The following is a 238660-nucleotide window of genomic DNA, read 5'->3' as shown; positions in this document are numbered from 1 at the left end:
CCTGGCCTTGGGCACTGCCAGGGATCCAGGGGCAGCCACAGCTGCTCTGGGCACCCTGTGCCAGGGCCTGCCCACCCTGCCAGGGAGCAATTCTTTCCCAATATCCCATCCATCCCTGCCCTCATTCAGCCTAAGGCCATTTCCCCATGTCCTGCCACTCCATGCCTCTCTAATTTAATCTATTAAATATAAAAATTAGGACTAATATAATACTGCTTCCTGACCAGAGAAAAGAAATTATTCTCAGGGAAAAGAAACCATTCCCAGCTGCATGATCAGAGATCCACAAGCCCCACACAATCTGCTCCTGCCTGGCTGGAGCCTGGGATTGTACCAAATGCCACCACTGTGTCACTGGGCAGAGGGTGAAGTTCAGCTCCAGGCTCCCTGGGAATGGGGGATTTCTTCCTTTTCTTCCTGCAGGCACTTCATGATCGATTCAGACACTTGTGCTGGAGGGAATGAATGGATCACCACAACACAGGAGGAGAACAATGAGGAGACAGCAGAAGAGGCCGCCACTGATCTGCACCTTCCAGCAGCTCCTGGAGTTGGGATTCTTGCTGGCTGCTCCTCATTCCCAATCCTGGGAAAAGCTGTGGATCACTCACTGCCTGTTCATTTATATTAAATGACCTACAGGGAAACGAACCCAGCCCCAAGTTATTTAAAACAACAAAGTAAGCACTTTATTCCCATTAAGCATGTTGTTTTAGTATCACAATGGAATGATGAGAAAACGTTTACGTTTAAAAAAAAAACCCAAAAAAGTCTCTAAATCCCCGCCAACATCGGGGAGGTTTTCAAGGCAATTTAAAAACAAAGGGAGTGACAGAAGTGCCAAACCAGTCCCAACGTCAGGAGACTCCTCCTCCGAGAGCTGGGCGGGGCAGGAAGGTGGAATGACACGAAGGTACGAATGTCTGAAGTGGTCTTTGGCGCTTCTGCCTCGCGTTTCATACGGACATGATCTCTCCAGACACCTCCAGATGCAACAAAGTGCTACGGGAGCAGAGGGAACGCCCCGGGAGGGAGAGCGATTTCCCGGCAGCCGGGATGCCCCGGGGTGGGCATTAAGACACATCCTGCGGCTCCAGCTGCGGCCTCGGGCTGGGCAGGAGAACTCAAAGGAAGCGGTGGAGCGGTGAAGGCAGCGCCGGCCGGGGCAGAGCGGGCCCGGGGGCGGCACTCACTCCAGGGCAGTCACTATAACTTCACAGTGCCCGGGGGCAGGCTGTCGTTGCACAGTCTGTAATAGCGCAGGTCGTTCACCAGCCTGTGCACGTTCTGCGTGAACGAGGGCAGGTCCTGCAAGGAGACAACAAAAACTGCTGGGAACGGACTCACAGCAGAGGGGTACCGAGAGGGGCAGGCAGCCAGTGGGTGTTCACAGCTGAGCAGATCCACCCTGACTCAGTCTGAGCCCAGGGAACTCCAGGCTCTGGGGCAGAGATGGTTTCAGAGCTGACTGCAGGGATCCAGCTCTGCTCCCATCTCAGCTTGTGCAGCGAGGCCCCAGAGGAATGGGCGTGGAATCCTGGAATGGTCTGGGTTGGGAAGGGCCCTAAAGCCCACCCAGTGCCACCCCTGCCATGGCAGGGACACCTCCCACTGTCCCAGGTTGCTCCCAGCCCTGCCCAGCCTGGCCTTGGGCACTGCCAGGGATCCAGGGGCAGCCACAGCTGCTCTGGGCACCCTGTGCCAGGGCCTGCCCACCCTCACAGGGAACAATTCCTCATTCCCAATATCCCATCCATCCCTGCCCTCTGGCAGTGGGAGCCATTCCCTGTGTCCTGTCCCTCCATCCCTTGTCCCCAGTCCCTCTCCAGCTCTCCTGGAGCCCCTTCAGGCCCTGGCAGGGGCTCTGAGGTGTCCCTGGATCCATTTCTCCCCCAGCTCTCCCAGCCTCTCCATGGCCAGATTCAGCACTAATTCCTTGCTGCCCACCTGCCAAGGCTCCTGGGTGTCACACACTCCCTAACAAGGGCTCATATTCCTGTTGAACAGTCACCTTCCAGAGCCAAGCAATTCCCCCATGGCTCCATTCCCACCCTCATCCTCAGTCTCAAATTCCCATCCCCTCCCTCAGGACAGGGAGCACTCAATGGACAACCCTCAGTAATGGAAGCCAGAACTTGCTACTCTGCCATGATATTCCACACATTTCCTTCCCTGCTCTGCCATGGTATTCCACACATTCCCTCCCCACACATAAAGGGTTTGCAGGGATTGTGAGCCTGTGCAGGTACTCTCCTTGCTGTAACCCTCAAACATCTGGTCAGCAGCTGGAGCAAGATTTAGGCAAGGACCTAAGTGTCCCACCTGTGAATACACCAGCCTATTCCAGTGAAACCTTCCTCCAGGAATCACCTTCCCTGACTCCCACAGCACCCTGCAGCCTGAGGGGTGATGGCAGCTCTGTCACCTCCACTGGGACCCCCTGGCTGAGGATTGCTGAGCATGGAAGTGCTGGGAACAAAAGGCACTGCCTGGAGACACTGCCAGTGCGTTCTGGCTGCCAGCAACCAGGACCCTGCAAGTCCTTAGAGACACAAATGCCACCTCTGAGCTGGTACCCAGACCCTGGGGAAGGACTTCTTGTTCCAGGTTGCAAGGCAAGATGTTTTCCATTACCATCTGTATGGCAGATTATCTTTGTCAAGTGGGCAGTTTGATTTATCTCTGAGTGACCACAATCACTCCTCCCTTGGGAGGGGACACCTGCTGATAACAGCCATTGAATGTCACTGCATGGCTGATAAGAACTGCAGCATCCCATTGGGAGATGTGAGCCCAGAGGGAGGAGCCAAGCATTGCTACCCAGATATAATCCAGGGGGAGGAGCCAAGCATTGCTACCCAGATATAATCCAGAGGGAGGAGCCAAGCATTGCTACCCAGATATAATCCAGGGGGAGGAGCCAAGCATTGCTACCCAGATATAATCCAGGGGGAGGAGCCAAGCATTGCTACCCAGATATAATCCAGAGGGAGGAGCCAAGCATTGCTACCCAGATATAATCCAGGGGGAGGAGCCAAGCATTGCTACCCAGATATAATCCAGAGGGAGGAGCCAAGCATTGCTACCCAGATATAATCCAGAGGGAGGAGCCAAGCATTGCTACCCAGATATAATCCAGAGGTTTTGAGACACCAGCACGGCTTCTCCACTGGATTCCCCAGAGGAGCAGCAGCTGCCTCTTCTTCCACTGGATCTTCAGAGGAAGAATACATCCTTCTCTACAGGATCCCTGCTCCAGCAGAACCACCCCTGACACTGCAGGAGGGCTGAGCCACAATTCCAATGGGACTGCTGCCAACACCCTGACCCACAGGGTGTCAGGCTGGGTTCTGACTCTGTCAGTGTTGTTCTAGTGTTCTGCATTGTTTATTTTATCTTTTTATTTTCTTCCCTATTAAAGAACTGTTATTTCCTGCTCCCATCATTTTTGTTGCCTGAGAGCCCCTTAATTTAAAATTTATAGCAATCTGAAATGGGGGAGTTAATTTTCTCCATTTCAGGGGAGGCTCCTGCCGTCCTTAGCAGACTCCTGTCTTCCAAACCAACACACTTCTCTTTCCCTGGAAAATGGCCTCCAATGCATCCTGGCAACAGCACAATGCTGCAGGCCCCTCCTCACCCTGTCCATTTTGAAGTTCCTCCCCAGCACGTTCTTCTGGTTGGAGTCCACGCCGTCACAGCTGGCCAGGAACTCGGGCAGGAAGGCGGAGTAGAAGCCATCAAAGTCCACCGAGGCCATGTTGTAGGTGGCGATGCCGATCTCCTCCTGCAGCAGGTCGTGGCTCTTGTGCACCAGCACCTGCAGCAGCACGTTCACAAACTGGAACAGCATCGTGGTCCTGAAGATCTTCTGCACAGGGAGAGGGGCACAGGGTCAGGGGACTTCACTCCTGCCACAGGAGGGACAAATCCAGCAAGGACAGAGCGGCCACGGCCTCAGCGGCAGCTGCACACTCTGGTGAGCACTGAGACGATTGTCTAAGCCAAGCCAGATCAAAAATGGCCTAAATTAGATCAAGTAGTGTCAGATTGAGAGTTAATGTTGAATTTGGCCACACTTACCTCATGGTTTGGGGCTTCAGGGAGAGCTCAGAGCCCCTGCCAGGGCCTGAAGGGGCTCCAGGAGAGCTGCAGAGGGACTGGGGACAAGGGATGGAGGGACAGGACACAGGGAATGGCTCCCACTGCCAGAGGGCAGGGATGGATGGGATATTGGGAATAAGGAATTGTTCCCTGTGAGGGTGGGCAGGCCCTGGCACAGGGTGCTCAGAGCAGCTGTGGCTGCCCCTGGATCCCTGGCAGTGCCCAGGGCCAGGCTGGGCAGGGCTGGGAGCAGCCTGGGACAGTGGGAAGTGTCCCTGCCATGGCAGGGGGTTAAATATAAATCATCTTTACAGTCCCACCCAGCACAAACCATTCCACAATTCCATGCTCTGACCCAAGTTTTAAGCATTGGCAAAGCCACCAGCATTAAGTCCCACTGCAATTCCAGCCAGGATTTCCCTGCACTCTTGGGAGCCATGGAATGTGGCCAAGGGCCTGAAATCTGCCCCAGGCACCTGTGAACATAAAGGGCTGCCCTTCAGGTGTGACCACAGATGGGAAACTGCAAGCTCTGCTTTCCCAGGCTGACCCGATTCCCTGGATTCCAGATTTAATCCCCCACGGCAGCAGCTAAGGGGAGGTTACAGGACCTGGGTCCACGGAGATGGAGACTCCCAGTGGCAGTGAGCTGGGAACAGCAGACACCTGCAGCTGCCCAGCTGGGAATGCTGCAGGCACTCCCTGTGCCACTGAGGGTCCCAACTGCTGCTTCCCCAGACACAGCTCACTGTCACTGCTCCCCCAGACACAGCTCACTGGCACTGGGTGCTTGTTGGGGAAGATGAAACAGGAAAGCCTTATGAATATGATTGTCTGGCAAAAGATTTTGAGAATACAGAAACTATAAGCAAGATGGAAATGAAAGCAAGCTTTGAGATACCTCAGTTACTGAACAACTGGAAAACAATGGCATGGCCAGCTGAAGGTGATCCCCTTTTGATGGAACAACACCCTCTGCCTGCAGACAGGCCCAAGGGTCAGAGCAGACCCTACAGCTTGGCAGAAGGGGCCCAAAGAGGAGTTTATAGGGCTTAAAATGTAACACACTATGGTGATGTAATGATTCTTATAGGCTGTATGGAAATGCTGTAGGATTTGTATCTTGTACTAGATTGGTTAGTGAGATTTAGAATATTCAACACAGAAGAAGATGTATTGTATTGTAATGGGAACCTCGCTCTCTTACCCTCTTGCTCTCTCACCCTCTCATCCTCTCTCCCCCTCTCTTCTCTCAGCCTGCTCTGAGCTGTGTTTGGCAGCTCCCAGCAGGGCCCTGCCCCCAGGCCCTTTGCAATAAACCCCAAGTTCCTGACCTGGTGCAGAGATCTCTGTCTCTGTCCCCACCATCCTACCCCCCGATGCTCCTACAGGTGCTCTCTGCTCTCCCTCACTGCCAGAGCAGGGAACACATCCAGCTTTTGTCTGACTGGAGCTGGGATCCCTCCCATCCCCAGTTCCCACTATCAGGGGGGTGGTAACTCCATTCCAACCACACAAAGGTTATGGCACTGAACCCCCAAATCCTGACCTGGATTTCCAAGTAGTTTAAAAGCAGTCCCAGGACAGCTCCCACCTCTTCCATGCCCAGAGAGCAGAGGCCAGGCAGGACCCACCTTGTGGTACAGCTTCTGCTTGGTGTTCAGTGTCTCCAGGTAGAAGAGGTTCTGTTTGAACAGGTGAATGTCAGGCTGCAGGAAGGACTGGCCAAACGCCTGGAACAAAGCACAGAGGGAGGAAGGGCATGGAGAGCACCACAAACATCAGAGCTGCCAGCAAAAACAACAGCATTTTCACCCTGAGCCCAGGAGGAACCCCTGGCAGCCTCAGTGCAGCAAGATCACAAGAGACAGGCAGTTCAGATCAGCTGTGCTGCCAGCAGCTCCAGGTCTATGACATTTTGGTGGCAACATGGGCATATCCCTGCAGAGCTGGCTCCACTGGGAGCAGGCAGGCCAAGCTGGCACTGGAGAGGGCCAGGGATGCTGAGCCTTCCAGGCTGCTCCTCAGGGATGTCACCTGAGGCACCACAGCACAGGGAACAGACCAGGACACAGCCCAAGGGGGGCTCTCAGTCTCAGCCAGGAGCCCAAGCAGTGTCACTGCCCTGATTTAGGATTTGGAGATGATTTAGGATTTAGGCCCTGGCAGCCTGTGCAGGGAAGAGCCCAGAACAAAACCTACTGGAGCCTGAGCTGAGGGCTGCACAGTGTGTGATCAAACATCTTTTCCACCCTGAACAGCTCCAAAGCACTGGACAGGGGATGAAGGTGGGTGAGGTCAGCTCTGTACAGAGACCGGCAGCAGGATTTTAACAGCTCCTCTTCAAGGCATTGTGAGCAGAAGAGTTTATTCTCCCACATGACCCATTTATTGTCAAATGGACAAAAATGACCCAGATCCCATCAAGACTGAGCCAGTTCTGGCCTCAGATCTCAGGTGGAAATCAGCATCCAAACTATTAATATCCCCCACACAAAGCCCTGGCTGTGGGAACACTTACAGAGCATGAAATGGGAGTTTTGTATCAGAGCACCAAGAGCCAAGGAGCAAAACAAGCAGTGCAGTGTTGTCACCCTCAGTCTGAACAGAGATTATTATATAAATATCTTCCAGAATGAGGCATTCAAGAAAGTTTGGAAGGGTTACACAGCTACAGGTGAAAGAGATGCTTGGACAGCCCTGCACAGGAGCCAGCCTGGGCTGCAGTGACACCAAAAGGTGGCAGGAGAAGGGAAAGGCCAGACAGAAACATGGCCCAGGTTCTGTCAGTGCAAGAGCTCCCTCTCCCCATGTGCACCACAGGGGACTCAGTTTCTCCAGGCACTCCACCAGGGGGAAACTCTCTTAAAGTTCTCCCACCTGCAGTCTAAAGTGATCCAGGAATTGCAAGGGAACTCATCTGGCCAGCTCTGACTGAACACATGGAACACAGCCTGTTATTCTTAAAAATTCTAATATCCCAACCTGAGAAGGTTGGAGCTGGCTCTGTGCACACACTCTCTCAAGGGGCTCCAGGAGAGCTGGAGAGGGACTGGGGACAAGGGATGGAGGGACAGGACACAGGGAATGGCTCCCACTGCCAGAGGGCAGGGATGGATGGGATATTGGGAATTGGGAATTGTTCCCTGTGAGGGTGGGCAGGCCCTGGCACAGGGTGCCCAGAGCAGCTGTGGCTGCCCCTGGGTCCCTGGCAGTGCCCAGGGCCAGGCTGGGCAGGGCTGGGAGCAGCCTGGGATGGTGGAAGGTGTCCCTGCCCATGGCAGGGGTGGGGTGGGATGAGCTTTCAGGTTCCTTCAACCCAAACCAGTCCATGATTCTCTATTCCCCAGGGTAAAGCCTGTCAGGTGTTACCCCCTGACCCCCATCAAGGCTTGCTGTACAGCACTCACTAAGTCCATGGAAAACAAAAGACACTCAGGAAAACTTCCCAGCACTGGCAGCTCTCCCCAGGGCCAATCACAACACTCAGAACTAAATGGCTCAGTGGCAATAATATATTTTTATTGCAGGATGAGGCTTGCAAAAAAATTAACATTCCTTCCTCATGCCTGCATGGCTCTGTGCCTTGTGAGCTCAGCAGCTGGGTCGCTCCTCAGCAACTTTCATTTTCAGCAGTCTGAGGAGGCAAAACCTCCCTCAGGCTCATCTAAACCCATCACCCACATGTGCCCAGGTGGGACCCTCACAAGAACAGACACTGAGGGGCTGAAGCGTGTCCAGGGAAGGGAACAGAGCTGGGGAGGGTCTGGAGCACCAGGAGGGGCTGAGGGAGCTGGGAAGGGGCTCAGCCTGGAGCAAAGGAGGCTCAGGGGGGACCTTGTGGCTCTGCACAGCTCCTGACAGGAGGGGACAGCTGGGGGAGTCCCAGGGAACACGGACAGGAGGAGAGGGAATGGCCTCAAGTGCCAGGGGAGGTTTAGGTTGGATATTGGGAAATTCCTTCATGGAAAGGGTGGTCAGGCACTGGCACAGCTGCCCAGAGCAGTGGTGGGGTCACCATCCCTGCAGGGATTTAAATGCCATGTGGATGTGGCACTTGGGGACATGTTTAGTGGTGGCCTTAGCAGTGCTGGGGGAATGAGTGGACTCAATCTCAGAGGGCTTTTCCATCCTTAATGATTCTGTGATTCCCTGTTTAGTGCTGCCCTGCAGGACAGGCTCTGGGCAGTGCTGGGAAAGGTGAGTTACCTGCATGATGGCACTGAACTGGGCTTCATTCTCCATCTGCTCCTCTGCCACTCCCCTCTGCACGCTGGCCAGCACACTGGATTTGAAGAAGTACCTCCAGTTGTGGTGCAGCACCCGGAAGAGCAGCTCAAACAGCTCTGCCTTCACATCAGGGGATGAGCGCTGCCAGGAGAGGGGACAGAGCTCAGGGCAGGCTCCTCCCTGGGATCCCACCCACCCCAGAGCTCAGGGCAGGCTCCTTCCCTGGGATCCCACCCTCCCCTGGGCCCCACCCACCCATCACAGCACTTCTAAGGGAGCAGCAGCCCCAGCAGCTGTAGGATCATGATGAAAACACATCCCTGACTCTGAGCTCTACCTCCTGCTTTGACCTCCTCCCTAATTTTAGCTTCTCTTGAAATCCTTGACAAAATCCTCCACCCACTCTGTTTCCAATTCCACTGGCTGCTCCCCCCCAGGGTGTTTTCCCTCCACATTTGCAGCTTGTGGAAATTCAAAGCTTCACTGCTGCCACTGATACCTTGGGGTTTAAGTTCTTCTGTTTTGTTTTTCTGTGCAGCTTTTAGCTTTATATTAAGTGTTACTGGGATCTTTTCACAGGGTGGTGAAGACAACACAATCCTGTTCTAGCTGGAGACTCAAGGACAGTCTCTTCAAACTTCAGGCCCAAAGCATGAACAATGTGAAAAGAAGAGGCTGGGCAAGCAAGGAGGATGAAACTTCATAATTTGAAGCCATTAATTGGACAGTTGGCTCCTGTATGCAAATGGACTAAAACTTATAAAAATGTGAGATTTTGTGACCAAACTCTTTTGTTTCCATCTTGGAGCCCCTCAGGCAGAGCCATGACTGTGGAGGATGGGTCCAAAGAGAGATGGAGACTCCCAGTGCCACTGAGGGTCCCAACTGCTGCTCCCCCAGACACACCTGACTGTCACTGCTCCCCACACACCCCTCACTGTCACTGGGTCTTCTCTGCTCTCCCTCCCTGTCAGAGCAGGGAACACATCCAGCCTTTGTCTGTCTGGAGCTGGGATCCCTCCCATTCCCAGTTCCCAGTATCAGGGGTGGTAACTCCATTCCAACCACACAAAGGCTGTGGCACAAACCCCCAAATCCTGACCTGGATTTCCAGGTAGTTTAAAAGCAGTCCCAGGACAGCTCCCACCTCTTCCCATGCCCACACAGGACCTGAGCTCTGCTACTGCCAGGGTGTGGCCTTGGAAGACACTTCAATAAAAATCCACTTCATCTTCATTCCTCTTAATTCCATCTAGCCTCTGTTCCAGCTCCAGAAGGCATCACTACCCCCCTGTAGCCATGGTATTTTCTAAAAAATCCTTTCCTTAGGATTTTTTCTCCTGAGAAGCTGAGAGGCTCAGGAACAAAATGTAAACAATGATTATCTGCTGCTGTGGAATGCAACAGGTGCATCTGGGATTGGTCTCATGTGGTTGTTTCTCATTAATGGCCAATCACAGTCAGCTGGCTTGGACTGTCTGTCTGAGCCACAAACCTTTGTTATCATTCTTTCTTTTTTCTATTCTTAGCTGGCCTTCTGATGAAATCCTTTCTTCTATTCTTTTAGTATAGTTTTAATACAATATATATCACAAAATAATAAATCTAGCCTTCTGAAACATGGAGTCAACATTCTTATCTCTCGTCTCCTCCCTCATCCTGGGACCCCTGTGAACACCATCACACCTCCCCAGCAATGCCTCCCCTGCCCTGCCCTGCCCTGGGAGCTGAATACCTCTGCAATGATGGGATAGACCTGCTCCATGCACAGGGAGATCACACTGGGCAGGAAGGGTTTGAACACCTGGCCTGGCTCCTGCACCACCACCTGCAGGATCTTCAGGAACTTCTCCACCACGCGGCAGCCCGTGCTGCCCTCGTGCAGGATGCTCTCTGCCAGCTGCTCCCTGGGACACAAACAGCCATTAGGAACATCCCCAGGGATCCAAAGGCTCACCTGCTTCACAGGAAAATTGGTGATGCCTCTAAAAGGCTCCTTTAATACTGGCCAAGTACATGGAGGCACAGTACTTGGGAGGGAGGTTTGACTGAGGGTTGACAGACCTGCCCCCCTCCCCAGGAAAAGATGAGTGAGGGGACACTCTGAGACCTTGGGCAGGAGCTAAGAGGGGATGTGAGAGTCCAGTTCAGCACCCCACACAGCCAGGAAGTCTGTGGGAGAGTTGGGATTGCACAATGGCAGCTGTGACTGATGGACATGCACTGGGTCTCTCCACACTTGGAAGTGTTTTCCTCAGATTCGGCCCTGGGATGTGACAAAAGTCACAAAGGCTGCTAACAGCCCCCTTTAGGGACAGGGACCAGCTGGCTGAGCAGCTCCTCAGATAAACCTTCCTGAGGGTAAGAAAGAAGTGACCAGGGCTGGGCAGTACCTGGTGAACATGTTCAGGAAGGTCTGTATGATCTGCTCAGTGAAAGGCACTCCCATCTGCACCCTCAGGCCTTGGAACAGGGTGAGGAAAAAGCTCAGCATCTCATCTGTCACATCTAAGAGAGGAGAAAAGCAACAAGAACATGTTAAGGAAACATCCAAGTGCATCAAAAAGTCTTTTATGTTTAAGTCTGAAGTTTGCTTCTCCTATTCAGGGAACCCCATTTACTCTTGGGAATTTACCAACAGGGTTGTCTGAGAAACTGAAACCATCAGCTGGTTCCTACAGGGCTTCAGCAGTGTTTATCCCTTTTCAAAACCTGCCAGGGATGACCAGCACAGGCAGCACCCAGCCCCTCAGAACAACCAAAATCCTGCCAGCAAGGCCTCAGTGTGCTCAGAGTGCTGGGACAAAGCCCAGGGGCAGCTCCAGGGCCATCTCCAGCTCTCACTGCTCATTCAGGGTTAACAGGAAACACCAGGAAATCCAAAACACCCACAGAGCTCGGGGTGGAGGAGACAGAATCCAGCTTGTTTTTTTGGCAGGAACAGAGAAGACCCTTCTATCCTCAGAAGTGAGCACATGGTGCTGCAGTGAGCTGATCAGCACCCAGCTGATCCTTCACCCATCCCAATAAACACTGGATGACCAAGCTGGAGCTGCTCAACTCCTCCCTCATCACACAGGCAATAAATAGCAATAGATGAGGCTGTTCTGAAGACAACAGCTCCCTGGAGTCACAGCACCTTTGCTGCTGCCTTGGATCCTCTGCATTTCACTGCTTTTGTCTCCCCTCAACCCCCACCACTGATAAAATCCCACCCAGCTCCAAGGGGAACAGGAGGAAGCATCTGATGTGATACAAAATGCAAACTGGTGGCCAGCAGGCTGTGAAGTGACAGTCCTGGCTCCATCTCAGTGAAAGAAACCCCCAAATCCCACATCATTTGACCCAGTCTGATGACAACTATTCCTCTTAATGGTAAATACAGCCAGAGAGGGTATTTTAAAGCTCTTTTTTTTTTTTTTTTTTGTGCTCAGGACCAGCTCCTCTTTGAAACTGTGACAACCCTGCCTGGATCCTGGCTGGCAGGGATGTCCCTTCAGCCCAGCTCTCCCAGCACACCCAGGCACAGAAACCCCACACACTCCACAGCCACACCACAGCTCTGCTGCTGCTCTGGGTGTCACCAGGAGCTCAGAAAGCTACTCACAGCATGACCCCTGGCCTGAGGTTATACCTGACTGATGAATGAAAGCTGGGAAGAGGGCTAGTGAGACCTGCACGGATTCTTGCAGCGACTGATAACAGATCTGCCGGGACTTGGTGGATTCTCCAGAGACACTTTCCACAATGTCTTCCAGAACGCTCAGTGTCTGGTGGATGATCACTTTGGCTGCAAAACAAGAGGAGTGATGCTTCTTGCATGTGCCAAAACTGCTCACAGGTAAGAGGAAGAGAAATTAAGCTCACACACAGAGCAATTAAAACAAATGATGTGCGACACTGCAGATTTCAGAATGATTTTTAAAGCGATCCTCAATAAAAAAACCCCAAATCATGGCAAACCAGGCCCAAAGCAGCAGTTACACACACACACACATATATATATATATATATATATATATATATATATATATATATATATATATATTCAGCAGTTTCCCTGCACCCTTGTCCTCCTATTTAAATTCCTCCTATTTAAATAAACCCTCTCCAGTACTTCCCAAGGAAGAAATTCTTATTTTCCCCCTTCACTTTTTACAACCACGCTGCTTCCAGCCAGTTTTCCAATACTACACAAGAGGCTGTTCAGTATTCCCAATGCAATCCTTACTATTTAAACTTTTATCCCAACCATGATCCCAGGAAGACAGCACTCTAATGGAAGAATTTACAGGTGACCTGAGATGAGAGTGCCCCGTAGAGAGCAGAAAAGCCTCTAAAAACAGAAATAAAACCCAACCTGCTCCTTCGCCACCCTCCCCGTATGCGAAACAATTTCTCAGCCAAAATAACCACTGTGAAATCAGCTTAATGACACTCCCCAGTGCAGCAGGAGTGAGCAGGGCTCTGGTACTTACTGTCCTCCAGCTGCACCTTCCTCTGGGGCAGGCTGGCCGTGGCCTTGAGCTGCCGGTAGTCGCGGGTGAGGGCGGACACGAGGCTGGCGTGGTTGGTGGAGCGCACGGCCCACTGCTGCTCGCTCTCGGGCAGGTTGGGCCAGGGCAGCAGCAGCACGTTGGACAGAGCCCTGCACACCAGCACCTGGGCCTGGGAGGGACAGCAAGCACAGCCACTGAATGCCTGGGGTGGGAGGAGTGGTGCTCCAGATTGCAAGGCAAGATGTATTCTGTTACCATCTGTATGGCAGATTGTCTTTTGTCAAGTGGGCAGTTTGCCTTATCTCTCTCTCTGAGTGACCACAATCACTCCTCCCTTGGGAGGGGACATTGCTGATAACAGCTATTGAACGTCACTGCATGGCTGATAAGAACTACAGCATCCCATTGGGAGATGTGAGCCCAGAGGGAGGAGCCAAGCATTGCTGCCCAGATATAATCCAGAGGGAGGAGCCAAGCATTGCTACCCAGATATAATCCAGGGGGAGGAGCCAAGCATTGCTACCCAGATAAAATCCAGAAGGAGGAGCCAAGCATTGCTACCCAGATATAATCCAGGGGGAGGAGCCAAGCATTGCTGCCCAGATATAATCCAGGGGGAGGAGCCAACATTGCTACCCAGATATAATCCAGGGGGAGGAGCCAAGCATTGCTACCCAGATAAAATCCAGGGGCAGGAGCCAAGCATTGCTACCCAGATATAATCCAGAGGGAGGAGCCAAGCATTGCTACCCAGATATAGCCCAGAGGTTTTGAGACACCAGCACGGCTTCTCCACTGGATTCCCCAGAGGAACAGCAGCTGCCTCTTCTTCCACTGGATCTTCAGAGGAAGAATACATCCTTCTCTACAGATCCCCCTTGCTCCAACAGAACCACCCCTGACACTGCAGGAGGGCTGCAGCCACATTTCCAATGGGACTGCTGCCAACACCCTGACCCACAGGGTGTCAGGTTGTGAACTCTGTCAGTGTTGTTTTAATTTACTGCATTGTTCATATTTTTATTTTCTTCCCTATTAAAGAATTGTTAGTTCCTGCTCCCATATTTTTTACCTGAGAGCCCCTTAATTTAAAATTTATAGCAATTCAGAGGGGTGGCGAGGGTTTACATTCTCCATTTCAGGGGAGGCTCCTGCCTTCCTTAGCAGACACCTGTCTTTCCAAACCAAGCCAAGTGGTGCAATGGCTTGGGTGGGAAGGGAGGCCAAAGCTCATGGTGTTCCATCCCTGCTTTGTGCACCTCTGGTGTGTGGGGTGAGCTCTGCAGAGCTGCTTGGACACTGAGGATGGATTGCAGCTCCCAAAACACCCACACAGGTGAGTATCAACCCTGAGCTCCTGTACCCACAATGAGAGGTGGGAGCAGAAACCACCTACGAGAGCCCAGACAGCACCAAGGTTGGACTAACAGCAAAACCATTGAATAATGGAATGGTTTGGGTTGAAGGGACCTTAAAGGTCACAAACTTCCAATCCCCTGTCCCAGGCAGGGACACCTGCCACCAGACCAGGCTGCTCCAAGTCCAGCCTGTCCTTGAACATTTCTAGAGATGGGGCAGCCACAACTTCTCTGGGCAACATTAATCAAAGAGACAAAGTTTTAACTTTTTTCCCAAGTTAATTTTTGCTAGAGCACAAGCCTGGAGTGAGGTGATATTTTATGGCTCTCCAAGACAACAGCAGTGCTCACTATTCAACAGCAGAACTCGAGCCTAAATGAAAACAACCAGCCCTGCAAAGACAGAGAGAAGCAAAGCTCCAGGATTTAAGGTCTGGAAGCAGCTCCCAGCTCTGTCAGTCCTTCCCTGCAGCAGTAAATCTCTGCTGCTTATAAAAACAAAGATGATTTTACTTTCATTATTCCTTGTCTGGTTTACATGCTGAGCTTCTGCACTTGTGCAGCACTTGGTGCTTCCCTGCCAGCACAACACAACCATATCCCAGCACTGTGGCTTTTCAGTGTCATAAATACAATACATTTATATTATTTACATTGCTTCTGCAATGTAAATGCAACTTTCACAAAAACCTCTTGCTGTAGGTCAGAATCAACGTGCCTGGACTGTGAAGATGATGCAGAACTGGGAATGGTGTCAACAAATGAGAAAAGAATCATATCTAAGAGGTGCAATTGTATTTTTTCCTTGTACTGTTTCCCCAAATAGATCATTAATTACATACAATATCACTGTAATTTGTGAATATCCACAATATAGAGAAGACTGCTGATTTTTGAGGTTATCCCTGTCCTGGATTGTCAAGCAAATTGTATTCTATTTACCATCTGTAAGGCTGTTGTCTTCTGTTAAGTGGGAAGTTTTCCTTATCTCTTCCACATCTGGGGAGATATCAGCTGATAACAGCTATTGAATGTCAGTGCATGGCTGATAAGAACTACAGCATCCCATTGGGAGATGTGAGCCCAGAGGGAGGAGCCAAGCATTCCCAACTGGACATACTCTGGAAGTTCTCGAGCACCAGCACAGCTTCTCCACTGGATTCCCCAGAGGAACAGCAGCTGCCTCTTCTTCCACTGGATCTTCAGAGGAAGAATACATCCTTCTCTACAGATCCCCCTTGCTCCAGCAGAACCACCCCAGACACTGCAGGAGGGCTGCAGCCACATTTCCAATGGGACTGCTGCCAACACCCTGACCCACAGGGTGTCAGGTTGGGTTCTGACTCAGTGCTGTTTTAGTTTACTGCATTGTTTATTCTTTTATTTTCTTCCCTATTAAAGAACTGTTATTTCCTGCTCCCATAATTTTTGTTGCCTGAGAGCCCCTTAATTTGAAATTTAGAGCAATTTGGAGGAAGGGGGTTTACATTTTCCATTTCGGGGGAGGCTCCTGCCTTCCTTAGCACACACCTGTCTCCAAACCAAGACAATCCCTCAGCACCTGAGGCACATCTTCCCAAGGACAGAACCTTCATTGGCATGTGGGACAGCTGTGGGTGAACTGACCTTGTCGGGGAGGCGCTGGGCAGAGGTGTCAGTGATCCTGTTGAACACCTTCTGCACAGCTGGGATGCTGATCAGGAACACCGGGCGCACCGTGGTGGCCAGGGACACCAGCAGGTGGCACGCAGACAGCAGCAGCTTCTCTTGCACCTGAGACACACAGGGGTGGTCAGTCCCACCAGCACACACAGCCAGGATCAGCTCACTGAGCCCCCAGGACATGGAGGGGTGCAGGCTCTGATTCCAGGGAACAGAGACAGGATGAGAGGAAATATGCCAGGGAAGCTTTAGATTGGATTTTGGGAAAAGTTCTTCATGGAAAGGGTGCTCAAGGTAGTGTGGAGTCCCCATCCCTGGAGGGATTTAACAGCTCTGTGGATGTGGCATTTTTAGCGGTGGCCTTGGCAGTACTGGAGAAATGGTTTAGACTTGATCTTCGAGAGCTTTTCCTAAACAATTCTATGATTTATTAGTCAACCAGAGCATAGTTTAGTTCCCTTAATACTACGAGAGAGAGAATTTCCTGCTTTCAAGCCATAAAATCATTAGACTGAGTTTAAAAGCCTTTAAGTTGCTTATGCTTGCATTAGCCTGACCTGCAGTGCTGTCACGACACTTCCCATGGCTCTGGGACACAGCCCAGCTCCCAGCCCGCCCCAGCTGAGCAGAGTGCAGCCCCCAGCCCCAGGGGGGCAGTACCTTGGAGCTGATGAGGGGGGTGATGGCCTCCAGTGCTGTGGACACCAGGGAGATGAACTGCTCGGGGTTCTGCCGGTGCACCTCGCTGTAGAACTGGGCCAGCCAGTGAGCGTAGGCCTGCAGGGCTGCCAGGGACTGGGCGTGCCTGGGGACACCAGGGGACACAGTGAGCGGTGCAACAGGACACAGGAGAGGTGTTTCAGGCAGCAGGGTTTGTAAAAAATCCTTACTCTGCTTTAGTTTTAGTTCTGGACCCACCAAGGCAAAGGTGGGAACTGATAAAGCCAAGTTATCATCAACTGGTACCTGACTGTAAGCACAGCTGATAATCACACTTCTGCAAGGTGAGGGTTCAGTCAGGGTAACCACAGCTGATAATCACACTCCTTTCAGGTGAGGGTTGAGTCAGGATGTCCCTCAATTTCAGAGAGGTGGTCCCCAAATGTGGGACAGTGCTGCTTTCTCAGGCAAGCATTAAAAAATGGATCACAGGTTTCTTCAGGGACAGGGAGAAGGGTGAACCCTTGCTGACAGAAAACACCTCCCCAATTATTGTAAACCAGAAAAACCTTTACAACAAGATCACCTGCACCAATTTCAGTGCCATTAACTTGGGATTAATAGGAGAAATCCCATTAGTTCTACAGTGATATGGTGAAATCTAGAGGAGGTCTTCAAGGAGCTGCTGAAGGTGCAATTACAAACCAGAACAAGTGTTCAAACCTTAAATTCTGCTCACAGAGCTCCAGCTGGCAGGGAACAGGTTTGTGTGCACAGCCTCAGCAAGGGAGGGTCCCTACAAGTCTGTCACAGAGGGAGGTGACCTGTGACCAGCAGCACCAAGATTTCACACTGAATAGCAGTGCCTGGATGGCAGCTGTTTGTCCCAGAAATGGCTTGCACAGCTGCAAGGGTTATGTTTGTTTTGGAAGAAAAAGATCTGAAACCCTCAGCTGGGAAAAAGCTCTTTTACCTGAGCCACAGATCCGACTTTGGTAGCAAAAAATCCATCAACTGGATTTATAAATAAATTACACATTACACAGTGGATCCATTTCTTTAAAATACCACTGTTGTAACACTTATTTCCTCATTAATTACCCTGCTTTTACAGCCACCAGCACAGGGCACAATCCCAGTTTGCTCTCAGAGCTGATTTAAGGGGCACTTTCCCTTCTCAGCACAAACATGTTTTCCCTTAAACAACCTGGGTACTTCCATTAGAGCAAAGACTGGTCCATAATGCTGGCAGCTGACTTTCCTCAGCTGGAAAAGGTGCTTTCCTGGGGAGCTGCCAAGGGCTGGGGAGGCTGTTTCCCAGAGGATCTGCCAAGGAGGGGTCTGAGCAGCAGCTCCAAGCCTTGCCCACCCTGTGAGTGCCCAGTTGGGTGCAGCCCCACTCACACATCGATGAGGTCAGGTTTCAGCACGGAGGGAACGGCGGTTTCGATGTTGTACAGTTTGATTTGGGATCCATACAACGTCACCTTCACCAACCTGCAGGTGCAAACACACATGGCAGCAAAGGGATTGTACAGATCTGCTCCAGCATCTGAGCTAGTGCAGCTCTTCCCCAGTCTGGGTGGATATTTAGCTAATACACAAATGAGATTTTGATCATTTAGCTTAAAATCATTCAGAGCCTACTGCTGTTTGGGGTAAAATGGGACAAGTGAGATGCTCCTGCACAGAAATGAAAACACAAAACCTGTGTAAAAGCCTGAAATTCTCCCATTTGTAACTATGTGCTAATTAAGTATCTAGGAGAGGATAAGAAAACATCTGCCCCTTCAGCTTTCACAGGTCTTTTCATTTAAGAGAAGAATCATGGAAACACTGAGGTTGGAAAAGGCCTTGAAGATCACAAAGTTCAACCTGGGGAGCCCCCTCAAACCAACTGCATCAAAAGGTGACAAGTCAGAAAAGCCAAACACACTCTGTGGTCACTGTCTATTGGATTAGAAAGTTACAAACTGTCTTGCAACAAAGAACTTGGGGCCATCTTGGACTACGGCCAACTGCTTGCTGCCTTATAAACCTCATTGTCACCGTGATATTTTATGAAAAATCCCTTCAGCAGGATTTCTTCTCCTGGGAAGCTTCAGCTTCTCCTTGTTTTGTTGCTTTGGAATGTGATTTGGAGAATTGTTTACTCAGCATGTGAATTGGTAATTTAATGACCAATCACAGCCAGCTGTGTTGGACTTGCTGAGTCTGTCACAGGTTTTTATTATCATTCTTGTTTTAGCCTTCTGATGCATCCTTTCTCTTTCTTTAGTACAGTTTTAGTATATAATTCTCTTTTAATAAAACATAATATATAATGTAAAATAATATTATATTAAAAGAGAATATTATATATAATATAATATCATAAAGTAATAAATCAGCCTTCTGAGAACATAGAGTCAAATTCTCATCTCTCACCTCGTTCTGGGACCCACAACACCACAACACGTGTGTACATGTATTCAGACCTTACTGGGCAAAAGTATCCACATTGATAATGTGGATACACTGCAGTAGAAAGAAGTAAAGGTGACAGATCAGAAAAGCCACATACACTCTGTGATGATGTTCCAGGTTGTAAGGCAAGATGTATTCTATTACCATCTGTATGGCAGTTGTCTTTTGCCAAGTGAACAGTTTTTCCTGATCTCTTCCACAATCACTCCTCCCTCTGGGGAGACACCTGCTGATAACAGCTATTGAATGTCACTGCATGGCTGATAAGAACTACAGCATCCCATTGGGAGATGTGAGCCCAGAGGGAGGAGCCAAGCATTGCTACCCAGATATAATCTGGAGATTCTGGAACACCAGCACGGCTTCTCCACTGGATTCCCCAGAGGAACAGCAGCTGCCTCTTCTTCCACTGGATCTTCAGAGGAAGAATACACCCTTTTCTACAGGATCCCTGCTCCAACAGAACCACACCCGACACTTCAGGGGGACTGCAGCCACATTTCCAATTGGACTGCCACTAACACCCTGACCCACAGGGTGTCAGGTTGGGTTCTGACTCTGTCAGTGTTGTTCTAGTGTATTGCATTGTTTATTTTACCCTTTTATTTTCTTCCCTATTAAAGAACAGTTATTTCCTGCTCCCATATTTTTTACCTGAGAGCCCTTTAATTTAAAATTTATAGCAATTCAGAGGGGCGGGGAGGGTTTACACTTTCCATTTCAGGGGAGACTCCTGCCTTCCTCAGCAGACACCTGTCTTTCCAAACCAAGACAGGTGACTGTCCATTGAATTAGAAATCTATAAACTTTCTAGAGTTTATCACAAAGAACTTGGGACCATCTTAGACTATGGCCAAGTGCTTGCTGCCTTATAAACCTCATAGCTTTGAGATGCTGTTCTCTAAGCAATAAACCCTTCTCAGCCTGCTCCTGGTGCCCTCCCTTGCAGGCACAGCTGCACCCACCTCTCCACCACGGTGAGCGCGTCGTTGAACCTGGCGGCGAACACGTCCCCGGTGAAGTACTCGGCCAGGCGGCCCACGGCCTGCAGCAGCGAGCTCAGGTCCCTCAGCGAGCAGTGCAGCCTCCTGCAGTCGTTCTCTGCTGTGATGTTCAGCCTGTGACCTGCAGGGACACCACAGCCCATCAGCCACACAGCCACAAAGCTGAGTTTCTCTAAGGGCTGCCCCCAGAGCTGGAAATCGCTGCTCGCGCAAGGGGAGAGCGCCACGGCTCTGGGATTGATCCCTGCTGCTCCTGGGGATGGGAAACCTGGTGACAAAGTGACAGAAAGTGCCAAGTTTGTTCTAATTCTATTGTGAAAGCAGCTCTGGGCCACAGGTCAAATGGCAGCACTGGCCCAGGCACTGCAGAACTCTGGAAAGGAAGCTCAGCTCTTCTGACAACACCTCAAGGGCTGATAAAGATGTCAATGACTATTTCAGCCTTTTACACCTTTATTTCCTTCTGTATGGAGTGAATTCCTCCATAAACAGGAGCCTTGCTGTTTTCTGCTACCATCAAGAGCATTCCCTGCTCTGGAGAAGATGGTTTTCCAGGTGGAGAAGATACTTTTCCAGGTGGCAAGGTGGTTTTCCATATGGAAGAAGGTGGTTTTCCACATGGAGAAGGTGGTTTTCCACATGGAGAAGGTGGTTTTCCACATGGAGAAGGTGGTTTTCTCATGGAGAAGGTGGTTTTCCACATGGAGAAGGTGGTTTTCCACATGGAGAAGGTGTTTTCCACACTCCCTCTGCTGGCTGCAGTTCCAGTGATCCAGCAGCAGATTTGGGCCAGAGAATTTGTGGCTTCACTTCTGGTGTGAGGTGTGTTGTGCACTTCCATGTTTCTCAGGTACACGAAACAATCTGCTAATGAGGTTTTTCAGCCCCACACAATCCTCCTGCTGCTGCTCAGGTGTGGACACCTGGGCTCAAACATTCCAGAGCTTCTACTAAAAAAGCAAGTATGTTCTCCAACACCACCTTTTGAAGAAAATCAGATTTTCTTTCCACTGACTGTATCTAATCTCAAAACAAGCTTTAAGCACCAACCTCTCCATGTTGTGCCATCAATACAAACACACAAGCCTGCACCACGTGCTCTGGGATGAGCAGGGAAGTTGTTGTCCCTTCCAGACCCATTCTGGGATTCTGTGCCACCGCCCAGGGCTCAATCCAGAGCTGCACCGAGCTGCTGCTGCTCCAGCCCCCAGGACAGCTTCTAACCCTAACCCTAAACCCCTACACACTGCTTATCCTAGGGCTGAAATGATCCTAAAACTGGGAATATTTTTTACTAGAACTGGCTATACAAGTCACCATTTTGCCATGTCCAGCAGTATTGGAGATGTGACAGATTCCTTTCCTGGTCACACCAGGGAATTTCAGTATTTCCTTAAACTACAGCCTGCCCTCAGGTAGATCTCACCACTGCTACTTCCCTTGTTTCTCAGGAAGGAGCTGTAGCATTTGGTGCTGCACACCTGCTCCTAACACCTCTGGTATCTTCACTTCAAATACCAGAACAAGGGAAGAACCAAGCCAATAAGAATAAATCATATTATGAGATTTCTGTCTGCTGCTGGAGTTTAACACTGAGCCATGAGGCACCACACAGGTTTGGATCAAGGGAATACAGAAAAAACAACACCAAAGCGGGTCTGGAGTGGTTTTACAGTGATGAAAGAGGGAGGAGCACAGTTAGAGGTGGTTAATACCTGTTCCTGAAGTGACCACGAACTGCTGGAGCCCCAGATACACTTCCAGGTTATCCTGCAGAACGGGAAACTGAAAGAGAGAAGAACTGATTGTGATCCTGGGGCTTGGCAGACAGTAACAGCCAATGACTGACTGCTCTGCCAGAGCAGAGTGCTCTCATTTCTCCCCAGTGCCTTCACACAGACATTTGGAAGAAGGGCAGGATGGGCTCTGGGCTGATCCTGCATCCCACAACTTCCCAGGTCCTGACAGCTGTCAGGAAAACAAAGATCACTCCCCTGAAGGCACTTCCCTGTGGCAGCTCTCCTTTGCCTCTAACCCCAGCAATCAGCCTGACAAGATAATAGTCTGATAGTGCAAGTGAGGGCACACAGCAGGAATACACAGCTGGAGGCATAACCCAGCCCAAGGAGCAGAGGAGTGGCAGAGTCTGAGGTGCAGGAGGTCTGTGCTCACCCACCTCACCAGCAAGTGTCACCTTCTCAAAAGGTGAGACTTAAAAATCTCCCAAAATATTATGCAACCAGAAAGTTGAGTTCAGTGCCTCTACCAGGGTACAGAAGGGAAGCAGTGCAGCACTCTGCCAGCAAGCTGCAGGCTGCAGCAGTGATATTCCATGGGGAAAACAGCCAAAGGAATAAACACCACAGTCCTCATGCACCCCAGTGTGGGAGCGGAGTGTCAGCCCAGCTCCATCACTCAGCTGTGACAGCAAACATGCCAGGTCCTGCTCATACTTCAGCTAAACCATCTTTCTCAACCCTTCCAGCCTGGCACAGCTCTATTTAATTTCTGCTGGGGAAAATGGCTGAAATTGGTGGTTGGTTTGATGGAATTCTCTTGTCCATCAGCAGAAGGAGCTGCAGCCTTTCCTTGCCCAGCATGGGATGGAGTCATGGCAGCTGCTCTCCACTGCTTTAATTATTTGCCACTGTTAAACCTCCTAAACTAACCACTGCACCCACCAGCCCTGCAGCCACTGGGAAAAGCACTGGGAACTGCTGGAGAGGCTCCCACATCCCCCAATCCCCCAGCAGGAACAATGCAGGGCTCAGGAAAGCACTCCCTACCAACATGCTGTGCCTAATTACCAGTGCAGTGTCTCTGCATAACTGCCTGAAGGGAGTTTAAAAAACCACAGAGCCTTCCTCATGTGGATGTGCTACTCCAAGGAAGCCACATGCTGTGCTCCATCTGATCCATCTGCTCCCTGAACACTGCTCTGCTCCTCAGTGACTCACGGCAGGGCTGCACAGCAGCCTCTCTTTGTTCCCTCCTGCTAGTGACAGGCTTTGCTTCCCTGCCTCAAGAAAAACAGCAACTGCAAAGGCACTTCAGGTCAGGCATCTCCTGCCTCTGCAGCAGCCCAGTTTTCTCTGCTCCTTGGGAATACAGTTCTGAGGTTGAGCTGTGCAGTGTTCCCAGCAGGGTTAATGCACTTGCTGAGATCTCACTGCTATTATTTCCCTTTCTCCTCACCCAGCAAAATCCCACCTGGACTGCTCTGAATTCTGGGCCACACTTCTATCCTCAAGATCTCCTCCTCAAAATTGTTAATAGGATGCTACAAGCCCAGACAACTTTTACACCACCAAAGGTGGTGACAGCAGCTAAAGAAAAGCACTTACCCAGATCAGATCTGCTTCCCAATAGTCCAAGGCCTCTCTCCAGCATTTTTATCTAGCCTTTAATTAAAATAAAGATTCCACTCTCTTTAAAGCCCTAACAATGACACTTATCTGCCCAATTCACAGCCCTGCCTGCGAGATAAAGGCCAAGATAAGCAGCCCAGAGTGGTTGCTGCCACTTCGAGAGGTGGGAATTTCTATGTCCTCCAAGCTGGACTTAGCACTGAACCACTCTCTTCAAAACACACCAGGAAATTCAACAAAGCCAAAGAAACAATTCTTTCTCTTCAATTTCTAATCTCTCATTGCAAAGTTTGCCAAGTTTTGGATGCAACTTTTGCATCCAACCCTAAATTTCCAATTTTTTTTTTTTTTTTTTTTGGCACTGAGACATCTGTCAAAAAAAAAAAATCTCCAGCAGTTGGTGCTGATTCCACGTGGCACTTTGGCCTGGGGCAGGACTTACGAGTGTGGAGAAGGCGTGAGTTGGCAGGAGCTCCATGACTTTGGCCACCACCTCCAAGCTCTGGCGCAAGTACCGCTGCCACTCCGTTTGCTGCTGCAAACAGAAGGACATGGGGTGAGCACTGCCCTTCCCTGGGTCCCCAAAGCTCTGTGTTCCCCTGGGAAGGGAGGGACAGCAGGGAGAAACCAACCCCCCAAACAGGATAATAGAGAAATGTAACTTGCATACTCCACTGGAACTTATTTTCATGTAGAATTTGTTCTGTTTTCATTGCAGAATTGATAAAATCGGGGGGACAGTGCAGGAGGAGGGAGGGGAAAGAGTGGTAAGAACTTTAAAGGTGAATTAAGCAATAATTTTAACAGTAAAACACTCTTTCCATGCTCAACTACACAGGTGACTGAGAAAGAAGCTCCCTGTTACCATCATAGCCCAAACCTGCTATTAATATGAGAAGGTAAAAATGAAACAACAAACACACACAGCAACATAAACAACAGAATGAACAGCACCCTGTCCTGACTTCATTTTGTCCTTAAATAATGAACTAAAATGCTTTTCAAGTTTTATACCAAAAAGTTTGAAGTTTTGCAAGTATCATTATTTGCCACCCTGTTTTAGAAGCGTAAGGACAACTTCACCAGGACTGCTCTAGATAATTTATACCTTTATTTGTGACATTATTATCACCATGGAAAGGCATCCAAACATCAACATGGTCTTTACAGGAGTATGGCAGCTAATTATCCAGATGACAAAAGTGTCAAATTAATCCAGAAAATAATTAATTTTGCTTATGAAATGGAGCTGTTATCAAGCTCAGAGGCTGTGATGTGACCAGCCCTCAACACCCCAGAATTTAAAAATCTGTCTGATGCCATTTGTGATAAAATTCCCTCTGCTGCTTCACCTATCCTCATGTGACAGCTGACCTGCTCTTCCAGGGCTCTGCCCCCCCAACTTTGGCCACCACTCCACTTTGACATTTATCAGCTTCAAGGTGATTTTTATCAGTATCAACTTAGGAGAAATATCAGTATCAACTTAAACATAAGCGCTAACAAGACACAGCTTCAAGCTTTTGCTTCAGTGATATTTTAGCATTTAAATTCCCAGGTGACCAGCAAATTAATTCCAAACGAATTAAACACTTTAAATTCCAAAGGTGTCTAGACATGGACATCTAACACCTCTGACAATCAGAACACAAGGATCTAAATTTTTCCCCCAGTAAGAACCAAGTTAAAGCCAAAGGTTGCATCTCCACTGTGACTTTTGGTGAAAAGCAACTAAAGCTGTTTTACAGCTCAAACCCCACTGTCACAGACATCTTTTATGACAAATCCTTTCCTTAGATTTTTTTCTCCTGAGAAGCTGAGAGACCTCAGGAACAAAATGTAAACCATGGTTATCTGCTGCTGTGGAATGCAACAGGTGGATCTTTGATTGGTCTCATGTGGTTGTTTCTGATTAATGGCCAATCACAGTCAGCTGGCTCAGACTCTGTTATTCATTATTGCTTTTTCTATTCTTAGCTAGCCTTCTGATGAAATCCTTTCTTCTATTCTTTTAGTATAGTTTTAATATAATATATATCATAAAACCATAAATCAAGCCTTCTGAAATATGGAGTCAGATCCTCGTCTCTCCCCTCATCCTCAGACCCCTGTGAATGCTGTCACACCCCACACAGAAGGGAGGGGAGAAGGAGCTGTTTAGCCCATACTCCAGAGTGCAAGCTCTGGAAAAGCCACTGCAGGTGGCAGCAGTGCAGGTGGCAGCAGTGCAGGTGGCAGCAGTGCAGGTGGCCCTGTCCTGTCCAGCTTACATCATCATCCAGGGTCTCGTCATCCAGCTCCTCCAGCTGTGCCTGGTTATACCTGAACTGGATCCGGTTCAGCACCTCTGTCAGCAACAGAACCAAGGCATCTTCGTACCTGCAGCCACCAGGGAGAGACACACAGGGCTGGGTAAAACCCTTCCAGCAAGGGAAATCTAAAACAGAGCAGTTACAGCAAGCAGAGCCCGGGATTCAAGGTATCAGCTCATTTCAGGTCACAAGGTAGCTGTAAGGAAACAGCCTTGGCAATACCCCATATCCCTCTGGAGGGGAAAGGGAGGATTGTCAGCAACAGAAACAGCCCCAGAGTTCAAAACAGGAAAAGCAGGAGCAGTTTGCCAGGAACAACACCAGGTGTCCACAAACAGGAGGCACCAAGAGCCTCTTGCAGCCTGGGCTGTCCTCAGCAGCCTCTGCTGCTCTGCTCTGGGCACTGAATGAGGAACAGGGGAACCAGGGCAGTTATTGCTGCCTTGAGCCTGTCTGTGTCAGACACCAGGAAATTCCTCTGACTGCCCTGGATGGCTCAAACCCCTGCCAGGGGGCTCAGAGACCTTGGCACAGAGCCCAAGACTCCTGTGCCTTGGATTTCAACCCAATTACCAACCTTATATGAGGATTTACGAGTCACAAAAGTTTAAGCAGAATGATAGTTAGTTTGTCACAGGGTGAAAAGCAGAATTTTGGAGTTTTTAGAATGGGAGCTTGGGGTCCCAAGATGGAGGGATTTGGGTGTGCTTTGTCCTTTCTCCTTCTTCTTAGCCTCCATCTTCTGGGTGATGGTGGCACTTTTGGATTGGTTTAGAGTAGAAACACACTGTCTAACATAGGTGATAGGTATTGGAAAATGATTGTAAATAATGTACAGGTAGTTTTTAGTATAAAAAGATAACATTGCCCTGAGGGTGATCAGTGTGCCACTGACTGACCTGCTGGACAGATCTCAGTAGGACAGAAAAGAATGTTATAGATAACAGAGAATAAACAACCTTGAGAACCAGAACAGAACAATCCTGACTCCTTCTTCGGTTGCCAGGCTAGGAAAAAGAGATTTTCTAACACATCTTGGGGTCATCCTGACCTCAGAGACCCCTGAGATGTCTGTGCTGCTGTCTCCTCCTCCACACTGAAATTCAGGCCCTTCTCCCCTGAAACAAAGGCAGCCCCTTTTCTGCTTGCACTGTAACATGCCACTGAAATGTCCCTGCACCTTTGGGAGCCAAGGGGCTGGGACACAGCACACCAGAGAGCCAACAGAAATAATGCCAAGCTGCAAACCCAGCAGAGCACCCAACCACAACACCAAAACTTCAGGGATTTCAAGCAGGGTTAGTCTGCTTTTTCCTTGAAAAATCTCCTTCACAAAATAGCTGGGGTCTCATTAAAAAATCCTGGTTTTTTTCTAGGGAAAATCAGGTTGGAAAAACAGGCATTAAAAAGGAGTAACAGACGCAGAGCATGACGCAAGCCAAGTGTCAGATGTGACAGTCAGCTGTGCCACCAGCCAGGCAGCTGCAAGCTCTGGGCAAGGTGGTGTAACCTTGCATTGGGCAACTTCTGCAGTGGTGAAAGTGGCACTGTGTACAAAATGCAGTTTCTGCAGCACAGAACAGGAAATGTCCTCAGTGGCCCTGTGGTGTCACCACTCCCAGGCTGCCCAGCTCAGGGTTCCCACGCCTCAGGGCGTGCAGGGACGTGGAGATGTCAGAGCTGCCTCTGGGGACAAACAGCACAGCCCCAAGCACTCCCAAGCTTTATTTAGGGTTTTGTAGTCTGACAGACCCAGGGACAGCTTTCTGTTACAATTTGCTCCATGACAAGCTGGGTGACACCAAGACAACACGCACGACATGCATGTTAGGAGCAAATCATGAAGTTCCAACCCAGAATCTACTTCTTGAGAAATTCAAACCCCACAGTTCCCATGCTGAAAGGAGGAGCTCTGCTCTACAGTAGTTCCACTTTTCTTTGTGGTTATGATGCCAGGCTGGCTTTAAAAAAACAACTGCTGCTATTCAGGGTGCTCAAGGGAAAGAATATTCCTTCTGCACTCAGCAGAACTAAACATGGCACAAACCATGGACCTCAAAAACCCAAACAACTCCCCAGGATATTCACCAGATTTTTAAAGTGGCAGCAAAAAGACTCTTCTCAAACAAAACCCACCCCTTTCAGGGTCAGCATCTGCCAAGGAAGAGCTGCCAACCAGTGTTGCAGCTAATACACACAGTGGTAAGCAAGTGCAACTTTTGACTTCCAGTCTCATCTGTATTTCTCAGAAACACATCCCCTATTTAAACAGGAAGTTTTAAATCCTAATTAAATAAAATTTGTTTCCTAATTCATTAATTAGTTGTATGAGCTGAGTGAACACTAAGTAAGCAACTTGTGTTGTAGTTTCCTCCTCTAATTTGTGCTAAAATTTGCTCCAGTTCTATTTTAGACTACAAAGCTTCCTTCCTCTGCCTGCAAGGTTCACACACAACATATGTAAGTGCCAGTTTGTCTACCCAAACCTGCTCAGCCTGAGTTCTTGTGAATGAGTGTGAAACATTGAGGATAATGCTTTTTATACTACATGATTTTCTTTTAGATTTTTCTTTTAGAAAAAGAAAGGACTCAACCACACAGGAGGCTGCTCTAAGCAGTAGCTTATTTCTCACAGCTCTTCCATGGTGACCACAAAGTCTCTTTGCTGCTGAAGGAAAAAATCCTTCCACCCTGGGAGGGTGGGCAGGCCCTGGCACAGGGTGCCCAGAGAAGCCCCTGGATCCCTGGCAGTGCCTGAGGCCAGGCTGGATGGGGTTTGGAGCAGCCTGGGACAATGGAAGGTGTCCCTGCCATGGCAGGGGTGCAATGGGATGAGTTTTAAGGTTCCTCACCCCAGCCCATGCCATGATTCCAGCTGTGCCACCCTGGCAGCCCCCAGCCCTCACCTGTTGAGCACTGCTTCCTTGTCTGCCAGGCGACTTTTGATTTTGCTGGTCAGATAGTCCAAGAAGAGTGTCCAGATGTCCAAGCAAGAAAAGTAACCTTCATGTGTAGGCTGAAAGGCACCAAAATTCCCAATGAGTACCACAAGCTATGGCAAGATGGATTTCACACAGTGAAAACAGGAGTTAACATGCACTTCAACCCATGGGAAGAGCTTCTTGCCTTACTGGAACAGCTTTAGGATGTCACTGGAGAGATTCAGAGCTGTCCAAAGATGAACAAGAGCTTTTGTACAAGGGCAGGAACCAGGAATTACAAGGCTGGTCTCAGTGCTGACCCATCTCATGGCTGGCTACACCAGTTTCCAGCTTTCCAGGGCCTGAAGGGGCTCCAGGAGAGCTGGAGAGGGACTGGGGACAAGGGATGGAGGGACAGGACACAGGGAATGGCTCCCACTGCCAGAGGGCAGGGATGGATGGGATATTGGGAATGAGGAATTGTTCCCTGTGAGGGTGGGCAGGCCCTGGCACAGGGTGCCCAGAGCAGCTGTGGCTGCCCCTGGATCCCTGGCAGTGCCCAAGGCCAGGCTGGGCAGGGCTGGGAGCAGCCTGGGACAGTGGGAGGTGTCCCTGCCATGGCAGGGTTGGCACTGGATGGGCTTTAAGGTTCTTTCCAACACAAATAATTCCATGATTCTGTGATATTATGAAGCTGTTTCCTTGTCATTGTTCCTGTGTAAATGGGGCTGAGCTGCACTGACAGCTTCTACAGCAAGGTAAAACCAACCTAAAGCCACAAGGCCTGGGGGCTTTAATACAAAAACTAAAAGCTACAAGAAAGCCACAGATTGAGGACAAAGAACAAAATCCCCAAACACAAACCAAGCAAGTCTGAAAGACTTTTCCACACATTGTCCATTGCAAAGACTAGAAAAAAATTAAAGCAGAAGCAAAGTTAAACATCAGACAATTGTTGTTGCAACCTGTGACCTCTAAATCCAAGAGCACATGAAGCCATCTCCAAATCCCCAGCACCACTGGGGAGTGCCAGTAAGACCAGTTAAATTCTCTTTTTTTGGGTTTACTGGGACAAAAAAGCTGGCCCTGGATAACAGAACAGATTGGGAAAAATGAGGATGTGGGGCTGTACCTGATGGAAAGTGTATTTGAACAGCAGGGCCAGGAATTCAACCACAGGGAACTGGGAGTAGGACTCGATCCTTCGCAGGTGGACGCTCACAAAGAGCCGGAGGAAATCTGTGAACTTCTCAATGTAGCTGCAAGGGAAAGGAGAAAACACTGAGAAAAAACAGCCAAGGTGCCCCAAGGGAAAGCAACTGCATTGAAATAGTAGTAAAAGCCACTCAAAATCTTCTCATTCCAAGCAAAGTTACAATTAACCATCAGTAGAACAATTAAATATAAAGCCCTGCAACAATTACCTACAGGATGGGCAACCCTTCACTCCATTAACACCTGAAACAGCAGAAAAGACAATCTAGTCAAAAGCAACTTTAATATTCAGATAAATATTGAGTTCAACCAGGCCTGCCAATGAACACAACCCCCTCCACCCTGCAGAAATAATTTGCTAGCAAAGGTCATTGTAGTGATGGAGACACGATTAGTGAAACGAACTGCAGCCCTGAGGAATTCAGCTGGAAGCAGGAAGTTAATGCAGGAATCAGCAACACAGGGGTTACATTTACAGGAGGGGGTGGGAGAGCCAGGAAGGTGAAAGCTGGAAAGGAAAATTCCTCCTGCAGTGGAGATCAGCCATCCAAGAGTTTCTGAGCTGGGCCTGAACTGGGAAATGGAAGAGAAATCTTCCTGTAAAGCATGGGGCTCCTCAGGGAATGTGCAAAGGGTAGTTCCCAAAAGGAATCTGCCACCAAATCTTCAGGGACTGCAGCAAGGGCACCACCTCAGTGCAGCAGGGAGAGTTCTTGGGGGAAAACCAGCAAAGCCCTCAGTGGGGTGAGCTTTTATTGTGGAACAAACACACCCTGCACAGCAGGAACTTCAGCTCCAGATCCATCTGTGCAGCAAGGGTTAAACACTCCACAGCCCCAGGAGGGATGGCAGCACCACACACAGGCAGTGCCAGCCCTCCCTTGTGCCCAGAGCTCTGAAATGCATGAAACTCCTTCAAGTTTGTATTTTAAATAAAAAGTTGGGCTCAGCAGAGTTTCAGACAGGCATGAGCAGCCTGGTTTTACTCTACTGCCTGTTCTGCACTGCTGCAAACTCTGGGGATTTGGGGTTTTTTTGGGAATCCCCACTCAATCTAACAAGAACTCCCTCATGACCAGCAGCACTGCCAGATGACAGAGCTGCAGCACTGGGGGCTGTTGTGAGCCTTCAAAAGCACACACTGCTTTGAACATCCAAAAAAGATGAAGTTCCTTCTTTATTTGGCACTGCCTACATCACAGGAGATCACTGAGCACACCTGAGCACAGATCAAACACTTCAAAAATCAAAGCCAGGGGGGAAAAAAGAATTTAAAAAAAGAAACTCAAACATCTCCATCCTTTTAATTTTTATTTTCTAAACAGGCTCTGACCTGAGACCAGTGAAATTCTTCCTTGGCCCCCAGCCCCCTTCTCTAACCACTGAGCCATTGCCTGGATCCTTACCAGCCACTTCCCATCTTTTGGGATCTTCAAAGCCAAACACAAATGAAGCAAAAGGCAACCTGAACTTACTCTTTCCTGGAGTGTCCAAAGTGTTCAGACTGATTTTTAACAGAACAAAAATAACCAGCAGCACAAGAGGAAGGCAAGGAAGGACTCCAGAACCTGCAGGTTCTGAGCACACCCCTCTACTGAAGGGGGTTTCTTCAGTGCCCCTTTCCTTCAGGATTTTGTTAGTCCAAGCCAGGATGACACTTCCATGCACTGAGTCCTTCAATTTTGGACACAAAAAGTACAGCTGTGCCCTTAAGTGACAACAGGAAAATCCTCATGGCCTTTTCCACAAAGACAAGGAGAAAAGAAAGCTCCAGTCCCCCTGAAGCCAGCTGGACTTTTCCAGTCTCCAGAACCTCTTGGTTCCATCCCCATTTCAGACCTCAGCAATGAATAAGGATTCTCCCAGCCCCAGGCCCCAGCAGTCCCTGTGGGTAACAGGTCTGAGGAATGGCAGCACCACCTCTGCCCAGGCCAGCACAGCCCCACACCCTCACTGAAGGCTGGCCCCAAAGGCTGCTTGTGGTGTCCATAAAAGAAAGAACAGTTAAAGAGGGGATTGTGGGTGTCCAGGAGAGCTTTTCTCAAATCCAGAAGGGAACTCCTGGCTCTGTGCCTTGCAGGCAAAGGTGTCCCATCCCCACATGTCTCATTTCTAGGCAGAGAGTGACACAAGTCAGAGCTAGCAGAAAACGAGCAGCAGAATTCCCTGTGAGTCTGGATTTACCACCCCAAAGTTATGCCTTTATCTAAGGACATGAAAAAAGAGAATTCTGCAGCAGAAATGTGCAAGTCCTCTCTACAAATAAACCCACAGCTTTTTTTCTGAAATGTTTTTTTTTTCTTCTGAGTGGAAATTTATTCCCACCCTTGTGTACCCATAGTAAGACACTCATCACTTTCACACAGTTACAACCTCTCTGCCACTGCCAGCAGCCCTGTGACAAGAGGCAGCACCAAGGCACCACCCTGCCAACACCCAGGCTCAGCCACTCAACACAACAGCAGGAGGAGTCTCACTTTGTCCCTACAAGAAGGAATATCTGACGTAAGAGAGTGGAGCTGTCCCAGGGAACAAAAGGTGGCAGCAACATCCTGGAAAAAGAATACACAGCTTCCCAAGGTGCTGCTGCTTCCCTGCTGCCTCCAGCTGAGGCTGTGGAGAGCAGAACTGCAGCCACCACTCAGGATGCAGATAAGCCTTAGTTCAAAGTTGTAGTTCTAGTTCTTAGTTCTAAACCTTGGGTTTTAGCTTTTTATTTTTTTTTTTTCTTTTTTTTTTTTTTTTTGATTTTGTGCTGCTTTGGTGTGTGGGTCAGGGTTCCATATAAGGGGATGGTGGAGCCATTCACCACTGAACAGAGCTCCCCAAGCTGTGTTTGGTGCTATTTAAAAATAAATTTAAAAATAAATAAAAAAGAATCAGAAATGGCCATGGCTCTGTGAAGGGTAGGAAGCTTCTGCTGCCTTCTCCCAGGTCATGACTCACAGGATGTGTCCCCACTTTGGACAGAGTGGCAGATACTGACCAGAGGGGACACAGGGGACACTGCAGTGCCTTTACTCACTGAGCCTCTTCTGTGCTCTGTGACAACAGCTTCAGCTCTGGTGCCACCTCAGACCTGCAGTCAAACAGCAACGAACGGGGACAGGGGAGGGAAGGGACAGCAGGGGACACAAACCTGGGCCAGCAGTTCCCTCGGCACCCAGCCCTTACCTGGGCACACCCACCTCTCTTGCCTGGCTGCCCTGGCTCAGTGCTCTGAAAGAAAAGCCATCAGACACAGCATGCAGCACCCCAAACCAACCCCCCCAGCCCTTCAGAGGCAGCACAAGGCTGCTCCTACCTCTCATCCAGCTCCTCCAGGCGGCTCTTCACCGTGTGCGCGTTGTTCTCCCGGGTGATCTTCTGCAGGAGGTAGAAGGTCTGCTGGAACATGCGCAGCAGGTACTCCTCAAACTCCATGGGCACACAGTTCTTGGACATGAGCTCGTTGATGCAGGCCATGGCCAGCACGCCCAGGCGGCCCCGCTCCTGGCCCAGCAGCGCGCCGGGGCTGCTGCCGTTCACCGAGGACATCTTGCGCGCGCGCGTGTCGCAGCCGAAGCGCGCAAAGTGGAAGATGGTGGTCAGCAGGGACGGGGTGATGCTCGTGGACAGGGGGATCCAGCTGAAGAGGTGAGCCAGGCACTCCAGAGCCAGCGAGCAGATGTATTCACTGTCTGTGTCCAGGATGGGGATGGGCTGGTTCAGCAGTTTGGCCGCGCTGGGGCTCTGCAAGAGGCTACTCAAGAGGTCACCTGGGGAGAGAGGGGTGCAGTAAAAGCAGGTGAGTCCTGAGGTAGGAAATGATTGAGATCTGAGGCTTTGGAATGCTGCATGCTCTACAAGCTGGGGACAGTGTGGCTGGACAGTGTTCAGGCAGAAAGGGACCTGGGGGTGCTGGTTGACAGCCAGTTGAATATGAGCCAGCAATGTGCCTCGGTGGCCAAGAAGGCAAATGGCTCCTGGCCTGGATCAGGAATGGTGTGGCCAGCAGGAGCAGGGAGGTCATTCTGCCCCTGTACTCAACACTGGTGACACCCCATCTTGAATACTGTGTCCAGTTCTGGGCCCCTCAATTTAGAACATCGTTGAGATGCTTGAGCACATCCAGAGGAGGCAACGAGGCTGGTGAGGGGCTGGGAACACAAACCCTGTGAGGAATGTTTGAAGGAGCTGGGGGTGCTCAGCCTGGAGAAGAGGAGGCTCAGGGTGACCTCATTGCTCTCTGCACCTTCCTGAAGGGAGGCTGCACACAGGTGGGGTTGGTCTCTGACAGAACCAGAGGACACAGGCTCAAGCTACATCAGGGAAGGTACAGGTTGGATATTGGGAAAAATTTTTTCACAGAGAGAATAATAAAGTGCTGGAATGCCCTTCCCAGGGAGGTGGTAGAATCACCATCTCTGGATGTCTTTAAAAAAGACTGGACATGGCACTTGGTGCTGTAGTTGAGGTGTTAGGGCATAGGTTGGACTCAATGACCTTAAGAGGTCTCTTCCAACCTCATCATTCTGTGATTCTGTGATATTATATTATATTATAACTACACTACATCATACTTACTTCTAACTACTGAAAAACTCGTGGCTGTCTGCTGACAGTCCCAACACACACATGTAAATCTAATTGGTCAATGAATCAAAACAGCATCACCAGAATCCTACCAAGCAATACCTTCAGGTAAATAATCTTCCAATATATTCCACATGTTTAAAAACACAGGAGCAGCAAATGAGAGAATTGTTTTGATCATTCTTTTCTCTGCTTCTCTCACAGCTTCTCTCTGTTCAGAGAGCCTGTGAATACCACAGAGGGGTGTCAGCATGAACCCCCAGATGTCCAGCCCAGGCATCCTTGTGGATCCCTTCCACCTCAGCATACCCTGTGATTCAGTGGGTTATTTGCCTGAGAGGAACTGGTGATTTCTGTTTGGGAATTAGCCTCACACAGCCCCTCTGGCCTCACCAGGCAGGGCTCTCATGGTATTTCAGGAAATGCAAGGCCATGGGCTGTATTTTAGGAATTTATTATAAAATTCTATCCCCTCACAAGGCTGAGCATCCTTGATGTAAGCTTGGCAAATCTCTGTTCCACTGAATATCACAGAGGCTTCTCCTGGCCTGTGACACTTGTGGTGATGTCCCCAAAAAGTTCACTCAGGCCAGAACCTCTTCCCAGGGACCAAATGCCATGGCAGGCACAGATCACAGCCCTCAGCCTCCCAACCACATGACAAAGGCTGCCCAAGAAAGGTGGAGTCTGAAAAATCTGACACAGCCTCAGGATTTATCTCCCACGACTTCCTCCAGCCTCCAACTGAAGCCACAGAAGTTAATATTTGCAGTATCTTGTGACAGAGTTCCACAGTTTCACCACGAAGATGCTTTGTTTGGGGTATGCCAGCTGCTAGTTTCACTTTCCACCCAAACAGGAAACAGAAATAATCCCTGCTTTCACTTTCTCTGTGTCAGTAGGCTTCTAACACAGCTCCTGCCCAGCTTCCTTGACAGAAAGAAGGTTTTGCTTCTGTTGTCACTTACAGGGAAGCCACTCAAACCCCTCCATCACCTTTAGTGCCCTTCAATAGAGCCTTCACTGCTCCTCTGCACCTACTGAGACTGAAAGAGCAGAACTGCAGCCACCACTCAGGGTGCAGATGGGCCTTAGTTCTGATACCTCAGGTTTAGCTTTTTATTTTTTCTTGATTTTGTGCTGCTTTGGTGTGTGGGCCAGGGTTTAATGTAAGGGGATGGTGATCTCTCTTTACAAGGTAGGGAGACACAACAATTCCTTCTCTAGCTGGGGACCAAGGACAAATGAGGCAAATCTCAGGCCCAAGAGCACCAACAATGTGGACTGAAGAGAGAAAACCAAGAAGGATGGGACTGCATGAGCTGGGGCTAATTGGACAATTAGGTCAAATATGCAAATGGATCAAAATTTACAAAAATGTGAGATCTTGGGGCCAAGCCCTCTTTTGCTTCGATCTTGGAGCCATCCAGTCACAGCCACAGCTGTGGCTCTGGTACTGCCAGGGTGTGGCCTTTGAAGGCTCTTTAATGAATATCCTCTTTATTCCTCTTAACTCTGTTTAGCCTGTTCCAGCTGCTTCAGGCATCAGCTCCACAGAGCAGCACAGCAGGGAATTACTCCTGCTGCTGTGAATACTCTGCAGAATGATGTGGAGAAGCTCTGAAGTTAATCCTGCCTAGCCCAGGCTGAACTCCCCCCCTCACCTTTCATGTGCCACCTCTAACAAAGCCACCAACAACCCAGACACTCCTTAATCCCTGGTGGCCTTTGCTTCCTCAAAAGTTTCTGGGACCCAAGGGCCAGCCCCAGCCAGATGCTGCCCACAACCTCCAGGCTTCCACCTGCTGCAAAACTCTTCACCTTCCCCAAGTTGTTCAACACACTTCTCTTCCTTGAGTACTTCATCTTTAAAAATCTGGCACTTGCTGTGCTACAGAATCTGAAGTTCTTGGAGAATCTGAGTGATTTTTTATGGAAGTGAAACATCCTGACACCAGCAGTGCCAAAATAACAGCTATGATTTACTGAGCTACTTCCAATGTACACAAGAGCCTGAGTGATGAACACATCCCTCCTTAGTCCTCATTTTTCACCAAGATTGATGTCTTACATCACTGAATTCATAATTCCCTGCCAAGCCTTATCATTGCTTCTTTCGCCTGTGCTCCAGAAACTGAAGGCATCACGTGGCTCTGGCTGAGCAAGACAATCCTGCCCTTCAATCTGAGCACAGAACCCCCTGAGGAGAGACATCCACAACTGCACACATCTGTACAGCTCATATCGTGCTTTTACAGACCCCCTGAAGCTCAACCAGGCCAAGTGCACCAGGGCTGGGGCAATCCCAAACACAAACCCAGGCTGGGCAGGGAACAGACTGAGAGCAGCCCTGGGGAAGGATTTGGGGTGTTGGGGGGTGACAGCTGGACCTGCCCTGGCTGGGAGCACCCAGAGAACCCCCCTGGGCTGGGCTGAGCCCTGCTATGGGCAGCAGGAGGGGGGCATTCTGCCCCTCAGGTGAGACCCCAAAAGAGCAGCAGGACCTGGAGCTGCTGGAGAGAGTCCAGAGGAGGCCATGGAGACACCCCAAGGGCTGGAGCCCCTCTGCTCTGAGCCAGGCTGGCAGAGCTGGGGGTGCTCACCTGGAGAGGAGAAGCTCCAGGGACACCTCAGAGCCCCTGCCAGGGCCTGAAGGGGCTCCAGGAGAGCTGCAGAGGGACTGGGGACAAGGGATGGAGGGACAGGACACAGGGAATGGCTCCCACTGCCAGAGGGCAGGGATGGATGGGATATTGGGAATTGGGAATTGTTCCCTGTGAGGGTGGGCAGGCCCTGGCACAGGGTGCCCAGAGCAGCTGTGGCTGCCCCTGGATCCCTGGCAGTGCCCAAGGCCAGGCTGGGCAGGGCTGGGAGCAGCCTGGGACAGTGGGAGGTGTCCCTGCCATGGCAGGGATGATCTTTAAGGTCCCTTCCAACGCCAACTATTGTTATTCTTTTAAACATTCAGTTCAGCCAACTCCACAAAAATCAATGAGAATTAAAGATTCTCATATTTTAATCCATCCACAGCAGAAAGTCTCAATTACACTCCTGTAACTCACAGCAGCTGGTTCAAGTGCTCTGCACACAGTTCAATCACTGAAGCTCTGGGGTTCAGGGATTTTCAGTGGCTTTGCAAACAGGTGACAAATTCACAGCATCAGCTGCATTCATGCCAAAGCAGGAAACTCCCAGTGACTGCCTCTGCCACAAATGCTCCTGCTGCTCATTTGTTTGCCACAGGTGAGGGAATATTCCTGAGGAAGGGATTCATCAGGAAACATGCTATAAATCATGCAAAGACAACATTTGCAGGCTGAGACTCTTGCTGAGTAAATCCTACACCATGGCAATAACTCAAATGTTGTCCTGCTTGGGACATTATCAGAGTTGCTTTGCTTAAGTGATATAAGAAATGAATTTAATGTTGTCTTCAAGTGCTATTTAAAACTCATGCAAGACTTGCAAGTAACCATTTCACTCCACTTCCCTGTGCAAATGAAAAATAGGAAGCAGAGGTTTTCCAAGTTCCTAAAGAGAGCTGGGCTCTGATGGAAGATATTAAACATTTATGGGGACTCAGGAGCTCGTTCTGCCTCTTGGGACACCTTTAATCTCACCTGAATGGAAAGAGTAAAGTGGTGGCCTCACTTAAGCAAAGAAAACATTCAGGAGTCACCAGAATTGAGTCTCAGGGAACACAAAATGGGCAAGAATGGATCAGAGGGAAGCACCTGGTGTTCCCTTTGGAAGTGGTGGAATCATCATCTCTGAAAATGTCCAAAAGCCATGGGGATGTGGCACTTGAGGACACGGTTTAGTGGTGGCTCTGGCAGTGCTGGTTAAAGGTTGGACTCAGTCTCAGAGTCTTTTCCAGCCTTAGTGATTCTGTGACTTCAAGAAGTGGAAGCACAACCAATTTTAACGTGGACACAGCGAAGACAGCACAGCAAAATAAAACAGAGAGTTTCACACAAACAAGTTTGCACAGGCAAAATGAAACTTCTAAAGGCACAGCTTGTGTGGTCCTGGTTCTTAGCAATTATCCCGAGAAAACATTGTGTGAAAAGTTTGTTTGTTTTCCCTGAGAGGGGAGAAAGGAAAAGGCCAGCACAGAAGTGCAGCCAACTTCCAGTTTGGGAAATCTGATCCCCAGTCACAAGGGGAGCACACAGGTGGATGAAAGCTGCCTCAGCAATCCCCAGGGGACTGAGGGACATCTCCAACAGGCTTCCATGACAGCCAGCCCAGAATCTGTCCCACCAATTCCCTCCCCCAGCACCATTCTTAACAATTGACACCAGAAGCTTTGATCTTTTCTGTAAATATTTCCTGTCCAAACTCTTCCCAGCTACAGAAAAATCCACTTTCCCCCTGCCAACCCAAAGGAATATTTCTTCCCATTAAAGTTTGTGGTTTGTATATAAATATAGAAATATCTTAAGCTCCTCTACAGGAAAGGAGCACTCAAAATGCTGCTCAAACTTCAATGTGAAAGCTTTAGCACTAAGCAAAACACTGCCAAAGGCTTATCAGAGGCAGCAGGCTGGAGCTGCCTGCTGCAATCTGGCCACAAGGAAGTGATCTGCAGCTCCCAGGGAACTGCTCAAGGTCCCAGGGACAAGGAAATGTGTGCCAAGGACAAGGACACAAAAATGTGTTCTCCATTTCAGAGGCAACTAAGGAGTAGAGATGTCAATGGGTTAACATCGGATAAGCACTCACACAAAGGTCTGACAGGAATAGATAGAAAACTTTCATAATCACAGAATGGTTTGGGTTGGAAGGGACATTAAAACCCGTCCAGTGCCACCCCTGCCATGGCAGGGACACCTTCCACTGTCCCAGGCTGCCCCAAGCCTGGCCTTGGACACTTCCAGGGGTCCAGGACAGCCACAGCTTCTCTGGGCACCCTGTTCCATTTCACAGAGACTTGGCTACCTTTATCTTCCTTTTCCCCAGGTAGGACTCACTTTTGTTCCACTGGCTTTGATGTGCCAGCAGCTGGAATTCAGGGAATGCCACCAGCAGGAATTCAGGGGACAATGCCAACCCCATGCAAGGCCACAGCCTTGGGGCAGAGGGGCTGCAAAGTTTTTCACAGGAAAAGTGTGCCCAGGTGGGCAAGAGGGCAAAGGCACCTGGCCTGGACCAGCACTGGGGTGGCAGCAGGGCAGGGACTCAGGAACTGTCCCCTGTGCTGAGGCACCTCCTGTCCTGTGTCCAGATCTGGGCTACTCCCAACACTGAGGGGCTGGAACGTGTCCAGAGAAGGGAACAGAGCTGGGGAGGAGCTGGAGCACCAGGAGGGGCTGAGGGAGCTGGGAAGGGGCTCAGCCTGGAGCAAAGGAGGCTCAGGGGGGACCCTGTGGCTCTGCACAGCTCCTGACAGGAGGGGACAGCCAGGGGGGTCGGGCTCTGCTCCCAGGGAACAGGGACAGGACAACGGGAAATGGTCTCAGATTGTACCAGAGGAGGTTTAGGTTGGATATTGGGAAAATCTCTTCATAGAAGGGTGGTCAGGCCCTGGCACAGCTGCCCAGGGAGTGGGGGGGTCACAATCCCTGATAGGATTTAAAAGCCTTGCATATGTGGCAGCTGGGGACATGGGTTAGTGGTGGCCTTGGCAGTGCTGGAATAAGAGCTGGACTTGATGACCTTAGAGGGCTCTTCCAACCTTAACAATTCCATGATTTTAACTCACTGTCATTAGAGCACTTTGCACTGAAACTTCAGGGAGGTTTCTGCCATCTGAGCACAACAAGCAGCTCTGTGGGCACATTTTAATGACATTTGCAGTGGGGTGTCCCCACAGTGCAATTTGTCTCTTTGTGTAGAGTTTTTCTTTCCAATCAGGAATTTGTTGGTGAAAAGCTCTGGGAGAAGGTTATTAGAAGAGGTTAGACAGTAAAGGAAGCAATCTGTGCCTGACACTGCAGGTTTAAGTACATGGAAATCCCATCTTGTAGCTTTTCCTTACCACTTTCTCCTGAGGTCGGGGACGGTGGTGGAGTGGCAGCAGTAGCACTGTGCTTATCCCAGATGCTCTCCAAAATACCTGGCCAAAGAGAGAACTTTCAGAAATGCCTTCTCAAAGATCCACACTGATCCAACAAACACAGCACAGACTGCAGGAGAACTCTGGCAGAACACAGCTCAAGTGCTTTGGGAGGGACAGAACCACTCCACAACAGCTTTGGGCTCACTAAGAGCAGACAATCCCCATCCTCTCCATGGAGGGAGCTCAGCAGCTGCTGTGCTGCATGAATTGGTTCATATTAAATTGGCCCAAGTGCTGCAGGGCAGAGCTGAGTGCTCACAGTGCAGCAGCAGCCACTGCATCACCCCCATTGTGCTCCACACACCCCCAGTGTCAGAACCCAGGAAACTCCTGTGAGGATTTGAGACCCTGGCACAGAGTCAAAAACACCTGTGCCTTTGATTTTAACCCATAAAAACAATTACCAACTTTGTATGAAAAGTTACAAGCCACAAGAGTTGGAGTACAATGTTAGTGAATTTATCACAAAGTGAAAATTAGAATGAGAGTTCAAAAAACAAGATAAAAAAATGTAAACATGTTCTGTCTTTCTCCTTCTTCTTAGCCTCCATCTTCTGCTGTAATAGTAACACTTTAAAATTAGTTTAGAGTGAAAACAAACTAACATAAGTGATAAGTATTAGAAAATTATTGTAAATAATGTACAGGTAGTTTTTAGTATAAAAAGACAACACCACCCTGAGGGTGGTCAGTGCCATGAACCAATGTGCTAAACAGATCTCAACAAGTCAAAAAAAGACAATGTATTAAATAAGAGCAAATAAACAACCCTAAAAACAAGAACCAAAAAATTCTGTCTTCTTCTTCAGTCTCAAAACTGAAAAGAGAGACTTTCTAACACCTCCAAGTCATCTCAACACCAAAGCCCTCGTCACCCCAGGAGTGGCAGCCCAGCTGTGGGTGCTGAGGGGACAGCCAGCTCAGTGCCACAAGGTGTGACAATGTCTGAGTTGACTATATGATGCTTTTATCCCCAGTCATCTTGTTCTATTTATGCTGAATAATAAGTTTTACACCTTTAGGACTTGTTCCAGAAAGTGAAGAAAAAGAAGAAGGAGCAGTTTGTTTTCAGACACTGCACTCACTCCTTCACATTTCTGCTCCTGGACTGTGCTGTCTGCAGATGGACAGACAGCAGGACAGAGCTCTCCTTTGTTTCAGTTAGTTTTAACTAACTAAACTAAATTTTTTTTTCCCTTTTCTTTAAACCTGTTTAACCCTACTCTGAACTGAACACCAGAAGAGCACCAGCAGCTCACACCTGTGCCCATAGCTGGGCCTGGCATTTCCAGCACTGGAGGGACTGATAAGAGAGCTCTCATTTGTTTTAGTCAGTTTTAACTAACTAAAGCAAAGAAGTTCCCTAGACTGTAAGGTCTTTTTTCCCTTTTATTTAAACCTGTTTAAACTTACTCTGAACTGAGCACTCAAAAGAGCACCAGCAGCTCGCACCTGTGGCCCACCAAGCTGCAACATTTCCAGCACCAGAAAGATTGATAAGAAACTGAATTATCCAAGCTGCAACCCAGGGAAGGGACTTTCTGAGTCTGTCATCTCTTTTAGAGCAGCAAAGAATTTTATTGTTTAATACTGTTGAAGTTTCATTGTTTAATAAACAAGTTTTTTCCACTTTTCTCTCCAAGAAAGTACTCTCTTCCGAAACGGTTGAAAAAAGAAACCAATTAAATCTGCTTTCCCCTTTAAAAGTTCTGTCCAAAACGTGCCCTGCAGCAGGACAAACCAGAGCCATGTACCTGTGAGGAGCCCCAGCACGGTCTGCACCTGCTCCAGGAGCAGCTTGCGCAGCTCCTCCTTGCGGGCCACGCTCAGGTCCTCGCGGGGACACGCCAGCTCCTCCGACGTGGTTTTCAGCATGATCAGCCCCAGGGGAGTGGTCACAGGAGACTGGATCAGCTGAGGAGCACAGGGATGAGAGCAGTGTGATGACAACATGCACTGACAGACAGGGATTAGCAACACTACTCCCGGTTTACAACAGCTTCGCCACTCAGGGCTCTCCAGTTCGACTTCCCCAGACTGAATCTCTGATGTCGCAACAGCTCGAGCCCCGTGGGAATCCCTGGGGTTTCAGGAGAGCTTTCATAATGTCATTGCACACATTCTGTGTCCCAGCAGGGTCACAGAACAGCCTGTCCCTTCTGCTTGCTGCATCCCCTGCCCAGCACCACCTCAGCGCAGCAGGGTCCCCAAAAATGTCCCCTTCCCACATGGCCCAAAGGCTGCAGCCAGGAGCAGATGGCACCTGAGGGATCTGAGCTCCCCTTGCACCTGCACTGGATCTCAAACTGGAAATTGCATTTCTCCCCGTGGCATTCACATTCTCTGAAAATATTCCTTTGCCCAGGGTTTTTCTCCTGGGAAGCTGAAAGGCAGAGAGAGAGGCCTCGGAGAAAAGGGAAACAATTCTTATCTCATTTGCTTCTCCTGTGTTTTGCTCATCTAGAATGTGTTTGGAGGTTGTTTACCCACAGGTGACTGCCTGATTGTATTCTGATTGTGAGTTGTTTTCACTCTTTGGCCAATCAGGGCCAAGCTGTGTCAGGGCTCTGGAACGAGTCACAAGTTTTCATCATTATCTTTTTAGCATTCTGTAAGTATCCTTTCTGTATTTTTTACTATAGTATTCTTTACTATAAAATAGTACAATAAAATAATAAATTAACCATATGAGAACATGGAGTCAGATGCATCATTCCTGCACCTTGTTACAATATCCCCCTAAGACAGTAATTTCTGCTCCATGCTGGAACAGGACTGGACAAAAAGCTGACTTGTGCCTTCATCAGCCATGGGGTTATTAAAGACTTCTTCGAGTGGGACAAAGTTTTGTTTCCTGAAGGACAGCTCTGCTCTCCACTGCTGCCCAGACACATCCAAAGTGATTTATGCACTGCTCCCTCTGGGAGAGAAAAGTCCAAAGGCAATCCCAATTGCTACAAGTAATCCTGGAAGCCATAATACAGGCTCTGCAATACAGGCTGACTTTGCTCCTGACCCTCCAAAGGAGAGCCAGGCTGAGTTAACAGTGCTGAAAACAGTTTGGTGAAATATTTGGGGAGAAAATAGCCCATCTAAGAGTTCTTCATCTTGGCTTTTGAAAAGGAAGTCCCAGACACAGGAGTAGATGGCAAAGAACTCAGTGAAACATCCAACCTGCTGGTAAACTGTGAAGGGACTGAAAATCATCTCTCTGGATATTTTCTGACAAAGCCAGGGAGTTTTAGCAATACCAGGCACTGGTACCTCAGTCAGGCTAAACAAATTTTAAACCTCTGAGGAAGCAGTACTTTATGTAGAATTACTGGCTCTTCACAATGACAATACAATATCCCAATTTACCTTTCTTCTCCACCCCTCCAGAGGCTCAGTAAAAGGTTTAGAGACTACTCAGAGTACTGGGATACAATTTAATGCTGAAGAACAAAGAACATGCTGCAAATGATCTCAGAAAAAGTTCTGAGACAGGGCTCATCTGCAATTCTAACAGCAAATCATTCTGCTCCTGTGCTACTCTGCCTTCTGTCAAGGCCCTGGAATTCAGCATTACTGGTTTTCCTCCACTTTCTCTGAACATTTTAGGAATGTGTCTGCCACGCAAATTAATTTATGGAAACATTTCCCTCCACTGCTGAGCTCACAAGGAGAGGCTTAAAGGAAAGGAGATTCCTCAAGTGAGCTCTGCAATGCCTTAAGATAACCCCAGAGTGCTAGAGAGGCCAGGAGAGCTCAGGCTGCCTTTCAGTTCACATCCAGGTGAAATGAGAGGCAAAACTCCACATGGACACAGTTATCCCCAAGTATTTCTTGTCAAACTGACAAGTGAGGCCAAAACTGCAGCATGTCCCACTCCAGAAGAGTCAGAAAAGAGATTACACCAGCCAGGGATGAGCTCTCCAGCCAAGACAGGTTTTTTTTTAATTTTGCAATTAATACTAGATCCATTTGCCTTAACAAATAAACCCCTGCCACTCAAGGACTTGGATTTCAGTAACTGCCTTGTGGCTTGGCCGTGAGCTTTGCTGCATTCAAATCATGTAATTATGTCAGCAGAAAAAGCCTGTGCAGCACTTCAGTTTACACTCAGCCTCTTTAAGCCAATTAGGAACAATTTTAAGGGAACTGGAGACAAAATAATCCAAACAAAAAGAGGTTTGCACCAGCCTGGTGATGCTCCAGCAGCAGCCTGGCTCAGGATTCCCTGTAAGGACACTGAGTTTATCCAATATTCCAGCTAATGACATGGCTTCAGTGAGGATCCCCAGTTCACAGCTGAGCCCTCCTGAAAACCCCAACAACATCCCATTAGGATGGGATCCCATCACCCCATGACCTTATTGATGAAGTACCAGAGATTTTGGGGTGTCTTTGGTTGTTGGATGAAAAATCTGCATTAGCCCCAATGAGAAACTGCCCTTACAGAATCAATGACACATCCACAATTTTACTTCTGTTTTGTTAAAAGAACAACCCATACTCCTTGTACTTTCAAGACTTAGCCCATAATATTTAAAATTCAAAGTGAATACTTGTGGCACAGTGTTGTTCCTTCTCCAAAAAACACTTTTAACGTAACACGGAAAAAGTTGAGAGTTCCAACAAAATTTAAAAAGATTTTACAAAGCAACATCTACCATCTGATCTTCATCAAACAGGGGTTTCTTCAGCCCTACTCAAGGAAACAAAAGGATGTTTTTGAGGGAAAAGCTGGCTCCATGCATGGCAGGGCTCTCACCTGCAGGATGTTGGTGAAGAAGTCGTGGTAGAACATGGGCCAGTCCTGGCGGCCGATGTCCACGATGACCTTGCAGAGCTTGTTCCTGATGAAGTAAGGCAGAGTTTTGTGGTGGGCCAGCAGCAGCTTGGGCAGGCAGCTCCTGATCTCCATCTTGTCCTGGGATGGCACTCCCAGCCACATCTTATTGATCAGGTTCTGCAAAAGGAATGGACACACCAAAATGAGCCCATCTTGGACATGAGGGAAACACTGACAGAATCTTGAATCTCAGACTGGTTTGGGTTGGAAGGGACCTTAAAAATCATCCTGTTCCCAGCCCTGCCATGGCAGGGACACCTCCCACTGTCCCAGGTGCTCCCAGCCCTGCCCAGCCTGGCCTTGGGCACTGCCAGGGATCCAGGGGCAGCCACAGCTGCTCTGGGCACCCTGTGCCAGGGCCTGCCCACCCTCACAGGGAACAATTCCCAATTCCCAATATCCCATCCAGCCCTGCCCTCTGGCAGTGGGAGCCATTCCCTGTGTCCTGTCCCTCCATCCCTTGTCCCCAGTCCCTCTGCAGCTCTTCTGGAGCCCCTTTAGGCCCTGCAAGGGGCTCTGAGGTCTCCTCAGAGCCTTCTCTTCTCCAGGGTGATCATAAAGCAGGGACAGAGCATCTGGCAGAGCTGCTGCACTCATGGCCCAGGACTGGCAGTGCCACAATGGAGCTGAAGTTACTGGTTTAACTGGTTTTGGGTTAAGCAGAGCTATAGTGGCAGGCACAGGGTTAGGGTTAGGGTTTCTATCTTCTATTTCTTCTATCTTTTAACCCTGGGCCACCAAGGGTTTCCCCTCTAAAGGGGGAAGCACAGCCTTGGATGAAGCAGGAAAAGAAAATCAGGGAAGGAGGTTTGGCTTTCCAGGCCTCTGATGGCAGCCAGGTCTCCTGAAGCTGAGCTGGGAGGTCACTGGAGCAGGCCCAGGCAGTGACAAGGCACCACTGCACAGAAAGCCTTCAGCCCACTTAAAGCCAGAGAAAATCCAAAGGAAAGCAGAGTCACAAATTGCTTCCCTGCCCTGATCCCATTTAGGGCTCTGGAGCACCAGGAGCTGAATCTCTTGGGACAACCCAGAGAGGAGGCTGAAGGTCTGTGTCCACCTGCAGCACTCAGCCTGCAGAAAGACAATGCTGGAGATCACAGTCACAGCCTGGAAGAAACCTCAAATATCCAAAACTGGAAGATGTATGGTCAAAGGAGATGCAATCCTCAGCAGGGTGCACTGCACACAGACAGCAGCTCCCAGTGCAGGGATATTTATACAGAAATTCTTCAAAGAAGTTGTTTTTGGTGTTTCCTAGCAGAGAAAATCCACAAGTACTGCTTGAAAACAATGGCCCAAGCAGCTGAGGGTTCCTTGATGCAAGTCCAGAATCCCAATAAACCTGGAAGATGTTTTAGCTTTAACACCCATCCTTTCATGCCTGCTGTGTTCTGTCCTGCTCCTCCACCTGCCAGCAGCAGCTTTCTCCCTAGAAATGCTTTTGGGAAGATGTTTTCATTTCCAAAAAGCAGAAGGTGAAAACCATTCATCTGGAAGGGGGTCAGGAGGAGTTTTATTCCAAACCCACTGCTACCTTCCAAAGCACTTTGGGAAGTCCATGTCCTTGGGCAGTTTTGGGAATGATCCTTGTGTGATATTTACACAGAAATTCTTCAAAGAAGTTGGTTTTGGTGTTTCCTAGCAGAGAAAACCCACAAGTACTGCTTGAAAACAATGGCCCAAGCAGCTGAGGATTCCTTGATGCAAGTCCAGAATCCCAATAAACCTGGAAGATATTTTAGCTTCATTTCCAAAAAGCAGGAGGTGAAAACAGTGTCAGGAGGAGTTTTATTCCAAATTCACTGCTACCTTCCTAAGCACTTTGGGAAGTCCATGTCCTTGGGAAATTTTGGGAATGATCTTTGTGTTCACACCCCTCTGACTGATCCAGCAGCCAAGGACAGCAGGGGAAGCTGCACACTGGGACAGACCATAGCTCTGTAGCAGTTCATTTTGGGAATTCAAGCTCCTCCAGGGAGAGATCCTCATCTCCCAGCTGGTCCCTCCCTCTGCACTTGCACAGGGATTTCTTTATTCTGGGCACAATGTGGTTTTTCAATGCTACTTTTTCCCCCTCCAGGGAAGGAGAGGCTCAGTAACCAAAATCCATAAAATGTCCTGAGCTGGTGGGATGATCCCAAGGATCACTGAATCCATCTCATGGCCCTGCACTTGTTTTGCTAGTCAGGAAAATCAATGGGACAACATTCCCTGAGCAGGAATAATTCCCATCAGCCCTTTTTGAGTGGAAGGTAAAGCAGATTCAATTTGCAGATGGGGTCCAGACTCCTTCTGCAATCCTTACCAAGTAAAATGAAAATTTAGGAGAAGAAATCAACAATGATGTGGATAATTTGTAAAAACAACACAGCTTTAGGAGCAGGGTTTTTATCTAAACGTGTATTTTATCTGAAAAGTGGCCCAGTGCAAAGCTGTAAATCTCTCTGATTTAGGGGCACAGCTCAGAGTGTGAACTGCTGGTGTGGAATTCCTGGATTTTGGGCGTTTTGGGGTTTTTTTGGGGATATTTTTTTTTCCTACAGGGTCAGCCAGGAAGAGCTGACTTGGTGTTTGTAAAACTCATTTTTAGCGTCAATTTTGGGGTTTTTTTGGGTTGTTTGGGATTTTATTTTTTTGCTGTGGGAGGGGTGGGAAAGGAATAGAGAAAGGGTTTGAAATAAAAACCTTGGAAAATGTCCCAGACTGAGGAGTGACACTGACCAAACCCCAGGACATCTGCACTGGTCACTGAGAAATCAGTGCACACCACTGCTGTCCACAGAACACTTTTGCTTATTCCAGAGGACACAGAGATCAATATCAAACCTTTTAACCCAAATTTTCCTCTTTTATCACTAGATGAAGAGTGGGATGTGGCTGGCTAAGAGAGACCTCACCTCTCCAGCCAGCACAAGTTTGCAGGATGCAGTTCAAGAGCAGCAACCACAACTACAAAATGTCAGGAAAATAAAAGCAGGTTTGCCTTCCCTCTCAGCACTCAGAGCCTGCAGGAGCCAGGAGCAGGTAATCACCCCCATATTTCTGATCATAAAAACAACATAAAAGCAATAACACCCTTAAAAGCATCGTGCAGAAACTCAAGCAGCCTCTGAAACTGGAGGTAATTTGTGCTTTGAGATGCCAGGAAATGAATTCTTCAATTTGTGTACAAAGATTCACATTCTCCCACTCTAAGCCTGCCATTAAGCAACCTCTCTGGCAGAGAGCAATAAAAGCATCCTTCATCACTGTACTTACCAGGGATGCCATTTCAGACAAACATCTCCCCCCAAAAAATCGATTGCCAGCTCAAACTGCACCAGGCAGAGCAGTGGAGGAGCTGAGGCCTCACCTCAAACACTGTCAGGCTGTACATCATCACATAATCATTCCTTGTGCTGGACAGGAAGTACAGGCAGAATCTCCAGGCTCCTATCTGCTGGGCAAAGTTATTTAAAAGCTCTTCTGCAAAAAAAAAAAAAAAAAAAAACCACCATAAAAGTACATAAATTACTTGAAAATGTACTTCAGTTTTAATTTGACTTTGATGTAAAATATTCCATTAAAGTTCTGTAGCTGTAAACAAAGCCATAACAATGTATAGTGATAGCACAGCAAGTGAGCAGGGAAGAGACCCTGTGTTCAGGGAATGACTCAACCTGGAGGAGGGCAAAAAATATAATAAAATCACATTCTACAGTGTTCAAAGCAATGTAACCACAGGCTTTAATGAAAACAAAACTGATGTGTCATTTTCGAATCAGTTTTGACATAAATAACTGCAGCAGATAAGAGGTGAACATTCAAACAAATCACACAGCAATTGTATTATGAGCTCTTGTTATTTTATCTGTAAAAGCCAAATGCTGGGATTTCAGGTCATTGTGAGAGCAGGAGCACTTCAGATCAGTGTTCTAAACCCACCTTCTTTTAATGCAACTCCAAGAGCTGCTGACTTGGTGAAGTTCAGAGGGTCAGAAACTTCTCTGAACACTCAGGAAGGATCTGGTCATCTCTCATGAGATGACAATGTGACAAAGAGAAAAGCCACAAGGGCTGCCTTACAGGCTGAGCAAGTTTTAGGTTTAATTATTTGTTTTCTTTCCTGCAATTTAAGCAGGAAAATGAGGGATACCTCTTCCACAGCAGGAGATCATTGTCAGAAAACCACAACAAAAACCTTGTGCTGTTTATTTTACAGGATTTCAGGGACAAATCTTTCATGCTATCACACTTCTGGCCAGAGATGGCAGAAACAGAACAACCCCAGAATGGTTTGGGTTGGAAGGACCCGAAAGTTCATCCCACCCCACCCCACCCCTGCCATGGCAGGGACACCTCCCACTGTCCCAGGCTGCTCCCAGCCCTGCCCAGCCTGGCCTTGGGCACTGCCAGGGATCCAGGGGCAGCCACAGCTGCTCTGGGCACCCTGTGCCAGGGCCTGCCCACCCTCACAGGGAACAATTCCCAATTCCCAATATCCCATCCATCCCTGCCCTCTGGCACTGGGAGCCATTCCCTGTGTCCTGTCCCTCCATCCCTTGTCCCCAGTCCCTCTGCAGCTCTCCTGGAGCCCCTTCAGGCCCTGGCAGGGGCTCTGAGGTGTCCCTGGAGCTTCTCCTCTCCAGGGGAGCACCCCCAGCTCTGAGGGGTTCCAGCCCTTGGAGCATCCCTGTGGCTATTTGGGAATAAAAGGAATCTGCTTCTTTTCAATCCCCAGCAGCTCCCCCAGAGCACCTGGCAGGATCTGCTGCCTTTCAGGACATATTTAATAACCCCACCCAAAGGGAATTGCTGTTTTTCCTGCTTGTCATTCCACAAGAACTGGGACAGCTTTGCTTTGCATTCCTGATGCTGAGGGCTGTGCTCCATCTCCAGGCAGAGCATTCCCAGGACAATGGACAGAGGAACCTCACTGGTTTATCATCTACAGAGAACCCCTGGAAGCCCAGCCATGGAAAGCTGTCCCACCTAGGCAGGAGGGGGAAGATGCCAGCTGGGTGCAGGCACAGCTGTGTGGAACACCCCAGTCCCCTGTGCTGGGCAGGAGCAGCACCAGGAGCAGCCCTGGAGGGGCAGGACTCACCTATCTCACGTTTCCTCTCATTTGTTGTGCAATTGTGGAAAAACTCCGTCATCAGACTCTCCAGAGCCCGCAGGGAGGCCTCCTCTGATGCCTGGGAAGGACATGGAAGGAAAGAAATAAAACTCATTGCCACTCTGACACAGGAGGGTGGCATTAGAACAGCACCAAAATCCAACATGAGCAGGACCAGTATGGGGCAAATAACTGGAAATTCAAACTGCTCACTGGGGAAAAGGAGCAGCAGGATTTGTCCACTGCACTGAAAGCTTTGACATAAAGGACCATTTGCTCAGCTCCATCAATAAGGACAAGAACACAACAGAATTCCTTTATTTTGGTGGAATTCAGGAATTTTAAGGCAATAAATAATTCTCACAAAGACAGCAAGGTCGGGTCAAGATGTTTTCAGATGTTTAGAAATTGTAAATATCCTAACATGGGAAGCCTGAACTTTGAGGGGATTTCTCTTGGACATCAGGAAGAATTTCTTCCCAGGAAGGGTGATCAGATATTGGAATGGGCTGCTTGGGTGGGTGGCAGAGTCCCCAATCCTGGAGGTGGCACTCAGTGCTCTGGGCTGGGGACAAGGTGGGGATGGGTCACAGGTTGGACAGGATGATCCTGGAGGTCTCTTCCAACCTCAATCATTCCATGATCCTGTGACCCCTGACACCTCTTCCTGTCTTTGCCTTGGTGCCATTCTGCTGACCAGGAAGCTCCAAAAATTAAGGGATTTCCAGCACTGTAAAAAGCAATATACCAGTACATACCAATATACCAGTACATACCAACATACCAGTATTCAGCAATCTGATTCAAGAACAGCACCTCCCCCCCAATTTAGGTTTTATTCCTGGAAATCATTAGTTACAGTTTGAAATCCTAAAGAAATGATCAAGACTAGCATCCAGCTGTAGTTTTGGAGTGCTCTGGAGTTGGGATGATTTTATTCTGGCATGGTAACAGCCTCAGGAATAGTCCTGCTACAGCACAGACCATGCCATGGCTGTGTCCCCAACATTTTCAACCCATGGTATCAACAACAAATGGCATCAAGATTCAAGCCCAGACCTTCAAGAACAGGAACAAAGTAAACATTTAATAAAACTGAAATTTCTGCCTCAGAAAAAAAAAAAACCAAACCAGAAACAAAAGCCATGCCTGGCAGTCTCCTGCAGAGAAGAGCATGTGAGACATCCAGCAGAAACACTCCAGGCTTCTGCTAATTCCCATTTCCGTGCACAGCAGTTTTCCCAAGGGCCAAGCAGGAGCCTCTCCTCACTGGATTAACCCCCAGGAGCACCAACAACTCCAGAGCAGCTGGGAGTGGATGCTCTGCAGGACACTGAGCATTTCCATTTACAAAGGAATGCTGAATTACATCCTACCTTTCCTCTTCCTGCCCTGCTTGTTCCTTTTTTTCTTGCTTTTTAAAGCCCTGCTCTAGAAATCAAGGACTATTATAGCAAGAGATGCTGGTAGTGGGAAATTGGCTTTAAACAACCAACAAGCCAAGCAGAGCAGTCCAATGTTTCCAATCCAATGTTTGCAGCTTTAATCCATTTCTGCTTGGGCTGCAAACTTCCCTTCAGCCACAGATCAGCCTCCTGCCAGTCACCATTGCCAGGTAACAGCATCTCTGTGGGGAAGAGCCCCACTTTAAAAACAAGTATCTGACTAAGTGGCATCCTTCAAGACTTAGGATATGGCCACACTGCCATTTGTGGGAGCTAAGCTGTCCTAAGCTCCTCCCAAGCAGATCCACACACACAAATCCAGTATTTTCCTAAATCCTTGCACTTTCCTTCTCTGCTGCTAACACAGAGTGAGTCTCACCAGCAGTTTCTGGTGCCAAACCTCCAAAGATGAGTTTCCAATCTTAATTTGATGCAAACTCTTCAAGAGCAGCACTGCTCTGCCCACTCCACCTTCTACCATCCAATACCAAGATCACTTCAATCCATGGAAAACTCTCAGCTCTTCACAGGGTGAAAGGGCTCAGATGTTTTTGGATATTTAATTCAGCAACTCTTCCTCAGCAAGAGCGGTTGACATAAGTGCATTTTTTTTTCAAAATTCAAGATTTATATCCTGCTTTTGGAAACAAATTATGGAGTTCGTATAAATCTTGAGCAACTGACTTGTCCTCCACTGCCTCCAGCACTGAGATGTGGAAGATCCCATTCCTTAGGAACACAGTCAATCTTCCAAAGCAGAACAACATAATCACAATGTTCAACATGTCAAAAGCAGGGAAAAAAAATAAACCAGAGAGCAGAACAGGAGGATTTCAGGCAGAAAAGCCCAGGCTGGAGAACACCCAAGGCCACCTTGGGCACAAAGACACAGGGGGGCCCTCCAGGATGGTTCTGTGCTCGTGTTTGACTTCTTGGGGCTCTTTGGGAGGAGGAAAAATTGTCTGAGGTAACCAAAGCCCAGCTCAGGATCCCCTCCCAACTCCAGGCTGGGCTTACCAAGGGCCTCCATTTGCTGAAGCTTTTGGGGATTCCTGAAGTTCCCCAGGTCCTGGAGGCACCTGGTCATCCCCAGCTGTCCAGCAAGGCTCTGATAAGGAGGCCACTGAGATAAGGAGGTCACACAGCTGTGCAGAGCTGCAGGGGAAGGTGGCTGTACCTGGATCCAGACACCTGATCAGTGAGACTCCAATGAAATTGCAGCTGTTTGGAGCACCTGAGCTGTACCTGGGATATTTCCTAGCATCATTCCCACATTAACAAGCAGTTTGCTTTCTTTTAGGGCTTCCTGTTTGCTCTGCCTTGAGGAGAAGGACGGGCAGAACCAGCAGTGCTGAGCTCATGTTCTGGTCTGAAATTCTGGGTCCTGCACAGATTTAATTTTCCAAGGTTTTACAGGAAAAGTGGACCATCAGAAACAGAATCTACCCCAGTTTTCTGTGTCAGGGCTGGCAGTTTGCCTCACCTCCATGAGGCATTACTAAATATGCAACCACTGAAACAGAAATACTTCCCACTCTTTCAGAAGTCAAACCTGACCACTCTCACCCCTAGAGCCTCCCAGGGCTGGATCAAACATCAGAAAATGCCATTTCTCTCTTCTGCCAACCATGAGAGGAAAATCTATTCAGTTCTCCAAGTGCTGCTTGCAGAGCAGGGAATGTGAGCTTTTCTCCATGCAGAGAAAACTCTGCAGCCCACAAAAAGCAGGGAGATCAGATGTGCCACATCTCATCCACCCCTGCTCAACACCATGGCTGAGCTCTGACCCACAGGGAGGGTCCTGGCTGCCAAATTCAGCAGATCCTGGGGCCAAAGGTGATGTCCTTGTCACAGCTCCCTTGGGGAACAGGGCAGAGAGAGGTTAAAGAAATACTAAATGCAAGCAGGGCTAAACCCAGCACAGCCACAGCTGCAGATTCCCATATTCCAGCAGCACATCCACTCTTTGACCTGGAATTTGGGTCCAAACAGCATCTCTGGGAGGTGTCACAGGTGACTGTCCCCAGGATTGGTGCCTCTAAGTGCTGAGCTGGCTCCACACACACAGAGATAGGGCCAGCAGCAGCTCTGCCCTCCCTGTGACCAGAGCAGGACAGGGTGCATCAGGGTGGGACAGCCACTGTCAGTCTGTCCTCCCCATCCCTTCCCCTCATTAGTTTGCTAAAGGTGTTCACAGCACTATCAGATGAGGGGTGGAGCTGATTACTCACTCCAGTCACCTCTGGACTCCAACCCTCTGTGCCCTCCTCCAAGCAGGAAAATGAGCTCCATCCAGCAGCTTTTCCTGACAGAAAACACAAGATTTGCTACCAAGAACCTGCACATCCCACATCATTCTCCATCCACCAAAGCACCCCACGAAGGACCCACCCCACCAGCTGATTTCAGGGCTCTCCTGCAGTCACATTTTCAGCTCCATGAGTCATTCACTGATTTCTGCTGATTAAGGGGAAAAAAAAGCTGCCAAGCTCCTGCATTTCAGGCTGTTCAATATTGCAGCTGCACCTCAGTGAGGCTCTGGAGAAGCAGAATCTTTGTACCCTGCTGCTGACTCCATCACAAGCTCAGATGCAGACTATGACTAAAGCACTGGGGCAGAACCAGTTACTCATGCAGCTCCAGCAAACATCACAGCAGCCATCCTTGGGCTGCACTTTAGACACTGCACATGCACTTGAAGAGCAGATACAATGCTAATTTTAGTTTGCCTATCACCCAACACAACCACAGCCCTTAAAGAAGCACCTGCTCATTCTGCAAGACATGGAAGTGCTTTCTAAAGCCATTTTCTCCATGAGTGCTTTCATTTCGAGTTCACTTCCTCTTTTTTTTTTTTTTTTTAATTTCATTTTATGCTCTCTGAAGGGATTTTTTTTGTTGAGGGCAAAGATTTTCTCTACTGCTTTGCCCATAAAAACACAAGCTGTTAACCTTGTAATGTTTGCCATTAGAGCATCCATCACACAAACGATGCTCTAAATACAGCAACTGGGGCTAATGACAACTCAGAGAAGGGTTAGGGCTGTTCACTTTTTCCCTAATGTGTTTGCAAATGGATACCACTCCAAGCCAAATTTAAGGCATTCCCTCTCCAGAGCTTTTTTTAGTAAGATGTTAATTGCAGCTGCAATGTTACAGAGGTGACTTCATCCTTCAGGCAGCACCTTCCTGATGTGGAAGGATGGATTTTCCACCACACAAGCACCCAAGGCCTCCTCCAGTGGCAGGGAGGAAAAGCCCAGGCACATCAAACTCCCCTTCTGCCATCTCTACTTTTTATTTACAGCTGGGAGTTGTGTTGGGAGCTGTTCCCATCCCCTGAACCCATCAGGGTTCTGATTTTGGGTTCTGATTCCCACCCTGTCCATCCCTGCTCCTGCTGTTGAACATCCCCAGCCCACCAAACCCTGCACAGATCCCTCTGCAGCTTCCTCACCTTCTGGAGCCTGCCTCTCCATCCCAATCCCCATCCCAATCCCAATCCCAATCCCAATCCCAATCCCCCCTCTCCTGCCATTTCCCCTGCAAGACACACAGCCCAGCCTCCTCCCAGCTATCAGATTCAGCTTTTATCACATTTAGCTGTTAACATCACTATCAGCTGTGTCTACCAGCTTCCAGGAGAGGAGGGACTGCAGGGGAGCACACAAGGAGAATCCTGGTTGATGGAATAATCCCCAGCTGGAATTGCTATTTTGCCATCAACAGGCAAGTGCACAGGGTTAAATAAACAGACAAGAAACATGAAATTTCATAGTTTCATCCACAGCACCTGTACAAAATAACTCATCATCACCCTGTCGTTGCTAATTGCAATGTCCCATCCTCTTCCACCTCAGAGCCTTCTGCTCCCAGTGTTTGCAGTTAATTAACAGCACAGTCACACATCTAAAAATACAAACAACCACACTCCAGCTGCTGAGTTTTCTTCTTTCTCTATTATTTATGGTCAAGCCTAACTTAATGATGCACATATGTATGGTGAGTATTAACCACACTAACATCTTCAGGTACTGAGGTAGTAATTTACTCATTGAAGGATTACCAGGGTGTCTTTCAGAGCCCCTCCCTGCCCTAGCTCTAACACAACATGGTAATAATGAGCATGTAAATTAGAAATCACACCCTCAGAAAGCTTGTAGGTCACTTCAAGCCTGCTCACAAAACCCTGGAGAACCCCTGGGACAGCCCAGGGTCACTCAGGGCAGTAAAATTCATGGAAGAAGTACATTCTTATTTTTAGCAAGAAAAGCAGAATTATGAAGTGTTTCAGAAAAGTTGTAGGACACCCAACACATCCTCCAGAAAAGGAGGCAGGCATCCTCCTGCAGGGAGGCAGAGCTGGGAGCTCAAAACCAGTGTTACCCATTAGATTTAATAAATTTCACTAAAAATGCAGAATTTGGGGGTTCACCCTCATTCCAGGGTCTCTCCCCAGAGCTCTGGCACCAGGAGCCCACAGTGTACGTGCTCCCCAGCAGTGCTGTGCTGATGCTATCAGGCCAGGGCTCAGCCTTCATTCTCAGTTTCCTTGTTGCACCTCAAGAGATGTTTTTGTGGTTTCCAGAACCGAAAGCAGACTGGGCCCCTCAGTGCTGCCAGCACAGCTCAGCTCCTGGGGCCAGGGCAAGGCAGCTCTCCTCTCTCACCTCAGAGACCACCTCAGCACATCACCAACAACATGGACATTCTGCTATCTCAGTATAGTAGATTTTCTGCTTCGATGGTGGGATAAAAGTCACAGATTGCTGCTGTACCTCAGGGCAAATGGCAGAGGAGCAAAGGCACCACGCTCCTCTCTGTGTCCCCTGAGCTCCAGGGCTGCTCAAAGCCCTCCTGCCTGGGCAACTCCCCCCCTCAGGAGCCTGGCTGCACTTCAGGAATCAGAATGTTTAATCTAAATATCATCTAAGGACTCAGGGCTGTGTGGAACAGGCCATGGAGAGCCAGCAGTGCCACCCTGATTTCTGCACCAGAGATCATCTTACCTGGAACTCTGCCTGCTCCACGAGTAATCAGCACCTTTTTCAATGCCCAAGGGATCTGATTTCTTAAACCCTCTTGGACAGGCAGATTCACTTAACCAGGCATCAGGTTTGAAGGTTGAACTTTGATTAACAGGCTCAAGTGTCTGAGTCTGATTCTTTCTAACCCAGTAACTCTTAACCCACATAACCCAGCCCAGCAGGCAGCGTGTCCTCCACCCAGCAGTTCCCAGGAACTCTCTTAGAAACCAAGCAAAGGAGTAAAACAATCCCAGCAGGCTGGAAAAAGCAAAGGGTGGTTTGGGAACAGTGCTGTTTCAAGCCATGCTTGCTGAAGACAAGCCCAAGAGCAATTTCTGAGTCCCTGACACCCAGGAAAGGCAGCTGGTCACGTGCTGCTGACTTCCTAATTGATTTCTTGTGGTTTAGCTGCTGGAAAGGGCTCAGCAACACAGTATTTTCCCAAACAAGCAGTTGCTGAAATAATACCCAGCTGAGAAGTGCAGAAGGACCCAAAGCAGAATCCTCAAGATCAATACCCTGCACATCACCAAAGCACAGCAGGCAGAGGTGGCTCTGGAGTCACTTTTTGGACTTGCAACTTAAACCTGAGAATCCAGCCACATCCCTCCCTCAGCAGGCACTGGGCTCAGTCAGTTCTCAGCTGTTGGGCACCACTTTTGAAGCCATCAATGATTAGAACTTCTCATTTTGTGGGTTATCAGCAACACCAGCCACACAAAATCTGCTCTTCAGACACAGCTGAGCATCTGCCAAGGGTGCTGGGCTGGGCAGGAGCTGCTTCCAGAAGTGAAAACACTGCAAGGTGACTCTGCTTGTCTCAGTTCAGAAATCACCTAAATTCCCCCAGTGAAGTCTAGAAACTCACACCTCTGAAGCTGCTTTGTTCCTTCCACTTCACACTGTCCCTCTGCTGGGCTCCCCAGGATGCCCCACACCCCAAGGCAGGCTCTGAGCCCCTGCACGGAGATCCCATCCTTCCCTGAGGGGCCTGTGCAGGAGCCCAGGCACAAGGAACAAATCTCTTCCCTTTTCTCTACATAAACAAAGCAGGCAGGACCACAGGGCTGCCCCAAATGCAGCTTCACTCACTTTGAGACAACACTTCCTCCAGAGGTTATGGGGAAGTGACCCAACTTCTAACCAGGCAGGTGAAAAAAAGATCCCAAGGAGTCCTTTGGAAATAAGTAGGTTGGTGAGGAAAGGATTTGTGAAGGGAATAAAAAATCCTTATAAAAAGAATTTGTAAAAGGTGTTGAGAAAAATGCAATCATCATCTCATTGCAATGGTGCAGAGACCAAGAGAGGAGCAGCAGTGGCAAATGAGCTCAGACTGTGCCCAGTACCCCACACCTATCACAGGATCAGGGAAAGGTTTGGGTTGGAAAGAACCTTAAAGCCCACCCAGTGCCACCCCTGCCATGGCAGGGACACCTCCCACTGTCCCAGGCTGCTCCCAGCCCTGCCCAGCCTGGCCTTGGGCACTGCCAGGGATCCAGGGGCAGCCACAGCTGCTCTGGGCACCCTGTGCCAGGGCCTGCCCACCCTCACAGGGAACAATTCCCAATTCCCAATATCCCATCCATCCCTGCCCTCTGGCACTGGGAGCCATTCCCTGTGTCCTGTCCCTCCATCCCTTGTCCCCAGTCCCTCTGCAGCTCTCCTGGAGCCCCTTCAGGCCCTGGCAGGGGCTCTGAGGTGTCCCTGGAGCTTCTCCTCTCCAGGTGAGCACCCCCAGCTCTGCCAGCCTGGCTCCATCCTTGGGGATCTCCATGGGCTGCCCTGGACTCTTTCCAAGAGCTCCACATCCTTCCTGTGGTTGTAATGACTCTTCCTACAGAGAACACTCTTCATGCTCTTACAGGTGAAAATCTGACACTTAAAAATGCAAACCCTTGCTCCTCTCCACTTTTACAAACACAGGAGCTCCTTTGATCAGAGAGATGCCCAAATGCCAGGAGTGAAGAACCTGGCATGGTTGTGTAGCAGCTCTGAGGAGTCCAAGATGCATGGAGAGATTTTTAAAAACACTTCTCAAATCCCTCACTGTCAGCAGAGCCACAAATAAACCCTTATTTATCTCAGCCTCCAGACAAGTCCCAATAATACCCAGGGAAGGCTCTGAATCACAGTTGTTTGTAGCCTCAAGTGAAGGAGGCTCGGGAATTATGCACATATGCAGAGCTGGAAATGGGAAGCACCAGGGCAAGCAAAAAAAGAAAGTGAATGTAAGAAAAAACCAATTATTCAGCAGATTTCTTAAAGAGGTACCTCTACTCCAGCAAGCAAATCCTGCTGATTTTTCTCCATCCACTTCTGCCTGGCAGGACTAAGCCCATTACCATGGGGAAAAGCTGTCCCAACACGTGGCTACACAAGGTGCAAGGTTTAGGGCAAACTCAGGGCAGGATTATACCTGATCCAATACATTACAGCAGCCAGACCTGATTTCCAAGGAGGTGTGGTCATACTACACGAAAATATGAAATTTTCAGACCCTCACCCCCTGTCAGAGAAAAGGAAAAAAGATTGTGAAACTCTAAATTGAAATTCCATGAAACTCCAAAAATTTCAGAAATTGAAACTCCAAAAATTTCATTCCTGGCAAAAGAATTAAAACTTGTATTGGCCATTTAAGAGTGTATAATGAAACCACCATGGGAAACACCATGGGAATAACTAAAATTTTTGTTAATTAAAATGTTTTCAAAGGCCAGCTCACACAGTGAGGACATCCAGTCCAATTAAAGAAAAACAAGATGTTGACATCTGCAGGGCTGCTGCACTTTGGGGGATTTCACAAGTGCCCCTTGCTGCTCACCCCTGCAGCTCTGGGGGGGTTCCAGGCTCCCTGCCCACATCAGGGGGCTCTGCTGGGCCAATATTTGTCCTGGGGGACCCAAAGGGTCACCATGACCCAACCAGCTCCTTCAAACACCAGCAGAACACAGGGAAAAGCAGCTTTGAAAGCCAAAGTTGCAGCTTTTCCCAGTCCCAAACCCAGCATCAGAGGAGGGGCTGGGAGCAGGAATTGCCTCCTGAGCACTGATCTCACACTTCCACATCTTGGAGCGCTTGGTCCTCTTGGTTTCCTTCACCCTTGCAAAAAGAAAGCCAAGGAACTGTAGGAAATACAGGTTTATCCCCCATAACCCAAGGGTTAGGGAACGGGATGAGCAACAACAACAGCAGCCATGCCCAGGAGCTGGTTTTGCTCTGTCCTCTCCACATCCTGATTTTGAACACCAGAGACACCAAAACTGAGCCAAACTCCCATGGATGAAACTGCTCCTTATCCCAAAGAAAAGGTGGAATTGCCATGCAGAAGGAACCTGCTCTGCTCTTACTCAATGAAGCAGCAGGGAACCAGCTGAGCACAACACAGATTTTTCAGGCAAAACATCCCTCCAAAGGGAAAAAAAAAAAAAAAACCCTCATTCCCCTCAGGAAAGCTGCATCCAGTGCTGGCTTTGGCATCCTGACAAGGCAGTAACAAAACAGATGAGCACACTCCTTTCTCCAAAGAGGGGACAAAAAGGAACCAGGACAATCCCTCTTGGGAAGAACTCCACGCTGCAATTAAAGCCCTAATAAAATATTAAGTCAAAATGCTAAAAATACACACAGAGATCCAGCCACGAGCTTGGAGATGCTGGAACAAATAAAAGAGAATTTGGAGTGTGAACGCAAAGGGCTGGAAATGGGAAAAGAAATGGAATTCTGGGCATGATCCACATAGGAGAAGGGTCAGGGAAGATCAGGGGGAGAGAAAAAAAAAATAAGGAATTTGTGGTGTTGCTAGAAGAGCCTGGAATAGCTCTGGTGGAGTGAAAGTATCCTGAGTGTAAACAGAAAAGAGAAACATGGATAAAGAAAGGAATGAAATGTGTGTGGAGGGAAGGTAAGATGGGAAAGAGCTGCTTCACCATAAGCTGTAGGAGCTTCTCAGCCCAGGAGAAGCTGCATCACCCCAAAATTCCAGAGGAGAGAACCCACAAATAAACCCCAGGGGTGCCTGGACCAGTAGGAAAGTCCCTGACCATCAGGATCAGTAAGAAAAAAGCCAATTGCTTTTCCTCTACCAAAATATCAATATTTACATTTTGCTTGGAACAAGGAGGCCTACAAGGGAGAACAGCACATGCTGCACATGTAATAAATGCTGGAAATGGGATTCCAAAAATTATTCTATATAAATGATAGTCTAAACATTTTATTTTGATAAAACAAAGCAGCAGACACCTCTTCTCTCTCTCTCAAAGAAGAAGGTTGTCTTGTTGACACCTGGGATGCAGAGGGAGCCAAGGCAGCAGTGACCCAAATATAAATATAGTTCCTAAGAGGAAATATCTGCTGTGGGACAGAGGATAATGATTGGGAAGGATTTTAGGGCACATTCTACAGGCAGGTATCAGCCTATCCACCTCAAAGCCACATTTCCTTCTACTTTGCACACACTGATGTATAAATCCAACATTAACAGCAGCTACCTGGCTCCTAAATGACACCAGCTAACAATGTGCAATTAATTCACCCAACTGAACCCAAAGTTCTTGGAGTTTTTGGGTATCCATGCATCTCTGCACAGCACTGGAGCCCATGGCAGGAGCATTGTGGTACCTGCCAGATTTTAATGCTTTTCTGCTGAAATAATTACAGCCACCAGCACCCATCCATCAGCAACAGCCAGTGGAAATGAGCTTTTCAAGCTCATTTAGTGAACCTGGAGGCTCAACAATTTTGCCTTGATAGCTTTTAGTCCTCCTGCAGCCTGCATTTAGCTACCCTGGTCTTTGAAATATGGATGTGTTGGAATTATTATAGGTCCTGAAAGGGATTATGTGCAACCATTCTGCTAAATGAGCTGTTTTGTTCTGAGAAAAAGCTCTGCTGCTGGAGGAAGCATCTGAGCAGAGATCAGCTCTCCTGCTCCAGTTCCACTCCTGGTTCATCTCCAGAGCTCCCCAGGCCTTGCTGCAGAGTTGGGAAAGGTCATCAGCATTAATCAGCATCTCCAGTTTGATGGTTTAATAGAGGGGAGATAGCTGGGGGCACACAGAGTCACACTGTGGCTTGCTGGCCAAAAAAGGAAGCCAGATGTTGGAGCTGAGGCCGGAACTTCCAAGTTCCTACCCTGCTTTGAGTCAGAAGGGTTCCAGAGAGGGTTTGCTTGTATTGAGCTGCTCATGGAGGGGAGCACTGAGAGCAGACAGAACCTCAGGGCTGGGGTTGTGATGCTGCACCTCAGCTGGGGGACAGAGGGAGGGGACAGCACCCTCAGCTCCCTCTTCACCACAGAGCCCTGCTGAGAAACGGGGCCCACCTGCAATGTGCCAGCACTTCTGCCTGGGCAGCAGCAGCAGCAGCATCATCCCATCTCCTCAGAGCAGAGCATCCCTGAGCTCAGCTGGGACAGGAAAAGGGAGCACAGCATCCCTGAGCTCAGCTGGGACAGGGAGCACAGCACCCCTGAGCTCACCTGGGACAGGGAGCACAGCACCCCTGAGCTCACCTGGGACAGGAAAAGGGAGCACAGCATCCCTGAGCTCACCTGGGACAGGAAAAGGGAGCACAGCATCCCTGAGCTCACCTGGGACAGGGAGCAGAGCATCCCTGAGCTCACCTGGGACAGGAAAAGGGAGCACAGCATCCCTGAGCTCAGCTGGGACAGGAAAAGGGAGCACAGCACCTCTGAGACAACATGGAGACTCTGCAATCTCATTATAGTAGATTTTCTGCTTCAATGGTGGGATAAAAGTCACAGACTGCTGCTGTACCTCAGGGCAAATGGCAGAGGGGCAAAGGCACCACGCTCCTGTCCGTGTCCCTGAGGTCCCAAAGCTCAGGGCAGCTCCAGGGCTGCTCAAAGCCCTCCTGCCTGGACAACTCCCCCGTTCAGGAGCCTGGCTGCACTTCAGGAATCAGAATGTTTAATTTAAATATCACCTAAGGACTCAGCAGGACCCCAGGCTGAGCAGGGCTGTGTGGAACAGGATCCCTGAGCTCACCTGGGCCAGGAACAGCAGCACAGCCCACACAGGGCCCAGGTGTCCCCAGGGTGATGGCCCAGCCAGGCCAAGGGGCTCTGCAGGAGCACGAAGCTGCTGCTCCCTCCTGTCCCAATGTCCTGCAAAGAGCAGGAGGGTCCCCAGAGCAGCTGTGGCTGCCAGGCACAGCCTGAGCCAGCCTCAGGGCCACCAGCTCAGCAGGGCTGACACAGAACAAACAGGAGCTGCTCTGGCAATGGAGCAGCAGCAGCTCCTTGGCAACCACGAGCAGCAGGATAAGCCAAGGGCTCAGCAGCCTCACCTGGCAGGACAAGCTGCAATCCACACACCATCCACTCCTTCCTGAATGGAAGGAAGGCTGCAACCATCACAGGCAGCTGCAGGCACGAGAAAACAACAGCACTCAGTGCTAAAATCCAGGCAGGTGGGAAGAGAGGCTGTGGAATGAAAGGCAGATGCTGCTGTGGGGAACTCGGGAGCTGCAGCCGCCCACTGCCTGCTCCATTGCAGAGCCTCCCTCAGCACAGGGCCACCACACTCCCTGGGGCTGGGAACCTCCAGGGTCTGCTCTGCAGGCCAGGCACAGCCTGGGGGAGTGGGATTTGTCTGGGCTGCAGCTCCCCAGCATCCCAAACCTCACACTGCAGCATCTCCTGGAAGTCCCTGCTCCCGAGCTGCTTTGCTTGCTGGCAGGATGCAAATCCCACAGAGGGAAGGATGTGTTTCCCAGAGGCAAGCACTGAAATCCCAGCCTCATGAGGGAGGTGCAAATGCAATTCCCAGGTGAGGGGATTGCTCAGGAGATCCCAGCTGGGCTCCCAGGGCTTCAAAGATGGTTCATCTTCACCAGTGGAAGGAACAAAGGGGAAGGAAAGAGTGATGAGACAAAGCCCTGGCTAATTTGGACAGAAAATAAATCCCTCCAAGGACAGCTCCATCAACAATATTTACTTTGAACCTGCTCATAAAATTCTTTAAAAGGTGAGGAGGAAACAATGCAATAATTTGTGGTGTGTGAAAGCAAAGCTTGAAGCTGGATGTGCTCTGTGTGCTCAGAGAAGAACTCCAGAGAATCCTGCTGGATTTTGCAGAATCCTGTTTTCCCTGCAGACACACCACAGCATCACCACCTTTCCTTTCCCTCAGGAAGCCCCAAACTGGAGTTTGGGGCCCCAAACAGTGCACAAACACTACTGAGACACAGAGCAGGCAGGAACAGCCCCAAAACCCCCTCACAGAGCTCTCTGCAAAGCACAGAAACACTAAAGCTTCCTCCAAACCCAACCTCTGAGTGGCATGAAGATTTCTGAGCCATGAGTGGCAACTCAGCCCAGCAAAGAGAGGTTTGCTCCCAGCATCTGCAGTGCCTGAGCTCACTGTGCATCCCTGCATTCCCTCCTGCCTTCCCAACATCCCTGCCCAGTTAATCAAGCTCTAATTCATCCCTCCCCATGAACCCAGCTCAGCCCCACTGAGGAAAACCTGCTCCCAGCAGCCTGCTCTCCTGGAGCAGAGTTTAATTCTCTTTTATTTGTTCCCTGTGTGCCTTCCAGCAGCTCCTCTTCACACTCTCCCAACTGTTTCCAGGAAGGAGGGTGCTCTAGCAGCAGAACATGCCCATCTGTAGGCTCCAGGGAAATGGGAACAGAAGGAAAATCTTGCCCAGGAGTCACATGATGAGTTACAACAGTAAATCCTGCAGCAGAGCCCAGGGGCTGCTGCTCAACTTCCACGGGCAGCCAAACAGTGGATGGTGAAGGGAAAAAAAAGAAGCAAACAAGGTGTAATTCAGGAGGAGAAATGTGTGTGTCCACAGGGAGGTGAGGGGAGAACTAATTTTTGCCAGCTGCACTGTGAAGTGCACAGCTTGGCCTGGCAAACCCTGCAAACCATTTATTCACCTTCTTGAACATGGGCTGGTCACTAAGAATCCACCTCAAAAATCCCCATTTGCCTGAAACTAAAGCCACAAGGAGCTGGGACACACATCAGGAGCCCACCCTGAGCACCCTCAGGCTACTGCTATAAAACACTGCCAGTATTTATATATATAATAATATATTTATATATATTTTACTGAGAAGACTGTGTCCCACATGAAGCAGCAAAGCCTCGGCAAGGGCCTAGTGGAGCTCACCAAAGTGGCTACAGAGACCAAAGTTTCAATAAAACACCACTCATGTACCAGGAGCACATCACACAGCGAGCAATGTGATCACCTCAGCTCTTGGGTGAAGGAATTCACAACCAGGATCCCAAATTCTGGAATAAAAGGGGTGCAAAGCCTGATCCTACACCACCAAAGGCAGGTTAAGGTGGAGTGGGGTGAGCACCAGGCCAGGAACTGCAGCCTGAGCTCAGTGGGGTCTCTGGGTGAGCCAGGGCAGGGTCCCAGAGCAGATCCAGGGCTGCTGAAAGCATCTCCCCACTGCTGCCCACCTGCCAAGGGCTCCTTTGGTCACCCCAAGAAAAACTGGGGTACAAGGTGGGACACCAGTATTGGGATAGAAGATATCCCTGTGGGTAGAGCAAGGGGAACACAAGACCAGCAGCTCTGGGGTGGTGGCAGTGAGCAGCACCCGATGCCCTGGGGGCAATGCCCGCCTGCCAACGCTGCCAGCCTGGCTCTGTGGGCACCCACACGGTCAGAGACGCTCCTGAGACCTTTCCTGGGGATGGTACCGAGGGGAGGACAGCCCTGTGCACATCCCAGCGGGCTGGCTCTGTCGCTGTCCCTGTGGGCACAGCCAAGGCCGCTGTCCCCAGCACGGAACAGAATCCAGGTCACTCCTCCGGCTTACCCAAGGAGGCCGTGAGGGCAAGCCCACAGCTGGCGCCGGAGAATTTAATCACCCAATGGTTTGGGTGTGAAGGGACCTTGAGACTCATCCCGTGCCACGTCCAGGGCCAGGCTGGGGCTGCGCCGGGCTCGGCTGTGCCAGGCTGGGCTCTGCCGGGCTCGGCTGTGCCTGGCTCGGCTGTGCCTGGCTGGGCTCTGCCAAGCTGGGCCGTGCCGGGCTCGGCTGTGCCAGCTGCTCCCGGCCGGGCCTGGGCACTGCCAAGGACCGGGGCAGCCACAGCTGCCAGGGCACCCCTCGGCTTTAACGCCACAAACCCGGAATTCCCAGCAGCCCGGGCACCAGGAGGGATCCGTGCCTTCCCGGCCCTTCACATCCTGTCCCGGGGGTGCCGCCGCCCCTCGGCCCCTCACGCTCCGGTGTCCGGGCCCCGCGGGACCATCCCCCGTTCCCTCCACGCTCCCGTCCCCGCTGCCCCAGCTCACCATGGCCGCGGCGGCCCCGGGGCGGCTCTAGGCAGGGCGCCGCGCTCCGCTCATCTCATGGCCGGCGGTGGCCCGGCGGGGCCCCCCCGCCCATGCACCGGCGAGCCCCCGCCGGCCGCGCAGCCACGGGCACCGGAGAGCTGCCGGCACCCAGCCCCCGGGCCTCCCCAAGCGGCGGGACGGGGAGCCCCGGGGCGCCGGGCAGGGCGGCGGGAGCGCGGGCGGGCGGGAGCGGCGGCGGCGCGGTGCGGGGCCGGTGTCGGTGCCGGGGCTACGCCAGGCGCATCCCGGGCCCGCCCCGCCCCGCCCTCCCACCGGAAGCGCTCACCGGCGCCCGCAGCCAATCAGGACCGGGCAGCGGTATTGCGCATGCGCAACTCGGCGCGGAGCACTGTGCGCCGCCATATTGGAGAAGGGCGCGGCGCTGTGCGGGGCGCTGAGGGAAGGGCACGGCCGGAGCTGCGCTTGGCCCGCCCCTTCCGCACTGCGCATGCGCTGAGGGCGTTTTCCCGCGCGGCAGGAAATGGGAGGTGATTGGGCTGTGCGTGGGTGGGCGGGGCTACGTACGGGCACGCCCGGTGTGGGCGGGGCTTGGGTGGGATTGAGATGGGATGGAGTGGGATTGGATTGGATTGGATGGGGTTGGATTGGATTGGATTGGATTGGATTGGATTGGATTGGAGATGGGATGGGGTTGGATTGGATTGGAGATGCAATGGGTTGGGATTAGGGATTGGGACTGGAGGTGGAATGGGATGGGATTGGAGATGGAATGGGATGGGATTGGGGATTGGGACTGGAGGTGGAATGGGATGGGATGGGATTGGAGATAGAATTGCAGATGGGATAGAGATTGGAGATGGAATGGGATGGGATTGAAAATGGGATTGGAGATGGATATGGGATGGGATGGGATTGGATATAGGATTGGGATTGGAGATGGAATGGGATGGGATTGGGCATGGGATGGAATGGGATTGGATGAGATTGGAGATGGGATGGGATTGGGGATGGGATGGGATTGGAGATGGGATTGGGGATGGATATGGGATTGGACATGGGATTGGGATTGGAGATGGATGGGATGGGATTGGAGATGGGATTGGATTTGGGATAGGATAGGATGGGATTGGGGATGGGATGGGATTGGGGATGGGATTGGAAATGGGATTGGGATTGGGATTGGGATTGGAGATGGAATGGGATGGGATTTGGGATGGGATGGGATTGGAGATGGGATTGGGGATGGATATGGGATGGGATGGGGTTGGAAATAGGGAGGGGGATAGACCCAGCCCTGGGCCAGGGCCTGTACCTGAGCCTGCAGCCGGAGCTGTCCCTGGATCCAGCCCTGGGCCTTGCCCCCAGTGCTGCCCCCCAGCTCCTGCCCCACGAGGAGCTCCCAGGGCTCCAGATGTGGCTCCTGGCTTTGTGCCTGTGTAACTAATTAAGTAATTAAACAAACCAGGGTGAGACAAACCCCCGACCCTCCCAGCCCTCCCAGCAAGGACAACAAAGCTCCATGGCAGGGATCCTCTGGCTGCTCCCATGTCCCAGGACTGCCTCAGCCCGGAGCTCCTTGTGGCCATCACCCTTCCATTGCCTGAGCTGGCCAGGAGCAAAGACATCAACAGATCCATTCATCCAGGGCATTAATGGTAGGAAAACTGAGATCCAGGTCCCAGCTGCTGCCTCCCAAAATCAAGGAGCTGGGAACCACTGGTGATAGAAGGGTCTCTTTGAGTTAGGTCTTATGAGAGTAATATAAATCTCTTGGAGATCTATGTTACACTTGAGATAGCTTAGCTACTTTAGATGGCATAAAATTAGCAGGATGGCTTTTGTGGTAATGCTGGAAAGAGAAAAGTTTTAATAAAAGGCAAAATAATAAAAGATTTTTACAGAAAAAAAAAGTAAACTAAGGTAAGAAGTTCTTACTCTTAGTAAAACACTTCAAAAAGCCATTCGTTTCTTTGTTCTCTTATTTTTCTAATAATTACTTAAACAATTTTTTAAACTTCTATTTAATTAGCTATTTTTAAAGTAAAGTCTTATGAAGTGTCTTTTTATTTAATGAAAAAAAAAAAACTTTTAAGCTTTTTTCTTTTATAAAGAAACAAAAGATAATTTTGTTACTCCATCCACAAAGAGCACCTTCCCACACACTGGAACCCCAAACCTGTGAGGCTGATGCAGATCCAAGGGCCCCTCACGGCTCCCAAATCCCTGTGGCACCTGCAGGGACAAAGGGCAGCTCAGCCTGGTGGCTTAACAGGCTTTAGAGGGGACAGCAGCCCCGTGGGGACATTGCAAAGGCTGGCACTTCCTTCAGAGGATTAAACACCAGCAGGAGGGGAATGAGCCATCTGTGGGGCTGGGGCTGTCTCCAGCTCCACCAGGAGGTTAGGGCTCAGCGGTCCCGTGGGGCTCCACGAGGATTTTCCATCATGGAGGATTTTATTTTCACTCTCTCAGCACAGCACTGAGCCCACCAGCCCCAGTCCTGCTCATCCTGCAAGGAAATGCTGCTCCTGGGCCTGGCTGTGGGGGGAACTGCCCAGGGAGGAGCAGCTGAGGAGACACAGCCTGGAGGTGCCCATGGATCATTGTGGGCACTCCCAGGCTCCAAACCCTGCCTCTGCATCACCTCCAAACCTCCCCGAGACCTCCAAAATGCCCTACAATACCTCCAAACCCTCCACAACCCCTCCTACCCCTCCAGAACCTCTCCATCACCACCAAAACTTCTCCATTACCACCAAAACCTCTCCAACCCCTCCACAACTCCTCCAACCCCTCCAGAGCCTCTCCATCATGTCCAAAACCTCTCCAACCCCTTTGAAACCTCTCCATCACTTACAAAACCTCTCCAACCCCTCCATAACCCTTCCTACCCCTCCAAAACTTCTCCAATTCCTTCAAAACCTCTCCATGACCTCCACAACCCCTTCAACCTCTGCCAAGCTTCTCTAACCCCTCCCAAACCTCTCCATCACCTCCAAAACCTCTCAATCACCCCCAAAACCTCTCCAACTCCTCCAAAACCTCCCCATCACCTCCAAAACTTCTTCAATACCTCCTCAACCCCTCCAACGCTTCCAGAACCTCTCCATTACCTCCAGAACCTCTCCAAACCCACTGCAACCTCTCCAAAATCTCTCCAACCTCTCCAAAATGTCTCCAACACTTTCAAACCCCCTCCAACCCATCCACAACACCACCAAAAGCCTCCAGTGTCCTCAAAAGTTCTACAACACTTCCGAAACCATCACCACACTTCCAAAAATCTCCATAACATCTCCAAAACCTCTCCAAAATTTCCAAAACCATCACCACACTTCCAAAATTTCTCCAACATCTCTAAATCCTCTCCAACACCTCCAGAACTCCTCTGACTTCTCCAAAACTCTTTTGACACCTCCAAACTCCCTCTGAAACTTCCTCAATATTCCCAGCACCACCAAAACCTCTCCCAAAACACTTCCAAAATCATTACAACACCTCCAAAACCTTTCCAACACTTCCAAAACCTCTCCAACATCTCCAAAATCTCCCCAACACTTCCAAAGCCATTAAAACACCTCCTAAATCTCCATAACACCTCCAGAACTCCTCTGACTTCTCCAAAACTTTTCTGACCCTTCCAAATCCCCTCCAAAACTTCCCCAATATTCCCAGCACCACCAAAACCTCTCCAACACCTCCAAAACCATAACAACACCTCCAAAACCTCCAAAACTGTTACAGCACCTCCAAAAGCTCTCTAATACCTCCAAAACCATTACAACACCTCCAAAATCTCCATAACACCTCCAAAAGCTCTCCCACACTTCCAAAAGCACTACAACACCTCCAAAACCATTACAACACCTCCAAAATCTCCATAACATCTCCAAAACCTCTCCAACACTTCCAAAACCACTACAACACCTCCAAAAGCTCTCCAATACCTCCAAAACCACTAAAACACCTCCCAAATCTCCCCAACACCTCCAGAGCTCCTCTGACTGCTCCAAACCCCCTACAAACCCTCTCCACCCCCCAGCAGAGCCAAAGTGTCTGTGTGGCTCCAGGCTGGAGCTGGGTCCTTGCAGGGCTCCCCTGGGATGTGCAGGGCTCATTTCCATGGGGATCATTAAAAGGATAATCCCATTATCAGCCTTTGTCATCCCGGCAGGGCTGGGTGCAGACACGTGCTCTGAGGAGCTGGGGACAGCAGGGACAGGGATCTCCTGAGCCTCCCCAGCCACTGTGGGGTGAGGAGGGGATTTTTGGGGGTCTCTGATAGAAAACAGCCCCAAGTGTCTGGAGGGAGGGAGGGATGGAGCAGCTGAAGGGAACTTGAAGAAGGAACCTCCTGCCAACCTCCTGGATCCCTACAGGGATATTTCTCCTCTATCCCACTTGTCCCTGCAAAGGCCAAGGAGGTGGAACACCTCTTAGGGATGTGAGGCTCAGTTTTGCAAGACTTTGCTTTAGAAACATCTGTCCCAAGGTGAAGGAATCATAAAGAATGGAAAGGTTTTTGTTCAAGGGACATTAAAGGTCATTTCATCCCAGCCCTGCCATGGCAGGGACACCTCCCACTGTCCCAGGCTGCTCCCAGCCCTGCCCAGCCTGGCCTTGGGCACTGCCAGGGATCCAGGGGCAGCCACAGCTGCTCTGGGCACCCTGTGCCAGGGCCTGCCCACCCTCACAGGGAACAATTCCCAATTCCCAATATCCCATCCATCCCTGCCCTCTGGCAGTGGGAGCCATTCCCTGTGTCCTGGCTCTCCAGGCCCTTACAAAAGGTCTGTGCCCATCTTCCTTCCAGGCCCCCTTAGACACATCCAGGTGTCCCCGGTGTCCTTGTGCCTCACACAGGAAACCCCAGGTCTGACATGGCCCCATGAGGGGCCTCCTGTTGTTGCTGATCCATGAAAAAACAAAGTGGGAATTTCCCATCAGCCTCCAGCATCACTGGAGCACTAGGATGAGCCTGTCCTGGGAATGTGGCCATGCCAGGCCCCAGGCCTGCTTTTCCCATTGTTGGAAATGCCATTTCTCAAAGAAAATCAGCAGGATTTTAATGCAAAGGCTTTAAAAACCCCCAAACCAGTGTCTGCGCCAGCCCTCATTTCAATCTGGGTTCCTCCATCCCTGGGAGGAAGCAGCAGGGCCTGGACTGGGCCTGGAGCAGCCCCCAGGCTGGAGAAGCCACCCACCTTTTTCTGAATTTATTTGGTAACTTTGTGTTTTAAAAACACAGAAGGAATGGAAATGCCATGGAGCTGAACAGCTGTTTGAGGAGATGAAGGGAACAGGATTTGTGAAAATAATTTGTTACCACATGGTTTATCTCTCAATTTTTATTACAAACAGGCACTGAAATGCCTGTTCTCCAAGCCTCCTGCACTGCTCCAGCCTTGATTCCAGCCCCTTCAATCCCACATTCAAATATTCATCTCATTTAATTGCTTTATTCCTGTTTTGCAGCGTTTTGCCCTCAGGGTGAGTCTGAGCCTCACGCAGCTGCCTGTGCTTCCCCTCACATCCCTCCCCTCTGCTCCATCTCCTTTATTGTTCCTGCCACAAACTGAGCTGCAGCTCATTGGGAATGCCATGGAGAAATGAGCATTTTACTGCCCTGCCACCTCATGCAAAGCAACGCGATGAAAAGGGTTAAACTGTGTTTTATAAGTCCAATAAAGCAGCTTGGAAAAGTTTTGTCCACAAAGCCCCATGGCTCCCCACGGCTCCCAAGTTCCTTGGCAAGGAATTTGCTTATTTAGCAAGCTGTAAAAACCCAGCAGGTAAAAATTCCTGAGTCCAAATTCCTGAGGAAAGTACAAAAGTGGATAATTAATGATCTAAACCCAGCAGAGCCTGGGGACAGGGCTGGGGCTGGGTCCTGCCTTGGTGCTCAGCTGGGCACACTGCTCAGAGTGAGGGACATTTGTGGCTTTGTGGCCACTGCTGGTTCCTGGCCAGGTGTTCCTGCCTCCATTCCTGCTCTGGGAATATTTATTTGGGGTTATTCTGGGGTTCTGGCACTGCTCATTGCCCTGGGAATGGTTTCAGAATTCCCTCTCAGGGGTGGCTGCCCCCAGCCCATGGGGACTGGGCAGGTCCCAAAGGACTCGTGAGGGCAGCACAGCAAACCCAGCTCCAGCCAGGCTTTGTTGGTCTGATTGTGGTGGTGTCCACAGGGGTCTGAGGATGAGGGGAGAGATGAGGACCTGAATCCATGTTTCAGAAGGCTTGATTTATTATTTTATGATATATATTATATTAAAACTATACTAAAAGAATAGAAGAATTTCATCAGAAGGCTAGCTAAGAATATAATAGGAAAGAATGATAACAAAAGGTTCTGTCTCAGAGAGTCCAAGCCAGCTGACTGTGATTGGCCATTAATTAGAAACAATCACATGAGACCAATCACAGATGCACCTGTTGCATTCCACAGCAGCAGATAATCAATGTTTACATTTTGTTCCTGAGGCCTTTCAGCTTCTCAGGAGAAAAAATCCTAAGGAAAGGATTTTTCATAAAATATCATGGCTACATCTGATGGCTTGAGAATATTTGGAATGGAGCCCTGGAAATTCATGTCAGCATCCCAGCCAGCTATCCCAGCAGCTCCAAGGCAGAGGAGCAGCAGGAATCAGGGCACTGCTCTCCCTCTGCTCTCTTGCAGGTGGGGAGAGAGGACTCATTCAGGCTGTGGCTTCTTTTGAACCCACACCAAGTTCAGTCTGTCCCAGCCTTCTTCCCAGAGCTCAAATCCAGCCAGACAGCCCAGCAGGATGTCCTGAGCTGCCCTTCTGTGCCTCTCCCTGCTCTCAGCATCCCACTGTTCTGGGGGACACCGTGTCTCTGTTTGAACAGCCAGGTGTCTGCTGAGGAAGGCAGGAGCCTCCCTTGAAGTGGGAAATGTAAACCCCCTCCCTCTGAATTATTGTAATTTTGAAATTAAGGGGCTCTCAGGCGAAGATATGGGAGTAAGAATAACAGTTCTTTACTAGGGAAGAAAATAAAAATGAAATAAAAATGCAGTAATACAAAACAACACTGCACAAGGGGGGACTTTTCCTCTGCAGCTCCAGGGCTGCTGCAGATGGGCCTGGGCTCCCTCTGGCCATGCAGGGCAGCAGAAAGCTGCTCCTCTGGCAATGCAGGGGGCAAAGGCTGCTGTGCTGTGCCAGGCTCAGATTGGATCCAGGCAGGAATGCTTGGCTCCATCTCCCCATGGGATGCTGGGATTGGATCAGCCCTGCAGGGACACTCAGTGGCCATGGACAGCAGAGATCTCCTGGAGGGAGGGTTGGCTGGGGGAGAGAGAAAGAAAAAACTGCCCCAGGAACAGAGGATACCTGCCCCAGCTCTGACAGATCACAGAACAACAGTCCCAGCCACATCTCACAGCTCAGGACACACCAGCAGAGCTGCAGGTGGTGCTGGAGAAGATGGTGGAACCTGGGTTCCCATGGGCAAGGTCTCATCCTCAGGGCTCTGTCCCTCACTGGGAGCTCCTGTGGGGGCCCACCAGGAGCCACATGGATTTGTGACTGGCTCCTTGGTCCAACACTGTGGTGGGATTTATTTAGTGAGGCAGGAGGGTCTCGTGTCCTCTTTTTCCAGGAAGCAGAGGGTGCAGGGGGAAGCCATGAGACACTGGGCACTCTCATCCTCTTCCCTTTTTCTCCAGGTTTCTGCTCCACTCTGCTCAGCCCATTAGCCAAGGCATTAAATTTTAACATTTTTGTTGCTCCTGCAGCTGTGCTTCTGGTGAGTGGGTGCCTGGGTGGATGCCAGGCCCTGGCACCAGGGGGCCAAGGGGCCTGGGGGACCTGATCCCATGGAACTGCCCCAGTGCAATCCTGAGGATGCTGGTGCTGCTTCCTCCAGCACCCAAGGACCACATGGAAAGAGGATCCTTGCAAACACCTGCACAGCCCCAGTGAGCCAGGCTGGCAGAGCTGGGGGTGCTCACCTGGACAGGAGAAGCTCCAGGGACACCTCAGAGCCCCTGCCAGGGCCTGAAGGGGCTCCAGGAGAGCTGCAGAGGGACTGGGGACAAGGGATGGAGGGACAGGACACAGGGAATGGCTCCCACTGCCAGAGGGCAGGGATGGATGGGATATTGGGAATTGGGAATTGTTCCCTGTGAGGGTGGGCAGGCCCTGGCACAGGGTGCCCAGAGCAGCTGTGGCTGCCCCTGGATCCCTGGCAGTGCCCAAGGCCAGGCTGGGCAGGGCTGGGAGCAGCCTGGGACAGTGGGAGGTGTCCCTGCCATGGCAGGGGTGGGATGGGATGAGCTTTAACGTTTCTTCCAACCCAAACCATTCTGAGATTCCAAGAGTCTGTGAGACAAAATTGGGATCATCAGCATCTCCCAGGGGGACAGGGCCCAGAGCAGCACAGGCAGGAGCTGTCTGGCCATGAGGAATTAAGAAGGCATCGATTTCTGCCATTAGCGGGGGTGTGGCCGGAGCAGGCAGAGCCACTCACTGAATTATTCAGGAGCGATGATGAAGCCCAAGGCCAGGCTGGGGAACCTCTCCCTGTTCTCCTGTCACCTTCCCAAGGACGTGGCTCTTGCTCCTGACCCAGGACACTGGGTGGGACCAGGATTTGATTCCACAGACCTGGGGGACCTGTGTTGGTCCCTGAACCAGGTCCAAAGGATGGGGAACAGTTACACATCAGGGCTGTGTGACTCTGGGGGTCCTGACCCAGCCTGGCCTGGTGTATCCCCATGGAACAGCTGGACACTGCCTGCAGCAATGTCCATTCTGGGACAGGGATGCTCATCAGGGGGCAAAGAGACACTGCTGTGGGGCAGGGACACTCATCTAGGGGCACAGGGACACTCATCAGCGGGCAAAGGGACACTCATCTAGGGGCAAAGGGACACTGCAATGGGGCAGGGACATTCATCTAGGGGGCAAGGGGACACTCATGTAGGGGCAAAGGGACATTGCAGTGGGGCAGGGACACTCATCTTAGGGGCAAAGGGACACTGCAGTGGGGCAGGGACACTCATCTAGGGGGCAAAGGGACACTCATCAAGGGGCAAAGGGACACTGCAGTGGGGCAGGGACACTCATCTGGGGGCAAAGGGACACTGCTGGGGGGCAGGGACACTCATCTAGGGGGCAAAGGAACACTGCTGGGGGGCAGGGACAGTCATCTAGGGGCACAGGGACACTCATCAGGGGGCAAAGGGACACTGCTGTGGGACAGGGACACTCATCTAGGGGCAAAGGGACACTGCAGTGGGGCAGGGACACTCATCTAGGGGGCAAAGGAACACTGCTGGGGGGCAGGGACAGTCATCTAGGGGCACAGGGACACTCATCAGGGGGCAAAGGGACACTGCTGTGGGACAGGGACACTCATCTAGGGGCAAAGGGACACTGCAGTGTGGCAGGGACACCCTCAGCCGGCACGCCGGGGCTCCCTGCTGTGCCCTGTCCCACCGTGCCCGTGCAGGGGGACACCCAGGGATGGCACCTCTGCCACCACCAGCAGGCACAGCCCCCCACGAGCACCCGGGCCAAGACATTGTCCCCCGATTGTGCCCCGTCCCCTGTGCCAGGGCTGCCCAGAGCCCGGGGGTGCCGGGGGATCACAGCGCGGGCTCCTCGGTGCCCCGGGCCGGGTGTGCCCGGTCTCATCCCGTGCTGCCCAGCCCGGAGGCAGCAGCGGGCACCGGGAGGGGGCGGCTGGAGCCCGGGCAGGCGGCATTCGAGGAGTTAATTCCCATCCTCGCCGCGGGAGTCGGGAGCTATTAATACTCGCACGCTGCTTGGGCTGTCAGAGCGAGCGGCGGCTCTGCCGGTGAGACGAGCCCCGCGGAGCCGCCGCTCCACGACGGCACAACTTTCCCCTCCGTCCGTGTGTCCGGCTGCCCGTGTCCCTGCAGACCCTTCCAGGGCGCGCTGGATCCCGTCAGAGCCCGCCGGACCCCACCTGCTGCAGGGACCCTGCCCGTCCCCGCCGCCCGGGGCAGCCCCTGAGCCCCGCAGGGCTCGGCCGGAGCCTGGGCCCGCCCTGCCCGAGCCCCGGTGCCCCCTGAGGGCCGGGCAGGGCCATGGCTGGGCCTGGCATAACCGGGCCCGGCCGGACGGCAACGCGGGACGGGGCCCGGCCCGGAGCCGCCTCCGTGCCCGGGGAGCGACGGCTCCCGGCGCCCAGCGCGGCCGTGTGAGGGCTCCCGGTGCCCGGCCCGGCCGTGTGAGGGCTCCCGGTGCTCGGCCCGGCCGTGTGAGGGCTCCCGGTGCCCGGCCCGGCCGTGTGAGGGCTCCCGGTGCTCGGCCCGGCCGTGTGAGGGCTCCCGGTGCCCAGCCCGGCCGTGTGAGGGCTCCCGGTACCATGGCCCCGGCAGGGCCCGCCTGAGCCTCCGGGCACCGCCGGCAGCGCGGGGACGATGCCAGCAGCCCCCCGGCACTGCGGTCACCCTCGGCCGGGCGCGGGGGCCACCGGAGCCGAGCCATGGATTCTTTCTGCTTCGTCTGCTTCCAGAAAGAGGAGCTGCAGCCCCTGCACCTGCACAGGTGAGTGCCCGGCACAGCCCGGCGGGGACACTGTGAGCGCAGGGAGGGCACGGAGCGGGCACCGAGCCGGCCCGGGGGCAGTGCCAAAGTTAGCTTGGGAGCGGGAGCATCCCCTCCCAAAGGGGAGCCCGGAGCCTGTGCTGGGTACACGTGTGTCCGCCCGGGATGTGCCTCCCTGGCAGCAGGGAACCGCTGGGCATCCCGTACCGTGCCTGCCAGCTCAGTGGTGTCCATGGGAGCAGTAGGGCTGTGGGCAGCAGTGTGTGCACCCACGGCCTCCCGGAGCCATCCCAGAACCGTCCCCGATCCATACAGGAGCCGTCCCAGCCATCCCAGAACCGTCCCCAATCCATCCTGGAGCTGTCCCAGCCATCCCAGAACCATCCCCAATCCATCCTGGAGCCGTCCCAGCCATCCCAGAACCATCCCCAATCCATCCTGGAGCTGTCCCAGCCATCCCAGAACCGTCCCCAATCCATCATCGAGCTGTCCCAGCCATCCCAGAACCATGCCCAATCCATCCTGGAGCCGTCCCAGCCACCCCAGAACCATCCCAAATCCATCCTGGAGCCTTCCCAGCCATCCCAGAACCATCCCCAATCCATCCTGGAGCTGTCCCAGCCATCCCAGAACGATCCCAAATCCATCCTGGAGCCGTCCCAGCCATCCCAGCTCACCTGACCAGGGTCCCTGGGCAGTCTCTGCTCCTCCCTGGGCACTTGGGGGTTCCACAAGGAGAGTCACAGGCTCCCCGAGCCCTGTCCCTTTGGGCAGCAGCCCCGGTGCTCACCTCCCCCTTTCCCGAAATCTCCTCTCCATGGTGTTGCTGAGCCCCAGCCAAGGAGGATGAGCGGGGCCGGAACGAGCCGGGCAGGATGCGAGGTGCCAGTGCTGGCACACGCTGTGCCCAACTGCTCCTGGTGGCACCGAGCCACTGCCGGCTCCTGTGCCATGCTGCCAGCGCCGAGCACAGCCCCTCTCTGCTCCCTCCCGGCACTGGCTGTCCCCAGTGGGGTCTGGAGGGGCTCAGGGCCACCAGCTGGATCCATCCAGGCAGTCTGCCCTTCCTCACGGGTGGCACGGAGCTGTAGGGTTTGTTTTGGTGTAAACCATGAGGTTTTGGAGCTCAGTTTCTGTGAGTCAGTGCCCAGGTGGGGAGCAGGGATACCAGGGACTGGGAGGGCCTGGCTGTGGGGGCACAGAGCTCCCAGGGCTCCTGTCCCACAGCCGAGGACACCAGGGGCACCCAGCCTGTGCCACACCACAGGTGGCATGGGCCTGGAGCACCCGGGGTGGCAGTGTGGTGGCCCAGGGTCCCCGGGGTGGCTGCAGGGGCTGCCCCTCCCTGCTCGGGGACAGCGAGGGATGGACACACCCATGGCTTGTGCACAGAGGCTTCTCCCTGTCCTACCCTGCTTCAAGGTGGCTGCAATGGGGGGTGGGGGTGTGTCCGGTCCCTGAACACCCCCTGGCTGTCACCAGCTTGTCCCTGAGTCTGTCTCCATCCCGTGGGGACACAGCTGCCATCGCCTGTCACCTCCAGCACAGCCCCACCAGGGCTGGTCCTGGGGTGACAGGAGGTGCTGCCAGAGGTGCTCCCCGCCCTGTCACCACCCCTGACCCTGTCCCCCCCTGTGCCAGGGGCAGTGCGTGGGCCCCACGCGTGGGTGCTGTGGCAATGTGTCTGTCCCCCATGTCTGTCCCCACGTGTTTGCCCCGTCATGTTTGTCCCCCCGTGTTTGTCCCCTCTGCGTGTCCCCTCGTGTCTGCGCTCATGTCTTTTCACCTATGTCAGTCCGTGTCTGTTCCCTGTCGCTGTCCCCCCGTGTGTCCGTCCCCCCGTGCCCGTTCCCGCAGCCTCTAGGTGGTGCCAGGAGAACGGGCAGCGAGCGGAGGCGGCGGCCGGGCAGTGCCGGCTGCTGTGGGGGTACCGGGGTACCGGGGCACCACCGGGCTGCCAGGACGAGCCCCGTGGCTCTCCCTGTGCCCCCAGCTCAGCCCCTCCTTCCCCTTGAAGAAACGCGTTGTGCTTCTTTCCCCGGGCAGCCCATCCTTTGGGATGAGCCCCTCTGGTCCCGTTCCGTGCCGGTGGCTGAGTAGCCGTCACTGTGCCCGGGATCCATCCCTGGGGTGCTGTGCCCGGTCCGGGATCCATCCCTTGGGCACTCTGCCCGGGACCCATCCCTGGGGTGCTGTGCCCTGCCCGGGATCCATCCCGGGACCCATCCCTGGGGTGCTGTGCCCTGCCCGGGATCCATCCCGGGATCCATCCCTGGGGGCTGTGCCCGGCCCGGGATCCATCCCGGGATCCATCCCTGGGGGCTGTGCCCGGCCCGGGATCCATCCCGGGATCCATCCTTGGGGTGCTGTGCCCCGCAGCCCGGGATCCATCCCTGGAGCGCTGTGCCCGGTCCGGGATCCATCCCTGGGCGCTGTGCCCGGCCCGGGATCCATCCCTGGGGTGCTGTGCCCTGCCCGGGATCCATCCCTGGGCGCTGTGCCCGGTCCGGGATCCATCCCTGGGGTGCTGTGCCCTGCCCGGGATCAATCCCGGGATCCATCCCTGGGCGCTGTGTCCGCCCGGCCCCGCTCGGTCCCCGCAGCCCCGGGAGCACGGGAGGAGCTCGGGGCAGCCCCCCAGGGTCGGACCCCTGGCAGGGGCTCGGTGTGTGCCCGTCACCGGCGGGGCCGTCCCACGGCCCGTCCCTGCTCCCGAGAGCAGCCCCGGGACCCCCCCGGCTGTCCCCGGCTGTCCCCGGCCGGGGTGGCAGCTCCGGCCCGGGGGACACCGAGCTGGGGGCTCCGAGCTGCGGGAATCAGCCCCACCGCCCCTTTCCTGGGGATCCCCGAGGGTGGGCTGTGTCCCAGGGACCGAGGGGACACCGAGGGGACACGGGTGGTGTCCCCTCACGGACTGGCTGTGGCGGGGTGGGACACACCGGAACCCCCAGGCTGAGCGGGTCCCCCCGCCCGGGCTGCGGCTCCCGGCGTGCTCCGCTCCCGCCTTCCCTCCCTCCTTCCCTCCGCCGCTCCTTCCCAGCATCCCCGCAGCATCCCCGGCGGCTCTGGCTCCTGGCACCGGAGCGCCACAGGCGCGGGTGGCCGTGGGACCGCGGCCGGCTGGGCTCAGCCTTGGCTCCCGCTCTGGCCGAGCCATGGCGAAGGGACAGGCGACAATTCTCGCTGAATTCCGAGGGGATTCGGCACGCTGGGAATATTTTGGGCTTTCCAGGTCATTTCCCGCTGCCCACCCTGTCCAAGCGCATCCCACGATGTGCACCAGCCGGATATTCCCTTCCCGAGCACAAATCCCAGCAGCGCTCGTGGTCCCCCGGGGAGGCGGGGGCTCTTTGCACGGTTTGGGATTGCACGAGGTGATAAACATGTTTGATCTGGCTCCTTTCATCTCGTTAATCTTAATTAGTTATTAATATTCCGGGAGTGCTTTGAAGACCACGAGCTCAGTGCGGGCGCTCCCCGGTACAACTGGTGTTACTATGGCTCGGTGTGATTGTCACCCACGTGCCACCGAGGGACAGGGACACCCTAGAGGGACCCCACGGAGCCCCGTGGAACACCCTGGAGTCATCTGGAGCCCTGCTGGGCCCCACAGAGCCCCGCTGAGCCCCACGGAGCCCACAGAGCTCCACAGAGCCCCATGGAATCCAAAAGAGTCCCATGGAGTCCCAAAGAGCTCTGCTGAGCCCCACAAAGTCCCATGAGGATCTGCTTAAGGCCGTGGGGTCCCACAGAGCCCCACAAAGCCCTGCCAAGCCCTGCCAAGCCCCACAGAATCCCACGGAATGTCCTGCCAGGCCCAGCTGGCCCCGGTGCCAGCTCAGCCCCTGTGTACCCAGGGCACAGCACCAGGACGGTGACACTGTGACACTGTGACAGTGTGGCAGTGTCCCTGCAGCCCCCCACGGTCCCCGGGCTGGCTCCCCGGGCACCGGCAGCTCCCGCCTGACCTAGAAACAGCCCCGAGCTATAAATAGGGAGAGAGCTGACAGAGAGCTCGGAGGAGCCGCGAGCGGGAGGCTGCGGGAGCCAGGGCGGCACCGCAAGGACAGGCAGGGGACACGGGGGACAGGGGCCTCGGGAAGGGCCGAGCCTGGAGCCGCCCCATGGAGGTGGCTGTGCTGCCCCCCATGCTTCACACCCGACCCCCCCAGGCCGATCCGGGGGTCCCCAGCGCTGTGCAGCCGGAGCGCCCCAGCCCAGCGCCGTGCCCTGCTGCTTCCCCGGGCCCTGCTGCCGCTGAGCCCTCCCAGACTCTGCTCCCTCTCCTGTGGCACCGGTGATGCCCCCGTGGGTGGGTGACGCCTCCCATGCGCTGCTGCGGTGGCACCGAGCGCAGCCCAGCTCTGCCCAGCTCCCCCGTGTTCCTCTTTCGCGCACCTCCGCTGCTCCTGCCCCGTGCCAGCGCCGTGCCAGCGCCGTGCCAGCCCCGCAGCGGCCGCTCCGAGCAGCGCCAGCCCCAGCCCAGCCCGGGATCTCCAGCATTTCTGCTCCCAGCGCCATCCCGATGCCTCCATCCCGCCGGGAATCAGCTCCCTTGGAGCGTCCCTTTGGCAGGGCCCGAGCGGAGCGGGATGGAGGCACCGCTGCCCTGCCCGCGGCTGGCAGCGCCCCTGCCCTGTGCCAGCTGCCGGGCGGCCAGAGGGTGACAGTGGCACAGCCGGCACACATTAAAGCAGTGTCGGAGTGTGATTCAGCCTCTTGCCTTAAAGTCATTCATGAAAAGCTTTAATTGCTCCGCATGCTCAGCGCGATCCGTGACTCACAGCCGGTGGCTCCCGGCCCTCCCCGCTCTCCGGGGGCTCGGGGGCACTGGCACGGCTCGGACCAGCACGGCTGGGGTGTGGGAACAGCCCCTTGTGCCCCTCGGAGGGGTGGCAGCCCTGTGGGTCCCTTCAAAGTGGCACAACGGGAGCGAGGGACCTGGCACCCAGCTGAGGGACAAGGAAATGCCAGAGCGAATCCTGGCCAGTGTTAAACATCCCTGCTTGGCCTTGGTGGGCGCAGGAGGAAACCCGGGAAGACGAGGTGTGTCCAGGGATGCTCCAAGAGGGAGCACAGTGCCAACCCCTCATCTTCCTCCCGGAGAGCTGTCACTGTCCCCCAGGCTGGGGGTGCCTGGAGCTCCTGGTGCCCAGCTCTGGCACCACTTGCTGAAAGTGCTGCCAAATTTAAGGCACCTGAAGGGAAGCCCCCGTGATGTGTTTGCCTCATCTGGCATTCCTTGGCCTGAACGCTCCCACCATTCATGAGCCACAGGGGAAGCCACGTGTCCTGCACACATTGAGGAGCAGCGTTTTGGGGGGCTGTCTGTGCCATGGTGGGCATCACCTGTGCCATGGTGAGAGAGAAGCTGTGGCCACCCCATCCCTGGAGCTGTCCAAGGCCGTGTTGGATGGGGCTTGGAGCAGCCTGGAGGGTGTCCCACAGCAGGGGTTGGAACGGGACGATCCTGAGGGTCCCTTCGAACCCAAACCATTCCCTGACCCAGGGTGGGCGTCACCCACCCACGGGGGCATCGCCTGTGCCCCAGGAGAGGAACAGAGCCTGGGAGGGCTCAGGGACAGCAGGGCCCGGGGAAGCAGCAGGACACGGTGCTGTGCTGGGACCCCCGCATCGGCCTCGGGGGATGTCGGGTGTGAAGCCGCCCCTGCGTTGCGCCGCTCCCATCCCCATTGTCCCCACGCCGAGCTCCGCTCCGAGCCGAGCCCGCGGTACCGGAGCTCCGCGCCCGCGGGGAGGGGGCGGCTCAGCCCCGACCCCCCTTCCCGGGCTGCTCCCGCACCGACTCCCCCCGGCCACACCGAGGGGCGGCGACGAGCAGCGCCCCGCATCGCGCATCGCTCATTCCGCATCCCCCATCCCCGCGGGGCCGGCGGCGGAGCCCCCCCGCTCCCCCCGCTCCTCCCGCTCCCCCCGCTCCTCCCGCTCCGCGCTCCCTCCCCGGGGCGGCGCCGGTGCCGGTGCGGGCGGAGCGCGGCGCGGGGCGGGCGCTGCCGGGGCTTGCGGGGGGCGCCGCGCTCCGCTCCCTCCGCTCCCTCCGCTCCCTCGGCTCCGCTCCGCTCCTCCGGCGGCGGCGGGGCCGCGGCATGAGGAGCCCGGCGGGGCGGGCGGAGCGCGGCGGCGGCGGCGGCGGCGGCGGCGGCTCCTCTCCCGCCGGGGACGGGGCGCGGCGGCGGCTCGCCCCTCCGGTAAGGCGGCGGCGCGGGGATGAGGCGCGGGCACGGGGCTGCGGGGATGAGGATACGGGCATGGGGGTGCGAGGATCGCGGTGCGGGGGGCGCCGCCCGCCCGGTACCGAGGCCGCCCTTTGTTTGCCCGCACGGCGCGGGGAGGGGACAAAACCCCATCCCGGTACGAGCGGCGCTCCCGGTGAATGGAGCGGGGTGGGCACCGCGCGGTGCGGGCGCTGCCCCCCCCCGGCCCGGGTCCCTCCTGCGGCCGGTGGCACCTGCGCCCCGGGCGGCCCCGGTGCGGCGGGGGGCCGAGGGGGAGGACGGAGGGGCGTCAGTGACACCGAGCGGTGCCGGGGCCGCGGGGCTGCTCCCCGGGGCTGCCGGCGGGTCTGGGGGTGTCAGGAAGGGTGCACTGGGCTGGAGGGCAGCTGGGAACAGGGGAAGGGGAGAGCAGGGAGAGGCGGCCTCGGGGGCAGCTCAGGCCGTGTCCCCTCATGTCCCCTCATTGTGTTCCCTTGTGTACCCTCACCATCTCCCCATCTCATCTCCCCTTGTTTCCCCTCATGTTCCCTCACCTCCCCTTGTCCTCCCTCACCAGCTTCCTGTCTTCCCTATTACCTCCCCTCATGTCCCCTCATGTCCTCCTGCCATCTCCCCTCATGCCCCTTCCACCATCTCCCCTCGTTTCCCCTCATTGTCTCTCCTCATTGTGTCCTCCCTTGTCCCCTCATCATCTCCCGGTGTCATCTCCTCTCGTCATCTCTCCTTGTCTCCCCTCGCATCCCTTCACCACGTCCCCTGCTGTCTCCTTGTGTCCCCTCACCGCCTGCCCCAGCTCCCCTTTCACCTCCCCCGCTGTCCCCGCTGTCCCCGCTGTCCCCGGGCCTCGGGGCCGGTCTCCATCCCAGCCCGGCGCTCCCGGGCCGCAGCGGGAAGGGGGAGCGTGACCCACTTTCCTCCGGTCCGGCCTCGCAGCCGCCGTGGCCGCGGGCGGGCGGCGCCACCGGGAGCCCCAGCACGGCTCGGGGACCGGGGACAGGGCGGCCCGGCCTCGGCACGGCTCTGTCCGGGACCCTCGGGGCTGGCTGTCCGTGTGCCGAGCCCCCGACCCGCCCGGTGTCACCGTGCGTGTCACCGTGTGTGTCACCGTGCCCTGCTGCGGGAGCAGAGCCCCAGAGGTGGGAGCATCTCCTTCACTGGAGCATCTCTCTCCTGCACGGGAGCCCCCCAGGCGGCGGCAGGCTGAGCTAGGGGCACACAAAGCCTTGCAGCGCACTCAGGGCTGGCTTTGTGGCACAGGGACGTGTCCCTGTTGTCGCCAGGAGCGAGGGGGCCGGCTGGCCGTGCCGCGGGTCGGGCAGGTGCCGCTCGCTCGGGGCGTTTGTCTTTGCAGATCCCAACCGTGCGGGGCCGCCGGCGCTGGCGGAAGAGTTTTTGGGAGGGAGATGATGACAGGCTGATGAAACCAATCAAACAATGAAGTAATCACAAGTCCCCGGTGCTGGCGGCGAAGGCGGGAGGAGCTGCGGGCTGGAGGAGCTGAGGTCCTAAGGAAGCCAATCCTGCTCGGCAGCAAAACCCCGGGAGGCCAGGAGCTCTGCAAGGCGGCCAAGGTCCTGTCACCGGGGCCGATGGACAGAGACAGCCCCGTGTGCGGGAGGGCAGGGAAAATCCTGCTGGCAGCTCGGAGGGCACAGGGACGGTGGCTGGAAGGAGGAGCGGCGGAGGAGAGTCCCGGCGCTGCTTTGTTTGCTCTTCCCGAATCGCTGTGTGAAACCTGAATCCTGGGACCAGAGGCTGAGGAAGCTTGTCACAGAATGCTGGCCAGGACGGGAGATGGCTCCTGCAGCGGGGGACACCGCGGATGGGGTGACAGGGCCTGACCCTGCCCTGCATCTGGAACATCTGCACTGGGAGAGCAGTGCCTGGCTGGGCGTTACTGGCTGTGCCAAAGAGAATCCTGCTGCCAGGCAGGCTGCTGTGCCCTGGGCAAGGAGCTGGTATGAGAATTGCTGATACCCTGGAGCTCAGTGCCAGCCCAGCCCAGCGTGGGGGCACTGGGCAGTGCCAGTCCAGCCCTGCACGGGGACACTGGGCAGTGCCAGTCCAGCCCTGCACTGAGGGCACTAGGCACTGCCAGTCCAGCCCTGCATGGGGGCACTGGGCAGTGCCAGTCCAGCCCTGCACGGGGACACTGGGCAGTGCCAGCTCAGCCCTGCACGGGGACACTGGGCAGTGCCAGTCCAGCCCTGCATGGGGGCACTGGGCAGTGCCAGTCCAGCCCTGCACGGGGACACTGGGCAGTGCCAGCTCAGCCCTGCACGGGGACACTGGGCAGTGCCAGTCCAACCCTGCATGGGGGCATTGGGCAGTGCCAGTCCAGCCCTGCACGGGGACACTGGGCAGTGCCAGTCCAACCCTGCATGGGGGCATTGTGCAGTGCCAGTCCAGCCCTGCACTGAGGGCACTGGGCAGTGCCAGTCCAGCCCTGCACGGGGGGCATTGGGCAGTGCCAGTCCAGCCCTGCACGGGGGCACTGGGCAGTGCCAGTCCAGCCCTGCACTGAGGGCACTGGGCAGTGCCAGTCCAGCCCTGCACGGGGACACTGGGCAGTGCCAGTCCAGCCCTGCACTGAGGGCATTGGGCAGTGCCAGTGGCTGCGGGTGCCTCGCTGGAGCTTCGGTGCTGGTTCCGGTGTGCCCGTGGTGCTCCAGCCTTTCCCGCTGCTCTGGAGCCAGCTGCCCATGGGGACCTGCCCCACCCATGGCCTCTGCTCCCCCTGGGCTGCAGGATGGTGGCAGAGGGGCTGTCCCCAAACCACTGCCAGCAGCCAATGTCCCCGTGCCATGTGTGACCTCCTGGACACACTCGGCTTGCCCTGAGAGGCTTTGCATGGCCCTGGCATGCAGGAATCCTTTCCCTGTGCCTGTTTGGCTGCTCTGGGTGAGGTGGGAGGTGGTGGCCGGCCTGCCTGGAGGCTGCCTGGCCATGGAGGTGCTGGTGGCCCCGAGTCCCGGTGGGATTCCTGTCCTGCCCCCACAGCCACGCTGTCCCCGTTAGGCCAAGGTGCCTTTGTGTGCCACAGCCCCGGGATGCACAGCTCCAATCTGCTCTGCAGGTCCCAGGGGCACGGAGGAGAGGACAGGATGTCCCTGGAACGGGGTCAGGCAGGAATGCAGGTGGCAGGGCTGGAAATGCAGTGGGGCACTGGGAGGCAGCAGCTCAGTGTGGGGCACTGTGGGCCAAAGCACTGCTGGCCCCAGGTTCCAGTGACACCAGGGTGTGCTGGCACCTGGAAAACTGGGAGAGGGGATGGCTCTGGCAGGGCCCAGGGCATGAGTTTGCTGGTTCAGTGTGTTGTTCAGGGGAAACAAGGCAGGTTTGGAAGCTGGTTGGGTGTGGAGAGAGGGAGATCCCTCCTGAGGGATGCCCTGGCCTCCAGCCTGCTGGGCTTGGACGGGAGTTGGTGTTATGAGCTCATAACTGAGGGTTTGAACATGGGAAACAGGGAAATAAATCTCTGCCAAGTGCAGGGACAGAGCAGCGTGGGCCTGTGCCCATCCCACTGCTGCATTTCACATTTCTCCCCTCTTTAAAGAGGAATCCGGGTTTTGCAGAGCCCCTGCCCTGCACAGATTTTCCTTTAATCGAGTCCCAGCCCCCAGTGCTCAACCGTGCATCAGGCTCAGCCCAAACCCTTTTCCTGTAGCCTCCCTCAATAACTGGGTTGTTTTTCTGTCAGTCTCTGATGTGGCCAGAGGGATTTTTTTCCCGCTTTCCCTCTTAATTTCCAAGCAGCCGCTGCTCCAGCCGCCTTCTCTGCGGGAGCCTGGGGCAGCTCTCCCGGGCGGCCTCTGCTCCTCTCAATGAGCTCCTAATGAGTTTGCAATTAGTTATCGGCAGAGCCGCTGTGCCCAGGGCTGGAGCGGGATCCAGAGCAGGGCAGAGCATCCCCGGCAGGGAACAGCGCTGGGCAGCACTGTGGGCTCCCGGCAGGATGCTGGGCTGTGGCTATGGGATAATGGGGATGGTGGGGATGATGTCCTAGCGGGATGTGCTCCGCGGGGCCGGGGATGGAGCCGGGAGCTCGGGGAAGAGGAGCGGCAGCTGCCGACGGGAGACGAGTGGCTGCCTATAAATACCTGCCAGGGAGCAAGGAAGAGGTGGGTGGATTATCCTCCTCACTCAATGAGATAAACGGTTCTGAAGCTTAAACACAGAACAATTTTAGTCTGAATAGTAGGAGAAATGGCTCAGGATGCGGAGATGACGGCAGGAACCGCCTGTGGTGCGCGGCAGGTCCCGGGGCCACGCGGCAGCGGCCGCGCTGCCTCTGTCACTGCGGGACCCTGCGCCGTGGGGGCTCGGCCGGGATGCTCATCCCTCCTCCCTGCTTGGGAAAGCTCCTTCAGGAGCACCTGGAACTGAGCTGGAGAAGGTGTGTTTGTCCTCCTTGGGTCGCGGTGCTGCCTCCCTTCCAGGGTTTGGGGCGGGAGAGGAGCTGGGGTGCCGGGAAAGGCCCCGCTGTGGCTCTGGAGTGACCCGATCCGGCGTGGGGCCACACAGGTGCTCCTTGCTGGGACTGGCCTGGCTGCAGAGGGATGTGGGACCTCAACCCGGCCAGGCCAAGCTGGCGGCATCTCCTGCCGCACTGGCACTGCCCCCGCTGTGTGCCCCGCTATTCCCGTTATTCCCGCTGTCCCTGGGAGCGCACGGCGCTGGAACCGAGCCCTCGCTGCCTCCCGCTGCCGCCCCGCTTCGCTGCTCGCATCAAACCCAACATGCTTCCAAAAGCTTTCCATTTTTAATGACAACTTCTGTGTTTGTGCTTTCCGTGGCCTCGGCGTGTCGGGGTTTCTGTCACCGTGGCCTCGGTGTCGGTGTTTTGGCCACCGTGGCCTCGGCGTGTTGGGGTTTTGGCCACCGTGGCCTCGGTGTGTCAGTGTTTTGGCCACCGTGGCCTCGGCGTGTTGGTGTTTTGGTCACCGTGGCCTCGGCGTGTTGGGGTTTTGGCCACCGTGGCCTCGGTGTGTCGGGGTTTTGGCCACCGTGGGCTCAGCATGTCGGTGTTTTGGCCACTGTGCCCTCGGCGTGTCGGTGTTTTGGTCACCGTGGCCTTGGTGTGTCGGGGTTTCTGTCACCGTGGCCTCGGCGTGTTGGTGTTTTGGTCACTGTGGCCTCGGTGTGTTGGTGTTTTGGCCACCATGGCCTCGGCGTGTTGGTGTTTTGGTCACCGTCGCTGTTTGGCTCCTCCTGGGGTCGGTGCTGGCCCCGTGGTGCCCCGTTATCCCCGGCCAGGCGTGGTTGCTGTTCGGAGCAGGATCCCGGCCCGTGCCCATCCCGGGCAGCACATCCCGGTGCCAGCCGTGCCAGCCCAGCCGCAGCACGGTTCCGGACCCGGCGGGATCCCCGCTGCCCGTGGGTGCCCCTCGGTTCCTGCCTGGGAAGGAGACACCTGGAAACGCCAACAGGCTGAGCCAAGGGGAAAAACAAACAGCCCTCGACTTGGAGAGCACTTCCACGAGCTGTCAGCCCTCCCTCTCCTCACTCCCATCCAACCAGCAGGGTTTTTCCCCAAAGCCAACCTTCCCGACTTGAATAATTGCATTTCAATGGCGGTTAATTAAGGGACATTGATGAGCGCAGCCGTAAATGCAAGCGTAGCCGGAATTCTTCGTGCAGGATGCTGGGGGCTGTTCTCAGTCCTGCCTCCAGCGAGCTGCTGCTGATCCACCTCCACCTCCAGCACCCAGACGCTGAGATGGTGCTCCTCTGCCAGGGGGCCAATGAAACACTATGGAGATGAGCTGCTTCGGAGATCTTATGAGTCAAACTGTTACATTTTTGGAACATCATGATGTTGAAGTTCCTTTTCTATTTTTTCCCCAACTTCCCAGGGAAAAAAAATATAACTATAATAAGTGAAGAAGCTGAGCTTTGGTTTGGGATGACAGGCAGCACAGGGAGGGAAGGAAGGAAGGAAGGAAGGAAGGAAGGAAGGAAGGAAGGAAGGAAGGAAGGAAGGAAGGAAGGAAGGAAGGAAGGAAGGAAGGAAGGAAGGAAGGAAGGAAGGAAGGAAGGAAGGAAGGAAGGAAGGAAGGAAGGAAGGAAGGAAGGAAGGAAGGAAGGAAGGAAGGAAGGAAGGAAGGAAGGAAGGAAGGAAGGAAGGAAGGAAGGAAGGAAGGAAGGAAGGAAGGAAGGAAGGAAGGAAGGAAGGAAGGAAGGAAGGAAGGAAGGAAGGAAGGAAGGAAGGAGTTGGAGATCCGACTCAGCCTTATTGGGAAGGGCTGGGAGGGTCCTTGTGTGTGAGCCCGGCTGTGGGGTGCTGCAGGTGCTTTGTGGGGTGTCTGGCACCATTTGGGGTGGCTGCCACAGCCCTTGCGTGGGGCTGAGCCCGTGGGCACCACCTGGGCTCTCTGTGCCCATCCTCACCCTCCTGCAGGCACCGAGTGCCCTCCCCACGCCCCTGCCTGCCCAGGGTTTGTGCTTGTGCAGTGATGGAGCACCTTGAAGCCATCAGAGGAGATGCTGGGATGGTTTCACTGCTCTGGTGGGTGACTCTGAGTGTGGAGAAAACCATCCCTGTTTGCTGGGAGTGAGGAATGTTGGTGCTGTTGCCCATGTGCTGCTGGCTGGGCCAGCCTCTGCTTGGCTTTGGTGAGAACCCACCAGGAATGTGCATCCAGCTGTGGATCCCCAGCACAGGAAAGACATGGATATGTTGGAGCAAGTCCAGAGGAGCTACAGTTATGATTATTGGGATGGAACACCTCCGCTATGAGGAAAAGCTGAGAGAATTTGGATTGTTCAGCCTGAAAAAGAGAAGAATCTGGGAAGACCTTAAAGCCCATTTCAGTGCCTCGAGAGGCATCAGGAGAGCTGCAGAGAAACTTGGGACAAAGGCCTGGAATGAGAGGACACAGGGAATGGCTTCCCACTGCCAGAGGGCAGGGATGGATGGGATATTGGGAATGAGGAATTGTTCCCTGTGAGGGTGGGCAGGCCCTGGCACAGGGTGCCCAGAGCAGCTGTGGCTGACCCTGGATCCCTGGCAGTGCCCAAGGCCAGGCTGGACACTGGGGTTGGAGCAGATGGGACAGTGGGAGGTGTCCCTGCCCATGGAACAAGACTGGCTTTAAGATCCCATCAAACCCCAAATCAGTCTGGGATTCTGGGATTCTCCACACCGGACACTCTGGCACCCTGGCTGGTGAAGGCCAGGAGCTGGTGCTGGTGGATGGTCAGAGAGATGTGAGGGAGGGATTTGCTGCAGAGCCATTGTGTCCCCTTGGTGCCAGGGCAGGGCCCTGGTTCCTCTCTGGAGCTCCCCTGGCTGGGTGAGGCTCAGCTCCAGAGGGGCTCAGTATGGAGCACCCAGGGCTGGCTCACTGGGGACACAGCAGAGAGGGGACCCCCAAAGGGCCTCAGCTCCTGTCCTGCAGCGTGGCTGGGAACACACCAGGCCTGAGAAAACGTGTCCATGTGTGTGTGTCCCTGTTTGTATCCATGTGTGTCCTTGTCCCTGTCTCTGCCATGCCTGGACCCCTCCCTTTGCCCCCAAACACCCACACGGCTGCAGCCCCTGTAGAGGCTGGAGCATCCCCTCCAGAGCCACTGGGTTGGTGACCCTTGGGGACAGAGGGGTGGCACCCAGTGGGGGCTGCTCAGCCCAATCCCCCTTTGCCATGGCTGGAGCCCTGGGGATGGGATGGGATGGGACGGGACGGGATGGGATGGGATGGGATGGGATGGGATGGGACAGGATGGGACAGGATGGGACGGGATGGGATGGGATGGGATGGGATGGGATGGGATGGGATGGGATGGGATGGGACAGGATGGGACAGGATGGGACAGGATGGGACAGGATGGGATGGGATGGGATGGGATGGGATGGGATGGGATGCAATGGGATGGGATGCAATGGGATGGGACAGGATGGGATGGGACAGGATGGGATGGGATGGGATGGGACAGGATGGGATGGGACAGGATGGGATGGGACAGGATGGGATGGGACAGGATGGGATGGAACAGGATGGGATGGGATGGGACAGGATGGGATGGGATGGGATGGGACAGGAGGGGACACCACGGCCCTGCAGCCTCATGGAAGCAGTGCCCCCTGTGCCTTGCAGCGCAACCATGAGCGCGGGCTCGATTGAGCAGGAGCCGTCGCGCAAGCTGGGCTGCTGCGGGGTGCCCCTGATCACCGAGGACATGCAGTCCCTGGCCATCCGCACCCTCTCGGGCACCGACATCACCAAGCACTACGACCTCATCCGCGAGCTCGGCAAGGGCACCTACGGCAAGGTGGACCTGGTGTCCCACAAAAGCACAGGTGAGGAGAGCGGGGTGTGGGCTGGGAGCGGGGCGCTGGGTCTGTCCCAGCCGAGGGCTCACTCCTGTGCCCTGCCCTCCACAGGCACCAAGATGGCCCTCAAGTTCGTCAACAAGAGCAAGACGAAGCTGAAGAACTTCCTGCGGGAATTCAGCATCACCAACACGCTCTCCTCCAGCCCCTTCATCATCAAGGTCTTCGACGTGGTCTTCGAGACCGAGGACTGCTACGTGTTCGCTCAGGAGTACGCCCCCGGCGGGGACCTCTTCGACATCATCCCGCCTCAGGTGGGAGCCAGCACCTCCCAGGGAGCCTCTGTGGGATGTGGGGGCTCAGGGGGGGCTGAGCAAAGCTGCCCCTGGGCTTTGGGCCAGTGTGGGAGGGGCTGCAGGGACTGGGCACCCCCATCTGGGCTGGGCTTGACCACAAGCACCTACAAATAAATGTGGGGCCCATCACCCATCCTCTGGGCCGCCTAAGATCCATCACCCATCCCTAGGATGGCCTGAGACCCATCACCCTTCTCCTGGGGAAGCTGTGGCTGCCCCATCCCTGGAAGTGTCCAGGGCCAGGTTGGATGAGGGTTGGAGCAGCCTTGGATAGTGGAAAGTGTTCCTTCCTAGGGCAGGAGGTGGAACTGGACGATCTTTAAGGTCCCTTCCAACCCAAACCGCCCTATGGGGGAGCCTGAGACCCACCACCCATCTCTTGGGTGGCCCATGGCCCACCACCATCCCCTGCCACAGAGCACCCAGGATGACGAGCCCATGGAGGTGTGGGTGCCCCCGGGGCTGGCTGGGGGTGTTTGACGCCGTGTCCCCCCGCAGGTGGGGCTCCCCGAGGAGCTGGTGAAGCGCTGCGTGCAGCAGCTGGGCCTGGCCCTCGACTACATGCACAGCAAGAGCCTGGTGCACCGGGACATCAAACCGGAGAACGTGCTGCTCTTCGACCGCGACTGCCGCCGCGTCAAGCTGGCGGATTTCGGCATGACGCGCAAGGTGGGCTGCCGGGTCAAGCGCATCAGCGGCACCATCCCCTACACGGCGCCCGAGGTGTGCCAGGCCGGCCGCGCCGAGGGCTTCGCCGTGGACACCAGCATCGACGTCTGGGCTTTCGGGGTGCTCATCTTCTGCGTGCTCACCGGCAACTTCCCCTGGGAGGCGGCCGTGGCGTCCGACGCCTTCTTCGAGGAGTTCGTGCGGTGGCAGAAGGGGCGGCTGGCGGGGCTGCCCTCGCAGTGGCGCCGCTTCACGGACAGCGCCCTGCGCATGTTCCAGCGCCTGCTGGCCCTCGACCCCGAGAAGCGCTGCCCCGTCAAGGAGGTTTTCTACTTCATCAAGTGCGACCTCATGGCCGAGGTGCGGTGCCGGCCCTCGTACCGCTCCCGCAAGCACGCCAGGGACAAGCTCCCGGCCGGGCCGCACTGCCACGAGGCCGGCGGCTCCTGCACCCCCGCCCCGCTCAAGAGGACCGTCCTGACCGAGGGGAGCGGAGCGGCCCGCCCCGAGCCCGGCGCAGCCGCCCCGGGCCCGGCCAGCAGGACAGACGGACGGCAGGACAAGGGCAAGGGGCAGATGGTCCTGGCCACAGCAATAGAGATCTGCGTGTGACGGCTGCGCCACCCGCCCGTCCCCCGCCCCGGGGACAGCGATGGGGCAGCGCGCCGTGGTGGCGGCACGAGCCGGGACCGGGCTCTGGGTTTCCCAAAGGAAAAAAACAAAAAAAAAAAAAAGGAAAAGAAACACGATGGAAGAGGAAAAGGACAGAACTGGTTGCGCTCCGTAGCGCCGAGGATGCCGATCCCCCCGCCCCGCCTGGGCACCGCTCGCTGCTGGGGAGGCCGGGGGCACCCACGGCCCTGGCACGGCTGTGCTGCCCCTCCGAGGCTCCCCGGGGCACGGGGAGGGGTCTCCCAGGGCGGGGAGGAAGAGTCGGGGCAGCGGGCGATGCACGGGCTCTGCCCCAGCCCTGCTCGCCCCGCCCGGAGCGGGAAGGCCGATGACCCTGCTCGGTGGAGGAGGCCTTTGGGGGTTTGGGTGGGTGGTGATTCGCCCTCTTCCGCCGGTCCCTGCCGCGCCGTGGGACCGGGAGGGCGCGGGGAGGCGGGTGACGGGGAGCCGGGGGTCGCCAGCAGCCCCCGAGCCCCGGCGGCCCCGGCTGCCTCCCTGTCGTGGGAGGTGCTGGCAGCCATTGATGTAGCAAGTGTCCCTGTCTGTGTCGTTGTGTGTCCCAGCCGCTGCCCCGGGCCGGTGCCGGCCGTGCCGCAGGGCGGATGCTCGGGCCGGGCTGGCTCTGCCGTGCCGCTGTCCCCGCTGTCCCCTGTGCAGCCCCTTTGTACCCGGGGAGGGGGCAGGTGGCAGCGGTGCCTCCAGGCTGCACGGCCCGGGAGCGGGGCAGGGAGCTCCGAGCGGCCTCCGCGGGCCCGCCTGCTTCTCCGTGCTGTCCCCATCACCTCTCCTCGCTGTCACCCCTTCCCCACCCTGTCACCTCCCCTGGGGCTGGCGGGGACAGCGGGACAGGCCCTGCCGGGGCTGGCTGCAGCCACCGGTGGCCCCGCAGTGACAATGTCCTGGGCTCTGCGTGGAGGTCACACCTTCCCTCCCGGATTCGGGCACCCAGCAGAGCGGGGCGCTCCCGCACCGCCGCTGTGGGGGCACCCCAAGGCAAGAGCGCCCTGCTGTGGTTCGGGCTTCCCTCGCACGGGGTGGGCGCCGTGGGGCGGCCCCGGTGCCCCAATTCCCCACAAAGGGCTATAACGCTTTCCAGCAGCAGCAGCAGCCGCAGTTTACAGAGCAGGGGCCGCCCCCGCCGTGCCCCGTCCCCGGCACCCCCGGGCCCGGCGTTAGACGTAGCATTGCCCCACGTAGAGAGCTAGGCACCGGTTTTACTCCTCTTTGCCTTAGGTCCCTCGATGTCCTCGATCTTTCGTGCAATAATGTAGATAAGGGATCCCGGCCGCCCCGGGAGGGCTCGGTGGCACCGCCCGGCTGTGCCCCAGGGGGTGCCCGGTGTGATTTCTGTCCCCGTCGAGGTCGCTGTGTCCGTAGGTTGTCAGGTTTTTATTTCCAGTTCCCTCAGCTGTCGGGTTTCGGACCTTCTTCCCGTAGGAGAGGCTGTAGTGTCACAGACGTTACCTCAGTTTGTCACTGTCGAAAAGGATTTCAAAAAACCACAACTGAAACCATAAAAAAAAAAAAAAAGACAAAATACATAGTTATAAAAGCAACAAAAAATTTCTCAATGGCGGTGAAGACTTTTATTTTTATTTTTTACTAACTAAAGGAAACGTGATGCTGCTGGTGTGGGGGCGGAGGGCAGGGCAGTGGCAGTGGCGGTGTCCCTCCACTTCCACCCTGTCACCACCGGGAAGGGAGGGCAGGGATGTGGGCACAGCACCGTGGGCACCTACGGGTGGGGGGCACCCACGGGTGGGGGCACCCAGCGGCCCTCGGTGCAGCCCCCTCCGAACAGCCCGGGCTGCCGGATGCCAAATGCATTCCAGCCACGTCCGCAGGCTAATTTCAATTTCCTGGTAATTATGCAAATGAATGTGGATTTAATTAAGGGCAGATTTCATTAAAGTCTTCTTGGGGAAATGAGAGCAGGGTGGGGGAGAGCGAGGAGGAGGAGGGGGCGGTGGCAGGGAAGCAGAGATGAAGGCAGCGCCTGCCCCGGAAGATAAAGGGCCACGGGGGATGCGGAGGGGACGGGCGGGATCCTCGGGGAGAGGGGACCCCGCTGCAGGAGGGCAGAGCCGAGCCGGGCACGGCGGGGCAGTGCCGGGGATGGATGCTCGGAGCATCCCCAGCCCCGCTCCAGGCACCGGGCAGCGAGTCCTGCCCGTCCCCGGCTCCGGCAGCGGCGGCTCCCGGCTCCTTCCCTCCCGCCAGGGCACGGAACGCGTTGCTCTGACACGTGATTCGTATTTTTCCCTTCCCCGGCTAAAAATACAGATTTGGCCACGCCGAGAGGTCTAGGAAATCAATGTCATTGTCACCAGGCTGGCTGGCAGGACTCTCCCCTCCCCTATCCAGACAAAAAAGGGATCGCTGCCATTTGACGTCTCGGAGCCGAAGCGGAGCTGCCTTTAATCCAAAGGGAAGCGGGGCTAATTTTATCCCGGCAAGGTCGGGATGCTGCGAGCCCGGCAGCGCCCGCGGGGCAGGAGCTGCTGTGTGGCTCCAGGCAAAAGCTCCAGGCACAAAAAACGGAGCTGAAGTTTGCCAGGGCAGCGCCTGCACGGCAGAGGCGTCACCTGCATGGCAGGGCCACAACATCCCCGTGTCCCCTCCGGGTTTGTTCCCTGGGCACGGCCGCTGACCTTGGGCAGATCCCGAGGGAAGGATGAGCAGCACAATCACTGCCCTGAAAGGAAAATAATCCTCGATTTGGGCAGGTCGTGGAGGACCGGAGGGAAGGGGATGGGGTGGCAGGTGTGCAATGGTGTGGGTGCAGCATCCCGTAAAACCAGATCCTTCCGAGCTGGGCAGGCCAGGAAGGCCCGGCTGTGACACTCAGCTGCTGATCCCGCCTCGGATTTCATCCACCCCTCGATTCCGGAGCTGGATTGTGCCCGGTTTTCCTCACAGACACTTTGTGAGGCACTGCAGCCCCAGCTAAAACATTGGGGGTTGGGAATAAAAATAACCGGGGATGATCCGCTCGCTCGTTGGGAGCGCAGCGATCGACGCCAAGCTGGCATCGCACGAAGTCCCACCCCAATCGCAAACAAGCCCTTTAAAAGGTAATATTTTGCCACTAGGATGGTGCTGCAGCTCGCTGCTGACTCAGGAGGGGCCGTGGGACGAGGAGGGAGTTCCCACGCAGCCGAGCGGGGAGCGGAGCGCAGGGTCCGGGCTGCCGGGGCTTCCCCAGCGCCGCTCGGGGACACGGGGGACGCCGGCCCCGCGTGGGGAGCATCCACGAGCATCCTTCAGCGGGCTGATCCGCTTTCCAAAACTTCCAAAAATAGCGGTGGCACCGCGCTGGAACGGGCGTGGGGAGGAAGTGTGACTCATGTGGCACCCGGTGCCCCGGCGGAACCGGGCAGGAATGCGGGAATGCGGGAATGCGGCAGAGGGGAGCGGGCACGGGGGCAGCCCGATGCTCTCTCTGGTGACAGCTGACTGCCCACGGAGGGGACGCAGCTCGGGCTCGTCCCTGCCCGTCCTTCCCGCGGGGACCCGCTGCTGTCCGCGGTTCCAGCTGCCGGGGATGATGGACAGATGTCAGTCAAGGCCTGGCAGTGGCCGAGGGCCCCAGCGGGAATGAGCTGCCGGAGACAGACAGCAAAAACTGTCCCGAGGTGGGGAAAAACGCAGCCTGTGCTGCCTGGCAAGGTCAGCAGGCTGGGAGGGAGAGGTGACCTTGTGTGACGAGCCAGCCACCTTTGGGAGAGCAGAGCAGAGCAGAGCAGAGCAGAGCAGAGCTGGCTGTCCCAGCCCGGCTCCCAGCACAGCCCTGCCTGCTGGAAGGGCCCCGGAGCATCCCTCGGGAACAGCCGCTCTCCGGGCCCTGCCGGGGCTCCCTGCCCTTGCTCCAGCCTCGGCCCCCGCGGTCTCGGCTCGGGGCCGGGGACAGCAGGAAAATGCGCCGGGAATCTCCGCTGGCTTCTCTGGGCCGGTGCTGCCTCCCCACAGCGGCTCTGGGCGCCTTCCCCACACAAAGGGGTTTGTTCTCCCCATGGAACAGGCAGGGTTTGCAGCGGGTCTTTCCCCATAGAACACGCAGCGTTTTCAGAGGGTGTTTCCCCAAGGAACAGGCAGCGTTTTCCCCCTGGAACAGGCGGGGTTTGCAACGAGTGTTTTCCCCGTGGAACAGGCAGGGTTTTCAAGGGTGTCGTCCCCGTTTTCTCCATGGAACAAGCAGGGTGTTCAGAGGGTGTTTCCCCGTGGAACAGGCAGGGTTTGCAGCGGGTATTTTCCCTGTTTACCCCATGGAACAGGCAGGGTTTTCAGAGGGTGTTTTCCCTGTTTTCCCCATGGAACAGGCAGAGTTTCCCCCACGGAACAGGCAGGGTTTTCAGAGGGTGTTTTCCCCATGGAACAGGCAGGTATTTCAGCGGGTGTTTTCCCTGTTTTCCCCACGGAACAGGCAGGGTTTTCAGAAGGTGCTCTCCCTGTTTTCCCCACGGAACAGGCAGGGTTTTCCCCCTGGAACAGGCAGGGTTTTCAGAGGGTGTTTTCCCCGTTTTCCCCATGGAACAGGCAGGGTTTTCAGAAGGTGTTTTCCCTGTTTCCCCCACGGAACAGGCAGGGTTTTCCCCACGGAACAGGCAGGGTTTTCAGAAGGTGCTTTCCCTGTTTTCCCCACGGAACAGGCAGGGTTTCCAGCGGGCTCTCTCGGCTGAGGCGTGGCTGGGGGTGCCAGCTTTGGCAGCAGGGTGCTGAGGGCAGTTTTGGGTGCGGGGGCTGCCAGGGCTCAGAGCACCCCCAGCCCTGAACGGCCCCAGAGGTTTGGGCTGAGGGCTCCAGCTCGCAGGCCTCCCTCGTTGCCGTGGCAACTGCAGCATCCCGGCTCGGCAGCAATGGGAAATCTCCTCCATCCCTCGGCGCCTCGCCGGCCGTGCCCTGGATCTGGCACAGGCAGCATCCCAAACCCACGGAGGAGCACGAGGTGCAATTCCTGCTGGCTCCGAGGGCTGGGCCAGCTCCTCCTTGCTGCACAGCCCTCCCAGAGCCGCACGGCTGCAGGGCAGGGGCAGGAGAGATTTCTGCTTTTCAGATGTGGATCTTCCCATTCTGAACCCTTCCACCTGCTCTGATTTGTGAGGTCCTGGCAAGCAGAGCATCCATCCCCACGTTGCCCCCACACCCTCCTGTCTGCTCTGGACCCTGATCCCCCGTTGCCCCAAATTTGGTGTCTCTGGGCTGGTGTTACCCCATTAATCAGAGCATCCTCACGGGCATCCTCATCATTGCTCTCTGCAGCCTCCCAACCCCTCAGCTCCGAGCCCTGAGGGATCCCGAGCTAATTCCTCGCTGACAGCAGCGGCACAGGGCTGGGGAGAAGCTTAGCTCCTCTCAGAGGCTGCTGCACCTCCACAAAAGTCGCATTTGAAGAGCATTAATACAAGATTAATCGAGGTTTTAATAAACAGCGAATCGAGCGCTAATGGAGCCCGACTTGTAAGCCACGTGTAACACCCCGGGGGCTTAAAGGCATCCAGAACGTGGCTGGAAGAGCTGAAGGGGGATGTTAATCACCCCAGAAGGGGATGGTAATCACCTTGCAGCCCTGAAGACGCCGCAGGGAAGGGAATCTTAGGGGGAAGGCTGCAGGTGAGCCTGGGGCACGACCTCACCCCTCGCACCGCTTCAGGACACGGGGATTTATTTACAAGATTTATTTACAAGAGTTTCCCCCAGCCCAGCCTCGGCACGAAGGAATTTGGGACACCTGGGTGCCCCCGGGGCTGGGGCCGCAGTGAAGCCAGGCCAGTTCTCGAGGGAAGGCCCAGATGTGCCCTGCAGTGCAGCTGCTCCCTGGCACGAAACAGGGGCTGATAACGGGACCGTTTGCAGGGGGCAACCCCGCAGCTGCCCTGGGGTCCCTCCGCTGGGGTTGCCCCACCCTCCTGGGCAGGATCCCATCGGCACCTCCTGCCTGAGGCTGCTCCCAGCTCTGGCAGTCCCGGACAGGGATTTCAGCTCCCTCCATCCCCAGGAAGCTCCAGCTCCCTCAGGCCTCACTGCAGTTTGTGGCACCTCTGCAGCCACTCGGGGGCCAGGCCTGCCTTGAGCAGCAGAGCCAGGAGCCATTTCCAAGGACCGAGGTCCAAAGTCCCCCTGGACCCCGTGAGCTCCTGGGTCAGTGTGCCCCACCAGGCTGGCCAGGATAACGGGTGTGTGCCTGCCCCAGCCTGCCCACACAGCTGCCCTGCCTTCAGGCCAAGGGTGCTGCAATGTTTGGAGGCTGCCAGCTGTGCTGGCCGTGGCTCTGGGCCGGATTTGGCTGTGGCTGGGTGGGAGCTCAGCAGCTCAGGATGGATGGACTGTGGTGGTTTACTGGTCAGGAGCTTCTCGGGGGTGTTCAGTTTGCTCCAGAGCACCCCAATCCCTTCCATGTGTTTGGACAGCCCCTGTGGGCAGAGGAGCAGCTCTGCAGGACCCCAGGGCTGGCAGCAGGGTTGGAGCAGCCCAGGATGCTCTATCAGGAGCTGAGCACCATCCAGGCTTCCCAAGGAGGCTGGATCCTGGGGAGGGACAGCCCTGGGGACCAGCACCAGTCCCATCTGTGTCACAGAGACCTCCCTGCAGGATCAGGGCTCCCAGTCATTGCCCAGTGTCCCACCATCCATTCCTGGGAGCTGCTGCTCCACAGCCCCAGGGGAGCATTCACTGGGCACGCTGCTGTGAGGGGGAATCAGCCACCACATCTGCCAGAGCTCAGGAGAGGAGGAGCCCCACAGGCAGAGTCACCCCTCAGAGCCGGGACTGCAGCTGTGGGTGAGGTGGGATCTGGAGCCCCACGAGCTCCTGCGAGCTCTGTGAGCTCCTGTGAGCCAAAAGCACTCTCCAGTCTCCAGGCAGGGGCTGCCAGCTGAGGGGCACTGGCCAGCTGAGGGGCAATGGCCAGCTGAGGGGCAATGGCCAGCCCAGGCAGAGCAGCAGGGACACCCTACCCCACTCTCCTCCCTCCTTCCCTCTGTCACTTGAAGCCTCCCAGGTGTCAGTGCCAGGTGGGACAGCTGGTACATCACAGCATCCAGATCACAGAATTCCAGAACAATTCCTCTTGGAAGAGATCATTGGAGCTCACCTGGTCAGGATTGTGGGCAGGTGGCTCTGGAATCCCTCCAGGGAAGGAGCCTCGAGAGCCCCTCTGGGCAGTGCTTGGCCACTGGAAGTTCCTCCTCGTGTTGATGGTCCATGGGAGTGGTCAGAGCTTGGCCTCACTGATCGTGGAGGTCTTTTCCATCCCTGATGATTTCATGTTCAAATAGAACTCCTGGGATCAGTTCCTGCCCATTGCTGGGCCCTGCCCTGCCCCTCCCTATGCCCAGGGACGCCCAGGGACGCCCAGGGCTGAGGCTCCTCTCAGCTGGGGCTCCTCTCCAGGCTGAGCACCTCAGCCTTTCCTCACCAGGAGATGCTCCAGGCCCTCACCACTGTCTTGGGCAAACCAGTCACAAACAGCCCCATTGGAGCCACCTGGGGGTCCTGAGCACCTGCAGCGTCCTGGCGATCTTGCTGGACACGTTTTAATCTCCAGAATCATCTCTGAAAGCTCACAAAGGTGTCAGGAGGCTCCTGATGGCCAGGAAATGGCCAAGATCCCACAGGTGGGCAAGGAGGAGACTCCAGGGGTCAGAGCCATTGGGTCACCTGGCAGAGCAGCCAAGGACAACCTCAGGACAGGGCCCAGCAAAGCCCCAGGTGAGGCCTAAACATTCACAGGGATGGATGATGGATGGATGGATGGATGGATGGATGGATGGATGATGGATGGATGGATGGATGGATGGATGGATGGATGGATGGATGGATGATGGATGGATGGATGGATGGATGGATGGATGGATGGATGGATGGATGGATGGATGGGGGATGGATGGATGGGGGATGGATGGATGGATGGATGGATGATGGATGGATGGATGGATGGATGGATGGATGGATGGATGGATGGATGGATGGATGATGGATGGATGGATGGATGGCTGGATGGATGGATGGATGGATGAGGGATGGATGGATGGATGGATGGATGGATGGATGGATGGATGGATGGATGGATGGATGGATGATGGATGGATGGATGGGTGGATGGATGGATGGATGGATGGATGGATGGATGATGGATGGATGAGGGATGGATGGATGGATGGATGGATGGATGGATGGATGGATGGATGGATGATGATGGATGATGGATGGATGGATGGATGGATGATGGATGGATGAGGGATGGATGGATGGATGGATGGATGGATGGATGGATGGATGGATGGATGGATGGATGGATGGATGGATGATGATGGATGATGGATGGATGGATGATGGATGGATGGATGGATGGATGGATGGATGGATGGATGGATGGATGGATGATGGATGGATGGATGGATGGATGGATGATGGATGGATGGATGGATGGATGGATGGATGGATGGATGGATGATGGATGGATGGATGATGGATGGATGGATGGATGATGGATGGATGGATGGATGGATGGATGATGATGATGGATGGATGGATGGATGGATGGATGATGGATGGATGGATGGATGAGGGATGGATGGATGGATGGATGGATGGATGGATGGATGGATGGATGGATGGATGGATGAGGGATGGATGGATGGATGGATGGATGGATGGATGGATGGATGGGGGATGGATGGGGGATGGATGGATGGATGGATGGATGGATGGATGGATGGATGATGGATGGATGGATGGATGGATGGATGGATGGATGGATGGATGGATGGATGATTGTAGACAGACCCTCCAGCCCCTCAGCTGAGCTCCCCAGGAGTTTTTTAGGCCCAGCAGCCCCAGTTGACCCCACACTGTGTGAAATGTCCTGGCAGAATTTCTGCCTTGGTTTACTGGATCAAACTGGTCACTTTTGGGGACAGGCAGTGCTGTTGCTGCTGGGCCATGGCCATGCTAGGAGGGCCCAGACAAGGCACTGCCAGCCCTGGTCCCCCGTGTGCCCCAGGGAGAGCCTTCAGGAGCTCCTGGGCCTGTTCTGGCTCAACATCCCCATTCCCCGGGCTCATTCCCTGTGGGTGACTCATCCCAGCCCCTTGATCACACAAAGAGCCCTTTGTGCTCCTCCAGCCCTGCCAGGGGGAGTGCCAGGGACCAATTAATCACCAGCTCCTGCTGCCACAGGCCTGCAGGGGTGCCCTGGGAAGGGGGAGATCAGGGATTGGGGAAGGGGCACTGCCCCCATGCTGCCCTGTGGGACAGAACTGGGACTGGAGCCCAGTCCTGGTCCCACCCCAGGGAGAGAGGCAAGGACCAGCCACCCCCTGTGATATCTCAGCCATGGAAGGAGAGCTGGGCTGGAAGGGACTTTAAAGATCACCCAAACCCCTCCCATGGGCAGGGACACCTGCCCCTATCCCAGGTCACTCCAAACTCCACCCAGCCTGGCCTTGGGCACTGCCAGGGATCCAGGGGCAGCCACAGCTGCTCTGGGCACCCTGTGCCAGGGCCTGCCCACCCTCACAGGGAACAATTCCCAATTCCCAATATCCCATCCATCCCTGCCCTCTGGCACTGGGAGCCATTCCCTGTGTCCTGTCCCTCCATCCCTTGTCCCCAGTCCCTCTGCAGCTCTCCTGGAGCCCCTTCAGGCCCTGGCAGGGGCTCTGAGGTGTCCCTGGGGATCAGCAGTGGCTCTTGGCCAAGAGAGCCAAATGCTTTTGGCTCAGTCAGCCAGAGCAAGGCAGGTATTCGTGGGCATGGGAGGTGCCTGGCTCAGGGTTATCAAGTTTGGTGGGTGTGGATGATGCAAGGACAGCTGCAGCAGGTCCATCAGCTCCTCCTGCTCCATGGACCTCATGGTGAAACCCAAGTGCCCAATTTTGAGTTTGCTGGGCGGGCAGCAAATCCTGCTGGCTGTGCTGTCACCCCCAGGCTGGTGGCTCTGGGACATTGCCAGGGCTCAGCAGGATCATGCACGGGCTGAAGCAGAACCCCACTCATTTTTGGGGTGAAAGAGTCAGCTTGGCCAGGCTGGGGGTGCTGGCTGTGACCCAGGGCCAGCACCAGGCACTGCTGGGGGAGCTGGGTGCTGACCCTCTGCAGCCACAGGGGAAGCAGCATCATCCTCTGGTATTTCCAAAATGCCAGCATGCCAGAAACAACCCTGCCAGCCCTTTCTCCTAGAGAACACCCCACTTGTCTCTGGAGCACCCCCAGGAACCCATCCCTCCATCCATGGGAGCTGCAGCCCTTGCACTGTTTTTTCCCTGGAAACTGCCACAAGGCAGCCAGGATTAGCTGCTGTGCCCCCAACACCAACCCCTAAAAGGAGCTGGGAGAATGGGATTTCAGCACCAGGCTCTGTGTTCCCATTCCTGCCACAGCAGGACCCTAAGGGGTTAACAGCAAATGCCACCTCCTGTATTTTATCTCTCCTCCATTGAGGCAGCTCTGACACTGGCAGCAGAACAATGCAAAATTCTGATCAGCTCTGGTTTTCCAGCAAGAGGGGAGGCACAAGAGGGTGGGGATTTAATACTATTCTGCATAATTTTTAATCTAAATTCCATTTCTTTTCTTTTCTTTCTCCAGGAAGCAAACAATCTAGGGGGTTTTGTACTCAATTTCTTGCTTTCATAATCTAAATGAATTGTTTGCAAGTAGGAGCCAGCTGCAAAGCTGGCAATCTCGGATCAAATCTGCCTTTCTCCTAGTTCTTTCAATCATTAATTTGCTCCTCAGCTCTGATTAGCTAATCCTGGCTGCCTTGTGGCAGTTTCCAGGGAAAAAAACACTGCAAGAGCTGCAGCTCCCATGGATGGAGGGATGGGTTCCTGGGGGTGCTCCTGGTTGTCACTTCCCCAGAGACAAGTGGGGTATTCTCTAGGAGAAAAGGCTGGCAGGGTTATTTCTGGCATGCTGGCATTTTGGAAATACCAGAGGATGATTCTTCCCCCTGCTCTGTGCGAGTTTGGTACGCTGAGATTAATTAGCTGGGCTTTAAAATAGGAACCCAAAGCACTGCAGCAGCTCCTTGCTCAGGGATATCTGGGTGCTGCCCCATTTTTGGGATGGTGCTGCTGTGCCTGGGGCATGTGGCAGAGCTGCCACCTTCATTTCCTAGGGGGGAAACTGAGGCACGGGTGGTGGATGGAGCCTCAGCAGGGATGTCTGGAAGGGGATGGGAAATGGGAATTGTTTTGTGCCAGGCCCTGGTTTGTTACACAGTGAATTGATCTCCACTCAGAGGGTGCTGAGGCCCTGGCACAGGGTGGATCCCTGGCAGTGCCCAAGGCTGGGCTGGAGCAGCCTGGGACAGTGGAAATGTCACAGACATCTTTTATGAAAAATCCTTTATTTAGGATTTTTCCTCCTGAGAAGCTGAGAGGCCTCGGGAACAAAATGTAAACAATGATTATCTGCTGCTGTGGAATGCAACAGGTGCATCTGGGATTGGTCTCATGGGGTTGTTTCTGATTAACACCAATCACAGTCAGCTGGCTCAGACAGAGAGCCCGAGCTACAAACCTTTGTTATCATTCTTTCTTCTTCTATTCTTAGCCGGCCTTCTGATGAAATCCTTTCTTCTATTCTCCTAGCATAGTTTTAATGTAATATATATCATAAAATAATAAATCAGCCTTCTGACACATGGAGTCAGATCCTCATTTCCTCCCCAGTCTGAGAACCCCTGTGAACACCATCACATGGAAGGTGTCCCTGCCATGGCTGGTGGAGGATGGGATGGGCTTTAAGGTCCCTTCACACCCAAACCATTCATAATTCTCTGATTTTATTAATTATTTCCGTGAATTAATGAATGAATTAATGTGTCTCAGCTCCTGGGAGTGCTGCTGCCAAGCCCAGGTGGGCTGGGGGTGTCCCAGTGGGATGTCACCCAGGGGGATGTCACCCAGGGGATGTCACCCAGGGGGATGTCACCCAGGGGATGTCACCCAGAGGATGTCACCCAGAGGATGTCACCCAGGGGATGTCACCTCCCCAGGCTCACTGCTGACCCCTCACCGTGTCCAGCTGCAGTCCCACAGCTCTGAGGGCACAGGGACAGGGACAGGGCTCTGTGGCCCCTGTGGCACCAGGCTGGCAGGGTCAGGGCTGCTGCTGCCCCTCCTCACGTGCAGCTCCTCAGGGCTGCTCCCTCAGCTGCTCTCTTTATTCCATTCCTTTTCCAGATAAATTCCCCCAGTGCTGGGGGTGGATCCTTTTAATTTCCATTTGTTTCAAAGCCGTGCAGGGCTCACAAGCATGACAGAAATGTGCCTGGAGTGCAGGAAATGGCCTACTTAGCTGCAGGAGCAGAGCAGGCTCCTCCAGCAGGATGACTCCAAGGACCTCAGCCTCCCCAGGGCCAGGGCAGCTGCCTCTCCCCTCTCCACCCCTCTGTGGAGATGTTTGGTCCCACCACAGAGCCCAGAGAGCCCATCCAGGCAGAGCAGGGCTGGGGAGCAGAGGGTGGGAGAAATTTCCAAGGTTGGACAGGGCTTGGGAGCAGCCTGGGATAGTGGAAGGTGTCCCTGCCCACAGCAGGGGTGGGATGGGATGAGCTTTAAGGTTTCTTCCAACACAAACCAGGCTGGGTTTGTGTGATTGTGACACTGAAATGCTGTGTGAGGTCAGGCCAGGTCACCGTGTCCCCCTCACACCTGGCTGCCTGTGACAATCCCTGTTGCTGTTCCAGGATTAGGGAAGGGCAGGGCTGTGCTAGGACTGGACCCTGCTGAGGAGGCAGAGCTGGCAGGGCCCCACCCCTGACAGCTCTGGGATCACCGGGCACTTCTGTCTCCTCTGCAAAGGGACAGGTGTCAGAGGGGTCACCTTGTCACAGCTGGGAGGGAGGAGGGCTCAGCCCAGGCTCACCCACAGCAGCCAGAGCTGGGCTGGCCCCACTGCTCTGCCCTCAGCCCTGGGACTGTCTCTGTCCCCTGTCCCTGTCCCTGCCACCTCTGCCATGGCTGGAACCAGAGGCATGCAGGGAATGACAGAATGTCCTGAGCTGGAAGGCACCACAAGGATCACAGACCCCCCAGCACTCCCACCCTGTGCCTGGGCACTGTCCAAGCTCTCCTGGAGCTGTGGCAGCCCCGGGGCTGTGCCCATTCCCTGGGGAGCCTGGGCAGTGCCAGCACCCTCAGGGGGAAGAACCTTTCCCAAAATCCAGCCTGGCCCTGCCCTGCCCAGCTCCAGCCATTCCCTGTCCCTGTCCCAGGGATCAGAGCTGCCCCTGGGGAGGAGCTGCAGCCCCCCCTGAGCTCTGCCCTCAGTCTCCTCCTCCAGCTGAACAATCCAAGTGCCCTCAGCTGCTCCTCAGACCCTTCCCCATGCCCAGGTCCCTCCTCTGGCCACTCCAACAGCTTCAGATCCTTCTGATATTGTGGCACCCACACCTGCCCCAGACCCGAGGTGGGGCCACCCCAGGGCAGAGTCTGGAGCAGGGCAGTGGGAACAGGAGCTGCCTGGGCTGAGCAGAGCCTTTCCCAAAGGAAAAGGAGCCCAGAGTGCCCCAGGAAGGCTGTGGGTTTGTATCAACAGCAGCTTCCTTTCCTCTGGGCTCCTAGAAAGGATTGTAGCACCAGCAGCTGCTGCAGGAGGAGGAAGAAGAGGCAGGGCTGTGTGCCCATGGCAGGGAGCAGGGGTGGCACAGCCCAGGACAGGGCTGCTGGAGCACAGGCAGGTGAGCATTGAGCTGTCCAACCTTCACCTTATTGAACAGCTCAGCCTGGTGCTCTGACCCTCCAGGGATGCAGCTTCCCCTCTGATTCCATTCCATTCCATTCCATTCCATTCCATTCCATTCCATTCCATTCCATTCCATTCCATTCCATTCCATTCCATTCCATTCCATTCCATTCCATGGGTTTGTCTTTGGCTCAGAGCAGCAGCAGCAGCAGCAGCAGAGTCTCTCCATCTCTCCATGCAGTCCCTGAGGCCTAGGGGAGCTGGAGTCCTCAGAAGGCACCTGAGAGACACAGAGTGAGCACCTGGCCCTGGGTTTGCCTCCTGAGGTTCCCCCAGCCTTGCTCCAGGCTCACAGGCAGATTGTCTCTGGATGGATTCCACAGGGGTTTGTTTTGGGGCACTGAGCCTTCCTCCACCCCTCTCATTTCTCTGAGCCATGCTAACACCTCAGATGTGTTTAATTCCAAACAAACAGTGCTCTTAGAGCTGCTGGAGTCCGTGTGTCCATGTCCACTGTGGCATCCAAGGCTGCCTTGCCCCTCTCTGCTAGCAGTGCTGGGCCTCAATTCGGTGGATGCTCTCTGATGTCAGGGGGTCAAAAAAGCAGCAGAGCAGCTCCTGGGCCTGGGGAGAAACCAAGGAAAGGGTTGGAGGAGAGCTCTGAGTTCTGTGAGTGGCAAAGAAGCTTTTTTCCAGAGGCAGCTTTATGTGCAGAGGCTGTTTCTGGCTGGATTGATCCCAGCACAGAGGGGCTGTGAGTGTCCCACAGGGGACACTGCTCCTTGTGAGGCTCAGACTTGTGTTTGCAAGGAAATGAAGAAGAGCAGCAACAAGCAAGGTGCTAAGTGGGAAATCTCCTCCCTCCCTGGCTGCTCTGCCTGCCCTTCCCAAGCCTGGCACAGCTGCTGGTGAGCTGGAGAGGCCAATGGGTGCCAGGGGCTGAGCCCAGCCTGCAACCCTGGCTGTGCCAATGGGCCCCAAAGCACTGGGGATGCTGTGACCCCACACAGCCCTTGGGTCCCCCCCTGCTTCCCCTCACAGCTTCTGAGCCTCTGTCAGGGGACTGCAGCCCCTCTGCTGCTGCTGCTCAGGGGACAGGGTCACACCAGGAGGGCTGGGAGGTTTCCCCTGTGTTTCAGCTGTCTGCAGGGAGGGTGGCTCCAGGCAGAGTGGAGGGATTGCTGCTGCCAGGGGAGGCTGGGCTGTCACTGAGGGACAGAGACTGTGTCACCCCATTGCTCTGATGGTGGCAGGTCAGTGCTGTCACCAAGGAACAGCCACTCTGTCCCCACAGCCCCACACAGGCACAGTCACTGCTGCAGGTGAGGGCAGTGCCCAGCCCCAGGACATCCCAGTGCCCAGGCTGAGCACAGCACGCCCTGACCACCCCCTCAACACTGGAGACATCCCAGTTTGGGCATGGACCAGCTGCAGGGACACCCCTGAGGAAGGTCACAGCCCCCTGATCGTGGCTCTGTCACTCCCAAATGGGAGCTGTGCTGGGTGTGCCTGGCAGGGTCACTGGGGGAACAAGGGACTCCCAAAGGCTGCATTTGGCTGCTCCTCAGGCAGGTGTTTCACCCAGGGCAGCTGGAGGAGCTCCAGGAGTGCAGCAGGAGCAGGCACAGATGTCAGCACTGCACCAGGCCACGTTTAAAGCTGATTTCTCATCCGCCTAATCCCAAATCACACTGGGAGCAAGGATGATATTCCATTTCACTTCCATGGCTTGACTCCACCAGCAAAGGCTGCAGCTCTGCTCAGACCATGAGGATTTGAAACCCATGTTCGTTTAACCCTCCTGAACTCTGCCTGATACCGCGTTGTTCCTCATTAGCTTTGCCCTGCAAAGCCTGGCTGACATTTCACAAACTCATTAGCAGGAGATCAGAGCCTCAAACACCATTCCTGGGGCCATCATTTGAGGAACAGATTCCCGGTGGATTTGCTCCTCACATCTCGCTGTGATTCCTGAATTTGGGAGACAAAGGCCCATTGGAGCTGCTGCTGTGCTGGTTGTGCCCCAGGACTGCATTCCTGCTGGGAACTCCCTGCTTCCAGAGGGATCAGCCTGCCAGGAGCAGGGAGAAGGGCTGAGCATATTTGCTTTTTCTCCTCCCTAACACAAAAAGCCCTCTAAGCCTGTCCCTGATAGGCTCGTTCCCCAGGCAGAAGGGATTTTGTGTCAGGCACGGAGATGTGATGTCCTTTCAAAGCAAATCAGGAGACAGCCTGCACTGCTGGCCTGTCACATTCCTTGGCAACAGCCTGGCACCCTGGCAGCAGCCAGGGCTGGGCTGGCAGAGCCCTGCAGAGCCGTGCCCCGGGCACTGCAGCACTGGGATCTGCTTGGGAAAGGGCTGGGAGCTCAGGGATCTGCTTGGGAAAGGGCTGGGAGCTCAGGGATGTGCTTGGGAAAGGGCTGGGAGCTCAGGGATCCTCTGGGAAAGGGCTGGGAGCTCAGGGATGTGCTTGGGAAAGGGCTGGGAGCTCAGGGATCTGCTTGGGAAAGGGCTGGGAGCTCAGGGATCCTCTGGGAAAGGGCTGGGAGCTCAGATCAGGGATCCTCTGTGCTCTCAGGAAAAGGCTGAGAACTCAAGGATCCTTTACACCCTCAGGAAAGGAAGCTCAGGGATCCTCTGTGCCTTCGGGAAAAGGAACCCAGCTCAGGGACCATCTGCACCCTCCGGAAAGGGAGATCAGCTCAGGGATCTGCTCAGGAAAGGGCTGGAAACTCAGGGATCATCTGCACCCTCGGGAAAAGGAGATCAGCTCAGGGATCTGCTGCCCACAGAAAAGGGTTGGGAACTCAGGAATCTGCTCGGGAAAGGGCTGGAAACCCAGCTCAGGATTCATCTGCACCCTTGGGAAAGGGAGATCAGCTCAGGGACCTGCTGTGCCCTTGGAACAAGGCTGGGAACTTGGTTCAGGGATCCTCTGTGCCCTCAGGAGAGGGAGCCCAACTTGGGAAAGGGCTGGGAACTCAGGGATCTGCTTGGGAAAGGGCTGGAAACCCAGCTCAGGATTCATCTGCACCTTTGGGAAATGGCTGGAAACCCAGCTCAGGGATCCCCTGTGCCCTCGGGAAAGGGAACTCAGCTCAGGGATCTGCTTGGGAAAGGGCTGGAAACCCAGCTCAGGGATCATCTGCACCCTCATGAAAGGGAACCCAGCTCAGGGATCCTCTGTGCCCTCGGGACAGGGAATCTGCTCAGGAAAGGGCTGGGAACTCAGGGATGCTCTGTGCCCTCAGGAGAAGGAGCCCAGCTCAGGGACCCGCTGTGCCCTCAGGAAAGGGCTGGGAGCCCAGCTCAGCCTCTCGGGGCACTCAGGGTGGTTCTGTGGCATTAAAAGCAGAAATGCACGCTGTTAAAAGCAGCAATGCACACTTCAAAGAGGGCTCGGTGTCTTTCAAGGCTCAGTCCTTAGAGCACTGGTGCTTGAAGGCAGCAGCTCTGATGTGTTAGATGAGGTTACAAACACATCTCACTCTCCTGCTGGGCTTTTATTGGGGAAGAAAAGGGATCCAGAGGAGAGGTTTGTCCACCTGCTATCAGTTCTCACTCCCCACAAGTCTTTTGTCACAGAACCACAGAATGGTTTGGGCTGGAAGGGACCTTAAAGCTCACGTCCACCCCCCTGGCATGGGCAGGGACAGCTCCACCAGGACTTCCCATCTCCTGATCCCATTCCTCAGGCTCTACCTCCTCTCTCCAAACCTCTCATTTGTTTTGAGCTAAATTTTGATGATTACAGCCCGAATTTTGAATGCATTTATGCAGTTTATTCCCATTAGCTGCCCACATGTCTGGAGCTCAGTGTTTCCTTTCTTGGGCTGAATTACTGAGAAAATATTCAACTAGACCATCCCTGGAATGGCTAATGGCTTCACTCCTCCTCTTCCACTTGGATTTGGGCTTCTGAAATGCAACTTCGAGAACACAGGACTTGTGCTAGCTTGGCTGAATGAACATTTCTTGTCACTATTTTTGACAAATATCACAGACACTCGAAGTTCTGCCCTGGCAGGGTGGGCAGGCCCTGGCACAGGGTGCCCAGAGCAGCTGTGGCTGCCCCTGGATCCCTGGCAGTGCCCAAGGCCAGGCTGGGCAGGGCTGGGAGCAGCCTGGGACAGTGGAAGGTGGCACTGGATGGGTTTAAGGTCCTTTCTAACCCAAACCATTCCACAATTCTGTGATATTTTCCTCAGTGTTGATTTCTCACAAAAAGTAACAGAATTTCTATGGAAAATATAGAACCTTTATCAATATCTCCAAATGTTTTGATTCAAAGCTGTGTCACCACTGTAATGTGGGAGACAGTTTGACAGGATTTTGATGCCACCTTCCCCATGTTCTGGGCTCTCAGCCTAAGCCAAGGCTTGGGGCTGTCACCACCTCTGACTCACAAAAGTTATCATTTTCTTTGAAATTTCAACCAGTATTAACAAGTTTCCTACATCAGAGGAGCACAAAGAACACATATCCATAGCACAAACTTCTCTACTTGCCTGATTCTCATTCTGGGGATAAAGGAGATGCTCTGCAGTGTCCAGGACTGACTGGTTCTGCCAGCAGGCACTGGGGGCAAAGAGAAAGGGAAGCAGGGTTAGTTTGCCATGTCAGCTGGGAGGGAGCTCTGAGCTCTGTGCCTGCAGCTCCAGCCACAGGCATCTGCTGCTGCTCCTCTTTACACAGTTAAATCCTGGCTTTTACAAAGCTTTGTGTAAATGGCTTTGCACTATTTGAATACAAACCTTCAAACAAACTTTAAATACAAACTGGACAAGCCACGTCCAGTTGCATCAGGGTGGTTCTGGGGCAGTGGGAAATGCACATAAATCACTTAAATCACATTAAAGCCCTGGGCAAGGGGTTTTTTCTGCACTCAGATAACACAGGCAGCCTGCACTGATTATGTGACAGAGTTAGAAAACAATTTGTAGTGAACCATAAGGTACTGGCTAGAACTTAAACTGTACTTTAATACCTGTTCTTACTTGGTATTTCCCTCATTGCTCACACACTACAGTTTCTTTATTCAGAATATTGCAAAAGTAGAAAAAATACCTAAGTCCTGTTTCTCATTATGTTCACTCCCCAGGTGAAGAAACAATTATCAATGTTTTCTATTTCTATCTCTATGCTTTCAAAATACAAACATGGTAAAAACACTTCTATGTTTCAGGAGTTACATCTTTGCTCCAGTTTCTGCATCCTTTTTAGACAGCATTTTCCTCAGATAGCCAAAGACTTTTTTAGTGCATATAAAAAAGCATTTTAAGATTGTTTGTTCATTTTTTAAGTGTTTCCTGGGTGTTTTCTCCCAGTGACAGGGGGAGCAGGCACTGCCTCACCAGTCCTGGTTTTGCTCTGACCCTCTGTTGAAGATTGCAATGCAAGTTGTTTTCCATTACCATCTGTATGGCAGATTATGTTTTGTCAAGTGGGCAGTTTGCCTTATCTCTCTCTGAGTGACCACAATAACAGGCTATTGAATGTCACTGCATGGCTGATAAGAACTACAGCATCCCATTGGGAGATGTGAGCCCAGAGGGAGGAGCCAAGCATTGCTACCCAGATAAAATCCAGGGGGAGGAGCCAAGCATTGCTACCCAGATATAATCCAGGGGGAGGAGCCAAGCATTGCTACCCAGATATAATCCAGAGGGATGAGCCAAGCATTGCTACCCAGATATAATCCAGAGGGATGAGCCAAGCATTGCTACCCAGATATAATCCAGGGGGAGGAGCCAAGCATTGCTACCCAGATATAATCCAGGGGGAGGAGCCAAGCATTGCTACCCAGATATAATCCAGGGGGAGGAGCCAAGCATTGCTACCCAGATATAATCCAGGGGGAGGAGCCAAGCATTGCTACCCAGATATAATCCAGAGGGATGAGCCAAGCATTGCTACCCAGATATAATCTGGAGATTCTGGAACACCAGCACAGCTTCTCCACTGGATTCCCCAGAGGAACAGCAGCTGCCTCTTCCACTGGGTCTTTGGAGGAGGACTGCACCTTTCTACAGGATCCCTGCTACAACAGAACCAGCCCTGACACTGCAGGAGGACTGCAGCCACATTTCCAATTGGACTGCCACCAACACCCCACAGGGTGTCAGGTTGGGTTCTGATTCTGGCAGTGTTGTTCTAGTGTTCTGCATTGTTTATTTTCTCCTTTATTTTTTTCTTTTCCCTATTAAAGAACTGTTATTTCCTGCTTCCATAATTTTTGTTGCCTGAGAGCCCCTTAATTTAAAATTTATAGCAATTCAGAGGGGTGGGGAGAGTTTACATTCTCCATTTCAGGGGAGGCTCCTGCCTTCCTTACAGACTCCTGTCTTTCCAAACCAAGACACCCTCCTCAAGCCACACACGACCTGACCCCAAAACGTATTCCAGAGAGATGGAAAGGCAAGGTACCAAGCTCAGAAGTGCCTTTTAAAGGGACTCTGTGCACACTCGGAGCCTCAGGCTTGAAAATTCCCCCGAGGCTTTGGAAACCCCTCCCTGCTCCCTCCCCCACAGCCAGGTATTGTGCTTGGCAACAGTTTTCCCTTCCCTGCTTTTCAACAGCTCCCAGATTTTACACCCCATGTGCTCAATTTTTTTTTTCTTTTTTTTTTTTTAAATTTCTACACCTCCTTCCCCTCCCAAGCTCCCCGGGATGAGTTTCCTATAGGGATAACATCGCTCCCTGCTAGCAGCAATTAGCGCTTGGTAAGAATGTTTCATCAGAGAGAAAAACATCCAGCTAAGTTCCTCAGCTCCTGGCTTCTGCTCTGATTGCAGTCCCTCGTTTCCAGGCTGGAAGGCACAAAGCCTGGCCTAAACTCTACTTTTTTCCTGCTGCAGCTCAGTTTTGGGGGTGCTTTACAGCCAAACCTCACCTATTGAGCTGAATTAACCAGGTGAGCTGCTAAATCTGTGCACAACACAGCTCCTGACAACCTTAAAGTGCTTTTTAAATGCTTAAACCATAGAGGTGTAATCACTCTGGAACCAGCATCACCTCTTAAGGCAGCTAAATCTGGTTTGTCATGCATAAAAAGCAGAGCATGCCTTCCTTCCAGGAGTTGCTTTGAATCTATTGCTGTAAATTCTTGCCTCTGCCACCCTGCAGCCAGGAAATGTGGCTGTGAAAACAAGTTATGACAGGGAAAATTCAGATGCTTTATCCTGAGCCATGCAGGCAGCCAGATGCTGCCAGAACAAGGGAGGTGAGTCCCACATGCTTTTCCCTTGGCTGTGGGTAGGATGGGGTCAGTTCCCTCTCTGGGGTCCCCACTGCTCCCTCACCTGTCCAAACACCCCCTGTGCCCTGTGAGCTGCCCTCGGCACACCCCAGCCAAAGTGCCAGGCTGATTTTGTGCCCAGAGCTGCGTTGTTCTGTCCCTTTTTGTGTGCCCAGTGGGTTTTGGTGCAGAAATGATGCCCTGGATGCCCAGGGAGCAGCCAGAGTGGGCCCTGCTGCTGAGCAAACACAACAAGGAGGGTTTGGGGTGCCTCCAAAACTCCCAGATCTGAATGCCTGTCCATGGCAGAGCTGCTCAGGACCAGGAGCAGCTTCACTGGCAGAGCCCACATTGTTCCTCTCAACACCTGATTCCTCTTTATCCCAGCCCATCTCTGACATCACCGATGGGAACGTCCCTCCCTCCCTCCCTCCCCGTGGCACAAAGCCAGAGAAATGTGGCTCAGCTGGGACTCAAGGGCTGGAAAATCTGGAAAATAATCCCTTCAGCACGGTGAGGCTCCAGCAGGGCAGGTATTGCAATGCTGGGTCCTGGCAAAGACAGGAGATGAATATCCAGTGATTTATCCGGGACACAAAGGGCTGATGGAGCTGTGAGAGTAATTAACCTCTGGTGTTATTTAAATTGAAGATGTCTTGGCATGAAGCGTCCTTGGGAGGCACCAGTGAAGTCAGGCTCATTTGAAAAAGTTCCACAGCTTGACAGACAGAAAGGGTGTGAGCTCCTGATCTCGCTGGGGATCAGAGCCCTCCCTCCCTCCTCCCACCCCCGGGCACACCTTTGCTGCCTCTCCCTTCCTCAGGCATTTTCCATCATGAAGGCCAAAATGTTGGGATTTTTTCTTTGTTTTTGGGTTTTTTTGGGGGTTTTTTTTGGGGTTTTTGGTTTGGTGTTTTTTTGTAGAGCTGGTTTGAAAAGGCTCTGTGATCACTGGTTCTGGCACTGTGGGGAGAAGCAGAGTGGATCCTGCTGTTTGGGGCTAGATTCTCCTCTTTGGGGCTGGATCCTGCTGTATGGGGGTAGATCCTGCTATTTGGGGCTGGGTATATTAATTTCAGAGTGGTTCCTTCTCTTTGGGGTAGATCCTGCTATTTGGGCCTGGATCCATTAATTTGAGAGTGGATCCTTCTCTTTGGGGCTGGATCCTTCTCTTTGGGGCTAGATCCATTAATTTGAGAGTGGATCCTTCTCTTTGGGGCTGGATCCTTCTCTTTGGGGCTAGATCCATTCTTTTGACAGTGGACCCTGCTATTTGGGGCTGGATCTGTTCATTTCAGAGTGAATCCTTCTCTTTGGGGCTGGATCCTGCTGTTTGGGGCTCGATCCTTCTCTTTGGGCCTGGACCCTGCTATTTGTGGGTAGATCCATTCATTTGAGAGTGGATCCTGCTGTTTGGGGCTGGATCCATTCATTTGAGAGTGGATCCTGCTGTTTGGGGGTAGATCCATTCCTTTGGGTGTGGATCCTGCTCTTTGGGGCAGATCCTGCCCTTTGGAAGTGCCTCCTGACCCCCATAAGTCACACATGGATATTTTGGAGCTCAGCACAGAATTTCATCCTTTGCACAGAGCAGGAGGGGGGTGAAGGTGCAGACATTGGCACAATTCCTGCTCAGCCCCTGGGGGCCCAGGAGGAGCCCCAGGAGGTGTCTGTGGAGGGACTGCCTTGGGACTGGCCCCTGGAATCCCAGCCTGGAGGACAGGGGAGTGCTGGGCTTTAAGCTGCACCCACGACTGTGTTGCTGGGGAAAATAGAGATATTGGGATCTGGAGTGACTTTCCCAGAACTACCTCCAGCAGTGACCTCCAGGTTCCCAAAAGTTCACTTTTTTTCCATTGTAAGCCAGAGAAAGCTGGGAGAAATCTCACCACAAAGGCCTTGGCTAAGTGGCTGTTTGTCCCCCCTTGCAGAGAGGAAGGTTTGGGATGTGGCTCCCAAGGGTGTGATTTTAAATGAATGGAAGTCAAAATCTTGTCAATAGAATAAAAACATTTTTGAAAAGTTACCAATGGAATTTGTTCCAGCCATCCCTCCCAGGTGTGGCCCTGGGAACATTTCTGCAGAGTGAGAACTCTGAGGTGCAGCCACGTGGATGTTCAGCTTGGATCCCTGAAACTCCAGCATTCCTGAACGCACTGGCAGCACTTTCTGGAAGTGCTCCAGAGGGCACAGCCCAAGCCAGGATGGGGTTTTGGCAGGGATGTGGCACAGCCCTGACTCTGCTTCCTGTGCCAGAGGAGCCATGTGTGAGAGCTGCTCGTGCCAGTGCCAAACAGCAGCCCCGTGCAGGGAGCCCTCCCCTCTGGGGAACACAGGGTTAATTGCCCTGCTAATCACTCTGTTTCACTAATCAGTCCCTGCAGAGGGGTTCTGTTTGTTTTTCCAGGCTTATACATCCTCTACCCAGCTTTTCTGGTGATTTATTTAAGAGGCTAATTTTTGATTTTGCTTTCTGGTGTTTATTTTAAGGTTTGGTTTTCTGTTTTCTTTTTTCTTCTTTTTTTTTTTTTTTCCTTCACAGCAAACATAAAATCTGCTAAGATATTTCTCCTAGGAATTTTATTGATTCAGCAGGTCTATTCCCAATGTGAGTCCTAATTTCAGAGAATTCCCTGCATTCATGGAACCTTATGGACACTGCAGGTCCTTAACAAAGGACACAACTTGGGTTTTAAAGGTCCTGGGTAGAGGACACATGGCTTGGAAACTGGGGGACACTCTCAGGTATGGGGCCACTCATGACAAGATACACTGGGGGCATGTCCAGGGAAGGGTCTGGAGCACCAGGAGGGGCTGAGGGAGCTGGGAAGGGGCTCAGCCTGGAGCAAAGGAGGCTCAGGGGGGCCCTTGTGGCTCTGCACAGCTCCTGACAGGAGGGGACAGCCGGGGGGGTCAGGCTGTGCTCCAGGGACAGGACAAGGGGAAATGGCCTCAGGCTGTGCCAGGGGAGGTTTAGGATGGATATTGGGAAAATTCCTTCATGGGAAGGGTGGTCAGGCACTGGCACAGCTGCCCAGGGCAGTGGTGGGGTCACCATCCCTGGAAGAGTTAAAATGTGTGGAGGTGGCACTTGAGGGCCTGGATTAATGGTGAACTTGATCATTCCCAACCTGAACAATTCCATGACCAGCGACTGACCCAGAACAGGCTGCCCTTGAGTGAGAGGCACAGAAGAGAGGTGCCCTCCTTACCTGTCCAGCAGGGAGCCCAGGGAGGTGACAGAGCTGTCCCACTGTGCTGCCAGCACCAGGCACAGCCCATCCTTCAGCAGGGAGCACTGCAAGAGAGGGAGGAACAGAGCTTTGGTGCTGCTCTGCACCTGAACAAGTCTCTGAGTGTGGCTGATGGGTGAGGAACAGGAGCCACAGAGCAGCAGATGCCCCCAGGCAGAGGCAGTGCCATGTCTGAGGTGTTTGTGACACCCCAGGCAGAGGCAGTGCCATGTCTGAGGTGTCTGTGACCCCCTCCAGTATTCCTGCTGTCCTCTCTGAGGGAAAACCAGCAGTGCCTGGGTGTGTTATTCACTCCCTACCTCTGCTGGAAGCAGGAACACCAAGACAGGTAAATATTGAGATATTTTAGCAGAAACACTGATTACTTGAAGCAGCCCATGTCCCTCCTAGAAAGGGAGAGCAAAGGCTGTGACGTTCACCTTTGGCTCAGCTGTGCCAGGTCCTTCTGGAAACACCCCAGGGCCATTTATCTCTGACAGGAGGAGGGAGGGATGGCTCTGCTCCCCCAGTGTCCTTCCTAGAGAGCTGTGCACATTATTCCCTGTGCAGGGGATGGATCCTCAGGGGACTCAGGGCACAGGCAAGCAGTGCTTACAATAATTGCCTGCTAGATGTAATTGCTGTTCCACACAGATGTACTTCAAAGGGATGTGTCAGTTTTTAAAAGCACAACCTGAATAGATCTTACATGCTCCTATTACAGATAACACCCAAGACTTAGAACTGAGAGCTGGAAGCCCAAATGTTTGTGTTTTGTGAAGGGGCTGCTGTGGTCTGAGAGCCCTTGGGTGATTGCCACTGTCATTCCTGTCCCCCCTTGCTTACTCTGTGCTGCTGACAGCACTTTCCTGCACATTCCACCTCCCAGCTCTGCCCAGGCCAGGTTCCTGACAGGGTGGGCTTCTCCTACACCAAGAGGAAAAGAGCCTGGGCCTGGTTGTCTGCTGTGTGGAGCAATGTCAGCTCAGCCCAGCAGCACATCCTGTGCCAAACTCCAGGGCTGCACCTGCTGACAGCCACACAATGGCCTGGGCTGGAAGGGACCTCAAAGCCCATCTTGTCCCACCCCTGCCATGGGCAGGGACACCTCCCACTGTCCCAGGTTCTCCATCCAGCCTGGCCCTGGGCACTGCCAGGGATCCAGGGGCAGCCACAGCTGCTCTGGGCACCCTGTGCCAGGGAACAATTCCCAATATCCCATCCATCCCTGCCCTCTGGCAGTGGGAGCCATTCCCTGTGTCCTGTCCCTCCATTCCTTGTAAATTGTCTCTCTCCATCTTTCTTGTAGCTCCTTCACACACTGGAAGGCCACACTGAGTTTACCCCAAAGCCTTTTCTTCTCCAGGTGAACAATCCCAATTCCCTCAGCCTTTCCTCCCAGCAGAGCTGCTCCATCCCTCTGATCATCCTGGTGCCCCCTCTGCACTGGCCCCAGCAGCTCCAGCTCCTTTCTGTGCTGGGAACCCCAGAGCTGGAGGCAACACTCCAGATGGGAAAACCTCAGGCTCCAGGGCACAGTCCAAGAAGAAAAAGGGATTTTTAGCATTGTAGAAGGGGATTACAGGGGTAATCCTGTAATCACCCCTGTAAAAAAATGGGGTATGATTACAGAGAGGGAAATAGAAACTGTATTTCCATGGAGAAACAAGAGAGGAGACAGCAGCAGAGCACACAGAACAGGGTGATGGCTGACTGGAATGGAACATTCAATAAATGAGGGGTGGATGGGCCATTCCCATGAGGGCTCCCAGGGATGCAGGACCATCAGGAAGTGCCCCAGTGCCCACATTCCTCACCAGAGGTGCCAGGGCTCAGAGGCAGCGCTGCAATAGTGCCACCACAGCCTCGGGGCAGCACCATCCCAGCCAGGCATCATTACAAGGCTCCTCTTTGGTGCCAAGGAAGCAAAGCCCAGCCCCAGCTGTTCCATACCTTTGCTGCAACGCTGCCCTTGGCCCTGCTGAGCATCTGGGAGATGCAGAGAGCCTGGGCTGAGTCCAGCACAGCCAGCCGAGCTGCAGTCAGCAGGAAGCCTCTGCCCAGGAGCTCCTCCAGCAGCGCCACGTACGGGGGCGGCTCCGGGCCCCGCAGGATCAGCCCGGGCAGCAGCAGGCACGTGCTGGGCCACAGCTGCTCCAGCACGGCCTCACCTGCTGGGAAAGGAACACAACATTGCTGGCTCTCTGCCCCCAGCACCTCTGAGCCCTCTCAGAGCCCTGGCACAGATGTGCCCGTGGCAGTCGGGGGCACCGCGGTGTTGGGATGGCCTGGGAGGTGTCTGGGGAGGTGCCCGGGGAGGTGCCCGGGGATGAGCCCTGGGATATTCTGGGAGGTGCCCTGGGATGTGCCTGGGGAAGTCCTGGCATGTACCCTGGGATGAGCCTGGGATGTGCCCCTGGAGGTGCCCAGGGATATCCTGAGAGGTGCCTTGGGACAAATCTGGGGATGTGCCCTGGGATGCGCTCGGGGAGGTGCCTGGGGATGTGCCTGGGGCTAAGCCCAGGGAGCTGCCCAGGGATGTGCCAGGGGAGGTGCCCAGGGAGGTGCCCAGCGATGTGCCCTGGATATCCTGGGATGAGCCCAGGGAGATGCCCTGGGAGGTACCCTGTGATATTCTGGGATGTGCCTGGGGAGGTGCCCAGAGAGGTGCCCAGGGATGTGCCCTGGATATCCTGGGATAAGCCCAGGGATGTGCCCTGGGATGAGCCCAGGGAGGTGCCCTGTGATATCCTGAGATGTGCCTGGGGAGGTGCCCGGGGATAAGCCCTGGGATGTCCTGGGAGGTGCCCGGGGATGTGCTCTGGGATGAGCACTGGGATAAGCCCAGGGATATCCTGGGATGTGCCCTGAGTTGTGCCCAGGGAGATGCCTGGGGATAAGCCCTAGGGATGTACCCAGGGATGCCCTGGGATGTGCCCTGGGAGGTGCCCTGCGAGGTGCCCTGGGGAAGTCCTGGGAAGTGCCCTGGGATGTGCTTGGGAGGTGCCCTGGGACGTGACCAGGGATGTGTCTGGGGATGTGCCCTGGGATGAGCACTGGGATGAGCTCTGGAATGTGCCTGGGGATGAGCCCAGGGAGCTGCCCAGGGATGTGTCTGGGGAGGTGCCCTGGGATGAGCACTGGGATGAGCCCTGGGAGGTGCCCGGGGATGAGCCTGGGGATGTGCCCTGGGAGGTGCCCTGGGAGGTGCCCGGGGATGAGCCTGGGGATGTGCCCTGGGAGGTGCCCTGGGATGAGCCTGGGGATGTGCCCTGCGAGGTGCCCAGGGATGAGCCTGGGGATGTGCCCTGCGAGGTGCCCACCCCGAGCTGCTGCACGCCTTTCTGTCCCTGTCTGGAGATCACAAGACAGCAGGAGTGACCCCATTTCAGGAGTCAGACAAGGACAACTGCTGGTTTGCTATAGGAGCTCCTCTCCCATTTCCATTTTTGCCAAGCACAGAGAGCTGCTAATCCAGCTGCTTTTATAATCCCAAATGTAATTCTGCTCAGCATACGTGAGGCTTAATGTATTTCATATTTTCCTCCTGATAAATCTGTCTGTCCATTAGACAGCAGTTTGGTGATAATTATTTGCTGGAAGGAGCTTTCCTTGTGTGCAAGAGCTTCCTCTAGTGTCCAAGAAGAGCCCAGAACGTGAGTGATGTGTCTGCTTTGCTGGAGGCACTCATGAGATCGTGCCTGACAGTTCAGAGATCACGTGGATTTGCTTTTCCAGGGCAGTAACTCTTTGAAATACATTTTCTGAGACACAAACACATCAGAGCTGTACACAGCTTTCCTTTTTGCTCTGCTTAGGCATCTTCAAAGCTGAGATATCCTCGTGTAGCAGGAAATTAGGGGCATGTATTTTGAGATTAGCTCCTGACACTGAGCTGTGCAAAGCCTGCAGACTACCTGTGCTCTCTCCACAACAAGCTGGTTTATTATTTTATTTTGTTTTATGTAATCTCTTCTACAAATCAAATTATTTGATCACAGCAAACCTGCACTAAGATGATGGGGAAAACACCCTCCTCAAATACCTTGGGACAAATCTTCCTTTAGAGACTCCTTGCACAAAAGTGACTTGGTGTTCACCCCAGGAGCAGAGGACTTGATTTACCACCCGCCCTTGCACTTCTGCACCTGCTGGTAAGTGACCAATGCCCCCCAAAATCCTGTGTCAGGCAGGGCTGGGCTGTGATTCTGTCATTTTTACCCTGCTCCTGTCCCACCCACAGCAATCCTGAGGTTCCACTGCTGGGATTAAGGACTGCAGTGATCAGGTGTAGCACAGCAACATTCTCTGAGCTGCCCACATCAGTCCTGAAGCTACAGGAATGGGAATAATTGTTCTAAACAATTCTGTTCCCCAGGGACCACCACAGGGTTGCTTTCACCTGGTCCTTGCTTGTTTATAAAGGCTTGGGATCAATCCACAGCATCCCAAGGTGGGAGCATCCCCTCGTGCAGAGCCATCTCCTGCCCTGCAGCACAGCTGTGTTTACACATGTCCATCAAGCCAAATCAGCAGGAGAAGCCTTGAGGAGCTGCTGCACTCAGAAAGTGTCAGCCTGGCTGAGGCTCCAGCTCCCAATCAAAGCCAGCCTGGCCATGGCTGGGAGTCATCTGGAGCTGGCAGCTGCTCAGCAGCACTGGGAGCTGAATGAGAGCTCAGCTCAGCTCAGGAGAGGCCTCTGGCCACGCTGCCAGCAGCACTCCCTGCACCAGCTGATGTTTATCTACTCACAGCACAGCACAGCTCACCCTGCCCAGCCCTGCAGCCTCTCCAGGACAGGCTCTGGATGGACACAACCCACCAGGGCTGTGCTGAGACACCTGGGAGGGCTCAGAGAGGAACAAGTGCTGCTCTGACTGCAGCTGTGCTGTCAGTGCTTGTTCTGCTGCTGCTGTTAAGGTCAGACTTCATGGACGGCTCTGTCTGTAAAGCCCTGAAGGGCTGGCAGGTGAACAGTTAAAGGCTGGACTCCCCTGGAGCTGTTCTCTGCAGCTCAGAGCTGTCTCTCCCTTCTGAAAGCACATCAATACCCAATCTTGCTGCCACCAGATGGTTTGTCTTGCTGTCCAATTAATCAATAGCAGCCCCAATCTATAAGAGGAGTTACATTTCCTTACCAGGACTGCCTGGCTGCTCAGAGCCCAGGACACTGGGGTGTTTTCCTGGCTCATGGGTGAGGATCTTGTGCTGCTTCCTGATTCCCAGGCTGAGGATGGGGTCGTGTTTCAGGTTATGGATCTGCAGGAGGGAGGGAGAAGCAAGTCATGTGAACACATTACCTAATGAGGAGGGATAACACTCCTCAAGTATTGATTCAGGCAAGCTGTGAAGCTTTTGTTGTTGTGGTGTACTTCTGTAGTTGCCAGCCTAGAAAACACCTGCTTGTCTGGAGAGACAAGAACATTTTGCAAGCATTCTTCTTTTTAATTGAGGTTTAATTCAGCGCAGCATCTCATCATCCTTTTCAAGGTCCCATATCCAGCCATCATTTTAAAGTCTCCACTCCCAGGTTTTCAAGGCCAGGAGCTCAAACAGAGCCTGGGAGGGTCTGACAGCTTTCCCCAGTGCCACACTGGGGTGCAGCAGCTCCCTGTGTCCCTGGATGAACTGGGACAGGCAGGGTGCCCTGCACTGAGCTGCACACCCACATAAATAAAGCCTGTTACACATGTGGCCATTTCCAGAGCTCATCTCCTGGGAGGGCATCTCAGCTGGATCACCTCTGAGCCACAGCAAACTCAAACATTTCCATCCCTTGGCTGAGCACATCCCAATCATTTTCCCATCATCAGCCATCCCATCCCTGAATGATCCAAAGCTGGTAAAAACCAGCTCCTGGGTGCAGAGTGCTCAGCAGCCAGGGTGAGCAATGCTGATCTGAGCCCTCCCAAACTCACAGCAGAGCTTGCTGAACAAACACATCTGCAGCAGCTCCTCCCCACCGAGGCTGCTGGGCTCAGTGCAGGGGGAGGAACATGCCCAGCACCAGGAGTGCCTGGCAGCTCAGGAAACACACCCAGAGCTGCATTATCTACAGCAAAACAGCAAGGGTCAGCTCAGCAAGGGGCTCATTCCTACCTCCTGCTCCTGCACTGGCTGAGCCTGGGCACAGCACAGCCCTTCTGGGAAAAACAGCTTCACATCCTGGACTGCCATTGCATAGGATCTGGAGCCTGAGAGAGAAACACAATGAGAAGATTCTCTCAGGCCATGAATTAAACATTCTCTAGACTCACACTCATCTTTTGGAGAGATTGATGATGTGCAACTCACTGCAGTAATTGCTTTAAAGGCCAGCTGTTCTGTACAGTAATAGCAAACATTTTAAACCATTATATTTAGAATAGTTCCATTGCTTCCTTGGTATTTTGATTTTGTCCTACTATCACTCAGCAGCTTCCTCTTGTAAACAAGACCCCTTCTATTTCCTAACAGTGGAGCTGAGGGAATCATGTTCAGGAGGCTGTGAAACCTTTCAATTCCAGCTCTAGATCCTGTTGTTCCCTTGCTTCTGGATCACACCAGGCTGTCCTTACTGAAGGGGAAGAGCTGCTGGTCAGTAAAACAAATGTACTTAGTAGCAATAAATACACTGGTAACTCTGACTGACCAAGGAAATCAGAATTAGCATGAGGCACTGCTGATGGAAGAGCATTTTTCTGTTCATCTCTGGTCAAGAAAGGTAAACTGAGCCTGGAACAGTCAGAGGAATGACATGAGGATGGCTGGGGAAATGGAGAATCCTCTCAAGAGTTAAACCAGACCATGGCTCCTTTGACCCAACACGACTCAAAGCTGAGAAACAAATCTGATTTCTGATAAACACTTCAGGGTAGGAAAGGTCAGAGGTGTAAAAGAGCTACTTAAAATAAAGTCCAGATAATGGCACAGGAACAAATGGGCACAGAGTGTATGTGGCTATATTTAAGTTTGAAAATATAAGAAGATTTTTAGCTCTCTAGGCTCTGTGACATCCTTCCAGTTGGGGTGGGTGCTCATGGAAGGGCAAACGTGATGGGGCTGTCTGTGAGGGAATTAACTGAACCCAGTGACTCGAGAGGTCCCTCCAGGCTCAGCAGCTGAATATTTCCCTATAAAGCAACAGTGTTATAAAGCATTACTCAGAATGTTTGGAGATTTGTGGATGGAAAATATTAGAGAGGGAAAAGCTATTTCTATTGGAGTTTAGCTAGATTGTCAATGTGCTGGCACAGATCCATGCTCCTGGGTACAAATACCCTCTGAAATATTCCCACCTTGGAGGCTGCCCATTCACAGGATTCCACCTGAGAGCACTCAGCCCTGCTGGAGCACCATAATTCCAGGGTTTGTATAGCCAGAGCCCTTAAGGCAGCAGTTTACAATCCTGAGGTTGTGTTAAATCCCAGTGTATGAGCTGGGCTGGATCCTTTCCATAGCTCCACACCAAACCTTCCATCATTGGTGCCATTACAGAGAACACAAACGCTCCCAAATGAGCCTTTTACTCTCACTTTGCTCAAGGTACAAGACAGTGTAGGGTGCACATGTAAGAGCTCTTTGGATGCAAGGAAAAGCACAAAAAGCACAGTCCAATGACTTCCCAAGCCCAGAGGAGATGAGAGGCTGCAGGTTCACCTCTGCAGCTCAGCCCTACAGGTTTAAAGCTGCATTTCTTGGTTCACCAGTCTCCCTGGAACCCCATCTTCATCTCAATTGCATTTCCTTTGTCACTTTGGGAGGAAATAGCAGGTGTTTGTTCTGCTTCAGGCATTAACTGAAGTTCTTCCTCAGCTGGAGCAAAGCTAGGAAAGCCTGGTATTCCCTGCTAGGAAAGGAGGATGGGCTTGCACAGTCCCCCAGTTACTCACTGAAGGTTCTTCCAGCTTAACTGTGTTGGAGGAAAAGCTGTGGGAGGTGCAGGGGGTTGGGAACCCTCCTTTGCTCATGGATAGATGGCTCCAGGGCAGAGCAGATGGGCAGGTCCATCAGAGTTAGCTCCAGCTCATCCCTGTTCCTGCAATGGGTGCAGGGAGGGCTCTGTGGGCCAGTCCTGGGCTCAGCTCAGAGCAGCCTCAGATCCCAGCCTGGGGGGCTGAGGGGGGTCAGAACATCCAAGGATCTCCCTGTAACTCCCAACAGAAATGGGATGAGACTCAGCTCCCCTTGCTCATTTTCACTGAGTTATGCTGGGGATGCTCCAGCTGTAGTAAACACATGAAATTTGGGATGTTTATTACCCATTCTTAGCCATGCCTGAGGAGTTTCAGAGCAATCTGGATACACAATCCAGCCATTCATCTCAAGAGCCAGAGAAGCAGGGGCTGGAAATGGAAAAGTATTGGCTGGAGAGCCCTGATTGCTTTTTTTTTTTTTTTTTTGTACAAGCAGATCCTGCTCTTCAGTCACTCCCACAAATCCTGTGGGATCTCTCCTGAGATCCCAAGTCCTGAGGTTCTGCAGCAAGGGCCTGGTTCTCTCTCCCAAGCTATGGCTCCTTCCCTCCCTGCCAGTTCTCAGCAGCCCACCTGGTTGGATGGATGGAAATAGGGAGTGACTTCACAGCCCAGGCACAATGGGAAAAGCCAAACAATCCAATGGATCTTGTCAGGAAAGTTCCTCTGGGACTCTGGGCACACAGTGCCTGCCAGCTCACCTGAATTTACAGAAATTATTGCTTTATTTTTCTGTATTCCTTTCATATTCCTGAGGAGACACACAGGCAGGGAGCTAACCATCCTTAATTCCATGTGAATTTTGGAATGACACCCTCCCCTCCTTGTGGCAATGATGTTGGGCTCTCTACAGACTGCTCTCTCCAGGGATATTTCCCATTTTCCCATCCTTTCCCACCCCCCACACACATCCCAGTGCCTCCCTGCTGGCAGTGGAGCTGGGATGGGGCAGAATTCCAAGGATGCTGCCTTTGCCCTGTGCCTCTGCCCATGTGCCAGCTGCAAAGAGCCTTTCCAGATGCTGCTGAGTTTCCCTGCTTGCCTCAGCAGGTTTGGGTCACCTCTGTCCTGCCAGCCCCCAGCACTGGGAGATGTTACAGCATGTCCTGGAGTCTTTGGCAAATCTTGGAGCTGGCCAATGGGTAATGGAGACATCAGGAAGGGACACACAGGCAGGGAAGACAGATGGGTTCTTGGGAATAATTCCAAAATAACCAAGCTAAAAGTACAAAATGACCAAGCAAAGAGAGATCAAAGGAAATGTGTTCTGATAAAGGCAGAGCTGGGGCTGCTCCGGGAGGAAGCCTTTTGGAATTTATCTTCTGGGAGAATATTTCATTGCTTGAGACACACTCAGCTCAGCCACCAAGAACACAGGGAGAGTTTCTTGGGGAATAATGTCCTGCAGTGCCTGCCAAGGCTGGATCTGTAGTGACAGATCCAGTGACAGGAGGGAACAAACATAACATAACACATTGGCTTTTTGTATATCTGAGCCTTTGGAGTTTTCTTTTACAAAAACCTACCATAAAATCCATTCTGGACTGTGCTGGTGCCATACTGAGCCCTCCAGAGGCGTGGATCCAGTGCCTGGGCCAGCTGAGGATCCTCTGGTCCCAGGAGATCCAGCAGCTTCTTCACAGCATTGGGCCTCTGCAGGCACAGCACCAGGGCAGTGCCTGAGGTCAGGTAGGCACAGTGAGCTTCTACAGCAGCTGGATCCTGAGAAAAATCAGAAATGAACAGATCATGAGGAGCTGGTGAGCACTGGGAACACCCCAGCTTTCCTTTGGCTGGGAGGGAAAGTTGTGAGTAAGCAAATCTGCTGCTGCTCCTTGTCTCCTCTCCTCTTTCATACACTGCTGGTGTCACAGACATCTTTTATGAAAAATCCTTTCCTTAGGATTTTTCCTCCTGAGAAGCTGGGAGGCCTCAGGAACAAAATGTAAACATTGATTATCTGCTGCTGTGGAATGCAACAGGTGCATCTGTGATTGGTCTCATGTGGTTGTTTCTAATTAATGGCCAATCACAGTCAGCTGGCTTGGACTGTCTGTCCGAGCCACAAACCTTTGTTATCATTCTTTCTTTTTCTATTCTTAGCCAGCCTTCTGGTTAAATCCTTTCTTCTATTCTTTTAGTATAGTTTTAATATAATATATATCATAAAATAATAAATAATCAAGCCTTCTGAAAACAGCCTCATCTCTTCCCTCATCCTCAGGCCCCTGTGAACACTGTCACACTGCTGGTGTACTAAAGGTTCCAAAATCTAGAGCTCAGACACCAAGCAGTGCCCATTTTGTGCCCACTTTGTGCCAATTGTTCCTGTGCCATTATCTGGACTTTATTTTAAGTAACTCTTTTTACACCTCTGACCTTTCCTACCCTGAAGTGTTTATCAGAAATCAGATTTGTTTCTCAGCTTTGGGTCAATGGAGCCAAGGTCTGGTTTAACTCTTGAGAGGATTCTCCATTTCCCCAGCCATCCTCATGTCATTTCTCTGACTGTTCCAGGCTCAGTTTACCTTTCTTGACCAGAGATGAACAGAAAAATGTTCTTCCATCAGCAGTGCCTTGTGCTAATTCTGATTTCCTTGGTCAGTCAGAGTTACCAGTGTATTTGGGACCTCCATTATTGCTACTAGGTACATTTGTTTTACTAACCAGCAACTCCTCCTGTGACATCCAGCAGGTCACAGGAGGGCTGTTCCTTCAGGGGGACATCTGGATCAGGAGGAAGCACAGGCACAAGCAAGAACAGCAGGGTCATAAATACCCTGGGATGAGGAGCCACGTTTTAATTCTTCAGCTGATGTAAAGTGATGGATCACAAATGCCAGAGCTTTGCTTTTTGAACTCACAAATGGCAGGAACCCCACACACACACACCCCCTGCTTCTCCTGAACTCCAGACACTGGTTAGGATCAGGACTGCAGAACATAAAAGCAGGAGGGTCAGACCAGGGGCTGCAGGAAATAAAGTTTGTTCTCCTGGCCTTGTCTGACACCCTTTGCTCCACAGCAGATTCTCCACTTTTGCCTCTTTTCCAAGCACAGCCAGTTCAGCCCATGCCCACCCTGAGCAGAGCTGTGGGGTCAGAACACCCTGGGATCGTGCACTGGGGAAGGATGAGAGGAAATGACAAGAAATAACCACAGCACAGGTGAGGAGAGGCTGCTCTGAGGGCTGGGGACAGACAGACTGACAGCTCTGGGACCCTGGGACAGGCAGCAGAGCTGGGCCAGCTGGGTGGCAGAGCTCTCTGGCCTTGCTGCTTGCTTTAATCAAGGAGAACCTTGGGAGGCTGCAGATGGCTGGGCTGGGCACAAGGTCAGGGTGCCCACAGCAGCTGCAGCTGTGCCTCCTCCTGCTGCTCCAGCTGAATAACAGGGCAGGAGCATCCACTTCTGCCCCTTCCTGCCCTTCCAGCTGAATAACAGGGCAGGAGCATCCAGTTCTGCCTCTTCCTGCCCTTCCAGCTGAATAACAGGGCAGGAGCATCCAGTTCTGCCTCTTCCTGCCCTTCCAGCTGAATAACAGGGCAGGAGCATCCACTTCTGCCTCTTCCTGCCCTTCCAGCTGAATAATGTGGCAGGAACACCCAGCTGTGCCTCCCCCTGCCCCTCCATCCAAACAAGGTGGCAGGAACACCCAGCTGTGCCTCCCTGCACCCCACAGAGCAGCAGCCAGGGCTGGATGTTCTCTCCAGTTTAGAAAACAAGGGCATTTCCAGCTCCCTGCCAGAATCAACCCGTGGCTGTTTATTTTTTTTTTCCCCCGGTTTTTGAGGAAATAAAAACAAGAGGAGGGGAAAAAACTACCATTTGATTCAGCTGAATCACGTCATTCCCAGAGGTTTTAATTCCTCTATTTTTTAATCTTCTAAAAGCAGCAGAGGATAGCAATTCTCTAGATAAAACATTTCCAAAAGCAAATCCTATCACTTCATTTAAAAATATGGAGATAAAACACTTCAAGGCCTCTCTGCTTTTCTATCACGTGAAACCATTCAGTGCCTTTGACCCAAATCTTCTCTCACTCTCTGCTCCTAAATTGCAGCTCTGAGAAGTAGGTTATGAATTGACAACCACGGGCTCAAGCCTGATATTCCCCCCTCCATTTGCAAAATATTTCATGAGCAAATCCCTCTGTGCTTAAATTGGTGATGTATTTAGGGCTGGGTGTGGTGTTTGTCAGTGCTCTGCCCCCTGGGCACAGGGTCACAGCTGTCACTCAGGGGTTTTTGGTGACAGCAGCTCTGCTTGTATGAGGATGAAAAATTTCAGCTTGTCACTGAGAAATGGTGACATTCATTCAGTTCTGTATAATACAAAATAATCCCTTCCTGCTTGAAAATTTTTGTTAGTTAAAAAAAATGGATTTAATCCACTTTTCTATGGGTTTTCTCTTTGGGCAATGAAAAGCCAGTGGTATTTTTCATGACAGCTTTCAAAAGGACTGATAAAACATATCAATATTCATCCAGGTTGGAAACAGCTGCAAAGAAAATATTCAGTTTCTGTCAAACAGACCAGAATAAATGAAACTATTTTGTTCCAGAGCTTCTAACCAGTGATTTTAGATCTAAATAACAAAACTCTTTTGTCTTTTGGTTGCTCCCCAGGAAATCCACAGGCTTGTGGTTGAAGATGATGTTGTTTCTAATGATGGTGCCAGGGAGCTTCTGGCAGCTCCTCTCTCTGCTCACACCACTCCAGATTCTGCCAAATTGCTCTCAAAACACGGTGCTGCCCTTTCTCCATCCCCATCCTGCTCCACATCCCTGAGCAGCTGCCTGCAATTCAAGGAGCAGTTTCCTTGAGAGGAGGAAATTCCAGCTGTGCCCTGGCCCAGGAGGACTGAGGGCATCAAAGAGCAGAGGAATTACCCAGCTGCATTTACTGCTGGAAGCACAGGATGGGGCTGGAGGGCACCTGGAGTTCCTGAATCCTGCTCTGGAAGCACAGGATGGGGCTGGAGGGCACCTGGAGTTCCTGAATCCTGCTCTGGAAGCACAGGATGGGGCTGGAGGGCACCTGGAGTTCCTGAATCCTGCTCTGGAGGAGCAGGATGGGGCTGGAGGGCACCTGGAGTTCCTGAGTTGTGCTCTGGAAGCACAGGATGGGGCTGGAGGGAACCCTGGAGTTCCTGAGCCCAGTCCCTGCTGCTGCAGGGAATCCCCTGTGGTTGCTGAGGTCTGGTCAGAGAGAGAAAGTCAGATAAACTTTCCCAAGCCTTGTCCTGGGGGAGCTTGAGAAAGCTCAGGGAAAGAATTAAAATAATCCTTAATCTTTGCAGCTGGTGTTTCGAACGTGTTGTTTCTTGTAAGATGTTTACAAGAAGGTGCTGTTGCTAATTTGCCAGTGGTGTGAGAGGTGTTGATGAGGACCAGTCAGGTCCAGCTGTATCCTAAATGTCTAAAAAAAAATAATGTGGTGTGCAATAAACTGGACATTTGCCTTTTGAGACCTTGGAGTCTGTATATTGCTTTATTCACCTGTCCTCAATACAACAGCAACAATCCCCCACAGCAAGATCAGGCTCCAGTGGAAAAACAAAGCCTAAACTTCCAATCTGCAGAGGTTGGATGGGCCCTGAAGGGAGGCAGATCCAGCAGAACCCCCTGGAATCACTGGATGAGCCCTGAAGGGAGGCAGATCCAGCAGAACCCCCTGGGATCACTGGATGGGCCCTGAAGAGAGGCAGATCCAGCAGAACCCCCTGGGACAGGCTCTCCTTGCTGCCTGAGCACCAGCAGGTCAGGCTGGAAGCTGGGGAGACAATGTCAGCTCTATTTACATGACCTTTATTTTCTATAATCATTACTAAAGTGCAGATAAAACATCTTGTTGTGGCTCCTGTGACTTGATAACCTCAGCAAAGAGCAGAGCAGGTGTTTTTTCTCATGCTCCAAAGGCCACATGCCTCTCTGAGCTCAGGGGGACTATTTCAGCTGGAAAAGCAATCACAGAGCTGAGCTGGTGCTGCCAAGGTTATTTGTCAAGTGTATGTAAATAATACATTAGAAAGGAAAAGGAGATGTGAGGTTGTCTTGCTTGCAGTGAATAAACCCAGATTTGCTCTCAAAACACAACAAACCAGCACTTGGGGTTCTCTAGAGATGGATTTTGGAGCATCTCCAGGTGAAGTGAGAACAAGGCCTGGACACAACTTCTAGCAGGGACAGACACACTGGCTCCATCTTCTTCAGCAGGATATTTCATCATCTCATCAGTCCATAGAAATATCTCCAAGGGTGCCAGGGGACAGTGCCAGGCTCTCTCCAGCAGTGCCCAGTGACAGGACCAGCAGTAATGGCCAGAAATTAAAACAGAAGAAATTCCACCTCCACCTGAGGAAGAACTTTGTCAGGACCCAGGACATCCCTCTGTCTGTCCAGGATGGCCAGGACCCTGCCAGGGGGCTCAGAGACCCTGGCACAGAGCCCAAAGTGCCCTGTGGGTTTGATTATGACCCATGGAGAAAATTACCAACCTTACATGAAGACCAGCAAGCCACAACAGTTTAGGTAGAATAATAGTGAAGTTATCACGGGGTGAAAAAGTAGATTTTGGGGTTTCTGGTATGGGGATTCAGGGGGGCAAGATGGAGGGAACTGGGCATGTCCAGCCTTTCTCCTTCTTCTTCTTGGCCTCCATCTCCTGCTGTGATGTTGACACTTTTAGATTGGTTCAGAGTAGAAGCTCACTGTCTAACACAGGTGATAGGTATTGGAAAGTAATTGTAAACATTGTATACATAGTTTTTAGTTTAAAGATATAACACTGCCCCGGGGGCAGGCAGAGTGCCTGGAACTGTCCTGCTGGATGTCTCAGCTGGACAGGAGAAAGAATTTTGCAGATAAAATACAATAAACAACCTTGAGACCAAGAAATGAAGAGCTCTGACTCCTTCTTTGAGCACCAGGCTGGGAAAAGAGACTTTTTAACTCTTCTTGGGGTCACTCTGAGCAGCGAGAGACCCCGACAGAACTTCCTTCCATGGGGGCTGGCAGAGCTGTGGAACAGTCACCCAAGGAGGGCTTGGAGTCTCCCCCTCTGGAAACATCCCAAACCACTGGATATATCCCTGTGGATAAAGGGATCCTGCCCTGGTGGGACTGGGTGATCTCCAGAGCTCACTCCCAAACCCAGGATTATCCTGTCTGGGATTCTGTGACCTGCTAAATGTCAGCAGTTTTCCCCCATTTCAGGAGCTTCATTTGAGGCCCACCGTTGCACCCCTTTGTGCCACAGGCTGAGGAGCAGATCCATCATGAACATTCCTCCCATCCAAAAGCTGCACAAGGAATTTAGCTGGAACAAACAGCCCTGCCCCCGTGGCTGCCATTGAGCCACTTACCCACTGGATTTTGCAAATAACCCAGTCTCTGGAGCCTGCTGAGGCTTTTCCCAAATCTCCCTACTTATCCTGGGAGCTGGGCCTTTCCCAGCCCTCCCCAGGGTGGGCCATTCCTGCTGCTCTGGAAAGGAGCAGGGGCCCCTGGACAGCAGAAAGCATTTCCCACTCTCTGCTCCCCTTCAGCAGAGGCAGACTGTTCTCTCTCTGCTTCCTCACTTTCAAACCCTGCTTTTTTCCTCATGAACAGTCTGTAATTTTTATCCTCATTAGTCACCAGCTTTTCAAGGCAACTGAATCAATGCTCAACAGCTGCTCTGGTGTGTTGGAGAAATCCAAAAACAAGGAAATTTTCAGGAAACAACCTCTCCTCACATTTACCCCTCAGGCATCTGCATTGCTTCCTGAGGATTTTTGAGGTTTTTAAGATGTTTTCTGTTTCAGATGATCAAAAAGGCATTTTGTCTTTAGCTGTGTGATTAAGTAACATTGTGAAGCACATGCCCATCAACCCTAATGGCCATTATATCTCTCTTGTCTGTGTAAATATTTCAAATTCAGATGCCTGTGCTCACTGCTACCATGCAGAAGGTATTAATTGTTCCAAAGCACTGCCTTGGCACGTGCCTGTTTTGCCTGTTTTCTTCTGGAAGCATCTACCAAGAATTTCTATGAGACAATTTTATAAACTTTCCAAACTTAACCCAAGTGCAATATCAATTATAAATGTTTGTTTTTATAAAGCCAAGCAGTTAAAGGTCTTCAGGAAAGCAATCAAATAACACAGATTGTTTTTCCCTAAGGGAAGTAAAAAAAAATAATAATCCAACTCCTCTCAAATGCCCAGAGTTCAGTTTCTTGGCTGTCACAGTATCCTTACACTCAGGGTACGTCAGGTTGAGGAAAGAAAAGGTTTTTAATGCCATGAAAGAGCAGAAACAAACATCTATTTCTAGCTAATCAACCCCACAATGCCCTAAGATTTAATAACCATCTTTATTGCCTGTTAGACATGAGCAAGGACAATTTCCTCTCCTTGCAGGGGATTTTTACAGCCTGGCTCCCAGGGCTCAGCTGTGCCTGCAATGCAATCTCAGGTAACAGCACCCCAGAGAATGTGCATTCCCTGGCACAGGCAGGAGGCTGTCCCAGCTTAAACCACATGGAATAAAGCCAGGCACACGTGTTCCCTGGATGTGCCCTACCTGGAATGACCTGGGGCAAGGAACAGACTGTTGGGAAGGATGAAAGTTGGACAAGAAAGTCTCACAGATATGTGTATGCTTAGCAGAAAGATTTTTGAATATGAAATCTGAAGAAGGAATAGAGATGGAAGCAAGTTTTGATATAGAAGAAAAGAATTGCTGAGCCAGTCTCACTGGATAACCAAGGAGGCAAAGGGTGTGTTAGTTAGAAAGGGTTTTCATGGCTTAGTGCACAGGATAAACCCACCTCAAACAAGAAGATGTTTTTACCAAGCAGAAGGAGAGCACAGGCAAACAAGGCAGCAAAGTTGCAAGTAGAAAAAAGGTTTCAGAATGTTTCACTGCAAGAAAACTGAAAAACATCTTCTAGCTTAAACTGTAATGTACTATCAATTGGAGAGTGTAATGTACTAATAATTGGAGAATAGTTACATGAATATGGTAATTACAGTAGTTATGATGGGCTATAGATAAAAGTTAAGGTATAGATTGGTTCTACTGTATGAAGATACTCAGCAAAGAAAAGTAAATAATGCAATGTAACCAAAAGAAAAGTAAATAATGCAATGTAACCAAAACCAAAGGGTCTCCAGGCCTGCCTGCAGCTGGAGCTGACACCTGTGGGCACAGCTCTGTCACCCACCACCCTGGGCTGCTGGAACACCTTGGATACAACAAACTGCATTTGGAAGAGCTGCCTGGAGTCCCACATCCCTCATTCAGGACACCTGTTAGGCAGGGCTGAACAGACTCCTGAGAGCTCTGTACTGCCCACATCCTCCCCAAAGTTTCGTTTGGGAGAAACCAGGGCTGTCTTTATGGCTTTGATAAAAGCCCTCAGCTCTCTCTGTGCTGGTGAGGTGCTGATCTGATTGTTTCATGTGAAATACACAGCTGTGTTTGGTGTCAGGTACATACAGGCAATGTGTGTATTTGTGATTGTGATGTGTGTGGAAACCAAGCATGGGACAGTTATAAAGATGAATTCTAATAATTACTAAAAAAGTAAAGCATGGAAGAAGACCTTTGAACCTATCTTTTTTCATAATTAACCTTTATAAGTCTTAAATTGATTTAGGAGCATTTGAATTAAAGTGTTAAGGATGTTGCTTTTTGACAGGAACTTTCTGCTTGTAGTTAAGCCTTAAAGAGTTTTGCAATAATAACCTTTTGAAGTATAATTTTAGAATATTGCTTGTAGTAAGGATCTTTGAAACTATAACTTTAGAATATATAAAAAGGAAACATGCTTTCCTCAAGCCTTAACAAAACAGTGAAAAGCAGCTTGAGAAAGGAAGATGAACATCAACTCAAGGATTTATAGTTTCGACCAAGGGAAGCTGGACATCACTGTTATGAGATTTATAGTCCTTGAAATCAAAAGGTGGATACACATCTGGGGAACTGGACCCCACCAGATGGGAGACTTCTTCCTTCTTTTAGAAACTGGACCACCACCACCTGGGGATACTCCTTTTGGGATACATCCTGAGAAAAACTAAATCACAATAGTGTATAGAAATGTGATGTAAAAATTGGGACTAGAAAGTGCTGATGAGAAAAATTTGGAATAGAAACTGCTGAGAAAGCTGATGAGTACCCCTATAAATACCTGTGAGCCTCAACTATCGGTGTGCAGCTGGAGGGAAAACTTCCCCCACTGCACCCAGCACTGTATTGCTCATGCTTTACCATATTAATTAATAGATTGCTGCTTGAATATTGGCCTAGTCAAGCTTCTCATTTATAACATTCCATACAGCTCTGAAATCCCGGGTGGGAACTGCTGGGCTTTTGAGGAATGGACTATCCCCAGCTCATCCCTTTCCTCCCCACACAGAGGTGCCATTCCCTTCACTGACCTGCTGCAGCTCCCAGGGCAGCAGAGAGGCAGCAGCAGCCGCTCCCAGCTCCAGGTGCTTCATCCCGACCACGCAGAACTTCTCCAGGTGCAGATCCCGGAGGATCCTGGGCAGCAGCCCCTGGCTCCACACCCCGGGTTTGATCAGCAGCACCGTGCAGAGAAGCTGTGCCCCTGCAACAAACACAGAGGGGTTTGTTTGCTGCCCTGGGCATGGGGAGACCCGGCAGGAAGTCCATAAAAATACCAAAAAATGAGTCCATAAAAAGCCTGGGCATAGAGGATCATTTATTGATTTGGGTTTGCTTTGTTGGGTTTTCAGATTAAAAATGCATCTGAAACAGTCCAAGCTTGGAGGTTTCTCCGTCAAGGAAATCTGCTCCAGGTCCTAAAAGTTCTTGTGGCAGCTCTGTCGGATAAGATTCAAACCTTTATATTAGAGATTAATGTTTTAAGAGAGATAAAATATTCCCTTTTGCATTTTTCATGTGAACCGTGGTGATTATGTGATGTGAGCCTTGAGCAGCTCTTACATTCTTACTCTGGTGTTCTGTGTATCTTAGAGCTCTGTTTCAGAGAGGCACTGACAACCCTGACAGGTCCCAATTAATGTCATAAACCAATAATTAATTGAATTGTCTTTACCAAAAATTGACATTCCAGTAAAAAACCTTCTGCTTCTGACACAGCTCTCCCAGCAGAGCTGCCAGGAAGGTGCAGCACTATGAGGAGCAGAAAACAAACCAGACCAAGGAAGCTTTGCTGTCTGATGAAAATGGATTTAAAGGCAGAAAATACATAAATTCCGTTTTTAAATGACAGCATTTTCAAATTTTTAGTCTTGCTAAAGTACTTGCTACCAAGAGTATAGTTAATATTTTATCCTTATAACATCTTTCTGGAGATTTATTGGCAAGTGCAGTGTCAGAACCAGTCTGTGAGGCCCAGGAACTGCTGGTGCTGAACCACATCAATCAGCAGGAGCACAGGGGAACATCCTCCAGGCTGCTGAGACTGATCCAAGCTGATCTGTTTGGGTACAAAACATGTCATTTTCTGTTTCTGTACACCCCAGTACTAATTACACAGATGTCAATGCAGCAAAGCATCAACAAGGCTACCTCGAATTTAATGCTGTTATTTCCAGGTGACAAGCAGGACATGGCACAGAAACACAGGATCAAAAATAAAATCCAAGATTATTTCCTCCCCACTTGATATGGAAACTTAACCCTTGTGCTGCAGGGAGCCCTCCTGTTACAGATGTGCTGTTTCCTCACATCATTCCTGAGCAGAAAGGTTCCATAGCAACAGCCTGGAAGTGCAGGGAGCTGCTGGGCTCCACCTCAGCAACCTCACCCCTGTGTGTTATGTAAGCACTCAGTGGCCTCCAGATGTTTTCCTCACCATCTGCTATGTTTTTGAGCAGATATTCTCATTCTTCTGCTGTGTGAGTCACTACCTGCTGCATATTTAGGGACTTTAGACAATTCAGGAGGATTGCCAGCCTGGTTTGGTCAGACACCTTGTCACCCAGAGCTGGCTTTCTCTCCTCAGCAATTACAAGAAACAAGAACTAGAGAAAATACCACTAATTACCAATGGAACAATCTTTGCTGATCGTGAATGAGCAGAGGGACCTGTTTGGCAATGTTCAAACCTGCCTGATTTCCAGTTCTGGCTGCTCAGAGCCTTTTCTGGTCTTTATTACGTTTCTCTACTTTGTAATATTTTTAGATCCATTCTTCACAATCCTTTCCTTTTTGCCTCCCCCAAAAAATTATTACAGAGGTTTTGATTTCATAGCCTAACTGTAAAAATAGAGTTTAGTTTATATGCTATTTATAGATAATAGTTCAGATAGGTGTGACTTCAAATAAGTGGGAACTCAAGACAAGCAGATACCACATCTGGCATGCTCAGAGTGCATCAGGCTGGATTCCAGCTTAAGGAAAATGTTGGTTTAATCCTTTTTTTGCTTATTTTGGGTTGGTACATTCAGATGATTTAGATCCACCAAGTCCTTGTCAAAAGACATTTTGCCATTTGCTCTTCTCTCACCTGCTTGCAGGAAGGAGAACAGAGATTCTGCTCGGCACCTCCAGCTCTCACCCACTGCAGGAGAGAAGCAGATTTGAGTGAGTTTGGTGAGTTCTAAGACAATCTGAGAATTGTGCTATCATCTCTATATAAAGCAGTCAATATTACACACTGATATTTTAGGGTGTTACACAGGGACATGGATGGATTGATTTCAGATGTCCTGGGACACCCTGGGAGGGGTCACATTTCCCCCTTCTCTGGTAACCCCAGGAGCACAGGCTGAGCAGGGCTGCAGGTCCTAAATTGCTGAGTTTGCAGGGGTCCCCAGGATGAGGTGAGAGATGAGGAATCTGACTCCATGTTCCCAGAAGGCTGATTTATTATTTTATGATATTATATTATATTATATTAAAGAATACTATGCTGAAGAATAGAGAAAGGATACAGACAGGAGGCTTAACAAGAATGACAATGAAAAACTCATGACTGACTCCTCAGTCTGACACAGCTGATGGTGATTGGTGATTAAGTAAAAACAATTCACATGAAACCAATCAAACAATGACCAGTGGGTAAACAATGGCCAAACCACATTCCAAAGCAGCAAACACAGGAGAAGCAATCAGATAATTATTGTTTTCATTTTTCTCTGAGGCTTCTCAGCTTCCCTTCCTGGCAAAGGGATTTTTCAGCAAATATGACAGTGACACTAAATCATGTTGGATCTTGGTTACCTTTTCTGGGATTTCAGGGAGTGTTTAACAGTGATTTTAAACCTATCTGTGCTCCTAATATTCCACAGTCAGCTCAGATGCTGCCCTGTTTCTGGAGTTTTGTTTGATGTTCTCTCAGAAACAAAGGGGTGCTGTGGATCCTGAGTGCTGCTGATAAAACCTGCCTGGCCCTTTCCCAGGCAGCCAGGAGTGGCTGCTCCAGTGGTTCTCCAGGAGAGCAGAGCAGGATGAAAGGAGCCTGGGGAATCAGAACTTAGGACAAAAGCCAACAGAGAAATGTTGCCTTCAGTCTAATGTAAAACTTGCAGTGACCTGGAGATGAGCACAATCAAGGCACTTCAGGCACACGAGAATTGAGAAGTTATCAAGATCTAGGGCACAGTGAGGGGAATCCTGCATCAGACTGATAAAAGCCTTCATTTTCCAATGACTGGCAAGTTTACCTACTGTAACATGCAAGGTAGATAAGAAAAAACTAAAATCTGTTTGTCAAAACAGAATTACTTTTTTTTTTTTTGTATGACTGTCCAAAATCCATGTCTATCTACTTTCCATAGTTATGTATCTGGAAGGTATTTAGCCAAAGAGTATTTGGGTTTTTTTCTAATGAGCTCTCTTTCTCTTTCCACATGTTTGTTGCAATAACAAGAGCACAAATAACAGGTGGAACCAGCCTTGAGGTCCTTGCCTTGTCTTATAACTTTTTAGCTCATCCTCCCAGCACCAGCTTTTTTTTCCTTAGTGCTGGGGTTACCTGAAAGGACTTTCAGGATCTGTGAATCCCATGGTGACCTGGGCACCACTGGGATGTAAATGACAAGAGACATAGGAAATGCACCTTCTGCTCTGACTTCACCTCTCTAAAACATCATGAAAGTCATCATTTCTGGGCTCTACACCTGAAACAAGCTACTAAAGAGCTGACAATAATTACTTTTCCAGCTGACTTTGCACACCATCCCTCAGCAGGTGGTTCTCAGGACTGTGGAGAGGAAATGTGACAATACTCACACCTTCCCCCAGCACCAGGGGGACCCAGCTGGCCTTTCCTCCCCAGCTGCCTGGGATGAGGATGTCTAACCAAAGGTTTACTAATCCCATTTCAATGGCTCTGACAGAGGACATACAGTTTTCTTCAATCTATTTAAGAGTCTAAAATAACTTGGTTTTTTTTTTCAAGAGGCAGCTGGTGCTTACCTGTGGTCTTCCCTTCAGTCCTGGAGCTCCTGCCAGGTGGTGGCAGGAATTTCCCAGCAGGGCGGTGTTCTGCATCTGGAGAAGGAAGGACAGGTATTTTTATGGATTCAAGATGGGAAACTTCAATGTCTGGGGCAGGAGGGTGACAAAAGTAATTTTATTTAGCAGGGCAGATGTTCAACCTGCTACAAAATATTGTTCTTGAGCAGGGAGGTCTCTCCATTTCTCTCACAACAATAAAAACACAAGGGAAAAATGGAATTACCTTATTAAAGAGACAGTGCAGGATGCTGAAGTTTGGCCTCAGCTGTGTTCTTTTGTTCCTCACAGTGGCTTTGGTGCAAAAGGCTGGCACTGCCATTACAACCTCCCTCAATAAACTGAGCTCACAGCTCTGCTTTCCTCTTATCCTGCCTTTCCATCTCAAGATAACTTTAATTAAGGGCTGCAGTGCTTGAACTCTTTAGAGTTTAAGGCACCAGCTGGGGATGTCTGATGCCTTCTCTCCTGAAGGCTCCTCTTCTTGCTCCCCAGTCTCACAGAGAACACCCCCATAGTTCACTGACAAATCAAACTTGCTGTGAGAGCCTAAACCCAGGATCTTTTCCCAGACAAATCTTTCTTCATAGTATTCAGCAAAGCAAATTTCTTATTGCACACTACACAGGCACAGTGGGTTTGACACAAGTGGCTAAGTTTGTGTTGATGACAAAGGACTTTTCTTCCCCAAGGAAAGATAAAGGAAGGGCTGTAAATTCAAAGCACGAATGCACTTATGGGACTGCATCACTCCCCTTCAGCTGACACATGGTGTTACCACAATCTTTGATTTCTCTCTGCCTCTGAGTAATCATAAAATCCCACAATGGCTTGGGTTGGAAGGGACCATCTTGTTCCAGCTCCCTGCCAGAAACTGTCAGGGCTCAGAACTGTTTCTCTCTGGGTGAGAGGAGTCAGGCAGCCCCAATTCTTCTCTGAATATTTCACATTAAAAGAAAACAGTGGGAGCTTGTATTCTGCTGCTCTAAACCATCCAGTATCAATAACCCCACAGTCTGCACAGTGATTTAGTTTTAAGAGGCATGGCTATGCATTTCCTGCTACAGGAGGAAACTATCAAATTTACTGTGCTGAAAGATCGATGCTGGCACACATCACTGAACCCTGAGAAGCTTTTGACAGCAAAGGTCTCCATTCTCCTCCAGGATAAAAAGAAATTCTCAAGAAATCTGTTTTCTTACAGACTGGTCACACCTTCAATCTCCTTGAGCACAGGGAAAGGCTGAGGCATCAAGCTGCAAGTCTGGAACCACAATTAGGGGCCCACATTTAGGTGTGAGAGCTCTTGGGCTCTGTTCTTCAGCTTCTCTTACAGAAAGGGTTTAAAATGCATGGTATTATTTACTGATCCTGCCAATTGCTCTCATATGTAATTAGTACTTATGGAGTACCTCAAGATCATCAGAAAGGGCACCAGGCCAAGCACAGCCACATTAATTTAAAAAGCCACCTTGCAGGTGACCTCAGCTGGCTCCTGCTGGGTTCATTGCCTCATCTTAATTCAGCCAAGCACAGAATTTACCCCCACATTATTACATTCTCCTGTGCCTGAGAAAACCCCCAGCACTGGATTCCTTTGTCTAAGGTGAATCAACTCCCATACCCCCTACAGCTGAGGAGAACACACACACACTAAAACCGTGCCTTACCAGTGACCAAATCTGCCTCTGTGAAGAAGAGGATGGCTTGTCTGAAGGTCACCTCTGGTGTCAGAGCCATGAGTGCCTGTGGGAGGCTGTCCCCTGTGCAGAGCCTGTCCCTGCTCTGTGTCCATCCCTGCAGGGCAGCTCCCAGGGCCAGGAAGGCGTCGGTGCCGCGGAGCGCGCACACCAGGACAGGGCTGGACGTCAGCGTGCCCAGGCTGCTCTGCCAGTGAGTGTCCCCAGCCTCAAAAGGGGTCACCTCCCTGGCCTGGCACCCACTCAGGCGGGGCAGCCACTTCAGGCCCAGCAGCTCGAGTCCTGAATCAAGAAAAATGGTTTTAGCACCAGGCAGCAGCTTGTGTTTTGTAGAAGTTGTGCTTTCTTTTGGACACAAACATTTTATTTCACGTGGATTTTTTTCCCTGCACAAGTTCCAATGCTGTTCTGACTTCTGTTTCATCCAGAATGGACTGTAATGAAAAAACAGGAATATACTGGGAAAACCCATGAGATGCTAATTCTAAGAAATGCCATTACAGTGGAGAACAAAAAAATGGCTATCTGGGAAATCAACAGGGAGCCACAGGGAGCAAGTGCCATGATTTGATTAGAGAGCACAGCTAATGGAGGAGAGTGGAAAGGGAATCACTGAGAGTACACTGATAACAATGTGGCTTGGCACAGCATAATCCATAATTATGGATCCTTTAGCACCTCTCATAACACTTTAAGCAATGTTTAGCAGAATAACAAACTACAGCAGAATGCTGACTTGTCTCTAAAGTGGTTTCAATGTTGTTGGGGTTGTAAAGTTGTCTTCTGACTATGTAGGAAGGTATTTAGGGCTCAATCCATGAGTGCTGGAAGTTTCTGTTGGCTCAGATCTCAGATACAGAACTTCACAGGATTTCAAGCAGTCTTTCAACACAGTTTTGGGCAAGTCAGATACAACACCGTGTAAGACAGGCAGACTTGAGCCCTTTGTGCCTACAGCTCCTGTGTTATCACACTTCAGTGCAACCTGCACATGAAATCACATAAATCCCTGTCCTGCCTAGGGCCTGACAGCCCTTTTCATGCACATGTGAGCAGCAGTGTGGGGACAGCCTCCCTGCTCCTCCCTTGGGGGAACCAGAGCGTGAGGGGCCTTGGTTCTGCTCGCCAGGGCTGTCACTGCAGTCACAGAACAGAGCTGGCACTGCCAAATTCCTGCCCCACTTCCAGCCCAGCCTTACCTCCCCCTGCTCAGGGAGGGACACAGTGCTCTGTGTTACATAAAAGCTCTGCAAGCCCAAGCACTACTTGGAACTCATTTGATGCTCTCTGAAGCAAATTATGCCCACCTGAGCTGTTTGTGATTGCCCATAACAAACCGAGAGAAATTCTTCAGCTTTTTAGGGGGGTAACAAAGAAACCCATTCTTTCTGAGGCCCCTTCACCACATCTTCTATGATGTTCCTGCCATGCTAAAAAGAGCTACTCAGGATAGCCCAAGGTCTCCAGAGCTGGGTTACCTGCCCTCTGAGGCTGATCCCTGATGGGGGGCAGCAGGATCTGCTGGAGGAGCTCCCCAGCACTCTTCAGAGCCTTCATCCCCACCAGTGTCAGCATCACCACCTGCTCCATGCCGGGCTCAGCAGCGAAAGCTCGGTGGCTCAGGAAATCCAGAGGGATGGGATGGGGCTCTGGCACCACACTGAGGTTTCCTCCTGCCCAGGAGAGCATGAAAACAAAACTGTTACCCCATGAAAACACAGCTCAGGCTTTCTGCTGTGAAGGAACTGTACAAATCCCAACCAGCATTTCACTGCCTCCTCACACTGCAGCTCAGGAAAATCCTCCTGAAGGAGGAATATTAACACAGCAAAGCCCCTCTAATTAGTCCCAGTCCTTCCCTGGAATTACATTTTGCCGTGTAAAGCAAATACATTCCTTGTAATTTTGATATCCTTATTCACACCATTAGGCAGAGCTGATAGATCTATACTAAAATTATTTAAGGCACCGGTTTTGGGTTGATAACTAATGACTGACTTCACATTAAATCAATGCTTCATTTTGCTTTCTAGGACATTGCAGGGCACACAAGTGGGAGCTAATTTGGGGACTGCTGTAACTCTATGCTTCTATCCACAGTCCTGTTGGGAACAGCACAGCCTGGAGAATCCCTGGCCCATCAGAAAACCCTGGTTGTTCCATACTGATTCACTACATGATTATGTAAGCAATAAACATTTATTTACTTACTTATTCCCACATCATAACATTTTACAATGCTAGAGAATTGTGAATGACATGCATTTAATTTTCATTTTTCCTTAGGATTTAGAGTCACTTTGGTTTTGGAGAGCAATGTGTTTTAATTAAAAGTCCTGGCATTCAAATTTTCAAATAATTAAGTTAAATTAAACTAAGTTAACTTGCTGAACACATAAAAAACCCCAACATGTAGTTAGTGAAATAAACATGGGAATCTTTTTTACTCCAAGTGTACAGAACTAGGAGGTTTAAGACTCACCCATGTGAGTCATAGATTAAGAACAGAAAACCCATTTCCTTGCTGTTTGAAATCCTATCAATCTCCCAGCTTTGAATGAATGGGTTACCAAAGTGAATACAACTGTACAAACTGGAATTTAGAATATCTGAGTAAAATGAAATTGCAAAGTGCCTTTTCTGCACCTACAGAACTATAGCTGCCAGCATTTATCACTTCAGCACATTCCAGTTCTACACACAACCAACAATTTATCTCATTTTAATATTTTGACTTCTCTTGAAACTATGGCAATAAATACGTATTGATTGTCTATTAACCTTCTAATTATCTTAATTAAGGCTTAATTGGATGTTACTGTGTCATGTTTCAATAATTTCTTTTTGCATGTATCTTTTAACTGACTTTATAAAGGCATTTTCACTTTGATTTCCATTGATTCTTTCATGAGAGTTACTGTGATTGACTGGCAGCAAAACTGTCACTGACATTTTATGAAAATCCTTTTGCTAGGATTTTTCTCCTGAGAAGTTGAGAGGCCTCAGAAAGGAAATGTAAACAATAATTATCTGATGGCTGTAGAATGTGGTCTGGAGATGGTTTAACAACAGGTGCATCTTTGATTGGTCTCATGTGAATTGTTTTTACTCGATGACCAATCTCAGGTCCAGCTGTGTTGAGGCTGTGAGCAGTCACAAGATTTTATTATCATTCTTTTCTAGCCTTCTGATGTCCTCTCTCTTTCTTTAGTATAGTTTTAGTATAGCATTTTAAACATAATATATATTATAAAATAATAAATCAGCCTTCTGAAATTAAGTCAAGATTCAAGTGGAGTCAAGATTCTCATCTCTTCCCTCATCTTGGGGACCCTCAAACACCATCACACAGAACAACAAATGAGATCCTACAGAAAACAGCATATTCCTAATGGTTTTATCCAGGAAAATCCCCTGTCACTGTGGCTGTTCCATCCCTGCAACTGTGCAAGGCCAGGTTGGACAGGGCTTGCAGCAACCTGGGATAGTGGCAGGTGTCCCTGCTTGTGGAATGAAATCACAGAATCACAGAATCACAGAATGATGAGGTTGGAAGAGACCTCTAAGATCATCAAGTCCAACCTGTGCCCTCACACCTCAGCTAGACTATAGCACCAAGTGCCACGTCCAGTCTTTTTTTAAACACATCCAGAGATGGTGATTCTACCACCTCCCTGGGAAGAGCATTCCAGTGCTTTATTATTATTTTGGTGAAAAATTTCTTCCTAATATCCAACCTGTCCCTTCCCTGAGGTAGCTGGAGACTGTGTCCTCTGGTTCTGTCAGAGACCAACCCCACCTGTGTGCAGCCTCCCTTCAGGAAGGTGCAGAGAGCAATGAGGTCACCCTGAGCCTCCTCTTCTCCAGGCTGAACAGCCCCAGCTCCCTCAAACATTCCTCACAGGGTTTGTGTTCCCAGCCCCTCACCAGCCCCTTCTCTGGATGCACTCAAGCATTTCAACATCCTTCCCAAACTGAGGGGCCCAGAACCGGACACAGCACTCAAGGTGTGCCCTCACCAGTGCTGAGTACAGGGGCAGAATGACCTCCCTGCTCCTGCTGGCCACACCATTCCTAATTGTTCCAGGTTGCAGGGCAAGATGTATTCTATCACCATCTGTATGGCAGCTGTCTTTTGTCAAGTGGGCAGTTTGCCTTATCTCTCTCTGAGTGATCACAATCACTCCTCCCTCAGGAGGGGACATCTGCTGATATTGAATGTCACTGCATGGCTGATAAGAACTACAGCATCCCATTGGGAGATGTGAGCCCAGAGGGAGGAGCCAAGCATTGCTACCCAGATAAAATCCAGGGGGAGGAGCCAAGCATTGCTACCCAGATAAAATCCAGAGGGAGGAGCCAAGCATTGCTACCCAGATATAATCTGGAGATCCTGGAATAACTGCATGGCTCTCCACTGGATTTCCCAGAGGAGCAGCTGCCTCTTCTTCCACTGGATCTTCACAGGAAGACTACACCCTTTTCTACAAGATCCTGCTACAACAGAACCACCCCTGACACTTCAGGAGGACTGCAGCCACAATTCCAAGGGGACTGCTGCCAACACCCTGACCCACAGGGTGTCAGGTTGAGTTCTGACTCTGTCAGTGTTGTTTTAATTTACTGCAGTGTTTATCCTCTTATTTTCTTCCCTACTAAAGAACTGTCATTTCCTCCTCCCATATTTTTTGCCCTGAGAGCCCCTTAATTTAAAATTTATAGCAATTCAGAGGGGTGGGGAGGGTTCACATTCTCCATTTCAGGGGAGGCTCCTGCTTTCCCTAGCAGACACCTGTCTTTCCAAACCGAGACACTAACGCAGGCCAGGATGCCACTGGCCTTCTTGGCCAGCAAGCAGATGAGGTTTGAGGTCCCTCCCAGCCCAGAGCATCCCAGGTGTGTGCCCCTGGAGCCCCTGACGTACCCAGGCTGAGCAGCGCGGCCGCGGCGTATGGAGCCCCGTGGAAGCACAGCGATGGCTCCTGTCCAGCAGCTGCAGGGGGGAGGCTGTGCCCAATGCCAGGGCCTGCCTCTGCCAGCTCCTCCATCAGCCCTGTGCTCAGAACAGCAGCAAACGTGAGCAATGCTGAGCTCTGCTCAGCCTGACATGAAAATACTCTGCTGTTTCGGTCACTGGTCACAGCTCTGGGCTTACAGACTGTAGCTCTGGCTACAGACTGGGCTTACCTGAGACACCAAACTCAGCTGAACCATCCCCTCTTCCCAAAATCACATGGGCCACTTAAAAAGGGGCAAGGAGCTCTTGAAAACTGAGGCTGGCCCACAGCTTTCTCTGGCTTTTTCAGCACACCCAGTTGTTTCTATCCCCTTCTAACTCTGCTGGGAACTGAAACAAGTGGAACAAGTGCACAGATGCTGCCACAGAGCTCCTGAATTTGAATAAATATCTTAAATAAGGTGGTGTCCACTAGGAAGAGTCCCAGATGCTCACGTGGAGGCTCTCAAGGTGTCTCACACTTCCAGGAATGAGGCCAAAGTCCTGCACCCCACAGGGCCCGGGAGGAATTGCTGGGGTGACAGACCTGAACAGAGACATCATGTTCTGCTCCTGTGATTTCCAGTCTGGAAAACATCCCATTCCACACCACTTTTACAGACACTAAGTGCTTAAAGCCACAATCTCTCAGCTCCCATTCTCCCTCTAAAGAGCTGGGCTGTGCACAGGCAGTGCATTAAGGTGTTGCATACAGTACATTTCCACAACAATTAGTTCAGCCTTCTGTAATAATGTTTCAGGCCACAGTTTTAAAGGCTTGTTATTTTTTAAATTACTTTGTACACATTTGATTGCTTCCTACCATACAAGCCTGTCAAAAATTCACTGTAGCGGAGCATGGGAAATGGATTATTGGTGTTACAGGCTGATGGCAAAGCTTGGATGTCAAATGTACCACTGACAATCACCTGCTCCTCAAAATTCAAAAGGCAAGAGGCACCAAAAATGGGTCACCACTGTCCCAGCAGTATTGCCTGTTGTTTATTCAAACTCAGGGCACGGCAGAAAGTAAAGCTTGAACAAAAATGTGTGGTGTTTGGACCTCAGGGCACAGATCCCACCAATTTATCTGCTCTGTTTCAGGAGTATTTGTCAAGTTTTAACTTGCTTTGAGAATTGAACAGCATTCGAGGCCCTGAAGGGGAAACTGCTTTTCATATTAATTACAAATGCAGAATTTCTTAGTGAGGTATTTACCCTACTCCAATCTAAGTGCTACTCTGCACTTCCCAGATGCCAATCCAAAGCTTGTGGGGAAAGAATATCAGCTTCCCCTCTCCAGGGCTCTGGAATATGGACTAAGGTGTCTTTCTGCAGTACAGGACTGATGAAAATAGCACAGAACACATGGAAAGAGACATGTGCAAAATCTGTCACAAACAAAGGGAAAAACCCTGAGTTCTCTAGCATGAGGGATAATATTTTATGTATTTCTAGTGGAAATTTCCCCGTGCAAAATATGAACACAAAACATCATCTGTGGCACTGAGGGAAGCTGCAGAAACTGCACTTTTTAATGAGCAACTTTCCCTGGGTACAGAGGCAGCAGGTGACACGGGGCTGTAATTACTGTGCCATGATTAATCCTCTGTGTCTGCACATGTTTTCAGAACATTCTGTGATAGTCTCAAGAGAAAAAGCCCAGGACTATTTGAATTGTCATTGTTTCCCCCCCTTCCAAACCTCTAAATGTTCTTTCCTATTGTGGATAAATTGAAGGAAGCAAATGGGCTGGGGATGAATGTCTCCATCATGGGCTGTGTGGGATGGTGCTAATGGAAGGGTCACCCACAGTGATCCCTCCTGGGAAGAGCCAGGGCACGATTTCTGTTCCCTCCTGACCACTGCTGTTGCCTCTGATCTTCCCCACTTGAGGTCAATGTCAACTGATCCTCAAGAAAACAGAAACTCAAGTAAGAAGATTTAAGGCAGCAACTTGGCTGGGTTTTGGCAGTCCCTCCACAGAAAATGAGTTACTTTGGGGTGCCTGGAAGTCACAAGGATGCAGGACTCAGAGCTGAGATTGATAGGATCAGATGCTGCCCTCAGGTTCAGTGGCACAGCTGGATTTTGGCCACCCTACCTCTCTGGGCAAAAAGAGTTTCTGAGAGGGGACTGAGGCCATAAAATCCCAGCAAGAGCTGGGAGGGACCCACAAGGATCCTTGAAATCCAACTGCTGGCCCTGGGCAGGACAGCCCCAACAACACCTCCATGCACTGGGTGTGAGATGCCAAAGTCAGGCCCAGCTTTGAAGTGTCCAGGGACAAGGCTCACAAATCCAAACAGGAGGTTACAACCTCACATAAAGGGAAAACATTTCCCATAATGATGGAACAAAGGTCTAGGGATGCAGGAGAATTGTCATGGACATCTTTTATGAAAAATCCTTTCCTTAGGATTTTTTCCTTCTGAGAAGCTGAAAGGCCTCAGGAACAAAATGCAAACAATGGTTATCTGCTGCTGTGGAATGCAACAGGTGCATCTGTGATTGGTCTCATGTGGTTGTTGCTAATTAATGGCCAATCACAGTCAGCTGGCTTGGACTCTCTGAGAGTCAGGAGCCTTTGTTATGATTCTTCTTTTTCTATTCTTTGCTAGCCTTCTGATGAAATCCTTTCTTCTATTCTTTTAGTATTGTTTTAACATAATATATATCATAAAATAATAAATCAAGCCTTCTGAAACATGGAGTCAGATCCTTGTCTCTTCCCTCATCCTTGGACCCCTGTGAACACTGTCACAGAGAATCTTTGCCCTTGCAGATTTTCAAGACCTGACAGAAAAAAAGCCCTGAGCATCCTGAGGGAATTCATTGCTGATGCTCTGCTGAGCAGGAAGTGGGATGAGAGACCTTCTGAGGCCCATTCAACCAGGAACTACTTGGTGATTTTAAGTTCAAGAGGACTCCAGAGCTAAAGATCAAACAGCTGGCAAAGGCCAGGCAGCTCTGTTGGATGTGCAGCAGTGACTGATGCACACCTTGGTCTGGAGATTGCTACAGCAACATGAGCAGGCCTTGATATTCCCCATAAATATTCCCTGCACTGCACAGCTGTGGTTGCACTGCTGATGTGGAACCCCCTGCAATGCAAACCCTCCCTGGCAGGCTGCTGGGCAGGGCATTACCTGTCAGCAGGGCAGGGATGTGATGTGTGGCATTCTCCCTCCTCAGCAGCAGCACCAGGCAGTGCCTGCGGGGCTCACCAGGGACCTCTCCTCCTGCAGCACCAGCAGGTGAGCCTGAGCTCTTGCCAGGGCAAAAGACAGCAATCTGAAATAATGAAGGGCAGATTAGACTGCTAAATCCACATGTAATTACTATAGGGCTCAAGCAAATAGATAAATTACAATGGCATAACAAGATCCAGCTCACTACTGAGCCATAGGAACTCCAATATCTGGGTGCTCTGCGTCATCTTTTCCTGAGACAGAGAAACTTAATTTAAACTCAGGGAAGAGGCTTAACACAAAATCATCCTGCCCTGCAGCTGGGCTGGGCTAAAACCAGAGCAGTTGTAACTCAGCTGATAGGTGGTACCATCCACCATAAGTGGATGCACCATAAGTCACTCTAAGATTATCTGGAGTCTCAAATGAAGGGATGATATTCACATTGGAGCGGTGGTTGCTGCTGTTAACTCCTTAATGGTCACTTAGCAACATGCTCCAAATATCTGGCTATTTGGGCTGCAGTATTCCATAAATAGGTTTCATTCATTCTACAAAATATTATGGCCAGAGACATTGTTATTCCTTAGGCTTGATCACAGAACAAGCAGAAAAGAGGGAATTTGTAGAGTTTGATTTGCAAACATATGCATTTCCTGACTGACATAGCAAAGAACCCTCAGAATGATGACTTGAAGTGTGGGGTCCATTCCTTTGTGAGAGAAGGTGTCATATAATTCCTGTGGGATTTATAGTATAACAAGGGCAGCACTGGACTTCTTGCATATGTTAAGTTTGACTGCAACCTTGTACTTGTGATTACTGCTGTTTCCTTAGGCTGACTTGTCAAGATGCCAAGTGCACTTTCCATCAAACCTATCACCATGTTAGTCAGAGCTTCAAAGAAAAAAAAAGTTATTTTTGAAAGCTCTTTTTGAGCACTGAAGTAGGGGACTTCATGCTGTAAGGCCCAGAGGGACTGTGAAGCACATCACCAAATATGAATCTGATAGTGAAGACTCTTCTCCTAAACTACCTTTGCACATCAATATTTGGTTCATGGGGCTACTGCCAGCTCCTGATTATTCTGACATCAATGGCAAAATTCACATTTGTTTTAGTAGGAGCAGGATGATGAATTTACACTCCTGTTCTCCATGAGAGGCCAAGGCTTTGTGGGGTTTTCCTGCTAGGGAAAAAGCCAGCACTGAGAGCAGCCGGAGCTCACTCACAGGAACACAGAGAGCTGGCAAGGAGGGAATGGGTGTCCTGCAGCGCTCACAGGAGGAGTGCTGGCACCATCAGCTGCAGGGCAAGGGGTGAGGCAGGGCACAGAGGGCACAGTACCTGCCCTGCTGCCATGCCCAGCACGAGGCCCTGCTGTGCTGAGAGCTGCAGCTGCCGCAGTCCTTGCAGCACAAAGCCCCGGCGGGCACAGGCGGAAAGCACGGCCCCAAAGGCACACGGAGGCACCACAGGTGACACCAGCAGAATGATGTCCCCTAGATCAAAGAAAGGGCAAGAAAAACAGCATATTATTGTCACAGGAGCTGTGGTATCAGTGCAAGGCAGCTCTCAGAGCAGCTGCCTCCACCTTGAAGCAAACAGCTGCATCCTGAGCAGTGTTTTATGGTTTGTTTGCTGCATCCAGCTCATCATGACTGCAATCCAAGGCCAGCCCAGAGTGGGAAAGCTTATGGCATCATCAGTAATATCTTTGTGAATCATCACGAGACGAGCCAGGCTGTCTCCCCAGGTCTGGGAGCTGCTCACAGGCAGTGTGTTGGTGCTGGTGCTGGCTGGGCTGTGGGAGCTGTCCCCAGGCAGCCCCCAGCACTCAGGGCAGGACTGAGCCTTGCAGGCCTGACCACGCTCTGAGTGAACCAAAAAGGACAACAAGAACTACTTGTTCTTGCTCAATTTGTTCACTCCAAAGAGCATGAAGCAGCTCTGGCCACTCCTCTCTGCTCTCATTGCTCTCTGCTGTTACTGGTGGTCCCAACAATCCTGCTCAGCACCCTCTTCTGCTTCCTGTTGTCCCTCCTTTGTTCCTGCCTTTAATCTTCATCCCAGACACAAGTTCCTGAAGCTCTGGACCACCTGTGATCTCACCTTTGGTTTGGTACCCTCTGAGGCCTCCCAGGTTCCTTGGACACCATGGCAATGGTACCAGCCTGCCCTGTCCCACCTGATCCTCTTCCAGCAGCTCTGGCTGCTCGAGCTCTCCCTGAGTCCCTCATCCCAGTACAAATGAATGTAGACACAACTGGAATTCCCCTTGGGTTAGAACTTTGGGTTTTTAGACTCCTGTTCTCCAAGTTGAATCCCAGACTCCCTGCCAATCTTGAGCAAGCTCAGGAGGAGCCTCCAAGGCCTCCTGAGCAGCCCCCCACATTTTAAACAGTGTGAGACAAGCTCAAAACTTTTCCCTGAAGCCTCTGATCTGCCTGAGCTCTCTGTTTTTACCATGACCTTCATTACTACACTTTCTCAGTTCTAACACAGCTTTTTATCCCTCACAATGTATATTCAGATCTCCATAAGCTGCCAAGAGTGAGCTCTGAGCCCACTTCTACATGGGTTTCCTCTGTGCTGCCTCAGTAATTTCTTGTAGCTTTAACCAATAGATTTAATGAGATTGGAGCATTTTTCATTGTGTCCCAGTTGATTCTGAGGGTAGGACAGTAAATATTTCTTTTTATTCTAGACATTGTGATATGGATATCTGTCCTGCCAAGGCTCAGCCTGGTTGTTCAAAGCAACAGCACCAAAACCTTGTATTTCTCACTAAGGATGGGACAGGCAGGATGGTTCTTTGCCTAAAATCTCTGTTTGGCTTTATGGCTTTAACACTGGATTTTAACCATATTCGTGATATGGGAGCTGTCAAAACCTAAGATTGTTGGTGGGAAGATTTTGGTTCTACTCCAGTTGATAACACTTTAAAAACCATTTTTTTGCACACACATGTCCCAAATCATCAAGAATATCTGCTTGGGTCACCAAAACTCTGATTACTGAGAAGGGGCAGGTCTGCCTAGCTGCAATACCTCTGCTCTGCATGGATAATTATCTGCATGGATAATTATTCCTGTCTCCAAGAGGAGCTGCTGGAGACCACAGGGAAGGAGTCACTGAATGTTTCTTTTCCTGAAAACCCCAAGGGTGTTTGCTCCCAGAGCAGAGTTTCAGCTCCTCTTGCCAGAGCAAAGTTATCTGAGGAGCAGAGCTTGACAGTGACTTCTGAGGCTCCATGCAGATGGAACGTGGTGTGGTGGAACTCAGCAGCCCACAGCAAATGTGAATCATTAAGGGCCATAAAAGGAAGGGGAGGCAGCAAATGTGACTCATTCCATCAGTAGCCACCAGCTGCCATCAATCCCAATCCCAAATAACAGAGCCAAGGGCTGCCTGCCAAACTACCTGAGTTAACATGAGCCAAAAGATGAAAAACTGGCTCAAAATTGGTTTTTTCCTTTCTCCCTTCTCTATTTTCCTTCTCTTCTACTCCTTTTTCATCTTTTTGCCTTATGCTTCCATCCTTTTCTCATGGATTCTTTTCTTTGGCAATTAATTCCCCATGCCTTCTTTCCCTGTCACTCCAATCCTGCTTTCCTTCTTCCATCTCCTCCCTGAGAGCTGCTGAACTTCTGCTCCCCTCTGCTCTCCCTTCATTCCTGTGAATGAAATTCCCACTTCAACTGGGCCAGCAGGAACCAGCCAGGAGCACTGGCCAAAAGCCCCCTGCCCCCCAGATGGGCTGGGCCAGGCCCTCTCCAGGGGATGTTGAACTTTCCAGCAGGAGCCCAACACATTTTAGCCTTGGCAGGTGTCCCCTGGATATTGCTGGTTAGGTTTGCTGCTGCTTAGGTACACATTCAGGGGCTGAACACTGCTCCTACAAAGGGAAAATGGGGATGTGAGGTGATAACCCATTGATATTAGTCCCACAAACTGCTCTCCTTCTCCTTTCTGACTGTGGTCAGTCCTGCCCTAAACAAAGCCTTAACCTTTTAATTCCCCTGATTATAAAATTCAGATGATCTCTGATCAATGAACCAGCAGTTTAAGGACTCTGTTAGCTCTTCATGTGACTGTTTCTTTGTGCAGAGATTTCCTGTGAAGTGTTTTTTGTTTCTTTTTTCCCCCCTTCAGTGACATCCAAGCAGCCCCCAGGACTCCAGCAGCTGCTCCCATGAGGAAGATGAGGTGGTGCCACTTCTGTGCTTCATTTCAGGCAACAGCGTCCCACTAGAAATTCATTCCTGCCTCCAGAACTGGCCAGGTCACAGCCCTGAGCAATGCAGAGGCACAATGGCCTTAGCTGGGCTGGAGTAAAGTGATGTTATCAGTGAAGGAGAACTGTAAACCCTCAAATTTCATTTCCTAGCACTGACCTTTGGTAGTTGAGACAAGCATGGCTGGAGGTCGAGGCAGCATCAAGGCCTGGAGGTCAACTTTTTCTTCATCTGCTCCTGCCCCAGCTGGGGAAGGTCTCTGAGAGCTGCAGAAAAATGATAAATATTAAATGAAAAATATTAAAAGGTTCTGACTCAAACCTACTTTCTGTGACAAATCCAAGGCCACAGAAGCTTCTCTGGTAAAACTGCTTTACTGGAAAAGCCATTTCAATCCCTTGTCCATGACATGAGCTGCATCAAGGTCTCTCTGACTGAACATCTTTTCATATTACTCCCCCTGAGGCTCCCTGTGTTCAATTAAAAGTAGCTAATGCAAAGTAGTCAGCTTGGCAAAGAAATCTGGGAATCAAGAAATATGTCAGGCTGCACTAGCAGAGCTTTTCCCACCCACAGACACATCCTAGTTGCTATTCACTTTGGGTTCTTTAGGCTGAGTTTAACCAGTTTGAAGGGTTCGTGTTAGGCAACAAGCATGATCCAGTCTGGCAGGGATGTTCCTGCCAGAGAAACTTCCACAACATTCCTGCACATCCAAAAGGACCCAATCAGGGCAGGGTGAACAGAAGGTGTGCTTGAAAGCCAGGGACTGTCTGGGAACAGTTTTGGCTGGGACTGTGAGCTCAGGCTGCTCAGGCAAACCTGCCTCATCCCCTGCCACCAGCACGGAGCTGGCTGGAACACATCCTGCTTGCTCACTCCCAGGAGCCTGGAGCATTTGCAAGTCTAATCTGAAAAGGGCAATCTGAGCTGCAGTTTGTATTCCTGTCTCCCAACAGACCAAATTACCAGCATTAGGAGAAAGACAAGTGCATTATTTAGGAGGTAACACTGCTCCGGACTGAGTTATACCAGAGGAGCAGAATTTATCATCTTTGTAAGAGGAAAATGCATCCCTGTGGAAAATAAACAAATAAAGACAATGAAATTCGACCAAATTGATTTTTTTTGACATCTTAAACATAAAATGGTGAGAGTTTCTGGTTGTGGGTGGGAGCAGAGCTGAACTCTGACACATAATCCTGCACAGCAATCCACAGGTTAATTCCACATGGCCCAGCTTTGCCACTCACAGAAAGCACTGACAGCAGTGCAGAGCATCTCACCTCCAGCCTGCTGCCTCTGACTGTGCCACCCTGCCCCCAGAACAGGCAGCATCCCTAAAAACCTCTTCAGAAGCTGCAGGTCTGAGCCCTCTGCAGCAGAGTTTCTCATGCAGTTCAAGGTTTATTAGCCACCCCTCATTTTCACACTCTTGTCTCATCATCCTCCAAAGAACCTGTTCCTACTGAATCCCTTTATCAGTTGATAAATAGGGCAAAGCCAGAGGTTTCCTAGGAGAGGGTCACTACTGGCACACAACCTTGCAGCTCTTCTCCAGCACCAGGTGTCCAGATCTTGCAGCAAGAGTGTGAATTAGGGGCCTGGATACCAGGGAGCAGGGAATAGGAAGCAACTGCAACTGTCCCACACCTGACACATGTAGGAGCTGAGAGAACAGGAGCTGGAGCTGTGCCAGGGCAGGTTTACGTTGGAGATCAGGAAAGGTTCATCCCCAGAGGGTGCTGGCATTGCCCAGGCTCCCCAGGGAATGGGCACAGCCCCAAGGCTGCCAGAGCTCCAGGAGAGCTTGGACAGTGATCCCAGGGATGCCCAGGGTGGGATTGTTGGGGGGTCTTTGCAGGGCCAGGAGCTGGGCTGGATGATCCCTGTGGGACCCTTCCCACTCAGGATACCCCATGGTTCTATGATCTGCTGCAGAAGAGAGAAGGATCTCTGCAGACTGCACAACTGGCTTGGAAATGCACAAGTAGAGGGATTGCTCCCCCTGCACCCCCGTGCTGCAGGACGCAGGACACACAGATCTCTGAGTGCCTGCCTGCCTGCAGGGCTCACTGCCTGTGCAACAACACCTCCAAACCGTCCTGGGCCATCACCTGGACGGCGGGGGCAGCACTCCAGCAGCTCTCCCTCCGAACCACAGGCACAGCTCCCGGTGCACCCGGCGGGCCAGGGGCAGGGACACGACAGACTCCGCCCTGCCACAGCCTCGGGTGATGTCCTGCAGGATTCCGTGGGCTCTGGGGCCTCTCACACCTAATGCCAGCACTGGGGGCACCTTGCCAGGTTCTGAGGTGTAGGAGGAAGGCAGCTTTTCTGTGGAAACAAACACTTGTGTGAGTAAAACATGGAATAACCCACCCCAAAGTCATTCACTCCACTTAAGGGCTCTTTTCAGATCTGTCAGAGGCAGACTTCAACAGAGGAACCATCTGGTTACCTGCCCTGGGACCCATCACCTGGTTACCTTACATTTTATGAAAAATCCTTTCCTTAGGATTTTTCCTCCTGAGAAGCTGGGAGGCCTCAGGAACAAAATGTAAACATTGATTATCTGCTGCTGTGGAATGCAACAGGTGCATCTGTGATTGGTCTCATGTGGTTGTTTCTGATTAATGGCCAATCACAGTCAGCTGGCTTGGACTCTCTGAGAGTCAGGAACTTTTGTTACCATTCCACTTCTTTCCTTTCAAGCCTTCTGATGAAATCCTTTCTTCTATTATTTTAGTATAGTTTTAATATAATATATATCATAAAATAATAAATCAAGCCATCTGAAACATGGAGTCAGATCCTTATCTCTTTCCTCATCCTGGGACCCCTGCAAACCACCACATCCCTGGGAATCCATCACCTGGTTACCTGCCCTGGAAATCAATCACTTGGTTATCTGCCCTGGGAATCCATCTCCTGGTTACCTGCCCTGGGGGAGAGATGCTGACAGCACCTGTATGTGTTTACCCAATAGCAAACCTGAGGTTATTCAAGGCAATCTCTTGAAGAGAGGAATTGTTTGCCTCATGTTTGCTGTGAGAAGTTATTCCAGAGCAGGTGATGCACTGGAAGTGTGGCAGGAGTTGGAACTTGGTGGTCTTCAGGGTTTTTTTTAGCCCAAACTGTGACTCTAAGCCAGCATTTCAAGTTCCTCTTGTTCATCACCACAAGGAAGGCTGGGGGATTGAAGTGCAGGACAAGAACAAGGGCCTGAGGAAAGGGATGGTTTTGAAGGGCATCACAAAATGGAAATCTGGGGGCTTCTTTTTTACATTATTTCCTTCTGGATTAAATACAGATTTTGTACAATGCTCTGAGGTCCAGGCTAATATTTGATTTGCCACCTTTAATTTTCTGCCAGGATTTGAACCCTGACTTCCCTTATTTCTCTCCACAGCTCTTCCCTATGACTCTGGCAAACCTTTCTCCAGCACAATTGGGGCCAAGGAAGTAACCCAGAAAAAGCAAATTAAATTTGCCTCCTTTCCAATTCTTACTACAGATGTCAGAAAATGCAGCAAGGTGTGTGATTTTCTTCCCTTAGGTTTAAAAGCATATACAAATGTACCATTTCTTGCATGAGAATCAGAAGGCAGAAAACAAATCTCCAGAGCAGGTAGATAATGGAGCAACTGGCTGTAAATATTTAAAATAATAATTTTAGAGTTATGAAGCTAAGGCTAAAAATCTAATTTACAAACTTGCACAGTAATTCTCAGCTCAAATGAATTGTCTCTTCATATGAAATGTTCTTAAACAATGGTGCATGGTACAGAGCATTGAAGCAGATCTGCTGCCTGTCAGCTCCTAATGACTGCAGGTTTTATGGTTTTCTTATTCATCTCTGGAGCCCTCCTCCATTTCTCCAGCTCTCACCAGGAATGTGTTCTGTGCACAGCACCCAGACAGCTGCAACTGCAATCCCATTCCTAGGGCAGCCTGCTCCTGCTGCTTTCAAATGCAAAAAGGGAGAGAGGAGACTGGGGAATTTTCTCTGCTTAAGCTGGTCTTCATTCCCCTTCTGCCAGAGGAGAAGGAAGCCCATTTCTCTCCCTCTCAGCCTGCCTGTGCCTTTTCCAGGAAACATGGATTGTCTGTGGCATGTCTGAACCTTCCAGAAGAACTTCCTGGCTTAAAAAGAAGCACAAGCCACAAGCAATCTCTAAACTCTGCAGCTAAGGGCACACCTGTTGCTCTGGAATATCTGAATGTTATTGTGCTGCAGCAGCAACCAATAATGTTCCATGATGCTTTAAGGCAGGCTTCATCATCTCTGTTTCTCAAATGGGAGAAAATAAAGATTTGAGTGGTACATGCCAGTATTTGATACATTGGTGTGTGATGTTCAACACTTTGTGATTTGAGTTCAGAGCCCCAGAATGTGTTTATTTACCTTCTCCTGCTGGTCTCCCACCTCAGATGGGATTCTATTAAATAATGTGGCATTTTGGTGATAGTTTATCGGCTAATGCAATTACAGGCCAGATAAATCAGTACTCCTGAAGTCCCATAGGCAATGAGATGGGGGAATTGTGGAAAAGGAAGGCTGGATTTTCTGCAGCTAAAACCTTCAGGAGTATCAGTGGGGAACTAAGTGATTTTATTTAACTCATATGAGCCTGACCCTGGAGCTCAGGACACTGAAATGTTGGACAGCTCACTGCAAAGGAACAGCAGCTGAAGTTTGAGACCCAAAAATGCATGAAGAGTTAAAAATAGGGAGGGAGGGAGGGAGGGAGGGAGGGAGGGAGGGAGGGAGGAAGGAAGGAAGGAAGGAAGGAAGGAAGGAAGGAAGGAAGGAAGGAAGGAAGGAAGGAAGGAAGGAAGGAAGGAAGGAAGGAAGGAAGGAAGGAAGGAAGGAAGGAAGGAAGGAAGGAAGGAAGGAAGGAAGGAAGGAAGGAAGGAAGGAAGGAAGGAAGGAAGGAAGGAAGGAAGGAAGGAAGGAAGGAAGGAAGGAAGGAAGGAAGGAAGGAAGGAAGGAAGGAAGGAAGGAAGGAAGGAAGGAAGGATCAAAGCTATTATATCATTTCTTTTGGGAAAGATAGAGGAACTGATAAAGCAACCCTCATGCAAATCTGACTCTGATCACCCTTCACCTCAGTGTATTTACAGATCTGGGAAGCTCTGGAGGAGAGGCAGAGCCCACCTGAGCTGGAGAGCAGCAGCTCCTGGCTGGGGTAGAGCAGGCGGAGGCCGCAGACATCCAGCCCAGAGCCCAGCAGCAGCCTCAGAGTGTGATGGGTCTCCAGGGGGTTTTGGAAGAGAGCCTCCAACAGCAGCACCATGGCAACCTGGACAGCCAGAGAAAAACATGGAAAAAGCAGGGAAATGCTCCCAAGGCCAGCAGAAGCTCAGAGGTGCAGCCCTGCTGCTCACCTGTGGTTCCCAGGATGGATCTGCACTGCCAGAGCTACAGAGAGGTTTGGGTTTGGTTTGTGTTTATGTGCAGCTCACACACAAGGCTCTTGGCTTTGGGCTAAATCACAGCTACCAATAATTATAATTTATTTCTGCTGATATAACTTTGCCTTTTGTCACATAAACCTACTAGTGAAAAACTGCAAGGCCTCTGGGGCAGAGCCCACAGTGCATCCCTTCTGCTGTTCACTTTGTGCAGCACCACTTGCCCATCTTTGGGTGATTAAATAATAATAGACCAACTGGTTGTGTCTCTATACCTTTAACAGCGCCAAAATCAACACTAAAAAAACATCAAAAGGCAAACACACCACTGGTGCTGTCCCAGATTTACATTTCAGAGTCTTCTGTACCAGCCTAATCCATTTCAGCCCATCCTGGCATGTAGGAAGACTCACACCAACACATTCTGAATGTTTATACCCAAAAGGGAAACAAATTATTATTATTATTTTCCCCATCAGAGAAACAAATTGTTTTAAAAAGCAAGGGCTTTACAACAGGGAGTTGTGTGGTTCTGTGGATAATAAATTGTCTAGCTGGGGATCAGACAAGGTGATTTTCTGGCCCCAAATTTGAGCATGGTTCTCCTGGACATTGAGCAGCTCAAGGATTTCCCCAGCTCAAGGTTTATGGCTGCAGCAAACACCAAATGAATCCATCACTACTGGACACTTGAAATGAAATGCTACTGCCCCATAAAGACATTATGAGCCTTTACCATCACGATAAATGAAGACAGAAATTTACTCAAATCATATAAAAGTGGTCTAATTAGGCATAAAAGCTCCATTTCTTTATGTTTGCCTAGCTGAAGCTCTCCTGCTATTAACCCAGCACTCACAGCAGCCAGCAAGGAAGAATTTTCCTGTGGCTGCTCTGAGTCCCTGGGGCTGCCTGGGCTTGGGGCCAGCTGTGATAACAGAGCCATCTAGCACAGGGAAGCCTCTGGAAGTGCCAGTGTCCCCCTTCCCCAGGAGCCTGGCACTTGGCCTTGCTCTCCATTGCAGATTGGTTCAGTTTTGCCCAGCCTGAGTGATCTCAGAGATCACCAGTTCACCCAGAGATCTCAGAGATCACCAGAGATCACCCTGGGCTTCCTGCCTTGGCCTGGTCACCGGGGGCTCCCACTGCAGGGCTGTGCCCAGTTCTGGGGCCACCAACACAAGAGAGATGTTGGCCTGTTGGAGAAAGTCCAGAGAGCCCATGGAGATGCTCCAGGGCTGGAGCCAGGCTGGCAGAGCTGGGGGTGCTCACCTGGAGAGGAGAAGCTCCAGGGACACCTCAGAGCCCCTGCCAGGGCCTGAAGGGGCTCCAGGAGAGCTGCAGAGGGACTGGGGACAAGGGATGGAGGGACAGGACACAGGGAATGGCTCCCACTGCCAGAGGGCAGGGATGGATGGGATATTGGGAATTGGGAATTGTTCCCTGTGAGGGTGGGCAGGCCCTGGCACAGGGTGCCCAGAGCAGCTGTGGCTGCCCCTGGATCCCTGGCAGTGCCCAAGGCCAGGCTGGGCAGGGCTTGGAGTGACCTGGGATGGTGGGAGGTGTCCCTGCACTTTGCAAAGCTCCAGGGCAGACATCAGGGTGAGCTGCTGCCTCTCCAACCCAAAGCAATCAATGGCTTTGTGACCCTGGGCTGATCCCTGTTCCTGCTGCTGGCCCTGCCCTGCTCTTCTCAATAGGAACACATTTCACAGGGGTGAGGTCCTGAACATTCTGTGCTGCACTCCTCACCAAGAGCTAATTGAAATCACTTTAACCTTCTCTTCTCCTGGGGTAGAGTCAGTACAAATGCTCCCTACTTGTTCTTACCACACACACAGTTACTCAAGGTCAGGCAGTACCAGAACCTTCAGAAATTTCTTGGAATGTTTCTGAGTTTAATCCAAGTTGTGCTGTTTACTGACTTACAGTCAAGTGGTTTCAGGTTATCAAAATTTTGTCTACTCTTACAAATTTGCACCTGGTTGGTAGCAATTTCTCCAACCTACACATTTCAAAGTTTAATCTTCTGTGGCTCAGAGCAATCAGCACATCAATACTGATGACATAAAATACTCAGCTGATATATTTAGGTCTGAGGGAAAAATACTTCAAGCTCGGTATTTGTATCAAAGCTCTAGATTGAAATATTCCAGGGCACTTCATTGTCTCCCAGTGTCCCCCCTGAGCCCCAGGGGAGGAAGGAGGGGGTGGTTTGTTGTTCTTTACCTCGATGTCTGTCTCTCTGCAAGCCTCCATGGCACTGCTGTCAGGGAAGTGTTTGTCATCACTCTCAACTGTCTGCCAGTAAAATCCCTTTGGCACTGCAAACGCCTTCTCCACTGCCTGAAATGCACAAAGGACAGCTCTCACTTCCATGTTGCCTTGGTCCCTTAAAATAAAGCAGGAAAATCAGGATCTTGTGGCCACAGAGCACAGGAGGATGCAGCTGGTGGATTAAACTCAGCCCAGTGTTGTTAATTTATGCAATTTGCTTTCTTCCAGCTATTCTAGTAGCTTCATTTAAGTGATATCCCACAAATATGAATCTGCAACTGCTTCCCAAGAGCCTGAGCATTCCCAGGGTCCAACCCAACACACAGAGCACCCCCAGCCATCACCAGGAGCTGCATCCATCAGCTGAAACCTCAATTCTCCACGACTGTGCTGAGCACTCAGCAGAAAAGGCCTTTGTGAAAGCAATGCTCTAATTAACCAACCAAATGGAAGGGTAGGGAAGGGATTGCATGAATTTCTACATGCCTGTAGCCAAAATAGCACATTTCTCCTGTGCTCATGTCACCACAAGTGACACATATCTGTTAGCCTCATCGTGCCACATCCTCATGGATAGGCAAAAATCTGGCATTTGGGTCACAGCTCCACACAAGCACAGCATTTCCCAGGCTCAGCACCTTATTTTGTTTTTCATCCATTTTCTGGGCAGCCAAGCAAGCAACTTGTACAAGTGCAAGGGTAAGGATGTGTCACTCAGGAGAGGAGAATGTGCTGTGACTGCACGCTCTGTAAGCAAGGCCACAGTCCAGGGACAAAGGCAACCCTTGAAAGTCACATTTGTCAGCTTCTGGTTAGAACATTCCAGAAATGCAGATGCATTTAGGCAGAGTTCACAGTGGGCAGGAATCATCCCAGGGATCAAAAAATAAAATAGTCACATTTAAAACACAGGCTCAGGTGTAACTCAAAGAAGCTTCACTACTTTTAAAGGCTCTACTTTGATTTACTGCAGGTGTTAATTTGTCCTCAGCTTATGTGGACTGACCCTTTGAAAAACAGAAAAAGAAATTAATTTTCAACGTGGTTTCATCAGGACTTTTATGATGGAGAGAAAAGGGCTAACCCTGCATGGAGAAGCATCCACTCTGCATTATGAGCTCCATATAATGCTCTTTAATTGTGTCATCACCTGAGAGATTTCGGGTGTGCTGCTTGGCAAATGACAGGCACTTCAGAGCATTCCACAAATGTTTCAAAGTAACAACCAGAAAATGAAATTCATTTGAATATTAAAGCCCCTCTGACAACTGCCTTTCCACTTCAGCAACCTTTTGTGTTGTCTCCTTCCTCTGTTTCCTGTGCTTCATGAGATATTTGCCTGAAATCAGAACTGGGGATTTCACTTTTCTCTCTGTTTCAGTCAAATCAACTGCACCAAACCAAGGGCTTTGGCATCTCCCAGCGGATCTGTGCATTCTGTCCTGCAATCCATCAATCCCCAGCCTCCACTGCTGACATTACACTTGGTTGCTGTGGAAAATATCATCAGAGGAAAAGGAGATTTAAGGAAAGGGATCTTCCCCATTGCCAGTGCATGATGCCAGCTCCTGTCTGCAGCAGTGGCACAGTGCAGTGAGCCCAGACAAGCCCTACAGAGTGGGAATGCAGCAAAATCCCAATTTCCTATTTATTCCAGCTGTTCCTTGAACAAAACTCCTGTCTGTGAATACTCCAGAAGGAAAAGAAGAGACAAATGTGCTCAAACCAGCACCAGCCTCTATTTCCATAGAAACCTGCAGGATAATCATCCAGTTCCAGGGCACAGGGAGGAAAATCCAAGGGGGAAAATCCAAGGGGATTCCAGGATGGAAATCCAGGCTGGAAAATCCAGGCTGCAAAATCCAAGGAAAATCCAAGGAGAAAATCCAAGGGGATTACAGATGGAAATCCAGGCTGGAAAATCCAAGGTGGAAAATCCAAGGTGGAAAATCCAAGGGGATTCCAGGTGGAAATCCAGGCTGAAAAATCCAAGGGGATTCATGAGATATTTGGCTGAAATCAGGCAAATACACATCCTGGTGTAAGCTGTGGATCCACAGGGATCCCAGAATGCTGCTCCAAGGCCACATCTGGGAAGCAAGGCCTGTGGGAATTGTTCCTGTCATCTGTCACATCTGTTTTCCAACAGCCAACCTGAATGGGAGTTCACAAACCAACAGAGAACAGAGCTTGAAAAGTCTTATTTCTCCCAGAAAATCCTTCTCCTCGTGGATTAGAAAGCAGAGGTGGCTGTAGGATGAGCGCCCTGCTTTGTCCAGCCTGGCTGTAATGTCCAGTGGAAAGCTCCTGACACAGCCTTCCTGTGCCATCAACAGGAAAGAAGAGGCAGAAAGTCACTTTCCCTGTGAGGGAGGAGAGAATTGCATGGAGCCAGTTGTTCTAATACTGAGCTGAGCCCTTTTGGGAACAAAAAGAGAGGGGGATCCTCTGCAGGCACCTTCTGCTACTGAAAGAACTTGGACACTGTTTATGTTACTTTAGTGCTACTTTTAATGTTCCACAAGAGGGTGGGTGTGAGAATTTCACCTCAGGGCTGGTTCCTGTCACTCCTCCAACATCACAGCCGCTGTAAATCCTTTCCCAAGCCTGTGGAAGCATCAGCTCTGAGTGCTGACCTGTCCCTGGTGGGAGGAGAGGAGAGGAGACTCCCCAAACCCTCAGAGTGGTGAAGAAGCAGCCCAGCCTTTGATCACTGTCACAGACATCTTTTATGGAAAATCCTTTCCTTAGGATTTTTCCTCCTGAGAAGCTGAGAGGCTTCAAGAACAAAATGTGAACATTGATTATCTGCTGCTGTGGAATGCAACAGGTGCATCTGGGATTGGTCTCATGTGGTTGTTTCTGACTAATGGCCAATCACAGTCAGCTGGCTCAGTCAGTCTGTCTGAAACACAAACATTTGTTATCATTCTTTCCTTTTCTATTCTTAGCCAGCCTTCTGATGAAATCCTTCTTCTTAAAACTATTCTTTTAGTATAGTTTTAATGTAATATATATCATAAAATAATAAATCAGCCTTCTGAAACATGGAGTCAGATCCTCATCTCTTCCCTCATCCTCAGACCCCTGTGAACACTGTCACAGATCCCTACCTGGAAACACAGTGAGGCTCTGAGCCCTGCACCAACCTCCCATCTCCTGGAAAAGCCTCCTCCCAGGGAGGAAGGCTCCTGCACTCAGGCAGCAGCAGCTGCACAGCCCCAGGGATGCTCTGACTTCTGCTGTGACAGCTTTCAAAGCCCAGACTCATGAACCATAACCATCCCCATGTGTGCCTCCAGGGCTTCTTACAGCACTGACATCCTCTCCATCCACACTGCCCTGATCAGGGTGAGCAGGGAGGGAGGGCACATCCATAAACTCCTGGTTTTAGTTATTCCTTTTTGTCCATTTATCCTTATTTGGTTTGGGTGACAAATTCCAGCTTCTGCCACCTTAAGACCCTGGAAAAGACCACTTTGTGCCACAGCTAGGATTGAGCACACCAGTTTTTCCAAAAGCATTTAAAAGAAACCCCAAGCTCCTGCTTTGGTTCAGATAATATTACCCAGATGAAGGCAGACAGTTCTGGGAAGGAAACTCACAGGAGAACAAAAACATGCTGTAAAATCCTTGGCAGAAAGAAGAATAAGCACATTTCAGAGGAGACTGGAGCTGCAGCAAAGCCATGAATATTCAACTGTCACACAGAAATATGACCAAGCCTGTGATCCCCTCTTTGTGCTTCCAGTGTTTTCTGTTCCCATCTCTGACAACAAAGGAAAAGCTTTTGCTGTCAGGTGATCTGAGAGAGTCTCCTGAGTTGCAAGGACTCTTCCAGGCTGTTCCCAGTCCCAGCAGGAAAACAGGAACTGCAGGAAGCATCCCCATGTTCTCCACAATCTCATCTCACACACAAGGCAAAGTTCTGCTCAGCCATTATCTCTGTGAGACAACACCAGACCCCTCAGAGCAGGATGCTGCACTGGCAGAGCCTGCAGAGCCAGGGGGAAGTTGTGGGCTCAGGTAACCTCTCCCTGCCAGCCCTGCTGAGCACATCAGGCCCAGCTGAGAAAGCATTTCCTTCTCTCTCTGTCACTCAGCAAGGCTCATGTCTGATGGGATTCAGCACATCCTGCCCCTGAATGAGGCACATCACTCTCAAACTCTCCCCTCTCCCTGCTGCCTGTGCAGGAGCACAATTTTCCTGGTAGAACCCAGATGAACACAATGCTGAGTGTGTTCTCTGCATATCCTCCCTCCCCAGTGTGCATGTTCCCTTCAGATGGCTGCAGAATTTAGTACAGGTTGCCAGACATATTAATTATTTTATAATTTACTAGGAACTAGTATTTAAATTCCATTTTATGCAATTTTTTTATCTTGACTTTTTTTTTGTCAAATAATTAAACCATATATCCCTACATTATCCAAATCATTTGTCATCAATACAATTTCAATTGACCTTCCTCTATATTTCCTAGTATCAAAACCAATAACCGTCATCATCACTCCACAACCACCTCCAAACAAACACAGAACTAACCCCAGAACTAACCAGCCCAAAGAAACCAACCAAAAATACAAACCATGATGATAAATCATCAACCAATCACCCACCAAACTCTACATTCTTGTAGCTTATAAAAACCACAGGCAGCAAAAAGTCTGAGATGGAGAGGGCTCAGCAAGGGAGACGTGCAGTCTTCCTTAAATTCTTTTCCTTCCTTTCTTCCCTGTCTTCCTTCCAGTTGTGGTGAGTGGACTTCAGACAGTTTGAAATGGATCTCACTTCCCTTTGCTCCCCTTCTGGATTGAGAAGGGGAGATCTTAAACCACAGAAGACAGAATGAGAGAGCAGCTCCCAGCTTTGTGCCCAGCAGCACCAATGGCACAGCACAGCAGCTTGAGAATTCTTTAAAGCTGCTCTTTTCAGGAATAATGAGTGATGGACACAATCTAAATGTAAGCTGTCAAATTTTAGGAAGAATGAAAACCTCTAATGCTTTATTCCTCTCCAAGCTGTGCTTTCATCTTTGTGCCAGCTCTGGTAGACATCAGTGTAGTCCTTCCTCCTTCTAAAGGTTAGGGGGTTTTATTTACAAATGCCAGGGGCTTCCTGAACTCCTGGCTCCATGAAAATAAATGCCAGACTCCAGCAGGATTCAGCCAGGGCCAGGATGTCACCTTCTGCCTCCTGAAGGTACAGGCATTCTGGGCTGCAGCTGTGGATTATTTTCTATAAATGTAAATAGATGAATGCCAGGACAAACATTTCTCCCCCAGACAAGCCTTATCCATATGGGATCTCCAGCCAGATGTGCTCTCACCCAAGCTGCTGGTACAAGGTGAGCTGGCTGCACTGCACACTCAGGCTGCCAGCCAGGCAAGACCTGAGCCTTTCCACTGCCTCAGATAAAGAGAAGCCACAGGCAAGGCCTGAAAGCAGAGGGCAGGATGAACCTGTCCTTTTGAAGCTCTTGCTTTACAGCTTCAGCCTGGATGTCCCAGAGCTGAGTGCTGGCTCCATGGCTGGCACTGCCAATGCTGCAGGACTCATCCTGCCACCTCTGCTTTGGGTGAGCCTGGTGGGGAAGATGAAACAGGAAAGCCTTATAAATATGATTGTCTTGCAAAAGATTTTGAGAATATGGAAACTATAAGTGAGATTCAAATGCAAGCAAGCTTTGAGATACCTCAGTTATTGAACAACTGGAAAACAATGGCATGGTCAGCTGAAGGTGATCCCCTTTTGATGGAACAACACCCTCTGCTTGCAGGCAGGCCCAAGGGTCAGGAGCAGACCCTGCCAGGTTGGCAGAAGGGGCCCAAAGAGGAGTTTATAGAGCTTAAAATGTAGCACAGTATGGTGATGTAATGATTCTTATAGGCTGTATGGAAATGCTATAGGATTTGTGTCTTGTACTAGATTGGTGAGAATCAGAGTATTCAACACAGAAGAAGATTTATTGTATTGAATGGGAACTTCGCTCTCTTAGCTCTTGCCTCTTGCCCTGTTTATTCTCTTACCCCTTTTACTCTCTCACCCTCTCATCCTCTCTGCCCCTCTCTTCTCTCAGCCTGCTCTGAGCTGTGTTTGGCAGCTCCCAGCAGGGCCCTGCCCCCAGGCCCTTTGCAATAAACCCCAAGTTCCTGACCTGGCTGCAGAGATCTCTGTCTCTGTCCCCACCGTCCTACCCCCCAACGCTCCTACATGAGCCCATGTGGAGGAGCTGTCCTGGGTGTTTCATCCCTCCCTAATGCCCAGTTCAGCTGCACAACAATCAGATCTTTCAAGCTTTGGAGGAGGAAAGCACAGCCCTGGGCCGTGAACTGAAGCTGGGAGCTCACAGCAATGTGGGGAACTAAATCTGGGAGCTGAGCAAATTCTCCAGGGAGCTCAGGCAGCATTTCCATCCCAAAACATGGCCCAGCTTGGGTGCTGCTCACACAGCATGAAATGAGAGAGAACACATGGAGAAAACCCCAAATCAAACCATAACTGCCCCAGCACAGGCACTGACCCACAGCAAAGCCCAGTGGCTGCAGCTGGGGATGTGTGAAAGGCAGTGCCCACACAGCCACTGCAGGGTTGGGTGAAAAGCTGATAAAAAGCTGTGGTGATGAGCAGCAGCTCCCTGAGCATGCCTCCCTCAGCACTGAAATTAAAAGCTGTTACAGCAAAAGACAGTGGAAGATGCTGAAGGCAACTCAGCAGGGCCAAGGCCATGGTACTTGTCAATGAAATAATGTCACAGCACTCAGAGCCCAGGGAGCTCAGTGTTCTCACTGAGCTCATCTCAAACACAGACTCACAGAGCTGAAAGAGCCTCTGCAAGTGCCTCCCACTGCCCCTTCAGAGGCTGCACACACAGCCTGGGAATCTCAGCTCTGAATCTGTGCCTCAAGTGCACAGAGCAACAAGTGCTGCATCTGGGGCTGCTTTCCACAGGGATTTCAAATTCCAGCAGCAATGGCCAGCTCTTCGTGTATCCGACATGGTTATTTCAGAATGTGAAATAAAATATGCAACTTTCAAAGCTTCTGTGTGTGAGAGCTCCTATGGCAACACAGTTAACATCAACTCCAGCAGGGAAAGCCCAGAAAGCTGAAATTCCACATGAAAGAACTGCTCTACTTTCTGCCAGCCCCCTGCCACACATCAGCCTTGCTGTTAGGTCAGTCTTGTGCTGCTGGGCATTTTCAGCAGGCCTGGGTTACAATACTGGGGCAAATTCAGCTCCCTGGACCCAGTTCTGGGATTCTTATCTACAATTAACCAGAAAAAAAAATAAAATAAAAAAATTGAGCTTTGCTTAAGCAAAAAGTAAGGAGGAAACTTTGTATAGACCTGCCCTTAATCACTGCTATTTGAAAAACCCACACAAACTTTGTGTCAGAGCAGGGAAGCGAATAAAGGAACAGCACAAGGGGAACTGATCATCAGGAGGCGCAACAAAATCAGTTTTCTGGGACTTAAAGTAAGAAATCTCCTTCATCTTGACTTAGGGATGTCTGCGGACAGAGAAGGAGGGTTGGAGGTTCCCCTTCTTCCTTAAAAGCTCCCTGGAAATGCTGCTGTGTCCTGACTCTGTCCTGGCAGGCACCTGCACAGGCTGGGAGTTCGAGGAGATGCTCTGGAAAATGACCATCAAAAGCTGAACCTTTTGGGCAAATGTCCCAATGTCCAGAAGAGCTGAGGGAGAGAAAAAGAACTCCAGCATGAAGCAAACAGGCTGGGGAAAAGCAGCACCAACACTTTCTCTGTGTGTGCTGTCTGTATCCCTAAGGGGAGAGTTTGCATCCTGAGGCTTAGCAGCAGAATACTTTTATTTTATGCTAAAATGAAGAAATCCTCTTTCTGCTGACAGGGGACCTTACAGTTAGCAGCTTCCACAGGGCTGGTGTCACTCCCAGCCCAAGCTGGGCTTTAATGCCTGCATTGTGAGCTGCTGCTCCTATCAGCAGTGAATTGCTGCAGGTTAATGGGCTCATTGCACAGTACTCATAAAAATGCCTCCAAAACCCAGCACAGGCAAAGCAATCTGTTTGAGGTCCAGAACAGGCAGAAAATCCAGCAGACAAATTGACTGAAAACAAGACATTGGCTCATGCACTAACAAACAAAAAGCATAAAGGTTATTACAATTACTGCTGGCAATTGCTCCCCAGATCACACACAGAGCTGCTCGTACACAACAGCTTCCCTCTGTCTCCATTTCTACCCATTTTTTTTCCACCATCCTGCCAAGATTTCTCTCTCAGACTCTGATCTACCTGGAGCAAAAGCAGGGATTCACTGCATGCTCCTCCTCCACGTGGGCACAGCTTCTTTGAGCTGCTTAGTTTTGTACACACTGCCTCAAAACAAACACAAATGTACAAAAAGCAAAGCATGGATCACTGGCCTTGTACCAAACCTTCAGACCAAAGAAGTTAAAAGAAGATGATACTGAGTTCTCTATGCAGCACTTTTTGGTTGTATTTTAATGACACTTGGGAACATTCTCAGTTGGTAGCACTTTGCAAAGCTCCAGGGCAGACATCAGGGTGAGCTGCTGCCTGCTGAGAGAGTGGCTCATTGAGCCCAGCTTTGGAAATCAGCCCTGCTGCCTAACCAGCTATGAAAATGTGGCTGTTCCACCCTGGCAGTGTCCAAGGCCAGGCTGGACAGGGTTTGGAGCAGCCTGGGACAGTGGGAGGTGCCCCTGCCCATGGCAGGGGTGGAACAGGATGGGCTTTAAGGTCCCTCCAACCCAAACCATGCTGTGATTCCATAACTCTGTGAAGAAGCCACAGCACACAGTGGTCTCAGCCTCACTCAGGCCTGGGGGGCACAGAGCATTTGATGGGAAGAGAATGTGGTTTTTAAACTGACATCATGTTTTCCATGGCATCAAGGCAAAGATCCACCCACTGAAAGTGCCTGCTATCTTGCTGTTCAATTCCTAATGATTTATAATTCCTCTAATAAGGGATTTGCATAAAAGCCCTGGCTGTTTTAAATGCTGCCTTATTTTATGCCTAAAAAGCATGGAGCAGATTTATCTTTTACGAGTAGTCAGACTCTTTATGGCTCTTGCTTCTGCTTGAAAGCCACAGTGACTGCAAATCAACAACACTAAGCCTCCTTTTCCTGCACACAAGTGGGATAAACCTTTAGGCAAATTGCTAAGTGCACTGCTAAACCCCTAAGCTTTCATGGCATTGATTCTCACAGAGTCATGGTAATCCCCAAATCTGGTTGAAATGGCAGAAAAGTTCTCATGCTACATCATTTTCAAAATTAAAACTTCATTGTGAACAAGAATTTGCAGGCTTTGCCATTCCCTGGAATTGTGTCCCAAGGGTTTTGTTCATTTACAAATATTGGGAAAAGAGCACAATTGTCCAAAGGCTGGTGCTGCTGTGGGAAAGAAATAAACAAAACAAAAGATATAGAAATCAGGTCATATTCAGTGCTGCTTTGAAAACCCACTCTAAATATTTACACCAAGGTAGGAAAGGGTGTAAAGGCCTAAAAGCAACATTGGGTGCCCATAAGGAATAAATTCCCCCAATTAGTATAAGGAATACTTGTAATAATTCATTGGTGGAATATTTGTTATGGAGCACTTGCTAATCTGACAGAAGTGAAAGGTTAATTATTATTCAGCTTCTGGACAGCAGTGAGTGCTCCTGCAGACATTTCCAGGCAGGCAAGAGATTGGAAGCACTTGGTTTGGAGAGGTGCTGTGTCCTTGGATCTCACACACTTCCCTGGAAATCCACAGATATTAAAATCACAGTATATTCTAATATTAGAAGCATTTGCTTTCAAACTCTGTTTAAATCCTTTGCTAAAGCAAATGAGAATATCTGTTAACACTGGAAAAACAACTTTTACTGGACCTGATCAAAAAATACCAGAAGTCCAAGCACTTGTGTACAGTACCTGAGGGTCAGGATTAACAGCAATGATATTACTGAGCAGGACAGAGGGAATTGCAGGAACAAGTGGGCACAGCTTCTTTTGGAAGTGACTGGCCAGTTCATCTCTCCACCAGATAACATCTGGAAGCCATGTAGAAGTCAGAAATGCAGAAATCTTCTGGTAAAAGCTGGGTGATCCCTGGAGATGTTCTGCAGTCTGCAAAGAGCCAGTGGTTAAAAAGCTTTGGTGATGGTTTCAGAAACTCTGTCTGCACCTTGCAGCTGCAGCAGCTCCTCCTCTGCCCAGAGCCACCCCAGACCCCAGTTCCACCCAGCTGCCCTCAGATGCTCCAAACCAACCCCTGGTGTGACACCCTGTACCCTTCATCCCATCTCATCCCATCCATCAGCTCTCAAACTCTGCTCCAAAGCAGATTCCACCACCCTCAGAGGGGGAGAAAATCCCATAAACAGGGCTGTGAACCAGCCCAACACAATGAAACATTAACTTCCAAAGACTTTCTTAGGGATATAAATGAAAACAGGTGTTGGTGCCCCATCCCTGGAGTGTTCAGTGCCAGGGTGCAGAGAGCACTGAGCAATCTGGTCCAGGGCAAGCTGTCCCTGCCCATGGCAGAGGGTTGGAATTAGATGAGCTTTAAGGTCCCTTCCAACCCAAACTATTCTGTTTTGTTTTGTTTTGGTTTTTTTTTTAAAGATTGAGGCTAATATTAATACTGTTACATTAATATTGAATACTGCACTGCTAAACTACAGTTTTCCATCATTTAACCTCCCCTCTAAGGCTCATTGTTCTTCAGGTTGATTCTTAATTAGCAAGACTTTCAGAGAATAAAACCAGTGACCTCAAGGAGACCTAATTAGAAATTAACAGACTCAGCAACTGTGCAGAACATCTCTCCACCAGTAACTCAGAGGGAAGAGAAGGAACTGCTGCAGCCTCATCTCAGCTGTGGGGCAGGTGTGGGTGCCACAATATCAGAAGGATCTGAAGCTGTTGGAGTGGCCAGAGGAGGGACCTGGGCATGGGGAAGGGTCTGAGGAGCAGCTGAGGGCACTTGGATTGTTCAGCTGGAGGAGGAGACTGAGGGCAGAGCTCAGGAGGGGCTGCAGCTCCTCCCCAGGGGCAGCTCTGATCTCTGATCCCTGGGACAGGGACAGGGAATGGCTGGAGCTGGGCAGGGCAGGGCCAGGCTGGATTTTGGAAAAGGTTCTTCCCCCAGAGTGTGCTGGCACTGCCCAGGCTCCCCAGGGAATGGGCACAGCCCCGAGGCTGCCAGAGCTCCAGGAGAGCTTGGACAGTGCCCAGGCACAGGGTGGGAGTGCTGGGGGGTCTGTGCAGGGCCAGGGGTGGGACTGGATGATCCTTTAGGTACCCTCCCCACTCAGGAAATCCCATCACTCTGTGATTATTGTACCTAAAAAGTGAAGCTCAAGGAGGAAAACCCCAAATCAAAAGACAAGGAGATTGGGAGCTCCTCTGAGCCTGCAGAGAATGAAGGGATGGAGGGGCAGAGAGGAGGCCCAGAGCTGCCCACAGCTCTGCCAGTGGGAAAACTGGGAATGCCTGGCAGAGAGCACAGGCTGCACAAATCTCATTCCCATGTACAAATCTCATTCCCATCAGACATGGAAACTGCAGCCTGTCCATCAGCACACAGGAATTACAGGAGGTGAGTGTTTTGACATTTCTTCTGACAACAAGAAGCCAAGACCAGGCAGGGATGTTGAAATCTGCCTCACTTCTATTAGCTGTTTGGAGGAGGACAGAAATAAAATCACCCCCAAAAAAGCTGATAAAAATGAGAGGAAAAATAGCAGAACCACTGGATATAGGAATAGATGCCATCCCAGTTGAATAAGTCAAAAGACTTCTTGATGTGCAAAGAACAGGAGCTTTTTCCTGGAGAAGCCACCATTATAATTCTATTTATAACTATTAGACCTTGGGGCAGAGAACCAGAATGTAATAAATAATAAAAGATACACACATGACAGTCAAGTGGCCAGTAACTAAGAAATTGATGGTTCAGAGGCCCCTTTTGGGGCTGGAAATGGACTCTGGGCTCTACACATCAGTATTAAAACATAATTTGTCATCATGGTTAACATTTACAGATACTTGGTCATTTTTGCATAATCCAAAAAAAAGTAGCTTAAGGTCTCCCTAAATTCTTATAGCAAACAGATGCAACAAAGTACCTGGAAACCCAATCATATTTTAAAGTTAAGGCCTGAAAAGTGTCATTTTGTGCCCACAGGAGACAACTGGAACAAGAACCAGTAAGTGCCCCAACAGGATGTTGTTTTTCAATTCAGCCACTGACACTTGCACATTGACAGGACAGTGAGAGGCTGAGGCTGCAGTGTGAAGAATAAAGTCCACATTTCTCTCCACAGCAGCTGAAGCTGCCCAAGGGCAGGAACAGAGAGCCTTGCTGTCATTTTCCTTGTCTCTGCTGGCGCTGACATCCCAACTCGTGTTGTTCCTCCCAGCTCTGATCTCTGCTGGGGAAAGCAGCAGCTCTACAAATGCCTCAGGAAAGAAAGATTGACACAAGTCAGTGCTAGCACAAAGAGCCTCTAATGAGGGACAGGAAACCCAAGTCCTGCTTGGAAGAGCTGCCCCAACACCTGAAATGTCACTGCTGTGCAACAGAGCTGAGCTCAGAAGTTTATCATGATCAGGGTGGGCAGGCCCTGGCACAGGGTGCCCAGAGCAGCTGTGGCTGCCCCTGGATCCCTGGCAGTGCCCAAGGCCAGGCTGGGCAGGGCCTGGAGCAACCTGGGATAATGAAAGGTTGCTGTTCACAATGTGAACTGGCAACTTCCAAATTAATACACTTTTACCATGAATGCATTCCCACAAGAGTTACTAACACTTTACAACAAAGACAAGAATTTCTAAGTATAGACAAGGACAGTAATAGAATTCTTAGACTTTCAATTTTCCCAACTATCATCTCACCAAATTGTAATGAAGAGCTGATGATTTCAGCTCTTACTTACAATGCTCCAATGGCAATTCAACCAAAACCAACAATGGCTATTGCTGTAGCATTACCAATGAATATAAATAAGCAAGTTGTATACTAAGGAATGCCTGTTAAAGAGTTTTAGCCCAGTACCTAATGTCCTTTAGATAAAATATGCTTTAAGAATTCTCTACAAATTCATTTATTTCTCACATTAGGTGTCCCAGCTTCTTGCAGGGATTGGGAGTGGATGGCCTTGAATGGCCCCTTCCAATCCAAACCATTCTGTGATTCCGTGAGAAGGACTGGAGAAACTGCACAGTTTGTTCCACCAGGATGTGATTTAACCCTTCCCAGCTCCAACCAAACACTCAGGACAGCCTGAGCCCACAGCTTCAGAAGTTCATTCTGTTCTGTAACCCTGGGGAAATATTTTGAGCATAATCAGTGCTCAATAATTTTGGTGCTTTGGCCAAGCCCTCAGCTGGAATCAGCAGAGAGCAGGTCAGGCTCTGTCCCTCCATTCTCTTTGCTCCACAGAGGAAACACCTTATAAGAATTTGAGGAGAATTTATAAGAATTTAGAGAGACTTTAAGACCTTTGGATTACACAAAAAATACCAAGTATCTGTAAATGTTAACCATGATGACAAATGATATTTTAATACTAATGTGTAGAGCCCAGAGTCCATTTCCAGCCCCAAAAGGGGACTCTGAGCCATCAATTTCTTAATTACTGGCCACTTCACTGTCATCTGTGTATCTTTTATTATTTATCACATTCTGGTTGAATTCAATTGCCAACACCAAGTCCTTGTCCAGTCCAGCAGAGCCTGAACTCTTCAGCCTCTGCTCAATCTCCAGTGGAAAAGCTGCTCATTGTTTTGGGCTGGGCTTTTTTTGGTAGTGTTTTAATCATGACATTTGGTGCCAACATCCATTATTTATTGTCAGGATCACTGAAGCCACAGCTGTGAAACTCTAGGTTTTGTGATACAACATGGGAAATTCAATTTTTGCTGCTCCCAGGCAGCAGCTGCAAGTGAAGGGGATGCTGAAGTGTGTTTTAAAACCATGTTCACACATCCTGATCCATTTAGGCTCCCCATGGTGTGGCCAGCAGGTATAACACAGAGATCTGGGGATGAAACAGGCAAAACCAGGGTAGAAAATCCACTGAAGCCACAGAAGTTACTTTGAGGCACCTGAGAGGAACTCAGCAGAGCACAGGGCAGCACCTCCAGGGTTCCTCAGCCACAGGACAGATATTCAAGCAAGTGGCTCTCAGATTTGGGGGACACAGGGATTGCTGCTCCCCACACCCACCTGGCCACACTGCTCAGATATTTAGACCAGGCAAGAGTGGCAATACTAAAAAAAAAAAGCTGTCTCCAAAAAAAAATAAATTAGGTACAAGATGCTTGAGCCTGTATCAAACCAGCTCTGTGAAAGAACCAACACAGCAGAGCCCAGAGCTGCAATTTCACAGCTCTGTGTTCAGGACAGTTCACCTCATGTTTTACATCACATGTGCCCACAGTTCATCTCATGTTTTACATCCCATGTGCCCACAGTTCATCTCATGTTTTACATCCCATGTGCTCACAGTTCACCTCATGTTTTACATCACATGTGCCCACAGTTCATCTCATGTTTTACATCCCATGTGCTCACAGTTCATCTCATGTTTTACATCCCATGTGCTCACAGTTCACCTCATGTTTTACATCACATGTGCCCACAGTTCATCTCATGTTTTACATCCCATGTGCTCACAGTTCACCTCATGTTTTACATCACATGTGCCCACAGTTCATCTCATGTTTTACATCCCATGTGCTCACAGTTCATCTCATGTTTTACATCCCATGTGCTCACAGTTCACCTCATGTTTTACATCACATGTGCCCACAGTTCATCTCATGTTTTACATCACATGTGCCCACAGTTCACCTCATGTTTTACATCACATGTGCCCACAGTTCATCTCATGTTTTACATCCCATGTGCTCACAGTTCATCTCATGTTTTACATCACATGTGCTCACAGTTCATCTCATGTTTTACATCACATGTGCCCACAGTTCATCTCATGTTTTACATCACATGTGCCAATCCCAGCCTGTGTGCAGGACCTGCCAGTTTTATTGCACAGCTCAGGCTCTGGGGTTCACCAAAATTGAGGGCACAGGTTCATGTCCTGCTTCCAGGCCTCAGTACCTGGCACTCAAATAAAAATAATCCCTCCTCCCGTGCCACACTCTTCACATGGGTAAAATAAAGGAGGAAAAACCAGAATAGGTGCCAAAAGATGTGTCTCCTCCAAACGCAGCTCAGTTTCTGCAGTGTGAGGTTACAGCTAATGAGCAATTCACAAGAAATGATGCCACAGAGAGCTGGTTTCTGGCCTGCACATAACCTAAAAGCAGCATTGCTGGATTATGCCCTTTTCTGACTCAGAGATGGGGCAACTGAGAGGCATTTAAAAAACTTTTATTCTATTTTCTCATGTCTCATGTGAAGGGTGAGACAATGCAGATGTAAAATTCACTCCATCACAATTAGATGCCATGACCTGACTGCAGCACAAGTGAGGACAGCTTGGGTTGGCAATCAGCTGTAAAACCAATTCCTCACTGGGCTGTTCCCCATCCCAGTCTGGGCAGCTTTTCCACTGTTCCATCCTGCCCAGACTGGGATTTCAGCCTGAATTGGCACATCCAGCCTGGTGCTCAGTGCACAGCAGTGCCTGCACAATTACCAGGTGTAAAAGCTGCTACTCACTGCTGCCTCGTGCCTCTGGGCTGAAGGTTCCTCTGGTGCCACCAGGCAGGCATAGAGGGCCAAGCCTTCCTCTGTCCAGGCCTGCTGCAGCCCCACCACCTCAAATGGAGCTGTGGGACCATCCTTCCTCTTCACAGGAGGCACCTGGAAATCCATTGGAACACAATTCCATTTTAGATGGAGTGAAAAAAAACCCTTTAACTTGCTCTGTTGCTTTTGAGTAGAGCCCCACAACAAGCCAGGGAGAACTGTGCTTTGATTAGTAGATTAGCTGTGGTTTAGCCAGTAGAAAAATCAATAAAGACCAAATTAAATAGGAATAACACATTGCTTTTGATAAGCCATGGGATTTATTCTCACAATGAGGACTTGCAGGCTCTGACTTTCACCAGTTTCACTGTGTGGAAGCAGGAATTCACATTATTTCCCTGGGCCAGCAGGGGTGAGCACAGAGCCCCTGCCAAGGCTGCCCAGAATGTTCCTGTCACAGCAGCACTGTGTGTGCCTTCCTCAGTGACACTGAGATCAATCCAATCCCAGCTCCAAATCAATGCAAAGGGATGATGCCATGCCCAGGGGTTGCTGCAGGCTCCTCTAAAACCCAAACTGACACCCCAAACCCCAGCAATCCCCATCCTGTGAATGCCCTTTTAGTTGGGCGGAGGTGATTTCTTTTTCATGAATTTTTTGTGCACATGTGTGTGGGAGGCAAACATTCTATTTTCCAGTTTATAGATCTGATTTAAAGCAAAAAGGGTAAAAAGTGACTTCTGCAACCTCAAGGCATAAATTATTATTGTGAATATCAGTTTAGATCCAGGGAGAAGGTCCAGGGGGACAGACTATGCCCTGGCTCTTTAGGTTGCTCAAAGTCAAATAAAACATGATACACTTTAACATGCAGAATACATGAAAATCTTGATCATGAGTTAGAAAAGAGAGAGGAGAGACACCTGAAACAGCCTGGAAAGGCACTGGGATGCTGCAAACTGTCCAGGGCAGCTGGTGAAAAGGGGCAGAACACTGGGAAAGCCAGACCCAGGGAATCAGCAAAGCCAGGAGAAAGGAAAAGCAGAGGTGCCTGATCCAGAACATGCTCTGGATGGAGAGCAAGGCAAATCTGAGCTACAGAACTGTAATTCCCTCCCAGGGCTCTGGTGGATACAGAAACTCCAAGTCTTGTTCTCCTGGTTTATACCATCACCAGTCTCTAGTGCATTATCAGCTCTATTTACTGCATTTACAGGGAGATAAAGGCCTTTAAAAATATGTTTTCAGCACAGGGCCAAGCTGGATTTTCAAACTGCTGCACAGCTGAGCTGGATGACTCAAAACACCAGCACCAAATCCTCCACTGGATTCCCATGGGGAATTCTGCACCATCCAGGGGACCACAGCTCCCAGCTGGCAGCATCCAGCACATCTCCCATGGAATCAGCAAGGAAATGCTGATTTACACAAGCCAGTCCATGGAATTGCATGGATTACCAGATGAGAATTTGGTCTAAAAATGCCTCAACATTTCCAATTGTCACAGACACATTTTATAAAAAATCCTTTCCTTAGGATTTTTCCTCCCGAGAAGCTGAGAGGCCTCAGGAACAAAATGTCAACAATGATTATCTGCTGCTGTGGAATGCAACAGGTTCATCTGTGATTGGTCTCATGTGGTTGTTTCTAATTAACACCAATCACAGTCAGCTGGCTCAGACTGTCTCAGTCAGTCACAGGATTTTGTTATCATTCCTTTTTTCTTTCTTTGCTTGCTAGCTTTCTGATTAAATCCTTTCTTCTATTCTTTTAGTATAGTTTTAATAATATATATATATATTTAATAAAATAATAAATCAGCCTTCTGAAACATGGAGTCAAATCCTCATCTCTTCCCTCATCCTGGGACCCCTGCAAACACCATCACATCCAATTCTATCAGTGAAAGAAATGCAAACTTCTTCACTGTTATCCAACAGCCATTTCAGAACCTGTGTAGAATAAACTGGGGGATTTTACCTCAGTTTTTCTTGGGCACAAAATCCATCTGAACATGTGAGCCTGCACCCAGGAGAGTGACACAGCCCTGGAAGCTGAGGAACCCTTTCAGGCTCAGAGAGCATTGCTATAAATCAGAGCTCAGTTGTGGCTTTTTAAATGGCAATAACACAAGGGAAGAGAGCTCACACTGCAGCTGGTCTGCTATGTGTCTGAAAGGAGTCTGAAAGGAAAATTCAGGATGCAGGGCTGTTCCAGTGGCAATTTTCATTAGCACTGAACTAACACTAAAGAATGTTAGCAATGTTTTAATGCAAGCATGAACATCATTAACAATTAATTGTGTTTAAGTGGGGTTTAAGTGATTTAAAAGCCTGGCTGCTCAGGGTGAAATCTACCTTGACTGTGTGGATCAGTATTGGTATCCCAGAGTTTTCCCCAGGGAAAAGAATAAGGCCACTGAGAAGGGTGGGAAGGAAAAATATACATTGGGGAGGGAAAATACACTGTTTTCCCTAGGGAATAAAGGGTGAAATGGATGGGAAGGAGAGAGGATGGGGTGGTTTCTTCAGAGGAGGAAAACAAAGGACAATTAAGGCAGCCCCTCATTTGTTCACAGCACTCTTGACTATCAGGAAGGGTCTGTTCTTATCTAGAACAAGTGGTGAAAACCAGGAACCTGTGTCCACTGCCAAGGACAAAGCCCAAGAGCCAGCAGTCACTTTGAACCACTGAAAATCCTGCTCAACAATCTTTCACTGCTTCAGAAACTCCACACACAACCCAGCTCCACCAACTCCAGTGACACTTTTATTTACAGACTCCGAGGTGAATTAAAACATAATTTCCACTTTGTTCAGCCACTGCTTTGTAGCTGTTGGGTGGAAAAAGGAGATTTCAGGAGTGATTATGTATTCAGTGGAGGCCCAAACACAGCCCCCATCATCCAGAGCCTTTAGTGGCAGGTCACTGCATATGACCATGTTCACAGGGGTTCTTGGATGAGGCAAGAGATGAGAATGTTGACTCCATGATCAGAAGGCTTGATTTATTATTTTATTTTATATATATATATTACATTATAACTATACTTAAAAGAAAAGAAAGGAGAAGGTTTCCTCAGAAGCTAGCTAAGAATAGAAAAGAAAAGAATGAAAACAAAAGGCAGCTCTCTCAGACTCTGTCCGAGATAGCTCCATCTTGATTGGCCATTAATTACAAACATCTAAGAGGAGCTAATCACAGGTGGACCTGTTGCATTCCACAGCAGCAGATAATCATTGTTTACATTTTGTTGCTGAAACTGCAGCTTCTCAGAAGGAAAAATCCCAAGAAAGGATTTTTTCATAAAAGATGTCTGCAACAACTGCACTCACCAGGGACAGCAGCCACGCCACCAGGGCCTGGTAGATGTTGGCAGCTCCCAGCACCTTGTCAGGCACCTGCCCCTCACACTGATCCGTGGCCACCTGGCCACAGCTTGCCAGCCAAATGGTCAGCAGCAGCAGCTCCTTTCTCACACTGCAGGATCCAGGCAACGTGGCAATAGCTGGCAAAAAAGAGGCTTCCTGTCCAAAAAAAAAAAAAAAAGATAGCATGAAAATGCAAGTCATTTGGATTACTGGAAATGTATTCATCATCAGGAATTAATTACATTCATTGCCATCACAGGAGGGGCATTTAACACCCAGAGAGCATTTATCAAAGAGGGAGAATGAGCCAGAAAAGCCAGGTTGTTCCATCAGTGACACCTGCCTGAGCACTGCAGGTTTTCTTGGACAGCTGTCACCTGGGTCCTCATTTAGTCACACACAGCCTGGTGAATGGAGGGTTACACAGTCACAGCTGGAAAAGTGTGATTGAATTTATTCTGTATTCAAGACTCAGTGTTTGGGGCTTTTTTTTTAATCACTGAAAAGCCCTCAAACAAACCTGATAGTGTGAAAACTCATTATTTTCTGCTTCACCTAACATCCCTAATTTCAGAGATGAGGTCACAGTTAAGAGAACTCACCTCCTTTCTTTACCTCAGCATTGATAGTTGGTTATTTAGGATGCAAATTCCCTCTCCTTTAAGAGAACTGTTCAAAACACAACTTCAGGCTTGAACTGTGGATTTGCAGTTTTTTGTCCTTCCACAGATGCTGCAGCTGTAATTATTGGCTGTCTTCTTCTTCCCATCTATATTCAACTTACTGCCTATGACATTTCTTTGGAAAATTAATCATGAAGTCCCAAAAATCCCCAAAATTCTCCAGTACTGCTCCTCAATAGTTCCCATCACAAAATCATGGAAGGGCTTGCCTTGGAAGGGGCCTTAAAACTAATTTTCTTCCATCCTTTCCCACAGGCAGGGACAACTTCCACTGGACCAGGCTGCTCCAAGCCCCATCCAACCTGGCTCACATTTTCAGTTGCTCCATGTAGCCCATAATGAGGATTTCTGCCCACACCTCTAGACTGAATGAACCTTAATTTGATTTACCTGAATTTACTCTGAAAGCAAAGTAAGCTAAATCCAATTACAGTCACTTTAATTCTGAATTAAAATGTCCAAAAGTGTGTTTCACAACTAATCCACTTGACAAGTTAATGTAGCTTGACTTTTGTGCTGGTCCTCAGAACAGACAACTCCTTAAAATGGTTTAATAAGGACTCAAACTAAAGCAGCTCTACTGTGTCACCCAATGTTTTGGTACCAAATAAAACTGTAAATTAGTAATAAAGGCAAAACAGCCATGCAAATGTGTGTGATGCTGCAGATTTGTATTAATTCATGTCCTGGGGTGCCAACAGAATTCTTCAGGGTTTTGACCCCTCCACTGAAATCCCCTGAGGAAGAGACTTTGGGATAAACTCTGGGACCATGAGGGAAAAGTGACTTTCCCCTATACCCTGTGCTGGAGAAAAGATCCTTCCCTCCTCCCTCAGCAAGGGTGTGGGGATCAATGGAAGAGCTGATGGCATAAACAGGATCTGTAAGTAATGTTTCAGCAGGAAAGCTCCAACTATTCCAAACTTCCTTGGCCCAGTGGTTTTCTGACCAAAACCAGATAAATTTACTGATTAAGGTCCTTTCTGACTGAAGTTCTGGTGAAGGTTGGACCTTCCCTCTCCTGCCTCTGGCAGCCTCCTCACCCCAACAAGAATCTAAGTGTAGAGCTTGAATAAATTCTGAAATATTAAGACTAATGAACAAAAAAATGAGCTAATCCAGTTTAATTCTGGGCAAGAACAGCTGAAGAAGGATAAAACTGGTGCTTCCAGGGTATGGCTTCCCACAGCACTGCCCAGTTTAGCCCAGTCTGCAGAGGAGAGTTCAATCTGCCCACGTTACACTGGCTTTTATTTGTGAAGTATTAGTTATAAAAAGCCCAAAATTACTGAAATGCAGGGCTATTTTTGGTTGCTCTGGCTGGAATTGTGCTGTCACTCAGAGATAGGCTTGCAGCTGATTGCAGGCAAGTGCCAACAATTACCAAAGAGTAAATAAGATAAAATTTCCTATTCCCAAGTTCTTGCTATTTTATTTTGCAATTATAGTTTATGTCATTACAAGTTCCAGCCCTTCAGCTCAGTTTCCCAACCTCCCTCCATCCCCAGCTCTGGCCTTTCTAACTCTCACATAACACCAGTGCAAGGAGGAGCAGCAACCACAGTGAAATATCCATGATAATCCCAAAGGAAGATAATATTGATTAAAAATTCATTTTAAAAAGTGGAAATTTACCTTCATATTATTATTATTTTAAACCAGAGCTGTTTATGATAACAGCAAGCCAAGGCCTGGTGAGCACAAGATTGCCAGCCAAGATTAAGATCATTTTATTTCTAATAAAACAGCTCAGAGTGGTTCAATGATGCTTTGTTGATGTTTTTTAAAAGAGTAGTTAGCATTACTCTTCCTACACATCCATGTTAGATTGGACAAAGAGTTTCAAAGACTGGGAAACATTCATGCCAAAGCTGTGAGAGGCTGGAATGGCCAAGTTTAGGAGAACTTCACAAAGATTTCCCAGCAGAATCAACCCATCAACCCAAGGAATTGCCCTAGTGGCAGGATAGGCTAAGGAAAAACCAATTTTTTACTTTAATATGCACAATCTCTCCCTTTGAGGTAAATAAAACTTCAATATTTCCCTCCCAGCACCTTTTCCAACGCTAACATGGAAGCAAGGCAGCATGTTCCACCCAAATCCCATCCCTACTCCACTGGACAGACCCTGCAGCAGCAAAAGCTCCATCCAACCATCCCCTGCCTGGAAAAGCAGAGAAGTTAAACTCACAAAATCGCCTCCTTCACCACAGAGGGGTGAGTGAGGGGCAAGGGGAGGAACAGCAAGGCTGTCACTCTCATTGGCTGGAGGTTTAATCAAAATAATTGTTTCCAGCCCTGTCTAAATTTATCCCCCTATGTCATCTGCACCCTAGCTCGGATCCCAGATTTAAGAGGCAATCCCTGATGAATGGCAAATTACTGACTGCAGAACTCTTTTGCCAAAGGATGCATCTGCTGTGGGTTTGTAAATGTGAGCTGATTTCTAAGTGCTGGAGCAGCTCAGCTCATTTCTCTAATGAACCTTCCCCTCTCATTGCACAGCTGCTCTGGCATTCCATGTTCTGCTCTGCCCTGCTCAGAGCTCCTGGTACAGGACATAACCATGATCATTGTGTGGTTATATCCCCATTTCCCACACAGTCACGTGGGAAATGCAAGATTTTTAGGACACATTTAACAATTCTGGCCATCTAAAGCAAAGCAGATTATGACTATTCCATGGCTTCTAAAAATTCTTGCATTAGATGAAGACATATTGGAAATGTCAAGTGTTTGTTCATTTTCATTCTGTGGGGAAGGAAAAATGATGACAATGCCATCTGTTAGATGATTTGAAACTCCACATTAAAGTGTGGAATAAACCCTGAAACCATTCAAAAAACTGCTTTATCACTGCAAAGTGGGAGCAAGGGGTGAGAATGAGGAGAGGATCTGCAGTTCCTGCATGCAACTGGCAGAACACTCTGGAATTAGGAAGTTGACTTTTCCTCACAAAAAGGAGAGCACAACTGATGTTTAATGGTCTGAATGGTCTTTTTGTAAATGCATTTCTGTAGCAGAGTCACTCTGTGGCACCAGTGCCTTTCTGAGCATCATGCTGAGGTTATGGACCTGAAAAACACGATGGGGGCAAGATGGCATTGAAATTTCTGATGTGGATGAGGCTCAGATTGCTCAAATGGAGGAATTATGGTACTCCAAAGCAGATAACTCTGCCAAGGGAGGCTGCAGGGATTCAGGGAGCTGTGTAATGGAGCATTATTTGCTCTGATCTCCATAGTTTTCAATTCACTTAGGGCACTCCAGATCATGAGAATTGAAGTTAAAACTATAATAATAAACAAAATGTCTTTGCTGACAGTTTTCTTGCTCTGGACAATTATTCTCAGTCTTGGGTATGAAGAATAAAACCTCTTAACTGCACTAAGGGAATTCTCAGCTGCTTCACTGGAGTTAATGGCTCATCTATCAAGGATGTGGATAAATCTGGTCCATAGCATTTGTTAGCAGAGAGATGCTGTGGATCACACAGGATCAAAATATTTTTGGTCCAAATTCAACAAATTAAAAGTCCATTCAAATAACCTGTAACAAACACTTTTTTTTTTTAACATATAATTTCTTTATTTTTTTAGAAGTGGGAAAATTTTCTTAAGAAGGCTCAGCTCAGGTAAACACTGACCTGAGAAATGCATTAAAATTTAAACCAAAGCAACACTGAGTCTTATTTGAGTTTGTTTGCTTTCCAAGCCATAATCATTAAAAATGAGAAGTGCCTTTTCCATGATTGGTGTTTACACTCCACTAACACTTGGAGAGGCTCAGAAGGATTCCCAGCCTCATTGTGCTGGTGTTCTGAGCACATGTAACAAAAAGTTCCTCCTCTAATGAGTTTATACTCCTGGTTAATGAGAAGCAGCTGAAATGAGTAAAGGAAGTTTTAATTACTTACACATTTCATGTGAGCACAAGACTGGGAATGGGGAACTTGTGCCTCAGTCCTGGCTCTGGAATGAAGTATTTCTCTGTGGAACTGTAAAGTGAGGATAATATTTCCTTATCTTGGTCCCTGTCTAGCTGGATTCATTATCAAGACTCTGTAAAGTGCTCTGAAGAGGAAGAGTGTAAGATAATCAACAAACTTTCAAAATTAACCTCTGTTCCCTTTCCTAATCCTCAAAGTGTTGTGGCCTCTCAGCCCCCTCAGTGTGATCTTATCTGCATCTTCCACTTGTTCTTCAAAGGATTCCAGCCTGCCTCACACATGAGATGTGCCAGTGCTTCCAGACCCTCCCAGGGAAGGGAATTGCACCTGCTCATCTGGAAATGCTGGGACAGAGCATGGAATTGGTCCTCAGCCATCTGAAATCTAGGCTGGCATTTGGCACATGCTCCAAGCTGGGTTTGATTCCTATGGGAATGGGTCTGCTTGGATTCTCCAGGAGACTCCCAGGGGGGTGGAACAAGAGAATCTTTAAGGTCCCTTCCAACCCAAACCATTTGGGATTGGTTCTATGATTCACCACATATTTATCACCTTGGGGAAAGCCTCGTTTTTATCTCCCATCTATTTATCTTTTTTATTTATCATTTCCCCTGATACTCTATGGAAATCCCCAAAGAAATAAAGGAAAATAAAGGATCTGGGGGAGGAAACTCTGCTCAGCTGCTTTATCAGGAAGTTTTAGCAGAGCTAAAGTGGCTTGTTCTACAGCCTGTCAGTTTCCAATTAAAATGGATTGTATCTAGTTTGTCACAAGCTCTGTGCTCTTCCCTGCAGCTATGAAACACCCTCCAGACAACCCTTCAGACCTGTGAGTTTGGGGCTGTGTGATCCTGAGAACTGCTGAGTGCTCACAGTGCTCCCTGAAGCTGGTGGGAACTCCAGGTGCTTGGCACAGAGCTGGGCAGAGCTCTGTGTTTGCCAAATAAAAATAACTGCACGATTCTTCCACTCCATAATCTCAGATAAAGCCCTGAATTCCATTCCCTGCCACTGAGAATAATGCCCCATCATGAGTATTTGTGGAATAATGTGTTTACAAGTTGTGACCAAGTTTATCCCCCTGTGTGCTGAGATTTGGAACATGAGCCCAGCCCAAGTCAATGCTGAAGAAGAAGGCATGAGGGAAACCAGGAGTGTAGGTTAAATCCTGCAGTTCCTTTAACAGACAAGCCTGTACATCCCCTTGGAACAACAGAGGGGCAGGTTCAGCCTCCTTTCATCTACAAATAGCATCAGTGATCACAGCCCTGAGGTAAGGCCAGGAGTTGGGGATTCTATTTTGATTCCAAGAGAGAATCACAGCAGAAAGTATTTGTTTCTCTGTGTAATTAAACGTGACTGGCACTTGTTCAGAGCCACTGCAAACCCAGGGCAGCTTGGCACACTGCAGGACCTGAGGAGACAAAAAGCCCCAGATATGGTTCTGTGTCCTCCTGCCCTCTCTGGGATAAGAAATATAATTTGGCTCATGGACATTTTACATTATTGTCTCCAAGTTTAATGTGAACATCCTGTTAACGTGAATGGAGGAGTATTCAGGACCTCTACTGGCAGCAAGCTCATGATGGAATCCTGGAAACTCTGCTCCTTTTCCTTGTATTAACCTTTCCCTTAAGCAACAGCAACCAATGTTCCCATCTGTCAAACTCAGGCAGGAGTGTATTGAGGAATAAGCCTAAACTCATTTTAATCACTTCCAAGATATGCCGAGGACTATAAAGGATTAAATATCTCACATTATCCTGGGGCCTTTCCAAACTGCAGCCAGAGAAACAGCACTGCAAGATCTCATTGCTTTGTGAATCTCTGGCTCTTCAGTTCCTCCCACAGCTGGAAAAAGCACAAACCTGGGAGCCTCTGGGAACCATCAGAGTGCCTCTCCAGGTTCACATGGAAGGGTCTCCACAGCTTTTTGGTGACCCTGTTGCTCTCAGCACAGGTGAATTTCCTGGTTCTGAGCATTTCTACAGCAATTTGGCTGGAAAAACTTCTTAAAGCAGCCAAAGGTTATGAAAGCAGCTTTACTGTGTGGCTCTTGGACTTGCTGTGGTGGTGGGAGCTCAGCTGGGGAGAGGAGCCACAAGGATTGTTGTCATCTTACTGCAAAAGCTCCACACTTTCTTGGTGATTTCTCATGGACATCTCCTTGTAGCACTGACTCCTTCCTCATAGCACAGCCAACAAACTCCAACTCTCTCCTCACCCAGCTACCCCACTCTTTTGTAGCACTCTTCTTATTAGACACAGCTGTGGCCTGTTAAGGGCAGGCCTGTTCCTAATCTTTGGTGCAACTCTTCAGGTGTGACTCCCTTCTGCACTATCTTTATTTTCTTACCTTCTATCCCTCCACAGAGAATGGGAAGTATAACCTGCCCTAAGAGTGCCTGGGCACTTCCATAACATTCCTGACTCTGGGAACACAGAATTTACTCTGGGAACAATGAATTCACAGAATGACCAGGTTGGAAGAGACTTAAAGATCACTGAGTCCAAGCCATGCCCTAACCCCTCCATTAAACCATCAAATAAACCATCCATTCTTTTTGTAAACACATCCACAGAGATCAAACTCCTCCTGTGTGAAGGGAGGTGTTTGTAACACAGATAGGCAAGGCCTGGAGCCTCTGTTTGCCTCTTCAGGCAGATCCTCAGGTCAGATCTGAGCTTCAGCTTCTGGGATTTGTGCCCAGAGCCAGGGACAGCAGGAAGCAGCTACTCCAGCAAAGTGCTGTGCCAGCGATCCCCCCGTTTGCTTTCCCTGGCACCATGTGGGAAGATGAAGAGGAGGCCAGAAACACAGGCTCTGTGCCAGCCACCCATGCTAGAAAAACATTTCCTTGGGATCTTCCATCCATTCCAAATGCTGTGTGCTGGGCTGGTGGCACAAACAGGAATCTTGGCCTCCTGTCTCTGTGTGCTATGTTTAACTCCATCTCTAATTGCCTTAGTTTATTTTTAAGCCTTTCTTGAGTCGAGGCAGAGGGTTCATTAAGTACAAGAGATTTTAATCTTGTTTCAGGAACTCATTAAATGCCTGGCAGGAAAAAAAAAAGGAGGAATTCAGGGGCCATCTGGTGGCTGTTGGGCACAGCACTGCTGGCCACAGCCTTGGCATGAGCCCAACAGGGAAAGCACCTGGAGCCAGGCAAACCCCAAACTCAGCTCTGGTGTCCAAAAAACATTACTGTAGGAAACATTTGGTGATTTTTATAATTAATGGGGTTTTTTAAAGCTATATTAAAATAACAGGGCTAAATGCTGTTGTAATTACATTCACACAGATGCAGTTGCTTTGGCCCAGGGTCAATGAAAACATTTGATCACAGGTGATTTGTATTACCAGGATCACCTTTGGAGTAATTCAGATATAGGAAAACTCAACTACTGTGTAACAAAATCGTTATAATCATAAAAAGATTTTATAGGTTTCCTCAGCTTCTCCAAATATATGTACTGCACCACAATTTGGGGGACAAATTGGCATTTCTGTAAGGAAGTGGCACAAAACCTATTCCTTCATGAGTGGTTGATCAGGCCTTTGTCCATTCTTTAAGTGGAGACATCAATTTGACTTTCTTACAGTCCTTTTCCTTTATCCATTTTCCACCCAGCAATAAAAGTGGTGTATTTTTAAATAGTGCTGAGGCCATCATCTCAGTGCAGTCATGTGGGCAGCTCCAGAGGAGCTGGGGAGGTGCCCAAGTGCCCTGGCCCAGCAGGTGAAGAGCTGGGTTGGGATCCCAGCATCCACAACGTCCTTGAACAACCCAGGGAGGGAAGAAAAGGGCAATTTCCAATGCTGATGTCAGCACCACTGCCTCAAAAAGATCAAAACACCCATGGAACAGCAATGGCAATCACAGGCACCTATTTAAGGAAGACAGGTAAAGAATCAAAAGCATTTCACTGACAAATTGAGATCAAGGCACCTCCTACTTAAAAATAGCTTTTGGGGCCAGTAACTGAACTAAAATACTTTATAAGTTTTGGAAATCAATCCCTACTTTCAGGCAGATCGTGCTGATGCAGGGTAACTCTCCCAGTAGCAGAATGTCCAGCACTTCAGCACCACTCTAGATGATAAATATGAATTTTGTCAGGGATTTTCCCCTGAAGAAATATAGGATCAAAGAGAGAACAAGGCCATCAAAGGGCAAGGAAGGATTTGACCATGATATATTGGTAATTTTATCTTCCAGTAATTTTATCTTCCAGTTTGTAAAAACACTGAGATTTTAAAACACTGATACACAGTATAAACCATTTTCCATTCCTTCTGGGAACACAACAAAAATAAGCTTAAATTGGAAAGGGAATAATTTAAATTAGACTTAATGAAAAGCTTTACAACTCTAAGGGTAATTAAACAGCAACATGGACTACCTAGAAGTCAAAGAATCCTCACCATTGAAGATTTCAAGACCAAGTTCTATAAAGAATTGATTTTGTTGCAACACAAGTGGAACATCTTGTGGCTGAGAATTCTCCCTGACACCAGTGAGCTGAGTCAACGGGGTGTTAACATAAAGAACCTGCTGATTTTGACAAAAAGGTGATGGAGCCTGTGTTTACAAGATGGAAAGGAAAGTACCCACATCATCTATTTGTTAAGGTAGAATGACTCTGTTGTGCCTGGATGTTTTTGTTGTGTAAGGCAGCTGTAAGGCTAAGCTGCAATGAGATGAGGATCATGGTAATATAATTACTAATACAAGGTTAGCCCAAGTGATTGTGAATGCCAAGAAAAATGAGATGCCTCAGTGTGAGTCAACACATTCATTTCCCAACCACCCTGGCTGTGTAAGGGAGATAAAACTCTGTTTATGAGGGGCTGCTTACAAGGTGGCTCCTAATAGCTCTCCAACAACATTATCCTGTTCTGCCATATCATGATAAAGCAATAAATGCAGAATCAAACTGAAGCCTTGCTGGAAATAATACTTTTTTCCAATAATAAAGGAGATGAGTACAAGCTAAATTCTAGTTGTTCTGTGTGAAGTGAATGCCAGGGCTGGATGGGCCCTGCAGGGGTTTGGCTGCAGTGTTCAAGGCCAGGCTGGGATAGTGGAAGATGTTTCTGCTCATGGCAGGGGTGGAATAGGATGGGATTTAAGGTCCCTTCCCACCCATGCCAGTCTGGGATCCTGTGATATCCTTAGAATAACCTGCTTGTGCTGCTCCTGACACAAAACTCAGCTCTGAGTGTGGCAAAATTTCTCACTATTATTTGGATGCCACCTAATGGGAATGTGACAGAAAACAACACCAGCACCAAGTTACTGATCATACCAAGCAAGGTGAATGAAGTGACAGATCAAACCCATTTCATTTTACATCCTCCATTTAACTGCTTTACATCCTGGGAGCATTCCTTCTGTCTCCCTCATCAATAACACTGCTCACATCATGAAACAAACCTGTGCTGTTCCTCTAAACTCCTAATTCAGCCTGACCCTACAGTGAGGATCTCACCACCACTCTGCTGGCCCTCACAGCACTCCAGGTGCTTGCATCAGTTCTGAACCAGATTCAAAGGCTAAAATGTGATTGGGGCCCAATTTCAGAAGAGATCAACTCATGCCAGTCTTAAATTTCACAAAAAGTTTGGGTGGGGCAGAGAAGGGAAAAAAAAACAAACAAACAAACAAACAAAAAAACAAACAAATTAACCCAAAATACAGCATTAAAATGCAGGTTCTTCCCTGCATTATTTTTAAAACCAAGAGGTGAGCCAGATTGCCCAAGTATTCAAACACCTCCAGACATGGACCTGACAGGCAGAACTCTTAGAAAGAACCCACTGCTTTCCCAGGGAATTGGCACCTGCATGTCTTGAAAATCCACTGGATCTCAGCCCCTGAAGTGCCCCTGGAAGTGAATTCTCAGTCTCTCAAGTTCCCTCTCCCCAGCCCTGACTCTCAGAGTGAAGCTGAGGACAGAGTTTGACTGAACTGGGTTAAGAAAAAGGAGACAGCACATTAAATCTGCTTTTACATTTTAGACAAGAACTCTAATGTAACCCTAATGCAGCTTTTTAAATTTCCTTTGCCAGTCTTTCCCAGCACCTCAGCTACAGTAATGGCAGAGTTTCTAAACTTTCCCTCTGATTATTATTCAATTCAATTATTTATGTACATTATAAATGGTCAGAAGAATTCTGGAAACTGTGACAAGTGTTCCAGATCTGAACATCTATCACTGCCAAAACAAAGGACTTACAAAACAAATTTGCAAGTGTGCTACTCTGTCAAACACTGGGGCTTTTTCTTTGAATATATGTGTTTATATATAGATATTAGATATTTTCACTGAGACATAGCTGCCAAATTACAGGGGCTCTTAGTTTTAAATGTCAAAACAGTCAAAATTTTTGTGTTCATAAAAAAAGAAAGAAAATAAAACCCTATTCAAATTCAAAGGGAAAAAGTGCTGCTATCAAAGCAGATTTCAAGTAATCCTATAAAGGACTGTTGTATTTGATAGATGATGTTGATACATTTTTTAATAATGAATTTCATTTTAATAATGAATATGTCTGAATAAGAACTAAGAGCAGAGTTGCCAGGACAACCTGGTTATTATGGGTTGTGCTGATTTCCTGTTATCATTGGTGCCTTGGGAGGTCAGGCAGGTCCCTTGGAGCAGGCTGGCACTGGAATGGGTTGGATGGGAAGGACCCTAAAGATTCTCTCATCCCACCCCCCTGCCATGGGCAGGGACACCTTCCACCATCCCAGACTGCTCCAGCCTGGCCTTGGGCACTGCCAGGGATCCAGGGGCCTGCCCACCCTCACAGGGAAGAATTTGTTCCCAAAATCCCACCTTAACCCTTCCCTGTGTCCTCTCTTGTCTGTGACCAGTCCCTGTCCCTCTTTCTGGGCACTGCAGCTGGTGGGAAATGCCCTTGTCCCTGCTGCCACAAGTGGAACATCATCCCATCCCTCAGGGGAACATTTACAGCTCCAGTTCCAGCACAGATCAACCCTGAGCTCTGCTCCAGACACAGCTCATCACCAAGCCCATCCTCATTTTATTGGCATCAGCACAGCAGATATGGGAAATGACCAAACACAGGGTGATTCTGCATTGTCTGGTGCATTGTCAGGAAGGAGAGAGCAAGGCCCACGTGAATTTCTGAGGAGCAAGAGAGTGTCTGCATCTTAATCAAGGCTAACTGGAAGTGGGTGGTACCTGCCAACAGCCAGGGAGGAGCAAATCCAACTTTTACACTCCAAAGCAGAGCTATGGGTGCTCTGCTCTCCTTGTCAAAGCAGGCTGGCAGAGGGAAACTCAGCTGGGAGCTTTTTAGTCCTTTACTCCTCCTCACTGACTAATCCAGTGCTAAATAAAATGAGCTTTCAAATCTCCACAACCACAGCAATCAATTTACAAAACAAACTTAAATGGTCCAGCCCCAAATCTAGGGCTGTGAAGTCTTTCAACTTTTGTACCGATAAAAAAGTTTTGTTATTGGCATTAGCCCAGAGAAATCATTATGGTGGATTCATGGTGGTTCTGCAGTTTCTCACCTCCTCCACCTTCTCACCTTGTGCTCAGCAGAATCAGTGCATGGATGAAGCAGAACTGCTTGTCATAAAATCATGGTAAGGGTTGGGAGTGATCCTACAGCTCATCTCATTCCAAACCCTCTGCTGAGGGCAAGGGCAGAGAAAAATTTTCTGAGAAGTAACAACAGCCTTGTCCTCCAAGCCATAGTTAGGCTTTGGCTAAAATCAGGATCATTTCACACCCCGTTAATCAGGACTAAAACCTCTTATTAAACCCACAATCCTCAAAACCAACCCACAAAAGTGAACGATAAAGCTGCTGGGAGCAGACAACAGGACTCAGCAGAGACAGTAAAAACATTTCACTTTTTTAGGACAAGTTATGAAAAATCATGTGGGAGACTGTGGCTGCTGTGAAGTAGATGACACTGAGCCACTGATTCCAGCAGGCCCTGAGAGGTCAGAACTGGAGGGAGCTGCTTGGGGAGCTCTCCCTGAACAGGAAGGTGGGGAATTCTTCTCCCTTAGTGTGAGAGAAGAGCTGTAGGGCTGCTCCTCCCCTCAGCTAATGGTGCTCCATAACTAACAGATTTGAAACAATGCAATAAAATGACATTTTGCTCCCAGCTGCCCCTGGCAGGGAGCCCCTGTGTCTTAGGCTGGGGCTGTGTGTTCTGTTCCCACCTGTCAGAGCTGGGGCAGTTATCCTCTGTTCCTGGGGCAGTTTTTTCTTTCTCTCTCCCCCAGCCAACCCTCCCTCCAGCAGATCTCTGCTGTCCATGGCCACTGAGTGTCCCTGCAGGGCTGATCCAACTCCAGCATCCCATGGGGAGATGGAGCCAAGCATTCCTGCCTGGATCCAATCTGAGCCTGGCACAGCACAGCAGCCTTTGCCCCCTGCACTGCCAGAGGAGCAGCTTTCTGCTGCCCTGCATGGCCAGAGGGAGCCCAGGCCCATCTGCAGCAGCCCTGGAGCTGCAGAGGAAAACTCCCCCCTTGTGCAGGATCCCTGCTGCAGCAGAGCCACAGCTGGCACTGCAGGAGGGCTGAGCCCCCATGGGATGGGGCTGGGACACCTCCCTGACACACAGGGGGCAGAGCATGGTCTGACTCTGGCAGTAGTTTTTCTTTTTGTATTATTGCACTTGTATTCATGTTTAGTTTTCCTAGTAAAGAGCTGTTATTCCTATTCCCATATCTGTGCTGAGAGCCCCTTAATTTCAAAATTACAATAATTCAGAAGGAGGGGGTTTACATTTTCCATTTCAGGGGAGGCTCCTGCCTTCCTCAGCAGACACCTGGCTGCTCAAACCAGGACCCTGCCAGGCCCAGCCCACCCTGAGGCACTGACCCTGTGGAACAGCAGCGGGGTGTTCTCTGCCATGGGCTGCTTCCCCCACACCGAGCGCTGAGGCTGCCACTGCTCCAGCTGCTCCTGCAATCTGCATCTCCTCTGCCTCTCCACCATCTCCTCTTCCTTTTGGGATAGCTCTCTGTCACTTCCTTCTCTCCTGGAAAATACACAGATTAAGCTTTACACTTGGGGGGAAAAAGCCACTCATTGATCTGGTTGCACTTCTTTTTTTCTCATATTTACACCACACACTGGAGGGGGAATCATGACATGAAAGGCTAAAATAGATTTAGAGAGCAATTCTGCTGTTTGTGGGGGGACACAAGAACTTGTCAGTAGATGAAATCATCTCTCTAAGAAGAAAAACACCTCAAAGAAAAGGAGCAGAGATCAAACTTCTGATAAGTGGTGATGATCTATGTGGGGATACAAATTCATTTAAGCAGAGATGTGTTTGTGATGTGTCCCTCCCCATCTCCACACCAAGATTCCCAGTCTAGACCCATTTCCTTTCCTATTTGCTATAGGATATGACAGAGATAAAGTTCCCCTGACCCAAGACCTCCCATCTTTCTACATCTGGATGCCCACAGAAAGATTTCATCTGCCATTTCCACGGCAAACAAAAAGTTCAATTTTTTCTGAATTCTTCCAGCCCCAGGTGCCCCAGCAATAATTAGAACAGCAACAGAGAAAACTGAAATCAGTAAAAATCAGTGAATTATCATTCAGAGACAGTAAATAATCCACATTCTTGTCTGGCCATGGGCTAACAGCTAATCAAAATGCAGTTTAGTATTCCTGATGGAAGCAATGAGCTTAATGTCAGGAATTCCGGAGGGAAAAAACCCTGCAACCAACCACCTGCCATTTCAAGCAGGTGCACAGGAGCTGAGGTGTCTAAGTGGCAGGGCAGGCAAGTGTTTAACTCTGACACAGTAATAGTCTCCAGAGCAGGCAGATCCCGATTCTTTCCAGGGATCATATGTCAAAGTCAGAATGTTAAATTTCACTCTGAAAATAGCAGGATATAACCTTTGAAAAGGCAGCATAATGGAGCTCTCCCAAACAGTTGGGCAGGTGCACAAGGCAACCACCTGATTTCACTTTGAAATTAGACCTTCTGCAGAACACACTACATTTAACTAAGCCCAGGGAGGCAGAGGCCCAAATAACTCTGCAATTTTCTCAATTATATCACTCTTGTTTCTATTTTTTTAAAGCTTTCCAAGATATGCCTGTGGCATTCCTCACGGGTGTACTTTGTAATTCCAAGATCTTGCACTTTTCTTGTTGGCAAAGAGTCAGAATTCCTTTGTTTGGAAGAAAAAAAAATACAAGGGGAGACTGATACATCTTCCAGTTTGTAAAAGGTGTTTTAAACTGAGACACAGAATAAACCATTTTCCATTCCTTCTGGGAACACAACAAAAATAAGCTTAAATTGGAGAGGGAATAATTTAAATTAGACTTAATGAAAAGCTTTCCAACTCTAGGGATAATTAAACAGCAAAGTGTACTACCTGGGAGTCAAGGAATCCTCACCATTGAGGATTTCAAGACCAAGTTCTATAAAGATCTGCCAGGAGATATTAGATTTCACCTCACTCTTTATTGGCACAGGGAGACTGACCCTTCCAGACCTATTTTCTAGGAAGCTGTGCTTAGGAAACCTCAGTGCTGTTGTTCCTAAAGGAGATCAATACTGTGTTATCCTCTTCTTCTGCAAAATAAAAGCTATAGAAAAAGGCTGAATTTCCAATGTCAGGAGTGCCACATTTCATCTAATGCCAGGCCCCACTGAGGCTGCCTCTAAACCTTCCAGCAGCAGCTGCCAGGACTGTTGTTCTTGCCAGGTAACAAATCCAGACACCCTCTTGCTCCAGCTCACAGCCCAGGTAAGCAATTTTCTTTAATCCAGGACAATTAGAGAAGCCACATCCAAACCCTCTGATTATTTTTCCTGTGGGATACCTTGGCAATTCTGCTGTAATTAGAGGACACTCTGGAGCATTTCCTGCATTTGGAATCTTCTCAGCTTCCATTTTGTTCTCTTTCTCTGTGTCAGCTCTGTCACCCCCACAGCTTGAAAAGGGGAGACTTTCCTTGCCTGGTTCCAATCTCATCAGTTTCCTGGGAACTACCTCATTTGTCTCTTGCCTCACTTTACAAGATTGGTTTTGACTTTTATTAGAGGAAGCTGTGTCTTCCAGCCTTTCTGGCTGCAGTTTCTCAGCTGGAAGAGATGTTTTGTGAAGAAGCTCCAAGGCCTCCTTCCGGGCTGCTCGGAGTTGTTGCAGTAACAGGCTCTTCCCTGAGCAATTCCTCCTGCAAAGGAAATAAAAACCTGATTTCATCAAGATAAAGCATTATAGGAACAAACTCAATCTCTGAGGAACTTCACATATGATGAGAGCTCAAAACAAGGACTGGGCATCTACAGGAAAATAACTGGGGGTGACAGTCACTGTCATATTTTCTGGAAAAGTCCCTTCATCAGGATTTATCCTCCTGGGAAGCCTCAGAGAAAAAGGAAAACAATATTATCTCATTTGCTTCTCCTTTGTTTTGCTGCTTTGGAATGTGGTTTGGAGATTGTTTATCCAACATGTGAATTGTTTTAACTTGATGACCAATCACAGTCAGGCTGTGTTGGACTCTGAGGAGAGTGTCACAAGGTTTTAATTAGTATCTTGTTAAGCCTTCTGTCTGTATCCTTTCTCCATTCTTTAGTACAGTTTAGTATAGCATTCGTTAATATAATATCATAAAATAATAAATTAGCCTTCTAAGAACATGGAGTCAGATTCATCATTTCCTTCCTGCCACAGGGGACCCCAAAAATACCACATAGCATCAGCACTCAGGTGACACAAGCAGAGCCAGAACAAAAAATTGATCTTCCTGGCAATTTATTTACCTCTTCTGCATTCAGGCACAACACAAACACCTGCCAGAACAGCCCTGAACAAATGTATGGTTGGCATGGAATTCAGAGCCTATAGATTTTTGGCCCTTTTGGATACAGGGGTTGGGGTTCAAATACACAGAGATTAAAAGTTTTTCTAATAACTATTACAGTTTTTGAATGCTTGGCTTAATTTCCTCAATGAGACTGCTGTCAGCAAGCACATTACTGTGGTAGTGGAATGTCCTGTCCTGACATAATCTACCTGCACAGAATAATAATTCCTGTTTAATCATTTGGTCCAGATAAAAATGAAACTGGATAGTCCCCTCATGAATGAGATCAGAACCCTGCCCTGCTGAGACCAAGAGCATTTCTCTCCCCTGTCCCCTCCCATTAAGAGGGTCCCTGTCCATACAATGTAGTCAATATTTTCTTTAAATCTCTATCCATTCTAGCCTATTTTATTATTTATAAAAGTAAAGGTTTATATGACTCAGCTCCCTACAACATTTCCAAAGTTTGGTTCTGAGGCTTGTCTAACACAGTTCTGGTGTCACTCACACAGGGCTGGAGAAAAACTCACATCTTCCAGCCCCCAGGGCAACTCTGGCTGTGTTTTGAGCTGTCCCAAGCAGCTGGACAGGTGCAAATATCGCCTCAAGGATCAAAAACTCTCTACCTTTGGTAGCTTGGTAAAGGCAACAGGGAAAGAGTGACCTCCTGGGGCCACACTGGAGCACTTCCATTACTGGGCTTTTTTTTTTGGTGGTTGTTCTTTTTTTTTTTTTTTCTGCTGTGAAGACCAGGAATGGCAATATTTAAGTACACAAACTTTCACTCTGATCATTGTTAGGGCAATTAGTTTCAGAAAAAATGAACATTATATCACTTGGAAAACAGTCCTGATAAGGAAACTTACATTCTCCTTTCTGCTTCATTCTGAATTGTCACAGTCTCTTCTTCTTCTTCAGAGGAGGAGGAGGAGCTGTCACTTGCACTGTGAAACAATCAGTACACATTAATTAACCCTGTTCTAGCTTAGTGTTGGCTCTTGGTCATTTCTAGGATGCAAATTTAGAAAATGAGGAAAAAGGGAGAGATACTTCCAGGGAAGATCTCTGGGCGGAGAGTTATTCACACTATTACTCTAGAAAAAGAAAATTCAAATATTCAAGCAACTAGAACAAAATGTTTACCTGTTTATTACCTAGTAGCTGTTTATTAACTACAAGGTTTGTCCTTATGACAGAGGTGTGAAAGAACATTTTTAACATACATTTCACAAGCATGAGATTCAGAAAGGTTTCAGTTTCTCACTTTTTATTACTTATTTCTCACTCCCAATAAAGCCAGGATTTACCTTTGTTTCTCTTCAGGGACTGTCACTGGCTTTGGTGGCTCAGCATCTCTCAAATCTATGTACACAGTTGCACGTTTTGGCAGGTCCTGGAAACTCATCCTGCCCATCCTCAGAGAACTTGGTGGGGATGACAGCAAGGCAACATCCCTACACACAGAAAACACAGCTCAGCACATCCTCTGCCTTATCCCCCAAGGAATCCTGCAGGGAGAGCCTCAGGATCAAAACTGGACTGAGAAAGGAGCTCTGTGCTTGGCTACCACACAGATTCCAACTCTGCTTCTGCCTGCAATCAGAATTCAAGGATTCAGCTTCCCCCAGGAGCACAGATCACAGGCAGGATGAAGAGGGATATTCAGTTCTCAAAATGTGACACCACCAAATTGTTCTGGAGAACAAAGGCAGGCACCAGAGAGATCACAACTTTTAACATCTCAGTGTAAGAACGAGTTCCCCTTTCCTCTCTGCCTCTTCTGGCAATTCCATTTCATCTTCCCAGGCATAAAACTGCAAATCATCCTAGTGGCTGTCCCTGCTCTGGCAATGAGGGTATTTCCCACCTTCCCCTCCACTCTTTCACTCATTATTTCCTCTGTGCTGCCACCATTGATGTTGCTCCCTCTGAACAGCCTCAAAATGCTTTTCCTTCACACAGAAACCTCCAAGAAGCCCTGACATCTCCACTGACACCCACAGAAAACCATCCTGTGTATTTTTGCTCAACTGAGGTACCAGTAAGAGAAATTTGTACCCTAGATGACAAAAAAGGCTGGACAGGATAATTGGCTTAGCCTCATTTTCCTGCTTTCCCATTTATCCCAAGTGCCTGGTAAGGTTTAGACAAAGGTTGATGGAGAATGCCAAGGTGTTTGTCATCAAAGGGAAATGAAGGACTGAGGATTCCAACTCCAGTATCAGCTTCCTGCAAGGCTACAGAGAAAAACCCCTGTGGAAGACCAGGAGTTGCCCAGTATCCCTTCTGGCAGCCAGGATGAGCTGGGATATGTGACAAAAAGGACTCACTTCTTGTCCTGCTGTCCCTGGAAGGAGCAGAGCTTGGCTGATGGCCTCTCACAGGGAGGGGACACTGCCCTGGACTGCCTGGCACACAGCTCTCCCAGCCTTTCCATGAGCTCCTCTTCACACTTCCTCCTGAAGGACTCTGTGGAAGAGCAACAAAATAATCATCAGCTGTGGTCTTCTGCCATGAAATCACCCAATATTCCCCATGTTCACATTGTTCCTGTTCCTACAGCCTGGCAGCAGGGGGAGGATAAAGATAATATTGTAATGGCTTGTCTGGCCCATGGCAGGCTGTGAAGCACTGGCTTCAGGCTAAGAAACCTAGATGAAATCTTGAGGGAAGATAATTAAACATGTTTTAGAAGCATTTAAAAAACCCACTGTGATTTCTGCATTCAAAATTATGCTGCAGGGAATAACTTAAATACAGGAACCTGAGTTTTATTTATTTTTATGCACTTTCAACTAGTGACATTACCATAATCTGCTGGGAAGAAAGCAACTTGTGCACGAGTTTTATCTCCCTGCTGCTCCAGCTCCTCAAGATTCTTGTCTACATTCCACTTTTCAATAGCCTGAAAGAAGACAAGAGAAACATGATGGAAAGTTGACTCCCAAAAGACCACCCCTAATTTCAGTGCCAGCTTGCTTTCAGCAATTCCAGAGGAAGTGCTGTAGGGAAAGAAATGCATTTATTACATCCCTTCAGACACTGCATCCCTCCAGCTGCTTCAGCTGCTTCTGCTGAGGCTCTTTCTCTGAGAATCATGAACCCTTTTGATAAGACTTCAAAAGATCACTGGAGACAGTGGAACAGATTAAAAAGTGGCCTGATACAAGGCCAAGCATGTGCATTCTGATCCTGAATAATGTGAGAACTTCCCACTGCCACCCACAGGAGAAGGACTTGTGGCTCTTCAGCTCTTTGAGATCAGCCCTTTCCTCCACCTCCAGTTTCTGAGCAGGGTAAATTCCCACTGCTGTGGGTACAGTCAGTATCAGATGATATCTCACAGCTCCTCCATTTCCTTGCTCTGAATCCCTAGCTGAGGACACACTCACCTGACTCAGGTGCAAGAGGCTGCCATCAAAGTCCATATGCATTTAAACCACTCATTGCTTTCCCCTCTGAATATTATTTGAAATTGAAGTTTTAATGAAACATCCACACTCACGTGAAATGGCACCAGAAATTCAAAGTGCTTATAAGTTCTATTGAAAGGAAGGGGGCTGTGAGTTGTGACAAGACAATGACACCACTGCCACAAACATGCATTTAACACAACCACTCATGGCCTTTAAAAAAGCAGAAGCAGCCTCCAAACCCAGCATTTCACCTTGTAAAACCTCCTGCATCTGCCCCTCTTGTTGAAGAGAAGGTTCTCCCTCCTTCCTGAGCAATAAATACCCACCCTGAAGAGAGGATCCTCCATTTCCTGGCTCTGAATCCCTGGCTGAGGGGACACCTGACTCAGCTACAAGAGGCAGCCATCAAAGTCCACATGCATTTAAACCACTCATTGCTTTCCCCTCTGAATATTATTTATAATAATATATATAAATTGAAGTTTTAATGAAAAGATTCCACACCCATGTGAAATATCACCAGAAATTCAAAGTGCTTATGAGTTTTATTGAAAGGAAGGGGGCTGTGAGTTGTGACAAGACAATGACACCACTGCCACAAACATGCATTTAACACAACCACTCATGGCCTTTAAAAAAGCAGAAGCAGCCTCCAAACCCAGCATTTCACCTTGTAAAACCTCCTGCATCTGCCCCTCTTGTTGAAGAGAAGGTTCTCCCTCCTTCCTGAGCAATAAATCTTCACACATATCTGAACCTTGATTAGATCTATTCTAACACTGCAGCACTGGTTTAAGTTCCAGAAGGTCCAGAAGAAATAGAAGTGAAGGTTTGCACAATTCCATTTCTAATACAGAAAGGAACTTAAGAAAAAAAAATCAAATTAACTGATAGGAATCAAGAAGAAACTGTATATTAGGTTTAGCCACTTGACAGAAACTGAGGTGCCTGGCTGAGCTGGGGAGCAACAACCCCTTCCAAATGAAAGTGAGAACACACTGAGCCTCTCAGAACTCACCCCAAAGCACCAGACTTCAGCTCGCTAAAGTCCCTGACATCAAACAGGCTCTGAAAGGCAAGAAGTGCTTCCTGAATTAACAGAATTCTATGAGGTGAGCTGGGAATTACACCAAGACCCCCTTGAAAAAGATGTCCTTCAATGATGCAGCACAATTTAAGTCACAGGCCTGCAGCTGCATGATTTGCCTGGACTGGAACAGCTCTAACATCAAAAAGTTCATTTCTGTGAATACATGAAAGGGGAAGGGAAACATCTGTACTCTGACTTGTGGAAGGCTTTGAACAAAAAGATCAGGACCTGTTCTGTGCTGATTAAGTTCTAATGAACTTAAAAATCAATACAGGCATATCTGTAACTCAGTGCTGAAGAAAACCACCCCTGACTCTGAGCCACATTCCAGCTAACACTGAGCTGCTCATCCCACCTGCCTTAGCTGGGTGAGATTTAGGACTTCAGGAACAACCCTAAACATCTCCTCACCTCCAGCACCCCACTGGAAGGCCAGAAAACTCCCTGCTTTAATGCAATTCTGCCTGGGACCTGAAAAATTCCTTGCCTTCCCAGGGACAGATGCTATGGTTGGCTCCCCTAACAGTTCATGGACCTTGCTGCAGATCCATTTCCATGGGGGTTTGTGTGTGTGTGTGTGAGCTCTTTTGGAAAATAGCCAAAATTTGACCATCACTTCTATAGTTCCTAATGAAAGGCTTGTTTGTGCTCTGAGCACACTTAGAGCTAAGCTGTATTTTGCAATTTCTTTGTGGAATCTTTGGTAGTAAAGTTGTATTGTTACACTCTCCTGAATTTCTGATGTTTAGCAGACAAACATCACCTAAATTAGCTGTGATTTTTCTTGTCAATTACTTGAATCTAACAAAGTAGCCCAAATAATCTGTATCTTCTGACCTAAACCTTATGGGTCATGACCAGCTGGATCTCCTTGGTCATTCTTGAGTCTCTCCTGTGTTCCTCTATTACATTAAAAAGGGACATGGAAGTTCTAGCAGATTGAATGTGCATCTCCCTTGGACACCAGTAAAAATGGTATTAAACTGAACTCCTTGAATTGGGAAACCCTGGGAAATCCAGTGCTCTAGAGTATTTGGGGAGTATGTTACAAGATAAGTTTGGGCATTACTTCACAAAAATAAAAAAATTAAAATAATTAAATAATAAAATAATAAAATAAAATTTAAAATAGCAGCTTTGTGCTTAGGTTAAGTCCTTTCAGATTAGTTGTGGCCTTGACTACTAACTTAATTTCCTTGCACCTTTTGTTTCTAGCAGTAATTTTTCATATGTTGGTTATCAGTTGGTTATCTGCAGCAGCTTTTGCCATGGTTTGGACTTGCTCTGGGACAGCTTTTGGTACCTGTCTAACACCCAGCCCTGTGAAGTGTCAGACTGGGACCTCAGCTGCTCCCTGCAGGGGGGTTATGCAGGCCCTGCACTGTTCCCCAGCCCACCTGCAGCAGCCCCAGAGCTTCATTTTATTGCCACTTGCCTGCAGTGACAAATGGATCACTTCTCCAAGATGCTCATCTGAGAAGGTTTCTGCCTTTGCAAATCTTCCCAGGCTGTTGTTGATGCCATGGGAGGGAGGTTTGACATCCTGCTTTGGGGATGGCTCCACAAGGATCTTGGACAGTATCTTTGTCTCTATCAGCTTTTTTCTCTCCTCTTTAGTGTACAGCTCTTGCACAGGCACTGCTGTGATAGGCCAGGAGTTTGCTCTTTCCTTAGCCTGAGTCCTGCCCATTGCTTTCTCCTCAAGGTCATCTGTGGAATCTGAGGGAAACTCTTCAAGAACAGCTCTCTTTTGGCTTGGCATTTCTTCAGTCTGGCTGGCAGGTTCAGCAGCCTCATCTTTAATCATTTGTACATCTTCTTTTGCAATGATTTGGGCACCATCTGTTTTTTCCTGAAAGTCAAAACTTTCCAGGTCTTCGTTCCAGATCTCCCATGGAAGTCTTTCTGTCTCCTGGATTTGCTACAGGTAGAGAAAGAACAAACACAGAGAAAGTCAATCTCCCTGAGCTTTGGAAGTGGATAAAAAACCAAAACAGAGTGATTGGAAGGCAACAGCTCCAACTCAGACACCATATGGAAACAACCCACACCACATCCCTCATGGAAAACACTGAGACTGTTTACTTTCCAAAAACTTTAATTTCAGGAACTGCTAAACATCCTTTAAATTACTTTTTCTTACATGTGCTCATTATTCCAACCCAAACCATAGTGTGATTTCATGGATTTCTCTTCACTGAAGGAACAATGTGATTATTTTATCTCAGAAAAGCTGTTCAAAGAGTAAACTTCATACTTTTCCCCTTTCCTGCACTGTCCTAATTCATTTTCTGGACACATAAAATGATTGCACAGGAAAGAAAAACAGTAAAGGGACAATAAAAACTACCAAGAGATGGGACAAAAAAGGTCCAAAATCTCAAGAACAGAGAAAACTTTAAAGGGCCACTGCAAAAAGAGAAAAAAAAAAGTTATATTTTCTAATGAGAGAAAATACTGAGGACAAAACTTTTCCTATTCAGACAAACAGGTCAGACATGAGCAGCTGCTCACACTGGGGACAGCCAGAAGAGAGGGGTGACAGGACAGGACACACACAACAGTCCCAACCTGCTCCTGGGAGTCTTCCAGGGCAAACATCATCAGTTCCTCTGACAGGTCTGGAATTAAGTTGGGCAGGTCCCTCTGGAAGATGAAAAGCTCCTCATCACTCTCACAATCAGACTGCAAACAGAAAAACAGAGAAATTCAACAGGAGACTGCAATACTCACTGATATTAGAATATCTGGTTTGCAGTGACAGCTCCCATGTTGGCACCTCTTGAAGTGCAGAGACAAGAAGTTTCCTTGCAGTCACACCTTTGCCAGACAGTCTGGTAGCCCAAGAGTCACCAACCCCACATTTCAGCAAGCTCCAAATGTAAAAAACATGTAAAACATCAAATTCCCATGGAGGCTGATAACAAACATCCTGCTGAGAAAAGCAATGGAAAGTGTGGGAAGTTCTCTATCTCCCAAGTGATTCTCTGCAGTACCTCATTCACCATCAGAGAGGCTGGAGCAGAGCTGCTCAATATTTACAAGACCTGGAGGTCCAGGACAAGGGGGAATGGATCCCCACTGCCAGAGGGCAGGGATGGATGGGATATTGGGAATGAGGAATTGTTCCCTGTGAGGGTGGGCAGGCCCTAGCACAGGGTGCCCAGAGCAGCTGTGGCTGCCCCTGGATCCCTGGCAGTGCCCAAGGCCAGGCTGGGCAGGGCGGGGAGCAGCCTGGGACAGTGGGACAGTGGGAGGTGACCCTGCCATGGCAGGGGATGGAATTCAATGAGTTTTAAGATCCCTCCAGCCCAAATCATTCTGGGATTCTCAGGGACTGGAAAGGCAAGGCCTCACCAGGCAAAGCCCAGTCCCACAGAACCCAAGAGGGACAAGCAGGACAGAGCAGAGGGAGCAACCAGGCTGAGGCACAGCTCCAGATCTTTGGGCCATATTTGAGTGATGAGGCTGGGCAGAGATCAAGAATGAAAACTTTCAATTCACAGGTGAAAGTCTGGCTCAGGCAGGACCATAACTAGAAACCAAAACTCCCCTAACACAGAGAGAGGGCCAGAGCTCAGAACTGAGCAGCAGACACAACCAGAACTGAGCAGCATTTGCCAGGCATTACATTTGTGCATGTTCTTTAGTAACATTAAGGTGAATCAAAATCCAAGCTCTGCTCTCCATCACTGCAGATTTACACTGATGGAAGAGCTGAAGTTGTGTCAGTGCCACAGAGAGCTCCTCAAGCATCTCCTTGTCCCTGCCTTTCACTGGTGTTGGGTTAGGTCTTCTAAATTACATTGTTTGGGCTTCTTGTTTGGCTCATGCTTTGGGTTCTTTGTTAAATCATCTCTTCTTCCAAACCATTAAGAAGAAGTGTAGGTGGCTACTACCCTCCCTAGACAATCAATGAATTACTAACCAACTCTCAACCCTCCAGCTATGGTTTATCAACCTAGTCACAAAACAACTAATGATACTACCCCTAGACAGGACAGCTTAAATAAATAAGAGGTGCTGGAGCCCCAGGTGAGGCCAGGCAGGGCCATGAAGGCTTTTCATTGCCCTGATTCCTGTTCAGAATGCAAACAGCATCTGGGTTTGGTCGGGCAGCATTTACATAGCTCTGAAAATCCCTTTTTTAAACATCAGATCTGCATTGGAGATGAATCCTTATGCATGGACACCAAAAGGAGATTAAGCACCTCCTCAGCAGTCAGGACACAGCTTTCCTGCTGTCCCTTTGGTTTGCAAGTGTGCATTTTTGGGAATTCTCACTGCAGAGAATCCTCTCTGGTGTCATTAACACAAACCCAACTGCAACAGAACATCTTTCCTCTTAATAAATTGCATTTCAGGGTAATGGAAGGGCTTCAGGGCATAAACCACATTTGTGAGTGCCATTTTTGGAGGTGGGAGCAGGGCACATTCAGGTGACAGCTCTGGGATGCACAAATGGATCTTTCCCATGTGGAAATTCCTCAGACAAAGGTGCAGCCCTGGAACTGCAGCCTCAGCAGGACAGGGATTACACAACCAGATCTTCTGAATGCAAATGAAGTGCCAGACAGATTGCCTCAGTTCCTTCTGCAGGAAATCTTCTCCATGTGGGATAGAAACAGAGAATTTGGAGATTGTAAAGAGTGAAAAAATTGTTCAGCATGATTTGGGGTTCTTCATTGGTGTTTGGCATCAAAATCTGGAGATGCTCCTCTGGCTTAGCCTGGTTGTAATTTACTCAACCAGAAAACCTACAAATAATTTCAATGTTGGGCCTTCATCTGTACTGCAGAGACACATGTTAACAGGAAAGAGTTGTTCTAAATAATTAAAACTTAAAACTAAAAAATTAAAAAGTGTAGGTAGAGGGAACTGAGAACAGTGAGGGAATGTGGCTTGTCCAGCATGACAGTGACAGATCCAGGTGCAGAATCCAAGTCATGGAAGCCCCATAAACATTTTATCCAGCAGATGACACTGCTTTGGATAATTGATTAATAATTAAAAATTAAAAAATAAATAATAAATAATTACTTATTATTAAATAAATAAATATAACTATAATAAATATATATAATTATATATACTTATTATAATTATATATATTTATGAATATTATATATATATTATATATTTTTATATAATATATATAAATATATGTTTATATATATTATATATATAAATATATTATATATATTTATATATAAATATATATAATTATAATAAATATATAAAGAAATAATTATAATAAATAAATTATTATATTATTAAATAAATAAATAAATATTAATAAATAATTATAATAAATAAATAAATAAATAAATAAATAAATAAATAAATAAAAATAAGTAATAAATAATATATAATAAATAATAACTAAATACCCACTGGAGGCATTTCTGGCTCTTTCACATCTCACAATCTCCCCCTGTACCATTAATGGCTACAATAAGTTGGGATAAAATATATCCTTTCTGTGTTCAAAATGTTTTTCAAGTTTATACATGCTTGAAAATTAACACAATGTTCTGATTTGGATAAAATGCCACTAATAATCAAATCTTGAGACAAATTATCCCCTCAGAAAAGTTGGTGCCAGAGCATCTTGGACTGGAGAGGAGCAGCAGAGCAATGCTGTCCTGTGAGCAGAGATTTCAGCAGCCAAGAACAGCCTGGCCCAGACCCAGCAAGGGAAAAAAACCTGCACCAGTGAAGAACACTGCACAACACCTCTCAGTCTCACACCTCATATGAAAAGGTTTCTGCAATTATGCTTCTTTGGCAGGTAAAAAGCACAAAAAAATCAACATGTCTTGTGGAGAACCAGCCTCAAGTACATAATAATCCATAATATCATGGAATATCAGGATGGTTTGGGTTGGGAAGGGAATTTAAAGCTCATCTCATCCCACCCCTGCCATGGCAGGGACACCTCCCACCGTCCCAGGCTGCTCCCAGCCCTGCCCAGCCTGGCCTTGGGCACTGCCAGGGATCCAGGGGCAGCCACAGCTGCTCTGGGCACCCTGTGCCAGGGCCTGCCCACCCTCACAGGGAACAATTCCCAATTCCCAATATCCCATCCATCCCTGCCCTCTGGCACTGGGAGCCATTCCCTGTGTCCTGTCCCTCCATCCCTTGTCCCCAGTCCCTCTGCAGCTCTCCTGGAGCCCCTTCAGGCCCTGCAAGGCCACAATGAGGTCACCCCAAATCTTCTCCTCTCCAGGCTGAACAATCCCAGTTGTCTCAGCCTGGCTCCCAGCAGACCTGCTCCATCCCTCTGATCATCCTGGAGCCTCCTCTGGACTTGCTTCAGCAGCTCCAGGGCTGGAGGCAGCTCTGCAGGTGGGGCAGAATCCAAAGAATACAAGGAGAGGAGGTCTGATTTTTAATTACACTCTGATAATTAGGGATAATCCAGAAGGGTGTGGATTAACACACACTGTTCTATACTCAGGACAGGCAGCCCACCCAGGAGACCACACCAGCAACCCCAAAATGCCTGATAAGGTCACTGCTCTTGCTTTTGAGAGCTTTTTTCCATGTTTAAGAGGGAAGGAAGGCAGAATTTCAGAGCTTACAGTGGAGGAGTCAGAGTCCAGGGATGGGAGCTGGTCCTTCACTGCAGCAAGGATGGATCCCCACTGGAATGTCCTGTTCCCCTGCACAGGAGCTGCAGGAGGCTCAGCTGCAGGTTCTGCATCCTCACTTGGTGCTTCTGAGGCCATTGGCACAGCTTCCCTTCAAGCAAAGGAAAGATGAGCTTGAGGACACCTCTCTAAACATGAGATAACATCAGTCCAAAACCAGGACAAAGTGTGTGAGGAATTCCCAGCACTCCCAGCAGGAAATGTTAAAATCTGCATTTTTGGAGCTATTCCCTTGCACCTGAGCTCAGAAAGGGCTGAGAGCTTTGTGTCCTACTCACCACACACACCCCAGGGCAGTTTAGCCCCTCATTTATGAAGAATTTTTTGGGATTCTTAGCCACAGTGCTGTGACTGTGTCCTCTCCAAGCACTTTCCCAAGTTCTGCCTGCAGGGATGGGACAGGAACAGAGCAAAGGCAGCAAAGCTGGCACCTCTGCTCTCAGCTGGATTGACTCCTCTTCCCAAATTCCCTCACATTCCCTCCTCCCTACCCAAAGGACAGATAAAATGATAACAAAGTCATAGAATCTCATAATGGTTTGGGTTGGAATGGAGCTTAAAGGCTCTCTTGTTCTACCCACCTGCCATGGGCAGAGAACCTTCCATGTGGTTCATGGTTACTTTTGTTTTCACTGTATTTTTATTTTAAAAAATAATTAAGAATAGGCACATTCATGGATTTTGATCTCTCAAAGTGTTTCTAAAGTGGATTCTTTCCTCCTGTTCCTTGATGTCCACGAGAAGTTGAGACAGCACAGTAGGAACTGCAGCTGAGCTAAGAGGTCAGATAACACAGAAAACCTTCACATTTTATGCTAAAATCACATGGTTTTCTGGGTAGTCAAACATGAGAGGAAATGATTTCTGCTTCAGAGGTTTCACAGAATACCCAGGGCTGGAGGAGACCCACAAGGACCATGGGAGGTTGGTGACTGTGTGTTCGTACACGTGCTCAATATTCCAACCAAACCATTCTGTGATTCCATGGATTTATGTTCACCACTGAAGGAACAATGTGATTATTTTATCACATTTTTATTATTTTAAGTTGTGTTCAGGACTGAAATCACTGTTCAAGGGATCACGCTGACACTATTATCTGCATTGGCCACGAACACTCCTCAAAACGTGAAGTTAAACTCAGCTATCTCCCTGGGAAGTTTATAACTTGCAAATTGCCTCTGTAGATACTTTATAGACCTCATCTATGGTGGTTTTGCTGGTGTGAGACAAACCCTGAATTTCACTGAGATAAGAAAGAGGGAAATCCTCGTGGCTGGAGCACTGTGCTCTGACACTGAGCAGAGCTTGCCAAGGGTCAGAGGAGCCCCTTGGGTCTAAAACAAACTGCTTAGGATGGCTCCCTGTGCCAAATCCGAGATAAATATCTGAGATAAATAAAGGTTATGGACGGACACTGGATGTGACTTGTCAGTCAGCTAATGCAGCATCCTCTGTGGGAGCACACAGTGCTCTGTCTCCAAAACAAACATTTGTTAGCAGTAACACTTTCTGGAGAGCTTGGGCATGGAGGTCGAAGACTGGACTTGATGATCGTGGAGGGCTTTTCCAGCCTTAACGACTCCATGACTCTGAGACTTGAAACCCTGAGCTTCTCCTTGTCACCAGAACTGGCGTTTGCTGGGAAGGAGAGGCGGTGAGGACACCGCAATGGTGACAGGCAGAGCTTGGCAGCCCCGGCGGGAGCGCCGGGCCAGGGCCGGGGCTGCCTGAGGGGCCCCGCTCACAGCCCCGCAATGGCGGCCGCGGGCGCACGCGCACCGTCCCCATGGCAACGCCGCTCCCGGCCCCGCCCCGCCCCCCTGCCCTCACTCACGGCGCCCACCGCCCCGCTGAGCGCCTTGCCGGGCCGGACGGCGGGCACAGCGAACCGGCGGCACCGGGACGAGCGCAGGGCCGGAGACAGCGCAGCGGGGCCGCGGCCTCGGGGGCTGCTCGGTACAACCGCCCGCGGCCAGCCCCAACCGCATTGGCTGCCCTTCACCCCGCCCCTCGCACGGGCTCCTCCCATTGGCCCGGTACCGCGGAGGCTCTTGGGTGTTGTAGTCCGCGGCCCGTGAGGGCGGGGGCGCTCCCGGCATGCCTTGCGCGGACTAGTTCCGGCGGCGGCGCTCACCGGGGCGCAGGTGAGGGAGCGGCGGGGCTGGGACGGGACAGCGGCCGGGAGCATCACCAGGGGCGGTACTCACCTCTGGGGCCGGCCCCGGGCACTCCCCGTACTGGTTGTGCCCGTGGCCGCAGCGGTTCCTCCGCGCTCGCTGGAGTGTGCGATGCTGAGGCCGCGCTGCTAGCAGGGCCGCGCGGGAGGCAGGTGGGGGTAACGGCCCCGGAGCCGTTCCGCGGGGCGATGTTCGGTAACAGCCGCGGGGCGGCCGCTGCGGCGGCTCCGGCCGCTGCGTTCGCCTCAGGTGCGTTGTGTGTGAGCGGAGCGAGCCCGGGCCGAGCCCTGCGGGTGCCGTGTCCGGCTGCCGTGGCGGGCACAGCCCCTGGCAGGGCACTGTGCTCCCTAATGGGGCTGCTCGAGTGCTTTTGTGCCTCTTACCTCGTGTTTCTGAGGTTGTTTCATGTGGTTTAATGTGCCTGAGAGTGACATCACTCAGCTTGGAAAGGACCTTTAAGTGATTGAGTCCAAGCATTAAAAGATGAAGAGCTTGGTGTATTTTGTGTATTTTCAACAGATGTGGGTAGGATTGAACTCGGGTGTTGTGGATGCAGGAATGTTTTCTCTCGCCCACCTCAGGAACCTGGTGTGGCTCCTGCAGCTGATTTGTGCTAACCCCGTCAGTCAGGGGATACACTGCAAAAATGAGATGTTCTGGTTCCTGTTGTGCCTGAGCTGGTAACAATTGCACTTAAAAAGAAAGGCAACGAGGCTTTTTTTACTCCCTCTGATAAGTTGTTGCTGGTTTAGTGGAAATAAAGCAGAAGGGGAGTGTGTTCCTGCTCTGCTCTGCCCTGGTGTGGCCTCACCTCGAGTCCTGGGGGCAAACACAATATCAGAAGGTCTAAAGTTGTCGCAGAGTGGCCAGAGGAGGGACCTGGGCATGGGGAAGGCTCTGAGGAGCAGCTGAGGGCACTTGGATTGTTCAGCTGGAGGAGGAGACTGAGGGCAGAGCTCAGGGGGGGCTGCAGCTCCTCCCCAGGGGCAGCTCTGATCTCTGATCCCTGGGACAGGGACAGGGAATGGCTGGAGCTGGGCAGGGCAGGGCCAGGCTGGATTTTGGAAAAGGTTCTTCCCCCAGAGTGTGCTGGCACTGCCCAGGCTGCCCAGGGAATGGGCACAGCCCCGGGGCTGCCACAGCTCCAGGAGAGCTTGGACAGGGATGTCCAGGGATGCCCATGTGGGATTGTGGGGGGGTCTGTGCCAGGGCTTGGACTGGTCCCTGGGGGTCTCTTCCCACTCAGGATATTCCATTACTTTCTCTTGTCTTCTCCAGCAGCCTCCACACTTGTGCTGCCTTGGGTGTCCCTATTTTGGGCCAGAAGGACACGCGTGGATGTCACCTGTGCTTGTGGGAGGGGATGTGAGAGAGTGAATTGAGCAGTGCCTGCTGAGGGTGATTAACAGGCAGTGCTGCATTTGTCTGTGGTGGGGGCTGGTTGCTTCTCAAATCACCTCCCATTTAGTGTGGCTCTAAGGTGCTTTTTGTGTCTGTTTTCATACTAAGTTTATTTTTTCTCTGCTCTCTGATTTGCTCAAACAGCAAACTCCAAATCCAGGGCAGTGTGGGGTTTGCTGCCCCAGCACTGTAGAGCTCTGACCCTGATAAATAGCTGAGTGCTGATGGATGAACTTTAATAATAATAACAGCAGCAGCCTCACAGGTGTCATGGCTTGGGACCAGGCTGCTGCTTTTCCCTGCTCCATCCCAGTGGGATGGGGAGGAGAATCAGAAAAGAAAGTAAAAATCCTCATGGCTTGAGGTAAGAACAATTTAACTGTTGAAGCAAAGTAAAATGTAATGATAATAATAATTACAATAAGAAAATAAACCCAAAAGAAGCTCAAAAGGAACTCAGTACCTGCTGATTCCCATCACTGGCCCCTCCCAGCCACGCTCCCCAGTTCTCATACTGGGATTACATGAATTCCATGCCCTGTGAAATGGAATATCCCAGTGCCCAGTTTGGGTCAGCCCTCCAAGCTTCTTGGGCACCTCCTTGCTAGCAGAGCATGGCAAGCTCAAAGTCCTTGGTTTAGGGTAAGCATGGATAGCAGCAACCAAAGCTTCAGTGTGTTATCAGTGTTCTTCTCAGCCTGAACCCAAAAGCTGCCTGTGCCAGCTGCTGGCGAGAGAATGAACTCAATGCCAGCTGAAAGCAGGACAGCAGAGCTGAGGGAGGCCTCTGACAAATGTGAGCTTGTCACTCTGTCCCAAAGCAGGGGAACAGACTGTCAATGTTCAGGAGGTTTTGGCAAACTTGTTCTTAGTAACCCAGTGTCCCTCAGTACTCCCATGTTTACTTTTACAGGGATTTTTGTGGGCTTTATCTTGAATCTTCTGTGCAATGACTTGAGCTTCTTAGGTTCTGCTGTGGCTGCCCCTGGGTCCCTGGCAGTGTCCAAGGCCAGGTTGGACAGGGCTTGGAGCAGCCTGGGATGGTGGAAAGTGTCCCTGCCATGGCAGAGGGTGGGACAGGATGGACCTTGAGGTCCCTTCAACCCAAACCATCCTGGTATTCCATGATATGATGGATTATTGTGTATTGGATGCTTGTGTCACATGTCCCCTCCAGGCTCCTCTCTGCACCAGACAACCCCACTTTTGTTTCATTCCCCTCTTTTCATTTCAGTCCTGAGGGTTCTGGTCACTCCTGCTGTCCTGGAGATTGTGAGCAGCTGTCCTCAGGTGCTCACAGAGCTGACAGCCTGCTGAAGTTCAGTGTGAGGGGAAACCTCAGAGCTTTAAACAATAAAAAGCAAATGTGTAGGCAGAGCACAGGGGAGGTGGAGGAGGCTGAAGGTGCTGGATGTTCTGTCCTGTGACTGTGGATCACCTCACCAAGGCTGCATTGGTAACTTGGACCTGAGAGTGGCTGATTCTGACAAAGACCAAACACCTGAGTGGTTTGTAATTAATGTACCCAATTAACAAGGAGGGTGGAGAACAATGAGCTTCACTTGCACCTAAATGTGCTTCTACAAACTGCCCTGGGTTCTACCTCCTTTCACTGCCTTTTGGCCTCCCTGGGGCAGCTTTAACCTGTTTTAGTGAGAAACTCCTGCTTTCCCCCATGTGATCCACTTCAATCCACTTTGCTCTCCTTGTGGTTTGATTGTGAGCTGTCCAGGCCCTTTCCTTATTCCTGTCTGAGGCACTACAAATTGCTGCTGTCAGGCTAAGTAGGTCCTTTTGCAGATATTTTTAAAGGGAAATAATTTCTTCCCAGCTGATAGAATAGAATAGATGGTGCTTTTGTAGTCTTAACAAGCTGAGAATGAAGGAGGGGAAGAAAAGGAGGGTGGGAGAGAAAGGATCCAGGTGGGGACTGAAGAGGTAGGAATGAAAGGAGTTTTCTTGTAGGAAAAGGGACTGGTGCTTGCAAGGCAAAGAATCCCAGTTGCTCAGAAAACAGGAGTGTGGTCTTGAAATGTTACAGCTGAGGGAATCTGAGGGGCAGCTACTGCTGAAAAACCTGTTCCTGCTCTCTTTTATTCCTCTTTTGGCATTTGCCTGACCCCAGAATGAATCCAAGGAGTTAAATTGGTGAGGATTTACCAGGAAGAAGAAGGACTTTATGTTGGCTTAGCTTATGTAAGGGACCAGGCAAGCCCCAGGAGTGCTGTATGGTGGGCAGGGAGGGAAAATTCCCGTGGGATTGCCTGGAACAAGCTGCCCAGAGAGGCTGTGGATCTCCTTCCCTGGAGATATTCAGAGCCCACCTGGACACAGCCCTGTGGTCAGGGGACCCTGCTTGAGCAGGGAGGTTGAGTGAGATGACACCCAGTGGTCCCTTGCAGCCAGAACCCCTCTGGGATTCTGTGTCCTGGAGCTGCAGCTGTGCTGAGCAGCTCTTCATGGAGTGCCAGACAAGAGCTCTCTCCTGTGAGAGGTTCAAATGATTTGTCTGCCCTTGCTCCCTAAGGCTGGGCCTGGGATAAACCTTTCAGGCAGTCCTGGAGCTGGAGGAGCTGTAATTAAGTTGTGTCTGCAGGAAGGGGGGTGTGCTGGGATGATGAATGGGTGGGTGTGCTGCTGCTGCTCTCAGTGTTTCAGCATTTCCAGGATTTACTGAGGTGGGGCTGGGCTGCCTCTGAAGGGCTGAAACAATAAATGGTAGAAACAATCTGCTTACAACTTGGTGACAGTGGAGGGTGCACCCTCTTCGGGTGACAGAGTGGTTTTGGGAGCAGTGGGCAGTTGTCATTATTAATGATTGAGTCTTAATTTAATCAGGACCATCCTGTAATGCAAGACAGATGGACAAGACCAGGAATGTCTGAGACATGAATTCTTAATTCTCTCCCTGCGTTATAAAACATGCAGAGCAAGAATTACATCCTTTTGTAAAACACTAAGCCTACCTTCAGGTCTTAAATAGATGTTTAGTCTTCTCTTGCTGAGGTTATTCAAAGCTGCCTTAGGCACGTTTGAATTAGGCAGGCAGGAAATAAAGCCACCGCTCCTGCAGTCTTAAAATGAGATTTGAAAAACGTGGGCTTTAGCATTATTGCCTTTTATTTTTGCAGTGTATTGGAATCCCAGAGTTTTCTACAGCAAGAGAAAACTTCCAGCAAAATCTTCTCAGCAGCAGTTATTGGTTTGGGTTGAGGAGTCAATCAAAGCTGAGGTAAGAATTTGAAGCCCCCACCTCACCTTCCAGGCCTGTGGCAGCGTGGAGCTGTAACTGCGTGGCAAACAGGGACGAGCAGCTGAGAGCTGTGCTGTGCTTTGGCTCCTCAGGGCAGGATGTCGGAGCTGAGCGACGAGGCCAGCGAGTCGGAGCTGCTGAGCCGCAGCCTGTCCATGTGGCACGGGCTGGGGCCCGCGCTGTGCCGCGAGGAGCTCGACGTGCCCCTGGACCTGCACACGGCCTCGTCTGTCGGCCAGTACCACGTGGTGCAGGAGTGCATCCAGCGGTGAGAGGGGCTGGGCAGGGCACAGGGGGTGCCACCTGCTGCAGGAGTGCTTGTCACCGGTGCCATGGCCGGTGCCACCTGCTGCAGGTGTGCTTGTGACTGGTGCCACAGCTGGCATCACCTGCTACACAGGTGTGCTTGTCACCAGTGCCACGGCTTGTGCCACCTTCTGCAGGTGTGCTTGTCACCGGTGCCACCTTCTGCAGGTGTGCTCGTCACCAGTGCCATGGCTGGTGCCACCTGCTGCAGGTGTGCTTGTCACTGGTGCCACAGCTGGCATCACCTGCTGCAGCTGTCCTCGTCACCAGTGCCACGGCTGGTGCCACCTGCTGCAGGTGTGCTTGTCACCGGTGGCATGACTGGTGCCACCTGCTGCAGGGGTGCTTGTCACCAATGGCACGGCTTGCTGCCACCTGCTGCAGGTGTGCTTGTCACTGGTGCCACCTGCTGCAGGGGTGCTTGTCACCAATGGCACGGCTTGCTGCCACCTGCTGCAGGTGTGCTTGTCACTGGTGCCACCTGCTGCAGGTGTGCTTGTCACTGGTGGCACAGCTGGTGCCACCTGCTGCAGGTGTGCTTGTCACCGGTGCCACACTGATTGGGGCAACAGGGACACGTCACTGGGGCTCCCAAAGGGTTCTTGGCACAAAGTTTCCAGGGGCCAATCTGCTGATAAAATTGACCTCCTTGGTGTTTCAGTAGGGGCTGGAATGAGGTGGTCTTTAAGGTCCCTAAAGCATTCTGTGATTCTGCGATCTGGGGGAGGTTGTGCTGGGCCAGGTGGAAATTCCCATGCAGGCTTCAGTGCTAGATGATAACAGCAGTATGCAGAAGGCAGCTGTGCTCCACAGCTCCAGCACAGTAGCTGATGTGATTTCTTTCCTCTGTTCCTTAGTGGAGACCTGGATTTGAACCAGAGGAACTGTGGGGGCTGGACCCCACTCATGTACGCTTCCTACATTGGCCACGACAACATCGTGCACCTGCTGCTGGAAGCAGGAGTGAACGTGAACATCCCCACCCCAGAAGGGCAGACTCCCCTCATGCTGGCCTCCAGCTGTGGCAATGAGAGTGTGGCTTACTTCCTCCTCCAGGTGTGTCTCCCATGAAACACAGGTAAAGCCACAGCACGTGCTGTAAATGCTCAGGGTGGGATTATCCACAAGCAGCCACTTTGTGTTCTGTTGTGAGGTCTGCTTTGTGGTGGGATTTAATTTAAACTCCTGGTGTCCCAGCATAAAAGGGCAGTGGCTTACAGATGCAGTAAGTATTGTCTGTTCTCTTGCAGCAAGGGGCAGAGCTGGAGATGAAGGACATCCATGGCTGGACTGCCTTGTTCCACTGCACCAGTGCTGGGCACCAGCAGATGGTCAAGTTCTTACTGGAGAATGGAGCAAATGCCAACTGCAAGTAAGGAGGAATCTGTCATTTCGTGGGGGAATCCTTAAAATCTGAAGGTTTTGGGAAAGCTGTAAAAGGCAGGCCTCAGAAATAACAGGACTATGATTAGAGTTCCATGTACATAGAGCCCTGCTTGGCAATAATTTCATTGTCATTTATCATTCAGTATGAAGGCAACAGGTGGCAGATGAACACACTCCAGCAGACACCTGCTTTTGTCTTCCCCCTGTACCTCAGGATGTGGCACAGCTAATACAGGGACAGGTGACCTGCAAACTGAATTGAAGTCTGCCCATGCTGTCACTGTTTATTAAACTAAGATCAAGGGAGATTAGATTTATTGCTTGATTAATTATCAGCTAAACACTGTCACCTTCTGAGCTCAAGTGCACTTCATAAGTCTTTTTATTGATTTTTAATATACTCAGAGTTCAGGTTGATTTTTGAAGTGTGCCCTGCATTCCCATGCCTTGGGGACCAGCCCACATTTATGCACATGGAATTGCCTGAGGGCAACAAGAGGTTCTTACTTTATTAGCTCCTGCAGAAGTGATTTGGGCTCTTCAAGGCAGATCTGCAGCTGGAAGAGTAATCTGTTGCTGTGCAGCCTGTTTAGGAACACTGAATCTCTACAGGGAATCAATTCTACAACAGGACAGCCAGTACATCATAGAGTCTGTGATCAGCAAAAGTTGAGGGGTGGAAATGCTCTGTTAGGGAATGGCAAAACTTCAGCTGTGGTTATACCTGTCCATGTGTGTGTTCTCTCCCCAGGGAGCCAGTGTATGGGTACACACCTCTGATGGAAGCAGCTGCTTCTGGCCATGAGATCATTGTTCAGTACCTTCTCAATCATGTGAGTGTCCTGACAGTTCTCTGGGGAGCTGAAAGTCTGGTTCCAGCCCTCAGAGGAACTACCACAATTTTCACACCGTGCTTATTTTGACAGTGTTATGTTTGCTTCTTGATGACAGTCACCTCTGAAATCCCAGACTTTCAGGACTGTTTTCACAGTATCTGCTTTCTGCAGGCTGGTACCCTGATTTTATACTGGCCTTGCAGGAATAGGAGTGAGATCTGACTGTCCAGATATAACTGAATAATGACTGAATTAGAAAACAACTGAAGCTGTAATTTTTCTATTGTGTTCACAGGCTTGCATGCTCAGGCTACTGGACATCTGCATCCAAAAGCTCATGAGCATGCAGGGCTCTTACAGTTTGGTTTAAATCCCTTCTGACTGGTCCAGCTTACTGCCAGAAGGAGGCAGCAATGCAAAACACTTCAGGTCAAACAAACCTGTTCCCAGTGGCAATGCACAGGAGCCCTGGGCTATTTGGCATTCAGGAATTGGAGATAACTAGAAAGGCATTCAGGGTATTAGTGCACCTTGAACTGTCTGTCAAAGGTGAGCCTGTATTGCTGATGGAGGAGTTAAGACAATTTTGGTGGCTTTTTTGAAATGCATATATATTTTTTACACTGCCCTCTGCCATGTGCACTTAACCAGGTGCTTTTTCTGCAGGGAGTGAAGGCAGATGTCAGAGATAACACTGGAGCCACAGCACGGACCTTGGCCATGAAGTATGGCCACACAAAGATTGTGGGGCTGATAGATCTGCATGCAGCCCCAGTGCCCAAGGTCTTCTGCAGAGGTCCAGGTAACAGATGTTTGACCCTGTTCATTTCAAGATGAACCTGAAGTGAGGTTGAAAGTATGTTATACTGTGTAGATGGGGTGGTGCTACCTGGTCTATCCTGGGAATTCCAGCATTTCTGTGGATGAAAGAGGCATGAATCCAACAACTCTTGTCTGCTGGCCCCTTTCTGACCTAGGTTAGCTGTTCCACCTTCCATCTTTAACATTTCTCTTTTTCTTTCCACTGCACTTACAGGACCAGTAGCAAGTAAAACAGGCAAATTACTTCCTGTGCTGTTAACAACCTGTGTTTGAACTACAGGCAACTATGAGGAGCTGAGTTCTTCAGATGAATCATGTCCTGCTCCCCAGAGACAGAGACCTGCTCGTAGGACCAAGGGTCCCAGCATCCATGAAGGGCCCCAGGCCTTGGCCAAGATCACAGCAATTGGCCTTGGGGGAAGGAAGCAGTCTTGCTATGGTGAGGAGAGTTGGGAGCCTGAGGATCAGTCCCCTGAGACCTCAAATGCACTGCAGTTGTTCCTGCTGTCTGTTTTTGATTTGTTGGGATTCGTGTGGGGTTCATACAGGACAAAGATAGCTTTGTATGGAGGTGTTCGCTGACCACTGTCTGGGTTAGAAAGAAAACCCCCTAAACTCTGTTGTCAGGACTGGATATTGATGAGTGAGATACTTTTCTGCTCTCACCTCAACTGCTGTTCCACTGACTCTTGAGAACAGTTCAGTTTCCCTTTTTAGGCAGGCTCAAAAGTTTGAGACCCCTTTTGAAGCTGATGACAGGGAGGTGCTCACAGCGACCAAAAAAATCACTGATCATAAGAGTGAACTTGTGAGTTGTGCCTTCCCTGATGTTTGAAATGCTTCTAAAAATGAAATTGCAAAACCTTTGCAGTAGACCAAGAGAAAGATGATCCCAGTTAGACATCCTGGATTCAGTGCTAGGAGGTTTGTTTTGCTGTCTGTCATAGGTATTTCTCAGACTAGTTGCCTGGACTAACCAAGGTTATGGACTTGGAAGCATGTTCAAAGCTCAGTTCATTCTCTTAAACACAAGTCTGTGTTATCCCTCAGGCTGTATTGGAATGATACTATCAGCTTAAATGCCAGTGGGATTCTCCTGGTGTTTTAGCACAGCTGCAGGGGTGTTGGTTCTGCAGGGTGTGCAGGGCTGTTCTCCTAAGCAGCTCTTTCTCCCCTTTCTTAATTTGAGTATAATGAGGAGAGGGAGTGCTGGAAGCTGCTGTTTAAGGTACATCTCTACTATAAGGTGTTTTCTCTGACTTTCTTTCAGTGTAAATGAAGTTCATGTGCTGTAGGGTCATGTGAGGGAACTGCAGGGACCCTGCATTCCTCAGGTGCTCTCTGTGCTTTTTAGAATGAAGCTTGTCAGTTTTGAGCGCAGTCTCATTTTGGTTATTTTCAGATCCAGAAGAAGTTACATTTTCTGCAGGAGCCTCCCTGACTAACTTGCATCCTAATCTCTGTTCTCCCTTCCTGTTGCACACAGAGCAGGTGCCCCCTCAGGGCTATGTCACCTTCAGCAATGATGGCAGCTGTGTGCCAGGTGTCATCCGGCACAGGGACGTCACCTCCCCCATCAATGAGCTGGACGTGGACAGCAGCAGCAGTAGGGGTAAGTCACTGTCTCAGAAATGCAGTGCACACCTGGGGGTGAGTCCAGGCCTTGCCTTCCTGTCCCACTGAGGTGCTGAGATTGGAATCTCTCTCCTGAGGGAAAGCTGGGATGGTTTAGCTACAGAAGATGAAGCTCAGTGTGGTAATTTCATCAGTTTGTACAAATAGTCTGAAGGAGGGTGGGAAGAAGACAGAGCATGGCTGTTTCCAGAAGTGTCTCTGGTGGCAAACAGACCTGGGGAAAGAAGAGTGCTGGGGATCAGATGTGAAATCTCTGCCTCAGGGTGTCATCTTATGTCCTGAGTGCTGCACATGAAGCCTTGCTCTGTATCTCACCTTCCTTTACATCTCTGGGATGTTTTGCTGGTAATAAAACAAAACCAGAATGTAACAAAGTTGTACTTCACTGTTTTTTTCCTGTTCCTTTCCAGAGGATAGTGCTTTGTCCAGCAACAGCTTGGGAACCGTCAGGAGCAGCAGCAGCAGCAGCAGTGAATGCTTAATCAGAATCCCAGGAGTCAGCAGTGAAGGCTCTTTGGAAAGCAATGAGGTGGATTTTCTTTTCTTTGCCTTCAGCTTGGGCAGTGCTTTCACCCTTGGGAGACTCTACTGCCATGGGAGCCTGTAGGACCAGGCTGGGTGAGGAAAGGCTCTTCCAGGGACAGGAAAACCAAGGAAGGGGAAGAGGTTGGAGGTCACTCACAGCTCACATGGGTCAAGGCAGCTCTGGGGTACAAAAGGACCTTTAGGTCTTGGAGGAACCTGCACTAGTCAGCCCCTCTGATCCTGCCATCTCTGCACAATCATCCTTTCCATCCTGTGGGTGGTTTTGTGTTTTCCAGGACTCTGACCACACCAACAGCCCCCCGAGTCGGAAACAAGCCAAGAGCTTTAAGGGCAAGGCCCGCTACAGCAACAGTGACAGCCAGGGGAGCCACTGCCTGGGGAAGGCTGGGGGCTGCTGCCAGCACCTGGTCCTTCCTGAGCCCCCAGCCTACACAGGGCCCCAGGTAAGCACAGACTGTCCTGCAGGCTCTGTCACTGTGCCAGGTGTGGGAGGCTTTTCCAGGGGTACCAAAACACCTGATATTCCAAACTTAAACATTTGTGAAACAGCAGTTTCTTGTAGAGGAGCTGTTTGCTGAGATGTTGCTGGAAGGGGTTTCCTTGACCCTTCAGGCCTGTGGGTGGGCTGTCAAACCTGGCAGTGGGGTGGGCTGGGGTGGTGATTCTGGGTCATTCTGCTCTGTACTTGTTAGAAGAGGCATGGCTGTAGCAGAGACCAGTCCTGGTGTGTGACTGTGGAGAAGGGCAGGGAACCACAGGAAGTTGTGGTTGCTGCTGGAACCCAGAAAGCTGTTACTACAAGAGCATGAACAAATATTTATGATTAGGAGGAATGGTGATGCTTTTGTTGAGAGAATGTAACTAAGTTTCTTTTGTCTGGGCTGCAGGACCTGGCAACATTCCTTGAGGAGATTGGGTGCCTGAAGTACCTGCAGGTGTTTGAGGAGCAGGACGTGGACCTCCGGATCTTCCTGACCCTCACAGAGAGTGACCTGAAGGAAATTGGCATCACGTGAGTGTCTGTCCTGTCCTGTCTGTCCCAGCTTCCCCCTCCAAACCTTGTCCAGCCTGGTCAGGAATGTTTAACTGGGGAGTGCTGCTCCCTTCTGGCTGCCTCCCACACAGTTTGACATCCCCGTGTCCTCGGCTGTAACACACTCATGCTTCTGGAGGTACCTTGGAGAGACCGGGGCACTGCAGAGGTGCTCATGGTGTCCTGTTGTGCCCAGGTATTGGAAAAAGGCTCCCAATATTCCCAGTTAGATTGTGCCTGGGCCAGTCTGACCCTCGCTGCTGGGCCAAAGGCAGCAACTGCGGTGTGTCACCCCAGAGATACCTTGGCTTGCTGGTGGTTGCAGCTGGGCACTGAACAAGTCCAGGCTTGTTAGGAACCCCATTTACCTCAGGAGGAATAGCTTCAGGCGATGGTGAAGAGAAAAAGGAGAGGATTCTGCTGGAGGGTTTAATGTCCAGAGGTTTATTCCATGGTTACAGAGGTCTGAACGTGAGCAACTGCTCCAACAGAATCGCAGCCGCATGGTCTGATCACCTTTTTAAGCTCAGGGACAGGGGGAGGGGAGGTACAGGTGAGCACCAACCAGGTGAGAGGGGCAGGGTCTCAGGGGAAGGTGACACCCAGACAGGCCAATGACCCCTGGGCATAGGGGCATCCTTTGAACTTGACCAACCACACGACGCCTTGCTGGAATGTTCAGCCTGATTGACAGGACTCACTCAGCATGGGGGCAAGGGGGAAGGGAGAGAGGCATAGGCACACCTGGGGGGATGACCTGGAAGGCCAAAATGGGACATTACAGCACACCACAACACCCAGGGACAGGTGGTGCAGGGCCTGACCCGTGTTGGTTCCATCCCCAGGCTCTTTGGCCCCAAGAGGAAGATGACGTCGGCCATCGCGCGCTGGCACAGCAGCGCCCGCCCGCCCAGCGACGCGCTGGAGTTGGCCTACGCTGATCGACTGGAGGCAGAGATGCAGGAATTGGCCATCCAGCTGCACAAGGTGAGGCTGCTGCCAACTCCTCAGGACCCTACACCCTGCAGGAAGTGATCAGTGCTGTGGTTTTGTTGTGCCTCTGATGGTTTTTCCTTCACCTCAAGCCACAGCTTATAGTGGGCACACTTGATGTACAAGCAGCACAAGTACAACGTACCCACTCTTCATCCTTGGTGCTCCTTTGTGTCTGTTTCCCATCCAGCTGAGAACTATAGGAGCCAGGGCAGGAATCAAATTCCTACTGTTTGCCAGCAGGGTCATTTTTATAGTGGAGTCATCAGTGAACAGACTTGGGTTGTTTTGGGAAATTTGAACTCATAAGTAACTTTGTAAACAGAGAGGAAGGGGGAATTGTACCTGTGGGGCTGGGCTGAATGTGGAGGGAACCTATACTCAGTGTACAAGCTTCATCCAGCTTCCTTTCCCCCTGGAAAGGAACATTCTGGCTGCCTGAGGCATTAACATAGCAGGGACTTGAGAGATGCTCAGTGCTCTCAGCCTGATCCCAGTGTGCTCTGCTGCAGAGGTGTGAAGAGGTGCAGGTGATGAAGGGCCAGGTGTGCCAGGAGCAGAAGCTGCGGGCAGTGGCTGAGAGCTGCTTGATGGAGCGGGATGAGACCTGGAATGCCATCCAGTGCCAGCTCAGAGAGGCTCAGGCCATCACCACAGATGCTGGAGTCCTGCTGGATCAGATCAAGTAAGTCATTCCCAGGAAGTGACACTGAGACTGCTGGGAAATGGGATTTAGGGTCATATTGGCAGCCTTACAGGTGATGCTCAGGGTAAGGCAGGAGAGCTCACCTGGCACCTGAACACATTTGGATCCTGCCTGACTTCCCCCAGTGAAAAGCCACAGCCATGGGAGCACATGTGAAGTTTTGTGCTTCAAAATGATGCTCGAGCTGGAAGTGGGGTTTTCGGTGTGCTGGGTGGTCCAGTTTAAACTAGAAGCAATCAAAGGCACCCAGGGTAAAACTTGGTGATCAGGACCTTTTTGAATACAAAAAGGAGTTTTTAACCCATACCCTGCCAAAGGATGTGCAGTAACTTGCAAGTGAAGAATATTTTTCTTGCAGCTCTGTGACAGCTGGCAGAATAATCTAAATAACCTCCTGACACTCCTTTTACTGCCTTTGTGGTGCTTTTCTCTGTGCCCCAGTTGGACTCCTCTCATGGGCCTTATCCTGTCCAGTGATACAACAGAGACATCCCTGAAAGTGGCACGAATCCTGCTGCTTATGGATCCTAGCCCAAGGGAGTGGGGTCTGCTGGCTGCCAAGCCAGGGTGAGCTGAAGTTGGATCCAGAAGCTCAGCAGAGCAATATTCCCACTGCAAGGGGCAGAGCCTGGCTTGTCCCCCTGGCTGAGGAGCTGAGGCTGCTGTAGAAGGGCCCTGCCATGCTCTGAACATAAACTACTTAAATTGGTGGCGTGGTGATGACAGCCTGAGAACCTGGGTGCCCTCATGCCTCTCCTGAGGCCATTTCCTTTGCCCATTAGAAACCTTGGATTGGGCCTGATTCTCCCACAGACCAACACAGCTCCTCTGTGCAGAGCTGGCTGTGGCTGCAGATGGGGAGCAGTGGCTGGGAGCTGAGCAGTGCCAGCACCCCAGGCTTGGGCTGGGCACCACTTCCTCCTCCCGGGAAGCAGCAAGGAGCAGCCTTGGAGGCGCTGCCCGGGCACCCCACGCAGGTACTGCAGGCTGTAGGAAGGGCAGTGGCACTGCCAGCCTGTCCCTGTCCCGCTGATGGCCGGGCTGTGCTTTGCAGGAGCTGCCAGGCAGAGCTGTCGGCCCGGCTGGCCCCGGACACGCGGGAGCAGCAGCGGGAGCAGCGGCCCGGGGAGCGCCCAGGTGAGCCCAGGGCAAAGCCCTGCCTGCCTTTCCTCGCTGGAATGTGGGAATGGATGAGCAGCCAGGCTCTTAGAGTGAGTTGAATTCTCGCTCTCAGGGTATTTGGAGTGGCACTTGCAGAGTTTCTCAGCAAGTTTTGGGGTCTGACAAGCGTTTGTGGCTGAAAATGCAGAGCTGTAGCACAGCTCTGCTTCAGGGACCTGTGGCTGCACCTCGGGTTTGTTACCACCCTGTGCACTGCAGCAGGGTCTGAACCAGAAGGGGTGGTTGGTTCCCTAACCCAGTTTGGGGATTTTGCTGTTGGATCCATGGGACAACCTCTGTGGCTGGGCAGGCCTGACCCAGCAGCTCCTTATCCCTAGGAGCTGGCAAAGGATCCCTGGAAGTGCTCGAGGCCAGGCTGAAGGGAACTTGGAGCAATCTGGTCTAGTGAAAGATGTCCCTATCCATGGCAGGGGGTGGAATGGGATGGGCTTTATGGTCCCTTCCAACCTAAAGCATTCCATGATTCTGAGACTCTCTTATCTTGCTGCCTGTGACATGTTCCTAGTGACCTGTTCTTTGCTCCTGTCTTAGAAGTGAGACAAGCAGAGATGCTGTCCATTGATTTCTGTCCATTACACTTAATCCCTTTGAGATTCTCTTAATTAAACAACCCAGCCAGTCTAAAGAAATAAATTCCTAAGTGGTAGAATTGCCAGAAAACCCCTCAGTTTGGCACAGGCAGCTCCAGCTCTCTTCCTGTGTGATTTAGAAGCCCTAACTGGAATTCCTTTGGCTGGGGAAGCTTCCCAGCAACCCCAACCCGTTGTGTGCTGTCCCAGAGAGCTGCAGATGGATGAACTGTGTCCCTGTCCTTGCAGTGCTGGAAGGGTGGCCACCTTCCCTGAAGTCCCTGAGCTTGCCTGAGCTGTCAGCTGTGCTGGAGGAGTGTGTGGGAGAGATGGGTAAGCTGGGAAGGACTCTGGGCTTGTGGAGGGACTGTTGTTGTGCTGTGGGAGGCATGGCTGGGTGGGGTTTGGTGGTTTGGAGTTGTTGTTGGGAGAATCCCTGTTCGTTCAGGGAAGTCTCCAGGCTCTGGAGTTGGTGCTGTTCTTGCTGCAGATCTTGGGCTCTGCATCATCCCCTGGTGACAGGTCCAGGCTGGGAGGTGGGGGGTGGTCCCTGCATGTCCTGCTCAATGGTGAGAGCTGCTGGGGAAGGGGTTCCCTAATCCTGTGTCCTGTTCTCCTGGTGAGAGGAAATCAGCAGGAGAACAGGACACAGGATTAGGGAACCCCTTCTGCAACCCCAGCAGCTTGCAGGCAGTAGGGACACCCCTGTTCTCAGAGCAGGAGCAGCACAGCAATGGCTGAGAGCAGCCTGTTCTTTCCTGCTTCCTGGCCCCATCCTAATGCTCCTTTTTCCCTTTGGTTTGTCCTCAGGAAAAGCTCTGCAGACTGTGACTCAAAACCTCCAAAGGCTCCAAGCCCTGGGGCAGAGTGGGCAGAGCTGGCCCAAGGCATAACCGAGCCAGGAGGGTGAGTGGGAACAACTGCCCTGCCCTGTCCCAGGCCATGGCACTGAGGGGACACCATCCCAGGCTGTGGCACTGAGGGGACACCATCCCTCACAGCCAGTCCCAGGCTGTGGCACTGAGGGGACACCATCCCTCACAGCCAGTCCCAGGCTGTGGCACTGTGGGGACACCATCCCTCCCTGCCAGTCCCAGGCTGTGGCACTGAGGGGACACCATCCCAGGCTGTGGCACTGAGGGGACACCATCCCTCACAGCCAGTCCCAGGCTGTGGCACTGAGGGGACACCATCCATCCATCCCTCCCTGCCCTGTCCCAGGCTGTGGCACTGAGGGGACACCGTCCCTCACAGCCAGTCCCAGGCTGTGACACTGAGGGGACACCGTCCCTCCCTGCCAGTCCCAGGCTGTGGCACTGAGGGGACACCATCCCTCACAGCCAGTCCCAGGCTGTGGCACTGAGGGGACACCGTCCCTCACAGCCAGTCCCAGGCTGTGGCACTGAGGGGACACCATCCATCCATCCCTCCCTGCCCTGTCCCAGGCTGTGGCACTGAGGGGACACCGTCCCTCCCTGCCAGTCCCAGGCTGTGGCACTGAGGGGACACCGTCCCTCACAGCCAGTCCCAGGCTGTGACACTGAGGGGACACCGTCCCTCACAGCCAGTCCCAGGCCATCCCTCATTTCCACACACCAAGAGCTCACTCGGAGCCCACTCAGGGCTGGGCTCTCATACTGGTGTGCCCTCTGGTAGGATCTCCCTTTGGAAAATCTGTACCCCCTTGTCCCTGTGTCCAGCAGAGGGTGACTGTCCCTTTCTCTGGTGGCTGCAGGGATTCTGACGTCGGGTGACCGTTCCACCCGGAAGCTGAGTGTGCCTGGAGAGGGAGCAGGGGCTCTGCCGAGGGCCACCGCGGCCTGCAGGGCACCCAGGAGGCCGTGGCCACCTGAGAACACAGCTGGGAGGACGAGGGACAGCAGAGGACAACAGCCAGCTGCTCTTGGGGCCTGACTCAAGGCTCCCAGGATCTTTGTTTGAAAGGTTTAGGTTTGGAGGGGAAGCTCCAAGCCTAGAAGTTCTGTCTGCCTTAAGCTTCCTGCAGCCCTTGTTGTTCAGGTCTGGGTGGTGGTAGAAAGGTGACAGTTGCACACAGCAATCAATTTATTATCCTTCTCTGTATCCCAAGCTCCCCAGGGCCTCTGAAATGTGTCCCTGGCTCCTCCTGTGCCATGGGGATTGGCCCAGAGAATGGATCTGAGGCCATAAAAGAGGCAGTTTGTTGTGGAGGGGTGAAGGGAGTGGAGTTTGTGATGTTTGGCTCTTGGAGCTGCAGTGGAGCTCAAACTGCAGCCCTGTTCCTAGTTGGAATGTCTGCTCTGCTGCCACCCCAGATCTGGGTTTCAAAGCCTGTTCCTCCAGCCAGCCCACTCTGGTTCACTTTGGGTTCTTGCTGTCCTCAGGGCTGGGTGTGATCACATTGGTGGTTTAGGAATGGCATTCACTGAAACACTCCCAACTCACCCACTCCCCCTCCTCACCTCCTCTCCCCTGAGGTGGGATGGAGAGGAGAACTGGAGGCACAAAAGGTGAAGATCACTGGTAGAAATAAAAGCATTTTACTGGAAACAGCAATGAGATAAGGAACAGTAACAGTAATAACAAAAGTGTACAGGAGAGGTCCTGGTCCTGCAGAAATGAACCCTGTCCTGGCCAGAGCCAGGACATCACTGTTACTTCATCCCCAAGAGCTTGGCTTTGTAGTCAGTGCTGTATGGCAGAGGTCATTGGCCTGCTGTGCCAGGATGCCAGCAAGGCAGGGATCCCCTGGAAAGACAGGAGAGAGAGAAGGAGGAGCTGGGACTGCTGAGCTTCCCCTGCCTCTGGCAAGCAGGGGAGTGCCAAGGCAGCAGAGCAGGAACAGGGATAGCTCTGTGCCCATGGGAGTGGGCAAAGGAACCACAGCCCAGACAGCCCAGACAGAGCTGTGGTGCCAGGCTTTGCCCCTCAGCACTGCCTGCCTTTGATGTGCAGGCTTTAGTGCTGGGAAAGAGTTCTGCCAAGGGGACATTGCCAAGGACAGGGCTGTCCCTGGGAGTGGGTGAGGGTGCCAGGGACCTTGGTGTAGAGTGGTTTCCAATGACTGTTCCCATTTATTCCTGAATCCTCTAAGGGGGAAAAACACAACAATCAAAAACTGAAGTCTATGAGTGATGACCTTGGTGAATCATGCTAAGTCCCTTTGGGAAGAGGATGGAACTGTGTGTTCCTTCTGCTATTTGGACATGGATCCCCATATAAAAACCCATCCAACTCTATCTTCTGATGAGCTGCCTGAATCCCTTCAGGCAGGGGTGACAACTGGCCTGCCTGCAGTGCCTGTGCTTCCTGGCCCTCAGCTGTGCCCCTGTGTGTCACAGTGGCAGTGTCCCCTGCTCTGGGTGCTGCTTCCTGCCCATGCTGACCTCCCACCCTCAGCACAGGGCGCTGTTTTTTCATCTTGAGCAAACACCATGGAGCACACGGGCACCCAGTGCCAGCTGCAGGGTGAGGCTGCAGGAGCTTCACCCTGCAGAGTTGGGATGAGGGGGAGGGAATTGTCCTCTGCAGCACCCCTGGGAACTCCTCAGAGGGCTGAGGCTGTGCTGGGAGCAGTGTTCAGGCTTTGTCTCTCATTCCCTGTCACTGGGGAGCTCCAAGGTCTCTCCCTAGCCTTGCTGCTGCCTCTGGCTGCAGTAATATGGGGGTGTTAGTGCTGCTTCCCTTGAATTTAAAGCAAACTCCCCCAAAATACTCCTAAGGGAAAAGCCCTGTCTCAGCAGTGCCCTCAGAATGGGGGGCTGTGCAGAACAGTGGCTGGAAGGTGACGACAGGAATTTGAGGCTTGCTTTGCCAAGTCTGAGGCTGGAGTTGAGGTTTGGGGGATTAACAGGATTTATCCAACAGATTAGAATGCATGGGAAAAGGGGTGAGATGTGGCAGTGTGTGTGTGAAGGAAAAAGGCCCCAAACAGGGGCAAAGGCTTCAACAAGGGCTGTGAGAGCACCCCAGGGCCCAGCAGGGAGGGGATCTTTGACAGCACAGTATCCCTGAGGAGGCAATTCCTTAACTGCAGGATGTCAAACAGCATTCCTTGCAGCTAGGGTGGCTGTGCAGGCAGCAGCAGTCTGGTGCTACCCTAAGGTGAGCTGTCCATGGAAAAAACAGCATTTGCTGATTTGGATAAATGAATAAAAGCTGAGAAGCCTGTGTGTGGTGTGTGGGTATCTCTGGAGGGAGCTGGGGAATCCTGGATAAGTTCCCTGATTTGTTAGTGCAGTGCAATTACGAATGCACACAGGGGTTTGCAGCCATCTCTGCCAGGAGGCTGCAGGCTCAGGGGATGGGACTGAGCCCTGAGAGCCCAGCACTGCCTGCATGGGGGAATCCAGTGGGAGCTGCTCAAGGGTGTCCAGAGAAGCCACTGAGATACTTCAAGCTCAGGGAGCTGCCCCCTCTGTTCACCTGGACAGGAGAAGCTCCAGGGACACCTCAGAGCCCCTGCCAGGGCCTGAAGGGGCTCCAGGAGAGCTGCAGAGGGACTGGGGACAAGGGATGGAGGGACAGGACACAGGGAATGGCTCCCAGTGCCAGAGGGCAGGGATGGATGGGATATTGGGAATGAGGAATTGTTCCCTGTGAGGGTGGGCAGGCCCTGGCACAGGGTGCCCAGAGCAGCTGTGGCTGCCCCTGGATCCCTGGCAGTGCCCAAGGCCAGGCTGGGCAGGGCTGGGAGCAGCTGGGACAGTGGATGGGATTTAAGATTCTTTCCCCCCAATTCCATTCTGAGATTCAGCTGTCTCTGCCCACCAGCCTCTTCCCTCCCCTGCAGCAGACAGAAGCAGCAGGCTCTGCTTGTTGAAAAATAAATATTTATTTACATTTGAAAAGAGAGTTAACGTGTAAATTGGTCTCGTGGGGGTTCCATCGATCCAGGACCGTGACTCCAGGCTGGTGCAGCCTCTTTGCTTCGTGTGCTCGAGGCAGCTCCTCCCTCAGGCACTGGGAGAGGCTCCCCCAGCCCCTCGGGGAAGCAGCAGGGCCTGGAGAACATCCTGTGTCCATGGAGAACATCCTGTGTCCATGGGCACCTCCTGGAGCTCCCAGCTGCCTCCTCCTGCCTGGAGGGGACTCGTGCATGGCAAAGGAAGGGATGTGATGGGAACGAGCTCTGGCAGTGTCTGTGCTGCTCCCATGGGCCAGAGTGAGGGGCTGGGGCTGGGGGTGTCTCCAGCTGCTCTGGGCTCCCCCAGGACCAGGACAGGAGCAGCCCTGCTCAAACCACAGCACCTCTGCTGCTTCTCTTCCTCCTGGGCTTCCCGGGATCCGCAGCCTGCTTGGCCAGGGCAGGAGGATGCTTTGGCACCCCCCTGGAAAGCAAACTGCCAGGATTTTATCCTTTGGTTCCTGAGCTCCTGCCAGGCTGGCAATCCAGCTTTCCCTCCACAGAGCAGGGGAGGCTGGGCTGGGTGCTGAACCTGGCATGGGGGAGGTTGGGCTCTGCCCCAGTGAGCTGCTGCTCTCAAATCCTTCACTCCCAGGTGGTTCTGGGGCTCCATCCTTGGCTCTGCCCATGGCAGGGGCACCAGGGGTTTGGGCAGCGAGGAGGGGATGGGAGCTGCTGCTCTGTGTCAGTGATGAGGGTGGGAGCAGGAGCAGCCCCTCGCTGTGCAGAGCTTCACAGGGTGGCTGGGGATGCCTGCTGAGATGGTCCTGGGCTGGGACACGGGGACAGGGACAGGCTGTGCTGTGGCCCAGGGTGTGGCAGCATCTCCCATTGCCCCTGCAGGGCCAGGCTGCCCCTGCCTGCTGTGGTCCCACAGGTGCCCAGGGCGGTGTGGGTGTCCAGGGGCTCCCTGTGTGTGGGAGGTGTCCTGGGGAGGCTGCCAGGCAGGGGAGAAGCACCAGGGCTGCCCACACAGCAATGCCTGGCAAGAGCCAGAGGTGCCACCTCCCCTCGGGTCACAGCAGGAATGTCCCTTCCAGCAGCTCCCGTGTGGCACAGCCAGACACCTGTGCCACGCTGGCCATCCCGGGTGGGCACTGCCCAGCACAGCTCCCTGCAGCCCCTCTGCCCTGGCTGTCACCCCCTCACTGGGCACAGCAGAGCACCGGGTGGTCGAGCTTCCACAGCTGCCACTTCTTCTTCATCTCAGACTTCACCTGCCATGGAGGGAGGGAGAAGGGGCTTATCCATGGCTGTGCCCTCCCTGCAGGCACGGGGTGGGGTGGGCAGGAGGTGCCAACAAGGACAGGACAGACACAAGGACAGGGCCAGGGATGTTACCTCCTTGTTGGCAAAGCAGTAGAGCACAGCCACCAGGAAGCCCTGTAGGGAGAGCCAGCAGTGAGTCCCCTCCCTGCTGTGCCTCTCCTGGGGCTGGGATGGGCTTAGGCTCCCCCCAGGCCACTCCTGGGTGTTTTTAGGGCCGGGGTCCCCATGGCAGCAGTGCCCAGAGAGCACAGGAGGCAGCAGCACGCCCTCAAGGACAGAGGCAGTGCTGCCCTTCCCATGGAAGCACCGCAGAACAAGCCCAGAGAGGGAGCCCCTGATCTCTGCTCCGTGGTGTGCCCAGAGCAAGGATTTGTTTCACTCCCCCCTCACCTGGAAGGAGTTGAGGAAGAGGGTGAAGAACACCTTGACGTAGCGCAGGATGCCCGTGGTTTGCTCGTCTGTGGCGAAGATGAAAACGACCTCGTGGATCCCAAAGAGGGGAATGAGGGTCAGGGTGGCTTTGGCCAGCCTGGGGGACAGCAAGGGGACAGCAAAACTCCCAGTTAATCCCAGGGTGGTCGTTGAAGGAGATGCAGGAGAGGCCCGGGGAGGGGTAGTGTCGCAGACATCTTTTATGGAAAATCGTTTCCTTAGGATTTTTCCTCCTGAGAAGCTGAGAGGCCTCAGGAACAAAATGTAAACAATGATTATCTGCTGCTGTGGAATGCAACAGGTGCATCTGTGATTGGCCCATGTTGGATGTTTGTAATTAATGGCCAATCACAGCCCAGCTGGCTTGCACAGAGAGCCAAGCCACAAGCCTTTCTTATCATTCTTTGCTATTCTATTCTTAGCCAGCCTTCTGATGGAATCCTTTCTTCTATTCTTTTAGTATAGTTTTAATATAATATATATCATAAAATAATGAATCAAGCCTTCTGAAACATGGAGTCAGACCCTCATCTCCTCCCTCATCCTGGAACCCTGTGAGCACTGTCACAGGGCAGGGGTGTGGCCCACCTCAGCTTGTAGTCGGCGTAGCCCTTCTGGTTGGCGCGGAGCTTGGCCAGGATCACCTTGAGGATCCGCATGAAGATGAGCAGGTTGATCTGGGAGGGGGAGACAGGGCAGGGGCACACAGAGCCCAGCACCCCCGTGGAGATGGCACCCCCTGCGCTGCCGGGGCTGCTGCTGCCCTTCCTCCCCTCCTGCCATCCCAAAATCCCTGCTACAAAGCAGCAGAGCCACCCCCAGCCCCTTCCCTTGGGGTTCAGCACCCCAGATTCCTTCATGAACCCCCAGAACCAGGGTCAGCAAACTGCTGAACCCCTTGAGCATTTGGCTGGTCCTTGCAGGCCAGCTCTGCCTCCTGGCCTCTGCTGGAAGCTTCCTGGGGCCAGGGGCCAGGGGCTGAGCTGCTGCTGTCCAAACAGACCCAGGGCTGGCAGCTGTTCCCTACCAGGGAGGCGAGCAGGATGGGGATGCGGATGATCCACCAGTAAGCCATGTTCTCATTCAGGGCCCAGCACCTGAGAGAGGGGAGGAGAGACAGCACCATCACCATGGGCTGGGGCAGCAGCATCCAAGAGCTTTCCAACCCAGCCAGGGGGCTCAGGGACCCTCAGCAGCCTCTGAGCATCCCAGCAAGACCCCCTTCCATCCATCCCTTCTTTCATCCATCCCTTCTTTCATCCATCCGTCCATCCATCCATCCATCCATCCCCCATCCATCCATCCCTCCATCATCCCTCATCCCTCCATCATCCATCCATCCATCCATCCCCCATCCCCCATCCATCCATCCATCCATCCATCCATCCATCCATCCATCCATCCATCCCCCATCCCCCATCCATCCATCCCTCCATCATCCATCCATCCATCCATCCATCCATCCATCCATCCATCCATCATCCATCCATCCATCCATCCCTGTCCATCCATCCCCACTCACTCCGCGTTCTCCTTCAGGTACTTGGCAGCCATCCAGGGCACCACGAACACCACGGGGGTCCCTGCAAGTCACACAGCAAACCCTGTAAAACCAAGCACCCTCCTGAGCTGAGAAACCACCCCCGTGCTGGGGGGACCCCGGGGTGGCAGAGCCCCCACCCTGCACCCTCCTGGGACCGTGGTGCCCCTGGGTGACACCGGGCTCTGTCCCCTCCCCACAGCGCGCCCAGGAGGCCCCTACCCCAGCCCAGGTAGAGGTAGAGCCTGTAGTAATTCTTCTCGGAGAACACGGCCCCGATGAGCAGCTTGTAGAGGTAGACAGCTTCCACCAGGAACCAGTAGTGGTTGGCCAGGATGCAGTACTGCATCAGCACCTGTGCTGCACGGCACCCCAGCGCTGCCTGCCACGGGAGAGCCACCCCATGGTCACCGTGGGCACCCCAGGAGCTCATCCACGGGGGGGTGGTGCTGCACAGGCACCCCAAGAACCCTGAGAGCCACCCCATGGAGCCACAGGTACCCTGAGAGCTGCCCCACGCTGCACAGGCACCCCCAGAGCTCACCCACCAGGGGCACGGGGGGCACCAAGGGCTCATCCCTCAGGTGCCACAAAGGCCCAGAGCACACCCAGTGGGTGCACAGGTACCCCAAGAGTTCACCCACTGGGTCATGGGCAGCACAGGCACCCCAAAAGCGTGCCCACCATGTGGATGGGCACCCCAAGCCCTCATCCATCAGGTGCATGGGTGTGCACCCTGATTTTTTAAGATTTTCTAAGCCTTCTGATGGTTACATTCTTGTAACGAACTTTCTGTTTACATTCTCACACACTTTCTGTAAATAACTCATTGTTTTGCATTCTTTCACAGAAGAGAAATTTGATGGACTGTTGGTTTGTCCAGTGTCATTGGAGAGGTGGCACTTTCACCCTCCAATCCACTGGCACTTTTAGAAATCTATAAATGTTAGAGTCAGGTAATAAACTTCCCTTTTCTTCACCTTGAGAGCAGCACTGTGTGCTCGTGTTGTTTCGTGTCCTATAGTGACACATGGGCAGCACTGGCACCCCCAGAGCTCACCCAGCGAGTGCACAGGTACCCCAAGAGTTCACCTGCTGGGTCATGGGCAGCACAGGCACCCCAAAAGTGTGTCCAGTGTGTGGATGGGCATCCCAGGACCATGAATAGCACCCCAAGACCTCATCCATCAGGTATATGGGCACCCCAGGACCATACACAGGCACCCCAAGACCTCATCCATCAGGTGCATGGGCACCCCAGGACCATACATAAGTACCCCAAGACCTCATCCATCAGGTGTATGGATACCCCAAGACCTCATCCATCAGGTGTATGGGTACCCCAGGACCACCACAGGCACCCCAAGACCTCATCCATCAGGGATATGGGCACCCCAGGACCATACACAGGCACCCCAAGACCTCATCCATCATGTGCATGGGCACCCCAGGACCACCACAGGCACCCCAAGACCTCATCCATCAGGGATATGGGCACCCCAGGACCATACACAGGCACCCCAAGACCTCATCCATCAGGTGTATGGGCACCCCAGGACCACCACAGGCACCCCAAGACCTCATCCATCAGGTGCATGGGCACCCCAGGACCACCACAGGCACCCCAAGACCTCATCCATCAGGGATATGGGCACCCCAGGACCATACACAGGTACCCCAAGACCTCATCCATCAGGTGTATGGGTACCCCAGGACCACCACAGGCACCCCAAGACCTCATCCATCAGGGATATGGGCACCCCAGGACCATACACAGGCACCCCAAGACCTCATCCATCATGTGCATGGGCAGCACTGGCCCCCCCAGAGCTCACCCAGCGGGGCTCTGGGGCTGCATGAGCACCAATCCCCCCCAGCCCTGCCCAGGGCGAGGCTCTCACGCTGTCCCCAGCCCAGCGCTCACCTCGTGGCTCAGCAGAGCCTCCCAGTCCGCCACCTGCACCAGCTCCACGCCCCAGCGCCGCTCCAGCAGCGCGTCCTTCACCATCACCGAGGTGGCGCGCAGCCCGAAGGAGGCGAACAGGTTGGCGTGGATGTAATTCCTGGTGCAGCGCAGGTTCCTGCGGGAGCGGCGTCAGGCGGGGCCGCCAGGCGGGCAGGGAGCAGGGGCAGGGCCGGCTCCTACCTGCAGGCGGTGAGGATGAGCAGGGCGGAGATGAGGGTGAGCAGCGACAGCGAGTAGCCCACGGTGTAGAGCACCTTGAAGCTCACCATGAGCCGGCGGGCGCCTTCCTGCAGGGGAGCAGAGCCCCGGGTGAGTGCGTGTCCACCCCGGCCAGGCTGCCCCGGCCATCCCAGCCGTGTCCCACCTCCTCAGCGGTGACCTCCAGCTCATCCTCGCACTGGGAATAGTCCCTCCAGGGCTGGCTGCCGTTCACTGTCACCCACTGGCCGTCGGTGCCGCACCTGCGGCTCACCAGCCCGTGTTTCACTGCGGACACCAAGCACAGGCACAGTGCCCCAGGCTCCCCAAGCACAGGCACCGTGCCCCAGGCTCCCCCAAGCACAGGCAGAGTCCCCCAGGCTCCCCAAGCACAGGCACAGTGCCCAAGGCTCCCCAAGCACCGGCACGGTGCCCAAGGCTCCCCCAAGCACAGGCACGGTGCCCAAGGCTCCCCAAGCACAGGCACAGTGCCCAAGGCTCCCCAAGCACAGGCACAGTGCCCCAGGCTCCCCAAGCACAGGCACGGTGCCCCAGGCTCCCCCAAGCCCCTGTCCCAGGATGAGGGATCTGTCCCTGCTCAGCTCTCCAGGGCAGGCACGGGCAGAGCTGGCTCTGCTCTGAGCCCCGGTGTCCCCTCACCCCGGCTCTGCTCACGGAGCCCCTGTCAGGGGAAAGGAGAGGAGCCCAGAGAGCCTCTCCAGCCCCAGAAGGGCCTGGCCCTGGATTCCAGTTCGGGGATGGCAGGAGAGCATCCTCACCTTTCTCAAACCAGGGCAGGTAGAAGGGGCAGGAGACGTTGACGGCGGTGCCGGGGCTCCCGTCGGGCCAGCAGGCGTACATGTCAAATGTCCTGTTACAGAACAGCCCTTCCGAGGGCAGGACAGGGACAGGGACAGCCAGTGCTCAGATTGGTGGCACAGACACACCGAGCCCTGCTATCCCAGCACCTCTGAGGGGGTTGATGCCACCCTGAAATGGGCCCGTGTGCCCCACAGCAGCCTCAGCCCCCGGGACACCCAGCCCTGGGTATGCCATCGGACACGTGGAGATCCTTGTCAGTCCCGTGGGTGACCGGGGCAGGGGACACTGGAGAGGGACAAGCCCCAGCCCTGGCTCTGTGTACCTGCCGGGTAGGGCTCGCTCGCCATCCTCCTCAGGCACTCGTCACGGTACCGCAGCCACTCCTCGAAGGTCTTCTCCAGCACCTTGGCCCCGCCGTGCTGCAAACCCAGAGCTGGGTCAGAGCCTGCAGAGCCCTGAGAGCCCCCGGGAAGCGCGGCCACAGCCGGGGCTGGGCAGGAGCCGGGATGGAGCCGGGATGGGGCCGGGATGGGGCCGGGATGGGGCCGGGATGGGGCAGGGATGGAGCCGGGATGGGGCAGGGATGGAGCCGGGATGGGGCAGGGATGGAGCAGGGATGGAGCCGGGATGGGGCAGGGATGGAGCCGGGATGGGGCAGGGATGGAGCAGGGATGGAGCAGGGATGGGGCAGGGATGGAGCCGGGATGGGGCCGGGATGGGGCCGGGATGGGGCCGGGATGGGGCTGGGCAGGAGCCGGGATGGGGCCGGGATGGGGCCGGGATGGAGCAGGGATGGGGCCGGGATGGGGCAGGGATGGAGCAGGGATGGAGCCGGGATGGGGCCGGGATGGAGCCGGGATGGGGCAGGGATGGAGCCGGGATGGGGCAGGGATGGAGCAGGGATGGGGCCGGGATGGAGCCGGGATGGGGCAGGGATGGAGCAGGGATGGGGCAGGGATGGAGCCGGGATGGGGCCGGGATGGGGCTGGGATGGGGCTGGGCAGGAGCCGGGATGGAGCAGGGATGGGGCCGGGATGGAGCCGGGATGAGGCCGGGATGGAGCCGGGATGGAGCCGGGATGGGGCTGGGCAGGAGCCGGGATGGGGCCGGGATGGAGCCGGGATGGAGCAGGGATGGAGCCGGGATGGGGCCGGGATGGGGCCGGGATGGAGCAGGGATGGGGCCGGGATGGGGCTGGGATGGGGCAGGGATGGAGCCGGGATGGGGCAGGGATGGAGCCGGGATGGGGCTGGGATGGGGCTGGGCAGGAGCCGGGATGGGGCCGGGATGGGGCCGGGATGGAGCAGGGATGGGGCCGGGATGGGGCCGCCCCAGGGTCAGAGCCCGGCAGTGCCAACCCCGCTGCCCCGGCCCCAGCCCGGCGCTCACCGGCACGGAGGAGAAGAGGCACAGCCAGGCGAGCTGGACGAGGCTCCGCAGGGATCCGGCTCCAGGCGTGTCCCCCATGGCCGCTCCCAGCCTGACCAGCGCTCCCAGTGCCGGGGCGCGTCTCAAACCGGGCCGGGAACCCCGATCCTGGGGAGAGGCGGAGGAGCGGGGGCGGCTCGGCTCTGCGGGGGCACAGATTTGCTCCCCAAGCCAGCAGAAGAGAAGGTCCTGGCCATGTCCTGGGAGCCAAAACCTCGGGCAGCACCAGGCAGAGCAGCCGGGGTGTAAATGAATGTCACGTCTGGATAAGCCTGCTCAGCTTCCAGCCCCGAGGGGAGCAAACGGCACCGTGACAGCCCCGGTGGCACCCCCGTGCCCCCCTGGGTGAGCCGGGAAGAGGCTGCAGGGACGGGGGGCAGCGAGACCTCTCTGGGGTCCCCTGGGCCCGCACCCCGGCCGGGCTGGGACCCCCATGCCCGCTGTGCCCCAGCACGGCCCGCCCGGTCCCGCCGGCCCAGACCCCTCGCAGCCCGGCCGGGGCTCGGGGCAGGAGCGGCTCCGCCACCCCCGGGGCTCCCCCGCTCCTCCGAGGCTCCATCGCTCCCAGCCCGATCCCAGCCCGGCCCCCCCAACAGCTCGGACCTCCCGGTTCGACCCCACGAGGGTCCTCAGCCGGTCCCCCTCGGTGCCTGCGGGGTCCCGGGGCTCCGCCGCTCCCTCCGCCCGCTTACCCGGCTCCGCGGGACCGGCAGTCCCGGTGTCCCGCTGCTCCCGGTGTCCCGGGGTTCCCGGCAACCTCGGTAGCGCCGGTGTTTCTGGCAGCCCCCGTGTTCCCGGTGTTCTCGGTGTCCTGCTGTTCCCGGTATTCCCGTTGTTCCCGCTGCTCCCGGTGTCACGGGCAGCCCCGGCTCCGCGAGGTGAACGCGGCGGTGACCGAGCGGCGTCTGCGGCGGAGCCGCCTCCTGCGAGCGCCGTGCCCCGACGGGAGGCGGCTCTGGGGGGGCCTCGGGGGGAGCTCGGGGGCGGCACCGCCTCCCGGGGCTCCGGGGGCCCCGCGGGAATCGGGGGGTCCCGGTGCCGCCGCCCCCACGGCCGCGGAGCTGCAGCACGGAGCCCCCCGGGAAACACACGGGGATGGGGGAACAGCCTTGTCCGGGGTCCCTGATGAGTCACACGGGGATGGGGGCACAGGTCCAGGTGCAGCCCCACTGAGGGTCCCCAGCTGCATCACACGGGGACAGGGATGGGGGCCCAGCCCTCAAACCGCGGGGCACAGGGAGCAGATCGAGGATCCAGCCCCCTTCAGTCTCTGCAGAGCC

General features: G+C 51.2%; 5 protein-coding genes across 8 annotated transcripts; 2 read left to right on the top strand and 3 right to left on the bottom strand.

Moving 5' to 3' along the window:
• Nucleotides 1-663: 663 nt before the first annotated feature.
• Nucleotides 664-66225, bottom strand: XPO6 (exportin 6). Of its 2 annotated transcripts, none has more exons than XM_063171264.1 (24): nucleotides 66131-66225; nucleotides 50356-50446; nucleotides 48622-48734; nucleotides 45189-45386; nucleotides 42190-42349; nucleotides 40355-40432; nucleotides 33104-33557; nucleotides 29717-29843; nucleotides 28570-28679; nucleotides 25622-25730; nucleotides 23794-23886; nucleotides 21699-21768; nucleotides 19945-20104; nucleotides 17918-18010; nucleotides 16514-16658; nucleotides 15818-15964; nucleotides 12813-13002; nucleotides 11969-12124; nucleotides 10728-10842; nucleotides 10070-10241; nucleotides 8314-8475; nucleotides 5739-5837; nucleotides 3641-3871; nucleotides 664-1308 (listed from the first exon to the last, which is right to left on the bottom strand). In XM_063171264.1, the coding sequence occupies exons 1-24, from the start codon at nucleotides 66131-66133 to the stop codon at nucleotides 1207-1209; spliced, it is 3378 nt and encodes a 1125-aa protein (XP_063027334.1). In that variant the 5' UTR covers nucleotides 66134-66225; the 3' UTR covers nucleotides 664-1206. The 2 variants fall into 2 exon arrangements, with proteins under 2 accessions (XP_063027334.1, XP_063027335.1); XM_063171265.1 differs by having other exon boundaries at nucleotides 23794-23883.
• Nucleotides 66226-76522: 10297 nt separating this feature from the next.
• Nucleotides 76523-94450, top strand: SBK1 (SH3 domain binding kinase 1). Of its 2 annotated transcripts, none has more exons than XM_063171262.1 (4): nucleotides 76523-76674; nucleotides 91007-91209; nucleotides 91294-91496; nucleotides 92037-94450. In XM_063171262.1, the coding sequence occupies exons 1-4, from the start codon at nucleotides 76613-76615 to the stop codon at nucleotides 92817-92819; spliced, it is 1251 nt and encodes a 416-aa protein (XP_063027332.1). In that variant the 5' UTR covers nucleotides 76523-76612; the 3' UTR covers nucleotides 92820-94450. The 2 variants fall into 2 exon arrangements, with proteins under 2 accessions (XP_063027332.1, XP_063027333.1); XM_063171263.1 differs by lacking the exon at nucleotides 76523-76674 and adding an exon at nucleotides 82834-82883.
• Nucleotides 94451-106733: 12283 nt separating this feature from the next.
• DNAAF8 (dynein axonemal assembly factor 8) lies at nucleotides 106734-209931 on the bottom strand. The gene is made up of 32 exons (XM_063171463.1): nucleotides 209830-209931; nucleotides 207924-208083; nucleotides 203911-204024; nucleotides 202775-203251; nucleotides 199642-199738; nucleotides 199164-199302; nucleotides 198141-198287; nucleotides 197700-197765; nucleotides 195844-196197; nucleotides 193867-194026; nucleotides 180319-180510; nucleotides 176954-177097; nucleotides 171196-171390; nucleotides 161214-161330; nucleotides 158728-158872; nucleotides 155684-155903; nucleotides 153726-153832; nucleotides 150700-150830; nucleotides 149287-149431; nucleotides 146066-146194; nucleotides 142593-142814; nucleotides 141112-141420; nucleotides 139403-139477; nucleotides 137490-137543; nucleotides 135430-135602; nucleotides 126526-126721; nucleotides 123144-123238; nucleotides 122183-122303; nucleotides 118998-119215; nucleotides 117024-117109; nucleotides 111082-111151; nucleotides 106734-107195 (listed from the first exon to the last, which is right to left on the bottom strand). The coding sequence occupies exons 2-32, from the start codon at nucleotides 208068-208070 to the stop codon at nucleotides 107118-107120; spliced, it is 4923 nt and encodes a 1640-aa protein (XP_063027533.1). The 5' UTR covers nucleotides 208071-208083; nucleotides 209830-209931; the 3' UTR covers nucleotides 106734-107117.
• Nucleotides 209932-210084: 153 nt separating this feature from the next.
• Nucleotides 210085-228989, top strand: ANKS3 (ankyrin repeat and sterile alpha motif domain containing 3). 2 transcript variants are annotated; one of them, XM_063171258.1, is made up of 18 exons: nucleotides 210085-210139; nucleotides 214705-214805; nucleotides 214919-215094; nucleotides 215990-216188; nucleotides 216383-216504; nucleotides 217270-217351; nucleotides 218021-218156; nucleotides 218457-218615; nucleotides 219663-219788; nucleotides 220222-220340; nucleotides 220633-220800; nucleotides 221245-221369; nucleotides 222236-222377; nucleotides 222896-223068; nucleotides 224144-224226; nucleotides 225090-225173; nucleotides 225651-225746; nucleotides 226576-228989. In XM_063171258.1, exons 3-17 carry the CDS (start codon nucleotides 214925-214927, stop codon nucleotides 225731-225733), a joined length of 1971 nt encoding a protein of 656 aa, XP_063027328.1. In that variant the 5' UTR covers nucleotides 210085-210139; nucleotides 214705-214805; nucleotides 214919-214924; the 3' UTR covers nucleotides 225734-225746; nucleotides 226576-228989. The 2 variants fall into 2 exon arrangements, with proteins under 2 accessions (XP_063027328.1, XP_063027329.1); XM_063171259.1 differs by lacking the exons at nucleotides 224144-224226; nucleotides 225090-225173; nucleotides 225651-225746; nucleotides 226576-228989 and adding an exon at nucleotides 223531-223956.
• A 645-nt stretch (nucleotides 228990-229634) lies between these two features.
• LOC134426329 (glucagon receptor-like) lies at nucleotides 229635-238265 on the bottom strand. Its single transcript, XM_063171260.1, has 14 exons — nucleotides 238073-238265; nucleotides 237342-237488; nucleotides 236275-236371; nucleotides 235910-236017; nucleotides 235297-235418; nucleotides 235113-235219; nucleotides 234891-235047; nucleotides 233189-233348; nucleotides 232949-233009; nucleotides 232454-232523; nucleotides 232015-232103; nucleotides 231385-231523; nucleotides 231067-231108; nucleotides 229635-230942 (listed from the first exon to the last, which is right to left on the bottom strand). The coding sequence occupies exons 2-14, from the start codon at nucleotides 237417-237419 to the stop codon at nucleotides 230871-230873; spliced, it is 1302 nt and encodes a 433-aa protein (XP_063027330.1). The 5' UTR covers nucleotides 237420-237488; nucleotides 238073-238265; the 3' UTR covers nucleotides 229635-230870.
• Nucleotides 238266-238660: the final 395 nt, after the last annotated feature.

This window comes from Melospiza melodia, chromosome 18 (assembly GCF_035770615.1).
Source record: "Melospiza melodia melodia isolate bMelMel2 chromosome 18, bMelMel2.pri, whole genome shotgun sequence".
Lineage (NCBI taxonomy): Eukaryota > Metazoa > Chordata > Aves > Passeriformes > Passerellidae > Melospiza > Melospiza melodia.
This window is presented reverse-complemented; position numbering and strand designations above follow the sequence as displayed.

Coding starts and splice junctions, on each gene's coding strand:
- XPO6 (XM_063171264.1), bottom strand. Junction 40,433..42,189: donor CGTGCTGGGGCTCCTCACAG/GTACATGGCTCT, acceptor CTCTTTGGCCAG/GTATTTTGGAGAGCATCTGG. Junction 25,731..28,569: donor AAGGAAGCAGTGCTCAACAG/GTGAGGGCTGGG, acceptor TGGTGGCTGCAG/GTACGAAGATGCCTTGGTTC.
- SBK1 (XM_063171262.1), top strand. CDS start 76,613: ATGGATTCTTTCTGCTTCGTCTGCTTCCAGAAAGAGGAGCTGCAGCCC. Junction 76,675..91,006: donor CAGCCCCTGCACCTGCACAG/GTGAGTGCCCGG, acceptor TGTGCCTTGCAG/CGCAACCATGAGCGCGGGCT. Junction 91,210..91,293: donor GGTGTCCCACAAAAGCACAG/GTGAGGAGAGCG, acceptor TGCCCTCCACAG/GCACCAAGATGGCCCTCAAG.
- DNAAF8 (XM_063171463.1), bottom strand. CDS start 208,070: ATGGCCTCAGAAGCACCAAGTGAGGATGCAGAACCTGCAGCTGAGCCT. Junction 180,511..193,866: donor CCCCGCTGCTGTTCCACAGG/GTCAGTGCCTCA, acceptor TTTTTTGGACAG/GAAGCCTCTTTTTTGCCAGC. Junction 107,196..111,081: donor ATCCCCAGAATGAGAATCAG/GCAAGTAGAGAA, acceptor GTTTCTCCCCAG/GCCCAGGAGCTGCTCTGCTG.
- ANKS3 (XM_063171258.1), top strand. CDS start 214,925: ATGTCGGAGCTGAGCGACGAGGCCAGCGAGTCGGAGCTGCTGAGCCGC. Junction 218,157..218,456: donor GGTCTTCTGCAGAGGTCCAG/GTAACAGATGTT, acceptor TTTGAACTACAG/GCAACTATGAGGAGCTGAGT. Junction 224,227..225,089: donor GCGGCCCGGGGAGCGCCCAG/GTGAGCCCAGGG, acceptor CTGTCCTTGCAG/TGCTGGAAGGGTGGCCACCT.
- LOC134426329 (XM_063171260.1), bottom strand. CDS start 237,419: ATGGGGGACACGCCTGGAGCCGGATCCCTGCGGAGCCTCGTCCAGCTC. Junction 236,018..236,274: donor GAGCGAGCCCTACCCGGCAG/GTACACAGAGCC, acceptor TGCCCTCGGAAG/GGCTGTTCTGTAACAGGACA. Junction 232,104..232,453: donor CCATCCTGCTCGCCTCCCTG/GTAGGGAACAGC, acceptor TCCCCCTCCCAG/ATCAACCTGCTCATCTTCAT.